This window comes from Ursus americanus, chromosome 36, assembly GCF_024610735.1.
Source record: "Ursus americanus isolate L20-20 chromosome 36, mUrsAme1.1.p, whole genome shotgun sequence".
In the NCBI taxonomy this organism is placed as follows: domain Eukaryota; kingdom Metazoa; phylum Chordata; class Mammalia; order Carnivora; family Ursidae; genus Ursus; species Ursus americanus.
The window spans coordinates 6,905,828-7,160,201 of NC_142162.1; the positions used below are offsets into that span (position 1 = coordinate 6,905,828).

A 254,374-nucleotide genomic window follows, 5' to 3' on the forward strand; every position below is an offset into this window, starting at 1 on the left:
GATTCCTGCCTCACATCGAGGTCTTTCATCCATTTGGAGTTTATCTTTGTGTATGGTGTGAGAGAGTGGTCAAGTTTCATTCTTTTGCATGTAGCTGTCCAATTTTCCCAGCACCATTTATTGAAGAGACTATCTTTTTTCCACTGGATGTTTTTTCCTGCTTTGTCAAAGATTACTTGCCCTTAAAGTCGAGGGTCCATTTCTGGGTTCTCTGTCCTGTTCCATTGGTCTATGTGTCTGTTTTTGTGCCAGTACCATGCTGTCTTTGTGATCACAGCTTTGTAGTACAGCTCGAAATCCGGCATTGTGATGCCCCCAGCTTTGTTTTTCCTTTTCATCAATTCCTTGGTGATTCGGGGCCTTTTCTGTTCCACACAAATTTAAGGGCTATTTGTTCCAGTTCTTTGAAAAATGTCATTGGTATTTTGATCGGGATAGCATTGAAAGTGTAGATTGCTCTGGGTAGTATAGACATTTTAACTATGTTTATTCTTCCGATCCATGAGCATGGAATATTTTTCCATCTTTTTGTATCTTCTTCAATGTCTTTCAAGAGTGATTTGTAGTTTCTAGAATATAGATCCTTTACGTCTCTGGTTAAGTTAATTCCGAGATAACATATGATTTTTGGTGCTATTGTAAGTGGGATGGATTCCCTAATTTCTCTTTCTTCAGTCTCATTGTTCGTGTAGAGAAATGCAACTGATTTCTGAGCATTGATTTTTGTATCCCACCACATTACTGAATTGTTCTATAAGTTCTAGTAGTTTGGGGTGGAGTCTTTTGGGTTTTCCATATAAAGTATCATGCCATCTGCGAAGAGAGACAGTTTGACTTCTTCTTTGCCGATTTGGATACCGTTTATCCCTTTTTGTTGTCTGATTGCTGTTGCAAGGACTTCTAGTACTATGTTGAATAATAATGGTGAGAGTGGGCATCCTTGTCGTGTTCCTGATCTTAAGGGAAAGGCTTTCAGTTTTTCCCTATTGAGAATGATATTCGCTGTAGGCTTTTCATAGATGGTTTTTATGAGATTGAGGAATGTACCTTCTATCCCTACACTCTGAAGATTTGAATCAGGAAAGGATGCTGTATTTTGTCAAATGCTTTTATTACATCTATCGAGAGGATCATATCGTTCTTGACACTTTCCTTGATGATATGATCTATCACACTGATCGATTTGCGAATTTTGAACCACCCTTGCATCCCAGGGATGAATCCCACTTGGTCTCGATGGATAATACTTTTAATATACTGTTGAGTCCTATTAGCTAGGATCTTGTTGAGAATTTTGGCGTCCATATTCATCAGGGAAATCGGTCTGTAATTCTCCTTTTTGATGGGGTCTTTGCCTGGTTTGGGGACCAAGGTAATACTGGCCTCATAGAATGAATTTGGTAGTCTTCCTTCTGTTTCTATTTTTTGTAACAGCTTCAGGAGAATAGGTATTACTTCTTCTTTGAATGTTTGGTAGAATTCCCCGGGGAATCTGTCAAGCCCTGGACTCTCGTTTTTTGATCACTGCTTCAATCTCTTCATAATTAATCGGTCTGTTTAATCAATTTTTTCCTGTTTCAGTCTTGGTAGTTTATAGGTTTCCAGGAAGGCCTCCATTTCTTCCAGGTTGTTTAATTTACTGGCATAAAGCTGTTGATAAAAGTTTTTAATGATCCTCCTATTTCATTGGTGTTGGTTGTGACCTCTCCCTTTTCATTCATAATTTTATTAATTTGGGTCCTTTCTCTATTCTTTTGGATAAGTCTGGCCAGTGGCTTATCAATCTTATTTATTCTTTCAAAGAACCAGCTTCTAGTTCTGTTGATCTGCTCTACTGTGCTCCTGGTTTCTAATTCATTGATTTCTGCTCTAATTTTGATCAACTGCCTTCTCGTGCTTGGGGTAGGCCTGTTCTTCTGTTCCAGCTCCAGCTTCTTGAGGTGAGAATATAAAAACTGCATTTTAGATTTTTCTATTCTTTTGAGTGAGGCTTGGATGGCTATGTTTTTTCCCCTTAGGACTGCCTTTGCAGTGTCCCATAGGTTTTGGACCGTTGTGTTTTCATTCTCATTGGTCTCCATAAATTTTTTTTTTTTAAAGATTTTATTTATTTATTTGACAGAGATAGAGACAGCCAGCGAGAGAAGGAACACAAGCAGGGGGAGTGGGAGAGGAAGAAGCAGGCTCATAGCGGAGGAGCCCGATGTGGGACTCGATCCCAGAACGCTGGGATCATGCCTTGAGCTGAAGGCAGACGCTTAACCGCTGTGCCACCCCAGGACCTTAGGATCATGACCCAAGCCGAAGGCAGCCGCTTAACCAACTGAGCCACCCAGGGACCATAAATTGTTTAAATTGATTTTTGATTTCCTGGTTTACCCAATCATTCTTGAGCAGGATGGTTCTTAGTTTCCAAGTGTTTGAGTTTCTTCCAAATTTTTCCTTGTGATTGAGTTCCAGTTTCAAAGTATTGTGGTCTGAGAATATGCAGTGAATAATCTCAGTCTTTTGGTGTCAGTTGAGACCTGTTTTGTGACACAGTATATGGTCTATTCTGGAGAAAGTCCCGTGTGCATTTGAAAAGAATGAGTATTCTGTTGTTCTAGGGTGTGGTGTTCTGTATATATCTATGAGGTCCATGTGGTCCAGTATGTCATTCAAAGCTCTTGTTTCTTTGTTGATTTTCTGCTTAGGTGATGTGTCTATTGCTGAGAGTGGAGTGTTGAGGTCCCCTACTATTAACGTATTATTATCTATATGTCTCTTTATTCTGGTTAAGAGTTGGCTTGTGTATTTAGCTGCTCCCCTGTTGGGGGCATAGATATTTATAATTGTCATATCCACTTGTTGGATACATCCTTTAAGAGTAATATAGTGCTCTTCTGTGTCTCTAACTATAGTCTATAGTTTAAAATCTAATCTGTCTGATATGAGAATTGCTACCCCAGCTTTCTTTTGAGGTCAATTGGCATAAAAGATGGTTTTCCATCCCTTCACTTTCAGTCTGAATGTATCTTTAGGTTCAAAATGAGTCTCTTGTAGACAGCAAATGGATGGGTCATGTCTTTTTATCCAATCTGCAACCCTGTGGAGTTTTATGGGAGCATTTAGGCCATTCACATTGAGAGTGATTATTGAGAGATATGATTTTAATGATGTCATGTTTCCTGTAAAGTCTTTGTTTCTATAGATTGTAACTTTCTGTTCTGTATCACTCTTGCGGCCTTTTTACCTTTATAGAACCCCCCTTAATATCTCCTGCAGGGCTGGTTTCGTGGTTACAAAATTGGTCAGTGACTGGCAATTCTGGAAGGTCCTTATCTCTCCATCAATTCTGAATGACAGCCTTGCTGGATAAAGGATCCTTGGCTGCATGTTTTTCTCTGAAAGAGCTTTAAAAATGCCCCCCAACCCTTTCTCTCATTCCAGGTCTGTGTAGACAGGTCTGACGTAACCCTGATACTTTTGCCTTGGTACCTGAGAGATTTCTTTGCCCTGGCCGCTTTCAATACTGTATTCTTGGATCTCATATTTGTGAATTGCACTATGACGTGACGTGGCATAGGTCTGTCATGGTTGAGCTTGGGAGGGGTCCTCTCTGCCTCTTGGACACGAATGTTTGTTTCCCTCACTAGATTAGGGAAGTTTTCAGCTACAATTTGTTCAAATATCTCTTCTAGACCTCTGTTTTTCTCCACCCCCTCGGGGATGCTGATGATTCTGACATTGGAATGTTTCATTGAGTCAGTAATCTCCCGTAACCTACATTCTTGAGATTGGATTTTTTTGAGCCAAGTTTCTGTTTTAGCTTTCTCTTCTACTAACCCATCCTCCAATTCGCTGATGTGTTCTTCTGCCTCATTTACCCTGGCCGTCAGAGCCTCTAGTTTTGACTGCATTTGGCTCATAGAATTTTTAATTTCTGCCAGATTCACTCTCATTTCCGCCCTTAGAGATTCTATATTCTCGTTAATATTTTCGTTAATATTTTTTTCAAGTCTACGCATCATCTTGACCATTGTTACTCTGAACTCCATTTCTGACAATTCGGTTACATCCATATCCATTAGTTCTGTGGCAGAGGCCACAGACTCATTATCTTTTCTTTGCTGGGGGGATTTCTCTTCCTCGTCATTCTGATGAGGAGAGGTTGCGGGGTTGTCCAGAGCCCAAATTATTGACCAGGACCCAGGCAGTGCACCCTTGTTTTATAGGGATCTTAGGGATGTGGGCTTCTTGATTTTTCAGCCTGCCTTCTGTGTTCTGGGGGAGGGGCCTGCCGCGCTGATACTCAGGCAACCCTGTTTGGGTAGAGTCTCCGTGTCCCCTGCGAGGGGGGATGGGGATAGGCACACTGTGAGCCGGTGTTTCCAGGCTTTTGTTCTCTGGCGGCTTTCCCTGACGGTTTGCTGTGCCTCTTCTGAGAGTCAGAGCAGCAGTGGCCAAATCTCAGCCTCTGTCACAGAACAGAGGGATTGCGGCCCGTTCTCCACTGATGTTCTGGCCGCTTTAACTCTGTTACTGTTGGTGCTGCTCAACCCTGCAGCGTCCTGGGATGTGCGCCCCACAGCCGGCGTCCCAGCCCTCACTTCCAGGGCCGGCGTGTCTCTGTACCACCGGTTTTCAGTTTGGACGCACGCGCTCCTGAGTTCCCGGTCTCAGTCCAGTTCCAGTGAGTACACCGGAGCTCTGGTTTTCAGTCTAGTCGCACGCACGTTCTCAGGCTCACAGTCTCAGTCCGCTCTCTTGCAGGTGCCCATCCCGAAGTCTGCCCGCTCCCTAACACAAGTGGCTACCGCTTCCCGGCGCCCGAACGCGGCGGCTCCCTCCCCCTTCCGTTTATCTTCCGATATCTGTGCTCGGTTTCACGGCTCCCCTCTTCGTACCTCAATACTCAGCGCTGGAGATGTTCGTTTGTATAGGTCCAGGTGTATCTCCCTGCGTCTCAGGCTGATTCTGTGGGTGTTCAGGATGGTCTGGTACCTGTCCAGCTCGACTCAGGGGACCAGCTGAAAAAGGGGACCCCTACTGCTCTGCCATCTTAACTCCTCCTCCAGAAGCTTTTTATCTTGATGAAGTCCCGCAAGTTCATTTTTGCTTTTGTTTCTCTTGCCTTTGGAGATGTGTCATGAAAAAGGTTGCTTTGGCCGATGTCGTAGAGGTTGCTGCCAATGCTCTCCTCTAGGATTTTGATGGATTCCTGTCTCACATCGAGGTCTTTCACCCATTTGGAGTTTATCTTTGTGTATGGTGTGAGAGAGTGGTCAAGTTTCATTCTTTTGTATGTAGCTGTCCAATTTTCCCAGCACCATTTATTGAAGAGACTATCTTTTTTCCACTGGATGTTTTTTCCTGCTTTGTCAAAAATTAGTTACCCAAAGAGCCGAGGGTCCATTTCTGGGTTCTCTGTTCTGTTCCATTGGTCTATGTGTCTGTTTTTGTGCCAGTACCATGCTGTCTTTGTGATCACAGCTTTGTAGTACAGCTCGAAATCCGGCATTGTGATGCCCCCAGCTCTGTTTTTCCTTTTCAACATGTGTGTACTCTACTTTGAAGCAACATAGGAGCCAAGACTCAGATTTGAGTTTTGGGTAGGTAGTAAGTCAAGGTTTTTGTTTTGTTTTTGTCTGCTTCAGCTGCTAAGCTTTTGTTGACACATAGCTTATGTTAAAGAATCTCCCATGGAGTTCAAAGATCTGCCGAGTAATATATACCCAGCTTATGTTTCTGTGAGGAACTTCAGGGGATCTGTGGAGAGGACTTACACATCTGTGGAGAATGTTTACAATATAATGTAGGGTTAAGTGGGTGTGAACTCTGGAGTCAAACTAATGTAGAATCCTTATACTTCTGAGTTATATTACTCAATTCTCTAAGTGTCAACTACTTTTCATTTGAAAAACAGGGATTTTATTTTTTTAATGTTTTTTTATTATGTTAGTCACCATACAGTACATCCCTGGTTTCCGATGTAAAGCTCGATGATTCATTAGTTGCGTATAACACCCAGTGCACCATGCAATACGTGCCCTCCTTACTACCCATCACCGGTCTATCCCATTCCCCCACTCCCCTCCCCTCTGAACTCTGAGAAACGAACTGAAAAATAGGGTTTTTAAAAATGCATTATCTCTAACAACCGACACAATGTCTCATAGGTTTTGGGAGTGAGATAATCTCTGTAAATTGCTTAGCCCAGGGCTAGGGTACAGTAAGTAATCCATAAAAAATCATCATTTCCCTGGAGAAACTGCCATCATAATTGCATCTCAATATCCTTTAAAACTTCCAGTGGAGCCTAAATATATAAGTACTCTGGGTACATAACATTGACTCATGCAAATTTAACTTTATATAAATTATACAATGGCACAGAAAAATTTTAGTTACAGAAACAGTTTATAATGGTTATAAAAACACAAAGTAGAACTTTGTTTCAGGCTGAAGGTATGGAGCTTGGAAGTCCTCTTTCCTGTCCTTATCTCGGGAAAAAAAGCACAGAATATAAAAATCAGCATATTTTCTTAGATCCATTAGAGGATGGGAAAGCCCAGGGAAAAGTGCCACTCCAGAACTGGAGAGACTGCTGATACAGGGAATGACAGCCTACTTCGAGCAGAAGCTGCCAGAGCCAGTCACTGGTAGGAACACTTAAGAGGTACTTAAGAAATTCCTGGAGGCTGGGTGTGGACCAGCTTGAGAGGTAAAAACTCCTGGAGCCCAGTCTTAAGGGACCCCACACGTTTGTGGGATTTACCGCCAGAAGCTCACCAACTTCTTAAGGTAAGTAGAGGAATAAGAAACCATGGAAGTGGAGTGAAATATTTAAAGTGTTGAGGGGTGAATTCTGTATCCCGTGAAGTTATCCTTCCAAAGTGAAGAAAGGACTTTCTCAGGTCAGTAAAAACAGACTCTTTTGCCAGTAGGCCTGCCTTACAAGAAATGTTAAAGGAAGTTCTGCAGAGAGATGGAAAATTATACGGAGCAGAAACATCTACACCAGGAACAGAAGAGCATTAGAGAAGAAATAAGCGAAGGTAAAATGGAACTTTTTCTTTTTCATATTCATAACTGATCTAACAGATAACTTTTCAAAGTAATAACAGTGGCAATGTATTGGGATTATAGACAAGGTCGTAAACGACAGCAGTGTTACCGTGATGGGAGGGGGCAACTGGGGATGCTGTGTTATAATGTACCGCACTCCTTACGGTGTGGTGTAAGGTTACCTGAACGTAGCTTAGTTTTTAAAAGTACACTGCAAACTCTAGGACACCACCTAAACTCCTTTTTAAAAAGCATAATTGATACAATAAGAGAACATAAAATGGTAATGTAAAATGCTCGATTAAAATCAGATGGCAAAAAGTATAAAAGTGCAAAAAAAGTTAGGAAGATAGTAGATATTAATACAACTATATCAATACTCACTGTAAAGGCAAACAGTGTAAATAAACCAATAAGACAGGATTAAACAAACACCAGCATCCACTTTATTTTTTTTTAATGATGTTTTATTATATTATGTTAGTCACCATACAGTACATCCCCGGTTTCTGATGTGAGGCTCGATGATTCACCACCATCCACTTTAAATATAAAATCACAGATCAATTAAAAGTAAAGAAAGAGACGGGGATGTACTGTATGGTGACTAACATAATATAATAAAAAATCATTAAAAAAAATAAAAGTAAAGAAAGAGAAAGATAAACCATGCTAACACAAATCAAAAGAAAGCTAAAGCAGCTTTATTAATTTCAGACAAAGCTGACTTTATAACAAGTAAAATGATAAGAATAAAGAGAAACATGACATGCTGAAGAGGTCCATGATCCTTGACATGAATGTGCCTGACAGCACAGCGTCTAAATATAGGAGCAAAAACTAACAGAAGTGGAAGGAGAAATTGTTAAATCCACTGCTATTGTTGGAGGCTTCACCCCTTTGTCAGTAATTGACAGAAAATCAGTAAGAATACAGTTGAATTTAACAGCGCCACAAATACTGAATCTAATGGACACTTAAAAATTAAATCACCTAACAAGAGAATACACAGTCTTCTCAAGTAAATATGGAATATTTACTAAGATGAATTTTGGGTTGTAAATCACACCTGAACAAATGTCAGTGTATAGAGATCAAGCAAAGTATGCTCTCGGACTAAAATGAGGTTGAATTACAAGTCAGTGACAAAGATAACTGGAAAATTCTAAAATATCTGAGATTAAACACACTTCTAAATACCGCAAGTCAAAGAAGTCTCAAAGTAAATATTTTGAACTCAATGAAAGTACAACTTATCAAAATTTGTGGGGCTTGGCAAAAGCACTGCTTTTAGAGGGAAATTTATAGCACTGAATGCATTTATTAAAAAGAAAAATCTAAGATCAATTGTCTAAGTTTCTACTTTAGGAAACTACAAAAATAAGAGCAAATCGAAAGTAGAAGAAAAATAAAAATTAGTATAGAAGTCAATGAAATTAAAAACAGGAAATCGGGGCACCTGGGTGGCTCAGTCGTAAGGCGTCTGCCTTCGGCTCAGGGCGTGATCCTGGTGTTATGGGATCGAGCCCCACATCAGGCTCCTCCGCTGGGAGCCTGCTTCTTCCTCTTCTCCCACTCCTCCTGCTTGTGTTCCCTCTCTCTCTCTGGCTGTCTCTCTGTCAAATAAATAAATAAATAAATAATCTTTAAAAAAATAAAAATAAAAAAAAAATAAAAACAGGAAATCGATAGAGAAATTCAACAAAACCAAAAGCTGGCTCTTTGAAAAGTTCAATTAAAATGATAAATCTGTAAGGGCAGCTGCCTGGTTCAGTCAGTGGAGTGTGCAACTCTTGATCTCGGGGTTATGAGATCGAGCCCAGGTTGGATGTAGAGATTACTTAAAAAATCTTAAAAAAGAAACACAAAAAACAAAAAACAAACCTGTAGCTAGGCTAACCAAGAAAATAAAAGCGAAAACACAAAGTACTAATATCAGAAATGAGAGAGGGGTCATCGTTACCGATCCCATGTACATTAAAAAGAAAATAAATATTAACCTATGCCCACAAAATTTAATAATTTAGATGAAATGGACCAATTCTTTGAAAGATACGATGTACCAGAACTCACAAAATGAGAAAGAAGTATATATTTAATAAGCTTATATCTATTAAAGAAATAGGATCAATGATTCATAACCTTCCAAAAGGAAAGCCCCAGGCCCAGATGGTTTCATTAGTGATTCCTACCAAATATTTGAAGAAATGAGACCTATTTAAAATCTTTGAGAAACTGAAGCAGAGCTACTTCCTAACTCATCTACGAAGCCAGTCTTAACCTAATACCCAAACCAGCTAAGGACATTACAAGACAGGAAAACTCAGACCGATTTCTCTATTTTGCATAGAGGCAAAAAATCTTCAATAAAATATTAGCAAACTGAATCCAGAAACGCATACAAAGATTTATAAACCATGACTGAGGTTTATTCTATTTTGTAAGACTGGTTCAATGTTTAAAAATTACTGTAATCTATCATATCAGTAGGCTAAAGAAGAAAAATCACGGATAAATCCATAGATGCAGAAAATGCTTCAAGATTTCCTCTCCCGGGGCACCTGGGTGGCTCAGTCGTTAAGCGTCTGCCTTCGGCTCAGGGCGTGATCCCGGCATTCTGGGATCGAGTCCCACATCAGGCTCCTCGGCTGGGAGCCTGCTTCTTCCTCTCCCACTCTCCCTGCTTGTGTTCCCTCTTATGCTGGCTGTCTCTATCACTGTCAAATAAATTAAAAAAAAAAAAAGATTTCCTCTACAGCAACAGTAATCAGGACAGTATGGTACTGGCAGAAGAACAGATCAGAGTCCAGAAATGGGTCTACACAAATACAGTCAACTGATCTTTGACAAAGGAGCAAAAACAATTCAGTGGAGAAAGATTAGTCTTTCCAAAAAACAGTGTGAGAACAATTGGACATTCACAAGCAGAAAAATGAATCTAGACACAGGTCTTTAAAAACAGTTAATTCAAAATGGATCATAGACCTACATATAAAATGTAAAACTCTAGAAGATGAGAAAGCAGATACTCCAGTTGACATTTTTCGGGGGGGTTTTTATGGGTTTTTACACCTAACAGCAAAAGCGCAATTCATGAAAGCAAAACCTGAGTTGGAATTTATTAAAGTTTAAAGTTTATGCTCTTCAAAAGACACCACTCAGGGAACGAAAAGCTAAGCCCCAGGCTGGAAGAATATATTGGCTAAACACATATCCGATAAAATAATTTGCATTCTAGTTACACGAAGAACTCTTAAAACTCAACAGAGAACCACCCAATTAAAAAATGGGCAAAAGAGCTAGAGAGACACCTCACCAAGGAAAATATACGGATACGAAGATGCTTAACATCCTGTATCATTAGGGAATTGCAAACTGAAACAATGAGGTGTCCTTGTACAAGATCGTCTATAATGGCTAAGGTCCCAAACACTGACAGCGCCAAGCGCTGATGAGGAGGTCAAACGGGACCTCTCAGAATTCACAAACTCTCAACAGAGCTCATTCACAGCTGGTAGGAATACGAATTGGTGCAGTTTGGAGAAGTCTGGCAGTTTTTCACAGAGCTAAACAGTCTTAGCATTGGATCCAGCAATCTCACACTTGGGTATTCACCCACCAGAGTGGAAAACTTAGGTCTACACACAACCCTGCCGACGAATGTTTACAGCACCTTATTTGTTAACTGCGAAAAACTGGAAGCGATCAAGATGTCCTTGAAAGGTGAACGGAGAAACCAGGATCTTCATAGATGGACTAATCAGCGATTTTAAAAAACGGGCTATCAAGCAACTGTAACGCCTACTGCTCGGTGAAAGAAGACAAGCTGAAATGGCTGCATCGTGTAGGATTCCAACTCCAGGACATTGCAGGAAAGGCGGCAGAGAGCCCGGGGGCTGCCAGGGACTGGGGGAAACAGGAGGAATGAAGCGGTGAACACAGGGGACTTGCAGGGCAATGAGAATATTCTGTATGATTCTGTAATGGGTACATGATATTACACGTTTGCTAAAACCCACTGAACCGTACAGCGCAAAGGGTGAACCGTAATAGAATCCGGAGACTTGAGTTAATGCCCCCGTACTGGTTCCTGAGCAGTAACGAATATCACACGAACGCCAAGTGTTGGCGAGGGAAACCGGGAGGGAGGGGAGTAACTGGAAACCCTAGTGTTGGCTCACTGTTTTGGAAACCTAAAACTTGTAAACATGTCTTTGAAACTTTTTAAAAACAAATTAGTATGACATGTGGCAGATTACTGTAAAGCACTAGCTCCAAGAAGATGGAGCTACTGCAAACGTCTGAGTTTGTTTCAAAATTCTGTTCTCTTGCAGATGGACCGGATCGGCTGGTACTGCTTCAGTGTGACAGATACAAAGACGGAGAAGCGGTAGCACGCACGGGTTCCTGTGTGCTGAGCTGCGGTGAGTGTAGGGCTAGATTCGTGATTCTTGTCACATCTGTGTTTCTATGTATTCAGACACCCTCCTTCCTCAGCTTGACTCCACAGAAGCACTGTTCCCGGCTCCGCTCCTTCACCAGGGTCCGCACCAAAATCAGCATTTAATTCAACAGGCGAGAAAAGGTAGTCAGGTTAGATCTTACCCAACTAACCCCCAACGCTGAGGCCCTTCCGTCCGGCTCGCCACTGTGTCCCATTTCCTAGAACGGCTTCTGCTACAGAAGTACTCAGTAAATATCAGTGAGTCAGTGAAGAGCCGAGTAGCTTAAACATTCTTTTAACAGTCAAGCATTTACTCAAATTTAAAATGATGAGTAGTTAAAAAATACTGTTAAAGAAGACGAGACCAAACTAAGGTAAAACTCTAACAAATAACATTTATTTTTCTTTTACATATGTATTTCACAGCCTGAACATCACATCGCCTTCAGAGAAAGGTGCTTTTATGCCATTATATTTTACTATTTACCACACAGGCATTAAACATTCTCATTAACATGATGAGACAATTTGCTGGTAAACATTAAACACACACACATTGGTTTCAATACCTCAAGAACATTTTTTGGTCATAACCAAGGAGGTACATCAAAATATGACAACATTGGCTAATAATTTATAAGCAAATAATATTTTAACTCTGCATAGTTTATACAATAGGCTGTGGTAATAAATAATATCACCAATCTCATCAACTATTAACTGGCCACGAAAAGCCTAACATTCATTTAAATTATGATACGAAATGCTCTATCAGTGTAGTTTCAACATAGCCTTAAATGTGGTGGGTGCTTGACCCTGAAAGAAAAAAGTACTGAACTGGTATGTCCGGTCAACTACAAATATGTCAGGTTCACGTGTTACATTCCTAACATGGAGGCAGGTAATTAAATAGAAAACCTAGCAGTCCAAAAAATGTGAGTGTGCAAATTGTAAGGAAAACATTGCATTTAAATTTGCACTCATTTGCAAGTTACAGTCCTAGCTCAGTAAAAACACTAACAGGAAAAAGAATCAGCAGGAAGGAATGGACATGACCTCTCCCAGCAGAGAACTAGTCACTGCACGCTTCGCCACGGCTCGGAAAGGGTGTCCGCTCCTCTAGAGCGGCTCGCGCCCGGGGACTCCCCTTCCCTGAACGCAGCAGCCTGCGCGCACGCTCCCACCAGTGGAAAGACGAGGAAGAAAAACCCGACTCTGCAACATTCTGCTCCTCAGTTTGGTACGAAGGTCCTTCCCGTTATTATAACTTACTACCGCGCGAACTTCTACCTGCAATGGTTTCTGAATCAGGTCTGCTAAATGCTGTAAAGCATAGCTACCCGCATACAACACTAGGGTTTGGTTCTGAAGTACGTCAGCCTGGTAGCAAGGTGCATGCGCAGTCACTCCACCAGCCTGTACGGGCAACGCTAGCTGGGGGCGGCCTCACGTTCGACACAGAGATTCTCTGCATTGTTTCCGGTGTGGGAACAGCTGCTTGGCAAGCAGAAACGCCTATCCGTTACTACAGTGTATTTTAACTGAAATGTTTATAAAAATAAAGCCCCAATCTTGAACTCTACAGAATGTCGAGAACTCTGTTGGGGATGTTAAAAGCACTGGGCAAAACCCTGGTTTTGAGCGTGCCGTCCGCCCCGCAGGAGAAGATGCGGTTGCCCGGGATGATGTCGATCTGCATGACGCCGGCCCCGAGGTTTCGGAATATGGACTGCTTAGCGTGTTCATTTTTGAATGAATGAATCAGGCCATGGCCTGTCAGTCTCCAAACCTGGGGGAAAAGAGAGTAAAAACACAAAGGGTAAGTCGTTAAAAAAGAGAAAGAAAGAGATCAAAGATCAAAGAGTGCGGTGGGGTTTCTGTTCCCCAGTCTTGACAGCATAGACGGCTAATAGCACATTCCAACGTCTTGCACCGACTCACCTTTATGTTACCTTCTGCTGAGCCTGTAGTAAAATATTCCTCACAGGGAGCCAGAGCCAGAGCCTTAATAGCGGAGTCGTGGGCCTGGAATGTGTGAATCAGCTGCCTTTGCCTGATGTCAAAAATGCAGACGTAGCCTTTCCTACCTCCGGAGATGAGGAGCTGCTGTTTGGGCGCGTACTGAAGGACCGTGGCACCGTGATCGTGGCACGTGAAACCTGAAGAAGGAGAACACCGGAAGTCTCTCCCAGACAGTTCTAGCCTGCCAGTTCAGGTAATGTTTAAATGCACATTTAAATAACACAAATTACTGACAAATTTTTCATTTCAATTTCTGTAATCATGATCCAAGTATTTAAAAAAGATCCCAAGCAATGACAGAAAAAACGTTCTTATTCACAATCTCAATATGAAAACACATGCAGGAAGTTTAAATGTTAAGCCCAAACCAAGTTACGCTGCCCCGTAAGAAGCCCGTAGAAGCGACAAGCGCAGAGGAGACCAAGCTTCTCCATGATCCGCTCAGCCACCACATTCATGCCCACCATGACAAGCATCTACCCCTTCTTAGTTCCCGCCCATACAGCCTCATCACAAGTTCCTGTCAGGTAAGTAACAAACTCAACTACAGTTGTGTGACAATGACCAGCTACAAGGTACGGAGTTAGCTTTCCCAGAATTCTCTGCATTTTAATATAATTAAAGCCTTAAGCCAGTATGTGGTAAATCTTTAAGAGCTGTTAATTATTCAGAAAAACAATGTGCAATCAAATAAAATTGAGAAATAACTATACTTTCAAAAGGTGTATCAGTAGGATAACAAAACTGAAATCTCTTTCCGTCAAAGAATCCACCCGGCTATGTTTAACCCAAATGTACTGGAGCATAGAGCCTTCTCTCAACAGTGTCATGTGAAAAAGGGATCTTTAGGACACCAGTTGGGAAAATGGTCTTAAAAGGAATAATATTTTAAGTGGCGTTGTTCATATTTCTTGTTCTTCTTATAAGGTTTTTTATAGTTAGGTGTAATTCTTTAAAATACCTCCTTCCTACTGAGCTCAAATACTTTGCAACTAATTCCTAAAAAGCTTTATTAATAGCCCTAATCTCCATTCCATATTTCCCAAATAGAATACAAAATAGACTATGCTATGCTAGCTGGATAGTTACCTCAGCAAGATAACCAGATATTCATTTATACCCCATGAACAAACACTCACCGGCTAGAATAAAACCAGGAAAGCATTCCTTCATAATGTATTAAAAATCACAGATCTTAACTCACTTACCATGAATGAGGCTGTTTCCAGGTGATATCAATGTGTCCCAGAGGCATACATTTCTGATGAAGAAAACACAATGGTTCATGATGTGCTTTTTGTTACTGGCTTCAAGTCCAATATTTTTATTCATTGCATCTTTTTTGCTCACTCATATTTATAAAGCAATGATTCTCAACTAGGACGAGGGCAGAAGCTAGGGATACACCTAAGAGTTTTTATCCTTTCCTAACCGCAGAGTTCTGTCTCACGTGTCTCTGCCATCTCATCTCCCAACCCCTCATCTTCCCCGTTACCACTCCAGGGAAACGGAGACACAGTTTCCTGAGGAGAAGGGATGTTTCTGAACCCAGGGGTAACCACTGCCAGGAAATGAGAGACATTATTCATGGCATGTGCTGCCAATGAAAGCAGTGTCAGGCCAAAGAAAATACTGAGTATCAGGGTTACAGCGTCCCAAGAACCCGACAGTATTAATGGGGGGGAAGAAAGGAAGCTTTAACATAATTACATATGCTTACTGAGAGCCTACATTAGGAATACTTGTTTTTCTCTTCTTGATAAAGAAAACTACTGAGATAAGAATTACATAACAAAATTTTTGTATTCATGACGTGGAAAAACTCTACTAAGTAAAAAAGTCCATACTTTGCAGCAAGAATACCTTTCTGCTTAAAATGTGCTTCTTATTATGCTTCTGTCAACCTACCTATTGTCATTGGACTGTCCGGATGTGGCAACCAGACTTGAAGAGGTGATAAATGCGAAGTCACTTGTGGCCTTACTGTGGCACTGCCAGCTCTACAAGAAACAAAATGCAGATGATGTTACCTAGGAGTCCAAGGCGATCCAGAATCACACACACACCCAATTCTGCTAGCAGTACAGGCATGAACTAAGAACAGTTGTTAAACATCCAGAATAAAGAATAAGTGATAAGAGGATTAGCTATTATTTGCATATTATTTATCCAATGATACTCTGGAAGAGTTAGTAAAAATAGGGAATTAAAGGGTTTTTTTTAAAGATTATCTAACAGGAATAGGATGAACCTACCCAAGCCATTTAATTACATTAAGAGCCCAGCCAAACTCCATGTTAATGATCTCAAATACATTTAATAAACTTTACATAATATAAATCATAATAAACACTAATAACCCAAGGAGGGAAACCCCTACATGCCCAGCTAGTAGTCTTAGACTAGTGTGAAGAGCTCAAGTCAAATGACCTTTGTAACCTAACCGCAAACATCCACCTTCCTTACCATCTCCTCCCTTCCACGTGAAGACCTTTAGCAATAATAAAGCCAAGGTCAAAGGGTCCTGCAAGTTATCCACAAGCTGAAGGCTGCCCCAAACCACTCCTAAGGATATTCCAGCACCACTGGAAACCATTTACTGAGCCAGGCATGACTTTTCTTGTTGGATCAGGTGAATGAATAGAAATTTGGAGGCAAAGACCCAGGAGGGTGTCCAGGTATTTTAAAATAGGCATTCTTCTGTTTGGAATTATGGTATTGATCTGAGTGAAGGCAAACGGACAGATTCAAGATCACTTCCATTTCTGTAAAGAATTTATGATAGGGCACTAATTTAAGAGAAATATCTTGTCTCATAATTAAAAACATATGTAGTCCAGAAAAGAAAACTAGAATCAACATATATGAAGCCTGAAGTTCAGCACAGGACAGCACTACCTTCCAGCCCTCCTACCCCACCTGAGCCCCCACCGAGTGAAGATATGTCTGCATCACCCAATGTTTTAGTATGATTTGGATCAATGACGTGATCTATTGCAATTGGTTTAGTAAGAATTCTAGAGCAAATTAGAATGCACAGAACCTGTTAGTGATTCATTTTAGGTACTATATTAAAAATCTATCAAGAAGTCAGTTTTCAAAAAAGTAGGACCACATACAGGGAAAGCCCCTGAACATTTTAAAACATAATGGTCATCCTTCAAGTTCTGAAAAGTGAAGTTTTTTGTTAGTCCTTTAGGTTTAAACCAGGGCAAGAACGGGTGCTGTGCTGCTGGGCAGAGGGGACCCCTCCTCAACAGATCCAATGAGTGAATCTCCAGTGAGATTTAGCGTGTGAAACAGACACTGCAGAAACAAAGCAGCCTCCATCTGTGCTCTGGGAATGCTGAATGGTACTCACCATGTACGGTTTAGGATTTGATGCCGTTTGGTTTACTTGCCAGATACTCAGAAAACCCTCTCCATCTGCAACACCACACTGTAAGAACAGCATGAATGTTAAACCAGCTTCTTAGTAAGCATATCAAAAGCAAAATCACTGATGGAGAGTCACTCAAACCTCACTTAACGTTCTGCCTACGCCTATTTCTATCACTGTAGTTCCTAAGAAAGTCGGGCACTATAAATATCCTGCAACCTTTTAAATGCTTTTCCATACCTGTTTCATTTTCCTCCAAACATCTCTAAGATAATTTAGTAACAAACTAGAAGGTTTCTCTCAGGTGCTTGATCGAGCTTACAGGCACCAGTACACTCAACAGAGCGCTCTTTACTTTCACAGTATTTAATATCTTTAGATGGATGATTGATCCATATAAAATTCTGAAGACCTGTCCTCTACTAGGCGCCCAGGGGGGGTATAGAAGCAGACACCAGTAAACTGCCTGCCCAGCTTACATCCAGGTCACTGAATTGGTTATTTTAGATGTAGTTTTACTAACCATCTACTCATAAATATCTTTTTCAGATGAATTTAGCAGTAAGCCCCAAGAGCCAACCTTGTTGCCTTGTGAATTAAAATATAATCTGGTAACTCTTGCGTTGCCGGCTTGGCGGAAACAGACAAGCTGCTGAGGTCGTGTCCATTCAAACATTCGTACGCTGCCATCCTGAGCACCTGTAAGATCTGAAACACAAAAGGGAAAGCAGAAAATAAGAAATGAAGAAGCTACAGAGTTCCAATATTTCCCATTCTATAAATGAATTTCAAAAAGACAGGCCATTTACAAAGCTCTGGGTCACAAATAAAACACTTACAGTACTGGTGGACTGGGTGGGAGGTCATTCTCTTAACATTGTGTAGATTCCTTTTCATAAGCTTTAAAGGAAGATAAAAGCCCAATTCATTTTGCACATCACAGAAGAGACAAGAATATGCCTCAGCCCAACTCTTAAGTTTTATAACCTTTATTCCTCTCACAGCTGCATTAGTACTAGCATACGCCCTGTTGTGGGTTTTCTGAGCCACTTCACATGTGACACTTGTCCGAACAGACCATGGAAGCAGTCACTGGCACAGCCCTGGCCCGTGGGGCCAGGCACTAAGCGGCTTCATCGAGTGAGTAAGAGACTGTCCTCCAAGTGCCCTCCCTGCGGACAAGGAGGAGTAGCTGCAGATTCTTCAGAGCAGAACGAGAGAACGGGACCCCTTCAACCGGTGACTAACAACCACCACCAACGTTACAGACACGTTGGTCGAACACCTGTAGTAGCCACAACTCCTCTTTGTCTCTGCTTTACCACCTGGTGCCTCTCGGTTTGCTCACCTATCAAACGATAATGGGAGATAATAAAAGCACCTACCACCTCGGGCTGTTGTGAGGGAAAGCGTGTACCCGACACAAAGGAAGTCACGCAATCTTAGCTACTATTATTACGGGTACTAACGGGTCACTGCCCCTGATCTTTAGGATCGTTCCTGAGTCAAAGTGATTTCAACTTATTTTGGGTGAGTCCATGTGCAGAAGCCATACGTAATAGTAAGTAACCCACCACGCTGGCTCCGGTGCTGGTCTGCCCACTGCCCAGCCAGGGCAGAGAGGAAGGTGGGTGCACCTGACTTGCTGAATACGGTGCCGCACTGGGCTGGTAAAGCGTCGTAGTGGAACCACGATAATCGATGTCGTCTGAACTGTGGAAAACATCCGTGTGTTAATGGGGACATTCCATTGTCCCAACTCAAACTCCAATTACAGAGCTGCTTACGTACCCACAGGACAGGCTGTACTTATAAAGAATAAGTATCCATAAGAAAAATGTAGGTGTAATTCCTAACCATAGGCAACTTTAGTACTGGTTAACTTTTCCCCTTTAGACAAAATTTATAAATTTAATGTCGTCTGGGGGCAATTTTACTGCTGGCACAAGTTGGAACAAATGTCTGCTTTGAAGGATTTAACACAAATATTCTTTTTATCATGTATAGAAAAGGTTATAAGGTCTCTTCAAATACAGATATCCCATGTATCAAATTCATACACATTTTAGAGAAATCTCAGTTTAAAGATTTCTTCAAGTATTAGTAATCATCACAAAAAAATGTTAAAGTAATGTTTATGATGGACTGTATCATATTACATGGTTACATCAACTCTGTAGTAATATGCTGACATCAACTCTGAAGTAATATTATATGCTAACAAAACAGAAAACCCAACAGAACAAGGAGAGAGGCTATGATGCACCATTTCCCAAGCAAATAAAATATCCAAGAGTCTGGAGAAAAGACGGAGGGCAAGCATGGAGGAGGAACCCCAAAGAGGAAGGTGTTGCACAACACTGCTGGTGCAGTTCCCATAGCATTACTGAAAGTAGAGTTGTCTACATTTTTATCTGTAAAAAAGGTATGCTTATCAGGTGTTAATCAAGAAGAAACACTGAAAATCACCCAGTAAATGTGACTTATCAGTTTAATTAATATATTAGTGTATTCTACTTTTTAATTATCCACATCAGCTGAATTTACTGAATACTATGTAATTCCTGACATTTCTCTGGGGTTAAATGTCAATGCTATCGTTATGGCATTAGGCTTTGGTATTGGAGATTATTCTGACTCCAATACTATGAATAGTTAGTTCCATGTCTAATGGAGGAAGTACAGTTAACTTGTTCATTGATGTAAGAAGAACCTTTTATTGGCAGCTAAGCCAATTATGTTTGTCTCCTACCCAAGTAAAGAGAGAAACATATATACTTTTCAAGATAATTCAAATCATGTGCATAACCATTTAGTGGGTTCTTTTTAAAGAAGACCTCATTTTAGATACTACACGAGACAGACTAACCTTTTGGATTCTCGGTCGTATTCTTCTCCAATCCATATGTATGACTGACAGGCCAACAGAGAAGTAACATCGAGTTCTTGTACATCGTGTGTTGAAGCCAAGACAATTTCGTTACAGTTCGCCTATAAAGCAGAGTCAGGAATTAAAGCAATTTCACTAAAAAAAAAAAAAAAAAAAAAAAGTGCAATCTTTATAATGACTATAGCTTTTACCTTATTAATGGAAAACGCCATGATCATATCTGATTCCTTATGAATGATTTTCGCCTTCCCCCCTGGGTAGCCCAGGTCAGCTTCAACCTACAAAATGTTCATCCGCAGGTTCAGTCGTGTAGCAACATGTGAGACACAAACATTCCACAAAATTTAAAAGAAGGATAAGAAAACATAACCGCAGCAGCAAGAAAAAAGGTACCAGTAATTTTAGTATGCTGAGACTTAGCTTTGGAATTAGCTTAAATTCTCTGATGCCCTGTAATCACCCTGGTTAACAGACTTCCACTGGGGTAAGAGGATACTGGTTAACCGTCATAGATGGCTGGCAGAGTTTTCATTCACATTTGTAACAGCAGTAGGCCCCTTGCATCTCTTGCAAAAGCGTGCAGACACTGCGGTAAGAATGTGTACGCATCAAGAGGCACAGAGTGGAGGAAAAAGACAGTCAGACAAAGGAGTCATATAAGAAAGTAAACATTGTAAAATAGGGTGAGGTGCTAAGACAGGAATAAGGAAAGTTGGAAAGAACAGTTAGAAGGGGACAAAGGAGACGGATGAAAGGAAGGTGCACTGGCTTAGGGTCAAAGGTAACGGGAAGGAAAGAATACACAGAATCAAGGTGGAAAGATAAAACAACCATGTCTAAAAACAGACTGGAAAGGGGGAGACGTGAAGACGCAACAGAAAGAAGGAAAGAGAAGCATCAACGCTGAGGAAGACCAGGTCGGAAACGGTGGAGGATTTCCTACCCTACACCACTGACGTGTATGGGAGCCGCGAGTGTTCTGATCAGCCCACGTGGTTAGTGTTAGCGGTGAAGGTTAGCTCCCTGAACTCGGAGAATGAGCCAAGGACAAGAGCACGGGACACTACCTTGCTGCGGGAATCCTCTGCTATGCAGTTTTGTTTGACCTGCTCCACATGTTCTTCCACAGACTAAATCACACCACACCGTCACAAACACAAAACACATGCATGAAACGAAATTATAAGGAGAATGAAACATTCCAAATTGAAATGGTCAATCCATAACTTAAAGGTGGTAAAAGCGAATGTGTCAACTTTTCCTTTTAAAAGCACAAAATCAAAAAGGAAAAACCGAGTGAAATATCATGTCCTCAGATGAACACAACACAAAGCAAAGCAAGTGAAATTCAAGGTAACGTAACTATTCCATGCGTAAAAGACCATTTCAGAATAAAAATTATTTGCATACCAGTAATGTAACTAAAAATCCTAACTTAAGCTGCAATCTCTCTAAAAACAAAAGCTGCCTGAATGAGAGGGTGCATTCTATACTACATAGATTCCTATCCTACAGGGGTCATTTCAAATACAAATTGAAACTATTTCTGAACACAGATTCAAAGTACTGATAATTATTTCACTCTTACTCATAAGAAATATATCCATGAAGGAGGAGTCAGGGATCAGAATTCCCATCAACTGTTTTATTATAATCAAATTTTTCTCCTTACAGGTAAAGAAATGTTTGATCAAATGGGGCACAGGAAAGAAATCACATCAACAGCTTGCTCCTGGTTGATGACAGGGTCATTAGGGATGGCTACAATTAGAAATGACGGTTCTGCTCTGCTGTGGAAACCTGTGAAGGTTTGATCCGAGCAACACACTCCTCCTGGTACCTCTTGGAGTGACTGCTTCACTTTAGCCAAAAGGGCCAAATTCTCTGCACATGCCTTCGGCGACTGCCCAGGGCTGCTGCCGTGGACAACGACAGAAAGGTACATGTGTGCAAGGCCCACTCTGCAAAAACCAAACTGCTGAAGAACCTTTTGGCCTTTAATCAAGTCGCTGAGTTTGCAACATTTATTGATTTCGCAAAAAAACTGTCTTATGGAATATTTTTCTTTAATATGTTCAATGAGTAAAAATATCTTATGAATATATCTAAAATTTCAGCATTTGTCAAGAGAATTTTCTAAGTAATTTTTTAAAATGAGGCAAAATTTTAGAATTTTTAGGATTAGTTTGTCAGTCAATTCACTGAATTTATCAAATTTACGAGTGCCAAAATCCTATTTAACGATTTCAAAAGATAAACAACACTTATTGAATGGGTAGTTTTGATAATTGTTCCATATTTCTGAGCTTAGTGACCAGTTTTTATTTTGTCTTAACAGCTTTAACATTTTTTCAAATTTTTTCCTTAATGAAAACAAATTTTCAGATCTGTCTACTCAGTACAATAGCCATTAACCATGTACGACCACTTAAAGAAAATTAAGTCACACTAGCCACTTTTCAAGTGCCCAGTAACCATATGTGACTGCTAACTACTGTGTAGAAAAGATAAAATTTTCCATTATCACAGAAAGTTCTACTGGATAGCGCTAGACAAGATAATAATTCCATTCCGTAATTTGAAATTCAAAAGGTACAAAAAAGGGTACAGGATAAAAATTCTTCCCATCCTAACTCCCACCATGTACTTCCCATCCATGGAGCCAACCAACTTACACAGCATTTTAAGAAATGTTCAATTTATCTCTATCCTACCTCCCTCTTCCTGGAGACCCTCTGCTGGTAGAAAATTTGAAGAGAACACACAGCATGGGCTGCTGATCCCAAGAACACGGAGACCAAGGGGCAGAAAGAGGGAGAGGCTTAAAGAGGAGAGAAACCTGAGAGAACAGATCCTGAAGGACAAGACTGGGGGTCCCAGCAACCTAGACCCCGGGCTTCCCACAGCCTCTGAGGCTCTGACGATACAACCAAACCACCACTACAAACTATGAATAATTAAAGTATATTTTCAATAAATCATTACATTTAAGAATTTGAAGAACTAAACACTCAAAAAAAATCGATCCTTCAGTGAACTGGCTTCCTGGGAATGAGAGAATCCTACCTGAGCAAGTATCTTATGTTAAGTCTATTTCTTAGATTTCTAGATCTTATTCTACAGAATTTGGACTCAGCATCACTACAGGGAATACTGTACACAGCGGACTGAATGAAAGAGGAGAAGAATCTGGCTCTGTGATTTCCCTAACCCGCCCTACACACCAATAATTTCAATACCATCTGGATCTTTTGTTATCAAAAAAAGCTTCTAAGACTCCAGAGAATCCCCACAGCTCATTTCCCCTACTTCTTCACTTAGGTACATAATTTTAAATCCATACAGAAAATCAGTGACTATTCACAAGGGCTGACCACAGTTACCATCTACACCTGGGTGACTAATGAAAGAAAGAGTCGGGTAGGTTCTGCTACTCCAGGTAGAGGAGAAAATGGAGACGCAGTTCTATGTTTTACCTTGGGAAACTGAGCCATGTAAACTGTCCCTCTCAGTTTTCACTTTTCTAAGTGAAATTTAATTCATTCCTCTTTTCTCATAGATCTTGTGTTTGCCAAATCTTTAATCTCATCTGATACTCTACTCTGAACACTCTCCAAACTGCTCCTTACCTCACTCAGTAGCCAAATGGACTCATGCTCATAGAACAGACCTGTGCACCCTTCATTTTATAAGGAAGAGATAACTTCCAGCTCTAAAGTACCAGTCTCCCAAATTCCTGATTCTTCTTGAACCCTGTATGGCATTACATTATTCACTTAAAAATACCTCTGCCTCACTTTATAAAAGCAAACTTCCTTCATCTCATATTGGTATTTCTGTAGTTTATTCTCTTTCACAAAATTATCCTCAATTTCTTGCTTCTAAAGGTTATCACGTTCATTTCTAAATGCTACATAAATAAGATGCTTTTAAAGGGCTATGTTAGATTTCCAATACATGATATTCAAAGAATCATAATATTGAGTACATTCATTTATATATTAAATTACCCAAATCATCCATCACATGTTTATTATTTGTAAAAGCCCAACAGCAAGTATTGCAAAAGAAGGACCAACTTTCACTTGGTTATACGTGATTCACCAAGGGACCTATGTTGGCTTCATTGTTATAAAATGAAAATTATAAGATTTTATCTTATAGAAGAAATTCACTGTAGTCTGGTAAACTAGTACCTATAAGGTATGAAAGATAGTAAGTTCCAATCAAAAAGTAAATCAAGCACTGACTTCGTTAGAAATGTTAAAACTAAACAAAAACTACAACAGAAAATTTTTTTTCAAAATACCTCACTCTGTTTTCTTTTCTTTGTGAAAATGTATCTAATAAATGTCTCTTGAAGGACTTCTTGTTTAACGAGGAAATGCCAAAGTCGTTTGACTGGAAGTGCAGAAGAATCCCGGGATCTATTAGAAAAAATTAACATATCTTCTTTTACTCTGTAGAAAATAGGCTTCATATTTGCAGAAACTTTAAAAAAAAACACCTCTCCATTATCTATTGCAAATAAACATTATTAAGCTCAACAAAATTTTAAAATTTCTCTTTTAATTTTTAGTTCTTTTAAAAATCATTCCTTCATCTAGAAATTAATTCTCTAATTACAGCTTCTCTGAATGAACAGGTTGAGCTGTGAGTCAAAAGAAGTTCTTATTATTCTCTTTTTAAATTATATTGTAGGGTTGGTTCTCTTGGTTACATATCACCACCAATGAATATAAGGTCACAGATTTCATTTTTAATAGCCCACCTAAAAAGCCTTCTCTTTCAAGCTTGGAATACTTTTAATTATGGGACAAATGCTTCACAAAAATTACTGCCAAAATGTCAGCAGCACCTTGTTTGCTTATGTAGATTCTTCTTCCAAAATATTTCTGTATAAGTTCTTAAAATAATGGCTAACATATAATAAATGTCTTTTTCTAATTATAAAAGTAATAAGTCTATTGAATTATAGGTAATAGTGGGGGAAATGTTTTCTATCTAGATTTCTAATGTTTTCCTTAAAACATTATTTTTTCCTTAAAACATTATTGTTTCCTTAAAACAATTTCCTAGAAATTGAACTGCAGGTTCAAAGTTATGAATGTTTTTATATAAACATAATATGGGTATATTTTGCCAAACTATCTCCCGGGAAACTTAAACCAGGCTACACTTTCATTGAGCATTGTGACAGCGTCCTTACTTGAATGGAGTATTTTCCGGTTCTAGCATTGCTTTATTTCGAAGAATAGCTGGTCCTGCTCCTGCTGAAAGGTCAGTTGGGTATGTGTTGATATAGTTAGGGGGTGGTCCTTCAAACTGATCCATTTTCTCTTGCAAGATCTGTTCCCAGTTCTCCAAGTTTTTAATCACAGCAATACCTAACGGTGATGTCACAGGCAACTCTAAAAAGTGACAGAAAATGTCATCTTGTTTTGATAAAAAAAAAAAAAAAAAGGTGATCATCATCCATATGCTTTAAAAATCTGAATTTTTAGAGCCCAAACCGCTGAAAACACAAATACACCTGAAAATGTTAATCTTCTACCACTTGGATTCTTAGTGCTTTTAACAAAACAGAAGGCCAGCTCTCTAAAACGAACTGAGAAAATGTGTAGCTTCTCTAGGCTGATTTCTTGCTTTTTCTTTCCAGCCTCTGGGTAATCAGGGGTTCCTGCTATGAATTAAAATCACAGACTGGGGCCTAAAAAAAACACAAGACCTCATAGAATCTTTAATTTTTAGTACCAAATGCTCTTTTCTATAGATTTTCATGAAGACAAACTCAATGCTAATTTATTATGTTTAACAACATTAATTACTTACCAGAGAATTCCAATCCAGCAATGGGAAAGAAATTCTTCACGTTGTGAAGTACTAGCTTAACCATTGTCAAATGCAGAAGAGCCCAGCTGTTCAAGGGAAACAAACAAACAAATTCTCCTTCACTGAAAATAACATCAGGAGAGAAGCACAGTGATGATTCCTGTCAATTGTTTAACCCAATCTCCAACCCAGGAAAAAAAGCTCTTTTTCTCTAACAACTTGAACCTTTGTAGTCTCTGAAAATACAAAATATGTAACAATATATCACACTTACAATATCTGAAAATTACCTAATGGAAAAAGATTTACCACACAGTCACATGGAATCTAACAGCATATCAGTGAATATATATTAAGTTTTAATAGCACAGCAATAAACTATGTATTTTTCCCTCACTAAAAATGTTTGTTTCCACTCTAGATGTAAGCTACTCTTTAAAACTAGATGGTAAAGAAATACTCTGCTGTCTCGAAATGTACCTCAAAGGTACAGAACTACTAACCTGAAGCTGTAAGTCAGTTCTTATATAAATTCATGATAATATTACTTAAAATTACTAACATCAGGATTTTTTTAATTAAAAAAAGAGAAAATCCTTATTTACCTGTAAGAATTTGGATCCTGATGCTCTTGTATTTGTGTATCTGAAAAAAAGGCGTCATCTTCTTCTTCATCGCTATGAATGCTTTCATCAGAATCATAGATAACACCACTATCAGACAGGGGGAGAAATGGCTGCAATAAAAGGCAAAATTATTTGTAGATATATAATTGGGCTGTTTTTGTCGTAACTTAATATTGAATATTTTAAGTGGTATCTAAGTAAAAATTTCCTTTCACAAGTGATACTAGACCTAGATGAGTCAAGAAAACTAGGAAAAACTTTCCGATTCCATAAAATAACTGAGAGCTGGATACAACAGAAATACCTCTGCAGCATTAATTACAACAATTATGGAAGCAACCCGGTGTCCACTGATGGATGGATAAAGACGATAAGGCACGCACACAGAGAAACATTACGCAGACATGAAAAAGAATGAGATCTTGCCGTTTGTGACAACATGGATGACCTGCAGGATATTACGCTAAGTGAACTAAATCAGAGAAAACAAACACCATATGATTCACTCATACGTAGAATCTGAAAAACAAACGAACTGGGTGCCGGGCGGCTCAGTCAGTAAAGCGGCTGACTTGGCCTCAGGTCAGGATCTCAGGGTCCTCAGATCCAGCCCCACTCAGCAGGGAGTCTGCTTCTCCCTCTGCCCCTCCCTCTGCTCATGTACAATCTCTCTCTCTCTCAAATAAATAAATAAATAAATAAATAAATAAATAAATAAATAAAAACCTTTTAAAAAATAAATAAGGAAAAATAAAAAACAAATGAAAAACAGACACTGAATCATACAGAGAACAAACTGGGGGTTGCCAGAGCGGGGGAGATGGGCAAATAGGTGAAGCAGGTAAAGAGGTACAAGCTTCCACCTATAAAATAAGTAATTCATGGGGAGGAACACTATAGTATAAGGGAATATAGCCAATAATACTGTAATAATGTTGTATGGTGACAGCTGATGACTACACTTATTGTGGTGAGCACAACATAGTGGATACAACTGCTGAATCGTGTTGCACACCTGAAATTAATAGAGCCTCCTATGCCAACTACACTTCAATAAAAAATAAAACACATGTCACAGAAACATTAAAAATCAAGCCTTTTTCTTAGGTATCAACATAGCTAGTTAGAAGTCCAAAGAAAAAGTATACACTAAGAAACATAAATACCAAAGGAAAAACTTTATGAAAACTGTCAGAGAGCTACAGTGAAGGAAAACACAAATTCTTCTAAAAGCTATATAAGAAGACTGAGACATGTAAAACTATAATTCTTTACAAATTAATTTATAGCTTTTAAGTTAATCGCAATAAAATTCTCCCTTGGGGGGGGGGCCTGGGTAGTTAAGCATCTGCCTTCAGCTCAGGTCATGATCCCAGGGTCCTGGGATGGAGCCCTGCATGGGACTCCCTGCTCAGTGGGGGGTCTGCTTCTCCCTCTGTCCCTCCCCCGACTTGTGCTCTCTCTCTCTCTGATGAATAAATACAATAAATAAAATCTTAAAAAAAAAATCCATCCATCTCCACTCGCTCTAATTTCATGGTGACTAAAGGAATTACTGATAATGAGATAAAGGGAACCTGGACGGCAGATACAAGTATTCCAGTCACTAGAAAACCATGACGCTGATTAAATGTTAATAAATCTGACTTCTGTTTTAGATCTAAATCCCATACGACTTTCATTCGTTTCATCCGTATCAAGTATCTGATCATTCCTGAATGACTATTCGGTTTCTGGACTTGAGAATAAATATCCAAACTGTAGTCCTTTGGGACGCGGGTGGCTCAATCGTTTAAGCATCTGCCTTTGGCTCAGGTCACGATCCCAGGGTCCGGGGATCAAGTCCCACATTGGGCTCTGCGCTCAGTGGGGAGTCTGCTTCTCCCTCTCCCTCTGTCCTTCCCCCGCCCCACTCACGCACTCTTGCTCACTCTGCTCTCTCAAAAAAAAAAAAAAAATTGAAAATAAATAAACAAATAAAAATAAACTGTAGTTATTTCAATGACAAGCTGCCTCTGGATTCTTATGTGATATATATACATAAGAATTAATATAATAAACACATACAAAACTTGTGCTCCTCACACCGCTTACCTTTGCAACAAAATAGTCCCACATACTAAGTTCAGGAGGAATAAATTTTTCTTTGTAAGACGGTCTCTCTGCAGGCACTGGCGGGGGGGTAGCATCTTTTACAGGTCTTCCGGGGACTAGCATTCGCATGTTGAATCTCCTACGGTGTTTGTCTATGTCTTCAGAAGGAACAGGAGGTGCTGAATAAAGACAGAAGAGGGAAAAAACCCAGCATTTATCTTCCATTATTAATTCAAAGAGTTAACGTTAACTTTTCTTTTCAACCTACTTTTGCCATGTTTTACTTTAGACTAAATTACTTCCATCTGTGTTCTAAGCTTTTGCACCCGTTTTCCAGCAATCATGGCACAGACGCAGATGAGGACAGAGACGCAGATGAGGACAGAGCATCAGAGAATATCCTGCCATGAAGTAGCCTATGCGCTACACAGAATTAGGATTAGAGTATTCTAGGCACAATGCATCAAATACATGGCATCTCCATTAATGCTTGAGTGAGTGTTTCTGGCTATGCTGTTCAAGGAAGATTCACTGAAGATGCCGGATGTAAAGCATGCCTTTAAATAAAGAAGGCAGACGCTCAGTGTGAAAAGAAGGGACAACAGAAACCAGTGACTAAGGGTTTGGATGAATGAGAACAGAGAGAACAAAATGGAGGAAGCATTGCTAAGAGGGTTATTTAAATGGAGCCAGGAGGACACTGAGGAAGTGGGGGTTTATGCATCTCCTGTCTCCAACTCTCGTAACTGCTTCTGGATTCCACTAAAAGCCAAGGCATCTGCTGCATTTAGAATGGACATAAACGGACTTTTCTTCACCTAGCACTAGTCGTAGCAACCACTCACATACAGATTAGGGTAACTGTAGCCACAGCAGTACCATCACATCTCCTTCAAAACAACTTATGTAAATTCCCGCTTTCCTCCCTAAAAACTGTAGCCTCCTTTGTCTCTCCAGAGCATGCTTTCAATTTCGGTCAACTCTGTGTCTCCCAGACTGCAACCCCGAAGTCCCCAAATAAACAGCACAGATTTTATTTTGCAGCTGCAATTTTGTCTTTCTTTCCCCCCTGGTTGACAAGGCTTACATGACTTACATGGCTTACAGCTAGAGTAGACCCCATGAAAATTTAAATCAGATTAGGTCATTCCTGCTAGTAATTTCCTGTCTTTCTTTAAAACAACTGAAGTTTTTACCATGATCCATGAAATCCTAAATGACCTCACCCTCAGCTTGTTGTCTTACCCTATCTTTGTCCAGACTTGCCCAGCTCAAGACAGCCACTCTGGCCTCTTCTGTAGTTCCTGGAAAAGGCCAAACTCATTCCTCTCTCATGACCCGGACACTCCCTTAACCATCTGCCTGAAAGGCTCTGGCCCCAAATACCTGCATGGTATGATCCCTGACTTTTCCAGAACTCTGTTCAAACAGTCTCACTGGAAATGTGTTTCATGACCACTCTAGACTGTTCCCACACGCTTTCCTCCATCACTCTCCACCTACTCTGCTTTATTTTTATCACAGTTCTTATCATAACCAAAATATTATTATTTACTTGTTAATTTTTTTTACTGTGTGTTTACCTCCACTAGATGTGCGCTCCATGAAGGTACGGGATTTCACCCCAAAGCCCAGAACACTGCTTGGCATATTGTAGGTGTTAAGTGAATGCAAACACGAATGTGCATTACGCATGGATGACTTGACGAATGAATAACCATGAAAAAATAACAGAAAATTCAGGAAGAGAAAGAAGTGATTTAAGGGGAAAACTTTCAAATTCGAGGTGGACTACAACAAGGTAGGAACTAGAGGAAGAGTCACCCACATATGGTGGGAGTGAAAGCAATGAAAGTGGCTAAGGTCTCCTTCCCTACTGCGACTCACAGATTTACCTTTAATTCAACCTTGGGCAGGGGCGCCTCGGTGGCTCAGTCGGTTAAGCATCCGACTCTTGATTTCGGCTCAGGTCATGATCTCGGTCATGAGATCCAGCCCTGCATCGGACTCCATGCTCAGCACAGAGTCTGCTCGAGATTCTCTGTCCCCCTGTCCCTTCCCCCGCTTGCACACACCTTGTCTCTTTCTCTCTCAAACAAATACCTTTAAAAAAAAAATAATTCAATCTTGGGCAGTAAGAACAGATCAGAACCAGTGCCATTTAAAATCTTTGTGCCACTGATTCCTCATCTGTAATAGGATAATTTCTAAGGGTAGATTAAGATGTTTCAGCACCAAGATGGAAACCTTTCCTATGGCATCGGCCTACACCTCACCATATCCTACCATCTTAAAAAGTGGAATGAAAAATACATTCTACATCAAAAACTAATGATGTGTGGTGACTAACATAATAAAATTAAAAAAAGAAAAAGAAAAATACATTCTAGTCCATGAGGGAAGAAAAAAAAATAAAATGGAATTTCAAAAACCATATGCATGACTGGAAAGGCTATCCTGCACATGACCATGACCTAATCTGAAGCCTATTGCTGGCATATTCTATAAAGATTATTTAAATCTTCCTTCTCTAATAACTATCCTTTTCCCTTTCCATCCCTTAACATTCTCCTCACTTATCTTTACCTGTCCTCTATTTCTTTCTTATCCTCCTCAAATTTGTCCCGGTTTATCAAAAAATGTTGAACTGAAACTATATTTTTTATTCAAACATTGAGTTTAGTTATTTACTATCCTAACCAGAGTGATTATATTTTAAACATCATTGATTTTCAGGGGCGCCTGGGTGGCACAGCGGTTAAGCGTCTGCCTTCGGCTCAGGGCGTGATCCTGGCATTCTGGGATCGAGCTCCACATCAGGCTCCTCCGCTATGAGCCTGCTTCTTTCTCTCCCACTCCCCCTGCTTGTGTTCCCTCTCTCGCTGGCTGTCTCTCTCTCTGTCGAATAAATAAATAAAATCTCTAAAAAAAAAAATCACTGATTTTCAAAATAAAAATTCTTAAAACATTAAAAAAATCTTTTAACACTGGAAATTATTTACATTTACAAATATTATTGGTATCAAATATTTCTTACCTGAAATATTTTCTGATTGCCTTTGAGGTTTCACAACAAGTTTCACACCTCCTCCAAAAACAGCAGCCCACATTCGATTATTTAGTGGGTGGGCTGCAAGTCGAAACAGTTCATTGGAGGAATTTGTAGCTAGAGCATGTATTAGTAAACTTAAGTAAACGGCAACAACAGCTTCACACAACAAAATGTTCAATTTTGGCTGATCTTCATCTTGAGCTGAACTCAAGAGATTAATGAGTGAGCTCACACCTGTAAGGGTACATAATAAGAAGTATATCAGCAGAAAGCTCCAGAAGAAAAAAAATCCAAATTGGTAACTTAACCAAAATTATGTATCTATATTATATAACATATATCATATCCATAATCTGAGCAACAAAATAAATGACAGAAATGAATTATAGCCTATGGAATAAAATAAGACCCATTAGTTTATAAACTAATAAGTATAAGTTTATATACTAAAAAATGAGTGAATAAATAAATAAGAAGGAGAGACAGGAAAGCTCTTCCTCATAGTACAATTTCAACTAAAAGTAGAAAGAATGATATAAAATCAGAAAAAATCACCATCCAGTAATCCCCACAGGAATATCTGATTCAGGCGAGTGTCATCACTGTATGCTAAAAGTGGGTAGAAGTATAATATTTTATACAGTCTCAAACTCTCTCTTCAAAAGAGACTTATTAATTGCAAAGAAAAAATAGTAGCTTAACAAATGAGAAATCCGGCAAAAACTACCCTAACAAGCAGTCAAAGTTAACAGCACCAGCAATGGAACCGATCATGTGCCTCTTGACACTCTGCACTAAGGGCACAGGATCTCTTTTGTGGTAACCCTGCCAGAAATACATAACCTGAGTCTAATACTAACAGAAGGTCAGGAAAACCCGAATTGAAGGACATTCTAAAAAATAACTGGCTAGTACTCTTCAAAATTGTCAGTCATGAAAGACAGAGAGGAAGAAGAGGAAGAAGAGGAAGAAGAGGAAGAGGAAAAAGAGGAAGAAGAGGAAGAGGAAGAAGAGGAAGAAGAGGAAGAGGAACAACAGCAGCAACAACAACAACAACAACAACAACAACTAGTCCATATCAGAGGAGACTCATGAGACATTACAACTAAATGTTACATGGAAGACACGAGTAGGACAATTGGTGAAATTTCTGTAAGGTCTATAGGTTAGAAGAACAATATTGTATCAATGTTAAGATGCTGAATTTGAAAACTGTGCTATGGTTGTGTAAGAAAATGTCTGTTTTTAGGAAAGACATATTGATATATTTAGATGTAAAAGGGCATCATGTGTGCGACTTCCTCTCACATACTTCAGAAAAAATACATATGTACACAGAGAGAGAGAGAGAGAGAGAGAGAGGGAGAGAGAGACAGATGAAATGGTAAAGCAGGTATGGCAAAATGCTAACGTTTGGAGAATCTGGGTGAAGGCTATACAAAAATTCTTTGTACCGTTTTTGCAACTTTTTGTAAGCCTCATTTATTTCAATAAAAAATTAAAGTGAAGACGATGTTTCCAGAAAGTTAGGTATAAGTGAATTTTAAATATATACTTTGAGTTTGTCACTTGTTTCTACTGCCACTCTTCACAACAAATAAAGTCAGAGTTATAAAGCAAGTAGAGTAAAAACTAAATGACACAGCAGACCAGGAAAAGGTATGAAGAGAGTGGAGGTGGTCTGAAATAACTGATGTGGAGAATGAGAAAGAGAGCTGACCAGAGAAAGAGAAGGACTGACTGACAGCATGACAGAAGTGCCACAGAACGGTCACTCTTATCCCAACATACAAATTTACACTGGAGAATAACTGTAGTCTCTCTGATACATCTGTGAAAATATCTGTGTGATACTGTTCTCTAATTTAGGATTTCTAAGGATAAGGAAGAGGATGTGCTCACCCTTATGAAAGATGTTAAACCTTGCTTTTTTATTCTGGTCAACACAGCTGGGTTTTGAAGCCTTAACTTTCTGAGTCTTCAGACAACATTACAGTACTTAAGAATTCCTAATCCATGGCAGAAAACATCATCAAAAACAAACAAATAAAAAAACCATTCACCAAATCCACAAAGAACAACAATCAGGAAACCAGTTAGTAAATTTTTTTAAATGGAATTGCCAAATAGAAGATTTAAAAAAAAAAAACAAAAGCAAATAAACAAAAACACTTAAATTCTCACCAGGCCATTGAGCAGGAGAAGAATTTGGGGTTGCATGCTCTTCAATACTTTCTGTCCTCAGTCTTCGACGATCACTTAAAAGAAGTCCTTGATAAGCCATTCCAGTAAATTGGTTTCCTTCTGTTTGACTGCTAATACAAATACGGCTCAGTTATTTAGCGTCCTGACAGAGCTAATAAGCGATTGCACTTTATATATATTTCTTTTCGATGATTATAATGACATTTAGTCATTTTTTTCCATGTTTCAAGTTTTTACTTAAATTCTAGTTAGTTAAGGGGCGCCTGGCTGGCTCAGTTGGTAGAACATCGACTCTTGATCTCAGGGTCATGAGTTCCAGCCACACATGTTGGGCATAGAGATTACTTTAAAAAAAAAAAAAGAAGAAGAAGAAGAAGAAAAAAATTCTAGCTGGTTAACATATATGGTGTAATATCGCTTTCAGGAATATGACATTTAGTCTTTTTCAAATCTTTTTTAGATGCCATTAACAATTGAAAATCTTTTCTAAATTCACCCATTTTTATTAAAAATAAGAATCTGAGAGTAAGAAGACTACTGTTGGTACTAGAATATGTTAGCAAGTTTCAGGACACTATTTTCTTGCATTTCTTAACTCTGCAAAGTTGAATTAAAACATGAACTAAAATGTGGAGAATCATAGCTTAGAAATATCTAATCCTAAAGCCAAATGTGCCTCAATATTTATTTCCCTCATCTTTGTGGAGCTGGGGAAAATACAAAAGCAGAAAGTAAAGCTAACTCCCTTCAGAGTCAATCATAGCCTAAGGATGAGAAAATACACATTTTAAAAACACTCATTTGGATTCTCATTTGGTGCCATTTTAACCAGTGAGTGATGTCAACAAGTGGTTTTTGATCATTAAGAGGACCATAGTCAATTACATAAACTCTTTTTTCCTTATTCACATTTCCAAGTCTCTGTAGTTACTTAGACGTGGCCTCACTAGACTAAAAGCAGAGTACCAGCCTTATTTTAAGGGAGTAATTCCTTTTGTAATATCAAGTCTTCCCACAAAAGGCTGCTGAATTTATAAGGAGAAAACATACACATATGTTTAATAGAAATTAATGTGATTCTATTTATTTTACAAACTTTTCATTAATGTGATTCATTTAAATCTGGGTCATCTTTCCAAGTGATTCAATTTCTTACTTACATTGCCTTCATTATTAAAACGCAAGGTTTTAATTTCCTATAGGAAAATTTAAACCATTACTTCTCATAGGTATCACTTCCAAAGATTTTTTTTTTAAGATTTTATTTATTTATTCAACAAAAATATAGATAGCCAGCGAGAGAGGGAACACAAGCAGGGGGAGTGGGAGAGGAAGAAGCAGGCTCATAGCGGAGGAGCCCGATGTGGGGCTCGATCCCAGAACGCCGGGATCACGCTCTGAGCTGAAGGCAGACGCCCAACCGCTGTGCCACCGAGGCACCCCCACTTCCAAAGATTTTTATAGTATATGTAAATGAGCAAGTAAAATTGATTTTAATAATTCTATGTAAGAAATGTAGTTTTTGAGTTTTTTTAAATGTATTTCCTCTTTCAACTGAAAACCAAACAAGTAGGAGATAATCCAATGCTAAAAGAAATGGTTCTTATGGAAAAAAAAAAATTAGAAAACTTCGTATTAGAAATTATTTTGAAGACTGGAAAATTACTTTAAAATCAAAAAAGACAGTGATGATAATAATTTTCATTTAGTATTTATCATTTTCTATATGCCTCTGTTGTTACTAGGTGACAGCTAAATTAAAGTTATTTTATTTCTCCTTCTCTCTCATCTATTAGAGTATACGTGGCAGTCACATTTGAGGATTTTTCCGTCCGTAGGAAATAGAACTTTCATATAACTCAGGAACAGTTTAGTGTTTTTACTGTATTAATAATTTAGCTTTTTTTTTTTTTTACCTGTAGCTGTGACTGTCACATAATGCCTGGTAAATTGATGCAGAAAGTGATGCCGCTAGTGAATGAAGTGTGTGCACCTAAAACCAAAACAGCCACAGTTACATTTTATACTAACATTTCTATATACAACAGTAGTATCTTAAATATTAGAAAATGCCCAGCAAACTATCAATATCATAAATAAGACTAGATCCTAAGACCACTAACTCTACTTTAAAACTCCTAAAATAACACTCACCCAACTTAAGATGCATGCCCACAACAAAGCTAACGGATTCAGACACATCTTTATCAAATATTTACTTACTGTGAGCCTGCCATTTACCAGGCTCTGAGCAAAGCACCAATGTTCATCTGTTAGTGGGACGGTTAGCTTAAAGGTTAATATTCCAAAAAAGCAGAACCAAAGTAAGTATACAGTTTTCTAAGCTTTTATTTAAACTGCCTTACAAAATTCCCCTTGGTGAAAATAAATACTTGATCTTATCAATAGGAATGAATTATAAATGTTTAGCTATATCAATCACTATGTGAAATGGCTGATTTTTCAGAAAGCAAGTAGTTTACTTAGTACTCATGAGTAGTGCATACTCTTAGAATTTTGAATTTAGAAAGTTTAAAAATTATCAATATAAAAACTAAATCCTAAAAAAAAATTCTGAATCAACATTTTCAGACTCATAAAATCTTAAATTTTATGGGACCTTAGAAATAGCCCCATATTCTTCGAAAGACTTATCTAAATTTCTAGGAACTGGAAATATTTACTTAGAATTTATATGCATTTAATGCCTTTTCTAAGTGTCTCTATTCACCTAACAAATAATTTAAGAAATCTCTGTTAAAACACTAATGCAGAGTAATTCATGCTATGGATTAGAAGTCTCTAATAGGTTGGTGTAACCAGTAAATCATGGGTCCTTTAGAAGAATGCACTACCAGAGGTCAAACGTGCCTTTTTTTTTAATAATATTTTTTATTATATTATGTTAGTCACCATACAGTACATCCCTAGTTTTTGATGTAAAGTTCCATGATTCATTACTTGCGTATAACACCCAGTGCACCACGCAATACGTGCCCTCCTTACTACCCATCACCAGCCTATCCCATTCCCCCACCCCCCTCCCCTCTGAAGCCCTCAGTTTGTTTCCCAGAGTCCATAGTCTTTTAAACGAAAGATATAACCAAAAATGTTGGGGACCCGAAATGACATCAGCCGCTGGAATTGGAAAAGCAGAGCACAGATACACACAGCCTAGCACAGAGGTAGTCTGATCAACTCCAAATCCTGCCAAGCTTCCTAGTATTTTCTTGGAATCTACCTGTTCTTAGGTTTTCAGCACAGGGTATGGGGTTTCATTTGGGGGTAAGTCAGTCTGTCAACACCCTGACTGCCCCTAATCCTGCAGAGCCTCCAACACACACAATCATCAGGGAAATAGCAGTGAGAATACTTTCTCTGGGGTATTTCTGATCAGTCCTGGTTCTCTCCATGATACTCCCTGAGCTTATATTCTCATAATATCCTGGCATATAGTCATAAACATTTCTAAATTAATGGTTCATTTTAAGGGGAATGGAGGATTTAAAAGCATATTAAGAGGCAAGAATATTGTCTAGGAAATTTCATCATCAAAAAAAGCGTTCGCCTGTCTCAAATTACTTTTCCATAAAGAGCCTTCCACGGATCAGGATTGGGGAAGTGGCACATGAAGAGCACTTTAAAATATTTCCTCCAGGTTCCAACTGGAAGACGAGTTTAACGTATTTACCTTCTCAATGTGTACAATATCAACCAATCATCCACTTTACATTACCTTCACATCTCCGACACTGGGATGCGGTGGTGTTTTCATCTGAACAATAGTGTAAAGTATATCATGGATGTGATTATTCAGGTATAATACAGGATTAGCTATGACTGTTTTTGTTGAAGCAATACTTGCTGAAAGCAGAGGTAGGGTGGTGGGCAACGGAAGTGGAGACTGGAGCTGCTTCACCGTAGTCTCCTGTGGGTTACCGTGGGTTATTTTTTTTTCAGAGTAGGTAAAACGGAGAAAAAAATCAATTAGTATTTACATGATAAAAATACTGGTGATGAACAACTGAATAAAAGCAGTATGTATTTATTCACTCGTTCTACAAAAATCTACTGAGCACCCAGTCTGCACCAGTTGCTCTGTGAGATGCAGGAATAAAAGCAGTATGTATTTATGCACTCGTTCTACGAAAATCTACTGAGCACCCAGTCTGCACCAGTTGCTCTGTGAGATGCAGGAATAAAAGCAGTATGTATTTATTCACTCGTTCTGCGAAAATCTACTGAGCACCCAGTCTGCACCAGTTGCTCTGTGAGATGCAGGAATAAAAGCAGTATGTATTTATTCACTCGTTCTACGAAAATCTACTGAGCACCGTCTGCACCAGTTGCTCTGTGAGATGCAGGAGATAGAAAGACGAGTAGGACCCAGCTGTGCTCTCAAGCAGCTAAGCCCACTCATCATCACTAAAGCTTTGATCTCCACAGAGCCATGCAGAGCATAAATTATCTGCCGTCTACAATCAGAGGAGCTGGACATATTTAGGTTAACTAATAAAAAAAGCTCTTAAAATTATTAAAATAACCAAGATTGAAAACAAGAGTGAAGTTCATACCTGCTGTGATTCTTGTAGCAAAAATTTGAGTTCCATCCTTACCGAGGCCAGACCACCCCCCTGGGCCCCGTGAAGGCTACAGTAACTAAGGAACACTCTCAGGAGATCTTGGTTTTTCTGTAACCACAACTTTCGTCTTTCTGCATGTTCTCGTTTTGCCTGCAATCTCCGTCTTTCTATTTGGTGGCGCTCATAGGATCCTATATCTGGTTTGTCCATCATTTCTTCCTGGTCCAGAAGCTCACTCTCTACCTTGGGATGTGTTTTACTGGCATATTCTTTCATAACTGATTCATGGTTACATATCTCATGCAAGGCAGCAATTTCCTTTTCAAGCCAGTTATAGAGCTGAAATCTGAGTTTTCCACCATCTACTTCATAACCTGTAGCCAGTGTTCTTAGTTCGGTCATAAGGATCTTTAAACAAGCTCTGAATTTCAGTTGCTCAGCAATCACATCAACTTCAGTATCGCCTTCCAGACAGTCCTCCTCCTGAGGAGTCAATAATACATTAGGGTCTGAGGCTTTCTGATCTTGTCTGTCTGTCTCCCTGGCATCTGTACTTTTCATTATTAAACCAACAGCGTCATCTTCTTCCTCTTCTTCTAAGGCACTATCATGCTCTTCACCCCAGTCAAGAGTAAGAGGCTCCTCATCAACTTTTACTATCGGCTGGCTCCAGTCAAACTGTGAGGAAGTTACATGAGACCAATCGATGCTGGAACTGCCATTGTCAAGGCTCACGGTCTTTGATTCTGAAGGTAGGTCATCTGTCTTTTTAGGAATTGAATCAGGCTGACCTTTTTTTGAAGGTAAGGCAGATATTTTGGTAACTTTTGGAATTTTGGAGAGTACCTCCAAGGCTAGAACAGGGCATCCAACTTTAAAATGAGCATTTGCGGTGGTAAAGAATAATTTCCTTTCTATAAGATTAATTTTATCAACAAAGTTTTTTTCAGTTTTGAGACCAAGGGTTGCCAAAGTTCCTTCAGGGGAGGCAAGGTTTCTTCGAATCAGCAAAGGATGAGTTCGAAGGTAGTTGTAGAAACTAAACACCACTGGGTTACAAGATTTGATGATAACTATAGAAGTAAAACACAGAATCACAAGGTATTATGTTAATTTGCACTTATATTACAAAAGAATAAAATAGGTCAGCAATTCCTCAAAATAAAGGATACTTAAATATTATTTATATATTTATTTTTAATATTGCTTATATTTTCTAAATGGAGAGAAAACTCCTAAAAAATGATTAACTGGTTCTCTAAAAAAGAAGAGAACACAAATAGAGAGGTCAGGAAAGAAGCTAGATCTCTCTGAAAACACCTTGGTTTTATATATTTTATTTCAAAGTCATGTCAACATTTTATATAATTTTAAAAGAAAAACTAAATTTGAAAAAAATCACAAAAAAGCAACGGCAAAATTAAATCAGTGATTCTGTATGTCAAGCTGGTAGCATAACCACGCAAAGAGGAACTATAAAGTGACTTTAAAATAAGTAATCTGGCTGCACATCCTTACCGGGATATACCATAAAAACAAAAATAACTGCCAAAAAAAAAAAAAAAGTTTAAACTGTTCTCAGTAATCATGTTGCTATGAAAAATTTTTGCATCATTATTCTGAAGCTATCATATACATATAACAAATATGTTAATGCTGTGAGAATTCAAGCTTTTCATTATAAGACACAAATATGAAATCTAAAAAGATATCTATAATCTATATTGAATTAAAAATTTCAGTGTGAATGCATGAATTCTAAGGTAAAAAAAATATATACTATATATATGTCATATATATATATATATGAGATCCTCACTCCATTCATTAAAACAGCCTAGACACAATGACCAAACCAACAGCAAATGAGGATCCCTATACCCAGGCTGTAGTCTCTATTATTCCCCCATTAAAAGGAACTAGGATTCCTTGGAAGGATGGCCATTTCCAGGCCTGGGGCATGCAATGTACAAGAGGAGCCTGAAATATCATGTCGTAACAGAAAGCAAAGAAGCTATCAAGGAATAATATCAAAAGGATCCAAGAACTTGCAGAAGCTCTTGCTGGTTAAAAATGAGATCATCCGAGCATCCATAATAATAAACTACAATGGATTCAAACACAAGTCTATCTAAATTTGTGAGTTCAAATAACTCAAACAAATATAAAAGCGAAGTAGTCGCCTTTGTAGTATGTTAGTGAACCAAACTATCATTTTGAAAACTGGTATAGAGAAAGAATCAAACATTCATGTTCCTTTCACTGCGTATACTACTGGATTTCCGAGTCATCAAATGGCTGAGGAAGACTGTACTTCTAGAGAAGTATTCCAACTCAGAAAGGAAGAATAAAACGACACAATCAGAATATCATCAGTTTACAAACATTAAGGAAATAAAGGATCTACGCAGTGATCACTGATGGCTGTTAATATAACAAAAAGCAAAGCAAGCAAACATTACGCATTCCCTGATGGAAGTACCCCACGCCACCATAAAAGATTTCTGCCAAAAATCTAATAAAACCATCTAGAATCTTAATTACCTTAATTTATAGGAAATATAGAGAACACGGGGTGAAAAACACATGAAGTGACACAAAAGGGACACAACCAACAAATTCTAAAAAGTGAGAAACCACAAAAGAAACAATTTGACTTCTTTAACAAATATATTGCAAGGGACAAGAAAAAGGAAGACGGAAAACTATGGATTAAAGTAGACAAGAGGCACCTCAACCAATCATAACATATATACCTCGCTTGAATCTGATTCAAACAAAATAATTGTATAAATTTTATGAGACAACCAGGAAAATTTGAACATTGCCCATTTCGTGATTACTAATCGAATTTTGTTACAGTGATATGTGTTGTGTTTAAGAGTCCTTACTTTCTGGAGATTCATTCTGAAATATTTACAAAAGAAATAAGATATGCTGGAATGTGCTTCAAAATAAATCGATGTTGAGAATGGGAAGAGGTAACAAAGATGGTGTATACATGACACAAAGGTGGTTTCAGTTGATAACTGCTGAAGTCGGTGACGGAGTCACAGACTTTCAATACGCTATTCACTCTTTTATATATATTTGCAGTTTCCACAATAACAAGTTTTTAAAAATTAACCTAGAAAACATTAAGAAATAAAAAGAACCTTCCTTCTATAAAAATGTTCACATTTTATTAAAATTACCTGGAGAAACTCGGATACTTATTTTTCTTCTCATGGTTCTATTTCCTTTCCTTTAAAATTTTTAATACTATTTATTAAAATATCTCTTCTTTATAAAGAAGAAAGTAAAAATGGGCCCCTAATCTCTTTATCCATGTAAGTTTTTTTGCATTAAAAATAAAACATAACAAAAATATTTTTTCAAGTTTTTATGTAAATTCTGGTTAACATATAGGGTAATATTGGTTTCAGGAGTAGAATTCAGTGATTCATCACTTACATATAACACCCAGTGCTCATTACAACAAGCGCCGTCCAAGTATCACTCATCACCCTATTACAACTACAGAAAGCACAAAATGCAAAGCAAAAGCTTGGATCTCCCCACACCTATGCCCCAAAGGTAACCAGTAACCAGTATTAAGTTTCTTTTTAAAAAAATATTTTTTTTTTAAGAGAGCGAGAAAGAGCACGGTGGGGGGGGGGCGGGGAGGAAGGGGGGTTTGCGGAGAGGGAGAGAATCTTAAGCAGTTTCCACACCCGGCACCGAGCCCAGCACGGGTTTAATCCCACCTCCCCGAGGTCGCAATCTGAGCCAAGATCAAGCGCTGGAGGCTTAACTGACTGAGCCACCCAGGTGCCCCAGTATTCAGTTTTTTTTATTTGTTCCAGAAAACAACAAAGGGAGAGGAAAAGGGAGACTAGACCCAGTATGTAAACGCACACACATATTTGCAACATGCATATGTAAATAAAATGCAACAAGAATCACACCGTTCTGCATCTTACTTGTCTCACTGAATAATAGAGCACATATTAACATACATCCACCTACCTCATTGTCTAATGGCACACTATTTCTGTAGTATGGATATGCTATCATTCATTTAACTATCCTACTGACAAGCACTTAGAATGTTCAATTTTTAAAAAAATTATTGCAAAGACTGCTAATAAATGTTCCCCAGACACTTTTTAAACAATCTAAGTTATTTGGGATAACTACCAGCAAAAAAGCTTATCACACAAGAATAAAGGTTCATGCACTAAACCAGTGTGTGCAACAGCCAAAATTTCTACTTAAATAAGAAAACACTGGCTGTATGATTATATGGAAAAAGCTATACAGTGTGTAAACATTACGTATGCTTCACTTTAATTGGTTTTTGTTTTGTGTTTTTTTTTCTGAATAAAACTTAAGTTCAGAAACAGCTTTCTTTTAAAAAAGAAAAATAGGGGCACTTGGCTGGCTCAGTCGGTGGAGCATGTGACTCTTTTTGTAAGTTTGAGCCCCACCTTGGGTGTAGAGATTACTTAAATATAAAAATCTTAAAAAGAGAGAGAGAGACCCACAAATGTCCTACCTTGATGTTCATCCTCCTCCTTTGGTGTTTGTTCCAGTAACGTGTCCAAAGCTCGGGTATAATCTTTCATTACCCAATAGGCAAGACTACGCAGGAAAGGATCAGGATGTAACCTTTTGCACTCGAATCCTGAGCCATCCTTTTGGCAACCCAGAATCTTCTGATTTAGGATGGATATGTAAGTGGATGAAGTCTCAAATTCAGATTCATATAAACGGGCAATAACCATGGCTAGCTGAATATCTTCCATTTTTTCAAGACATACCTGTAAATTCACATATTAAGAAATACTTATAATTACTTAGAGATATGAAATATTCCACTGATACCCTAAAAGCTACCATTTATAGTCTCATGTGGTAGGAGGGGTCTAGAGGCTGAGACAGTAAGGCAGTTAAATGACTGCTTGATAGGAGATTAAGAAATAGCAAGAAGAAGAAGAAACTAGAACTTAGCAGCTTCTGCCCTAGAAAGATCATTTATAAAATAAGCATAAGACAAATCTCGACATCATCTCAGACTTAAGTCAATTTAAATTAATAATATTCATTTTAAATTAAATATACTTATATTTGACTTTGTATATATCAGTTCCTCTTAATTTCCAAATACATTTCCACATAAACATAACTATTACTATTTTAAAAGAACCTTCTAATTATATAACAAATAACATATGAAACAAAGCCACATATTCTATTTTTACTCTCTGAAAGTTTATATCCTAATGTAATTACTCCTATAGAGAATTTGAGGTCATTCAGGCAATAAAAGCATCTCTCAATCAACATCTCTCTTCTTCTCCTGATTACTTTCTAGGTTAAACTTCCCATTTCAAAATCACAAATATTTGTTATTTTAAAAAATCATACACCAGAGATAATTTTGAAAATATGGCTAATTCTAAATGTAGAGAATTTCTTTTTGTTGGCTATTTCCTATTTCTTCTTTCATGTATTATTTCCAATTATTTCCGTTTTTCCTTCACCGGTTTGGATTGCTCATAATGACAATAAGTATCCTAGGAGGAAGATCTCATAAATAAACGGTAACATTCATAATTTCTCTCCTTTTTTTTTAAAGATTTATTTATTTATGAGAGAGAGCAAGCAAGCGGCGGGGGGGGGGGGGGGTGTCAGAGCTTGGAGAAGGAGAGAGAAAATCTCAAGCCAACTCTTCACTGAGCATGGAGCCCGATGCAGGGCTTGATCTCAGGACCAAGATCATGACTTGAATCTAAATCATGACTTAAATCTAATTTCTCTCTTAATTAGCTGCCAAGTGTATAGATGAAAAAATGCGAAGTTTTACCTCCTCATTCATTTTCCAATACCTAAGACAACTATATTACAAAACAGTACAAACAGCAATTTCAGTTCCTTGTCCATGAATTTCATTTAGAAGAAAAAGAACTTAAAGTAGCTGCCTGTCTACCCCAGAGAAGGAGGTTGTGACCTATACACAGTTCAAATAGTTCAGAATCGTAAGATGGCTAGGAAGAAAATATTCATAAGCCAGTTTTTGCCATTTTTTTGATACATATATACTTGAAATGCAATATACCCTATATAAAATTTTTGTTTAGACTTCACACCTGAATTGATTTATAATTTCGTTTATCACCACACCACTACTTAAGTTCAGTGACCTCTGTAGTTATTCTCTGTCCTTATAAACATAGGACAGAAAATTACAGTCTAACTGAAAATTAAAAGAAAAAAAAGGCAATTCAGTATGCAGAATTACATTGTTATGAACTTCACAAATCTGTAACCTAATTTCTTACACACAAGTCTTCTGATTTAAAATAATTTATAGGAGTGCCTGGGTGGCACAGCGGTTAAGCATCTGCCTTCGGCTCAGGGCGTGATCCCGGCGTTATGGGATCGAGCCCCACATCAGGCTCCTCCGCTAGGAGCCTGCTTCTTCCTCTCCTGCTCCCCCTGCTTGTGTTCCCTCTCTCGCTGGCTGTCTCTCTCTCTGTCGAATAAATAAATAAAATCTTTAAAAAATAATAATAAAATAAAATAAAATAATTTATAATGCAAGTAATAAAATAAATTTCAGTATTACAAACAAAAAACAAAAGAAAGGAAAATTACAGTCTACTCTACAACATTTTCAGGTTTTCAGTCTCCTTCAAGTATTTCACAGCATGTTTTCATATTTGTACCTCTACGGCATCTTTCAGTGAACCAGCTAACAAGAAAAAAGCAGCAGATTGTTCAAAGCGTTGTTTTCCAAGTAAAGAGAACGCATTTTTCAAAGCAGCTTTACGCCATCTATCTTCGTTAAAGTTGTGGCTGAAAAATGTTGTCATCTTTTCATCGTGCTGTGACCTGGGAAACAGAACACAAATATCAACAGCTAAGGGAAATCTAAAGTATTTTGAATCCTTTGCAGAATATGTGAAAATAACCTCAAACATCCATCTGAAATAGCTTCAGTAATAGGTATCTGTTATCAAGCTTCTCTTCACGTCTAACAAGGAAAGCTCAAAGTCCTTGTATGTACATAAATAGGACACATTGTTTCCTCTTCAAAGTGCTTCTGTCAACTTTTTTTTAACAACATCCCACCCTTTAGGTTAGGTTGAACCACTATTATACCCATTTTTCGCAGATAAAGGAACCAAGATACAAAAAAGTAAGCTCATCTAATCAAGCTCATATATCTAAGTACTTTCAAGAGCATTACAGCATCAGAAGACCTGCAGTACAGTCTTCATTCTATTAAATCCTGTTCGTTGTTGAGGCCATTTACCTAAATAGACCCCACACTACAGCTTTCTTCTTCATTGAAAGGTAGAATAATGCAGCATCCAAGGCATCATTGTTCCTCTGAAAAGAAGCTTTGGCAACCTAAATGGTAAATAAAATATTCTATTAAATTAACTATTTGATAAAAGAATTATAATGAATTACCAACAATTAATGCTTTCCTGCTCTTAAATGGCTGATAGTAACCATGGAGATGAGAAAAGTTGGCTCTATTTCACAATCTCCAGTAGCTTATAATATATGCTCTGAGAGACAACCATTTGTATGCCAGTAATTATAATAAAAATAATAATAGCAACTAGCAGTTTTACTGATTACTTCTGTGTACCAGGCACCAGACTAAGTGCCTTTTATTTATCTTATTAAATCCATGAGGATTAGCCCCATTTTACATAGGCAGCAACGGAGACACAGAGAGCTTAAGTGAACTGCCTAAGGTCACGCAGCAAAGGGTAGAAACGGTATTAGAACCCAGGTAGTAATAAAACTGTCTACCATACGAAACAAAACAGAAGGCAGAATATTCAATAGAGGTGACCTTTTTCTTGAAAATTAGGTGTTACATTTCTTAATGTTTTGTAAAAGCTAAAAGCTAACTTCCATAGTCGATGTGATTTCACAATTTAAAGCTCTCTCAACTCACACAGATACAGACATCTGTGAATAAATATCAATTATACACACACACATTAAACAACTACAGACAAAAATAAGCGTTCCAGTGTTTTTTAAACATATTTGTAAAAAACATTCTTTTCTGGTATCTTTCCAATCAAATTTTGACAATTCTAAAGGACTGACACCTTCTTTCTGGCATGTAATTAAAATACAGAAGGCTGAAGCTCCATTATCTTCAAGAGCTTACAAATTTCAGTTCTTAGAAATTCCATGAGAAAGAGTCTTAAGGAGCACATGACTGATAATCTCCTCGGGGCTTCAGCCAAAGTTGCTGAATTCATGCAGAAGGAATCAACTCAGTGTTAAGTTTAAAAATTAAGCCAATAACCTTATTGTAAATAATTATACTGTTTTGAACACAATTACCATACCGACAGTATCTTAATTTTTCAAAGACATTTAGATAACTTCTGCAAATCACTAAGTTGAGAGACAGAACAATAAAAATAACAGATGTTTTATTAGCTCACAGTGACTGATGGTCCAAGGCCTGGGAGAGGAGGAAACAGCATCACGAAAATGCTGTATTCTCAATACTTGTTTATTTCTCTTCCTTTTTAGTATTTCTTCTGCCTTCAATCATTTAACTTAGTACTTTGATGTTTAATAATTTTTAGAGAAATTTTTATTCATTTTTAGCTAAGGATTTATAATATATATCTCAAGGCAAAAAATTCACATCTCTTTGATACAATTTTAAGAGACAGATTTCGTGTGGAATTAAATCGTATGTACATATCAGAAATAATTACATGACACAACCGACTGTTGACAAGAACTTATAGAGATCTTTGTAGACAACATCTGAAACATTTCAGAGAAAATATGTCCTCTTTTTTCCATTGCTTTATTTTTTTTTATTTTTTATTTTTTTAAAGATTTTTTTTATTTTTTATTCATTCGACAGGATAGAGACAGCCAGCGAGAGAGGGAACACGAGCAGGGGGAGTGGGAGAGGAAGAAGCAGGCTCATAGCGGAAGAGCCTGATGTGGGGCTCGATCCGAGCGCCGGATCACGCCCTGAGCCGAAGGCAGACGCTTAACCGCTGTGCCACCCAGGCGCCCCTTTTCCATTGCTTTAGAATATAAAAGTCTAATGTAGATATTGTGTTATTTACTTGCTGTAACAATTAACTTTCCCTATACACCAGAAACTACATTACTTGGTTGGTGTGAGAATAAATTCCTTCTTACATTTGTGCCTATTTTGAGGACAGAAACACTGATACCTTATTGGCAACTTTATACGTAGCGGGAAAATGACACTTCTGGGCTCACATGTCAAACTTATCTGAGGCCACGAGGAGCACGAGAATCTCAGGATGCTAGCTGAGATGAAGACGGCACATCCCTAACCACCCTCAACCCACCAAATGAAAATGGGCCTGGGGCATGTGCATTTTAAGTAAGTTTGCCAGCTGATTCTTCTGACACTAAAATTTGATGACCACTACTGTAGAGGAATGAATTCCTCTTGGGAGAAATACACCTGCATGTCACAAATGTAGTATCACTAATTGTACTTGTGGGAATTTCAAAGAGCTCCTACAAGTGAACAATGAGAAGTCCACCTTTCTAACCCCAGGAGAGTACAAAGGGCACAGACTCAGTCTAACACTTACAAATGCCAGGAGCTTGGGCAGGTTACCATCGGGTGGAAATGGAGATGGTAACGCAGGGCCAATAAGATGATTATATGAAATAATTTATTAACAGCAACTAGCACCAACCTGGCACACAGTAGGTGCTCAATAACACCTTGTTCCTGCAACACTGAAAGAACTTTCAGCTTCCACCAACAAATTGTTGAACACATTTTTTTCTAAAGGGAAACTACCACAAAACGGATTCCAAAAGTCTGTCATAAAAAATTTTATAGCATGTTTAATTTGCTGCCACAGATATATTCAAGTGTACACAAATCAAAACCTTTTACTGAGTGGTATTTTAAGTGTGCTATTCATTAACATAGCCAGAGAATCCTTTATATAAAAAGGATTTTTATATCTATAATGTACATATCTGATAAGAACTGAAGTTTGCTTTCTAAATTTAGATTTGTGTGTCTTCTTTTGTAAATATTGTTATTGAAATAGAGTTGACATTCAACGTTACAACAGTCGCGGGTGTGTAACAGTGATTCGACAACACTACACATTATGCAACGCTCACCACACTAACAGTGCCACAATACAGTGCTATTACCACCTTACTGACTATATTCCCTGTACTGTACTTTTCATATCCATGACAAACTTCCAGTTATTTTTTTAAAAGAAGATTTCTGATTTTCCTCAAACTAGGACATACCTGAACTGCTAGCAGAAAACATGCAATTCCATAAATATTATAAACTCAGTATATATGGCAAAAGGCAATTGATATACTACACATACATTTTATAAAGGACAGGTTTTTGGAATCTCCAAATATTTTTATTTAAGAAATTCTCAAGATCTCTGGGGCGCCTGGGTGGCACAGCGGTTAAAGCGTCTGCCTTCGGCTCAGGGCGTGATCCTAGTGTTATGGGATCGAGCCCCACATCAGGCTCCTCCGCTATGAGCCTGCTTCTTCCTCTCCCACTCCCCCTGCTTGTGTTCCCTCTCTCGCTGGCTGTCTCTATCTCTGTCGAATAAATAAATAAAATCTTAAAAAAAAAAAAAAAAAAGAAATTCTCAAGATCTCAAGATGTGCAAACTAATTTCCCACTACAGATTTTCTGGAAGATAGTATCTTTTATCCTTTAAAGATTTTTTTTTAACTTAAGCTTCCAATGAAGTAAAGTTACCTTTTCGATGCATCTTCGAAGAGTGTTAATATTCCTGACCCACCAACCTATTCCCATAGCTCTTAACTCAGACCACTGAGGGTCCCCTCTCTGAATGGCCGGAATCATATTCATCAGTTCTTCTTCAGCCTCAGAATGAAAAGCCCAGGCAAAATGGCAGGTAGACACACCTAAATGAGAAATACAAAATAATAACCTTCAGAATTATATCAAAAAAGAACAAAACAATTTTTCACATAGTCATGTACTTATTCGTTCATTCTGGAGAGAATTTTCAAGCAGAAAATAAAAGGGTAAAAGGTCTTTCGTCATTCAAGGATTTTACACTGTAAGCTTCTAAATACAAAAGCAGTGGCAGAATACACAGAACCAAAAATCTCTTATCTTTTTTCCAAAGTATTCACTTTTTTTCTCTGCAAAAATAGAGACACTAAAACTTAATCACTGGAAAGATATTTGAACATCGAGTCATTTATACGTACACACACCAAACTTATCAACAGTGAAAGCTTCAGTCAAGTCAAACTATCTTGGCTTATGTCCTTGGGTGTTTTTTCACAGCAAGTCACTTGCTCTCAGACAATATCCTTTAGCACTGAGTACTGAAAACTGCCCCATACATCCTTCTGGCCAAGGAGCTGAATATCATTTCACAGTAAGGTCTAAACTTCAAGACAGTTCCAGGGAGTAGCAACAGCCAAGGAGACACATTCCTCTGCCTTCAGCATCCCAGTTAAAAGTAGTTTAAAGCTGCCTAATACTGATGGTATATGCAAACCCTTTTTACCCTGGTACAAGACTGACAGGGATCTGGGCTGTATTTAGAGGCAACACCATCAGACTTGGGAGTACGAGGGAGTTTATCAACAGTTTAACTACTAACACTTTGTTCCACTTAGAGCAGGTGAAGAGGAAACATGAGGGAAATGACACACACACAATGATGACAGATAGTGGGAAGGCCAGGAAGAGCCCAGAGGAGCCCAGAGAAAAGGGGCCAGACTGTGCAAAGTAGCTGTCTATACGGACCCATTTTGGACCTCACATCTAAAGTCAATGACAGTCACGTTACAGCACAGGCTTCTCAATGCTAGAAGACCATCAATGTCACTATGTATAATTTTTTCATTAACAACTACTATATAGCCTTCCAGTATAGTTTAAAGCTTTTCTAATCATTACTGCTTCAAAAGGGTTCCTTTAGAAAGTGTAAAAGGAAAAACAATTATGACCATTTTGAATAATAATCTTTTAAATTTCCCATTGCTAACATTTATATACTACTGTGCTTGAAATCACGGCACCAAAAAAAAAAAAAAAAAAAAAAAAAAAAAGAAAATCAATGCAACAAGCCTTGACTGCCACCCTAAATTTAGGGGGAAATGGTCAAAATTTACCAACACAAATTTGTAGTTTTTCAGAACCTAAAAGGCAGATTAATTTTTAAATCTTTGCCTGATTTAAGAAATAATCACTACATCAAATAACTGACGCTTTGTTTTAGAAGTTGCTATTACTGGGGCGCCTGGGTGGCACAGCGGTTAAGCGTCTGCCTTTGGCTCAGGGCGTGATCCCGGCGCTACGGGATCGAGCCCCACATCAGGCTCTTCCGCTATGAGCCTGCTTCTTTCTCTCCCACTCCCCCTGCTTGTGTTCCCTCTCTCGCTGGCTGTCTCTATCTCTGTCGAATAAATAAATAAAAATCTTTAAAAAAAAAAAAAGCAGACAGTATACCTTTGCTAATAGCAAATTTATAATATAAAGAATAATGTAAAATATATTACATTCTATACCCTTAAATGAAATGTGATTAAATTTTTGGTATGATTAAGCACAAACAAAAAAACACGGGTATGTCAAGGGAATTAGGTTCAGAAGGCAAGATTAAAAGAGCAGTGAATATATTTGGAAGCCTAACTATTTATGTTATTTTAATATAAGCATTATGTTGTAAGTCATATACTCACAAGTAAAGCTGATGTTTCGGGACTATCTGCCAGATAGTAATGCAGTAGATTTGCATACTTGTAGCGTACTGCCACACACTCTGATTTGAGATACAAGGATTTATATCAGCCCCCTAATTTACAGATTAAAAAATCATAGCTACAGAGTTTAAGCTGACCTGCCCCATATCTCAATACCAAAAAAAAAAAAAAAAAAAAGATATTAAGAAGAAAGAGAACAGAGGCACCAACGGTAGTTTTATTTATTTATTTTTTGTCTACCAATAGTGGGCTAGTCTTTGCAGTTCTTCTGTGTTCTTCTTAGCCTTCCTATCTGTATACCAGCTGCTTAACTTTTTTCCTGAAAACTGTTCCTAAGATATCACCTGTAATACCAGTCACTTCTTATGTCCAGCGTTTTAACTGTATCAAAGGGAAAATGGAATTTTCAATTACACAACTGTAATTAAGTGATTCATTACCATCTGACTATCATTTAAAACTAAAATGTGAAAGAACCTCTAGATATCATTTTTTTAAACCTAACCAAATGGCACAGATTGTTTAAAATGATAATATCAAGTGTCGACAATGGGTTAAGTTCTGGAATTATCAAACAGTGCTTCCGGGAATGTAAGTGAGTACAGTGTTTCTGTCTGGCACAATACTTATCAAGAGTTAAGAAGTTCACTCTTAAATACAGAGAACTGGTGGTTGCCAGAGGGGAGGTGGGTGGGTGGATGGGTGAAACAGGACAGGGATTAAGAGTACACTTATCTTGATGAACACTGAAAAATGTACGGAATTAATGGTTCATTATATTGTACACTTGAAACTAACACTGTGTATTACCTATACTTGAATTAAAAAATACTAAGATACGGTTACATTCAGAATTTAGAATACTGACCTGGCAATACTGAAAACTGTTGACTGAAACATTAAAAATAAAAATAACTACCTTAAAAAAAAAGAGTTAAGAATTTTTCAAGCCCTCTGATTCAGTAATTCCACTTTTGGAATAGTAACATGAGGAAATAATCAGATATATACATAAATATTTATATGCAGAGTTATAAGGTCATTCACTACAGTGGTCATTCAAATAGAAAAGAACACCAGCAAAATCTGTTTCAAAAATAAAGGACTGGATAGATGAAAGGTAGTTTAGAAACATGACAGAATATCAGACAGCTGTTTAGAACTGTATTTTCAAAGAACATTTATGACGGTAAAGAGTAAGTGCTATGGGTAAGAACAAATTATAAAGCCTGGTATTCTAGTTCCTACACTAAAGCATTACTTATGGGGCTGCGTCCAGGATGCTGGTTTCAAAAGGAACATAGTCTAATGAAGACTGCACTGGGCTGGGATTCTAGTTCCAACTCTATTAATAAATAGCCCTATATCTTGGTCAAGTCACATTACGGTTTCAGTTTTTTATTTTTTAAAAGATTTTATTTATTTATTTACAAGAGACGGACACAGAGAGAGAGGGAGGCAGAGGGAGAAGCAGGCTCCCAGGGAGCCTGATGTGGGGCTCAATCCCAGGACCGTGGGATCATGACCTGAGCCAAAGGCAGAGGCTTAACCAACTGAGCCACCCAGGTGCCCCTAGTTTCAGTTTTCTAATCTGTAAATTAGGAGGCTGACATAAATCCTTACATTTTATTTTATTTATTTTTTTTAAAGATTTTATTTATTTATTTGACAGAGATAGAGACAGCCAGTGAGAGAGGGAACACAAGCAGGGGGAGTGGGAGAGGAAGAAGCAGGCTCCTAGCGGAGGAGCCTGATGTGGGGCTCGATCCCAGAACGCTAGGATCACGCCCTGAGCTGAAGGCAGACGCTTAACCGCTGTGCCACCCAGGCGCCCCAAATCCTTACATTTTAAATCAGGGTGTGTGGCAGTACGCTACAAGTATACAAATCTACTGCATTACTATCTGGCAGATATTCCCAAAACATCAGCTTTACTTGTGAGTATATGACTTATAACATAATGCTTATATTAAAATAAACATAAATAAAAAAAAACATAAATAATAATACATAAGTTTTAAAGAAAAAATATCAGACATTGAAGAAATTCAGGGCCATTTTTTTTTTGGCCTTAGGTATACCAGGTTTACCTATAAGCCAGTATGACTTCAGTGAGTAAAGTCTGAGAAACTGAGAGAGAAGAGCCAAAGTCACAAAAAGGGTGGAAAGAGGCCCAGAAGAAGGGTGAGTGGGTACTATATGACAAGAAGACCTTCTGGCTAATGATAAGTATGCATATAAGGACTTAGCTAATTCTTCCACAAATATAAATACAAATATTCCGTTACAGTATGAAATAAAAGTTGTGCAAAGTTTCAAACGGGGAGTCAAATACCTTGATGAAGTAGCTGTACTCGGTATAAAGGAGGCAGCGATGTTAAAAGACATGTGTGCAAACGCATAGCTAGTAAGTATCTCAAACCACACTCGTCCAGTGTGTCTCTTCCTGTAAAGAAAACAGAAAGTATGTTTCAAGAAAAAGGTCACAAACCAATAAAAAATTAGGATATAAGCATTCAATTCAATCATAACAATTTATACGAAATATATGTTTGAGTGTATTCCTTTGTCAACATTTGAATATCTTTATAAAAAATATATCTTTACAAAATTATTTGTAAATACTAAAGCTCCCAAGTGAAAAATGAGCGGGGAAAATATAATTATTAGTACAGGTAATAACAGTACTTAACAGCTACCCATAATAAATGAAATCTTGAAATTCAATAAAAAATATATTAACCATAGTAAGCTAGGCACAATTTTAAGAAGCATTTCCTACATGAAGTCGGATGAGATTTAAAAGACAGGAATTACACATCTAAAATGGAATCACTTCTTTATTATCATTATTATTAATTAAAAAGGTAGTATTTTCTAGTTCTGGTTAGCTCAACTGATACATAGTACCATGAAAGATTAAAAATCCGATTCTCTAGGCTAGTGTTACAAAGCTAAGGTTGAACCTTAACCTAATTTCACAAACTTACTCCTGTTTAAATCTGCACAGAGGTATGAAGTGTGGTGAGTTAATTAAAATTATAGCCACTGTGGGAGAAAAGCAACGCAAAAGCATGAACAGCACCAGCCCGGTAACTGCCACTTAGGAAGTACTAAGAATGTCAAATCATATGTTCTAGGAGAAAATAAAATGTTTTAAATTCTCAAAGTTCAAGTTCCAGCTCTACTTCCCATCAGCTATCTTCGTCCATCCATTCATTCATTCATTGATTCAACAAATCAAGCATCTATTGCAGATGAGGCACAGTTCAGGTGCTGGGGATTTGGCGGCGAAGAGGACAAAACCTCTCCTCTCACGGTGCTGACATTTTAGGAGACAAAAACACAACAAACACACAAGCAATGTGTCTGGTGGCAAGAATGCTATGCAGAGAAATAAGAAGCAGGCTTGACAGAGAGTCCTGGAGCAAGAGGTTCTTGTTTTATATGGCATAGCCAGGGAAGAACTTTCCAGGAAGATGATGCTTCAGCAGAAACCTGAGGAGGTAAGGGAATGAGCCGGGCATAAATTTGGAAAATGAGCATTCCATACAGAGGAAACAAAATGTGCAAAGACCCTGAGACAGGAGTGTGTCTAGTGTCTTTCTGGGACACAAGGAGGCCAGTGTAGTAGAGTGAAAATGAACGCAGATCACACGGGGCCTTGCGCACCTCCGTAAGGATCTGGCTTCTATTCTAACGTGAGACAGCAACCCACTGGTGTATGCTGAGCAGAGAGAGAATAAATGTGATTAATCACTGGTTCCTACATGGAGAACAGACTGAGGTGACAAGAAGGAAGCAGTTTTGGAGACTTTGTCGATAACCAGGCAGGAGGTGACAGTGACTGGGACCAGAGTGGTAAAAGGAGAAGTGGCGAGAAATGACTGGATTCTGGATATAGGAGAACTGGTAGCATTTGTCCAAAGACCAGATATGGGGTGTGAGAGAATGCAGAGTCAGGAATGCCTTTAATTCCACTGGGAAGAATTCATTTACTTAGAATCCATTTACTGAGATGTGCGACCTACGTAAGCTCTGAGCTTCAGTTGCCCACCTGTGAACTGGAGACATAAACTCCTGCCGTAACTACCCCATGACAGGGCACTGTGACCAGGATGAGCCATTTTTATACTGCCCGGCCAATCACATAGTTCTGAATCAGAAAGTTTAAACTATTTTGCATGGATTGTGGCCTATTCTCTTAATATCCCAGAGTAAAAACTAGTTTTCAACAAAGGCTGAAGACTGCTGTGGGGAGAATCTTGCTCTATTGCACGCCACACCTCATAATCATTAGGATTTGTTTTAATTAACATGTTTAGAAAATAGGTCATAGGCAAAAACTTCTGAGGTCCCTAGTTATCTGAATCTACAAAGAGAAAACTTTGGGGATATAAGTATATAAATGTGTATGAAGAGATATATTCCAGGTAGCTTTGAGGAACAGTCTTTTTTCCTCAAATCTGGAAGTCTTGTGAAATAGTAAGAGTACAGGCTGGGAGGCAATGATGTATTCACATATAAACCCCAGTTCTGCCACTTACTACCTGTGTGACCTTATATGTCACTTAATCTCCCTAAGGATCAGTGTCTTCATCTATAAAATTTAGTATAATAGCTACCTACCAGGAGATTGTTGTGATAATTAAGTATGATAAAGTACATTAAGTGCCTGGCACATAGCAACTGTTCACTCCTCCACAATATTTACTGAATGAATGAATGATCAGTAATTTTCAGTTTCCTTGGCTAATGCCATCATTTACAATCAACACCATTACCTTCAACTATCTGCATGAAAGAGAATGGAATCTTGTTTTAGGAGACAGCCAAAAATGTTCTGGTTACAGAGCAAATTAATCAAAACACATATTATAGTAAAATGTATTAGAACTTCTTTCTCAAGAGACGTTTCAGGGAAAATTAGGTAATTGTAAAAAAATATTTATACCTAGAAATGAAAAGATGAACAAGTTGAGGTTATGAGGTCCCTATGAGCCTCGTGGTTTAATAGTAAAATTACCAAAGGGGGCATTATTACTAAAAGTAAAATAAAAATTAAAATAAGCCATAGGAATCAATATGTTTGTAGAAACAAGACCACATAGATCTAAAGTGACACAAAGCTTTCCATGTAAAAACTCATGTGAGAATGTACACAGATATCCCAAATCCATGAAGTCATATGTGCAAGTCACAGCCTGCCCCGCTGTCTTTACGTTCACAATTAATCATATTATGTAACAGGAACTGTCTACTAGAGAGGTCTTTCCATTGCAAGGTTTAAAGAAAGACTGCCATTTAATATGTGAATCATTATACACATTATACAAAGGGTTCTATTCGTGATAACTTCGTAATGTTAGTGGGGATATTTACCTGAGTAACTCTTATCTCTGTTTTCATCAAGCTCCGTACTAGTGGTAGCCACCGTATCAGCCAAAGCTACAAGGAACATCTGCTCCAAACGGGTAAGGCCCGGAAGACTTGAGTGCATAAGATGACTTGAAAGCACCCTGGCATGTTCTTGGCCAAAGTAAGCGGGTCCATATTGAGAAAGATTTATGACTTTTGATTTGTTTTCTCTCTGTTCCGGCTCTAAATCTATATCATCTGTTGTTATGTCCTGGATTTGGAACAGCTCTGAATACTGATCTTCTGGTTCACTTTTGGTATGATCTTCATAGCTCTGGGGTATTTTTGTACTTTCTTCTGAAATTCTGTAGGTCGTATCTTGATCTGCAGCAAGCAATGCGTATAATGGTAGTGGAGGAATAGAATCTATCTCAGTATAATCGCGAGTACCATCCTTTCCTATGGTGACGGTATCCTTCGCTGTACTGCCACTTACGCTAATGGTTCGGGAAAGATGTCGCTTAGTTCCTTCTCCAGCATCAGCGTCTCTAACTATTGCAACTTCACCTGCAATGCATTTTACTAAATGAGAGAGAATGGCTTTAGCCCTTCGAACTTTCCCTAAATCCATCAATTCTAACAGCTGAGTTGGATGATACTGCGGGAGAGTAGGCGAAAGTACATGTGCGGCCTCAAATAAGCCTCCATCCTGAACTACAGTTGGTGAACAAAAAACATCATCAGCAATAGCTGTGCCTTCAACAATACTTTTTCTTGACAACGTATTAGATTTAAAGGCAGAATGGTCTTGTATTGCTGCCTCTTCTGCATCAGGACTATCAGTTTCAATGTCTCCAAATTTGACAGCATGCTTCCACTGTGCATACACGTGCATTTCACAATCCATTCCTACCACCAGTATCCCATCTCTCACCCAGGAGAGAGAAACAGGCAGCGAAGGTGTACCGTCAACAGAAGACACCAAGTCTATAGATCTAAGAAGAACCCATCTTGACCGAACTCCTTGCTTGATACTACCACCTAGTGGTAAAGTAATGACAGCTACTCCATCCTTACTATTGGTTTGCTCAGTCACAATTCCTGAAAGCCGCCCGTACATGAAGATATTAGCACCGACCCCCACTGTGAGAATGTGGGAGCCATCTTCTTTTGATACCCAGTCCAAATGTACTAAATGTTTGATATTTGGAATAAGGTATCTATCCTTGCTCAAAAGCGCATCTGATTTGCTGTACACAAACAGATTACTGTCAACACTGACCCTTGAATCAAGTACGCTCCCAACCTTCACCAAATCATCAAGATGAATTGTTTGTTCTAAAACCCATTCTGACCCTCCTGTAGATTCACATTCAAAGATGCAAACATGCATGGAAAATTCTTTAGAAACAAAACCATTGTGGTGGACAGGTTGTTTGTAAGCCACGGCAAGGCGACCGGTGTATGAACAGCTAACAGCAACTGGTCTTCCCACAATGCTCACTGTACTGCTGTTATCTTCTCCTTCATCATTCATCAAGGGCCATCTCCTCCAATGGTAAGTTTCCTTCTCATCACTTGTGCACTGTAGGCTGGTTTCCATACTACACTTCCAGAAGCGTACTTTATTGTCAGAACAAGTTGTAACCACTAAATAAGGTGCAAGGCACACCGGATAAATTGAAGAAGAACTCAGATGGCCTTAAAAAAGAAAAAGCAGAGAGTCATGATAATAGAACCACAAAATAAAATGCTAATAATCAAGTTCTACAATATGACAAATCCAAAGCCACTATAAGCTTCTTCATTATAATTCTGCAAACCAAACCCCCTCTTAACTAGTGCTTTACACTAAGTGTCCACTGGCCAAGATATCTATACAAGTCCTGAATGGCCCACTGGTGAAATCAAAATATGCAATAATAATCACTTAATTAGTTTTTAGGTGATTAAGTTTAAATGAGGTGAATATTCTGTTAAAATAAAACTCAAACACAAACAAGTGAACCCGTTACCACTAAACCCGTTACCTGCTATAATTTATATACGCCTTCACCACACACCTCGCTGGACTTTCAGTCTCTGCTTGTTATCACTTTCAGCAGAGAAGCTTAAGCCATCACTACAATTTCCCATACAAATGCCCCTAACCCACCCTGAATAATCCAGACCCTAAATCTGCTCCTACCATCAAAGTGTTTTCAGACAGCTAAACAGACTGCTAGATCTCACCGTTTCTACTAAGGCTAATTTGAACTCTCTTAACACTGAACCAGAATCCTCATATTTATTCCTGACTGCCAAAGACCAACACCGCCCATCCACTGTCAACTACAACATGAGGAGTAAGTGTGATTAGGACTCGGGTCAGAAGACCTGGATTCAAGTTCTAGTCCATCAATAACTCTGAAACACTGGGAAAGCCGCTTCAACATCTGAGCCTTTTCCATCTAAATATTAGGGGTCATGTTACTACTTCCCTTGGAGTAATACTCTAAGTAACACATTTACAAGCATTTTACAAAGCCTCTGCAAAATATAACTTATTATATTATCAATTCTGATAAACTTGTGTATACGCCAAACTTTCCAAATACTTTGAAAAGACTAAAAACTGGCTCAGATCTGCACCTGCCACGACGGCCCAGAGTAAACTGTTAATGTGGTCTTTCCAACTCTGAATTCAAACCTATCTTAGGGATGAATAAAAGAACCCTCATACTCAAAATCATTCACCAGTAATTAGCAGTCTTAACCTCCAATTTCAGTTCCCAAAAATACTATTCTAGGAACTCTTTAATTACAGCTCTACAAGTGACAGATCATTTTAAATATACCTGCCCTCCAAACTATCTTATCCGCCTTGTTAAACTCGGTATCATTCGAGGCTAGCCAAACTATAATCCTGTATCCTACATATTTTCCCCTACATATTTCCTCCCAACTCTTGCTCAAACATATTTAATAAAGGTGATACATTTAATAAAGGTGATTAGCACAACGTGGACGAACAGCCTCAGTTAAAAAAAAAAGGTTTAATGATTTGCAAATGAACACATGTTTTCTTTATAATTGTACTATCATATTATTCCTATTTATAGGAAATCATAGTGCAGGCAAGAAACTTCACATTAAAACATACCATTTTCTGTCAGGATGATTACATTTATCACAGGAAACTTTCCAATAAAGACATGTTTCTAAAGAGACACATCATTACTATAAAATTACAATTGTCCACATAACACATATTTCAGGAGGGTTCGTCCATTTTACTCACTGAAGGCCACTCTGAGCTACAAATGCCCAGTCTTCAAGTTACTTTACCTGCGGAAGGCGTTGCTCTTATTACTTCAACTCCTTCTGGGAGATCAAGAGGTTGGCTATAGACCAGTCTAGAGCTCAGAATAAGTTTACTAGCAGTTTGAAGATTGGCAATTGATGCAGAGTGTGGCATGGGGCTCACACTAGGAGAAGTTTCTGGAGAAGAGTCTACATTCTTCTGTCCAGGGACTGAAAGTAGACTGTCTGATGAAATGCCTTCTGAAGCTTTAGCTTTGAAGATAAATTATGAACTACATTACTATCATCACTATATACATTAGCGAGAATAATACTTTGTTATCACTTAAGAAACATGGCTTTTTAAAACTACTTTGGAGACAAGGTCAATTTTCAGACTTTCGCTCAGTTCCCTTGACAAACTTTTTTTTCCTATTTTATTCTTAGCATCACCAACTCTATCACAGATAATTAATCACAACATGTAAAACCTAGAAAAAAAACCCTCAAGTTATTTTGTCCAATGTTTTCGGCCTTTAAAAAGTATCAAAACCTGGGTGGCTTAGTCGGTCAAGTGTCTGATTCTTGGTTTCGGCTCAAGTCATGATCTCATGAATCATGGGATCCAGCCAGTGGTCAGGCTCTGTGCTCAGTGGGGAGTCTGCTTGGGGATTCTCTCCCTCTGCCCCCCTCCCAACTCATACACTCACAGGCACACGCTCTCTCTTTCTCTAAAATAAATAAATAAATCTTAAAAAGTATCAAAAGCTTGAGGAGAAACTTGTCATCATGCAGATTCCTGAGCCTCACCACAGAAAAACTGATTCAGTTGTTTTGGGGTAGACCCAGAAAACTGCATTAATAAGCGGCCCAAGTGTTTCTGAAACAGAGTATCATGAATCAAACTTTGAGAAATAGCAAGGTATTGCCTCACATAGTAGATGAAAGAATTGTAAGTTTAGAGAGCTTAATGACTTTCCTACAGTCATATAACTAGCTAGTGGTAAAGAAGACACTAAAATACCAGCCTCTTGACTACCAAGCACTGAAACAAGATGATTTCAAAAACAAATACAAAAAAATAAAAGTGATAAACAAATGTAAGACAGTATCAGTCAACTGGCTTGCAGCCCACTGATACCTGAAACATGCAGAGTGTGACCTTCCTCAAGGAACTCATGGCTGCCTTAGTGCCTTAACATTTATGTTTTATTAAAGACTAATACTAACCTTAACAGCTGCTAGCCCCTCAAGGTCCTAAAAGCCTTGCTTCAAAATTCCTTAAAAACTTACTTCATCTCTATCACCCCTCCCTCCATAAACTTAAAGTATATCATCAGTCACTCCTCACAATCCTAGGGCAGCCCTTTCTGCCTATGGGTCCCTTTCTCCATGCTGTAATAAAATCATCTTTTTGTACCAAAAACAAAAAAAGGGGGGGTATTGACCTGATCTTCTTCCCAAAAGAGTTCCAGCTTTCACATTACAGTGGAATATAAATCTCTAAGGAGATTCAGTTATCTGTGCTTCTGCTACATTTGAGGGATACTTTGAATTACATTTATTTATTTGTGGGCCTGTCTCCCCCCATTAGACTGTGAATTTATCAAGGGAAAGGATGATGCTTGCTTTGTATATCTCAAGAAGCATCAGAATACTAAGAGATATTGGGTAATCCCCTTTTGCTTCTGGTGGATGTTAAATATATCCATCTATTTTAGAGTGGCAGATCACAAGATGAGAAATATGAAAACATTTTCCACAAAATGGAATGAGACTGCAAACCTGCATCAGTGCTCAGCAGAAACAAGTACTCTTCCTGGCCCTATCACTAACTAGGTATGTCTCCTCAAGCAAGGCACTTCACCATCTCTGGCTATTTTCTCATCTGCAAAACAAGGCTAAACTATATTACTTCTCTTCCTGAAAACCAAGCATTTTCTAATGTATATCTCATGCTAAGAAAGAAAATAAGAGCAGGGGGAAAAGGCAAAAACCTTAAGAGACAGAAAACCTGATTTTGAAACTTGGTCCTATGACAAACTAGATGTGGAATTGATCAAGTTACTTAATATTACTCCATTAGTAAACTGGGGATAATGTCTGTCTCACATGTATAGAGCACTTATCTCAGTGCCTGGCACCTTAAAGGTAGTCACCGTGTTCCTTCCCCATCCAAATTTAAGCCTATCATTTCATTCTCTGCCAGGATTTTCAACATACTGATAAATTCAAGTATTAGCTGTGAATGACAGCATACACTATGCTAAATCTGCTATGAATGTTAGAACCAAAAGATAGAGGCTTTCTGTCGTAGTTGAAGAGAGCCCATTATTAGTTTGCTTCTACTGTCATACTGTTTGTGACCTTTTACTGCTATCAGAAACAGAGAAAGCAAGCAACTCTACACTAGCCCTGGCTCAAGGGGAACAGCAGTGGGAAACTCCCTCACAAGCAGCGGGGACAGAAGGTATCATATTCTTCCGGTCCTACCACAAGGATCTGTTACTACCTCTATTAATCTCTTCAGAACCGTTCCTTGCTCTGTGTCCAACCCTAGAAAAAAACTATATTCTCTTTGACAAGCTGGTTTTAGATCGCTCTACTCTTGCATTTTTGTGAAACAACATGTAACACCAAGAACGAACTTCAAAGGCTTTGAAAGAACTTTTGGATTCCTGCTGCTTCGAGAAGATTAGGCTCAAACAGGCACAGGTAAATGTTCTATCAAATCATTTGGCTTTTCTAACCTGAGTTCATGGCCCAGTTAAAACTGCTGTTTACAGAGTTTTGTGATAATGTGAATTACAAAGGGAACAGAAAAAGTATTAGTTGACTGTATTAAATGTTTAATGTGTATAAAATCAGTTAAATTATATAACCACCAGAAAAAATAAAATCTTTTAAAAACTTAGATATTTTGAGTTAACCAGTTTAAAGCAGATTCAGTTTCATACGGCTATCTGTGCAGTTTATTTTAACAATTATCTCTCAGAAAGTTAAAGTTCATTCTAAAAAGAAGGACCCATGATCAACTTCTTTGCTTCATACTACAGATTTTCTAATTTGCTAAGAAATCAATATGAATGTGTACAGCAAAAGCATGGCTAATATAACTTATCACTGTTGGATTTCTTAATAGTCTACAAAATAGTCGATTTATGAGCTTCAGATGCTCAATCATATTTTTATAAATAGCAAATCTTCTCTTAGTGATTCTTTTTTTTTATTTATTTAAATTCAATTAGCCAACATATAATACATCATTAGTTTTTGGTGTAGTGTTCCATGATTCATTAGTTGCGTATAACACCCAGTGCTCATCACATCACGTGCCCTCCTTAATGCCCATCACCCAATTACCCCATCCCCCCAACTCACCGCCCCTCCAGCAGCCCTCAGTTTGTTTCCCAGAATCAAGAGTCTCTCATGGTTTGTCTCCCTGATTTCTTCCCAGTTTTCCCTCCTTTCCCTTATGATCCTCTGTGCTATTTCTTATGTTCCACATGAGTGAAACCATATAATTGTCTTTCTCTGACTGACTTATTTCACTTAGCATAATACCCTCTAGCTCCATCCATGTCAATGTAGTGATTCTAAAGCTAAGTACAGTATGTCAGATGAAAGTGTGTATTAATCCACAGAAAAGTACAATATTAATTCTATGGGCAAAACAGATTTATAGAGACATAGTGTCTAGAACAGAGTCATAATAAGCATTTAATAAATATTAATTGAAAAAATAAATTGATCAAACTTTTTAAAAAATAGGTCTAATGTGCCCACAGACTGGTTTGGTTTTAGATTAACCTGTTTCATCATTTATTTATGATCTTGTAATTAAAAGCTTGGCATATACATTCTTCAATCCAGCAACTCAATTTATAGTTCACTGGATCTACATTTTAAAGAATTAACCAACCTAAAACATATTCAGTAAAATGAATTTATTTCACATCATCTCTGCATAAGATTATAATTACTTACCTAAGCATGCTTGTACAGATTTAAGATGCAGGTGCCACATATGGAGAATAGAGTAATTATTGCTGTCCTTTTCAATTACTACTAGAAAGAACTTTTCTGAAAATGGTGGTGGACGATATCCTATTGTTCAAAAGAAAAGTATATTTAAGTTATGTTTGTATTGGGTTAAAAGAAAGACACTTTTAAAAAAACTTCTCTTCATGTGTATACAAGTCGGGAGGAAGAGGGAAAGATATTTAGGAGTTTTATGTAATTTTTGTGCCAAAAATTAGGTAGCTATCAAAGACTAACAGAACTATGTCAAAAGTACACAAAAGCCAACATGAAGGTACACCTGTTGGTGAAAGAGGGGATATTCTGAGTGTCAAAGAATAAAAATGAATACAATTTATTAAAACATATTGACTATATAAAAAAAACATGAAATCCTAAAAATACAGAAAGAGAAAGAGAGGGCACATAAGAGAAAAAGGAAAGGAGGGACAAGAAAAAACAGAAGGAAGAGAAACAGAGAAGGACAGAGAGACAGAGAGGAAGGGAGAGACAGAGAGGGAAAGAGAGTGTGAAAAGCACAGTCAGCTTCACTGGGTGCTCCTCACAGTAACTGGGACATGAGCTCCTCACGTGGAAAACTGAAGTGCCATTGATCCTCCTTCATATACGAAAACAGCATTTTTTTTTTTAATTTAAAAGTCATGGGGTAAGGGCAGTAGCAGTGGTACAGAAGAAACTTGTTAGAAATTTCATGTACTTTTTTTATTAAAAGACATCGTGGATATAATTTTCCCTGTTGACAATTGTATTTTTCACATACGAAAATGAAATCTACACAAAACAAAAACTTTGTAGTTTTTTCTTTTCCTTTTAATTCTAGTAGAGTTAATATACAGTGTTATATTAGTTTCAGATGTACAATATGGTGATTCAACAATTCTATACATTACTCAGTGCTCATCATGATAAGTGTACTCTTAACCCCCTTCACCTACTTCACCCATCCCCCCACCCACTTCGCCTCTGGTAACCATCTATTTTCTAGAGTTAAGAGTCTGTTTTTCAGTTTGTCTCTTTTTTTTCTTTGTTCAATTGTTTGTTTCTTAAATTCCACATACAAATGAAATCACATGGTGTTTGTCTTTCTCTCATTGGCTTATTTCACTTAGCATTATACTTTCTAGCTCCATCCATGTTGTTGCAGATGACTAGATCTCATTCTTTTTTATGGCTGAATAATATTCTATAGTATATATGTACCCCATCCTCTTTATCCATTCATCTGTCAACAGACACTTGGGTTCCTTCCATAGTTTGACTATTGTAAATAATGCTGCAATAAACATAGGGATGCATATATCTTTTCAAATTAGTGCTTTTGTTTTGAGTAAATACCGAGTAGTACGATTACTGCATCAGAAGGTTGTTCTTTTTTAAATTTTTGAGGAGCCTTCATACTGTTTTCCATAGTGGCTGCACCAGTTTACATTCCCATTAACAATGCATGGGGGTTTCTTTTTCTCCACATCCTTGCCAACACTAGTTATTTCTCATGTTTTTTGATTTTAGCCACTTTGACAGATGTAATCTGTGATATCTCATTATGGTTTCGATTTACATTTCCCTGATGAATGGTGGTAAGGAAAAACTTTCTTTAAAGATGAAAACCCATAATGAGAACTCGTTGGCAATGAGCACTGCTAGAGCTCTAATTGTGTCTGAATACCACACCCCCAAGAATAGTCTGTAGTGGTGACTCCATTCTTGCAAAGGATGCCTACAACATGAGCCTAGGATAACTTACGGTGCCTGAAAGAAAGTAAAATAGTAAGAATAATAAGGCTGTGTCAGAAGGACTCAGGACCAACTTGAAAGGGTCCTCTCTAGCCTAATATAGGACAATGTAAGCATTAAAATGAATAATGACTGAAAACTGACTGAAATATGCTAAGTACATAAAAATCCATGAGTGATGAGTACCTCTCTGTATCCATATTATTCTTCAATAAAGAGTTTTCAAAAAATGGATTCATAATGATACTCAAAAGAAAGCTAAACAACAACAATAATATATTCATCACCCTGTTCATAACTTGGGCACAAACTCCCTTCTCTGAAATTGGTCATTAAAGGGAAGGAACCAAATACTTACCCTGCCTTTCCTAAAAATAACTCTGTATTTCAAAGTAACCAAATAGCTCTGGTTGATAAGGGAAAGCTCTTCTTTACAAATACTTTCCAGCTAATAAATAAATGAGAACTGATAAAGTTAGGAAAATTATAATTTTGCAATCTTTAATGAAATAATAGATTCGGAAACAACATTAATTGAAGAAACCATGATATAGCAGATTGTAGCAAACATTACATTGGAACCACCTCCTGAATCTTCTGCATCTTAGCATCACTAAAAACGAGACAACCTTAAGTGACGTTCTTCCTTACGTCCTTCGATGAAGGACGCGGAATTACCTAGGAAGTTGAACCCTGATCTAATAAAATGTACATAGGTAATCTGCTGATAGGAGAAAGTTTGAATAACACCATAAGTAACTACTTAGGGAAATTCTTATAAAATAATTTCCTCTAAAACAAATAAGTGGCATGATGAGAGTATAAAGGGAGTGTCACTTTAGACTAAAAGACCCTTAAACAATGAAATACCATGTATCGACTTTGGATATGGATCCAAACAAATGAAAACCAAATAACTTTTAACATTTTTGAGACAACTGAATAAAGTAAATATGGACTAGTTATTATACAATTCTGAGGAGTTTTGTTATTTATCAATGTGATAATAGCACTCATTTAAGAAAGTCATTTTTAGAAATGCATGTGGAAGTATACAGGAGTGAAACCACATGATGGCTGGATTTGTTTTAAAATATTTCTGGACGGGGCACTCTTGATTTGGGCTCAGGTCATGGTCTTAGGGTCGTGGGATTGGCCCCGCATCAGATTCCTAGCTCAGCAGGGTGTCTGCTTCAGGATTTTTTCTCTCCCTCTGCCCCTCCCCCCTCTTGCTCATTCTATAAAATAAATAAATCTTTTTAAAAATTTTTTCAGGAAAAAAGGAAAAGAAAATAGGGCACATATTGCATGGTGCACTGGGTGTTATACTCAAGTAATGAATCATGGAACTTTACATCAAAAACTAGGGATGTACTGTATGGTGACTAATATAATATAATAAAAATTATTATTAAAAAAATAAAAATTAAAATAAAAAAGTAGGATAAAGCAAGTGAAACAAAATCTTAAAATCTTTAAACCATGCACTCTACTTTGGTCTGTAACTGGCATTTTTCTTAATTAAAAGAGAAACTAGAGGGGTGCCTGGTAGACCATGGAACTCTTGACCTCAGGGTCATGAGTTCAGGTCCCATGTTGGGCATGGAGCCTACTTAAAATAAAAAAAATTTTTAAAGTTTTAAAAAAATTAAAGAGAAGTTAATTTTTAATTAAAACTTAGGAAGTACAAGATAAGGCAGGGGCAGGGAAGAAAGAACATATGCCTATCAAGTCCTTTAAGAAAATAGCTATAAAATCAAGAAGAAAATTGAAGAAACTGCACAAAATCTAAAGGAAAATCTTCTGGCTTAATTTTGCAATGACGTAAAGAAATATCAAAAGAGGGAAATAAAAAATTATTTTTAAATCTAAGTCCTTCAATAAAAAATATTATAATAAAATACTGACTTTCTATAAGCATTGTTTCTAGTAGGTTGGTATGAATTTCTTGTTAGAGGTAGAATGATAAACAGTACCTAGGTTTGTGGCAAAGCATATAAAAATGTCCAACCCAGATAAAGGTGAAATATGGAAAAGCACATTTTAAATCTATAAAGCAGTCCTGTTATGCCCTACTGAGAGTAAAATAAAACCATGTGACAACTGAGTAACTTCTTAAGAAGGAAAGTATTAATATAAGAAACAAGATGCACAAAGTTAGAACTTTTAAAGGGAACATTCTAAACTAAATAGTAAAGTTTAAACTAAACATCATATGGGGTCTATTCTTGAAAGCTCTTATGGAGAACTAGTTTCACACACAAAAAAACAAATACTACGTGTCATAGGGGAACACTGTGAAATGGTACCTTTAATTCACAGTGTACCTGAGGTTCCTGATATACCATACAAAACAATGTCTTATATTAATATATTCATCAATGGTCTTCAGCAATGTATTGGGGACTTTTAAAAACTTACACTGAAATTAATTGGTTTCCTTGAGATACAGGGAACTTACTACCAATCAAAGTAATTTAATTGTAGAACTGAATAATTAAAATTACTTTTTAAAACAATTAAACTAAGATTCATAAATAACATTTTCCTGGCAAAAGTCTATGCCATTGGTTGAAACTGTCTTTCAAAATGTAATTTTCACCCACTACCTTCTCTATATACAAACAAGCAATTTTTATAGAGCTGGTGTTATTTGCTAAAAATTAGAAGAGTGATGAGTTTTGATATAAAGATCCATACTCAAAAATTTAGAGATTCTTTTCTAAGATTAAGGTGTCAAACTCAAGACAACTTTTTAAAAGTACCTTGCGATGGCTGAAAAAATATTTCTGTTTCCTTTTTCTCCATATCTTCCTTATGTGGTTTGTATCCTATAATGAAATCTTCTTGAAACACATGAAGCAACTGTGTATTTGAGCCACACTACAAATATGAAAAAAATGAAGTTTTATCTTTGAAATTCCCTGTCTTCCACCCACCACCTCCCCAAGAACACTAATGTAGAAGAAATAAATCTAACAATTTCTATTCTTTATCAACTGACAAATTAGAAAGGAAAAAGCAACAGAAAATAAAATCATTAGAATCACCTGGGCAGAGAAAATTGCTTTCAAAGATGCTATAGCTAATAGCGGAATTCAAGAGCTCTAATAAAAACAAATCAACAGATCTGCTTCTCAAAACACACACACACACACAGACCCATAAGTGATCCACACCACTTTGAGCTAAAAAATATTAGGTCTCACGACTGGCTGGAGAAGGCTATGCTGACTATGTAAATAAGACGACTAGTATCGGATTCCCTCAGTTTTTTTAACTCCACTTGGGAACCAAAAATAGGAAAACCAGGAACGTCCTCAAAGTATTCCCAGTCTGTCTGGTGGGAATTATGAGGGGCCCTATGACAGCCAGTTGGGTGCCACACCTCTGGATTAATGTATTCACACGTAAGTAACTAGCATTTCTAAATGGATGGATGAGCCATCACTGTCAGCTGCTACGGCTATGCGACGTGAGCATGTTTTTTAACAATGCAGAGGAGAAGAGTAAAAATAATACAAATGGCTACTTATAATCACAAAAGGGAGCTGAAATTCAAGGAAAAACTAAATCCAAACAAAATCTTATGATGGAAGTGTGTCAAGACAATTAGGTGGCTGCCCCACAGATTTCAAGGAAGGGAAGCATGGATGGGTGGGCTAAATCTTACAGAACAGAGATCAACCTCCTTACAAACTACACAGAAATGAAAGGACTATAATATTAGGATGACCCACAGAATGTTTATGGAAGTGATATGGTATTTTTAGGTCTCTCTACATAGAAACCAAAAATCTCTTCACATAGAGAAAATGGTCACCTCCCCAAATGAAAAGATAAATGAAGAGGGAAGGGTGAGGTCTTCATGGATATAGAAATCATACAGCACATTGGGAACAAACCTAGAATGAGTTTAAGCCATTTATCAGTGCTTGCAGTTTTCCAGCCTTTGCGTTAAAGATAGTCACAGCTACAGGGGGAAAAAAATCTTGAATGGGTATGAAGTTAGAAGCATAATGCTCAGTAAGAGTGACCTCTGTTGATACCCCATGGTGAAGAGAAGCTACAGTGAGAGATGAATTTAACACCCAGCCCATTAAAAATGAAGACCTTTATGGGAATGAAGACAATCCACTCTTCTCCCGTATCCCTATGGAGGAGAATAAGGAAACCACAGGTTAGGGATTTCCTTGGAGGCATTAGTAATTTGAGTCTGGCAGCCACATTTCTGTTGCCAAGAGCTGACATGGTAATTTCTCTACATTGGTGGAAATTACTACATTTTCCCCAACAGAATGTACCGGGCACCATGGAAAAAAAGAATAATACAGCTATATTTGTTTTTAAATATGGTTAGCTCTTTCTTTCTTCATTTCCTTGTTTGAAGACATTGGTAACTTCCTCACCGAAACAATCTTTTTTCCTATTTGGAATGAGTATATTAGTTCTATCCCTTAGTCCATCACTATGATCCTCAAGGAACAAACATCTTGAGGACTAGAAAGGGATTTACAAACTCTCTGTAGGGAGAAGGGTTCTCCCTCTTTCCTAGGTAGTTGCCAGGGAAGAACACTGACTATACAAAAGACCTATGATTAGAAAGTAAATGTAGGATCCTTTGATCCTACTTTCATCTGCATTTTACTGGATATTGTAAAAATATCTACTATTCAGCCTAACAAGGTAAACACTCTAAAGCTGAACTATCAACTGAATTGAAATGAGGAATAATATAAAAAGAGAAACCACAAACCAAGCCCCTATGCAGCTGTAACTGTATTTTCCTTCATGGTTTCCCTGACTGAATCGAATGACCTTTAAACAGGAAATAACGCTACGGATATAATTTAGCTGGAGAAAAATTCCTAAATCATTAGATTTTCACCGAGAAAATCAAAAGAAGCTGGCTGTATTTAGTATTCTCAAACAAGAGAATTATTCTGACCGTGAAACATATGCACATAAAACGCTCAGGGATAAAGTATATTAATACCCCCAATTCACAAGCATGTTTTTACTTGGTTGGTTATTGCATCGAGTTCGATAATGCAGCCAGGTCGAGCAGTAGACTGTTGGCTCACGATATTAAACACTTCTCCAATAAGTTTCTGTGAATAAAAAACAGAAAATGTGAATCATCAACAATTTATGAATCTATTGTCAGTATGATACAGCATCTCAGGCATTTGAAGCCCCTCTAAATATTCAATGATTGGCAATGGTGATTCATTCATTCAAAGAATCATTTCAAATTTCTGTACTCACTCTTATTCTCGTTTTTAAAATGAACTAACCAGGTAGAAGACTCTATAGTGTTTGGCTAAATAGTGTAGAATGTCAAGGCATCCGGTTCTTCTAACATGCCTTCATTCTGCAATCTTAAAGCTCCACGGCAGACCTGGCCCCACACCCACGTGCATAGTTTGCAGATCTGCAATGCCACGTACAAGTACGACCCTGCCAGTGAGAAGGTACCGACAATGGTTGAGAGGAAGTGGGACTCTGCATTTTGAGATGAGGATGTTTGAACTAACACGGAAGTCAAACTTTGGACCCCCAAACTCCCAAGCCTTTCTGCTGAAAAGAGCAGTCCCTTCTCCCTCCTTCCACTCAGGCTTCCCTTGTATAAAAACCTTTCAGTAACTTCACCTGAAGCAGTTACGTCACAAGGAGATGCCCATTCTCCTCAGCATCACCGCCATTACTTCTTACCACCTCCAGGCCACTAAGAGGGGTTAGATCCCAGCTTAGCCCAGGGATATAAATACAAGATGGCCTCTGGGAAAACAGCACGTACACTGGGGTTGTAGCACTTTTTCAATCTGTATCAGCAAGATTCCAGAGACATGGTTAGGAACAGATTCGAGGCTTATTAGACCAAGGAGGACAAAATATGTGGCTGGTTATGGCCGAATTTATTGTTATGAGTATATTCGCCCAAGATTCAGGATTTAAAGTGTTAGCTCGGACACCTGGAAGTAGGGTCTCCTGGGTCTGTTAACTGAAATCTGGATGCAACTGTACCCTACAGATGGTGAGGTTAAAACACTGGAATACCTCTAACACACCATGAACCCCTGCCACTCACGTGTGGTCAGTGAACCAGCAACAACAGCAGCATCATGAGGCTTTTTATAAATGCGACTCTCCGGCCCGAAAGCTAATACATCCGCATTTTAACACGACCTCTAAGTGACTCGTGTACATACTGAAGTTTAGTAAGTACTAATGTAGATCAATGGTTCTCAGCCTTGGCTGCACATTGAATCACCCACAGACCTTCAACAATCATTGCTGCTTAGGTCCCACTCGCAGAGACTGATTTATTGGTCTAGAATACAGTCTGATCGCAGGCACTTTACAGACTCCTCAGGTGCTTCTGACATGCAACCAAGGTTGCCATCCCCTTGTAGGGATACCCATTCCAGGTAAGGGTTTGCCTTCCCTGCCCACAACTCTCCTGCTAGCACTGTGACTAAGACCTTACCAAATGCCTTATTCAACACTAAAAGGATGCTTCTCAACTTTACCTCCCACAAAGGAACACTTTTTATAGCAGAAGATAGGGCAAGAATTAGGGTAAAGTGAATAAAGCACTCACCTTGGGTGCAAAATTTAAGGGGGTGCCCAAAACTCAATAATCATGACAAATAATATCTTAATGCAGTATTTTTTTAAAGATTTATTTACTGGGGCACCTGGGTGGCTCAGTCAGTCAAGCATCTGCCTTCGGCTCAGGTCATGATCCCAGGGTCCTGGTATCGAGCCCCACATTGGGGTTCCTGCTCAGCGGGGAGTCTGCTTCTCCCTCTCCCTCTCCCCACTGCACACGCACACACACATGCTCTCTCTCCCACTCTCAAATAAATAAAATCTTAAAAAAATTTATTTACTAGAGAGAGAAAGAGAGAGAGCGCATGTGCACAAGTCGGGGAGGGACAGAGGGAGAGAGAAAACCTCAAGCGGACTCCCAGCTGAGCACAGAGCCCTAGGCAGGGCCTGATCTCATGCATGACCCATGAGATCCTGACCTGAGGTGAAATCATGAGTCAGACGTTTAACCAACTGAACCACCCGGTCTCCCAATGCAGTATTTCTTAAAATTAGAATTAATGCAAAAAAATTCATAATGAACAAAATATCAAAATTTTAAATACAGGATTCAATACTGTCATGGGGTGCCTGGCTGGCTCAGTCAGAAGAGCCTATGACTCTTGACCTTGGGTGGTGAATTCAAGCCCCACGTTAGGTGTAGAGATTATTTAATTAAATAAACTTTAAAAAGAAAAATGTCTTGATGAGCCATATTAAAGCCTGAGACAAAAGCAAAACTTCAAAGATATGTTTTTATATATTTAATGATTAATATTTTTCCAGAACATTAAAGCGGTTGAAAATTATTGAAAAACCAGAGGGCACGTATTGCATGGTGCACTAGGTGTTATACACAACTAATGAATCATCGAACTTTGCATCGGAAACCAGGGATGTACTGTATGATGACTAACATAATATAATAAAAAAAATTAAAAAAAAAAGAAAATTATTGAAAAACTGAAAAGAAAGCATATTAAAACTTACAGTATTATTTTATATTTAAATTTATTTATACCAAAATAAGATTAATTATTATTTTACTTTCCTGGCTTTAATGAAAGCAAACTTGTCAATATTTTTAAAATCTACTTTTTGCTTGTTTTCAATATTAACAACTTCCCTGTTTGACAGTGTCTTGACCAAGTGATAATCTTATGTTTTTTTTTAAGATTTTATTTATTTATTTGACAGAGAGACAGCCAGTGAGAGAGGGACCACAAGCAGGGGGAGTAGGAGAGGAAGAAGCAGGCTCCCATCGGAGGAGCCTGATGCGGGGCTCGATCCCAGAACGCCGGGATCACGCCCTGAGCTGAAGGCAGACACTTAATGACTGAGCCGCCCAGGCGCCCCTTGACCAAGTGACAATCTTAATCTTTTAAATTAATTTATCTTTTTTTAGAGAGGGAGGAGGGGGAAGGGTGGAGGGAGAAGGAGAGAGAATCTTAAGCAGGTTCCACATCCAATGTGAATGCAGGGCTTGACCCTAAGATCATGACCTGAGCCAAAATCAAGAGTCGAACGCTTAACCAACTGAGCCATCCAGGTGTCCCTTAAATAATTTTTAATTAACTTCAGCTTACTGAAATTTCTTTTGCAGGATAACACTGCGACTGGTATTATTTTTTTTAAAGTTCTGAAGTCCACTTCGAAATTTGCGTATGACTACACGAAACAAAATCTATGAGTCAGTTTTAGAAGATCCAAACACAATGTTGCTTTTATATTACAGATTATGGACATCTCATGACAATTAAAAGTATTCAGATAAATTTTCACAAGACTTAAATTGTCAAAATATTTAAGAGCCAAGTCAGTGGCTGTATTTTGTAAACAAGATTATCCATGTAACATTTCTCCGGCTGAAAATCCAAAATCCAAAGCACTTCAGTTAATTTTTCATACCTCCATTTTGAATGTGAAATTATTATGGTTGGTAGTCAGAATAATGGCCCCCCCAAAAATGTCCTCATCCTAATTCCCAGGACCTGTGAGTATGTTACTTTACATGGCAAATGAGATTTTGTGGGTATAATTAAATTAAATGTCTGGAGATGGGAAATTATGTTGGATTAGGGAGAAGGGCCCACTGTAATCATAATGGTCCCTACAAGAGGGAGGAAGTACAGTCAGATTCAGAGAAAGAGAAGCAAAGGCCAGAAAAAGAGAGATTTGAAAATGCTCTGCTGCTAGCTTTAAAAAGGAGGAAGGAGACATGAGAAAAGAGATGCAGGGGCCTCTAGAAGCTAGAAAGGGCAAGAAAATGGATTCTCCCCTAGAGCCTCCAGAGGGAATATGGTCCTGCCAACATTTTGGTTTTGGAATATCTGACCTCCAAAACAATAAGATAATAAATGTATTGTTTTAAATGCATTGTTTGTCATATCAGCAGTAGGAAACTAATACAGGTGCCCACAATCTTCTCCACTTTTACTCGATCAACCATTAAAAAATTACAGGAACATATGTTTCTAGAGTACACATTCTTCCTTTTGCCCCAGGCTTCAATGTGGCTCATCATGGCACTGCTAGATCTGTCTTTATTTAAAATTTTGGCATTTTGTTCATCAAGGATTTTTCTGCATTAATTTTGACTGTCTACAATATGGCACTAATACCACCCAATCCAGTAATTCCACTACTGGGTATTTACTCAAAGAAAAAGAGAACAGTAATGTTTGGGCCACCCCACCAGGTTTAAAAAGAAAAAAAGGCAAACACCCGAGGTGCTGACAAAGGTGTGAGGGAATGCAGAATTTGGTGGTGGGAGAAGGAGACTACGATTATTGAATTCAGGCTCTGTGACTATCTGTAGAAGCAGGGCTCTGACAGCTTTCCTCTATGTTGTTTCTTTTTCCCTATTTTCCTATTGTGACAAGTACCGATAGTGCAACAACTTCAATTCAGGTTCCAAGTAGGACCACGACTAACCTGGCATCATTACACAATGACACGAGGCCACATGGGAATTTGTGTTTCCCCCATGCTGGAGATAAAAGTTTCTCCATCTAAATAAAGAACAGGAATCGATGCTAGGGGGCAAAAAGAGTGGACTTTGCTGGCTACCCTTGATCTCCATCTAAACCCTGATGGATTCTCCACTCCTGTCTGCCTTATTCTGTGCCCCAAGAGGTTGACTTCTGCACCCTAACACCTCACTCGCAAGCCGGCTTCAGCTTCAGCCGGCTGAATTCACTGAGTGGGAGGGACTGGTCAGAGACTGGAGAGGAGAGAAAGTCAGGCATGTGCCCCCTTGCTCCCCACAGTGCCGGCAGTGGCGATGTTCCTGTGTGGCCACCTCTCCCAACAGGCAGCTCCTTTTCCATGGCGTTAGCTCTCCCCAGCCTTTGGTACACTGTTACTGCTCTCTTGTCCCTTCAGGCACAGGGATATATTTTTCTATTGCCACTGCAAAAAACTACCACAAACTTAGTGGTTTAAAACAACACAAATGTATTATCTTATAGTTCTGTAGGTCAGAAGTGTGACATGGGTCTCTCTGAACTAACACCAACTTGTCAACAGGCTCCATTCCTTTCTGGAGACTCGAGGGGCGAGTCCAATTTCCTTGCCTTTCCCAGCTTGTCGAGGTTATCCATATTCTCTGGCTCATGGGCCCCTCTCCTCCCCCAAAGCCAGTAAATACTATCTCTCTGACCATTCCTCTTTTTTCACCTCCCTCTTGGACCACAGCCAGGGAAGGTTCTCTGCTTTCAAGGACTCATGTGATTACAATGGGCTTACTCAAATATTCCAGGATCATTTCCACATTTCAGGGTCCTTAATTCATTCACATCTGCAAAGTGTCTTCTGCCATGTGAGGTAACAAATTTGCAGGTTCTGGGGATTAGCACGTGAACGTTTGGGGGGACCATTGTTCTGATAATGGTAACGACGGCTTCACCATTATTAGACTCTGAGAGCATTATCACTTGTGGGTTAACCACGTGCCCACCTCTATAAGGAGTTCTTCCATTAAACTCCTCAACAGTTAAACCTTTATAAGTGTGTCACCGTTTCCCACCTCGGCCCTGACTGACACAGGGACTAAATCAAGGTGGTTCTGATTGTCTCTCCCTGAAAAAGTGCAACAGTTACCAATGTGTTCTTCCCCACAAAATGCAGAGGAAGATCCTTATGTAGCTTCACCTCCTTAGTATGATCTTCCTTTAAATACTACGATCCCACAAAGAACACAAACGAGCAATTCCAAAGAAAATACAAATAGCCAATAAAAAGAAAAACCATTCCATTTCTTCAATGAGAAAAAAGGCACAAGTCAAAATAATAGATATCAGCTCAAAATAGTGAAGATTTTGACAGAAGAAAGAACGAGAGGGTGGAGAAAACCTCTGTTCACGTACTTTACTGATGAAGTACAAGTTGGTAGAACACCTAGCTTCCCATTGCCCTCACAAGGTAATAAAACACTTCAGCGTGATATTCATCAACTTCTTCATTAACTCAACAAATATTTATAGAGTGTTTATCAGCTCTCAGGCACTGGGAATACAGCACTGCCCTCATTTTACATTCAAATGAAGACAGACAAATAGCACACAAATAAGTGAGTAAAACCAACTGCGAAACAGTACTAAGTGGTAAGGGGAAGAAAGTGGGTATGTGGACAGGAAGTATTGGGCAGGAGTGGTCAGGAAGCCCTCATTTGACGAAAGGCCTAAAGGAGGCAAAAATACAAGCCATGTGTTATGAGGGAAGAACATTCCAGGCAGGGAGGACAGTAAGTAGAAGACACTAAGATGAGAAACTGTTGGCCACGATCCAGGACCAGTAAAGAGACTCGTATGGCTGGAGCCAAAATGAGGGAGGGGAAAATAGAAAAACACAGTATCAAAGAAGTGAAGGAAGGCAGGATAGGGGGTGAGAGGTCGAGTCTGTACAGTATTACAGCTCACTGTAGACAAAAGAGTGACATGATCCAAACAGATCACAGTATAAAAGTACCATTCTGACTTCTCTGTTGAGAACAGGAAGTCCAAGACACAGATTTAACAGTGATCAAATTCAACATGCTCTCATGGAAAAAAAAAAACACATTCAACAAACGATGAATAGAAAGAAACCACCTCCATATAATAAGAGATATATGAAAAGCTCGAAGCTAATGTCGTACTCAATGGGAAAAGACTCATGAGTTTTTCCTCTAAGATAGATCAGGAACAAGGCAAGGATGCCCACTCTCACCACTACTATTCAACACAGACTGGAAGTTCTAGCCAGAACAATTAGACAAAAAATAAAAAGCATAAAAATTAGAAAAGACATAAAATTATCTGTTTGCAGATGGCATGATCTTATATGCAAAAAACCTTAAAAATTTCACACACACACACACACACCTGTTAGAACTAATAAATGAATTCAGCAAAGCTGTAGGATACAAAATCACCATTCAAAAATCAGTTGTTTCAATACACTAACAATGACCCGTCCAAAAGGAAACTAATAATCCCATTTAGTAGAGCATCAAAAAGAATAAAAGATTTATGAAGAAACTGAACGAAGAAAATGAAAGACTTACACACTGAAAACTAAAAACAATGCTAAAAAAAATCAAAGAAGATATAAATAAATGGAAAGACATCTCATGCTGTGATTAGAAGACTTCGTATTGTTAAAATGTCCATACTACCAAAGCAATCAACAGATTCAATGTAATTCCTATCAAAATCCCAGTGGCATATTTTGCGGAAATTGAAAAAACCATCCTAAAATTCATATGATAATATGGGGGAAAGCTTCAGGACACTGGTTTTGTCGATGATTTCTTGGATATGACACCAAAAGCACAGGCAACAAAATAAAACATTGACAACTGGACAACACCACACTTAAAAACATCTGCATGTCAAGGAAAACAACCAACCCAGTGAAAAGGCAACCTACAGAATGGAGGAAGTAACTGCAAATTAGATATGTGATAAGGGATTAACATCCAGAATACAGAAAGAACTTCTACATCTCAACAACAAAATAAAGCAAAAGGACCTGAACAGACATTTCTTCAAAGAAGATATACAAACGGCCAACATGCACATGATAAAGGTGTTCAATATCACTAATCACGAGGGAAACGCACATCAAAACCACCATGACGTACCACCTCATACCCAACAGCCACTACCAAAGAATAGAAAATACGTGTTGGACTAGATGCAGAGAAGTTGGAACCTTGTGCACTGCTGGTGGGAATGTAAAATGGTGTTACCATTATGGAAAACAGTATGGAGGGTCGCAAAAAAAATCAGATTTACCATATGATCTAGCAATTCCACCTCTGGGTATATACCCCAAAAATTAAAAGCAGAATTGCGAAGAGACATTCGGGCACCTGTGTTCATCACAGCATTATTCACAATAGTCAAAAGACAGAAGCAACCCAAATGTCCACTGACAGGTGAGTGGATAAAGAAACTGTGGTATACACATACAATGGAATATCATGCAGCCTTGAAAAAGATCTGGTCACTTGCTACAACATGGATAAACTTAGAGGACATTATACCAAGCACTAGAACAACTTTATCTTCAGTATTCTGGATGGAAATTTTTTTAAATTTTAATTAAATCACTGCCTTCAAGGCACCTAACTGGCTCAGCTGGTGGAGTGTGCTCTGAGGGGCTATGAGTTGGAGACTACTTAAAAATAGAATCTTTAAATCGCTGCCTTCATAAACAGCTTGGTCAAGAGAAATCCCTTCTTGATGACTCAGAGTCACATTTATGAATGTTAACAGTACTCATGCCTTTAAAAGTCTAAAGACCTCAAGTTCTGCCTTAATGATAAGTACCAAATGTACACTGGTATCTGAGAAGGAACATTAGGAATTTATTTGAAATGTCTGCAAAATAGTTATCTAAACTACATTTTGCTACCTAAAACCTCAGTCACTTCACGCTCAGTGTACCTCAAACTGAAGTCATCAACCTCACAAACATCTAACCAACGCTAGTGGATCCACTGTCACGAACTTGAAACCTTAGCATCATTTCCTTTGTATCCATATTCAGCAACTACTAAGCCCTACCCTACGCTTTCTCAATATCTGCCAAATCCCACTCGAGCTCAGGTTTATTTTACCACATGCTTTGATGACCTCAGTCGATTTCCAGCTATCTCCAACATTTCCAGTGCCTACCAACTGCACTTCATCCTGCAAACTCACTTTACTTCCCTAAAAAGTTTACTGTCCCCTAAATCCATCTCCTGATTCCAGAATAAAATTCAAATGCTTTCAGATGTTTCTTACGGGGGGAAAAAAAAGCTAGCCTCTACCCAGCACCTACTGAAAATCCCATTTGAGGAAGAGGACAGCATGTGACAACTTCTTGCCATATTTCAACTTACAATCAGTAGAGGAAGTAACTAGGAGAACTGCTGCTCTGACATAGAAAAAAACAAAAAAAGATCAGCAAAAATAATGGGAACTTGACAGGGAGCAATCATGTTATGTTAAGAGTTTAAGATCAATAATAACAGCGAGACCCTATAGTCTATCATTCAGAAAGGCAAAAATTTCAGAATTCCTTATAACATATGGCTCTGAAAGTCAAAATGGCTTAAGAGAGTCAGGACTTGGAGGTTCCTGACTACGTAACTGCAAACACAACTGATGAGAAAAAAAAAAGGTGGTTAGTGTAAGGGATTGGCTAGTGTCTCAGCAAAATCCACGTCTACCCAGAATGTCGGAATGCCCTCTTCTTTAGAGGAAGGATGTTTGCAGATCTAAACTGTTTAAGATGAGGTCATACTAGATTAGGGTGGGTGTCCTTCTAAGAAGACGGGAGGGCACGTAGAGACAACCAGAGAGAAGGCGGCCATGTGAAGAAAGAGCCAGACTCCGGTGCTGCAGCTCCAAGTCTGGGAACACTGAAGACTGGGGGCAGCAACCAGAAGTCAGGAAGAGGCAAAAAAGGATCTTCCCCTAGAAAGAGCACGATCCTGCCAGCACCTTCGTTTCAGACTAAATGTGTATGCAAAAAAAACAGTTGCAAAATATGCAAAACATGAAACCTCTAGAACTGAAAGGAGAAATGGACAAATTCACAATTATGGTTGGGAATTTCAACACCCTTCTCACAGGAATTGGTAGAACTAGACAGAAAATAAGCAAAGAGCTGGAGGAACTCAACGCCCCCATTAATGAAAACATATCTAAGTGACATTTTTAGAACATCCCACCCAACAGCAGCAGAGTGTGTTCAAGTGCCGTGGAAGACATACTAAGATACACCACACCCTGGGCCATTAAACAAACCTCAGTAAATTTACAAGGATTGGAATCATAGAGGGTGTTCTCCTACCACCGCAGAATTAAATCAGAAATCAGTAACAGAATGATAACAGGAAAATCTCTTCCCAGGATTTACTGGGAAGCTAAAGACCACACTCTTAAATAACCCATGCGTCAAACAAGAATCCTCAAGGAAAATTTTAAAATATAGTGAAGTGAATAAAATGAAAATACTACTTACCAAAATGCCAAAGCAGTGCTGCGAGAGGAATTTGTAGTACTAAATGCATATGTTAGAAAATATGAAAAGTTTCAAAACAAGACTCTAAGCTACCATGTCATGAAACCGAGAAAAAGAACCTCCCCTTCCCCCAAAAAAGGGTAAGAAGAAAACTTAATAAAAGAGCAGAAATTAATGAAAATGAAAACAAAAACATAGAATTCGATGAAACAAAGAGCTCATTCTTTGATAATATCAATAAAATTAACAACTTTGTAGCAAGACTGGAAACAGAGAGGAAAGGCACTAATTACCATGTTGATAGCATGTACCCGTCATATAATGTGAAAAAGGATACCTCACATCTGGGGTATTCTTCCTAAAAACCCGTAACTCCAGTCTAACCATGAGAAAAATAGCAAACCCAAATCAAGGGGAAATTCTACAAAATGTCTGACCAGTACTACTCAAAACTGTCAAAGTCATGAGAAAATACTGAGGAAGAAAGAAATGAAGAAAACGAAGAAACTGTCCTAGATCAGAGAAGGCTAAGGATTTATGATGACTAAATATAATGTGTTTTCTGGGTGAGATCTCAGAACACAAATGGACATTAGCAGAAAAATCGGCTAAATCTTAAAAAGTTTAGAGTTTAATTGGTCATATCATACTAACGACGGTTTCTTAGTTGTGATAAATATACTCTGGTAATAGAAGATGTTAACAATTGGGGAAACTGGCTGTGGGGTGGATGAGAACTCTCTACTGTTGCAACTTTTCTGTAAATCTAAAACTATTCAAAAACTAAAAATTTATTTTAAAAATTAAGTAACAATAAATTATTTCAGAGTCTAGAGACAAAGGAAAAGATGAGCTCATTAGTAGAGGATGATATTTTAATGTTAATAAAGATGTAGAGAATAAGAACTCCTAATTCCTACTTTGTCTCTGGTCTTCCATTTCAAGAATTTTAGCCTGTTGGTGCCTGCATGGCTCCGTCGGTTAAGCAATAGACTCCTGATTTCAGCTCAGGTCATGATCTCAGGGTGGTGAGATCAAGCCCTGAGTCAGGCTCCCGAGCTGGGCGTGGAGACTGCCTAAGATCCTCTCTTTCTCTCTCTGCTCCTCCCCCAACACGCACAATAGAAAAATTAAAAAATTGTTTTAATTAAAAAAAAAGAATTTAGGGGCGCCTGGGTGGCACAGCGGTTAAGCGTCTGCCTTCGGCTCAGGGCGTGATCCCGGCGTTATGGGATCGAGCCCCACATCAGGCTCCTCTGCTGGGAGCCTGCTTCTTCCTCTCCCACTCCCCCTGCTTGTGTTCCCTCTCTCGCTGGCTGTCTCTGTCTCTGTCGAATAAATAAATAAAATCTTAAAAAAAAAAAAAAAAGAATTTAGCTTGCAAAAAACAGAAAAAAACAAAAATTTTCCACAATGAATATGTATTACTTTTTAACATTAAAAAATTTAATGAAAATAGGTTTAAGAAAAAATGTACATTGGTAAGGGGACGAGTAGAAGACAGGATAAATTAAGAAATTCCAAGAATGTATCTAACTGCTCTACATAAATTTATATTTTCTGGAAAAGTAATGCCTGGGTTAGTGGGAAATTTTGCAAATAAGTTCAATAACTATAGAAGACGTTCTGTGAGAAATCATGGGAAATGTCATAGCCAAAATACTAGCATTAGGTAAACGTTCCAATTTTCGAAAAGGAAAACAATATAATTCAATAAGACAAACTAAAGAGCTTGATGGCTATTTAGTACAAGGTTTTAGTCAACAACAGACATCAGGGTAGGTACATTTAACCTACTATACATTCAAACAATCATCTCAGACAGATCTGACTTCCTTTTCGACTGCAGAATATTTGGCAGACAGGGTGTATTTTATTTCAGCAAAGCGCATGACAAGCTGCCTCATGGAAATCCTAGGGACAAGCTGAAGAAATATTTCAGACAATAAAAATGGAAAAAGATTTCAAATGTACACTGCTAGGGTCTTTTTTCAGTCCTATCCTGTTTAACATTTTTATAATTGACTCAGATAAAGATGTGGAAATAACATTCAACAACCAGACTGGTGATATAAGTCATAAAGCAATAACACGAATAACAGAATCTGGATTCAAAAAAGAAAGACTGAACCTAACAAGATGAAATGTAATAGTGAAAATAGGCCTGCATTTGGGCCACAACTCAAATGCACAACTACGGAATAGCTTGCTGGCAAAAAGAGACTCTGGGATATTTAAATGAGAGTCAGCTCAGGATGAATCAATTACAAAGAAAGAATCTGGCATGACTACCAAAAACACAATAAGATCTAATGAGAGGGGCCATAATATTGCCAGTATTCTAGTGGTCCTACAACGCCCAGAGTATAGAAACTGAAAACTGCTAAGAGGAGTAACCAGGGTCAAATATAAAACAGAATTAATTTATTGGTGGAGGGGGGCAGGTTTGGCCTGAGGAAAAAAGTTTCACAGGTTGTAATACAGTCATCTTCAGTTATCTGAAGTGATCTCACATGTGAGGAAAATTAGATTTACTCTAAATGGAACCAGGTCGAACAAGCAGAATTTAAGGAACACAAATTTAATTTCAGTGTAACAGTGAAGGTAAATAAACGCAGCATGAGCTGCATTCAGAGCTGAGGCTCCCGCCTCGGAGGCCAGATGACAGACTGGCAGGAATGTGGTAGAGGGAATAAAGCATCACATGGCTGGTTTGGACTAGGTGACCTATAAAGTATCTTCCAACTCCTTGATTTTAAGATGCTACTCCCTCTACACCAGACCTCTGGCTCCAGTCCACGTGGTTTTCCCACTGTACCTGGAACAAGCCTTACCTACACGTGTACTTTCCCGTATCCACACTTGCAGGCCATTCTCTCATTCTGGCAAAGAGAAAGGATTTGTCTTTCTAACTCTTGTCCACCCATCAAAAACAAACCTAAATACCGTCCTTCCTAAAGCCTTCTAGGCCTACCCTCCTCTGATCTCTCTCTCGTCTGGATTATGGAATACTTCTGGTACCATCTGTTTGACAATTACTTACACACCACCCTCAGACACTGTTTCTGGCTTAAACTGTTATTTAACCTTTTATTAATAATTTCTCTCCTCCACTAAATTAAAAGCTCCTTAAAGCCACACTCTGAAACTTATGCTCTGTATCCCCTACACTTTGAAGGACACATACTACACCCTCAAAATTATCTTTGGTGTTCAATATTGGACAGATTTTTGTTAGGACAAGTGTTTTATAAAAAGGCATGTTTTCATAGGTAAAGGTAAAATTCACTGTTCAAATCTGAATAGTAACTAATATACGCTGACTTCCAGTTCAGCTACAGAACTACCAGAGTAAGATACTGCCACCCACTGATAACATATTCTAACCACAGGATTTTTTAAAATGGTCAATGAAGCTTAGAAAAGCTCAAATTTTCCAACCTAAACAAAGAGCTTGGTAAACCTGCCTTAGAGCAAAGGAAGATCAACAGAACCAAACTAGAGGGTGAAATAGGTCAAGCAGAAATCAGGATATTTTAGGGGAAAAGTCATATTTATTTCTTTAAGTGTAGAATGTACTGATGTGTGATACTGACCCATGTACCTTGAAACACAAATTAAGAAACAGTAAATTTGTCGTATAGAGCCCAGAACATGTGCTCACTCCCTAAACACCAACTAAAAGTCCCAAAGTAAAAAGAGAATTCCTTATCAGACTGGGTATTTTAATAAAGATTAGGAAATGCTCACCGAAGATTCAGGATCTGATAATTCATCCAGTAATTTCCTGGCATCCACCACAGCTTGGTAGAGTCTCAGATTTTTGCCATCGGAAGCAACAAAGCAAGCACTTGCAGAATTGCAGTATGTGCCTGAGAGAGCAAAAGCTTCACGTTATATACGTAGTTTGTGCTTATCTGGGGCTGGAGTATGAGAGACCTAGTAACACTTTTCTTTTTAGGCACAACCATGGTCCGGAATCATAATTTAAAAGATAAAATTAATGAATATAGAATTATTAATAAAAGAATTCAATAGAAAATATGTTAAGAGAGGGGGAAAAATTAAAAACAAACTTCTGGAAATTCTAAACGTAAGTCTGATGTCTACATCCCCAATACTTACTAAAAATCCTCCTAATAATGACAAGAAGAAACCATTTTGTGTATTGAAAGACAGTTTAAAAGCTTTTATTAATTTCAGAATTAAAACAAACACTTACCAAGACAATAGCTGGGAATAAGAGTCGGAAGCCAAGCCACATTAGAGAATGCTGATGTATGTAAAGAGTTAATTCGAGCCAATTCTGATACTCCTCCAGTGTAGGACAAAGGTCCTATTGGGTCTACACGCCACAGAATAAGTTCACTGTATATTGCATTCGGGTCATGAAATGTACGTGTCGCTGCATTTCTAAGAGGCTGTTTCAAGGAGCCTTTTATATGTCTTACAGGATCCATCAACCTACTTACTTTATTGTCTGAGTCCCACTGACAGTCTAATTCAGGAGTCAATAGAGCATTGTGATGAGAGGATGTCAGTAACAATGGTAAAACTGAATGACATGCCAGGTCATTGAGGTGAAATCGATGACCACAGTATCTAAATTTGTGAGATACAGTCAGAACAGTGGTAAAGGCAGACTTATCTGCAAAAGTGACAGCCCACTGATTTAAAGAACCATCTATGTGTTTGGAGACCATCATTACTGTAGGAGCTAAAATGTTCATATTTGTTGTGTGTGATCTGGAGTATGGCTGTGATCCGTGAGAACTGCCTACAGCCATCATCTCTTGGTGTAACAGAGTATGGGGAGAATCTTTCGTAGCGTTTATGCAGGCATACATCATGATATTTTTACTAAGAGAGCTCGCATCACCAGACGGAAAAGCAACAGGAATCCGTGAAGAAAAAGAAACCTGAAAAACACAGTATGAATTCAATGTAAGTAGTTTTCCTCCTCTCAAAAGTCTTCCAAAATCACTTCCATTTTCAAAATGTGAAATCTCAGTTTCCCAGAAAAAACTATCATTTTCAACCTCTTTACAGTCTAATCCCTTTCCTCTATTTATGTAATATCGTATCTCTATTTGAGGCCAAAGAGAAGCCTGAAAAAAGAAAAATTTCAAGTGCCTTACTTGTACAGCTAAATGACCACAACCACAAATCTAAATAGAAGTGAAGTTCAGAAAGATAACAGATAAAGGTAGCTAGATTTAGTTAGTAAAACATGGGGAGGGGGGAGGGGGGACAGAATCCTGAGTCACATTTTTAGGGTAGTTTTCTTAAGTTTATTCAAAATATTGTGAATTCCCGGGGAAAAAAGCCAATGCACATATATTCGAATATTCAATACCACACTTCAAAGCCAAATTCATTTCACTTTGAATTAACCAGGTTTGTAAAATTTGTGGTCACTGATTCCCCTTCGAAAACATGAATAAGTATTCTCTTCTCAGTTGCTTTTCATAAACAAAATCTTTTGAGTATCTCTGAAAACATGGTAAATCTGAATAGCATCTTCTCTTTTTTTAATAAATGTAATAATTGCTTCATCAGTAAAATATACCTGGACTTGTCTAAATATTCCAGGATTATATTCATCCAAATACTTTACATGCCACACGAGAAAGGTACCATCTACAGGGTGGATAGTAAAAAGCATGTCGGGATTCTTATTCCATTCAGTTAGCAGCATTTCAATCTTCCGGTCAAGCAGGACTGTGGGCAGCGGCATCGGTACACTAGGTCGTGAAAAGGTTCTGGGACTTCCCTCTCTTTCTCCATCTTCATGTTCCGACGATCCTGTACCTGCCTCAGATTCTCTATCCAGGGATAATTCTGAATCAGAAAATAAATTGATCAGTACATACTAATTTATCAGTACATACTAATAATACCATAAAAATTCATTTACATACTGGACTATCAAGAGCATACTATCTTAAGAAACCATAAATTCCTCTTCCAATTTATGGCCAGGGGGAGGGAGGGAAGGAGAAAAAAGAAGAAAATCATTTTCTGATCTGAACTGAAAATTACTATTATTTCTTACTTTTAAAGAAATCAAAATGTCATTCACGTTAGCATTAGCATTATCAAAACTTGTTCTCCAAAAAAAGCTTCCAAAGTAATGGCTTCCAATGTAATACATTACTCAAAGCAATGTGTATAACGAAGCATATAGAGCTAGATGGTAGATGGTCCATAGTAGATGGTCAATAAATGACTGGGAAAGTAAAAAAGAAGAAGAAGAGCAGGAAGGAAGGATTATAAACTAAAAGTGGTATCACAAAAAAGCTGCTGCCTTGCCAAAAAGAAAAATCTGAACATGGAATACTAACCATGGTCTAGTTTCATATGTAAACCCCTCTCTCTCTCCTCCTGCGAACGTTCCTCATCTTCTCTATCTCCTTCGTCGCTTTCATGATCTATCTGCTTCTCAGAAAGTTTTCGTAATTGCTGCATAAATATTTCAGTAGATGATGTAAAATGAAACTCTTTGTTGTTTAACCAATGAACCACAAAGCCCCCATTTCCATCATCAATGTTAAATACAGTGCCAACCAAGACATTTGGAATATCTGTGGGGAAAAAAAGGTAAGATTTCTATATGAATTTTTCATGTCTTTATTTTTATTTTTTTAATTTTTCATGCCTTTAAAAGGATTACCAAGTGCTTGTAAACCTTTAACTTATAAGTTAGTCTTTATAAAGACTAACTCTATACTTACACAGAAAAGGTCAACATAACTCTAGCAGGATTTGTAGAAACTTTAACTGAATTTAATGGTAAAAGTAAATATTAAGAATTAATGGCACAGACTTAAATTACTAATGGAATTAAATTACTAATTTAAAAACCAAATACACCAAATGCATGAACCTTTATTAAATGCTGGTTTGGGGATGGAGGAACAAAAAAATAAAACAGAAAAGCAGCTATAAAAGACATCTAAGATAACTGGAGAAATTTAGTTTAAATATGAACTGGATATTAGAGATTATGGAATTACTTCTAATTTTCATAGGTATAATAATGATATTGTGATCACGTGAGAGAATCTCCTTATTCTTAGGAGATACTTTCTGAAGTACGTAAGCATGATGTGCCATGACATATGTAACTTATCGCAAAAGATTAAGAAAGAATTTCACTCACGCATGCCCACCCCACCCCCACACACAGGTATATACAGAGAGAATAAAGCAACTTTGGCAAAATGTTAACAGCTGTTGCTCAAGGTAGAAGACATGAGTGTTCACTGTGGTATTGTTCCAACCTTTCTAAATGTCTGAAACTAAAAAGCTGGGAATAATAATGCTGAAGAAGAACATAGGAAGACAAGCAAACTTTAAGTATATTAGCAGGTTTCCTCCATTTGGGGTAACTGAAATTCACAACATAGATTAGCTCATGTAAAATAGTAAAGCTAAAAAAAATTAATCTCCTAAATCCCAATTCATATTACAAATAATCCATTCAACAGAAAGCAAAAACAAAAACAAAACAAAAAAACCACTGTCCTCTGCAGAAAGATATGAAAACCTAAAGATAAAATGCACAGGATATTCTGGTGGTGTTCTGCTACTATGTATCAGTGTTAAATAAAGTTCCAAGTTGTTCTTTGTTTCTAATTCCCGGATGACAGTCCTAGTTTTCTGATAAAAATAAAACAAATCATATAAAATAGGATTTGTAAATTAGGAATACTATAAAACAACACATCCCCTACTCTTGCTAAAAATGTTTCACCTAAACCTTATCACGAACAAATATTCAGACTGCAAGATGCTCTAAAAGATAACAGAGAGAAGTTCTTTGATACTGAGAGACCTTTTTTTGACAACTGAGGACTATTACAGACTAGGAGTTTAAAAGAAATGACAATCAAATGCATAAAAGAAAGAATCTATATTTCAATATCAACTATATGTTAAACATATTTTCCGTGTTCCTTACATACAATAACAGTATTGTGGTAATGGAGGAAACCCTTTTTATAAGAAGACACACTTGAAATATTTAGATAATGTCATAAAATATTTAGGAAATGAAGGCTAATGTTGGTGACAACTTTCAAATGGCTCAGCCAAAAATAAGGGAAGAGGAAGCAAAGACAACATACATGGGCAGAAGGGGAGAATAAAAGCATGCAGGACAAGATACTAACAACTGGTGAATTTGGGTAAACATTATACGGGTATTCGTTGAATTATGCTTTCAGCTTTAATGTAGATTCAAAAAGTATCCTGAAAAACAGTTGAGGAGGAGGAGTCCTACAATACAAAATTATTTGCACCTAGCAATGAATTTGGTCAAACTATATGTATTATATTTACATACAGGACCTATAAATACATGATGTTAAATATTTTTATGAAATGATTTTTAAAATAGTATGTAGTAAGTTACAGTAAAAATAGATAAAATTGGTTAAAAGGTGAAGGTTATTTAATAAAGATGCTGAAAGACAAGGCTAATGGCTACAAGAACATATGCAGTACTTAGACTCAAATATGTGACAGAGTACTTATCCAGAGGGGACAAGCCTGTGAACCTATTCCATTTGATTAGCATAGTGTATACAGTTAAAAAGCCAACCTTTCTAATATGTGTTGAATTCACCGCATACTATCACTAATTATATTCTACTCAAAGTTCAACTAAAGCTCTAATTTACTTAGAACCTTGCTATATACTAGACAGAGGTCCTCAGAAATACTTATCTGCAGTTGTTCCCTGAGAATCACATAGTCTCAATTTAAGAAATGGTACTTTATATTATATTCCTATTTGAATTAACAAGTATTTTTAAAGGAACATGGAATAGTAACATAAAATGAAAAACAGGTTCTATAAGTAGTCCCACTTATCTATTTCTTTATCTTATTTCAGCATATTTATAGGAACTAAAACTTTACTACCCTTTACCTGTGGCAGGATTGATGCTTGCTGCAATGTGGAAATGACACAGTGCATTTGCATGGTGGGAAATGTGTCTCTGAACTTCATGCGTTGCCGTCTGGTCAGGCATTAATTCGGTGTGAGTTACAAGAACAGAAGACCTCCTCTGTCCTTTTCTTAAATTTTTCAAATGGTGTATTGTCTAAAATAGAAAAATAATTGCTAAATCCAACTCTGGAAAGTCTAAAAAATGCTGATCCAAATACTTTTGATTATTAAGGATTTTATAATTTTCCTCTCTGCAAAATCTGAATATTTTAAAGGGAAAGACCTTAACTTCAACTGAACAATTCTGACTATATTCTCCATAGTTTCTGCAAATTTTATAGTTTAAGGCAGGAGCAGTTGCTCAAAAATAACTCATTATTTATAGAAACTCCTATTAAGATTAGGAGTCCAAAGTCGAGGTTTTACAGGATAGCCCACTACTGAGATGAAATTTACTAGCCATAACAGTAAAAAAAATTCCTGAATTTTCCTACCAGGAAGAAGAGTATTTCTCCCCAAAATTCTCACTTACAACTAAACAGTTACAGCTCAATAATATATGATCTTTATTTATAAAGAAGAAAAACAGAGTACAAAAATACAGAGTAAGGGGAATCTATGTAGGTGAGAGGAGCCATGAAAGTACTGACTTATTTTGTTTAAATTGACGTATGTCTATAGGATAAAAATTCTCCACTAGCATATCGAATGATCTGAACTACTTTAAAAAGAAAAGATCTCCACACCATAACCCCAACTCACAGCACTTCCTTATTTTGTGACTTAACCCACCCCCAATACCATGCTTTACAATAATTTCCCATTCTATTCCTTTGTTCCTCTATTCCTTTTCATATGGAAAACAGTATCAGGTCTATGGCTTGTCCTCTACCTCTGGTCTCCCTGCTACAGAGTTGCTTATTTCTTTGATAACAGGGTTAAGATGGATATATTAAAGACCTCCTGCACCACAATGCCTATAAAATTATTTTCGTTCGATCTTGACATTTATCATTATTTTAAATTATCTTGGCAAGGCTGGTGTAATACTGGCTGATTGTTTTCTCCTAGGAACAAAATGTATAAGTATGTACAGAATTATATAGACCTTACAGTTAGGAGTTTCAGACAATAGGATGTTAAAAAGCAAGGCAGTTTATAAATCAGACAATTAGGCTTGTTCTATTAAAAACAATTTTAACATTATTAACTAATAAGATCACTAAAAGGTAGCAAACATTTGTCAAATCACTGATTATATGTTTACTTATAACTTTTGCTTTTTATCTTATGTAACAATTAGTAATTCAATTTAATACATGAAAAGCAATATATTAGGTACCACTGAGGATACAAAGATGTCTCAAAGCACTTTGTCTCCAAAAGCTCATATGTAATTTGAAGATAAAATGTCACATAAGTATATAAAAATGACTGTAAACATGTACAAAATTAAGTACTTTGTCTCACTAAATTTCAACAAATATTAAAACAAATTATAACTTTAACTGTTCTGACCTCTGCTTTTAATCTCATTTATACTTCAAATTTGGGGGGGAAAAATGTATAAACAGTGCCCAATCACAGATAGTATCAGACGAAGCCTACTTTATATAAAACTTTTAAGGAGCACATCTTCAGCCTACCAAACCCAGAAAATAATTCTGCTTGCTGAAACAGCAAAACATTCTGGCTATGCATCCATAAAATGTTAATGTAAAAGTATGATGTAAAAACATAATTAGTAATGTAGAGAGATGTTTATAACACATTAAGTATAAAAAGCAAGTTACAAAACATTACTGCATAATATGATCTCAATCTTGTAAAAAAAGAAAAAATACACATACACACATAACTGGAAGAGTTGGATTATAAATTCCATATTTTTTCTAATCTAATTTTAGAAAAAGCACATATTCTTTGTGTAGTAAGAAGTCACATGAAAAATGAAGAAAATTAGCAATCTAGGTTTGCTTTAATAAATTTCTGGTAATTTTCAAAAATGTGTTTATCTCATTTTATTCCCATAATGGACACAACAGTTTATATTATAAACAATCTAATTTCAGAGGAAGCACTTTTATTTCATATATATTACATTTAAAATTGGAAAAATCAGTTCGCCTTCCAAATAATTAAACTTTGGAAATTATAAAGCAAATATATAAAAGTTGACTTGTGTCTAATATTTTAGTATCTTTATTCTTAATTAAGAATCAAAATAGTCATTTTTAATTAGAACTCACAAGTATAATTTTTAATTACAACTAGTTTCAGGGTCCTTTATGTGTTTTACTAATCAAAGCTGCTTATTCCTATAAATTTTCATATTTGACACGCAAAATGAAAAAATTAAAATTATACTACTTACCTAGACTACATGTCTGAGATCATTACTATTGTATTTGGCTTCTGAGTGGCATAAAATGAGTAGTCTTACAAGCATAAAACAAATTAGTGAGAATTACTTGCTACTAATTTCATCATTACATGTACCAGGTGCACTATGTGCATCTTAACTTATAAATTCCCACCAAACTCACATATCTTCAAAATTTATTACCATTTTAAATAATATAGTACCTCAAGAGCATGTTGTATTCTGTCTTTGTGTCTTCCAGCCTGAGTGAGGTGACTGGCAACACTAGAAGTGGTCGTCTCACAGATCTGCTCCCCCAAAAGGCAATCTTCTGGTAATACGGTTTCTGCCCAGAGTCGGCAGACGCCATCATGGCATGAAGTTAATAACACATTACAGACAGAACCTCTAATGACAAAGAGAAATAAACAAAAGTTACTATGAATGTCAGTGCCACTGATTAAAGACTATTAACATTTTGTTCTTCACGTATAAAAACAGCATCAGTGCACAACTAACAGTATGACCGAGAGTACTGATTTTTCCAGTAACAGTAAGAGATTTGATTTATACCAGCTGTTTCACACTCTCCCCAAACCCCATTTACTACCTGTTCATACTTGCAAGGGCAGGCTCAGTAAAGGGCCCAATCAGTTACCATAAAATAGAACAACCTATCTGTCCCTGACACTTTGATTCATTAAAAAATCATGCCTTGAACAGCTCAGCTAAACGACAGTATATGCTTCCAATGCTTAGAAATTACAGTATATGGAGAAAGAGGTCGATCAAAGAGCTTGACATCATACACAGTATCACTAAGAACGTGAACACCATAAAAACTAGGAAACGGTCTTGACAAAGGAAACAGAAATTTATGCCCGATTATACACATGGTGCTTGGAAACTAGGCTCTGTGGGAATATTAGTATCTTCTAAACAAACTAAAGAGCAAAAAAAAAACCTAATCATTGCAAATTACAAAATCACCATAATAAAAATTCATACATGCAATTAAACTGCATGGCTTATGGCAGTACTTGTGTCTTCCTGTATCTTCCTTCTTATAATCTAAAAGATTATAAACAGGTAAACAAATGAGTATCTTCAAAATAAAACTGCAAGGAGAATATAATCTCAAACTATAAGTCAATTTCCGTTAAGTTAAAATAAGGAAAAATGTTACAGCATCAAGCAGCTGATGACTTAACACTCATCATAAAAGAAAAAAATCATTCTCCCTTAAAAAAAAAAAAAAAACGCTTACATGGAATCCGACTCAAAGTATTTTGCAAATGTTTTCAATAGATGCAAATAATTTCAGCAGAATAAACTTCTTATTCAGATTCTAAAAATGAATGAATTTCCCATTTACTGAGCACCTCTATAACGTGTGCTGTATTTCCTATCAGTTGTGAACAGTTCACACATGAAATAACCTCTCAAAAATAAATACAGATTTCTAAGCAAGTTTTTTTACAACTATATATATGATATAGGAATCATTGGTATGAGATGTTCTGTAGTTTGTTTAATCTTCTAAATACTTTTAAGAGATGCTGGACAATGAGGAAAAACTTGTAACAATGAATTCTTTGAGAAGGTTCTGTTGATGGCCCTAAGTTCAAAAAAACCTGATGACTTGATTCACCGTGTATGATAGGCTTTCCCACCACGTGTATCATTGATAGTTTATTACTATGTTTTCTTTTCTTTCAGTGTGTGCTTTCCTGTTACTTGCAAACACTTCCTTCCTGGAATCTTTTACTGCTGCTGCTACTACTAACAATATCAGCTAACACAGCCTAAGCCCGTACTATGTGCAAAGGCCTGCAGGAAGTATTTACATGCAGTAGCATACATAGTAAGTCTCACTACAGCTCTCGGACGTAGGTACTATTACCTAAGAAAAGAAAACTGAGGCACAGAGAGCTTAAGAAATTTAGGCAAAAGCTCACAAAGTGAGTAACAACAGCAGGATCTGAATTCAGGCAGTTAACACCCAGAGCGCCTATGCTCTTCACTTCCACCAAGTCAACGCACTAAAAAGACTTTTGCTTTCATTATTTTTACAAATATATAAGTAAACAAACCAACGTTATAGGACACATTTGTCTAACCTGGGCATATACTTGCTAGTTTTACGCCATGAGAAACCTGCCACAGCTCGGGGATGTGCCAAATAAACAAAGGAAAATTGGGTGGACGCCTGTCTCCTTTTCACTTCGTGATGATCCTGAGGTATAATTGAGGATTTCCAGCCAGTCATGGGATACCATACTTTCAAAAGACAATCATCCTGCAAAAATATACAGGTCAATATAAAATTAATCTGAACATACACAATTCAAAATGTGATTTAGAGAACCTTCAAAAATCAAGCTCTCTGAAAAACTAACACGTGGCTTTATATAGCACAAACTCAAGTGTAAAATGTTTATTACGCTAAAGAATACTACTCTTGAAAAAGAAATGCTTTCTCCTTATCAATCTCCTCTGCATAATGGTGGTTTTCAAATTCCCTCCTTTAAACATGTAGGGGTCACTGTAGAGAAGACTCTGAAACCAGATGCCTTTGGATAAAATAAGAAATATGCCATGTTATTAGTCACTGTTAACATTCTCTCCTTTTTTGAAGATATCTGTAAGGGTGAAATCAATCCTTTTTAAATATGAACTGCTTCTTAGACTCTATGTCAGGAATCGGCAAACTTTCCCTGTGAAAGGCCAGACAGTATGAACGTTATTAGGCTTTGTGGACCGAGTAGTCTCTGACACAGATTCTCCTTGGTTTTTTTTTTTCTTACAACCTTTTAAGAACGTAAAAACCATTGTTTTCTGATCCCCACTCTAAATGAAGTGAAGGCACTTAGGTAGTAGTCAGGAATCACCTCTATGTCCACTTAAATAAGATACTTACAAGTATAACAATAGGCACCGACTTTATCATTTTACTCAGTTCTAAGAATTTTGTTAAAGGCCAAAATAGGGGCACCTGGGTGGCTCAGTCAGTTAAGCATCTGCCTTTGGCTCAGGTCATGATCCCAGGGTCCTGGGATCAAGTCCCCTGCATTGGGCTACCTGCTCAGCAGGGAGCCTGCTTCTCCCTCTGCCTCTGCCCCTATCCCTGCTCATGTTCCCTCTCTCTCTGACAAATAAATAAAATCTTTAAAAAAAAAAATAAAGGCCAAAATAATTTTATCTTATTTAACAGAAAGCATCTACTTTGTAGTGCTTTATCCTCAAAAGTGAAGAGAGTCTTGAGGGAAATAATAAAATGATACCATTCATGCAAAAATCTCACTCTATGAAACAACGGAACTATGTATTCCTGGAAAGTGCATGTAGGATCAAATACTATCATGTAGACTAGATAAACATTTCTGTTTTTTACCATCTTGGTACTTATTTTCAATTTATACTGCATAATGTATGTTTCCACTAAGGTCTCATTTATTTGGATATTTGAATTATACAGCAAGTCTCTTTAAGTGCTTAGTCTGAGACAACCACTTAACAATGTACTAGTTACTTTCCTCCAAGTACCTTCTTCAACTTAGCATCATTTTCACCTAACCAAATTTAGTGCACAACCTACAGTAGTGGTTTCAGGCCACATACCATAAAAACGATAGAGGCATCTCAGAGCCCCCTCAGCATTCATAAAGAAAATGCAGAGTGCCTCCATGGAACAGGTGGCATTCTAGCACCTTTCTCCCATTCCACCAGTAGCCCCTCACTCAACTGGAGCAGTCCCATTTTCATCTGTTACTGCCTAAACTAAAACCACACAAAAGTGAATTAGAAATCGTTAACAGTAGGGGCGCCTGGGTGGCACAGCGGTTAAGCGTCTGCCTTCGGCTCAGGGCGTGATCCCGGAGTTATGGGATCGAGCCCCACATCAGGCTCTTCCGCTATGAGCCTGCTTCTTCCTCTCCCACTCCCCCTGCTTGTGTTCCCTCTCTCGCTGGCTGTCTCTATCTCTGTCAAATAAATAAATTAAAAAAAAAAAATCTTTAAAAAAAAAAAAAAAGAAAGAAATCGTTAACAGTAAGATAGCTAGAAAATTTCCAAATTAGAAAAAAAGAAGTAAAATTGTCTTTATTCACAAAATCCTAAGGAATCTATACAAAAAAAAGAAAAGACTTACACCTGATAACAAAATCATAAGACTAAAGATCAAAACTCAAACAGCAATTCTCTTTCTACATGTTAGCAATAACTGGAAATGTAATTTGCTTAAATACCTTTTACGTTAGGAAGGTAACAAATTAGGTATAAGACATGTACGCTAAAAACTACAAAACACTGCTAAGAGAAAGAAAAGCTAAATAAAAAGAGAACATACCACCTTCAGGGATCTGAAATACAAATGTTACTGATCCAATTCTTCCCAAACAGATCTATAGAGATTTAATGTAAAAACAGCCAAAATCACAGCAAGTTTTTTGGTAGAAATTGACTGCCTTATTCTAAAATTTGTATGACATCAAAGAAACAATACCACAAAAAAAAAAAAATATTTTAAAGATTTTATTTATTTATTTATTTGAGAGAGAGAGCATGAGTGAGCAAGAGGAGGAAAAGAGGGAGAGGGACAAGCAGACTCCGTGCTGGGCAGGGAGCCCAATGTGGGGCTCAATCCCACAACTCTGTGAACATAACCTGAACCAAAAATCAACTTGGACACTCAACCGACTGAGCCACCTAGGCACTCCCACCAAAAATATTTTTAAAGAAAAAACAAAGTTAGAGGACTTACCCCACCCAATTTCAAAACTTACTATAAAGTTATGGAAAGTAGGGAAGATGGTGTCCTGAGCGGACCTCCTCTGACAGACATGCCAAAGCAACAACTACATGTACAGCAACTCTAAAAACAACTTGAGAACTTCTGCAGCTAATCATAGAGCAGGTCACAATGAAAAGTGAAGAAAGACAGAGACTTGACTGGAAAGAAATGACTTTGAAGAAATAATAACTGAAAACCTCCCTGACCTGGTGAAGGAAAACAGATATCCAGACCCAGGAAGCAAAGAAAGTCCCAAACAAGATGAACCCAAGGAGGTCCACATCAAGACACATAACAGTTAAAATGGAAAAATTAAAGATAAAGAGAGAATCATAAAAGCAGCAAAGAAAAACAGCTGCATACAAGAGAAACCCCATAAGGTTATCAGCTGCTTATTTAGCATAAACTTTGCAGGCCAGAAGGAAGTGGCATGATATATTCAGAGTGGTGAAAGACCCAGATACAACCAAGAATACTCTATCAGGCAAGGTTATTCAGAATTAAAGGAGAGAGAAAAAGTTTCCCAGACAAACAAAAGTTAAAAAAGAGTTCATCACCACTAAACTGGCCTCACAATACTGAGGAAACTTCAAGTGGAAAGAAAAGGCTATAATTAGAAGACAGAAAATTATAGTGGTGCCTGGGTGGCTCAGCCAATTAAGCATCTGACTCCTGGTTTCAGCTCAGGTCATGATCTCAGGGTCGTGAGATTGAGCCCCATGTCAGGTTCCATGCTGGGCGTGGAGCCTGCCTGGGATTCTCTCTCTCCCTCTCCCTCTCCCTCTGCACCCCCTTCACATGATCTCTCTCTCTCAAAGAAAAAACAAAAACTAAAACTAAAACTAAAAACCATAACAAGACAAAAAAGAATATTATATAATAATAAAGGTTTCAGTCCAACAAGAGGATATAACAATTGTAAATATCAATGCACCCAATATAGGAGCACTAAATATATAAGGCAAATATTAACAGACATAAATGGAGGAATCGACAATAATACAATGACAGTAGAGGACTTAAATACCCCACTTGCATTAATGAATAGGTCATCCAGAAAGAAAATCAATAAGGAAACAGTGGCTTTGAACAACACATTGACCAGATGGACTTAACAGATATATACAGAACATTCCACCCAAAAACAGCAAAATACACATTCTTTTCAAGTACACAGGGAACATTCTCTAGGATAGATCACGTTAGGCCACAAAACAAGTTTTTAAATAAATCTGAGAAGACTGAAATCATATCAAGCATCTTTTCTGACCACAACAGTATGAACTAGAAATCAATTACCAAAAAAAAACCCCAAAAAACAAAAAAAACCTGGGGGAGGGGGAACACATGAAGACAAAACAACAGGCTACTAAACAACCAATGGGTCAATGAAAAATCAAAGAGGAAATAAAAAAAATACATGTAGACAAATGAAAATGAAATACAATGGTCCAAAATCTGCTGGATGCCCCAAAAGTAGTTCTAAGAGGGAAGTCTGAGAGATACAAGTGTACCTCAAGAAACAATCAAAATCTCTTAACCTTACAACTAAAGAAACTAGAAAAAGAACAAAGCCCAAAATGAGTAGAAGAAAAGAAATAATAAAGATCAGAGCATAAACAAATGAAACAGAGACTAAAAAAGAATGGAAAACATCAATTGGGGCTAAGAGCTGGTTCTTTGAAAAGATAAACTTATTAAGCCATTAGCCAGGCTAATCAAGAAAAAAAGACAAAGGACATAAAATCAGAAATGAAAGAGAAATTAATGCCAACAAATTACACAACCTAGAAAAAAATGGATAAATTCCTAGAAACATCAACCTTCTAAGACTGTATCATTAAGAAATGAAAAATCTGAACAGACCAATGACCAGTAATGAAGTTGAACTGGTAATCAAAAAACTCCCAATAAACAAAAGTCCAGTGCCAGATGGCTTCGTGGGTGAATTCTACCAAATACTTAATACTTCTCAAAGTATTCCAAAAAATAGGACAGGGAGAAATCCTTCCAAAATCATTCTATGAGGCCAGTATTACCCTGATACCAAAATCAGACAAAGACACACATACACTCACTCACTCACAAAGAAAATTACAAAAATAAAATAAAGTTATACAACTCTGGGGAAAAAAATTACAGAGCAGTAACCCTGATGAACATAGATGAAAAATCCTCAACAAAATCTTAGCAAACCAATTTAAAAACAAATTAAAAGGATCATTCACCATAATCAAGTAGGATTTATTGTAGGGATACAAGGATGGTTCAATTTATGCAAATTAATCAACGTGATACATTACATTAGCAAAATGAAGGATAAAATTCCTAAGATCATCTCAATAGATGCAAAGAAAGCATTTGACAAATATCCATTCCTGATAAAAATTCTAAACAAGGTGGTATAGAGGGAACATACATTATAAAAGCCATATATGACAAACCCACAGTTAACATCATACTCAATGGTAAAAAGCTAAAAGCTTTCCCCTAAGATCAGAAACAAAACAAAAATGCCCACTCTCACTATTATTAGTCAGCATAGTACTGGAAGTCCTAACTACAAAAAGAAAGAAAAGCCATTTTTTTTTAAGATTTTATTTATTTATTTGACAGATATAGAGACAGCCAGTGAGAGAGGGAACACAAGCAGGGGGAGTGGGAGAGGAAGAAGCAGGCTCATAGCGGAGGAGCCTGATGTGGGGCTCGATCCCGTAATGACGGGATCACGCCCTGAGCCGAAGGCAGACGCTTAACCGCTGTGCCACCCAGGCGCCCCAAGAAAAGGCATTTTGAAGTAAATGTCACTATTTGCAGATGATATATTACATATAAAAAACCCTAAAGACTCTACCAAAAAACTATTAGAATAAATGAATTCAGTAAAGCCGGAGAATACAAAACCAATATCCAGGAATCTGTTGCATTTCTATACACTAATAACAAAATAGCAGAAAGAGAAACTGAGAAAATAATCCCATTTACAACTGCATCAAAAAGAATAAAATACCTAGGAATAAATTAACCAAAAAGGTGAAAGACCTGCACACTGAAAACTATAAGACTGTGATGAAAGAAATCGAAGAAGGTACAAACAAATGGAAAGATACACCATGTTCATGGATTGGAAGAATACTGTTAAAATGTCTCCACTACCCAAACCAATCTAAATTCAATGCAATCCTTATCAAAATACCAATGGTGTTTTTCACTGAATTAGAACAAAAAATCCTAAAATTTATATGGAACCACAAAAGACTCTGAATAGCCAAAGCAATCTTGAGAAAGTCTATAAATCTGTCAAGGCTCGCTGAACTTAAAATATACATTTTATTTAAATAAAATATATATTAAAGTGTATATCAAGTGTATTAATAATATATTTATTAATATAGTGTATTAATATAAAATATATTAATATGGTTAATATATTAATATAGTTAATTACATATTAATATATTGTACATAATTATAGAAGATATAATTATCTATATAGAATTAACATATTAATTACATATAGCTAATATATACATAGTTATATACTTAATATAGTTAATATGGCATATTAATATAGTATATTGAGTATACTTATATAAAATATATTAGGTGTATATTAAGATATACACTTAAAATATACATTTTATTTTATCTCAATTATATTTTGATAAAGTTAATTGTAAAAAGGAAGCAACAGGACAAGATATATGTACCAGGATGTTCATTTTTAATAGCAATAGAAAAATAAGAACCACTTAATGTTCATTAATAGTTATCTGATTAAGTTAAAATATAGTACATTCATTTAGTGAAAAATTATGTCACCTTTAAAAAGAATACATATACATGTGTATTGACAAAGCAATCTAGATTAAATGAAAAAAAAAATTTAAAGAATATGACCTAATTTGAGTATGTGTGCGTATGTGTGTGGTTTACAAAGACATCAGAAAGTGTGGAAAAATATATTTTGAACAGAAAACAGTGACCTTTTTTATTGAAGGTAAGACTATTTGGCAGAGGATTTTCATTTTCTCTGCATGTTTTTTTATAATAAATACATATCATGCTTAAAAAGAAAAGATATTTCTATTTTAAAGAACGAAAAAGGTTAAGAAGCCAATCCTTAAATAACTAAAACAATGAATCTAGGAACAGAGAAGTGCTTTCAAGAGGAAGAAAGCTTCTGGAAACATTCTGTAGGCTTCTCCTTTCCTCCCTGCCAAAATCACCCTCCTCAAAAATTCTTATCCGAGCCCTAAAAAAAAACAGTTTTTTACTCAAAAGCATAAGCCTCTATTTAAAAAAAAATGTTTCTGAAGAAAATAGTATTTTATTTTTTAACTTTTTTAAGATTTTATTTATTTTAAAGAGAGAGAGAGAGAATGCAAACAGGGAGAGGAGGAGAGGGGGAGGGAGAAGAAGGGGGAAAGAATCTCAAAGAATCTCAAGCAGACTCCACACAGAGTGCAGAGCCCGATGCAGGGCTTGATCTCAGGACCGTGAGATGCTCTGAGCTGAAACCAAGAGTCACTTAACCAACTGAGCCACCCAGACACCCCAAGAAAATAGTATTTTAAATCATTTTCAAATTTTACAAAATAACCAACTGTTATAGAAAGTGTTCAGATATAAACTTTATAAACAATTCAAATAAATACAGCAAACAAACTGAAGAAAACAATTCTTGAGTTGAAGATGTAATCGGGTATACCTTGTGGGGGGAAAAGTCTCTTTAATAAGTAAGACTTTAAAGCTCAGATAAAAAGTTAAAATACTACTAAGCCCAAGAAATTTTAATTTACCACACTCATAAAAAGTAGAGCTTACCAGCAAAAGTGCTCAACGAACTGAAATATTAAAAATCCTGAAGGTAACTGAATTTGAGTCGCACAACACCTGAACTGAAGTCCTGTCATCTGTAGCAGAGGCGGTGGAAAATGCCTTCTAGTGGTAGATCACACAGTTGCCATCTGTTTCATCAAGTCAGACAGACTTGGCTTTATTAACAGAAACAGAACAGACTGTGGCGGGGGGTGGAGGGAATGCCAACATTACAAAGTTATTTTCTGTTCTTTTTTCAAGAAGATCCTAATTAGACGTAGTATCTTCTCAAAAATGTGAGGAAATAAGCTTTTTAAACCCGTGACACATTTTATTAACCTCCAAAGTATCCTTACCAATAAGGCATTCTTATCTTTCCATCTGAATTACAGAACACTTAGCTCTTAGAAGAATTGAAGAATTTAATGCAAGGAAAACATGACTAATACTTGGGGAAAAATAATAGTCAATTGCTAGAGCTACTGTAATAAAAATTCAAAGAAAAGATATTGAGCATTATGGAACACGCAAATAGAACCGCCTTCAAGGAGCTTAAAATCTACATGTCCCATTTAAGAAGATGTGCTTTTAGTCTTATTACTCAGTTGTGTTTGAAGTAAAAAGACATCTTTTGGATTCATCAGAGATGAGAGTTCAAATTCAGTAGATGTTCAAACAATGAATACTAATCACTTTACATGGGTTCGTAATAGTTTTTAATGTACCACATGACCCTGTCAAAAGACCATACATCCTAAAGCAGTCTCAAAGTTCAGCCAGTTGTGACACATAGCTGAGGCAAATATAACACATTGAGTAAGCAAAGAGAGATAATCAGACACATTAAGATTATATGAGGGATTATTCCAAAAAAATAAAAGATGAAGGATAATTCATTCTTATGAAGCCAGCATTACCCTGACATCAAATCCAGATAAAGACACTACAAAAGAAGAAAACTACAGGCCAATATCTCTGATGAACACAGATGTAAAAATCCTCAACAAAAATATTAGCAAACTGAATCCAAGAATACATCTTAAAAGTCATTCACCCCAATTAAGTGGGATTTATCCCAGGGATGCAAAGGTGGTTCAACATTCACAAATCAATCAATGTGATACATCACATTAACAAGAGAAAGGATAAAAACCGTATGATAATCTCAACAGATGCAAAAAAGCACTTGACAAAGTACAATATCCATTCACAATAAAAACCTTCAACAAAGTAGGTCTGGAGGGAACACACCTCAACAAAATGAAGGCTGTATATGAAAAACCCACAGCTAACATCATACTCAATGGTGAAAAACTGAGAGATCTTCCCCTAAGACAGGGAATAAGACAAGGATGTCCACTCACTTTTATTCAACATAATATTGTAAGTCCTAGCCACAGCAATCAGACAAGAAAAACAAATAAAAGGTATCCAAATTGGTAAGAAAGAAGTAAAATTCTCACTATTTGCAGATGACATGAGACTATCTACAGAAAACCCTAAAGAATCTACCAAAAAACTACTAGAACTGATCAATAGATTCAGCAAAATCACAGTATATAAAATTAATATACAGAAATCTGTTGCATTCCCATACACTAATAATGAGGTAGCAGAAAAAGAAAGTAGAAAATAACCCCATTTACAATTGCACCAAAAAGAATAAAATACATATGAATAAACTTAACCAAGGAGGTGAAGTACCTATACCCTGAAAATTATAAAATACTGATAGGGACACCTGGGTGGCTCAGTTTAGCGTCTGCCTTCGGCTCAGGTCGTGATTCCAGGGTCCTGGGATTGAATCCTGCATCGGGCTCCTTGCTCAGTGGGGAGCCTGCTTCTCCCCCTGCTTGTTCTCTCTCTCTGACAAATAAATAAATAAAATCTTTAAAAAAACAAGAACAAAAAACACTGATAAAAAAAATCTGAAGGTGACACAAACAAATGGGAAGATATTTTATGCTCATGGATTAGAAGAATTAATGTTAAAATGTTGATAGTACTCAAAGCAATCAACAGATTTAATGCAATCCCTATCAAAATACATTTTTCACAGAACCAGAACATATAATCCTAACACCTGCATGGAACCACAAAAGGACCCTGAATAAAAAAAGCTATCTTGAAAGAGAAGAAGAAAGCTGGAGGTACTGCAATCCCAGATTTCAAGACAAACTATTAAGGTGTAGTAATCAAAACAGTATGGTACTGGCACAAAAACAGACACATAGATCAATGGAACAAAATGGAGAGTCCAGAAATAAACCCATGCTTACACGGTCAATTAATCTATGGCAAAGGAGGAAAGAATATACAATGGAATAAAAACCATCTCTTCAACAAACAGTGCTAGAAAAACTGGACAGCTACATGCAAAAGAATAAAACTAGACCGCTTTCTTGCACCATACACAAAAATAAACTCAGAATGGATTAAAGACCTGAATGTGAGACCTGAAACCATAAAACTCCTGAAAGAAAACATAGGCAGCAATTTCTTTGACATCCACCATAGAAACACTTTCTATGTATCCTGAGGCAAAGGAAACAAAAGCAAAAATTAAACTATTAGAACTATAACAAAATAAAAAGCTTTTGCACAGTGAAGGAAACCATCAACAAACAAAAAAGGCAACCTACCGAATGATATATGCAAATGACAGATCTGATAAGGGGTTAATATCCAAAACATATAAAGAACTTATACAACTCAACACACAAAAAAACCCAAATAATCCAACTAAAAAATAGGCAGAGGACGTGCCAGATGCATTTTTCCAAAGATGACATACAGATGGCCAATAGACACATGAAAAAATGTTCATCACTAATGATCAGGAAATGCAAATCAAAACCACAAAGAGATATCACTTTACACCTGTCAGAATGGCTAAAATCAAAAACACAAGACATAACAATCGTTGGTAAAAGAATAGATGAAGGAAATCAACTACAAGAAGAGAAGAAGCTACAAAACAATCCTTTCTATAAATAATTTTAACGGCTCATTTGTCTCATTTAGAGAAGGGTAGGCATCTTGAAATTTGTATTAATGTACTATTCTTAATTCAATTAAATTACATGCATTTTAAAATATATCTTATAAGAATTATATTTCATTTGATCATGTCCAGATACAGATTGTTAAACAGCTAAATTTTACTCTGAGAAAATTCAATGGATTTCAAACTGTTTCAGACTTAAAATTAGTCTGTAACATACGAATGGGTTATGAGGTGCTATTAACTGCTTATATACTACAGAACGGTCACATGATTCATTCACATAAACACTTAGTGAATGCAGGCATGCACTGTATAACTGCAGGGGATATAGTTGGGACCAGGGAAGGAAGAGACAGAGACAACAAAATATATTTCCTAGTTGCACAGAGCTTATACGCTAGAAGAGAAGACAACAGCAAATAAAGATACAAATTATTGTTTTAATACAATCATGATAAACACTACAAATGAAAAAGCATGCTGTCAGAGCATTTCCTTGGGAGGTCTGACCTTGCCTGGAAGGTTTCCTTTAAAAAGTGGTATTTAAACTGAGACCTGAAAGACACATAGAAGATGGCCATTGAAAGAATAGAGAAAGATACTTCCCTAGAGAGCACACAAAGGCTTAAAGCAGTCAAGAGCCTGGCATGATATTCAAGGCTCTAAAAAGCCGTCAGTGTGATAGGTGTTAAGGTGGGAACAAGCTGGGGGTACACCATGCCATACCCTACAGCCTTGCCATGGTAAGAACTGTGGTCTTTATCCTAGGAGCAACAGGAGTCATGAAAACTTTATGAAAGTAATACATTTGGGGGACTCTGGCCACTGGGAAAACACAGGATTAGAGGGCAGTTTCAGACGCCTCTAAGGTTCCAGAGGCAAGAAAATGCTAACTTGGCTTAGAGGCAGTGGAGGAACAGAAAAATGGACTTCACCCCTAAAGACCTCAACTTCTTTCTATGATCTCAAAGATGGCTAGAATCCTATGATGCTAAAAGTGTATATAAGTTTATATGTTGATATATGCACATACAGGTAGGCCCATTCTTTCTATGCATATCTAAACTGTCTTCCCCATGTTATAGGTCATTTGACATAATTAACTGTTGCCTCCTTCCTGAATTTTTTTTTTCCTTCTGATTTCTCTAGTGTCACATTCTCCTGTTTTCCATCTATCTTACTGGCCACTCCTTCTCAGTGGATTCTCCCCATTTTTTCCTCCACTTCTTAATGTTTGAGGATTCTGGGATTTCATCCTAAACTTCATTCCCTTCTCCAGCATACATTTTCTCCCTAGTTAATTTCACCCAGCCCCATAACTTAAACACCATCTTTTTTTTTGCCTAATGAATTCAAACCTGGAATCCTTAACTCTGACCTCTCCAGGGAACTCCTATCTTACTCTGTGTGATATCTTAACCAAAATGCATACTTTGATCTAGCCACTACACTCCAGCATCTGCTGTATTTTAACAAGCCCTGCTAATTCCCATCCTAGAGCATTTATATTTGGTGTCCCATTGGCCAAAAATACCCTTTCTTCGGAACTTCATACAGTTGACCCCTTCCAATTATTCAGTTCTCAGTTTAAAGTTACTTCCCCAGAACAGCATTCTTTAAAGATCATCCACTCTAACAGACACCAAGTCACACTACTACATCATCCTGTCTTAATTTTCTGGATAGCATTTATGAATACATGATTCTTTTGTCTTTCCTCACTACAAGTTAAGTTGCATGCACACAGCAATCTTGTCTATCCTCTTCATCACGAGACTCTCAACATGTAGAACAGCTCAGGGCGTGTGGTGTTCAAAAAAATATATGCTAAACACGTGAAGGTCGTTAATTTCAAATAAAATTTTAAATTAGCCTTTCATCAAAACTGCACTATGAAACGGAGAAAGACAAATTTTATGTATATATATATGCATATATAAAATATACATAAATATGAGAGAGTCTATCATGATGTGAATACAACTATGAAAAGATTCTTGTATGCTTTGCAAATATGAATTACCGGAATTCTGAAGAGCATTTTCTTTGATAAATTTTCTATGATAAAAGGTACATTAGACAATATATATGTCAAAATACATGTTTTAAGGAAGACCTGACTGTATACAATAGTGCCATTAATTTTTTTTTGAAAGAGGATAATAGGAAAACATGCTTTGAATGCAGCATAGGATGCACAACAATGCCCAAGCTGATGTCAGGGCAACGACTGACTGGGAATATGATACAGCTGCCTTCCAGTATGAACTAGAGTAGCTCTCTGATCACACCGAATTGGTCCTATATTAAATCATCACGGCCTCACCTGTGATAGATTCACTGACTCAAAGGGATGACTAACCTTACTAATCATCCGGGAGAAATAGGAGTAACAAAAAGAACAAATCTGTGAGTACGGCAGGTTTTTTCATAGTCAAGTTTTAGGAGTAGTGGGATGCTAGTTTTTAAAGATCAAAGCTTTTTAAAAGTGACTGCCTAGTTTTAGAGATCAAAGGCAAGAATTCTATTATTTTTTCAATTATTTTGCCTGTGATTTGGTAAGTTTTCCTTTTATTTAACCACGCTTTCCAGACATTACAGAAAATTCCACTTGCAGCTCTACGTTCTACCTAGAAATAGTAAATATTAGCGTTTTTTTATTTGTAGGTGATTTAATTGGCTTATCAAGTTTTTCAGTGTTTGTTTTTAAAACCTACTTTAATTTTCTCCTTCTAATTTATTTACCATTATTTATTTTCCCCCATTAGCCTTTGGTTTCTTACAATCTACCCTGCCAAATCATTTAGATAGCCCTGTTATCTGTAGGGGGGGGGAGAAGAGGAGGAAGGAGAAGCAGAGGGGAGAAAGAAAAAGCAGGGAAAGGGAGAGAGAAAGCCCAAATGGCAAGGAACTGCTGGCAGCCTCTAGGGCCTGAAGGAGGCCTCCAACCAAGAGTCAGGAAAAGGCCAAGCCCTCAGTCACACAGCCTCAAAAAAATAAATTCTGCCAACACCCCGAGTGAGCTTGGAAAAGGATTCTTCCCTAGTCAAGTCTCCGGGTAAGAATTCAGTCCACCTGGTGCCTTTAGAGTCCCAGACCAGAGCACTTATCCAAGCCACGCCCAGACACGTAACCCACAGACACTACGATAGTAAATGTGTGGTTTTGAGCTGCTGTCTGTGGTCATTTGTTATGCAATAACAGAAAACTAGTACCGACTCCTAGTGATAAGTGGTAGGAGCAAAAGTAAGACAGGAAAGGGGAATAAAAAGTAGAGTGGGTGGTGGGATACAATTTTTAAAAAGGTGCTTAAGCAGCACCTCACTGAGAAGGTGACACTGAAGACATTAAAGGGAAAAGCCATGCAGGTCTCTGGGGGGATGAGTTTCTGGGGGGAGGGAAAAACAAGTGCAAAAGCTATTTTTAGAAAAAATCACAATGGGTATATGGCTAAAGTCAGGTTTCCAAGGAGGAGACTAACAGGAGATAAGGTCAAAGAAGTGATGGGAGATGTAGTAAGCATGGGGCAGGCCTGAAAAACTGCCATAAAACTTGTTTTTTTAATGAATGAAATGGGAAGCCTTTTGACAGTTTTGAACAGAGGAGTGACATTATCTGACGTACACTTTGAAAAGATCACTCTAGCCACTGGTTTGAAAATACACCGTACAGGAGCGCAGCACAAGTTGGGAGAACCAATTAAGAATTTAATACAATAATACAAGTAATAAGTGATGGAGGCTTCAAACAGATTATAACAATGCAGATGATACAGAAGTGAGCAGACTGTGGATGTATTTTGAAGGTAGTGCCATCAGGGAAGTAGGGGGCAGGGGGTAGAGATGAGGAGTTCCATTTTAGACATGCTTACTTGAAGGCGTATATTAGTTAGATGTGTGCATGTATATATGTATTCATGTATGTGTGTGTGTATGTATAAATACATATATATGTGTGTGTGTGTGTGTATAAACAATAACCCTGGAGTTCAGAGGAGAGGTAAAGGCAAAAGATACAAACCTGAATGCACTTGAAGCCATGAGATGAGATTGTCAGAGAAGTAAGTATGGTCAGAGGAGAGGTCTAAGAAATAAGCCCTGGGGAACTCCAACATTTAAAAGTAGGGGAGTAAAGATGATATCGGCAAACTAATGGGGGGCAGCCAGAAAGTTAAAAAGAAAATCAAGAGTGTCCAGTGTCCTGGAAGTAAACTAAAGAAAGTGCTCAAGGGGAGGAAGTAACCAACTCTGTTAAATCATGCCATTAGGGTAAGTAAGAACTAACCACAGGATTCAGTAACAGGAACTTGCTAATGACACTTTCAGAAGAGCAGTAGTGAGTATACAAAACAGAAAATGAAAAAACTGGGAGATAGCAACTATAAGCAACTCTTTGAAGATGTCATACAGAGGACAAGGAAACGTGACCTGAGAAGAGGTCGAAGGAGGGTTTTTGGTACTGTGGCTGTTTGTTTCAGAATGGGAAGGGGCAAGATTACAGCATGTTTGGCATGCTACGCCGCATTAGTGAGCTTGGGCCGCCATAACAAAACACCGCAGACTGCGTGTCTTAAACAAATGTGCTTTCTCACAGTTCTGAGGCCTGGAGGCTGAGATGAGGCTGCGAGCATGGTCAGATTGGTGAAAGCTCTGTTCCTGGCTTGCAGATGACTGACTACCTTCTTGCCGTGTCTTCGCATCGCAGAAAGAGAGCAAGCTCTCTGGTGTCTCTTCTTATAAAAGTACTCACTATTCCTATCGTGAGGGCCATGCTCACAACACCTCATCTAACCTTAAGTACCTTCCCAAGGCTCCATATCCAAACACCATCATATTGGGGGTTAGGGCTTCAACATATGAATGGGGGTTGGGAGGCCATGTTCAGTCTGTAACATATGCCAATGTGATGACCCAGTGGAGAAGGGAAAACTCGTGCAGAAGAGAGGAGACAACTGCAATAGTAATGTCTCTGAGGAAGCAAGAGCAAATGGGATCTAGCAAACAAGTGAAAGAAATGGCCTTGTACAAAGCACAGACAGTGGGGCACCCGGGTGGCTCAGTCCACTGGGCATCCAACTCTTGGTTTCAGTTTAGGTCATGATCTTAGGGTCATGAGATTGAGCCCCATGTCAGGTTCTGGCAAAGAGCCTGCTTAAGATTCTCTCTCTCTTTCTCTGCTCTCCACCCCACACCCTGCTCGTATGCTCTTAAAAAAAACAAAACAAAACAAAAAAAACACAGACAGTTCGGCCATGGCAACATCCAGGAAGGCAGTACATATAGGCCCCGATGTCGGGAAGTGAACAGATACAGACAGATGGTAGGAGCTTACCAAATTTCTCTTCCAACCGCATCTATTTTCTCAGGCAAGAACCCACAGTAAACAAATGCTGAAGCAGGCAACTGGACTGTCACAAGGGAATCTGCCAACACCCAATGGCACAGAGCTACAGTTTCAAACCGCTACACGGAGACAATGCATAGAGTCCATGCAAGGTGAGAAGTCCCATCAGAGGCACCAGCATAACCCCAAGAAGACCACGAAGGAATATCCCTAAGTGAAAGGGTGAAATTGAGGGAGGAAAAAAAAAACCTCTGGAAAGGGATATGGTAAGGAAGGCTGTACCTACGCCTAGAGTGAGTGGAGAAGGGAGGCTCCGCTGGGCGTTTACAACCACAAGGCAGGCCCCACGAGACCCAAACTCACACTACCTGCACGGCACAGCAACTCCAAGCTGAGAATTTACTTTGAGTTGGGTTTTTCCCCCCAGGTGCCTGGCAGAAGCTAAAAGAAGGCACTGTCAATCAAGGGCTCAAAGAATCACAAACGCACTTGTAATAAACGTTTTCTCAGTGAAATACAAAGTGAGCTGGTATGGTGCCTTGCTACCCAATACACCTGAGCTAAAGCCCCAGATCTCCTTTTGACTAGTTCTAACTTCTCCAGGAAGTTCTCAAGCTGCAGCTTCCTCCTCTATAGATCAAGGAGAGTAGTGCCTGTCCCATAGGCTTTGTGGAGGCACAGGATCTGGCACATATAACACTCAATCATTAGTAGCTGCTGTCATAATAGTCGTAGTAATTATCCTAATTACAAACTACTTGCAAGTTTTACTTAACAATGAAAATAAAAGTTGTCACCACCCATGAAGTACTCCTGCACCATCTACCCTCACCCCCAACATAACTGAACTCAACTCTAACCCATTCTCTGGAAAACTCATGGGTCAAAAAAGGAATCACAACAAAAATTGGAAAAATGTATGCTTAGAATAATTATGAAAATAATACATATAAAAACTTAGGGAATTAAAAAAACCTTGTGAGATAAAGTGAAGCTTAGAGGGATATCCTCTACCAGATATCAAAGCAATTTAAAAGCTATAGCAATTAAGACAGGTGGCTGGTACAAGAAAAGGCCAGTGAGAGAAAATAACCCAGAAACAGACAAATATAGACACTGGATTCTATGACAAAAGTGGTAATACAGAGCAATGAAGAAAGAAGAGACTTTTCAATAAACTGTGCTAGGCAAGTAGATATCCATAGAGGAAAAAAAATCAAACTTGACCTCTTTCTCAAACCATATCCAAAGATTATTCTACATGAAATTTAGACATAAATATGGAAGACAAAAAAAAAACGTCCAGATTTTAGGTCACAGGTTCTTTACCTGAGGTCTCCTAACTCAAGGGACCTATGGAAAGAATTCAAGATATAAAAGATATTTTTGATAAATCCTGTTTCCTCTCATGTCTTAGTAGGTTAGTGTGCCAGTTCTAACTGACAGCATCTACATATCTTTGCCTGAGATTTCCAAGAAGTTGTTTCTGAGTGCTGAGAATTAATGCCCCGCCCTAACTAGCCCCCAACCAACAACCGATGTGTAAGAGGAACATGAGTGAGGAACGCGATGCTGTGAAGAACACTGGCTCCCAGAGTTACCCAGAGATCCGTGCTTGTGAATCACTTGCATGATTATGTGCCCTTTAGGAAGCACCTTCCCTTCTCTCCCTCAAATCCAGTATATTTCTTGGTGATCATTCCCCCTGTTAATTACTTATACTGGAATTCTTGTCTCAGGATCTGCTTCTTGAGAAACCAAGACAACTAAGACCCACCAGTTACCAAGAACTTGAGTGGTGAAAAACAATTACTTCTCTATTTTCATAATTGCTAACTGAAGGAAATGCTAAATTTCAGTTACGAATATAAGCAACAAACCAAAATAGTATTAGTGGCACCTATGAATTTATCTCTAACAGAAACCACAGATATTTTAGTATTACATGACAGTTGCTATAAATATCTCAAAATGTTTTTGACACTCCTTGCTACTTTGAAATTGTTAGTTATTAGGTAACTACTGAACCGCACATGGCTGCAGTCTTCCTGTCTACGATGTCACCTGTTGAGCAACTGCCTCTGGGCCAACTCATTACTCAGCCACAAAACAGGTGAGTGGTTTACAACTAGAGATTAACTCAAAAAGGGTTAATTCTGGTGTTCTTGGAAAACCTCTTCTTGCCTTGTAGTGTAATATCAAAGTTTTAATTCCATATACAACAATTAAGTACAATTAAAACTTCAACTTGTGATTTTTAAATGTAATTTTTTGTTACTGAAGCATTGGCCAAGAAGTACATAACGGCAATTATCACAAATGTATTTTTTAATATCTTGAAGCTGTATTTCAAAAACTTTATGGTATAATTTTTGTAAGTTCCAAACCATGCAAAACTAAACATTATACTATTTGGGAATTTATACATGTGAAACTGAAAAAAATATGAAATAAAACAAAATTGAGGATTCTGGTTGTCTGGGTGGGAAGGGAAGGAGAGGGTACAAGCAGAAAGATAAGGAACCCATCAGTTTATGTTCTTTGTGCCAAATCAGGTAGTAGGTAAATGTGTATTATTATACTATATATATATATATACATATATATATATAAAACTATACTAGTAATATATATATACTATATATAGTATATATATATAAAACTATACTAGTAATATAGTAATATATTACTATATATTAGATATATATTTCAAATATATTCATTTATACTTATGTTATATGTTATAAATATTTTATAACTTAAAAATGAACATTCATAGAATAAGAAAAAATTCTTGAAAATTAAAAATGAGATAGGAAAAAAATTATTTTAAAGTTAAAGCTGGAAAATCACCCAGAATTTAAACAAAAAGATGAAGAACTGAAAAACTGGAAGAGAAGAGAAAAGATAAATTAGAGGATCGATAAAAAAATTATCCATATCTGAGTGAGGGAAAATTCAGAAAGAGAAAAAAGAGAACATGAAGGGAAGGAAATAGCACAAAAGAAGTAATACAAAATAATCTCCCGAACAAAAGATGAGTTTTCAGATTAAACAAGCCCACCAAACTGCCTGAACACAAAAGTCTTTTTCCCTTAGAGGTATACACTAAAGTATTTATACATGACTGACCCGTACCACGACATCACCTTGAAATTTCAGAACACCAGGGATAAGGGGAAGATTTTTTAAATCTCTACAAGCTGGAGATAGGGGAGTGCGGTCCTAATGGCACTGTACTTCTCAAATAGCAGCACTGGTAGCTAGAAGGCAAGAGAACCAGGACATAAAAAATTCTCGGAGAAAATTTTCAACCCAATCCTATGCCCAGCCAAATCAAGCATTAAAAAAGAATAACTGTTTAGGCTTTGCAATGCCTTAAAAATTTTTTTGCACATTCACCTTTCTCAGGAACCTACTTAGAGGGTATCTCCATCAGATCAAGGAAAGAAGATGAATGATGCTAAGAAACGGCAAAGAGAATCTCCTGAGGTTGGTAAGAGAAAATTCAAAAATGATAGCTCTGCTATTTTAGGCTTGGAGAGCAACCAAGCCAGAGTGGGGCAAAGAGAGCACACATTTTCAGGACACCTCCTATGTGGGATTACACCCAGAGGAGATCCAAAGACTGCCAGAGGTTTGCGGATGAATTAGGCACGTAGAAAATGAAGCAAAGAATAAAACAAAGTAACTGCTAACTCCAAAATAATTATTCTGTGAAGAGTATTTTACACAATCTTAATAATGTGAACATTTACCCAAATATTATGAGCTATCTACAGCAGGATGATAGGAGGAAGGAAAGTGAACACGTGTATGTGGTAGAAGTGGAGATGGGGCTGGGGACAGCAGCTGGAGGACTCAAGTCTCAGCTTCCATAGTAGGAAGGCAAGAGAGGATACATAAAACCGAAGGAAAAAAAGTCAAGAGATGGGAGGATAAGCAAGTTATTTAGGAACATGGAAGGAAATACCAAAATATGCAATCTGATGAATAATTCCCTCCAGGACACAGGAATTAAGAACGGGGTGAAAGGGTGCTTTTTTTCATTGTGAATCTACAGTAGTACTATTTAGCTTTTTAAATTACTTACATATACTATTCTTTAAACATAAAAATTTTAATTTTAAAAATTATAAGTTTTAAAGAAAGGTCAAGTAATAATAACAACAACAACAGCCATTTATTTTCTCAAGTGCCTACTACCTATGGGGAACATACCAGATCTTTCACAAATACTATCACTATTCCTCAGACCAGCTTTGCAGAGTAGGATTACCCCAATTTTACAGATGAGAAAACTGAAAATGAGAATGAAAAAGGAACATTTTCAACTGTTTTGTTTATGTTTTATTTGGTCCTTTACCTTTCCAGCAGTAGCAAAATATTCACCATCAGGGGACCATTCCATCAAATGTACAGATACTGAGGTTCTAAAAAAAACAAAGTTAAACAGTCAGCATTTTTAAAATCTGGAACACTGTATATATATATATATACAAAATTTATATATAAATGGTCAAAATAAGATTTTCATAACAAGAGTGTTTTCTAAAATTAAAAATTTCACCTCCCCCAAAATACAAATTAATTAATAAAACTAATCTGAAGTTCACTTTGGGGATCCAAAGAAGAATGCAATCAACATGCATAAACGATATCTTCACCTATATGTCCAACCAACATCTTCAATATAACACGTTAAAAACTGAGCTCACCATTTTTCCTGGCTAATTGGTCCCCTTCACATAATCCATACTGTCAATGGTACAGCCATTCTCCTACTTAAGAGTGGCTGGTAACTTTCATCACATCTTCCCCGTCCCCATCCATATCTCATCCATTAATGAGTGATTCCCCTGTGTCAACCTTATCTACCCAAGTTCTGAAGTTATAACTATGAAAATAATTTTGCTTTTTTTAAACGATCAACTGATAGACTGAAGGGTAATATTATAATGGGTTTTGGTTAGAAAAAGTCCACTTTCTAAGCTTCTAAATGTAATGGTACTATCAAAAAATAGAGATCATTCTGAAAGGGAATATATTTTAGGAAGCTTTTTTTTAAATTAATGAGCAGAACAACATAGATACTAACTTGCATTGCCAGATGCACTTCCAATCATTTAAAACTGGAGGGATTTTATTATCGATTTCTTCCTCCTCTTCCAGAATGTCATCTCCTGGAGGAGCCCACAACTGAATAGAATCAGTTGCTGTCAACAATCTGTTATCTGAAATTTAAAGAGAGTTCTCATGAATAAGCAAGGATTATCTGGAGAAAGAAATGCGTATGTGGGCTTGTATTTAGGTCTATAAACTATTCTGTGAAAAATAAGCAATACTGTCAATGAAAAATACTTGGGGCATATCCATTTCAAAGTTCTAAGAATCCACTATCCAAGAGAGAGTAGTTCTCAGGAGAGACTTGAGAACAAAAAAGAAAACCTTACTGGCAAAGAGCTAAAGAGCTATTGTGTATTAGGTAAATCTTTAAAAAAAAAAAAAAGAAAAGAAAAAGAAAAGAAATGCAAACGTACAATAACAAAACAAACCCCAAAAGCTCTGATATATAAACACAGAAAGTTCTCAGGATATAAAATTTAACTAAAGATCAAGGCATTTTGGTTTTCTACATGGAATATTAAAATTACCTTCATTAATCATGAATGTAAAAAGGGGCAACAGCTATTATCATTAGAGACTTCTAATCTTTCAAACTTAAAGACAATAATTTCCTAAAACACAAACAATAAAACAAGATAGGGGTTTAGGCCCTATTTCTGATTTTATTTCTTACTAAATACAGTAACAGTAAAGGACAACACATGTTAACTAAGGAAACAAATCACCACTGTTTCTTGGAATAAGACATTCAAACGCAGGGGTAGAAAAGCACAGAAGTAATAGTAAATTAAGCACTGTACAAAGCAGTGTATACCAACAAAAAAAATATACACTCATCCACTAGCAAAAAGAAAATATACTACGGATCACTTTCTTATTATGAGAGACTATTTCACATCGTAATCATACATTTTAAAACCAATATTTACTCTTCATAATTTCTGAATGTAATCACTAAATACCTTGAGGGTCCCATGCTAAATTGTATGTCACAGAGCTCAAAAAAAACTGCCCAGTTTTAAGCCACTGACACTTGAGTTGCTGAAACATAGAAAAAAGAAAAACATAGGTTGTTTATTTTTATTTTTTTTATTATATTATGTTAGTCACCATACAGTACATCCCCGGTTTCCGATGTAAAGTTCGATGATTCATCAGTTGCATATAACACCCAGTGCACCATGCAATACGTGCCCTCCTTACTACCCATCACCGGTCTATCCCATTCCCCCACCCCCCTCCCCTCTGAAGCCCTCAGTTTGTTTCTCAGAGTCCATAGTCTCCAATGCTTCACTCCCCCTTCTGATTACCCCCCTTTCTTTACCCTTTCTTCCCCTACCGATCTTCCTAGTTCTTATGTTCCAGAGATGAGAGAAATCTTATGATAATTTTTAAAGTAACATCCACAAATACTACCATTTTATCATTTTCTTTGACTTAAGACCTCATGATCTAAAACAAAGATGTAAATATTCCACTATTATTTTTAAAATATTGTTTCTAAAATAACCTCTGATAGTTTCACTTGTTTATTCTACCATACCAAGCCACTTGCCACAGCATATTCTCCCAGGCTTCTTTCCACGTCCATGAACACATTCTCATACTCAGGATATGCTGTTCCTCTCTCTTCACCTGCAAACTGCTTCCATCAAGACCCAGCTACATCATCCCTTCTGCAGAGGGGCCTCTTCTGACATCCTGGCAGCACTCAGAGCAGTCTTTACATCCTACCATCTAACAGTGGTCACACTGGAGTATTACTCGTTCATATGTCTGACTCTCCTATTCAACTCCGACACCTCGGGGCAGCAATTATGCCATCAGAAGCTTTGTGTCCTGAGTGCTATAATGGCTGGAACATATGCGGACACTCAATAGATGTTTGTGAAAACAAAATAAGTGCACATGAGAAAGAAGTGCAAATTATCATAATCCTATGGACTCAATGTCTAAAATAAACTAGATGCATCTCCCAAAGTCAGCAGATCTGAACTATACAATATATACAGTTCATAAACCTGTATTACATATGTTGTATTCATTTGAGTAATTTCCATCTTTTTTCTTACCATTTTCATACTAAAAGGTAGAAAGAAGATTCAAAGTATAAAAGTCAAAGGCCTTTGCCATGAAATAATGTGAAAAAAAGTTTAGATTTTATCTTCTTTGTATTTCTTTGTACTGTCATTTCTATGTAGCACACAAATATAAAATGTCCTTTTGTGATGACGTAAAGCCATGTCACCTTAGGCAAGTTATACATTAATTGCTTGGCAAGTAATAATAGTTTAATACACAGCAATTCCCTCTCTATGTTTTCTAAATACTTAGCAAAAATTCATTCAAAATAAAATAACTGCAAAATCTGAATTTCATTATCGAAAAATAATTTAATATTTTTAATATAATTTTTTGAACCCTACTATTGCTTATCAAACAAAAGTCAAAACAGTACTTTAAATATTGCCCAATAGATCTATTTTAGAGTAATAATCAAATCATTCCTAAAACTACAGACATCCCTAATATTCTTTCCTTTAGTATTTCTCACAGTGTAGTATGTGCGCCAACTCCGCAGCTGAAATTTTGAGGGTGAGGCCTGGAATCTGAATTTTAATATGTACCCTAGGTGACTCTTAAGCACTCTCAAATTTTATATCTATTTCTTAATGCTATCATATTTTAATCTGCACTTTTTTTGAAATATGAAAAGAAATAATCAAGTACATATATTTAATGAAATATATCAAATCTACTTTTTTAATGCATTTAAGAATACACTTTTTAAAAATTATTAAATATATACTCTTGGCATTCAGATTTCATACTGGCAGTCTTGACTACTTGTGGGTGATAATGGAGTCTTAATGCACATAGTAATTTTTAAAAGGGTTAACAATTCTAGCCATACAAGGTTTTCTGAATTTTAAGTAAAATAAAATATAGCACCCAGAATGAATCTGAATAGTTCTCGAGGTGATATGCTAGACCACTTAGCTGATAAGTGACTTTATCTAAGTTCCTAACTCCTTCATTAAAAAAATATTTAGGGGGCGCCTGGGTGGCTCAGATGGTTAAGCGTCTGCCTTCGGCTCACATCACGATCTCCACGTCCTCGGATCGAGCCCCCCCATCAGGCTCCCAGCTCAGGTGGAAGTCTGCTTCTCCCTCTGTCTCTCCCCCTGCTTGTGCTCTATTTCTCTCTCTTTCTCTCTCTGTCTCTCTCTCTCTCAAATGAATAAATAAAATCTTAAAAAAAAAATTTAGAAGCATCTATTATGTTCCAGATCCTGTTCTAAGTACTTCAGATGCATCAGTGAACAAAAGAAACAAAGCTCCATCCATACCCTCATTGGGCTTCCACTCTCAACAGTAAATAACAAATAAACAAGAAAAGCGCTATGGAAAAAAAGTTAAAAATAGGAGGATGGCGGTTAAAATAAAGGTGGTAGAAGCAACTGGCAATTTTTTAAATGGGTGGACCCCCAGTGAGAAGGTATTACTGAGCAAAGATTTACAGGATCTGCAGGAGCTGGCCCTAAAGCTATCTAGAGAAAGTTACAAACACGAAAAACATTCCAGACAAGAGAAAAAAAAATACTAAGACCCTACGACAGAAAATAACTGTTCAAAGAACAGTAAAAATGCCAGTGTGGCTGGAGTGACATCAGAGAGGACAAAAATAGTAGGAGTTGAGCTCTGAGGGGTGGTAAGGGGGTACTGGAGGGAAGAAAAGCTACCATCTATTTTAAGGCTTTTTTGGCTTTGAGTCTAGGAGAAATACTGAATTTTAAGCAGAGAAGTATGTCATGACCTGCTATCGAGAACAGGGAAGGGGGAGGGGGACATAAAACATATCAGAGATTACTCTAGTAATCTAGACAAGAAATAATAGTTCTTCAACTAAGGAAGATTACAAGGTAAATCTCAATTAGCAATATTGCAGAAAACTAGGCTTCTAAAATGTCTGCATTTATTCCCAGTGGATGTAAAAGATCTCACCACAAAGCACCAGACCAGCTTCACGTGGACATTCCAGACCACCTTCAGCACGAGCTCCCAAGGAGCTCTTCACTGCTATCAACTGGATTCTAAATTTAACTCTAAAAAATTTCTACTACCGTTTAATACTTACACAATTTCTCTTATGAGAATTTATGCCCAAGGGTTCAAAAATACAAACAGCATTACCATATGAAGCTGCAATCTAAAAAGAAATGAACAAAGCATTAACATTCAGGAAAAGAAAAGAAAGACAACATCCTTTTCACAATAACGTATAAACTAATTACATATAATACAATCCCGATACAGTATTTATGATTTATTCCATTCCATAAATATAACTGAAAAAGTACTGGACTTAAGAATCTCTTCTCTGGGGGCACCTGGGTGGCTCAGTCAGTTAAGTTTCTGTCTGCCTTTGGCTCAGGTTATGGTCCCAAGGTCCTGGGATTGAGTCCCACATCTGCTTCTCCCTCTGCCTCTGCCCCACCCCCCACTCATGCACACACACACTCTCTCTCTCCCTCTAATAAATAAATAAAATCTTTAAAAAAAAAAAAGAATTATTTTAATATAGGAATAACTTTATTAACAAAGATACATTTCAATGGTGCATCTGTCAGAAATTTCATAATCCAGTGAAAATAATATAAAAACCATGAGAAATAGAAAAAGACATCAAAAAAGTACTAAACAGGTATTCAAAATATTTCAAATAAAATGACATTAATTATACCATAAAACAAAAAATACCAAAGGGGAAACCCACCTAGAAGGAGGAACAGAGAAAATGGACTAAGGAGAAGAAATCAGACTCAAGTGGAAGAGGAAGAGCTGACGAAGACATCTACGTGGGTTGAAGCTACAGACTGGGGGGCCGGGAGGACTTTTTTCAAGGTCACATACCTGATAAAAAGGGACATAAATCTCTCTGTCCCTGGAAGCTACCACAACCCGCTTTACAATAACTCCTTGAGAGCCAATTCCCAGCTCATCCTCCTCTTGTCAAGAGGGAATCAACTACAAGGAACAGACCAAAACCCATCCCTGCTGACGCCTCTGGACCTAAAGGTTAACCTGTAAGACAAAACTATGTGTATGTTCTTTTAAGGCCAGCCAAAAAGGCCTACTGTCATTTCAGAGCTCTCTCACGCCAAAAGGTGATTTAACTGTTACTTAATATCTAACACTCTTTCCAAGAAAAAGCTTTTAATCCACAACAGTAGGGAGGAAGCTACTTACAATGCCCAGCTGAGGGAAACACCTGGGCAAAAAAAGTTACGAATGATCACATTCAACATGTCAACTGAAGAATGAATGATTATAATTACCTGACATAAAGTCATCAGTGCAAAGTTATCACCACAAGGACTGGGAATGAGGGAAATGAAAGAAGAATGCAGGAGAAGACAATAAACCAAAGGTGTCAGTTTTGTCTTCTTTATTTTCAACCAGGTAAGTAAGGAAAAGTAGAAACATGGTTATGAACACTAAGGACTTACATATGAAAAGAAACTTTTCTCCCAGATCATTTTATTGTGATTGTTACCAACACATAAATAATTTATTAAGACTCATCTCAGACCACTATCGTACAATTCGAGGCAGGTTTAAAGATACCTTACTTGGCTTTAGGGAGATGAACAATGAAAAATTAATGAAAGAAATCTGGCACTCTCAGTGCTTTTTAAAGAGTAAGCAATGCTTAGGGGGGAAAAACGGGAAAAAAATCAGAAAAGCAAGAAATAAGTATGAAAAAACACCAGGAAATTCAGTGTTTCAATAGTAGATCAATGATATCACTAAACTGTCATATCATGCCACATTTACACAAATACTAAAGCTTGACACAAACAGCAGTGCAGGACACTAAAAAATAATATAATAATAATTTATTATTTGGCATAAATATGCATCATTACTCTTTATCACCATAAAATTTTGGTTTAACATATCCTTGATAGAATTTGCTACTTCTTAGTAAAGAACAATTTCTAGAACACTAAGACTGTTTAAATTATTACAATTATTGCAAGAAAAGTTCATTTTTATATTGTACATTTAGCTCTTCTACGCAACACTGACCTTACTGAACTACTAGAGTATACAGCAAATATGCTATATTTACTCTACATATAACCAGAATTTGACATATATTACATTTGATGTATATTTGGGGGTGGAGGTACATATGATGAAATATGAACTATTTCAAAATAAACCTTCTATTTGAAAGTCTGAATGAAGGGACCTTAAGATTCTTCATCAACATATAAACATTTATTAAATTAACAGAAGCTTTACAAACAGCTGTTATATGACAAATATTATACTAGACACTAACAACTTGCTAAATTTCTTGATAAAAATTTGATATTATGATAATTTGGGTGAGATAAGGGATACTACACAGAGAAGATAGAGGTTTACTTCCCTACTATTGGCTTAATAGTTGCTAGAATTATCAACTGGCAGAATGTCAGTATGCACAGGATTGTAAGGCCTACAGATCTTTCAAGACCACCTACACAGGTAGAATAATTATCACATTATCAGCTTAATGGCTCCTTACAATTTGTAGACATCCTGTCACTTTATCCACTCCTATCAATAACCACCTAAACGAGGTATATATTGGTAAGAAATTGTAGGCAACCCATGAAGAAAAGAATAAGAACACATTAAAAGATGACATTTAACAAAGCAATTAAATCCCTTACTCTTCCATGTTGGTTAGAACACTCCACACAGCTGACTTGGATGTTTCCATGCTTAGCACCAGGAATGATCTGCACACATTCGAAGTCACTTGCCAGAATAACAATATCACAGCCTGATCCGTACGCCTAAAAGAGAAAAGTTTTACAGTATGTAAGATACGAAACTTGTAAATTATACCTTAGATCTCGTTGCCACCATACTTTGACACATTTTACAACAGTTAATGTAAAAATATTAAGATATCAATTTCCAAATAAGGCATTAAAAGTCACATGAAAAATAAATAAATAAATAAATAGTTACATTAAAAAAAATAGGATGATGACATCCCATGGTTATCTTTCAACAACTAGTACTAACAAAGAAAGGATTCTTCTAGTTCTTAAACACTGCAGCCTCTGTGCCTGCAGGCCATAAATCTTTCTGTTCAGAGGTTCCCTCCAAAGCTCATCTTAGTAAATCCTAAAGAATAAAACCTCCATCTGAGGGTAATAAGGCAGTGAAGCCTGCAATTGTGTTCCCAAAGTTCAAACCAGGCTTGAGAAAGATCAAGAAAGAAGTGGGATGCATTTTCCAACACAAATCCAGGGGGCTTAAAGAGCTAGTGAAATAGACATGAACCCCCAAGGCAGAATTACATGCACTAAAGCAAAGACTAAACTTAAACTCACCAACTGCCTAACAGTGAGTAACAGCCTGCCTGCCCCCCTCCCTTCAACCTTATGAGGTGTGAGGGAGACAAAAATAACCCGAGTGGCTTCACACACAAAAATATTAATTAAAATAAATTTAATTTAATTCTAAAATAAACTGATTTATATAAAATGTTAACAAGTATAACTATACAGTCTGCAAAATGAAACACAAAATTAAGTTCCTGGAAAATTCCCTTGTTCAGAGTAAAACCAAATGTTTCTTCCTATTGCCACACTTCTTGATGTATGTTATTCCTGTTTTGCAACATTGTGAATTTTATGAAGACATAAGGGGAGAGAGTGAGGACACTTTTCCTTTTTCTCTGGAACTCAACTTATGACTAAATATTCTAAACAACCTAACAATTTAATTCTCAAATGAAAAAGCCCCATTAAAAGCTACATATTATATATACATGTATGTATATACACTGAAAAAATAATTAAAAAATAATTTATTCTACTCTCTCTGCAACTTTAAGCAATATGGTCCTGTCCTAGAAAACAGAGACATCCAACAGCCCGGGCTGACATGTGAAGACCTAACCTCTGAAGAGGTCCGCATACGGCTGCTAATGAAAGAGGGAAATGAGGATAAAGAGCAGGCAGGAAGACAAACACTGGTTTGTCGACTGGTTACTAAAACTTCCAACGTTGCCAAAATCCCTCTGTAACTGCTATCAACCATCTTCAATCATGTGTTTATAAATATAAGAAAGTTCACCAAAAGAAAAACAAAGAATTTTAAGCAAGGGAAATATGGAAAAAAATCACTTATGGGAGGAAATAACTATTTATATTCTTACGGACAAGGCAGATTTGCTATTCCATGCATTCAAGAAAGCTAAACTGAAAGGGAATATTGAGTGTAGGCAAAAGAAATGCTTGTGTCACCCTGCTAATTTTTAAAATATTATTAATCCTCATCATAATAAAGGAAAAATTCTGTAACTATGTATGATGACAGATGTTAACTAGACTTATTGTGGTGATCATTTTGCAAGGTATACAAATATCGAATCATTATGTTATACATCTGAAACTAACATAATGTTATATGTCAATTATACCTCAATAGAAAAAAATATATTAAAATGACAAAAATAATCCTGCCTTTGAACAATATTTCAAAATTTCCAAAGTGCTTTATAGTATTATCCCAGCAAAGTGAACTGATGAAAAGAGCATAAACTTTAGTTTGAAATCATGTATGCAGGGTTTTCAGTTTGGGTTATGACATACTAAGTGGTAAGCTACTCAGGCTGTCTGAGAATTTACTTGTGCTAAAATGGAAGGAATAACATTAACCTCTTTGGACAATTATGAAAATTAAAGTAGAAAATCTATTTGCATAGTGCTTAGCACACGTCATTCATTTAAGAAAAACAAAATAAACAACAGAGCATGATGTCCCAAGCCTGTGCTAAGGACGGGGAATACACAACCACAAGATGTGGTTCCAGAGAGTCTAACAGGAAGATAACCAAGTGAATCACCAGTCACAACTAAATGACAAACTGCCATGACAGAGATACCCACAAAATACCAGCAGAAGACAGAAGGTAATCAATAAATGTTATATCACTCCCCCCTTCCATCTTTCCAACAAATCTGAAAGGAAGATATTATCATTAACATTGTATAAAGAATAAAGTTCACTAATATGCCCAAGATTACACAGTCAGTAAGCAGAAGATGTTCAAACTCCGGTCCTTAAAATTCTTAAGGCTATTTTCCCCTACATTAGACGTCAAAGACACCTAAAGTATTCCAGATAAGTATTAGTATACCTGCTTCTCTAAAGATGGGCCATTCCTAGCAAATGCTACTACAGAGATAGGCTTTTACTGCTCAGTCACCAAAATGGATGTTTTCTCTTTCCTAAATATTCATAATTGCTAGATCTTTTCCAAAGGACATGCACTATACTCCTTAGCTGTAGGGAATCTTGCCATTTTTCTGGTCCTGCAATAGTTCTCAAACCTGGCTGCATCAAAATCACCTAAGGAACCCATTAAACATACAAATTGCTTAGTCCCACCCCAGACTTACCAAATCACAATCTTCATGGATAAAAGAATTTGACAATAGCTACCAAAATTTTAAATACAATATACCCTTCAATCAAACAAGTCTTTATTTTACCCTATAAGCATACTTACAAAAGTTTGCCAAAATATATGTAGAAGGATAGTCACTGCCTTATAATTTATAGCAGCAAAAACTGAAGATAATCATACTGTCCATCAGTAGCGGAGGTTAAGTAAATTACTCAATATCCATAGGCTGGAACACTACACAGCTACTAAAAGCTGAGAGGCCACTAGTCTAAAATGGTCTCAAATTCCTCATCCAACTAGTAGTTCCCAACAAAATGGAACGAGTGTGTGTAGTACTGGATTCCTGGATCCACAACTAGGCAATGCCTACAATTTTATACATATCCATGGTCACGGCTAGAACAGAACCCCCTAAACTACTGCACACAAACAGCTTGCAAAAATACAGAGGAAGACTGTTATTACTCTTTATCTAAAGAGTCTAAAGCAGGGAAAAACAGGGGCCTCCTAATCAGTCAAGATTGAATCACATGCATTATATAACTGAAGGCTCACAAGATCTTAATAATTTATATAAACATGTGTTTAATATCTGTCAGGTTCCCACCACTCTGGAATGTCCACCAAAACAAACAACCGTGTCCTGTTTACCACTGCACTCCCAGCACCTAGCATAAGCAGCTATTCAATAAATACACGTACAACAAATAAATGACCCAAATCTTCCTCATTTCTGGCTCCAGAAGTCTCGATACCTGGAAACCTAGTCAAAGAGTTCAGACAAATGACATAACCTCATTGCTAATAATCTGGCCAAATTTACAACAGCAGCTACACAAGGAAAGATTTTGGCTGATTTTTCAGCCTAACAGTATCATGGATTTAGAAGACCTTCCAGAAGGGAATCTACCAAAAGCCCTCCTTCATAATTCACCATTTACTGAATACTTACTATAATGAGGCCATCTGCTAGGTCTTTATGAACACTGTATCTTCACAGGCCACCTTTTATAGACAGAGAAACTGAAGCCCAGAAAGGGTAAGTAGTTTGCCCAGGTTCATGGAGTGAGGTTTCATTTGCTTGTAATAAAGCCCCTGCTCTTTCCCACCACATCTACTCTGTCTTCTTCGAGCTAGAAGGCCCATGTTCATCCTTGCAATCCCAAGTATTTACCACAGCACCTCGCACAGAGTAAGTACTCAGTAAAAACCAACTGCTTAGAAGCACTTATACAGAAGCCGTAACTACTCAAGAGATTCCCAGTCTCTCAATTTTTGGTCAAAAGCAATTTTGTTTCCATTCTTCTTTTTCAGAATTCAGTCATAGAATTTATAGTGCAGAAAGAAAAGAGGGTACTCACTGAGACTACGCACAAATACTAAAATGAACCCAGAGAATACGGAGTGGGCTTCTTTGTACTAGGTAAATGAAGTATCATTGATTTAGCAGACTATGAACTACTCCACATGTGGGACATAAGCCACAGGATCATTACTGGAAAGCAGGAAAGGGGGCAGCAAGCCTTCTCTGCAGCACATGGAATCCCTTAACCAGGTTCTTCTTCCCTTGGGTTCTTGGCAGAACCACTCCGGTGCCACAGCACCGCATACCAGCGTCCTGCACTTACGACGGTACTGACCTATAAAATCTTTTATCTCAAAGTCAAGGATATGGTTTGGCCCCAACACATAGATAAGGCCTAAGAAAAAAGAAAGCATCTTAGAAAAACACACTTTCCATCCATTCATGTGGGAGGATTTCTTTTATGGAAGGAGTGAACTGTCCTTATGATAAAGAATAACCGGCTGACAATAAGTCCTAACAAGAGATAATTCTGTAGCACAGGCCCTAACGTCGAAGACATGCTTTAAATATATTAATCTTCACTCGTTTTAACCTTAGTTTTGGACAGTAAATCCATCCTTATAGCAAAGAGAAAAATGGTCTGTGCTTTGAGCATTGAAACGAAGAGTTTCCAACCTCGAGTCTAATGGATGGAAGTCACAGATGGTCTCAGATGGTCTCTGAACTCCTGAAAATTATATTTAAAGTCATGTGAATGTTCTTGTCCTCCTGAATCCACAGATCTCATTAGTTTGTCTAAAAGAATCTCCTACTTAGACAAAGTGCATGGTGTGTCATATTGTCTATCCCACAATAATTCTATGGAAGCTGAAAACTTGAGTATTTGTTATTACCAAGATTCTTTTTTGTTTTTTTAGTTGTGATATCCAAAATTTCATCAGAAGAGCCTTGCCAATTAGTTGAGCCTGAAAAAGTCACCCTCTTCTTTGACCCTATCAAAATTTCACTTGAGGAAAAAAATTAAATATCATCTTCTAAAGTCATAAAGTACTCTGAATTAAAATACTGTCATTATCGTAATAAAGATATTGCTACCTTCTCTAGAGGGTTTAATGTCATTGTGATTACATGTATCTGAATGACATAACACATTGTCCTAACTTCAGTTTTATATATAATTGCCTTAACTAAATTATTTTCAGAAAACCAAACTAATACTCATATCCCACAAACTGTTCGAATTATTCAGACTTCCTTTAAGTCTTAGATAAATTAGAGTGTAAAGAAATATTTTTAAAAAAAATCCTACACAAACATGAATTTTCCTAGGAGAATATAAAATACAAATAGATGAACTACAGTGGCATTTTCTATGGAATACTTGGATGCTTTAACATCCTGGTGGTCACAGGGTCAAAGTTTGAGGTCACTGACAAATGTTCACACATATCTAAATTTAAAAGAAGAAAAGCACTAGTGAATTAAGAGGTATCAAGCATGCTGAGAGGTTTATCTAATTTAACAAGGTGCTGTGGTCTTACCAAGAATACTCTACTGAGTGTTACTGTTAAATTCCCACCTCTCCCTGAGAGTGAATTTTGACTCATGTAAGTATGTTCACCCTTCTACAAATGAGGGCACATGTTATTAAGAGTTAAAAAAAAATAATTAAGAATTTTAAGAGGTACCATTTATTGAAAGCCTACTGGGTAACAGATATTATACCACGCATTCTACATTCCTAGTATCTTTTTCAAGACTGCAGTAATCCTACAAGTTAGCTATTAATCCTACTTTAATATGAGGAAATGGAAGTTCATTGGATTTAATCGAAGTTTTAAGTAGCAAGGTAAATACAAGGCTGGGAGGCAAATTCAGGTCTCTTTACACTGTTTTATGCACTTCACTAATGACCGTCTCCTTCCACTTTGTTTTCTATTGCTCAAATTTCTGTTCTTCTTATTGGTTGGTTAATTATATACATTCAGTTAAATTCTTCATTGCTGCTGTGATCTTTGCTCTGTAACAAACAAAAAGCTGAAGAAGACAGGGTTGTCTGACTTTGATGGTCACTTGTTTGTACCAAGTTATCTACAGAAAAAGTCTGAAGAGGCCAGTCTTGACCTATGAAAAAGCTTAACAATCAAGGAAATGAATCACAGATTAACAAAAATTTCCCAAAAAAACATCCTTTCCCTGTTCATTTTAGTTGTAATTAAACACCTAACTGCTTCTGCTCCTCAGAATTAAAAATTAACTTCTAGCGGTGCCTGGCTGGCTCAGTCAGTGGAACATATGACTCTTGATCTTGGGATCATGAGTTCAAGCCCCATGTTGCTCTTAAAGATTACTTTAAAAAGTACTTTATTTTAAAAAAATTAACTTCTAAAACAAATAGATTTCCTTTTTGAATGGGTCCCTTATTAAGCCAGAATTTTCATATATCAGTTATCTGTAAAGGCCACCCACAAGTTAAATAAACCATTTTAAATGTTTAATTTTAATATTTTCAGTAAGATTTTCTTCTCTTATAGAAAAAGCAACATATGCTAATTTAAAAACTAAATAGGAGGGGCGCCTGGGTGGCACAGCGGTTAAGCGTCTGCCTTCGGCTCAGGGCGTGATCCCAGCGTTATGGGATCGAGCCCCACATCAGGCTCCTCTGCTAGGAGCCTGCTTCTTCCTCTCCCACTCCCCCTGCTTGTGTTCCCACTCTCGCTGGCTGTCTCTATCTCTGTTGAATAAATAAATAAAATCTTTAAAAAAAAAAAAACTAAATAGGAAAATTAGTTCTCCTTACCCTTGACCACTCCTCCTCATTCCCAAGGAGAAATCACTTCACAGTTACCTATGGGCCCTTTCTGAAATATTTAGTGTATATGTAAGTGTATCTATGTGTAAACATTTTTTTTTTTACATAAAGGGATTATACTATACACAATTCTGCAACTTGTCCTCCACTTAATTAACAATTTATCTTGAAGAACTTTCCTTAGCAGCAAAGAATGATCTCATTCTTCTTAATAATTGCAGAATCTTCCATTTTGGGGCTTTGCCATAATTAATTTAGGTTGTCTCCAGTCTTCCAGTATCACAAGATGTGCTTCAGTGAACACCTATTTATGATATCACACATATGTGTGCGAGTATACCCAAAGGATAAATTCTAAGACATAATTTGCTGGGTGAGTGATTAAAATCAGTAACTCCTGCAAACTGCCTTTCGAAAAGATTATACTCCCCATATGTAGAAAAGTACCTGTTTCTCCCCTTCCTCGCTAACTCTGATAATTATCAAATGTTTTTATCTTTCAAATCCAACAAAACATGGCATCTCCCTGTTGTTTTAATTCGTATTTTTATTAGGAAGAAAGTTAAGCATCTTTCATAAATTTATCAACGACTTATGGTTCGTTCTCTGAAAACTATTCCTGTTATTGGTCTATTTTTTTTTATTTAAATTCAATTAGCCAACATATAGTACATCATTAGTTTCAGATGTAGAGTTCAGTTATTCATCAGTTGCATATAACACCCAGTGCTCATCACATCACATGCCCTCCTTAATGCCCATCACCCAGTTACCCCATGCCCCCGCCAACCTCCCCTCCAACAACCCTCGGTTTGTTGCCTATAGTTAAGAATCTCTCATGGTTTGTCTTCCTCTCTGATTTCTTCCCATTCAGTTTTCTTCCCTTCCCCTATGATCCTCTGTTCTGTTTCTTATATTCCACATATGAGTGAAACCATGCGATAATTGTCTTTCTCTGACTTATTTCGCTCGGCGTAATACCCTCCAGTTCCATTCACATCAATGTAAATGGTAAGATTTCATCCTTTTCTTGATGGCTGAGTAATAGCCCATTGTGTGTGTGTGTGTGTGTGTGTGTGTGTGTGTGTGTGTGTGTACCACATCTTATTTATTGATTAGTCTGTCAATGGGCATCTGGGCCCTTTCCACAGTTTGGCTATTGTGGACATTGCTGCTATAAACATTGCGGGGCTGGTGCCCCATCAGATCACTACATTTGTATCTATGGGGTAAATATCTAGTAGTGCAATTGATGGGTCATAGGGTAGCTCTATTTTTAACTTCTTGAGGGTACTGGTCCATTTTTTAACTGAGTCTTTAGTATTGTTGCTCTGAATGATTTATAAAAGCTCTTTATAGATTATGGAAACTCACCCTTTGTCATATATAGCCAATAAGTTAAAAAAAAATGAAATGCCTGAACTAAAAATACATTAAGCAAAGGACAAAACATTTTTTTCATTGAAATAGTATATTTATATAATACACAATTCCAATTTGAAAAGTTTTATAAAAAGATCACAATAGGCTGTGGACTATTTTAAAAGCCTAATTTATGGATTACCAGGAAACTATACATTTACATATAAAATATATACAAACTGAATGAGATTTTTCAAAATGAAATTTAAGTCTATAGTATAACAGTACTTATCAGCGATATATTCAATCAGCCTCATTTGCCTTTCTATAGGTTTCTATACCTAAAATCAAAGCCTTAACCATTATCAACTGCTGCCTACCATTACTATTTTTATTTTATTTTTTATTTTTATTTTTTTTTAAAGATTTTATTTATTTATTTGACAGAGATAGAGACAGCCAGCGAGAGAGGGAACACAAGCAGGGGGAGTGGGAGAGGAAGAAGCAGGCTCATAGCGGAAGAGCCTGACGTGGGGCTCGATCCCATAACGCCGCGATCACGCCCTGAGCTGAAGGCAGGTGCTTAACCGCTGTGCCACCCAGGTGCCCCTACCATTACTATTTTTAAAAGAGATAAGACCCCTGCCAGTCTGTACTACCGAAGTCCGTACTACAGTTAGAAAAGGGGGAGAGAGTAGTATTTCAACAAATAGCTCTTCTTTCCACATGACTAAGAAAAGACTTTACTAATATGATTCAATCACCCTAACAGCCTAAAGTCCACAAAGAATGCTGAATGAGGGGGAAAAAAAAAAAAGAATGCTGAATGAGCAGGATAAATAAATGAGAAGGAAACTAAATAGTATGCAAAAAGCTTAGAGCAAAAAAATTACCCTAGGTCAAGAGACAGGTAAAACAACGTCAGAAATAATATAATAATAACTACGTGTGCGGTAACCAAAGGGGATTGTTCCTTTTAGAAAGAACTCACGTCAGGAAATGCAAAATTAACAGACTACTTATAGTAGTAGAAAAAAGCCAAGCTGAAAGTGGTACACTGAGTGAAACATAAAACTTAATAATATATAAAAACAAAAATTTATGGCTGAAAAAAACAGAAGAAAATTTAGGAAATACGAGTGAAAAAAAAAGAAATATTACAAGTGTTTGTGATTAAATGGTAAGAGACAAAATAATTCTTGTTTTACTTTCTTCCTAACAACCTCAAAGGTGCGATAGATCTAAAAGTAAAACTTTAAATTTAAAAAAGAACAATCTTAAGTATTAGTCAGAAAGTAACCAATTTTGATAATTACCGACAAAATAGATGGAGCTATATAACAAACTTCTAAATACGAAGCTAAAGAGAAAGAGACACCTGCAGTACAAGCTAAGTCTACTTCTATGGCCCTGAACAAAGAACAAAAACATGGGTTTTCTAAAATTTACTGATGCTAGTAAATAATCTGAAAAGCAAATGAGACCTTGTAAAGAGAAATATGCAGTAATTACTTTGCTCTAATTAACTATTACAAAATCAGCTCTATCTCCAGCTTGCATACATTTTCACTAAAAAGTAGGTCTGGAAGTAGAAATCAAATATCATCTCTTCTAAATATGTCAGTGCTAAGAATAAACCATTCAAAGTATTACTTACCAAAAATATTGGTAAAAGTAAGTCCCATGGACTGGCCAACATGTATAAAAACCTAGAGCCACCTTTCAGCTTCAGATTGTTCTCTAAAGCTTGGGATATATAACAATTTGCTTCATAAAGAATAATGAAGAAAAGACTACTTTTTTAAATGGCTACTTTTAAAGAAATAGAATAATTTTTTGACATTAAATTATGAGAAATACAGAAAATAAGTGACTCAATATTTTGTTCCTTAGTTTGTTATACATTTTACATTTAAAGAATTTTACAGTTGGCAACTCTTTCTGCCCACAGGTTCTGTCCCCGTGCTTGAATAAAACCACCTTTCTGCACTGAAAAAAAAAAATTTAAAGTTAATAGTACATTAAGTAATATGTACCAATGTTAATATGTAATATTTGACAACTTCCACTTGTTTTGTAACTAGTGGAAATTTCCAGATATTCATTTAACCTAAATATTGATATTTTGAGGGAGATGGTCTTGACAGTGTTCCAAAAAATATTTCCCAAGTGATATGATTAAACTTTTAAATGATAATTAAACTCTCAATACTGTCAATATGATGGAAAGAATATATTCTCGAGAATCTAGAGTGCTAATACTGACTATAACAATCTCTATAGGTATTTCCCTCATCAGTCAAATGAAAGATTGTGACTAGATCGCTTCTGAGACCCCTTTCAATTTTTAAGCTGTAATTCTGTGCACAAATTTGCTTCAAAAAGTCCTGATGAAAAAATTAAATAATCTTTTAAAATTAATTTAATAGTGCACTATTCTGCATAGAGCCCCAGCTAAATGGTCTTCATGTTGTAACCCCTTCCCTTACTCACAGCTGACAGGATATGAGGATGGTTCAGAGTAATGAACAGTGGCTACCAGCCAGCTGAAAGAGAAGGCCTAGGCCAAGCAAAGTCTACTCTGAAGAATTTAAACCAAAAGACCCAGAGTTAGCATGGAAAGGTTAAGTCGAAAAGTCATAAATGTTCAGGGATAAATCAGCAATTTGAAACTGAAACCACCAGTTTAAAAATGATCTAAATGGATCAGATATCCAAAAAATGAAGAATTCATGAAAAAACTAGTACATAAAACCCCAAAGAGAAGGCAGGCTTGATTCTACCAGCTTTTTAGTCCCAATCACCCTGAAGCCCACTTGCCCCTTCTTGATGGTTCATTGACAAAAACCTGGCTTTTACTTCAGTTCACCTGTCCCTTGCCTTGACTAGAACCAAAACTGGTACAAAGATTGGGAATACGCAGAGCAGGGCTTCAAAGAAAATATGGAATTGGCTAGATTAGGGGATTAGAGTAAGGAATGCAGTGAGGATGCTAGTTTGGAAAGCTAGCAAAACAGCATGTATAAAAGAGATAGTTACCAAAGCAGTCACCTATGATCCCTTGGGATCTAGAATATGTCAGGCATACCTCCTTTTATCGTGCTTTGCTTTACTGTACTTTACAGAAACTCTTTTTTACAAACTGAAAGGTTTGTGGCAGCCCGGCATCAAGCAAATCTATCGGTGCCATTTTTCCAAGAGCATGTGCTCACTTATGGCTGTGTCACATTTGGCAATCCTCACAATATCTCAAACGTCTTCATCATGATTATATTAGGTATGGTGACCTGTGATCAGTGATCTTTACTATCATCGTAATTGTTTTGGAGTACTATAAACCACGCAAACTTAATACATGTTGTATGTGTTCTGACTGCTCCGCTGAGCAGCCATTCCCCCACTTGTCTCCCTCTCCTTGGGCCTCCCTGTCCCCTGAGTCACAATATTACTATTAGGCCAATGAATAACCCTATGATGACCTCCGAGTGTTCAAATGAAAGAAAGAGCTGCACGTCTCTCACTTTAAATCACAAGCTAGAAATGATTAAGCTTAGTGAGGAAGGTGCGTCTAGAGCTAAGACAGGCCAGAAGGTAGGCCTCTTGTGCCAAACGGCCAGCCAAGTTGTAAATGCAAGGGAAAAGTCCTTGAAGGAAATTGTAAGTGCTACTCCGTGAACACGTGAATGGTAAGGAAGTGAAACAGCCTTATCGCTGATGCAGAGAAAGTTTTAGTGGTCTGGATAGAAGATCAAAGAAGCCAAAACATTCCCTTGAGCCAGAGCCTAACCCAGGACAAAGCCCTAACTGTCTCTAATTCCATGAAGGCTGAGAGAGGTGAAAAGGCTGCAGAAGGTTAGTGTGGCGCTTGCAGAGGTTGGGTCGTGAAGTTTAAGGAAAGAAGCCATCTCCATGACATAAGGTGAAGTAGCACGTGCTGATGTGGAAGCTGCAGGAAGTTCTCCAGAAGATCTACTTTGAAAAAGAGCCTTATGTTGGATGAAGATGCCGTTTAGGACTTTCATAGCTAGAGACAAGTCAATGGCTTCAAATCTTCAAAGAACAGGCTGACTCTCTTGTTAGGGGCTCATGCAGCTGGTGACTTCAGTTGAAGCCAGCGCTCACTTACCATTCTGAAAATCCCACGGCCCTTAAAAAATGATGCTCAATCCCCTCTAGTGCTCTATCAGTGGACCGATACAGTGTAGATGACAGCCCATCTCTTCACAACATGGTTCACTGATTATTTTAAGCCCACTGTTGAGTCTTACTGCCCAGAAACAGAGATTACTTTCAAAATATGACGGCTCACTGTCGGTGCACCCGGTCCTCCAAGAGCGCTGATGGAGACGTACAACGAGATCAATGTTACTTTCGTGCTGGCTCACACAACATCCTTTCTGCAGCCCATGGATCAAGGAGGAATTTCGACCTTCAAGTCCTATTACTTAAGAAATACGTTTCATAAGGCTACAGCTGCCGTAGATAGTGATTCCTTTGATGGATCTGGGCCAAGTAAATTTAAAGCTTTCTAGAAAAGATGCTGTAGAATCAAAAGTTGGGTTTGTCTGATGTTTCCTCATGATTAGATTCAGGTTATGCGTTTTGAGCAGGAGTATCACAGAAATGTGGTGGTGTTCTTATTGCATTTCATCAAGAGGCACAACTGTCAATTTACCCCATTTCTGGTGATGTTAACTTTGACCGGTTGATAGAGGGTGGTGTCTGCCAGGTTTCTCCTCTATAAAATTATTTTTTTCCTTCATAAATGCTAAGTATCTTGTGGAAAGATATTTTGAGGCTATGTAAATATCTTGTTACTTATCAAAATTTACCCACTAGTTTTAGTATCGACAATTCTTGCCTGATTAGTTACTACTATGAGAGTTGCCAAATGGCAATTATCTAATTCTGTCATTTCATTGTTTTTGGTTGGCTTTCCTCTGTAAGGAAGAGTTTTCCTTTATTTCTGTACTTATTAGTAAGGGTCATGGATTCTTATCTCATTCAAAGGGTTATAATCAGTTATTTATATGCCCAAATTGTCTCAGATTTGGCTAATAGGACTCTTCAAGCTAGCTCCCACATTCTTTTCCTATGTTCTCATCTCCTTTGAACAATTCCTTACTTTCTGGCATAAGACATTCTAGGCTCATCTTGTGATTTCCCTGCCTAGGCCTAGAACCTGCTATTTCTCCAAGAAATGTTGTTTCCTTTTAGTGGAGAATGGTATTTAGCAACCAAGATCTAGACGCCAATTGTGTTTACTGCTACTGGGGTATCACTACTTTTAGGTCCTCTCAGCGAAGAGACTAGGAAAAAGATGTGTGCGTGCACACACGTGTGTGTATGTAGACACTCACACTCATTTTCAACTCTCCACTGAAAGGCTTAGAAGCAATTATACCCAGAACACGCATACATCCTTACCATATCTTATGTATCTCTGTACTTATACATCATTATTCTCTAGCTCTCTAAATATATATATACACACATATGCACATGATAAACACCTGGATTTATGCACATATATATGAGGTCACACTAATGCCCCTAACCTGATTATTTCCACCACATGATTCATTCTAGACTTCCTACTTTCCATATTTGTACCTCCCTCTTTAATAATGGGAAACCTGGCTCGCATCATACAAAACACATTTATTTATCTGCAATTGTAGTATATTTGGTGTTTTAAGAAATCTTTTGCAACCTAGAAGTCATGAATAAAATTTTTTTATGTATTTGGTTTTTGACACATAACATTACATTAGTTTCAGGTACACAACATAGTGATTCAACAACTGTGTTACACTATGCTTATCACAAGTGTAGCTAAGATCTGTCACCATACAAAGCAATCACAACACAAGTGACTGTATTCTCTATGACGTACCTTTTATTTATATTTTATATGACTTACTCATTCTGTAACTGGAAGCCTGTATCTCCCACTCCCTTTCACCCATTTTGCCCATCTCTGTCCACCCCTTTGACAACCATCAGTCTGTCCTCTGTATTTATACGTCTGATTCTGCTTTTTATTTGTTTATTCATTTGTTTTTTAGATTCCACATATAAGTCATATAGTATTTGGCTTTCTGTGACTTATTTCATTTAGCATAACACCTTGTAGGTCCATCCATGTTGTCACAGATGGCAAGATCTCATTCTTTTTTATGGCTGAGTAATACTCCATTTGTATATATTACATCTTCTTTATCCATTCACCTATTAATAGACACTTGGGTTGCTTCCATATCTTGGCGATTCTAAATAATGCTGCAGTAAACATACGAGTCCATTTATCTTTCCAAATTAGTGTTCTCGGTTTCTTTGGGTAAATACCTAGTAGCGGAATTACTAGATCATATGGTAATTCTGTTTTTAACTTTGTTTTTAAACATTTTTTATTTAAATTCAATTAATTAACATATAATGTATTATTGGTTTCAGAGGTACAGGCCTGTGATTCATCAGTCTTATATAATACCCAGTGCTCATTACATCACATGCCCTCCTTAATGTCCATCACCCAGTTACCCTATCCCTTCACACCTCCTCCTCTCCAGCAACCCTCAGTTTGTTTCTTATGATTGAGAGTCTCTTACGGTTTGTCTCTCTCTCTGGTTTTGTCTTGTTTTACTTTTTCCTCTCTTCCCCTGTGATCCTTTGTTTCTTAAATTCCACATATGAGTGAGAGTATATGATAATTGTCTTTCTCTGATTGACTTATTTTGCTTATCATAATACCCTCTAGTTTCCTCCACATCATTGCAAATGGCAAGATTTCATTTTTTTATGGCTGCATTTTTAATGTTCCATTGTATATATATATACCACATCTTCTTTATCCATTCATCTGTCAATGGATATATGGGCTCCTTCCATAGTTTGGCTATTGTGGACATTGCTGCTATAAACATAGGGGTGCAGGTATCTCTTCGGATCACTGCATTTGTATCTTTAGGGTAAATACCCAGTAGTGCAATTGCTGGGTCATAGGGTAGCTCTATTTTCAACTTTTTGAGGAACCTCCAAACTGTTTTCCACAATGACTGTACCAATATACATTCCTACCAATAATGCATGAGGGTTCCCTTTTCTCCACATCTTTGCCCACACTTGTTATTTCTTGTCTTGTTGATTTTAGCTATTCTGACAGGTATAAGATGATACCTCATTGTAGTCCATATGTGTTTCCCTGATAATTAGTGACGCTGATCATTTTTCATGTGTTTGTTGGCCATCTGTATCTCTTCTTTAGAAAAATGTCTACTCAAGGCCTCTGCCCATTTTTTTAATCAGATTTTCTTTGGTGTTGAGTGTATATATGAAAAACTCACAGCTAACATCATACTCAATAGCAAAAACAGAGCTTTTCCTCTAAGATCAGAAACAAGACAAGGGTGTCTACTCTTGCCACTTTTATCCAACCAGTATGGAAGCTCTGGCCACAACAATCAAACAAGAAAAAGAAATAAACGGTATTCATATTGGTGAGGAAGAAGTTAAACTGTCACTATTTGCAGATGACATGATGATACCTTACACAAAAAACCCTAAAGACTCCACCAAAAAACTACTAGAAATAGTAACTAAACTCAGTAAAGGTACAGAATACAAAATAAATACCCAGAAATCAGTTGTTTCTATACACGAATAACAAAGTAGTAGAAAGAGAAAATAAGAAAACAATCCCATTTACAATTGTACCAAAGACAATAAAATACCTAGGAATACCTGTACCCTGAAATCTATAAAACACTGTCGAAAGAATTGGAGATGACACAAATAAATAGAAAGATACTCCATTCTGAAGGATTGGAAGAATTAAGATTGTTAAAATGTCCATATTACCCAATCTACAGGTTCAATGCTCTCCCTATCAAAATACCAACATTTTTCACAGAACTAGAACAAATACTCTGAAAACGTGTGCAGAACACAAAAGACCCAGAATAGCCAAAACAATCCTGAAAAAGAAAGCTGGAGGTATCAGAATCCCAGATTTCAAGATATACTATAAAGCTGTAGTAATCAAAACAATACAGTACTGGCACAAAAACAGACACACAGATCAATGGAAAAGAATAGAGGGCCCAGAAATAAACCCATGCTTATATGGTCAATTAATCTATGACAAGGGAGGCAAGAATATACAATGGGGAAGACAGTCTCTTTAACAAATGATGTTGAGAAAATGGGACAGCTACATGCAAAAGAATGAAACTGGGAGCACCTGGGTGGCACAGTCAGTGAAGCCTCTAGCTCTTGGTTTCAACTCAGGTCATGATCTCAGGATCGTGGGATCAAGCCCCGCATCAGGCTCCATGCTCGACATGGAGTCTGCTTAAAAGACTCTCTCCCTCTTCCTCTGCCCCTGCCCACTGTCCCGAACTCTCTCTCTCAAATAAATAAATCTTTATATTAAAAAAAAAAAAGGAAGAGGAGGAGGAAGAAACTGGACCACTTTCTTTCACCACAAAGAAAAAAAAAATCAAAATAGATTAAATACAAGGGTGCTGGGGTGGCTCAGTCAGTTAAGTGTCTACCTTCAGCTCAGGTCATGATGCCAGGGTCCTGGATAGAGTCCCTACATCAGGGTCCTTGCTCAGTGGGGAGTCTGCTTCTCCCTCTCCCCCACCCCCACTCATGCTCTCTCTCTCACTCTCTTGCTCTCAAATAACAAATAAAATCTTTAAGAAAAAATAGGTTAAAGACCTAAATGTGAGACCTGAAACCATTAAATGCCTAGAAAAGAACATAAGCAGTAATTTCTTTGACACTGGCCTTAGAAATATTTTTTTACATGTGTCTCCTAAGGCAAGGGAAACAGAAACAAAAATAAACTATTGGGACCACATAAAAATAAAAAACTTTTGCACAGCAAAGGAAACCATCAACAAAACAAAAGACAACCTGCTAAATGGGAGAATACATTTGCAAACAATATATCTGACAAGGTGTTAAAATCCAAAATATATAAAGAACTTATACAACTCAACACCAATAAATTTTCTATATTGTCTTCTAAAATTTTTATTGTTCTATATTTCACATCAGCATCTATAATCTGCCTGGAGTTCTTTTTTGTATACGCAGTGCATAGAGACCAAGTTTTACTTCCTTCCTATATAGATAAGATGTCCCAGCACCACTGATCAAAAAAGATCAACTATTCTGTACTACTCTACCATGTCATCCTTGACATAAATCAAACATCAATAAATGTGTAAGTCTCTTTCTGGTGCCTTATTTTATTACTTTGGTGTATTTGCTCTTAGGCTGCCATCACACTATCTTAATGGTCAAGACTTTTAAGTCTTGAGCTGGTCAAAGTGGTCCTCTTATTTTATTGTTCTTTAAGATTGCCTTATCTATTCCTAGCCCCAATTATTTCCATAAAATTTAGCATCATTCTCTCAAATTTCACAGAATCCTCATAAGATGTTGACTGGTAATACATCAAAGCTATGAATAAACTTGGAAAGAATTGATGTATTTACAGTAGTGAATCTTCCAATCCATAAATACGAATTTATCTCCCTAAAGTTTTATTAATTTTGCCCACAGAAGTCTTCTACATGTATGATTAGACTTACTGCTAGGTCCTTGATATTTTGTAATGGTATGAAAAATGGTATTCATCATTCCAGTTCAAAGTAAGAACTGCAATAAATTATGTCTCTCCCACTGAATGCAGCCATAAAACATGAACAGAATGCATGAAACTGTCATTTGAGGACTCTGAAAAGTAAATGATAGCGGGTGAATTAGGAAAAAATATCAGAATTTGAAGTCCACTGTACCAGCGCAGTTTAAAGTTAGGACGAAACCAAGAAGCAAAAAAAAAAAAAAAAGAGAGAGGGAGAGAGCCCGAAAAGAAGCCATTTACTTTTGGCTGAAGAAGTGGGGAAAGAGACTTAGTTTTCAAAGAGAGGGATAGAGAATTCTCCATTTATCCTTTTTTTTCCTTTCTCCATTTTCTCACATCCCACCCCCAAGCAATCCCACAGCTCCCATATGAGAAGCTATGATTCCCAGAGACTGAGGTGAACCCCCACTGCTTTCTTCCTTTCCCTGTCCTACTGCTACTTGGCACTGAACACAGGTACATTCCCAGGAAGTATAGTGCAGAGTAACTAGAGTCTCAACTTTGCAGCCAAAGAACCACAAAGGGGAGCCCCAAAAACCAGAAAGTACCAGGGAAATCACAGAAAGGAAAGAGCTCAGAAAAATGAGCCTATAAACTTTGTTTATAAACTCCTGGGCTCATATGCAGGCAGCACATGCATGGCTCATACCTTAAACAGAAGAGCAAAAACCTGAAGAATGAACTACAGGAGAGGCCACTGACCAGGTCTTTTACTGGCCACAAGGTGGAACATACACAGGCTATATTTAACTAAGACTATAAAGGCTTTAAAAATGGAACAGGCATTGAAATGACAACCATAGAAGGCTGGTCAGAACTTTCGGCCTGAACCCAAACAGGTAGACTGCCTGCTAAAACAAAAATATCAACGTTCTCTGTAGGATTTACACACGTACCAGAGTTTCATAACACAAGGTTTTTAAAAGTCCAGGTTACAATCCAAATTATTCAGCAATACAAAGAACTAAGAAAATCTGAAGCACCTAGGTGGCTTAATCAGTTAAGCGTCCAACTCTTGATTTCGGCTCAGGTCATGATCTCAGGGTCATGAGATTGAGCCCTGCATCAGGCTCACACTGGGCATTCAGTCTGCTTAACATTCTCTCTCTCCCTCTCCCTCAGCAGTCCCCCCAAACACACACTCACACACTCTCTCTCAAGAAAAAAACAACAACAAAAAACTCAACTCACAATGGAAAAAACAATCAACAGACCCATATGCTGAAATTATCAGACAAAAACATTAAAGTGGCTAAAATAATGCTCAAAGAGATACAGGTGAACACTCTCAAATCTGTAATCTTTTTTTTTTTTAAGATTTTATTTATTTATTTGACAGAGATAGAGACAGCCAGTGAGAAAGGGAACACAAGCAGGGGGAGTGGGAGAGGAAGAAGCAGGCTCCCAGGGGAGGAGCCTGATGTGGGGCCCGATCCCAGAACGCTGGGATCACGCCCTGAGCTGAAGGCAGACGCTTAACGGCTGAGCCACCCAGGCGCCCCTCAAATCGGTAATCTAAGCTTCCATCCTAATCAAGTAGAAAAGGAAGGCAAAACAAATTCAAAGCATGTAGAAGGCAGGAAATAATAAAGAGCAGAAATCACTGAAATTGACAACAGAAAAATCATAGAAAATATGAATGAAATCAAAAGCTGGTTATTTGAAAAAGAACAATAAAACGTATAAATCTCTAGGAAGACAAAGAAAAAGAAGAAGCAAATTACCAGGAATAAAGGAGGGAATACCAGTACTAATCTTGCAGACAATAAAGAGATAATACTAAAATGCTATATGCAATTCTATACACATAAATACGACAAAGAAATGGATGAAAAAGACTAATTCCTCCACAACCAGAAACTACAAAAACACACCCAAGATGAAATATATTACCTGAGCAGTCCTTTAACTATTAAAGAAATCAAATGTGTAGTTTAAAACTTTCTAAAAAGAAAACTCCGCCCACAACTCCAAGCCATTCACTGGAAAATTCTACTAACATTTAAAGAATAAATGACATGAACTCCACATGACCTCTGACAGAAAATAGAAAAGGAATGCCTCCAAACTCATTTTTTGAAACCAGCATTACATTGATATCAAAACCAAACAAAAACAATGCCAAGAAAAAAAAAAACTATAGGGGTGCCTGGCTCAGTCTGTTGAGTGTCTGCCTTCAGCTCAGGTCATGATCTCGGGGTCCTAGGATCAATCACCGCATCAGGGTTCCTGCTCATCAGAGAGTCTGCGTCTCCCTCTCCCTCTGCCTCCCGCTCATGTGCTCTCTTTCTTTCTCTCTCTCTCAAATAAAATCTTAAAATAAAAAAAACACTATAGATCAACATCCCCAATAAACACAGATGCAAAAAAATCAATAAAATACTAGCCAATTGAATCTAACCATACATAAAAAGGATAATATACCAGTAATACAAAGCTAATTCAATTTTCAAAAGTCAATGTAATCTACCACATTAACAGTCTTAAGAAGAAAAACCACATGACCATATTAATCAGTGAAGAAAAAACGTGACAATATTCAAGACCTCTTCATGATTTAAAAAAAAAAAAAACTTTCAGCAAAAAAAGAATAGAAGGAAACTTGCTCAATCTTATGAAGGACATAGTCTATAAAAACAAAACCTAGTACTAGTCAATATAGTAAGTACAATAAAGCAAATTAGACATGACTTAAATAGGATTAGCAAATGGATTAGAAGAAACCATCCAGAATGCTGAAGAGAAGGATAAAAAGAAAATACAGAGGAAAGGATACTAGACACAAAAATAAAGTGATAAGGTCCAATATATTTAATCTCATAAGGTCAATGGGGTAGAGGCAATTTTTTAGGAGACATTAGCTGAAATTTTTCCAGATTTGCTAAAATACATTAATTCACAGATTCAAAAATCTCAAAAGCCCCAAACAGGATTGAAAAAAATATACACACAACTAGACACAACATACTAAAACTTCAGAAAGACAAAGAAAAAAATCTTAAAAGCAGCTTGAGAAAAAAGAAATACAACTTGTAAAGAACCAGTAGGCTGGTAGCTGACTTCTCAACCAAAACAGTAAGAGGCCAGAAGACAGTGGATGGCCATCTTGAAGGTGCAGAAAATACTGTCATCCTCTACCTAGGAAAAGTCTCTCTCAAGAATGAAACAAAATAAAGACATTTTCATACAAACAAAAGATGACATTACAACAACAACAGATCCACACCAAAGGAAATTCTAAAGAAGGTTCTCCAGGAAGAAAGAAAATGATCCCAAATGGAATGTGAAAGATGCAGGAATGAATGAAGAGTAATGTAATAATAAATATATAGGTAAATGTAAGTACTGACTATATCAAATAATACTACAGTCTTGCAGGATTTATAAGCATGAATAGACTTATCACAGAAGGATAGATTACAAGCAGGAAGAGAGTAAAAAACAATATAAAGGATTCTTGTATTGCTTGAAGGACTATAAAGCCTCAGCCGACTTTGGCAAGTTAAATAGTAACTTAAATAATTTCTAGGGTGAAAGCAGAGTATATACTTTAGGACTACTACAGGGAAAAAATGGAATGAAAAAATATTCATTTCGAAAGAGACAAGAAAGGAGAAAAAGGGAGCAAAGAGCAAAGGAAACAAATAGTAAGACGGTGAATTTAAACATGGATGTGTCAGTAATTACATTAAATATAAGTGAATTAAAAGTTCTAGTTAACACAGAAATCTTTAAAATCCAGCTATGAGATATTTAGGAGACACAATTCTGAAATATAACTACATAGAGAAATTCAAAGCAAAAGGATGAAAAAGGTAAGTTTTGAAAATGCTAACCCAAAGAAAGCTGGGAAAGCTAAAGTAGACTAAAAAAAAAATTACTACGGATTTATAAAGGGGGGATTATTTCATAATGATAAAGAGGTCAATTCACCAGGAAGATATTTTTTTTTAATTTGTAAGCACAAATGAAGCAAAAATTGACAAATATACAAGGAAACGTATATATTCATACTCATAGTTGCTTTTAACACGTCTCTCAGTAAGACAATGAATAAGCAGACAGTAAAGTTTCAGAAGATTTACACAACATTACTAACAAATGACCTAAAGGACATATGTAGAACACTGTACCTAACAATTGCAGAGCACACATTTAAGCATACATGGAACATTCATAAAGACTGACCAATTTACATTTCAACAACTTAAAAAGAGTACGTGTTGTATATTGTTTAGACAATACAGCTATGCTAGAAATTAGTAAGCAGAATTACAACTAGAAAAGTTCCATATATTTGGAAATTTAGAAACATATGCCAAGCTATTTATAAGTTAGTAATTAAAAAATAGCTTTGTGTTGGGGCGCCTGGGTGGTTCAGTCGGTTAAGCCTCTGCCTTCAGCCCAGGTCATGATCCTGGGATCCTGGGATCAAGCCCCACATTGGGCTCCCTGCTCAGAAGGGAACCTGCTCCTCCCTCTCCCTCTGCCCTCCCCCCCAACACACACACACACTGTCTCTCTCAAATAAATAAATAAAATCTTTAAAAAAATAGCTTTGTGGTATGCAGATTATTAAGAATATGAAACTTACATTCTTAAATGCATTTATTAGAAAGAAAGACTGAAATGAGCTAAGCATTTATCTCAACAAGTTAGGGAGAAAATAGCAAAATTAATCCAAATAACGTAGAGAGAAGGAAATAATTTAAAAATAAGAATTAATGAAATAGAAAATAAATATGTAATAAAACTAGTACATGTAGAGGTAGGTTATTTTAAAAGATTAATAAAGTACATAAACTTCTATTGAAGAAAAAGAGAAAGCACAAATAATAAATGGCAGAAAAGAGAAAAGAAGCAATACAGACCTTAAAAAGATAGTAAGAGGTTGCTGCAAACAATTTTATATGAAAAATTTGCAAATCTACACAAAAGAAGAAGAAATCCTTAGAAAAATAACTGCTGCTCCCCCTGCTTTGCGCTCTCTCTGACAAATAACTAAAATCTTTTTTAAGGAAAAAAGTACAGATAAACATTCTCAAATCAATAATATAAGCCTCCTCCATGAGGCCTACGTCCAATTTACCAAAATGCTAAGAGGGGTTATCTCTGGATTATATCATTACAAATGATTATATCTTTTCCTGCATTTTTCAGATAATCTACAAAGCCATATGAATGAGCGTGGGTTCCAGTGTTAACTCTATCCCAGGTCTAGCTGTGTCTTTGATTAGATCCTTTAATTCTCAGATCTAAAATTCCTGTACTATATCAAACTGTGAAATACTTCATTTTATTTACCAATTTAACATACAAGATTGACATTAATACCACCATTTCAAAAAGAAAAAAAGTTCTTTTTTTTCCTATATACCAACCACATACAACTGACACTATAAAATACTGCCAGAAAGAAGGGCTACAGTTCAATTCCTCTATAACCAAAGTCATCACTTTGGTAGATGACCCCCAGTTTAACTAGTTTACAGCTTAAAAGAACATACACCAAGTCCTCTTGTATTAACAGTGCACATTTAAACAGCTGGTTGACCTTAGAGGGTATGCACAATGCCTATGTACTCAAATATTTTTTGAGTAAAGGATAACTATGAAGCTGTGTTAATCTACCGGGGAACGGAAACTTTCCTTACTTTCCTTTTTATTTTCTGTAATTCAACTTTGTCTGAATGATGAGTTTTTTACAATGCAAGCATTACATTAATGATTTTTTTAAAACAAAAAATTTGAGTTCTTTATGGGTTTTGTTTGCTTTTTGTTTTTAATGGCCAAATTGAGCTTTTGATTTTTATCTAAATTTTATAAAATTTTTCCAGCATAAAATTATGATAGCCATATCTGAATGCTCCATTTGTCTATATACTAGAACATTATTCAAATTACTTTCTAAAGAGAATCTTGCTTCTATCCAATACTCCTTTGGTTGGGTTCAGTTTACCACCAAGTGGGGCGGCCACCTCTATCATGTCTTTGCAGGCTCCCCAGTTTTCAACTCCAAGCCTAGCTCAGCTGATTGTTAAAACATGTAACTCTTTTTTTAATGATTTTTTTATTATATTATGTTAGTCACCATACAGTACATCCCCGGTTTCCGATGTAAAGTTCGATGATTCATTAGTTGCATATAACACCCAGTGCACCATGCAATACGTGCCCTCCTTACTACCCATCACCGGTCTATCCCATTCCCCCAACCCCCTCCCCTCTGAGGCCCTCAGTTTAAAACATGTAACTCTTAAAATACAGAATCAACACACTCCAAGTATTAGGTTAATCTCCAATTTTTTTTATGTATTAAAAGCATAATTTTTTAAAAGCATAATTAAGGAAAAAGTGAGAACTGCCTGATGGGCACAATGTCAATTCCTTTTAATACATAATGTACATCCTTGATTAAACCAGACCAGGGATGCCTGGGTGGCTCAGTTGGTTAAGTAGCTGCCTTTGACTCAGGTCATGATCCCAGGATCCTGGGATCAAGTCCTGCATCGGGCTCCTTGCTCAGCAGGAAGCCCGCTTCTCTCTTAGCCTGCTGCTCCCCCTGTTTTGTGCTCTCTCTGACAAATAACTAAAATCTTTTTTAAAAAATTAAAAATTAATAAATAAATAAACCAGACCAGCAAAGCTTTATACCTGTATTGTAATTATCAGCTCTCCCTGCTTCCATCCTATAAAATTCATTTATCTAAACATGGCCAAATGCCATCCTATAAAATTCATTTATCTAAACATGGCCAAATGCCATCCTATATCAAAAGATATTACAAAAAACAGTATTATAGGGGCGCCTGGGTGACTCAGTCGGTTAAGCAACTGCCCTCAGCTCGGGTCATGATCTCGGGGTCCTGGGATGGAGACTGAGTCCCGCATTGGGCTCCTTGCTCAGCGGGGAGCCTGTTTCTCCTTCTCCCTCTGCTGCTCCCCCTGCTTGTGCTCGCTCATGCTCTGTGTCAAATAAATAAAATCTTAAAAAAAAAAAACCAGTATTATAAAAGTGGTCACTATGTTTACTACAAGCATGTTCTGTATTACACTAAGTACCCTTTCCATTCACTATTGTACTGGGTACTTCTTGTACCCAATAAATTTTTGTTCTAGGTGCTAAAGAAATAAAACTAAAGGGCATTTAAGGCACTCAGGTATTTTCTGAGTGAAAAAAAAGAAGCCATTTAAAAGTTTTGAGCATGGAATTAATAAGATTTGATTTATATTTTAACAGGATCATTCTGGCTGCTACTGAGAATAAACTGAAGGAGGATAAGACTAAAGGCAAATGAGGCAGGAAGACCTGTTAGGAACGTACTGCCATAATCCTAGAGATGCTGGGGTCTTGGATCAGGGTGGTAGCGGTACAGATGAGATAAGAAATGGTCAGATTCTGGATGCACCTTGAATGTATAGCCAACAGAACTTGCCAATATTAGATACAGGGTGTAAATGAAAGAGAAGAGTGAAAGATTCCAAGGGAACTGAAAAAGAGAGAGAGAGAGAAGTAGCCATTTACTGATTTAGGGAAGACTGGAGAAGAAAAATGTTATGAGGATAGGGATTCTGACATAGCTATTAGACATTCAAGAGGGAGATGACAAAGAAATAGCTGGATATAGAAGTCTGGAATCAGGCTGAGAAGGAGCAGGTAAGGGAAGTAGAGGAAAACCAAGAGAGCTATCGAAGAAAGTATTTCAATAAAGAGGAAAAAGCAATTTTACAGAAGAGAAAAAGAGAAACTGCTAGCACAATGCCCTTGAGTAGATAAGAGAAGATAGGAACTAGAGTATCAATCAGGATTTCTCAGAACTTCTACAGTAATGACATGGGGGGGGGGGGGGTGAGGTGGCTGTCCTTTGCATTGTATGACATTTATCAGGATCTGCAGCCTTCCCACATAGATGTCTGTCCTCCCCCAACAACCCTGTCACAACAATCAAAAATGTCTCCAGATACTGCCCAATGTCCCCTAGGGAGCAAAATCACTCCCAGTTTAAAACCACAAGTATAAGTGGAGGAAATAGCCTTTGCTGGAAATACTGACAATTCATGTACATTAAAGGCAGGATAGAAGATGCTCTGGGTAGAGTACAGCATAATTTGAATATCTCCCTCTGATTAGATCCTCCTAAGCGTACACATAGTCAAGGCCAGAGGAAACATGAGGAATTGCTAGCATATCACAAAACCAAAGTCATCACTCCAAGGAAAATGTTAGTATTTTGTTCTTGAACTACAGCTAACATATAAGCTATGTCTATCTTTGAACTGAATCTAAACCAAAACTTCTATGTATTTTTTGGATCCATCCATGCCCCCTTCCATAATGCCCACATAGTCCCAAGTTTCCTGGGTTTCTCTTCAAGTCACAGGATGAAAACGTCACGGCTTTGTGCAAATTAAATTAAATGTTACTAGGGGCGCCTGGCTGGCTCAGTCAGTAGAGCATGCAACTCTTGATCTCAGGGTCTTGAGTTCAAACCCCACGTTAGGTGTGGAGCCTAATTAAAATTAAAAATTAATCAATTAGGGGCGCCTGGGTGGCACAGCGGTTAAGCGTCTGCCTTCGGCTCAGGGCGTGATCCCGGCGATCTGGGATCGAGCCCCACATCAGGCTCTTCTGCTATGAGCCTGCTTCTTCCTCTCCCACTCCCCCTGCTTGTGTTCCCTCTCTCGCTGGCTGTCTCTATCTCTGTCAAATAAATAAATAAAATCTTTAAAAAAAAATTAATCAATTAATTAAATGTTACTATCCCTGAGAAGGCTCACTTTTTTAGAGGAGGCAGCCCTAATGGAACATCTTCAATGACAATCTAAGAGGGTATTATTTATGGTTCTCAAATCATTCCACCAAATTACCATGTAGCATTTAAAGGAGTCTCACTGTGTTCACTGACCCTTTTGTACCTACTGACTCCTCTATCATAGGGATAGGAGATAACCATCTTATTTTGCAGGTGCTTAGAAAGAGGGGGGGTTATTGAACAAGTCCTTAGCAATCATGGAATGAGAAGATTTGAGAATAAAAAGCCCGGGCAATTGGGTTCACATTTATACATCAAGTTCCAGGATAACATGAACTATGTCTAAGAGAAAGAAAATACAGTCATTCCACCTGTGTAAGTTGCACCTGCTTCCTCAATAATAGGTTCTATATCCTGTTACATAATGAATTACTGTTTCAGAGCAAAAAAATAATGCAAAAGGATTCTACAAATTTAAGAAGACTGAAAACCCTAAAATTTCTATTAAAATATTTGGCTTCCAAACTTGTTTTAAAAAATAACCCACAAGCTTGAAGAGCCTTATTAAATGTGAATTACAGATATTTTCTATCATTATCCCCTTTTAAATACTGCTTTGCTTTCTATCATAGAAGGAAATTAAATTGGTCAGGCATGACTTGTTTTTCCACTGTGCCACTGCGGTTGTAACCCAACACCCTGTGCTCTTTTTGATAATTAAATACTGAGACTCTGATTTGTTCTAAAAATTTCCCAAGACCCAAGGTAAGATACCGATTGTAATTCTGAAAGTCGTCTTTTAAAGACCCCAAATCCTAAGAAGATAAAGTAGAGGAGTAAGTATATCTAGAGCATGGAAAGCATCAAAACAATCACACTGGCCCCATCTTCCACTTCATACTGCACTGTGACAGTCCCAGGCAACCACCACCTACCATATGCTGAAGATAAAATCATGAACAAGAGCCACCTTCTCGACTATGGGCCCAAAGATGATGCACTACTTCATAAACACTCTGCATGGCTTATTCTCTGAGCCGGAACGGAGGTCAAACTCCCTAGCTGTAAAGTCAGATGAACAATCCTATACATGTCAGCGGAGGGGCAATATACAACAGACTCCAGACCTATCGCTTCACCACAATCACCTTATGTTTCTGGTCCATTTTCCCTTTTGCCTCTTGCAAATCTCTAGAGAAGTCCATATAATGCTCATTTAAGGTCTTAATACTTTAAAAGAACCTAATTTGAGAACCTCATTTTATAGATGAAAAACCTGAAACTAAGTTTAAGTGAGTTAGCCAGGGTCATAGAAGTAGTTGGTCTCTTCTCATCTCCAAGGAGGCATTATTTGGGACTTGTACCAGAGTTTCTGCGTACCTGCTAAGAGTACTATAGGCTTAGAAGGAGGAAGGCTAACTAACAATCTATACAGGGGCATAAATAAGAACTTACATAACCTCGTATTTACCTACAGGCTCACACTAAACACAAGCCCACAAACTCTGAAAGATATCAATTTAAATAAACAAGAAGCTACTCTCCAGAAACAAGCCAATTTCTTTTGGAAAACAACTCCATTCTAAATTCTTGACCATTGTTTTTCCCTTTACTATCAGCACAGGCTGTCAATAGCGGTATGAGTTGTTAATATGCATCGATAACTGACCAGCAAGAAGCATTTTTCTGTCCAACTTCTCGTCTTCCTGGCCAAATGTGATCTCTTATTCTTGAATTCCCACAAGAATTTAAGTGCCTCACAACACCACACAGCCAGCTGGCTGTGGTTAAGTACATGTCTTAACTCTCCATGTAGATTACCAGGTTCCTATACTTCTTTAATAAACTCCCTGAAATCAGTACTATGTGTTTTTGTTCTTCTGTTGTTGCCACTGCTGTTAATCTCCACAGAGCCTGACACACCTCTGTGCTCCACAAACATGTGCTAAATATATAAACAGGCTGATCATTTTCAAAGTTCGGTGTTGCCATAATTCTAGGACTGGAATGTTATTCTACTACAGAATTAAAATATATCTAAACCCCCCAGAAAAAGAGGTCCTATAACAGTAACTTCGAACTTCTGAATGAGTTTCTCATTCATTACTAACTGTCTGGTGGTGCTTTAAGGAAAAAACAAAACAATAAAAGTTAGGAAATGTCAGAACACGTTTTCCTAAGAAGTTACGGGTAATGTTTGCAAATTATATTTTTCAACATTCTGAGGGTGTTTTCTTATTTAATAAGGAAGTCTTGTGTTTTTTTAAATTGCTTTGTGAAGGAACACTCACCCAATAATTTATCCTTTATATCACATTATTCCTTGGCTTTTGCTTTTCTTGCCATTCAGAAAGGCCTAATACCTATCTTTACAACTGTCAGTCTTACGTGGAATCTTTTGTCTTCCCAACTATATGTGATCTTTCATCTGCCTTACATTATAATTATGTACATCATTTTTAATCTCTACCAGATGATAAGCTCCCTGAGTGGAAATGACTAATTTTTGTAAACTTTAATAAATGTGTTGAATTCATATCAGACTGGAATAACATCAACTGCCCTTATACTCCTGAAAATACAGTCTGTACCCCTTAAGGCCAAAATGTGAAAAAAATTATATTAACAATCATGTACTATCATTATTTAAATTGATATTTTGATGCTTACAGAAAATTTTTTTAAAAACTAAAGTCTATTTTTCAGAGAAGCAATAAAAAACATATATAAGGAAAATTTACACTATCTGTTACATTAAGCCTTAAAACATTCACTTATAGATAAGAAGGTAGCTAGGAATGTCTTAATGGCAAAACAAAGTACAACAAAGCTTATACATAGTAAAAGATCATCTCCTTGGACTATCTGGGACCTGATATATTACAGGATAACAGTATTCCCATAACTTAGCTCCCACACTGAAAAGAACAGAACGATCAAAAGCGATACATACTACTACATTTATAACATCACAATTGTTTTTAAAAACCACTAACTGCCCAAATATAAGTGAAAACCATCATAGCACGCGTTAGCATTACAGATACACACATCACTGGGACTGTCCACTACAAACTGCACCATCGTGACAACACAGCATGATTGGGACATGGTGACATAAGCAGTCATTCACAACCCAGATGATCACACCACCCACTACACACCACGCACAGTGCAATATATATAACACACTGTTTTCCAATTGCAATGTCATGAACACTTCAAAATCCTTTGAAAATAATTCCTTTTTTAAAAAAAACTTATGATTTATAGACTCTGAAATAAACGATCTGCCCTATTTTGAAAAGAGCCTCAGGTTATCATGAAAGACACCATTCGCTGAAAACCACTGTCTAGCTGCAAGACAGTCTTTCTTTCTACACTGGCCACGTTTCTATGCCTTCCAAACATACACACACCCTCCAAAGCAAGCACTCTGATAGGAAAGGAATATACTACAGAGAAAAGCCTACCAGATGAGAAGTCACAGGACCTCCATTCCAGTACTGGCTGGTCCCCTTTTTAGTCATCTGACCGAGAACTCAAGTTTTTCGTCTGACTGCTATATGAATCAAATGGCACACCCTATGTAAAGGAGCTCTACTTTTGTGGGGGGGTTTTATTTTTACTATACTAACGTAGGCATTCAAATAATTCTTAGTCGATTCTAGAGAACTTGAAAACAACTTGTTCTCAATTTTTTTTAAGCGAATCTGTTCTTAGAGTCCAAAAGGTCATTTCTAGTTCATGACAAAATTATAACTGCATCAGTGCACTCAAAACTAAAATATTAAAAGGAGATGGTGTGCAACATGGGTCTGTAAATGCCAAAGGACCAAAATAATCAGGATCACAGGCAGGCGTCCTAAACCAAGTAAATTTTGAGTCATATTTGGGAAAATAAAAAGCAAGGATTCTCGTGCTGCAACATAAAAATGTAGGATATGGGGCACCTGGGTGGCTCAGTCAAACATCTGCCTCTTGATTTCAGCACAGGTCATGATCTCCAGGTTGTGGGATGGAGCCTAAATACATCTGACTCCGCGCTCAGTGCGGAGTTTGCTTCTCTCCCTCTCTATCTGACCCCCCCCCAATTTGTTCTCTCTCTCTCTTAAATAATTTTTTTTAATGTAGGATAGAGTAAGATGATTAGTAGGTCTATAGCAGAGGGGCCAAGATGAGGAGAACATATAATCAAATATAAAGTCAAAGATGGCAGAATATCTGACAAGCTTAAATTTCATAGCATATCTACTAGGAACAACTTAATATTCTCGAGCCAAGAATGATATGGTGAAATGGTATTTGAGAAAAATTATCCCAGCAGCTGTGTGGAGGATGAACTGATCAGAAAAGAGTATAAGGAAAACCAGTTTAGAAGTGTTTATATTAAGTAATATAATTTAGGTTCTACAATAAGGTGGTAACTAAGAAGACGAAAAAGGATAAATCTGGGACACCTGGGTGGCTCAGTCAGTTAAGCATCTACCCTCAGCGCGGGTCATGATCCCAGGATCTTGGGATCGAGTTCCACATCAGGCTCCTTGTTCAACAGGGAGCCTGCTTCTCCCTCTGCCTCTGCCCCTCCCCCTGCTTGTGCTCTCCCTCTCTCTCTCTGACAAATAGATAAATAAAATCTTTAAAAAGAAAAAAAGAAAGGAAGAAAAGGAATAAATCTGATAGATACTGCTGAGAGTCAGTCACCCCTGGCGATAGGTTGAACTAGGGAGGTGATAAAAGATTTGAAAATGATTTCAAGGACCTGGTCATGGATGGCCTACAGCATAACCACACCTGTGCAATGCTAACAGTTCTCGCGCTGGCTTTTCCAGACTGCATCTGAACCTGTTTAGCTCTATTCATTTCATTCCCACAACGAGGCACTTCACTTCGGATGGAAACAAAAAACTACCACCATTATGATAGTATGGAAATAACCTCATAACCTAAGGTTCCAGACTCCTCGATGGAGAAAGCCTACACTTCTAAGCTAGGAAACCTCCTCCCCACCTACACAACTAGGGAAAGGGGAATTTTTTCTATGCCCCAAATTGTCTCTATACATATGAAGTTCAAGCTGAACTCTATATGGATTTTTAAGTCACGTGGACACAAAACACAGATGACACCATTGATAGGGTCATGTGTAACAATATAAGTCAGGCAAATTATATCCTTAAAGGTTCATTCTAAACTGAAACAAAGCCAAGTTGATTACATTTAAAAACTAAAATCGCCAAAAGACAATCTTATGGGGTTATTTTTAATGTATCATAATGATAGATAAATTCTGTTCCAGAATGCACTGTGCTACATAATGATTCTGCAGTTTTGCTGGAGCTTTTCTTATTTCTGCAGCTTTAAAAACATGCTGTTGGAAGGCAGACACCAAAGTGTTTTCCTTGTCTAAAAAGCATACCATTATGCTATTTCCAGTTTTATCAGGCATAAGTTATCAATAACACTGTGTATTTAATCAAGATCTTATTGCCTACAGTGCCTTCGAAGGAGGACCCTGTATAAATTTAATACAGAAAAGGAACTCATGTTGATCCATGGGAGTCTATCTCTGGGTAAAAAGAAGCTCTAGGGCTTAGTTTGAATTAGCTATACTAACAACATCCATTCTCCAAAAGGAATGATCCGTCCAAGCTCATTCAGAAAACGTCTTTTTCATGGAGATTTGAAAGCGGTTCTAACACGTTATCGTTTACACACACTTTACTCGCACACACAAAAAAAAAAAACAGTTATAAAATTTTCGCATTCCCTTAGTTTAAAAACAAATAAACCAGCCTACCTTGCAAACGGATTAAATATTACCTAGGAAGTTTACCAAACTGATCCCGTGATAAATAGCTTTCCAGGCCACTGTCACTCTAACCCTTCCATTTAGATTTTTCGGGGGCAAAGAATTAAATTTTCTATTTCCTTGTTGGAATTAAGACTCTGCATCAGGAGATAAAGAAGGTCGGGTCGTATCGGGTTTATAGCCACAGGCTCCAGCGCTCCTCGCTGCCCTAACGCGGCGGGCAGGAGGAGCCAGGTGCAGCATCGCCTCCATGCTCCGAGACAAGACCAAGTCTTCGCCTCCACGCCGAGAGCAGGTGCGAAACGGACGCTCAGGGTTTTGGCGATCTGCAACCATCTTCCTCCACCGCAGACCCGAGGCCGCCCTAGGAGAGGAACCTTCCAGTCCAGTCACCCCCGGGGGCCCGTTTGCTGAGGGCGGACAGTGCGGTGGATTCCTAATCCTTTTCCCTGAAGGGTAATTTCCTACACCAGCCGCAGGACTCACAGTCCCACGCCCGCCCCCCGAAATTGAGCTGCAAAAGGGGCGCAGGTGGGGCCCACCAGCACCTCACAGCCTCCCCGGGGAGGCGTGGGCCGGGACGGGGATCTCGGCTCCCGGTCTCTCCCCCTCGAGCTCCCGGACGCCGCTCACCGTGAAGGGGACATCCCCGACGCTGCCCACGGAGTAGCAGTTGTCTCCAGGGTTGACAGCCCCGGTGAGGACCTGATGCAGATGCATCTCCGGAGCCCGGGCTGGCAAGGGACTGCGCGAGAGGAGCGACGAGCCCCGCGCCCGACCGCGAGAGCGCTTCCCCCTCCGCCTCCCTCGGGACCCACCCCGCGGCGGCTCCGGCTTAACGCCTCGCCCCCCTCTTGCCTTCCCCCTTCCTCGTCCCTGCCATGGGAGCTCCTCGACCGCTGCCGCCGCCCGGATCGCCGCTCGGCTGCGGAAATGCCCGGATGCTCCCACAGCCTGCTGCACCGGCGCACAAATGCGGGAGGAGCGCAAGGGTGCGTGTGAGGCGCGCGGGGGGGTTGGGGGGGCCGGGGTAGCGCGTGAGCCGGGAGCGTGCTGGAAAGGACGCTCCGCCCGAGGGAGAAGGGCGGTGCGCGCGCCCACCCTCGAGGGAGCTACAGTAGAGTGGGAGGGTAAACCCCTCCTCCAGCTGCTAGGCTCTTAGCTCACTCCTGCTCCCCGCCCCGCGTTTGCGCGTGCGCGCGCAGTGGTTTCCAGGGCAATTGCGCGCGCCGCGTGGACCCTTGTCCCGGGATTGCGCGCGCAGACGTGCGGGAGTTCCCTCGGAGCCTCCCAGCTGCGGCCAGTGGGGCGGGGCGCAGCAGAGGCCGCTCTGGGGCACGCAGCAGTCCTTCTCTTGGGGACGCGCCTCGGTTCTGTCTAAATGAGTGTTTAATCCACTCCAGAGTACAGCGTGTGACGGTCAGGGCAGTTGACCTCAGGAGGACGACAGTCACCGGGAAATTCCACCTCGGAAAATCTTAGATCCCGTACGGCTTTTGTACCGTACAACACGTAAGGTATTTAATTTCACATAAACAAGGCATCTTGCAACTATTTGGAGAAGGCGTACTCCCCTGACAGAAGGTGTGCACCCACCTTTTGTCACGGATGTTTGAGATAGCGAAAGGGCCCCCTAGAGACAGGTGACTCCTTTTTCATGCGTGATGTCATGGATTCGCAGAATCGTCTGATTTTTCCAGACTATACGCTAAACTTTCGGTGGTGGATACAGAACTCAGATCCCTGTTCCAGGTAAATCCATCACCAATTTTTGAACCTATACTGCGTATAAGTCACTAGGGCAAGGGAGTAGAAGGGATTCCAAGACAGAACTACCTAAAAAACCAAGCAGAACGCCAAAAGTCTTGTGATTGAGACACAAAAGTCTACGCACCACTGAAAAGGAAGAATACTTTTGACGAAGGGGATGGATGGGGAAAGTGTAATGGAGACGATGACGTAAACTCAGGGTAAAATTTTGGCGGGTTGGGAAGGACAAGAAACTGCATTCAAATAGAGAAAATAGCATGAGCTGAGCCTTAGAGGTATATAATGACAGGATGTGTTAGGGAACAAAGATTAGATTAATGTTTGGAGCAGATGATATATAGGGTGGGGAAAGGAAAAGATACTTAGCAAGGTAAAGGTATCCAAGAGATAGCGTGTGGCCTGCCTGTACAAGGAGAGTCTTGAATGCTCCCTTAAGAAGCTTAGATCTCATTCTGCATGCAGTGGGGCCTCCATCAAATGTTTCTGAGCAGAAATTTCTACAATCAGAGCTGCTTCAGGATGATGACTTTGTAGCACTGTGAAGGATAATTAGAAGGGTGGGAAAGGTAGGAGGCAAAGGCCTGGCAGAGATTGGTAGTATGTTCGGTGGAAAAGCGAAGGAGGAGTCAAAGATAATTCCCAACGACCTAGGGCATTTTCCTTTTTGTTTAGTGCCATAACTTCCCCCCCAGTCACCCAGACTAGAAACTGCAGAACCGCTTTTGGCTTCTTCCTCTCAAGCCCAAATTTAAGGGTCCCTTATTAAGGTCCCTAATTCATGACCCTGAGCATTTCCCCCTGCTATTTACTTTCATTTCAGACCTCATCATTTCTCATTTAATTACCATAATGGCTTCCTAACTAGCTTGACAGCCTTCCACCTCTTTGCTCTCCAACACACTACAGCCAGAGAAACCTTTTTAAAGGAAAAAAAAATCCTCCACTTAAAATCCCCACTCCTTACAGGTTGAAGTCTAAACTTCTTACTTTGGCTGACAGACCCATTCATTCTGGCTTCTGTGGAATCTTCCTGTTTTATCTCAGGATGTTCCCTCATACCCACTATTCTCCAGCCGCGCTGAGCTGTTTGCCATTTCCAGAGCATACTATGTTGTTTTATGCTTCTTTGTCTTGGTTCATGTGCTCTCTGCTCCATCTGGAATGCCCTTCCTCCCTTTATTGATCTGATACACCACAATTTAGTTTAAAAGTCACCTATTCAATAAAGCCTTCCTAATCCACGCCCAAATACCTTGAGGCTTCCTCCTCTTGAAACACACATATCACTCATTGTTTTGTGTCTGTTTCTTCCACTAGAGTCTTAGATATTTTATGTCAGGATCAGTATCTTATTTTCTCTGTTTCCCAGCACCTGGATCATAGCACAATTGGCCCTTGAACAATGCAGGGGTTGGGGGAGTCAACCCCCAGTGCAGTAAAAAATCCACATACTACTTTTGACTCTCCCAAAACTTAACTACTAATAGCCTACTGTTGACAGGAAGACTTACAGGTAACAAAAACAGTCAACTAACATATATTTTGTATGTTATATGTGTTATAATAAAGTAAGCTAGAGAAAAGAAGATGCTATTAAGAAAATCATATGGAAGAGAAAATACATTTGCGGTACTGAAATGTATTTATAAAAAAAAAAAAAGAAAACCACAACTCCATGTATAAGGGGACCTGTACACTTCAAACCCTTGTTGTTTAAGGGTCAACTGTATTTGCTGAAATACACGATTTGAATGTGGATAAGAACACCCAATCTTACTAGGAAAATTTATGGGGGAAATAAGTACCTTTCATTTTACACATATTTGTGTTTATGAAAGTGTTTACATGACTTTACAGTGGTTTTGTGGAGGGACGTATTACGTGCTTGTGTTAATATTGTATAAAATGTACAGTATACTAAGTTCTAGGAAGTCACGGGTTTTATATATTTAATTAGATAGTATAAACATGAATAAAGGTACTAAGTCACATAGCTAAAAAAAATAGTGAAAATATAGCAGACAACAAAACACACACACACAAATATTCAGTAAATGAAGCCCCATGTTGTGCATGAAGTATCATGAAGGCAAATAGTGGTGCTACGTCTTGGTACTTGCCACTGAAAAACATGCCACAGTAGCAAATAAATTTGAGAGAACTCATACATATACAGCACGTATCAGTAAAAATTGGTGTAAAGCAAGCAGGGTTAAATACAACAAATTCAAATAAATTTCTTTTATAAGAAGGTTTAGGGGCGCCTGGCTGGCTCAGTCAGTTAAGCATCTGCCTTTAGCTCGGGTCATGATCCCAAGATTCTGGGATCTAGTCCCAAAATGGGCTCCTTGCTCAGCGGGGAGCCTGCTTCTCCCTCTGCCTGCCCCTCCCTCTGCTTGTGTTCCCTCTCTCACTGCCTCTCTCTCTCTGTCAAATAAATAAATAAAATCTTTAAAACATAAATTAATTTAAAAAAATAATAAAAGTAGAATCACAAGATCTCAGGGGTGCCTGGGTGGCTCAGTCGGTTAAGCATCTGCCTTTGGCTTAGGTCATGATCCCAGGATCCTGGGATCCCGTCGGGCTTCCTGCCTCAGCGGGGAGTCTGCTTCTCCCTCTGCCACTCCCCCCAGCTCATGCTCTCTCTCACTTGCTCTCTCTCTCTCTCAAGTAAATAGATAACATCTTTAGGGGAAAAAAAAAGGTTTAATACATGTAGACAAACATTTCAGTAAAATCTGGAACAAAACATACAGCAAAATAATAAATTTGAAGAAATTTCAACATCATGCTCATACTTAGAGTAAAGGCAAATATTTTACTAAACAGTAATACACATTGAATAACGGGAAAATTGAATATGCATTATAGAAGCTAGTATTTTAGTGAATAATAGTCGCATAACAAGAAATGATCACTGTTTCTAAGTGTCATAAAGATTTTTATCTTCACCCTCAAACTTAAATATTTTTTAAGTTTTAAAACCATTACTACTATTGGATTCTCGATGAATCTCTTAATCTTCAACCTTCACAGCGTTAGAAACGCTGAGTAAAAACGATCATCAAACAATACATTATACTCATATTGTCAATAGCATTATTAACTCACTATTATTTAAACCATTTCACAATTGCCTCCAGTTTTACAGCATTCCATGAAGTTTTGAGCCATTGCACAGTTGTAAAATTGTAAACCTCTTTCTTCTTCCTTTTGGTATCAACTCAAAATCTGGAGCTTGCATCTACTTGTCTTCTCTTCCCTCCTGAATCCTTTACATGACTTTTTTCTTTAAGATTTTATTTATCAATTTGAGAGAGAGAAAGAGAGAGAGAGCACAAGATGGGTGGAGGGACAGAGGGAGAGGGAGAAGCAAACTCCCCTCTGAGCAGGACCCCAAGATCATGACCTGAGCCAAAGGCAGACGCTTAACTAACTGAGCCACTGAGTCACCCCCGTTTTTGTTTTTTAAGATTTATTTAAGATTTATTTATTTAGGGCTCCTGGGTGGCTCAGTCAATTAAACATCTGACCGGCTCAGGTCATGATCCCAGGAGTCTTGGGATCCCTGCTAGGCAGGGAGTCTGCTTCTCTCTCTCCTTCTGCCCCTCCCCATGCTTGTGCTCTCTCTCTCTTTCTCACGTGCTCTCACTCTCTCTCAAATAAATCTTCTTTTAAAAAGATTTTATTTATTTGAGAGAGAGCGAGCAGGTGTGTATGAGCAGGGAAGAGGGAAGAGGGGGAAGGAGAGAGAGAATCTCAACCAGACTCCGTACTGATGCGGAGCTGGATCCCAAGACCCTGAGGTCATGACCTGAGCTGAAATCAAGAATCCATTGTTTAACCAACCGATCCACCCAGGTACCCCTACATGACTTCTTGATAGAACATCTCAGGTGTACAACTGGCTAGTTAAGTGTCCTGGAATTACAGCTGAGCCTTTTCTTGTCCAATCTGACCAACCAAAATTCCTTCCAGACTAATATGGCAAGTTTCCTTAGTAGCCCACCCACCACATTTTAACTGTCCACAATTCATTTCTTCATCATTCATCCAGCCTTCTGTGCAGACCTAAAAATAAAGTAGGGATTTTTTTCTTCTGATCTGGAAGTGACTTTCTTTTAAAACTTAGGGAAATGTCAGTTTTGTGTCACTAACAGAACATGCCAATACAACTGTAAGGTATAATTTCTCATGTCCACAGGTTTTAATTGTAACAAATGTTGTACCTTTGGGGTTGGGTTTAATGGAACATTGGATGTCAGAGGGACTTAGTTTCCAGCAGTAATCACATATTCCTGTGTACTACTTATCTATTACTGTGTAACAAATTACCCCCAGAAGTAGTGGCTAACTTCAACCAAAGACACACAGTTTCTGTGCATCAAGAATTCAGCAGTGGCTTAGTTGGGAGGTTCTAGTTCAGAGTCTCTCAAAATGTCAGCTAGGCACTAAAAAGAAGCTAGACACAAAAGACCACATATTGCATGATTCCATTTAGATTAAGTTTTCTGAAAAGGCTAATATATAGACACAGAAAATACATTAGTGGATGCCTGGGGCTGGTAGTGGAAAGGGAAGTAACTCTAATGGGCATGGCATATATTTTGGCATGATGGAAATATTCTAAGTTTAGATTGTGGTCATAATTGCACAAGTCTGTAAATTTACTAGAGATCATTGAATTGTACGCTTAAAAATACTGAATTTTATGGTAAATAAGCTGTAACCTCAAAAAAATCTGTCTTAATGAGGAGTGTCGGCCAGAACAACCGTCATCTACCTGGAGGCTTGACTGAGAACGAAAAGACATTTTTCCAAGACAGCTCAGTGTCATGGCTGGCAAGTTGATCCTAGTGGCTGGTTAGAGCCCTCAGTTCCCCACTATGCGGTCCTCCCCATAGGGCTGCTTGAGTCTACTCGAGACTTAGCAGGTGGTTCCCCGAGAGCAAGTGATCCAAGGGAGAGATCAAGGGGGAAACTGCAATATCTTTTATAGTCACACACCACTACTTCCACCACAGTTTGCGGGATACACAAGCTACCCCTGATTTAGGGAGAATATTTCCCAAGAGAGTGAGTCCCAGGAAATGAGAATTACTGGAGGCTTTCTTGGAAGGTAACTGCCAAACCACCGAACTCAAGGATTTTATCTTCAAGCCTCAAGGGGCATCATTTCTGTCATTCTTATTCCTACCTACACAGGTCACTGGAATTTCTACTTATAAATATAAAAGGCCATAATGCTAATCTTTGATGTATCTGTTATCAGTTCTTTAATGGTGAACTAGCTATATGTTTTAAATATTGAATTTCCCAAGTGAGTACATTTATTTGTTTCAGGGATCTAATACCCATGTTTTTATTTGTTTATTTATTCATTTGTTTTATTTTTTAGGTTCCACATATGAGTGAGATCATATGGTATAAGTCTGATTCTGCTTTCTATTTCTAATACCCATGTTTGTAGATGTTTCCTCTAGTTGTGGAGACCTTTTAGTTGTCTTACAGATGTCTAATGCTTTAAGAGGCTGTTTTCTTCATTTGTTAACAACGAACACCCTGACTGTATTACCAGTTCAGTTTGCAAAGTCTATTACACTAAACCTGAAATGGATGTAATAGCAATGCCTTCATTGCTTTTTTAAAAAATGTTTTGAAAAGAGTTATTTATTTATTTTAGAGAGAGCAAACATGGAGGGGAGGGGCACAGGGAGAGGGAGAGAGAGAATCTCAATCAGACTCCTCGCTGAGCACAGAGCCCAACATGGGACTCGATCTCACAACTCAAGAGATCATGCCCTGAGCTGAAACCAAGAGTCGGATGCTTAACCAACTGAGCCACCCAGGCCCCCCTGCCTTTGATTGCTTTTGAGTCATAAGCTATAGTGGTAGTGTATTTTAATCTAAAATGTCAAGGGAACAATCCTATTTCAGTTATCTATTGCCATGTAACGAACTACTCTGAGACTTAGTAGATTAAAACAACAATGATTTATCATTTCTTATGCTCTGTGCATTGGATAGAGAGTTCTGCTGGTTTCACTTGGGATCACCAATGGGGTTGCTTTCAGCTGGAGGGGTCGCTTGGAGTAGAAGGTACAAGATGGCATAATGGTTGGCAGTTGATGCTAGCTGTTAGCTGGGGTGTCTTGGTTTCCTTTTACATGGCCTCTCATCCTCCCTGGGCCAGACAGACTTCCATACCGGTCTTAGGCCCAGTCTTGAAAGTCATGCACAGAGTTACTTCCACCATGTTCCTTGGTCAAAACAAGTCACAGGGTCATCAAGATTCAAGAGATAGGGAAATAATTCCATCTTTCAATGGGAGGAACAGAAAAGTCATAATGCAAAAGGATATAGGAAGAATTATCCTAGCCATCTTTGCAAACAGTCTTTATCACAGACCCAAACTCTACCTCTGATCATCTCCATGGCCACTGACTTATTATTTTTGCTTTGTTTGAATTAAGAATGCACTTATAGGGGGCGCCTGGGTGGCACAGCGGTTAAGCGTCTGCCTTCGGCTCAGGGCGTGATCCTGGCGTTGTGGGATCGAGCCCCGCATCAGGCTCCTCTGCTATGAGCCTGCTTCTTCCTCTCCCACTCCTCCTGCTTGTGTTCCCTCTCTCGCTGGCTGTCTCTATCTCTGTCGAATAAATAAATAAAATCTTTAAAAAAAAAAAAAAGAATGCACTTATAGGATGACAATTTTTATATATTTACTATGATGTTTGCAATGTTGTGATTTATAAGAAATATATATTTCTCATATATATTTGGTCTTCATCTGCAGTTCTTGGCTCACAGCCCCCCACATCCTTGGAATTTTCTAAGTACTGAGAGGGATAAAATGTCTTTTGCTATGTTAAGGAGGTGACTTTTGGACCCCACCTGAGGATGGGGGCTGATTGCCAGGGAAACCAGACCTGTGATTAGAGGGTTGGAAATTTCAGTCCCACTCCTCCCCCTATCCTACCTCCAGCAAGTGGGGAGGGGCTTGAGATCAAATCAGCCTATGGCCAATGACTTACACAATCACGAGTATTAATGAAGCTTCCCTAAAAAACTCAAGAAGGCAGATCGCTGGTCTTTTTTTGGAGAGCTGCCATGCTTGGGGAACCAGAACACTTCCGTGTACCGTCAAGCTGGGCCCCAAGATCCACGAAGACAGATGGTCTCCTGTTTGTGACCTTGCCCTATGTATCTCTTCATCTAACTGTTGATTTGTATCTTTTGTCATATCCTTTAATAAACTGGTAAATGTAAATGTTTGCCTGAATTCTTTGAGTCCCTCTAACAAATTAATCTGACCTAAGGAGGAGGTCATTGGAACCTTTAATCAGTAGCCGGTTGGTTCAGAAGCACAGGTAACAGCCTGGGGCTTGCAACTGGCATTTGAAGTGGGGAGTGAAGGGCAGTCTTTCAGGACAATCCTTAACCTGTAGAATCTGATACTATCTCTGGGTAGATAGTGTCAGAATGGAGTTGACACCAGCGGGGTGTCTAAGAATTGCTTGGGGTTGGCAGGGTGGGGCATTGGAATTGAGTCCAGGAATCCTAAAAGGCTGTCCTTTTCTGCTACAGGCAGCATCAAGTTATTGTCTTCTTGGCGACTACAACTCAGAATCTTAGCTATTTAACTCACACCTTAAGCTTTTTAGCTTTTTGTCTCTAATATGGATACACTGAACAGAGGGCAATTTTTAAACACTTTTTCGAGGAGGCAGAAATGAATCTTTATGAATCTTAAAAGCCGGTGAATAAGGTAAGTTTGAATCTAGTTGTATTCTTTTGTTGCTAGAATCTGAGAACATTGATCATCATAGAGGAATTGTAGCCAAGGGCTCCTATCTTTGCAGGCACTATTTATGATTATACTGTGAAAAGTAAGACGTTCTACAAATGTAACTGATTTTCTTAACTATCAATGTTTAGTGGTTTCATAAACATTTAAGCGAGAGCCTAAGGGGGAACTAATTTTTTTAAAATATTTTGTCACTTTAAATAATGTTTATGCAGAGTAGATTAGATCTGACATGAACTGACCCCTGCTTATCTTTCCAACTTCATCTTTCAGTATTCCTGACCTTTAAATATATGTTCCAATCACACTGAAGTGCTAGTAATTCCTCTGGGATTTCAACTTCTGGAAACTTGCTACTTCCCCTACGTAGGATTTCCCTTACCACCATCAGCACCACAGCCACTATGCCCTTTGCCTGACTAATTTCTACTCTTTCTTAAAAGTTCAGTTCAGAAGGCCCCATCTCTGGATAGCTTTGGCCACTGTGAATTAGATGCCCTGTTATGCATTCTTACAGGTATTTCCTTCCCATATCTGTCTGGAGGGCAGGGACTGTGTCTTGATGACAGCTGTTGATTGCCTTCTCCCTTATCTGCTCTCTCCTTGTTAGAACCTCCAGTTTTTAGCTGGGAAACAGATGCCTAGAATAAAGACTACATTTCCCACCCAGCCTATGTGTTGCTATTTGTTCATGTTGCTAAGTTCTGACAAATGAGATGTTAGCTGAAGATGGAATGTATAGCAGTTTCTGGAAAAAAAATTTTTTTAAAGGCACTCTTTATGCCTCATCCTTCCTTAATCCTGTTTCTCTAAAATATAAATGTGATGGCTGGAGCAACGTCTTGGAACACAAGGATGAGGCTCATTCCTAGGGATGGCACAGTAGAAAGTTGGAAGCTTTCCACTAAGTCCCCGACAATCATGGAGCGCCCTTACTGGCTTCTACATCTAGATTTTTACATGAAAGAGAAATAAACTTCTGTCTTGTTTAAGCCACTATTTTTTTGTGTCTCTGTTAGAATTATTCCTGATCCTAATTCATTTTTAGCTTTTTTTTTTTTTTTTTTAATTCTAAAGCCTGGCAAAGTGCCTGGAACATGGTAGGAACTCAAGAAATGTTTATTAAGCCAAGTAGTTATTAACTGTATTGGGGGTACATTATGTAAATTGAGTTAGTAAAAATCACAAATATTTTAGAACTCATATCTTCCCAAGGCCTCAGAAAACAAAACACTGCATCCTCCGGGGAGTGGTAGACGATGGTTATGGGAATAGAGGGCTAGTGGCATTAAGATAGGGGTAAGAACTAAACAGAGTTGGAATTAGTTATCGAAGCTAGGTATGGCCTACCGAGTAGTAAACAGACCACTCTATGCCTCTGGAGAAATGAATTAGTTTTGCTGGCATGGTGCTTGAGAAACATTTTAAATAGGGAGTAATAAATTAATCTTGTCCTAGATTTACAGAATAAAATGAACTTAGCGTTCTTACTGCTGAGAGACCAGGCTGTATGCTACTGAGATCACCAAGTACAGTATAGTACTGTTAGGCATGGCTAAGATGCTCAGAGGACTGGACCCCCAACACCATACCCCTAATGAGAGGTGACAGGGGACAGGAATCAACACTTCCTCATGCTGTCCCTTCCTGTAAGATAAAATGCGTTTCTGGGGGCAGAAAGGAGAAAGCTCAGGAGGGTCTGCCTCCAGTGGTGATGGTAGTGATGGCACGTATGTACATGTGTGGGGGTGTGCTGACATGTATTAGGTGTTAACAAAAAAACCTGAAGTTCTAACTTGACTCTCCTTTTAATCTAGTTCTAAATGTTGCAAGCACATTTGTACAGGCATATTCCTGTGACCGCGTATGAAGCAAGATTATAAAAAATGTTCAGGATGTATTAAGGTTTTACTGTATTTTTTAAAAAAGAGATTGTCAAAAAGAAATCATTGTGTATCAATGGATAAATGGACAAATGAATCGTGGTATATATGTAAATAAAATATTATTCAGCCATAAGGAGGAATGAAGTACTGATACATACTATAAAATGATTGAACTTCAAAGTATGCTCAGTGAGAGAAGCAGACACAAAAGTTGCATGTTGTATGATTCCGTTTATACAAAATATCCAGAATATGTAAATTCATAGAGACAGAGAACAGATTAGTGGTTGCCAGGAGCTGGGAATGAAAGAAATGGGTAGTACATATTTAATGGGTACTAGGTCTCCTTATGTGGTGATGAAAATGTTTTTGGAAGTATATACCCTTGACTTGTTCACTTTTCCTTGTTCACATGTTATATGAATTTCACGTCAATTAAAAAAAAGAAACAGCCATATTTTGTGAATTAAAAAAAAAACTAGTACAAAGAAAAAAATCTGGAAGGTATTTTAACAGGTCCTGTGTCTAGTTGGTGGAATTATGAACAAGTTTAATTTTAATCTTTTTGCACATTTGTTTCCAGTTTTTCCACAATGAACATATATACATTGGTTTTACACTGAGAAAACGTACAATGATTTTATATTTTTAAACAAAGGGTGGCCTTTCAAGTCTACGAAAAGGTTAAATTAAGAAACTAGGAAAAACCTTGCTCATGATTAATATGTAATCTATGTCAGTTTTCCTATTGCAGAATTAGATTTTAAATGAGAATATAAGAGATTGATGGAATATATTTTACTATGTTTAAAATCCAATCATTTGCACACACTTATATACAGAATTCAAATATGAATGCAAATGCCCTGCCTAAATTTGTTTTAAAATTTCAGTGGGTTCTATACCGTGAATAACCCTACACAGAGTATGTGTTGGGATACCTTAAGGGGTCAGATGCCTACTGGGCCTTTGACCTCAGAGTTGATGATGACTTCCATAGCTCTGCAATAGCATGGGGGGCCTAACCCCGAAATCTCACCGTCTTTGAAAAGTGGTTGAGGAGCCAGTGGTAGTTCTAAGACTCATAACCCTTAAACAGTGGGGGCCAGAGACAGATCCACATATCTGTAGTTGCTTTTGACTGTTGATTTTTCTTTGCTCGCTTCTCTCCTCGCACCACAACCACACATCAATTCAAATTTTTCTTCAAACCTAGCTTAAAAATCACCACTTGGGTGAAAATCTTCCCACCCCAGTGATATCAAATAAATTGATCCCACCTTATGATTCCACAAATCTTTGTGCCTCCATGATAGGATTTATCACATTCTTTCCTTTTTGTTTTTTTAGATTTTCTTTTAAAGATTTATTTTTCATTTCAGAGAGAGTGAGAGCATGCATGGGGGTGCTGCAGATTTCTATCAAGCTATACTTTTTGAAAAGTTAAAAAGCAAATATAAAATGAAATTGTGCCAAAGATTTTATTTAACTCATTAGTGAGGAAACCAGTAAGATGTTAAAACTAGTTCAAGTGAGAATTTGACTTACAAATTTATATTCTCTGAGAAAGCTTATTTGCATTGCTATGACCATGAATTCTTTGTATGCTATCACTACTCTAAAATTTAACTTCTACTCTCACAGTTGTCAAATAGCCTCAGGGCGCCTGGCCGGCTCAGTCGGTTGAACAAGAGACTTGATCTCTAGCTTGTAAGTTTGAGCCCCACACTGGGTGCACAGATTACTTAAAAATAAAATATTAAAAAAAATATGGCCTCATCAATAGCAAATCAATCAAACAGAATCAGATAATCCCTAAATTTCCCTCAGGCGATGCCCAATACTTCACGAAGGCACATCCAATAATTTCTTTTGCCCATTTCCGAATGTTACATAATATTTCCTGATGTTGTATAGCTTGGATATCTATTTCTGCGAGAATATGCACTCAAAGCCACATCTTCAGAAAAAGTTTTAATGCTGAGCTCCTTCAGGGCCTCTTGGCTGGCTCAGTTGGTATACATCGGGTGACTCTTGATCTCGGGGTTATGAGTTTGATATTGGGTGTAGAGATTAAATAAAAATAAAATCTTAAAAACAAAAAAAAAACCCTGAGCTCCTTCATGCCAGGCTGCAAGCAAGATTCTAGAAGATACAAACATACAAAGGTAGAAAAATAGCTTTTCTGATCACAGGGACATATTTAGTATATATTAAAGGTATATAAACAAATCATTTATATACAATATATAAGAGCTGGGACTTAGGGAGATTAACCTGCGACACTCACATAATGGAATAGTGAGAGAACTGGGGGAGAGAGGACAATTAGGATTATTCTTTTTTTTTTTAAGATTTTTTATTTATTTATGTGACAGAGAGACAGCCAGCGAGAGAGGGAACACAGCAGGGGAGTGGGAGAGGAAGAAGCAGGCTCCCAGCGGAGGAGCCTGATGTGGGGCTCTATCCCAGAACGCCGGGATCACGCCCTGAGCTGAAGGCAGACGCTTAACGACTGCGCTACCCAGGCGCCCCAGGATTATTCTTAGGAAAGAAGTGATCCCACACACACCCCTATGGCCAAACCCACTCATGACTTACTGAGAATGCAGTTCAACCACATACACATACACATACACGCACACACACACACACACACACACACACACACAAATTTTGAATGCCATTCACTATTGGTATGTCAGGAACAAGAAGACTAAATTATGCTACAAAGAAGAAGAGAAAATAACATTGATAACTACTATTTGCTGAGTGCATTACCTTTCATGCTTGCAAGCACCTAATTATCGAAATGCTGTTATAGATCCTTTTTTGTAAGTTAGGAAACAGGAGCACATTGAGGTCATACAACGCTAAATCTTGCCCTCTAGGAGCTGAGAGTCTAATGAAATAGGAAAAACACAAAAACCACAGTCATATACGATACAATCACGGTATTGAGAACTACAGAGTAATGATTAATTCTACCACATATAAAAGGCATTCTGGGATGCCAAACCAAATCATGCCCCTTTCTTTCAAATTGCCTCCATCTGCCTTCCAATCTAAAAAGGGAATCCTAACCATGTTTGCCCCATCTGACCCCACAAAGTTTTGCATCAGCTGGTTGGATCAGGGCTATACAACTATTCAAACAAGAACCAACATATAGGCCAGCTGAACCAATCCTTCTTTGAGCTGGGAATATGACACTGGGACACAGAGACCCTCAGCTGAATCATGGTGGGTGTAGGACTTGAAAGGTCTTGTAAAGATTGGATTCAAGTGAGCACAAGAGAAGCCAAAACGATGCAGCAGAGGAGCCCTACATAAGCAGAAAAGGCTGGGCAGCAGAGAGAAGCGGGAAACAAAGTAGAGCACACACAGTAGCAGAGATCGGTACGATTGGGCTTCTGCACACGTGTACGCCTAATTCCAAGCTGGCTGAGTGACGTTCACACTGATGTGAGTTGAACGCATGAAGAGTACCAAGTCCAAAGCTAGCAGGCCACACAAGCTTTGGTTGGATAGACATATGAACTGTAACTTCACTCACCATGTTTTCTAACACACATTGGATGGTTTTAAATTTTATTTTATTTTATTTTTTTTTTTTTAAAGATTTTATTCATTTATTTGACAGAGATAGAGACAGCCAGCGAGAGAGGGAACACAAGCAGGGGGAGTGGGAGAGGAAGAAGCAGGCTCATAGCGGAGGAGCCTGATGTGGGGCTCGATCCCATAACGCCGGGATCACGCCCTGAGCTGAAGGCAGACGCTTAACGACTGCGCCACCCAGGCGCCCCTGGTTTTAAATTTTAAATAACACTGGCCACCTGCAGGGAGAACTCTAAATTAGGAAAGTCATAATATAATTCCCAAACACTCTTTCAGTTAAAGAATAAAATCACATTACTTTTATGAAACCAAAACATAATTCTTAGAGCTTCGGCCATTGGCCTGTGGACAATAATTTCTGTGGGGCACTTACTACCCATCCTCAAGTCACAAAACCAAACCTGGCTTCAGATTCTCCCCCTTCACACTCCCAGTAAAGTGCTTTCTGTGCATTAAGAGCCTCTCGTGGCTTTGTACTTTTTGTTTTAATCTTTGAGTGAGTTTCTGTAGTAGTTGATCACTGGCTGGCTTCAGAACACTTTCCTTGCTCTTGTTTTTTAATAGTTTCTCTAAGAGGACCACCTGGGTGGCTCAGATGGTTAATCATCTGCCTTTGGCTCAGGTCATGATCTCCAGGTCCTGGGATCGAGCCCCACGTTGGGCTCCCAGTTCAGTGAGGAATCTGCTTCTCCCTGTCCCTCTGCCTCTCGCCCTGCTTGTGCTCTCTCTCTCTCTCCCCCCCCTCAAATAAATAAATAAATAGATAAAAATCTTTTTAAAAAATAGTTTCGCTTAGAGTCTGGCTAAAATATTAGCAGGGGTTTATGAAATTAATTGTGCATATAGGAGCAAAGTAATGTTATTTTGAGATTATCTCATATGGAACTTGATGATATTAATGTGATGGGACCCTGCCTGAACTCTAAAAAGAGCCAGTGTGGTGAGCTGAACACCCTGGGATAATCATGCCATTCTTTTTTTTTTAATGTTTTTTTTTATTATATTATGTTAGTCACCATACAGTACTTCCCTGGTTCCCGATGTAAAATTCGATGATTCATTAGTTGCGTATAACACCCAGTGCACCATGCAATACGTGCCCTCCTTACTACCCATTACCGGTCTATCCCATTCCCCCACCCCCCTCCCCTCTGAGGCCCTCAGTTTGTTTCTCATAGTCCATAGTCTTTCATGCTTCATCCCCCTTCTGATTACCCCCCTTTCTTTATCCCTTTCTTCCCCTACAGACCTTCCTAGTTCTTATGTTCCATAGATGAGACAAATCATATGATAATTGTCTTTCTCTGCTTGACTTATTTCACTTAGCATTATCTCCTCCAGTGCCATCCATGTTGCAGCAAATGTTGAGAAATTGTTCTTTCTGATAGCTGAGTAATATTCCATTGTACATATGGACCACAACTTCTTAATCCAGTCATCTGTTGAAGGGCATCTCGGTTCCTTCCATGCTTTGGCTATTGTGGACAATGCTGCTATGAACATTGGGGTGCATATGGCCCTTCTCTTCACTACGTCTGTATCTTTGGGGTAAAAACCCAGTAGTGCAATATTCAGTCTCAATGTAAATGGCCTAAATGCTCCCATAATGCCACAGGATTGCAGATTGAATAAAAAGAAATGACCCATCCATTTGCTGTCTACAAGAGACTCATTTTGAACTTAAAGATACATTCAGACTGAAAGTAAAGGGATGGAATACCATCTTTCACACCAATGGACCTCAAAAGAAAGCTGGGGTAGCAATTTTCATATCAGACAGATTGGATTTTAAACTAAAGACTATTATTAGAGACACAGAAGGGCACTATATTATTCTTAAAGGATGTATCCAACAAGTGGATATGACAATTATAAATATCTATGCCCCCAACAGGGGAGCAGCAAGATACACAAGCCAACTCTTAACCAGAATAAAGAGACATATAGATAAAAATAGGTTAATAGTAGGGGACCTCAACACTCCACTATCAGAAATAGACCGAACACCCATGCAAAAAATTGACAAAGAAACAAGGGCTTTGAATGCCATACTCAACGAGTTGGACCTCATAGATATATATAGAACACTACACCCCAGAACCAAAGAATACTCATTCTATTCTAATGCCCATGGAACATTCTCAAGAATAGACCATGTTCTGGGACACAAAACAGGTCTCAACCGATACCAAAAGACTGAGATTATTCCCGGCATATTCTCAGACGACAACGCTTTGAAATTAGAACTCAACCACAAAGAAAAATTTGGAAGAAACTCAAACACTTGGAGACTAAGAACCATCCTGCTCAGGAATGATTTGATAAACCAGGAAATCAAAAATCAATTTAAACAATTTATGGAGACCAACGAGAATGAAAACACAATGTTCCAAAACCTATGGGATACTGCAAAGGCAGTCCTAAGGGGGAAATACGTAGTCATCCAAGCCTCACTCAAAAGAATAGAAAAATCTAAAATGCAGTTTTTATATTCTCACCTCAAGAAGCTGGAACAGCAACAGAGGGACAGGCCTAATCCACACACGAGGAAGCAGCTGACCAAGATTAGAGCAGAAATCAATGAATTAGAAACCAGAAGTACAGTAGAACAGATCAACAGAACTAAAAGCTGGTTCTTTGAAAGAATCAACAAAATTGACAGACCACTGGCAAGACTTATCCAAAAGAATAGAGAAAGGACCCAAATTAATAAAATTATGAATGAAAAAGGAGAGGTCACAACCAACACCAATGAAACTGGAAGGATATTAGAAACTTTTATCAACAGTTTTATGCCAATAGATTAAGCAAGCTGGAAGAGATGGAGGCCTTCCTAGAAACCTATAAACTACCAAGACTGAAACAGGAAGAAATTTATTTTTTAAATGGGCCAATTAATTATGAAGAGATTGAGTCAGTGATAAACAACCTTCCAAAAAACCAAACTCCAGGCCCGGAAGGTTTTCCTGGGGAATTCTACCAAACATTCAAAGAAGAAATAATACCTATTCTCCTAAAGCTATTTCAAAAAATAGAAACAGAAGGAAAGCTACCAAACCCATTCTATGAGGCCAATATTACCTTGATCCCCAAATCATGCCGTTCTTGTAATAAATTATCTACACCCGTGGTACATAACGCTTCAGCTCAACCAGTGTTGTTTTTGCCTTCAACTTCCTCCACCACACCCCACCCCCATCTCAAACATCTCAACCAAATTGGAATTATGTGAAAGAAGAGGGTCTAGGTAAGAGTTTATTCTGGATTCTATCATCTAGTTCACTGGGTTCACAAGATTTCTTTTCACTTTGTAGTGCACTGTTCTGGTTCTTCCCAAAAGAGAATCCGAGTCTGCGGAGAAGAAATTTACATACCTCATCCATTTATCAGGAACCACAAGATAATTCTGAAAGACTAAAGAAGCATCTGTTTACTCCTCTACTCTAAAATGCTACCAGTTCTAAGATTATCATTATTTTATAGACCAACAGAAAGAACAAAAACTGCCAATTAAACTGTGCAATATTGCCTTCTTATTACCAGGGATATTTATTTTAAATTTATTGAAAGTTCTCTTGATTTTTATCAAATTTAGCTCTTGGACTATACACACATGTACAGAAAGGAAGAAAAAGAAACAAACAAAGTAAATGGGTCAAAATTTCCTAAACTCGCTCTTACTTGGACTTCAGCTCTACTGAATCACTATGCAACTCAGAATTGTCAGTGTTAAGTCTTTCCCCACCATGTCATTCTCTGAATGATCAAAAGCATTAATGCTGCAGAATTCCTAAGGAATGTTTCGTTATTGTCTCTGGGATTTTCTCCAGGATTCTGACACCCGTTCTAAAGAACCGACATACCTGCATAGGCAATGACAACTCTGACATGATGGTTGCCCGAGCAACAGTGGCAAGAGGAAGCAAGAGGAACGTAGGGCTCTAGTTCCTTAATGTCTGTCCATTGACTGATGCTGTCCTAATTGTAGAAGCAGCTGGAAATCCTGTTAACATCCAACATGTGGGTCCTACTCCTAGAGATTCTGATTATTTAGCAAGCCGATGTGGGGTTCCCCTGATGTTTCTAATGAACAAAATCCCAAGCAGGAAGCAATGTGGCACAAAGACTAGTGAAACATGCTAGGTTCAAACCCTAGTTAGGTGATCTTCAGCACATTAACCATGCCATACCCCAGTGTTCTAATCTGTAAAATGGGGGTCATAGTAGCACCTATCTCTTCTTGTTGTAAGAATTAAATAAATTAACACATATAAAATACCTAGGACACTGCAGAGCACAGAATAGTGCTATGTAAGTGTTTCAGGTCAAATGTAATGATAATAACAAAGATTATTATTATTATGAAACTTCACCTAACAAATACATGTGTACCACTAAGGAAACACGATAAAGCCTGGTGAGAGTACTGGTGAAAATTACCAAAAGACCACTTATTGAACGTTTACTGTGAACTAGGTGCCCCAAAAATGGCATCTCTTGCATTGTGTGTTTGGAAAATTCAACAGAAATTTATCATGAAGCTATAATCTGGTTCCTGCCTCCTAATTAAATCAGCAGAAAAGGTGTCCAGGTCACTAAGCCCTCTCAGGCAAACACTATATATCTTTTATAATGGTAAAACTTCACTTAATAAAGCATGTGATCAGAAGTCACAATTCCAGTTTTTTTTTTTTAATTTTTTTATTACATTAGGTTAGTCACCATACAGTACATCCCCGGTTTCTGATGTAAAGTTCGATGATTTATTATCCAGTTTTCTTAAATAAGGGTCAATTCCCATTACTGGACCCAGTGCTGCTGAAGGCAAGGACCTCGTTTTTGGCTTTGGGTTCGGGCCGTTTTGTTTTTGCTCATTTCTATGTTGTTTTATTTTCATTTCATCTGTGGTGTTTCCTTTATTTCTCTTAAATGTACCTCACAAACATCAAGGAGAATCCTCTGATTCTAGTTTGCCTTATAAATTACATTGTAGGTAAAGACCTATTTTAGCCTTACATATTTACCTTATTTTTTAAAAACCTAAACATTTCTTTCCGTGGAAATCATACCACTGTATTGTTAGGCATAAAATCTCCTAGTTAATTTTTGGAATGAAATGTAGGTATTTTGTTTTTAATATTGTTTTCCAAAGACTTCTGGGGAAGATGACAGAGTAGAACGGTCCTAAACTGACCTCGTCCCACAGATACAACTAGATAACACCTACATCGATGTAAATAGCCCAGTAAGTGCCCCCAAAGACTCAGAACAGACTCTGCACAGTTAAATGTAGAGGAGAGGCCACATTGAAAACAGGAGGAAGGGTGAAGACACAATTGGGAACCAAGCTGACCCATGAGACTGTCGGCAGGAGGGAGAGCCACCACAAACATGGAGAAGGAAGAGGAGTAGACCTACACTAACATCCCAGGCATGGGGGACCCACACTGGGAAGATGAATCCCCATAACATTTGGCTTTTGAAAACCAGAGGGGCTTCACTTTGCAAGTTCTTACAATCAGTGGGGCTTAACACTTGGAACTTTAAAAATCAGTGGGCCGGGCTCTGGGAGAGCCAGAGGGCAATAGGAAATTGAGTCCCTACCCTTATAGAGATAGCACAACAAACAGCCCCTCTGAAATACAGCATAGAAGGAGCAGTTTGAAAAACACCTAGGGTATACAGGAAGGAGATCTGTTTACTAATCTCAGAGCATGTACTGAGGGACAGGGACCTTTGGAGAGGTCTGCAAGAACAAAAGAGCTAGCTGACACCATTTCCCTCCCCCACCCTCCAGCCTAGATACACAGACACCTGTGGAATCCAGCACAGTGTCAACACTCTCCAATTAGCTTGCAATGGTGTGCCCTTCCCCTGTGCTTTTCTGCATATAGACTTGCCTCCTCCAATCTGGCATCTGCAGCGCTCCAGATGGGTGCCAAGCCTCCTCTTGCAGCAGACCTGCTCAAACCTTGTTAACGTCATCCACCCAGTCCCCTCCCCCCTTCTGCAGACCTGCCCCCTCTAACCAGGCCTCAGTAGTAGTACATCCAAAGCGGCACCACAATCTTGGCATTGTACAACCAGCTCCAATAGTGGCCAGCACAACGGGGTCCAAAGTGACTCCTGCCTTGAGAAGAGGGGAAGATAGCTATACACACCAGTTTGACTGTGGCTCCAGCAGTGGGCTGGTGGCAGACATCTATCTGATTGCAGGCTCCACTCACCAACAAAAACCTCCCAGGGAACAACAGAGGGAGAGCACCCTGCAGTTCAGTGTGACCACAGCCCTGGCAAATGCCTGGCCTGACTCAACTCAAGCCCAAAGTGGCTCCACACTGGCCCCTTAACAACACAGGAACCAAACCCTACCCACAACAGGCAAAGAAAGCCATTGCAGATGACTGCACTGTAGGCAAATGTGCCACAGAAGGGCTCATGCAGCACACATAGGACACATTCCTGAAGCACCACATTCTGGAGCACAGGGGACATGGCACTGCAGGTCACCACCTGCAAGAGCAGGAGATATAGCTGACTTTCCTAACACACATAAACAGACATAGAGAGTTAGACAAAATAAGGAGACAGAGGACTATGTCCCAAATGAAACAAAAGGACAAAATCACAGCAAGAGAGCTAAATGAAATGTAGATAAGTAATATGCCTGATAGAGACTTTAAAGTAATGATCATAAAGCTACTCACTGGACTTGAGAAAAGAGTGGAAGATCTCAGTAAGACCCTCAACAAAGAGGTAGAAAATATAAAAAAGAACCAATCAGAGATGAAGAACTCAATAACTGAAATTAAAAATACACTAGAGGGAATAAACAGTAGACTAGAGGAATCAGAAAAATGGATCAGCAACCTGAAGGATGGAATAATGAAAAGCAATCAAGCTGAACAGGAGAGAGAAAAAAGACTAATAAAGAGTGAGACTAGATTAGGGAACTCAGCAACACCATCAAGTATAACAACATTCTCATTATAGGAATACCAGAAGAAGAAAGAGAAAAGGGGGCACAAAATGTATTTGAAGAAAAATATAGCTGAAAATTTATCCAATCTGGGGAAGAAAACAGAAATCCAGAACCAAGAGGCGCAGAGAACTCCCAAGGAAATCACCAAAGAAGGTCCACACTACACACATAGTAATTAAAATAGCAAAGAGTAGTAATAAACAGAGAATTTTAAAAGCAGCAAGAGAACAGAAAATAGTTACATACAAGCAACATCCCATAAGATTATCAGCTTATTTTTCAGCAGAAACTTTGCAGGACAGAAGAGAGTGGCATGATATGTTTAAAGTGCTGAAAGAAAAACACCCTGCAACCAAGAATACTCTATCCAGCAAGGCTAGTATTCAGAACAGAGGGAGAAATAAAGAGTTTTCCAGACAAACAAAAGTTTCCCACTAAATCAGAAAAATTAAAGGGGACTGTTTGAGTGGAAAGGAAAGACCATAAGCAGGAGTAAGAAAGGAGGAAGCACACAAGCAGTAAAATTAAGTATATCTATAAAGTTCAGTCAAGGAAGTCACAAAATAAAATGATGTAAAGTATGATACTATATGCCTAAAACTCAAGTGGGAGAGGAGTAAAAATCTAGTGCTTTTAGAATGGGTTCAAACTTATATGACCATCAACTTAATATAGACTATTATCTACACAAGATGTTATTTATAAACCTAATGGTAACCACAAATCAAAAAATTGATAATAGAGGGATGCCTGGGTGGCTCAGTCAGGTAAGCGTCTGCCTTCAGCTTAGGTCATGATCTCAGGGTCCTGGGATCAAGTTCTGCTTTGGGCTCCTTGCTCTGCGGGGAGCCTGCTTCTTCCTCTGCCTGGTGCTCCCCCTGCTTATGCTCACTGTTTCTCTCTGTCAAATAAATAAATAAAATCTTTTTAAAAATTGGTAATAGATAGACAAGAAATAAAGAAAAGGTATCCAAGTATATGAATAAAGAAAGCCAAACAAACAGGAAAGAAGAGAGCAAGAGAAGAAAGGAACAGAGAAGATGACCATAAAACAAGTAACAAAATGGCTGTAAGTACATACCGATCAATAATTATTTTGAATGTCAGTGGACTAAATGCTCCAATCAAAAGACATAGGGTGATGGAATGGATAAAAACGCAAGTCTTATCTATATGCTGCCTACAAGAGACTTATTTCAGCCCTAAAGACTGAAAGTGCAGATTGAAAGTGAAGCGATGGAAAAACATGTGTCATGAAAATGGAAGTGAAAAGAAAGCCGGGGTAGCAATACTTACATCAGACAAAATTGACTTTAAAACAAAGATTGTAACAAAAGACAAAGAAGGACACTACATAATCACAAAGGGAACAATAAGAAGATATGACAAATGTATATATTTATGCACCCAACAGGGGAGGACCCACATACATAAAGCACCTTTTAACAAACATAAAAGAAGTAATCAATAGTAATGCAATAATAGTAGGGGATATTAGCACCCCACTTACATTGATAGGCAGATCATCTAAACAGAAAATCAACAAGGAACAGTGGCTTTAAATGATATATTAGACCAGGTGGATCAATAGATATATTCAGAACATTCCATCCTAAAACAGCAGAACACACATTCTTTTCAAGTGCACATGGAACATTCTCCAGAATAGATCACATGGTAGCCATAAAACAAGTCTTAACAAATTCTAAAAAAACTGAGGTTATACCACACATCTTTTCTGATCAAAACACTATGAAACTAGGAGTCAACCACAAGAAAAAATCTGGAAAGAAAGAAAATATATGGAGATTAAATAACATGCTATTAAACAATGAATGTGTCAACCAAGAAATCAAAGAGGAATTTAAAAAATACAAGCAGACAAATGAAAATGAAAACACAAAGGTCCAAAATCGTTGGGATGCAGCAAAAGCTATTCTAAGAGAGAAGTTTATAGCAATACAGGCCTAACTTAAGGAGCAAGAAAAATCTCAAATAAACAACTTAACCTTACCCCTAAAGGACCTAGAAAAAGAACAAACAAAACCCCAAACCAGTAGAAGGAAGGAAATAATAAAAATTAGAGCAGAAATAAACAAAATAGAAACTAAAAACAAAAAACAGACCAATGAAACCAGGAGCTGGTTCTTTGAAAGGATCAAAAAAATTGATAAACATTTAGCCAGACTCATCAAAAAAAAAAAAAAAAAAGAGGACTCAGATAAACAAAATTAAAAATTAAACAATAGAAATAACAACTGACACCTCAGAAATACAAAGGATTACAAGAAAATATTATAAAAAAATTATATGTCAACAAATCAGAAAACCTAGGAAAAAAATGGATAAATTCCTACATACAACCTACCAAAACTGAATCAGGAAGAAACAGGAAATTTGAACAGACTGATTACCAGCAATGAAATTGAATCAGTAGTCAGAAAACTCACAACAAACAAAAGTCAAAGACCAGATGGCTTCACAGGTGAATTCTACTAAACATTTTAAGAACAGTTAATACCTATTCTCAAACTCTTCCAAAAAATAAAGGAAGGAAAACTTCCAAATCCATTCTATGAGGTAGCAGTATCCTGATCCCAAAACCAGATGAAGACGCCACACACACACACACACACACACACACACACACACACACACAAAGTGAGAGGAAGAGAGTGAAAGAACTACAGGCCAATATCTCTGATAAACACAGATGCAAAAATGTTCAACAAAATATCAGGAAACTGAATCCAAGAATAATTTTAAAAAATCATTCACCATGATCAAGTAGGTTTTATTCCTGGCATGCAAGAGTGGTTTAATATTTGCAAATCAATCAGTGTGATAAATCACATCAATAAAAGAAAGGACAAAAGCCATATGATCATTTCAATGGATGCAGAAAAACATTGGACAGAGTACAACATCTATTTATGATAAAAACTCTCAACAAAGTAGGTTTAGAAGGAAGATGCCTCAACATAATAAAGGCCGTTTCTGAAAAACCCAGAGCTAACATCTACTCAAGGATGAAAAACTAAAGAGCTTTTCCCCTGATACCATGAAGAAGACAACTCTCACCAGCACTCTCACCACTTTTATTTGACATAGCCCTGGAAATCCTAGTCACAGAAATTAGTCAAGAAAAAGGAATAAAAGGGGGCGCCTGGGTGGCACAGCGGTTAAGCGTCTGCCTTCGGCTCAGGGCGTGATCCCGGCATTCTGGGATCGAGCCCCACATCAGGCTCTTCCGCTAGGAGCCTGCTTCTTCCTCTCCCACTCCCCCTGCTTGTGTTCCCTCTCTCGCTGGCTGTCTCTATCTCTGTCGAATAAATAAATAAAATCTTCAAAAAAAAAAAAAAAGAAAAAGGAATAAAATGTATCCAAATTGGTAAGGAGGAAGTAAAACTTTCACTACTTGCAGATGACAAGACACTATATATAGAAAACCCTCAAGACTCCACCAAAGAACTACTAGAACTGATAAATGAATTCAGTAGGGTCACAGGATACAAAATCAATATACAGAAATCGGTTGCATTTCTATAAACAACAAAACAGCAGAAAGAGAAATTAAGAAAACAATCCCATTTACAATTGCATCAAAAAGAATAAAATACCTAGGAATAAACTTAACCAAAGAGGTGGAAGACCTGTACTCTGAAAACTATAAAACACTGATGAAAGAGATTGAAGGTGACACAAACAAATGGAAAGATATTCCATGCTCATGGATTAGGAGAACAAATATTGTTAAAATGTTGATACTACCCAAAGCCACCTACAGGTTCAATGGAATCCCTATCAAAATACCAACAACATTTTTCACAGAACAAATAATCCTAAAATGTGACTTGAACACCAAAGACCCCAAAGAGCCAAAGCAATCTTGAAAAAGGAGAAGAAAGCTGGAGGTATCAGAATCCCAGATTTCAAGAGTACATACTAGGACTCTCTACTTAGGTGGTGTGTGTGCTCACAAATCTCTCTATATATTAGGTGACACAGGGGCCTAGGAACTAAAGTTCTACCTTATATGATTGTGGGTGATCAAGATAATGTACCTTATGTGAATAGGGTGGCCCCCAACACTCTACCTGACATGTTTGTAGAGTCCCAGGAATGTCTACCTTAGGTGATTGAAGGTGCCAAGAAAACTCTATTTTGGGGGCCAGGAAACCATACCTTAGTGATTGTGTGGGGCTTAGGCAATTCTCCCTTAGGTGTTATGGGACCCCAAGAAACACTACCCTACGAATTGTAGATCTAGAAATACTATAGAAGTGATTGGGGGGGCCCCGTGAGGTCTGTGTTAGATGATATGGTGGCCCAGCTATGTCTAGTTTAGGCAACTGAGGGGCCCAGGAGGACACTGGACCTTAGATGATTGTATCCAAGCTAATTCTGCCAGATTAATTGAGGGTCCCAGGAGACTGTAGCTTTAGGTGATTTTGTGCAGAGCCAGGACACACTACTTTAGGAGAACATTGGGGGCCCATAAAACGCTACCTTAGGTAATTCTGGAGAGCCAGGACATACTCAGCTTCGTTGATTAATTGTTGGGGCCCAAGAAATTCACCTTAGGCAATTGTAGGGGGTCCAGACAGCTGCAACTCAGAATATTTCATGGGACGTGGGGGAAGAAAGGGGCAGAAAACTAGAACTTAGGTGATTGTGGGTGCCTAGAAAACTTGACCCCAGGTCTTTGAGGGAGACAGGAAGTAAACCTTAGTGATTTTTGTAAAACTCCCCTCCCCAAATTCTACCTTTAGATATATTGAAGGTCCTGGAATTTCTACCTTAGGTGTTGGGGACCCAAGAATGTGTACCTTAGGGAATTTGGGGAGCCCAGGGAACTCTCACTTAGGGGATAGTGGGGACCAGGGCCCGTATGTTTATTGCACATTATTTACAATAGCCAAAATACAGAAGCAACCCAGTGTTCATCAGTAGATGAATGGATGAAGAAGTTATGGTATACATACACAATGGAATACCACTCAGTCATTAAAAAAAAATGAGATCTTGCCATTTGCAACAGCATGGATGGATCTTGAGGGTATAATGCTAAATGAAATAAGTCATCAGAGAAAGACAAATATGATATGATTTCACTCACATGTGGAATTTAAGAACAAACAAATGAACAAAGAAAAAAACAGACAAACTATTAGACTCTAAAATATAGAGAACAAACTGATGGTTGCGGGGAGGGTGGGGGGATGAAATAGCTGACGGGAATTAAAGAGTACACTTATCATGATGAGCACTGAGTAATGTATAGAGTTGTTGAATCAGAGCGTCTGGGTGGCTCAGTTGGTTGGGCAACTGCCTTCGGCTCAGGTCATGATCCTGGAGTCCTGCATGGGGCTTCCAGCTCAGCGGGGAGCCTGCTTCCCCCTCTGACCCTCCCCCTTCTCATGCTATCTCTCTCTCTCATTCTCTCTCTCAAATAAATAAATAAAATCTTGAAAAAAAATTGTTGAATCACTCTATTGTACACCTGAAACTAATATAATACTGTATGTTAATTATATTACATTAAAAAGAACAAATAACATTTTTTTAAAGATTTCATTTATTTATTTTAGAAAGAGAGTGGGGGGGACAGGGAGGGACAGAGGGGGAGGGAGAGGGAGAAAGAATCTGAGGCAGACTCCACACTGGGCATGGAGCTCCATGCGGGGCTCAACCCCACAACCAAGAGATCATGACCTGAGCTGAAACCAGGAGTTGGAAGCTTAACCGACTGACTTACTCAGGCGCCCCGAACAAATAACATTTTTAAAAATAAAAAATAAATATTATTTCACAAGTGTAGGTTTAGGAGATTACACAACAGACCCAATCATGTTGTTCTTTAACGGCATTGTAGTGCTAATGAAATGCAGAGGTAGGGACACCTGGGTGGCTCAGTTGGTTAAGCATCTGCCCTCTGCTCAGGTCATGATCCTGGGGCCCTGGGATCGAGTCCTGCACTGGGCTCCTTGCTCAGCAGGAAGCCTTCTTCTTCCTCTGCCTCTCCCCCTGTTTGTGTGCTCTTTCTGACAAATAAATAAAATCTTTTAAAAAATTTAAAAAAGGAAATGCAGGGGTAGTTCAGTTACCTTTTGTAGGGAAGTGATGAAATTCAGAGCTAGAGGTTTATATATAGGTCAGTAGGAATAAAATGTCGCCACTTATAAGCATGTCAAGTTATAGTGACCTTGTTTTTTTTTATTGGTTGTTGGGTTTTTTGCGTATCTTTTTCATGATTTGAGGTTTTCATGCATTAAAAAAACAAGACAGAGAAAGGCAGGAAGGTCCAAGACAGAGAGATTAAAATGGTAGCAGGGTCTGAATGATGTGGCCATGAGCCAAGGAATGTGGGCAGCCTCTTGAAGGTGAAAAAGTCAAGGAACAAATTCTCCCCTAGAGCCTCCAGAAAGAACAGTCTTTGCTTTTAGCCCCACAAAAAGCATTTCAAAAATTCAGATCTTCAGAGCTTTAAAAGCAAATTAAGGTATGAATAATTAAAGACAGCGATGTACCCCCAAAGCCTAGAGATAAGATTTCCTCTGAAAATGAAAGTATAAAAGAGAACATGGATTAAGATCAACTACCTATAGAAATCACTTACACCAAGCACTGAGGTCTATGGGTCTATCTCCCTGTAGATAAGCTGGCTTCCCAATTATATATAGAAGGAAAGAATACACTCACGCAGCTATTTTTTGTGATTACATAAATAGGGGGTTTCCTATGAACTGGTGTGTACGTGAGTTGATCCTTCTGAACTCAGTCACCAAGTGGGCAGAAAGGTCAAGTTTTTGGCCTGTGAAGCATTCCACAGAGGTTCACAAGATACTGATTGCCCTAGGAAACCAATTCATGAGTGGCTAGCTAGTATTCCCACTAACGCTGATGGTGGTGGTGGCACCGTGTGCCAAACGTGTGTGAAGTGCTTTATAAAAATCTCATCATCACTGTGGCAATTCCCTTGTGTAGGTTAGGAAAATGGGGTTTAGAGAGGTTAAGTAACTTGCCTAAGGTGACGTTATCTGTGAGCTAGGAGTCAAACCAAGTGTCTAACTTGGAAGCAAAAGTACTGATTACTATTCTTTTTTGCTTCCTTCAAAGAAAGTTCTTTGGGTGGCTAATGATCTTCTCTAGGACATTTCTCTCTAATTCATAAAAAAGCAAATACATTTTATGACTCAAACTTGCTCCTTAGTGAGAGGTACTGGGAGGTTTTATGCAGGCAAATGTTATCTTAATTTTCTAGAAAGAGCAGTGGGTTACCAAAAACTACACACTAATAAACCTGGGAAAGTCCTTGATGGGTAATGAAACACATCTTGTGGCGATTTTTTAAAGGACTATATTTACCAGGAGCCAGCAAGTGCACCCTGAGAACAAATCATATCAGATTTACTTCACATCTATTTTCAATAGCATAATTAATGCCACAGACAACTTTTCTTTTCTTTCGGTGAGAAATCTGACAATATCCTTACTGGATTATCACACCTAAATAAGGTCCCAGCTGCCTGTACAAAATGGCAGAACCCTTGGTAAATTCACCATCATTGAAACTCTGACCTTCAGTTTGGCCATCTCAGAAACTCAATCTCCCCATGACTCCAAAATCCATAAGAAACTAATAATTAACACCAGATACTTGTTAACATGTTAACAGTATTATATTGAAATATATTTACATAAAGAAAAAAACACACACCTTCACTGTATAGCTTGGTGAATTTTAAAATATATATATATTTTTTATATATATATACTTATATAACCATCAATCAGATTAAGATAGAGATTATTTCCATAATTCCAGAAAACTTCCTCATTCCCCTTTCCAGTCAGTACTCCACCTTCCAGAGGCAACCCCTATTCTGATTTCTGCCGGCATAGGTTAGTTTTACCTGTTCTCGAACTTTACATAAACGGGATTCTACAGCATGGATTCTTTTGTATCTGGCTTCTTATTCACATTGTGCTTTGAAATTCATTCAATACTGTTGCCTATACGGCCAGTTCATCATTTTTTCTTTTACTGCTAAGCAGTGCTCCACTGTATTAATATAACAGCTTATATAATTTATTGATGACACTATCCTTTGTTGGAACATCAGTGGTCATATATTTTGTTGAAACACATACCACTTTATTAATTTTCAGTGAGAAATGTAATAGGCTGGTGGCCCAGACAGTGGGGTCAATCTGACCAACCTATTTTCTCCCTGCGGGTTCATTACATGGAAGCTGAATTTTCAGGAACTGTCTGTATGAGTCTGGAATCAGAACAAAGGGAGTTTGTTAGATGATTCGAATATCCACTCTCAACAGAGCTCTTCTATCGAGAGGCTTGACATAAGGCTGGTTGAGTAGGACCAATATTTTACCTCAGGGATTTTCCTTTGTTTCTGCACAGCTGATTTCATACCCTTAATATGGACACATCCTCTCTTAAGGCAATTAAATCTCAGTCATCGCCCTCTTGAAGAATACAGTTTGAGTATCAGAGCTGTTGATTTTATTTTTTTTTAAAGATTTTATTTATTTATTAGACAGAGATAGAGACAGCCAGCGAGAGAGGGAACACAAGCAGGGGGAGTGGGAGAGGAAGAAGCAGGCTCATAGTGGAAGAGCCTGATGTGGGGCTCGATCCCAGAACGCCGGGATCACGCCCTGAGCCGAAGGCAGACGTTTAACCGCTGTGCCACCCAGGCGCCCCCAGCTGTTGATTTTAATTTTAATTTTCTGAATTCCCCCTTTCCCGCAACTCCCTGTTCTTGTGTGGGGGACTTCCCTGTTACCTTGGCCAAAAGGATCACGATCCTACAGTATGTATCCCATAAGTGTGGGTTAGTAGTGTTTCAGCCACCTGGAGGAGTCAGGGGGAGTCAGTCCCCCTCTCTGCCTTACCCTGGAAAGTTTGGAGGAAGATATTGAATGTTGCTAAATACGCAGATGGCCAGGAAAACTGATGTGGGAAATAACAAAATCAAATGCAAAATAATTTAAACAGACTAAAGCACAGAGCCAAGCCAACAATATAAATATAGAGAATTAGACATAGGTTCAAAAAAAAATCAACCACAAGTATAGGTTTGGAGAAATCTGATTTGTCAAAATTTCCATTTGATAATCATGTTTTGTAAAAACTGCAGTATTAATAGGAGCATAATTTTCTTTTATTCTGCATTGATTCAGGCTGTATCAGGCAATACTCTTCAATTCTAGCGACCATAATTTAAGAGAAATTCTAATTCTGATAAAGAAATTCATAAAGAGATGACTAGCTAAGGGTTCTGCATCCAATTCTAATAGGTATGGGGGCTTTTTCCCACACCACCAAGCCATTCTCCAACACTGGCTGCGTGGCCTACAATTCCATTCAATTCTGACACTGTCTACCTGGTGGCAGTGGCAGATCCCACAGGGTAAGGGCTTGGTGTTACAAAACTGTGCCTCCCACCCCACTTCAGATGCTAACTGCAACTCTAGGTTGTCGCCTGTGCCTCAGACTGAATGGCTATCAATCCGAGGTTCCCACAAACCCCTCCTTGGGTTCTGTTCATCTCCTCGAACCGTTCACAGGACTCAGGAAAGCAGTTTGTTCACTAGATCACCAGTTTATTAGAAAAGGATTGTAACTTAGGGACAGCCAGATGGAAGAGATGCCCAGAGCAAGGTATGGGGGAAGGGTGTGGAGCTTCTAGGCCCCGAGTGCCACCACTGTCCCTAGTCTCCACATTTCACCAAACCAGAAGTCTCTGAACTCCTGGGTTTTATGGAGGTTTCACTGGCCATTAACGTGAGATCCAGACTCCATTCCAGAAGGGGGGGGGGGCTGAAAGTTCCAATCCTCTAATCACATGACTGTGTCCATTGGCAATCTGCCCCCATCCTTAGGCTATGTCCAAATGTTACCTCATTATCATCACAAAAGACACCTCTGTCACTCTTTTTTTTTTTTTAGCTTATCAAAATGCTTTACTTTTTAAAAGTTTTTATTTAAATTCCAGTTAGTTAACTTATAGTGTTATATTAGTTTCAGGTGTACAGTATAGTGATTCGACACTTCCATACAACCCCCCCCCCCCGTGCTCATCACAGCAAGTGCCCTCCTTCATCCCCATCACCTGTTTCATCCATACCCCTACTCCACCTCCCCTCTGGAGACCATCAGTTTGTTCTTCACGGTTAAGAGTCTGTTTCTGGGTTTGTTTCCCTCTTTTTTTCTCCCCTTGCTCCTTTGTTTTATTTCTGAAAATCCACATATGAGTGAAAGCGTATGGTATTTGTCTTTCTCCCGCTGACTTATTTCATTTAGCATAACACTCTCTAGCTCCATTCATGACATTACAAATGGCACAATTTCATTCTTTTTTGTGGCTAATATTCCATTATATATACACCACTTCTTTATCCATTCATCAGTCAATGGACACTTGGGCTATTTCCATAATTTGGCTATTGTAGATAGTTATAAACATCGGGGAACATGTATTCCTTTGAATTAGTATTTTTGTATTCTTTGGGTAAATACCTAGTAGTGCAATTACTGGATCATAGGGTAATTCTATTTTGAACGTTTTAGTAACTTCCACACTGTTTTCCACCGTGGCTGCACCAGTCTACATTCCCACCAACAGTGCAGGAGGGTTCCCCTTTCTCCACATCCTCCTTGTATAGTTTTAGCCATCGTGACAGGTGTGAGGTGGTATCTCATTGTAGTTTTGATTTGCATTTCCCTGCTGACGAGTGATGTGGAGCTTCTTTTCCTGTGCCTGTCAGCCATCTGTATGTCTTCCTTGGAGAAATGTTCGTTCAAGTCTTCTGCCCATATTTTAATTGGATTATTCGTTTCGGGGGTGTTGAGTTTCTAAGTTTTTATATATTTTGGATATATATATTTGGATTCCTGCTTTGTGGAAGATTAATTGACCATATATTTATGGGTTCACTTCTGCGTTTTCTATTCTGGTCCATGGATCTATGTGTTTATTTTTGTGCCAATACTATACTGTTTTGATCACCACAGCTTTGTAATATAACATGAAGTCCGGAATCATGATGCCTCCAGCTTTGCTTTTCTTTTTCAAGGTTGGTTTGTCTATTCGGGGTCTTTTGTGGCTCCACACAAATTTTGGGACTGTTTATTCTAGTTCTGTGGAAAATGTTATTGGTATCTTCATAGGGATTGCTTTAAATACGTAGATTGCTTTGGTATCTCTATCACTCTTATCACTCAAGAAATTCTAAAGAGATTTTAAAGCTTGTGCTGGACACAGGAATGAAAACCAAATATATATTTCTTATTACAAATCACAATAACCCACCAGCAATAAGTTTCATTCAACAAATATTCAAGTACTTACTTTGTGGCAGGCACTGTCATACTGGCGGGAGTATAGCAGTGAGGAAAAGGACTAAGGCTCCGCTTCATGGTGCTTACATTCCAGAAGGAAGAGAGAAAATAAGCAAATAAAAATACATGTTGGGTCCAGAGAAGTTTGTTGAAGAAAAATTAAGCAAGGCAAAGGAGACGAGAGAGAAAAGAAGGCAATTTGAGATACAGTGGCCAAAGGAGACTTCTCCAAAGAGTGACATTTGAACAGAACCCTGAATGACACAAAGCAGGGTCAGCAAACTGGGCTGTGGGCTAAATTTGACCGGCTGCCTGTTTTTGTAGAGCTCAAGAGCTAAGAATGATTTTTTGCTTTTATAAGTGGCTTAAAATTTTTTGAAGGAAGATTAATACTTCATGATATGTCAAAATTATATACAATTCAAATTTCAGTGTTCAAAAATATTTGTTGGAACCCATCCACACCCATTCATTTATGTACGGTCTCTGCTTTTGTCACAGTAGAGTCGAATGGTTGCAACAGAGACGACATGGCCCACAAAGCCTAAAATACTTATTATTTGGCCCTTTATGTGAAATGTCGACCCCGGACACGAGAGAGCAAGCCCTGTCAGTATCCAGGGGAGCAATGTTCTGGCAGGGACAATGGCAAGAGCAAAGGCCAGGACTGTGGTTGGCTTGTGTCCAAAGAGCTGCCCAGAAGGCGGTGTGGCTGGAGGCAGGGAGCATGAAGGGGGCTGGTAGGAAATGGTAGAAAATGAGATCAGAAAGGGAACTACAGGCCAGATCTTCAGGGGGTGTGGATTTAAGTGAGATGGGAAGTCATTTAAGGGGTTTAAAAAGAGAATGACATGATCAGACAGCTGGCTGGATTACAGACTGGGGGGCAGTGGTTCTTAGCCTAGAGCCCATGGGTAGGAAAACATGCCCATCTATATTGTCACCAAATTGTAGCTGCGATTTAACACTATTCAGTTATGAACACAGCCAACGAAACACAGCGCCTTCGTCATTGATAGAAATCACAAATATTTTCATCATATCACAGTTGTTTCAATTATCTTGAAATATCACTTATTAATATCACAGAGAGATCTTTACTGCACCTTCTACTATATCTTATTTAATGAATTAATGAAGGACTTTACATACGTATTATTACATCACAAATTTGGTTTCTTAGACATTTTAATAGTGGTGTTTCAATGTAATTTGTTTCCTGGTTAATGCACTGTGTTTTACTTCGTGTATTTAAAAATACCCTTCTGGATTCCATGTGCGTGCCAGACTGCCAAAGAGGTCTGGGGTCCCAGAAAGGCTAGGAATGGGGGAGTAAGAGAAGCATTAGAAGGACTAAGTTAGAGAAGAGAGTACTAGGTGGGTGTAGGATAGCTATTTTAATCTATCTGGCACATAGTAAGCACTGAATATATGTTATTATTGTCACTATTAACATATTAGTGGATACTACTCTGGTCTTTTAGCTGTGTGTGATATATCCTACTTTGTAATTTGCCTTTTTTCCTAGAAAATATATCACAAACATCATTCCTTGTCACTACATATTTTTAATATCACTTTAATGGTCAAAGAGTAGTTAATTGTGTCTGGTATTACCACGGTAGGCATCTTTGCAGTAGACATCTTTGCTGCAAGCATTTTGCTACATTTTTACTGCATAACTAATTAGCCATAGCCAATTTTGCCATAAAAGGTAAAATAACTGGTTGACAGTTTCATTTCATTTCTTCATTGATGAATCAACCACCTTTGGTGGAGCTAATGTGTTGAAGCTAGCTATCACTTAGGTTTCATTTCTCCATTAACAAAGTTCCCATTTTTATATTACATAAATCTCGGCTAGCCCTCATAATTAATGGTCTATCTAAAGGGTAGCCAGCCCTCATAATGGTCTATAAAGTGATGAGTATACATGGTGGTCTTAAGATAGTGGATGATAACAGCTATTTTTATTGATTTGATAGAAAATACTGGAAGTGTGAAATAAGAATGTAAAGCCAGGGGCGCCTGGGTGGCTCAGTCATTAAGCATCTGCCTTTGGCTCAGGGCGTGATCCCAGAGTCCTGGGATCGAGCCCCACATCAGGCTCCTCTGCTGGGAGCCTGCTTCTTCCTCTCCCGCTCCCCTTGCTTGTGTTCCCTCTCTCACTGGCTGTCTCTATCTCTGTCAAATAAATACATAAAATCTTAAAAAAAAAAAAAAAGAATGTAAAGCCAGAGCGCATACTATACAACACCAGAAAATAACAACATGTCAGTTACAAAGATTATAAGGCTCAGTTACAAATGGGCTACAGTATTGCAGTTTTTTCATGTTTCCCATAGAACTTTGAAACGACTATCAACGAACATGTAACAACATGCCAAGAACAAATAACAGTGTGGAAAGTGTCCACAATGCAATAATTTTATTATTTTTTTAATTTTTCATGATTTTATCTTTTATATTAAAATTGTATTATGGGGGGGGCGCCTGGGTGGCACAGCGGTTGAGCATCTGCCTTTGGCTCAGGGCGTGATCCCGGCGTTATGGGATTGAACCCCACATCAGGCTCTTCCGCTATGAGCCTGCTTCTTCCTCTCCCACTCCCCCTGCTTGTGTTCCCTCTCTCACTGGCTGTCTCTATCTCTGTCAAATAAATAAATAAAATCTAAAAAAAAAAAATTGTGTTATGGGGACACCTGGGTGATTCAGTCGGTTAAGCATCTATCTGCCCTTTGGCTCAGGTCATGATCCCAGGGTCCTGGGATCAAGTCCCATATTGGGCTCCTTGCTCAGCAGGGAGCCTGTTTCTCTCTTTGCCTGCCGCTCCCCCTGCTCGCGCTCTCTCTCTCCCTCTCTCTCTGACAAATAAATAAATAAATAAATAAATAAATAAATAAATAAATAAATAAATAAATCTCTTTTTTTAAAGATTTTATTTATTTATTCGACAGAGATAGAGACAGCCAGCGAGAGAGGGAACACAAGCAGGGGGAGTGGGAGAGGAAGAAGCAGGCTCATAGCGGAGGAGCCTGACGTGGGACTCAATCCCACAACGCCGGGATCACGCCTTTAGCCGAAGGCAGACGCCCAACCGCTGTGCCACCCAGGCGCCCCTAAATAAATAAATCTTAAAAAATAAAATAGCATTATGGCCAACTAGTTATGTGGCAAAAATGTTTGCAGCAAAGATGGCTACAACAAAGATGCTTGCAGCAAAAATACCTGGAACTGTTACTTGTAAAGATGTATCATTTATTCAATTGATCCTCAATCACTGGAAATTTACATATTTGGTTTTTTTGTTATAAAACAAACAAACATGATAAACACCAGCATTAAGTATTTGCAACATTGTTATATTTTTGCACAGCTATGTTTATTTCCTTAGGATAGATTCTAAAATTAGAATCAGGACACAGGACTCAGCCTACTTGATGTGCAAGTCAGTGTCTTGAAGATTTCCACTTCAGCTTCCCTCCTGTTTGGGATTTCATCTTTCCTCCTTGGCTCCCATATACATAAGCAGCTATCTGAGTTAACTCTCCTGATTCAACCCAACTGCCCAACGTTTCCGCAAATTCCCTCCCACACACCTTTTGTCTGCTCTATTCTGACTTTTCCATACGGAATGAAAACAGGAAACAAACTAAATTCCTACTATCCACTTGGTGGCGGTATTTCCTAAATATTGGGTAGAATATCAGGCGAAAATAAGTACTTTCTGTTATTTCAAGAGTACTTTCCATGTAAACCCAATCCTATGAAGTGATGTCCAATGTCACCTGAATGGAAAGAGGTAGGATTGCTACAGCAAATACTTACTAGGTCACTACAGCTCTATGGTAATTCTAGAAGTTTTCTGTGAGGGTTGCTTCAACAGATAGCTTGTTTTAAAATTTTTATGTTAATTTTTCTCATTAAAAAATACCAGATTGCAGAAACTTTTTGAAATAGAGAAAAGAAATTTATTTTTATTAATAGACCCTGTTAGCATGTTATTATATTTCTTTCTGGTCCTTTTTCCTCTAAGCATATTTTTATAATTGCAATCAAACTGTACATAAAATTGACTTCATTTTCCTCCTAACATTAATCACATTGAAAAATTAATATATTGAAATAAAATACATAAAAATGTTAATAACACGTGTTTCCAGGAGAGGTGGTTGTGGGTTCTATCAGTATTTGCTTTTTTAAACAATTTTGTGTTTTCTACTTTTAAAATCAGGGGGAAAAAATTAACCCTAAAAATCCTATTTGGTTCCGTTTGCATTCTATATAACCCAACATTTCTACCTCTAGATGTATCCCCAACAGGAAGGCATATAAATGTATTTTAAAAGGCAGGAACTAAATTGTTTATAGGCATATTATTTCAACTCTCAGTTGATGACCTTGCTTCCTACTCACTGAGAAAATGTAAGCAGTTACAAGAGAACTTCCACAAGCCATCTATCACCCCCCCCCGAACTGCACTCACTTGCCCCCCCCTTACTGCGGATGGAGTGACCATGCTATGACCAGCCTGTCTGCTGTGCCCTACTTAGATCTTAACCCTCTCACTTACTCAAGAACATAGTTGCCAGCAATCCTTTCCTCTCTGTCCTACATCAATTTTTTTTCCTGCTTTCTACTGGATTATTCCCATCAACATACAAATAAATATGTATTATTTGTCCCATCTTAAAAGGATCTCTCTTAATCCCAACTCCCTCTCCAGCTCCTACTCCTTCTCCTCTGTCCCTTTACAAGAAAACTCAGTGGAAAATATGCCTTTACTCATTGTTTCCAATTTCTCTCCTCCTGTTCCCTGTTGAACCTGTCCAGTCAGGTTTGATCCCAGCACCCAAACTGAGACTTCTCAAGGTCACCAAAGCCCTCCATGCTATTAAAACCTAAATTAGTTTCTCTGACCTCATCTTATTTGAACTATGAACATTTGTTTTAGTTGATCGCTCCCTCTCTTCCTCGGAATATTTTCTTCACTTTGTTCTCAGGACACCATTTACTTGGCTTTCTTCCTATCCTTTTGGCTGCCCTTTCTGTTCTGGTTCTCCCTTAGTTCTCTTCTAACTGTTTGAAGGCCCCAGTGCTGAGCTGAGTCTCTTCATTTTCAACCCACCCTCATTGAGATGCTGATTTCATTTAGTTTCATGGCTTTAAATGCCATCCTTATTTAACTGACTTCCAAATTTACATCTCCAGCTGAGGCCTCTCCCCTGCACTCCAGACTCATATATCCAGGAGTTGGCTAGACACCTCCATTTGGATAATTACTGGGCATTTCAAGCTTAACATGTCTAAAACTGAGCTCCTGAAAGCCACTTACCACCACTAACACACACACACACGCACACACACACCTGTTTCCCCTGTGGTTTTCCCCAGCTCCACTAATGACAATTCTATCCTTTCAGGTGCTTAAGTCATTTTGACATCTCTCTCACACCCCACATCTGGTTAATCATCATGTTTTTGGGGCTCTAGAATTTGATCATTTCCCATAATTTCCACTGCTCCCCCACTGGTGCGAGCCACCATCAGCTCCCTAGTAGATTACTCAAATAGTTTCACTTCTCTTCCTCTTTCTATTCTTTCCCCACCTCAGTCTGTTTTCAAGGTAGCAACTGAAGTGATTCTTTTATTTTAAAATAGTAAGTCAGATTCTATCACTCCTCTGCTCAAAACTTTCTGATAGCTCCCCATTTGGAACAAAACCCCAACTCCTTGCTGTGGCCTACAGGATCTTGTCTTTATTAACTCTCCCACTTCTTTCAATCCCTTCTACTCCGCTATCCCTTGCTCATTCTCCTGCAACCACACTGGCCTCTTTGCCATGCTGAAACAGACCAGGTACAATCCTACCCCAGGACCTTTTCATGTACTCTTTCCTCTGGAGGTGTCCTCCAAGTATCCACAGGACTAGCTCCCTCCTTTTCTTCTCAAGTCTTCACTCAAAAGTCACCTTCTCATTGAAACTCTTGAGTCCCAACCCCAACACATCATATCCCTCTTCCTGCTTTCTTTTTCCTCCTAAGTGCCAGTTGCTTTCTAACAATGTATATTTTGCGTATCTATTTTATTTATTTTCTCTCTCCAGTTGAATGTAAGCTCCATGAAGGCAGGGTCTTTGTTGGTTTTGTTCACTGACTGTTTTGGTCACTGAGACTTTGTTCCAAAGCCTAGAACACTAATGCACATGGTATATACTCAAAAAATACTTACTAAATTAACAAATGCATGAATTGAATAATGGGGGGATGGTGAGGAGGGAGATGGATTGGACAAAGAGAATAAAGATGATCAGTAGGCTGTGGGGTGTGAGGATGGAGTCACATATAACCTTCAGTGTATCAGCGGACACTTGGCTAACATCGCCGGAGAAACAGGAGGAATGAGGGTAGAAGGAGCTTGAGTGGTTTCATTTGGGTTCTGAGACGCTTGTGGGTCATTCAGGTGCAAGTAGGCATCTGGAAATGAGGTCAGAGAAGTGATCAGGAATGGAAATACAGAAGATAACCTTAAAGTCTAGAAATATAAATAAGATTGTATCTCATAATATAATAGCAATAACCAATATATTACATATTTACGCATGTTTCCATTGTATAATTTTTTTTAAGATTTTATTTATTTGACAGAGAGAGAGGCAGCCAGCGAGAGAAGGACCACAGGCAGGGGGAGTGGGAGAGGAAGAAGCAGGCTCCCAGCACAGGACCTTGATGTGGGACCCGATCCCAGGACTCTGGGATCATGCCCTGAGCCGAAGGCAGACACTTAACATCTGAGCCACCCAGGCGCCCCTCCATTGTATAATCTTAATAAATATTTAGTGAATGAAATGAGTTTCTTCTGGGAGATTGCTTAGGATGGCTAATCCTACGTAGGTACCTGTCCATTATAAGTTTTCTAAGAATTTACCAAATGTAAGCCTATCTTTGCTACTGTCTTCTTTAATGATGACATGAATGGTCATGATAAATATTTGAAGTATAAAGGACGGCCTCAGAGACAGTAAAGCAAACTCCAGGCAGCCTCACAAACACAACACATAGAATTCTACATATCAAACACCTTTAATTAAACATTACCCTGTGGAATTAATTTAAAGATACTGTCCATGAGTACTATAGAAGGTTAGATCTTAATTTTGTAATTGGAGTTATGGTACCATCTCAGGACTTCCTTGCATATGCGTACTGAGGGAAGGTGGCCTGGTATTTGACCAGGCCTAAGCCCCGAGGTCCTAAGCCCCAAGAATGGCCAAATCATCCCCTTTTCACTGCCTTGGACATACCCACCCCCAGCCCCCTCACTTCTTGAATTGTTCCTGCCTCGTTACCTTAGCAACACTTCTCCACACTAGAGCTGCTAACCCCCATGACTCAGCTCCATGAGGGCAGGGACCATGCTGAGTTCACCACCATTCACTCGGCACCAGCACACAGTAGGTGCTCAATAAATATTCAGATATCCTAGAGAGAGAGAAATTCTACCTGAAACATAATCCAAGTTACTACCCAGTGTGGCAGATACTGTTGGTTGCCTTCTGGCAGCCACTCCTCCCCCACCTGCTTTCTAGCAACCCCCCTTTTTTTAACCTCCAGTGCTCTGATGTGAATATTTTTGGTCTAAACTGGTAGTTCACATCTTTAATCGTCTATTGGAATTACTTGAAGGAGGCTTTTTAAAAATAGAGACTATGGACTCTGGGAAACAAACTGAGGGCTTCAGAGAGGAGGGGGTGGAGGAATGGGATAGGCCGGTGCTGGAGGAGGGCACGTATTGCATGGTGCACTGGGTGTTATACGCAAGTAATGAATCATGGAACTTTACATCAAAAACTAGGGATGTACTGTATGGTGACTAACATAATAAAAAATTATTATTATGAATAAAAAGGAAACAAACTGAGGGTTGCTGGAGGGGAGGGGGGAAGGGGATGGGATAACTGGGCGATGGACATTAAGGAGGGCATGTGATGTAATGAGCACTGGGTATTATATAAGACTTATGAATCAGTGACCTCTACCTCTGAAACTAATAATAGATTACATGTTAATTAATTGAATTTAAATTTAAAAAATTAAAAATAAATAAAAAATAAATTAAAATTAAAATAGAGATGCCTGGGGCCCACCCCCAAAGCTTATTTTCAGTTGGCTAAGATGGGGCCCAGGCATTTTCTAAACTTTTTAATAAATTGAGATGTAATTCACACAGCATCAGATTCATGCTTTTAAATTGTACAATTCAGTGTATTTAGGATGTGTACATCATTTTGCAACCATCCACACTAATTCCAGATCATTATCATTACACCTAAAGAAACCCTGTGTCCATTAACAATCACCCCCAATAGCACCCTTTTCCAAGTCCCTGGCAACCGCTAACCTACTTTCTGTCTCTATGGATTTGCCTATTCCAGACATTTCATATCAAAGGAATTATACACTATGTGGCGTTTTCATTCTGACTTTTTTACTTAGCATAATATTTTCAAGGCTCATCCATGTTTTTATGTCAGTACTTGATTCGTTTTCCTGACTAAAGAATCCATTCCTTGTAAGTCACTATGTACGGCCCATATCTAAGGAGCGGGGAGTCATGCCCCCTCTCCTTGAAGGTAGAGTATCTGCGTGAAATTTATTGAAGTCTTCTGCAAGAGAAATTTGTCTCATCTCTCCCATTTATTTATTTATTTATTTATTCAATTAATCATTTATATCAGTATGGGCTCACTGATATTTATTTTATATTTCTTTTTTTAAAGATTTTATTTATTTATTTATTTGACACAGAGAGATAGAGAGGGAGAGAGCAAGCACAAGTAGGGGGAGCCGCAGGCAGGGGAGAAGCAGGCTCCCTGCTGAGGAGGAGCCTGATGTGGGACTCGATCCCAGGACCCTGAGCCAAAGGTAGCTGCTTAACCGACTGAGCCACCCAGGTGCCCCTATACTTCTGATTATAACCTAATACTTTGGATTTTGTTGCTCAAATTGTTCCAGCTTTGGCCAATGGAGCTCTCAGTTGGCTCCTCTGTCTCTGGTGTGTCCCATCAAAGCAGATATTTTTTTCTTTGATTTGAGCATTTTCTTTCTTTCTAGCGCTATAAAATGCTCCAGGCTTATCTTGTATATTTCCTGCCCCAGTGTTAGAATCCCCTACTTCTCCTGGGGCGCCTGGGTGGCACAGCGGTTAAGCGTCTGCCTTCAGCTCAGGGCGTGATCCCAACGTTATGGGATCGAGCCCCGCATCAGGCTCCTCCGCTATGAGCCTGCTTCTTCCTCTCCCACTCCCCCTGCTTGTGTTCCCTCTCTCGCTGGCTGTCTCTATCTCTGTCGAATAAATAAATAAAATCTTTAAAAAAAAAAAAAAAAGAATCCCCTACTTCTCCGAGGAGCCCTGTTTTCTTTACTGAAGAATTAGAAAACCAGACCTGAGCAATGATACTACCAGAGTATCATTGCTTCCACATCCGATCTATGTCATCTTAAATGTCCTGGTCATTTCTTTTTTAGAAAAGTAAAACAAAATAAGTGAAGTTGATTTTAATAATACATCTTATTCAACATAACTTATCTAACACATTATTAAAAACTGATTAACGTTACAATTTTTCATACAGAGGCTTTGAGATCTAGTGTGTCTTCTCCATTTACAGCACATCTCAGTTTGGACGAACCATATTCAAAGGGCTCAGTAGTCACAGTGGCCACTGTATCGAACAGTGCAGGTCTCAGAGTTCCAGCTTTTCCCCTACGGTCTATTATACATTTTGATCTGTAGTCAAATACTCTACCACTGAGCTATACCCTCTCTAATTCATTTTGTTTTGCTTTCTTTATGATTTTATTTATTTATTTGTCAGAGAAAGCGCAAGCACAAGCAGGGGGAGCGGCAGGCAGAGGGAGAAGAAGGCTCACCGCTGAGCAGGGAGACTGATGCAGGGACTCGATCCCAGGACCCTGGGATCATGACCTGAGCCGAAGGCAGATGCTTAACCAACTGAGCCACTCAGGCACCCCGTCTCTAATTCATTTTGAATATTTTTTTGTGTGTATGGAGTGAGACAAGTGTTAAGATTTAATTTTTTTGATACTCATATCCAGTTGTTTCTGGACCATTTGTTTAAAAAGTTTCATTTTTCTATTGAATTACCTTGGTACTGTGGGACTTCTGCTGGATTCCCTATTCTATTCCATTGATATTCATCTATCTCTAAGGCAATATCACACTGTCTTGATTATATAACTTTATGGTAAGTCTCAAACTCAGGTAGTGTAAGAACTACAACTTTGTGCTTTTACAAGATGATTTTAGCTATTCGATTCCCTTGCATTTCCAAATAAATCGTCAACTAAGCCTATCAATTTCTTCAGAAGAGGCTGCTGGGATTCTTTTTAGGACTGCATTGAATCTACAGGTCAATTTGGGCAGGATGGATACTTTAACAGTACTGATTCTTCTAATTCACAAACACGCCCTTCCTCTCCACTTACTTAGATCTTTTAAAATTTCTTTCTGTAATGTACTGCAGTTTCAGCAGAGGGATCTTGCACATTTCATTAGGTATATCCCTAGATATTGGCTGTTTTTTTATTTTCTTATAAATTGTATTTAATTTTTTTTTTATTTAAGAACAAAGCTGAAGGCATCATGCTCCCTAATGTCAAACTATATTTCAATGCTACAGTATTCAAAATAGTATGATATTGGCAAAAAAACAGATTCACACATTGATGGAACAGAACAGAAACCTAGAAATAAACCTACACATATATGGTCAATTAATTTATGACAAAGGAGGCAAGACTATAGAATAGGGAAAAGACGTATTGCACGGTGCACTGGGTGTTATATGCAAGTAATGAATCATGGAACTTTTCATCAAAAACTAGGGATGTACTGTATGGTGACTAAGATAATATAATAAAAATATTATTATTTAAAAAAAGAATAGTGAAAGGACAGTCTCTACTGTAAATAGTGTTGGGAAAGCTGGACTGCCACATGTAAAAGAATGAAACTGGACCATTATTTTACACCACACACACAAATTAACTCAAAATAGATGAAAGCATTAAATGTAAGACTTGAAACCATAAAAATCCTAGAAGAAAACGTAGGCAGTAAGTTTCTTGATATCAGTCTTGATGATGATTTCTTTCATTTGACACCAAAAACAAAGGAAACTAAAGCAAAATAAACAAGTGGGACTACATCCAACTAAAAAGCTTCTGCACAGCAGTGGAAACCATCAACAAAATGAAAAGGCAACCCACTCAATGGGAGAAAATATTTGCAATTCATATATCTGATATGGAATTAATATCCAAAAAATATAAAGAACTCATAAAACTCAACAGCAAAAAACCACAAACCGATTTTAAAAATGGGCAGGAATCTGAATAAACATTTCACCAAAGAAGTACAAAAAAGAGTCAACAGGTACGTGAAAAGATGCTTGTCAGTGATCATCAGAGAAATAGCACAAAACCACAAGGAGATATCTCCTCACACCAGTCGGAATGGATAGTATAAAAAGACAAGAAATAACAAGTGTTGGTGAGGACATAGAGAAAAGGGAACCCTTGTGCGCTCTTGGTGGGAATGTAAATTAGTGCAGCCACTATGGAAAATGGTATGGGGTTTCCTCAAAATACTAAAAATAGCACTATTGTATGACCCAGCAATTCTACTTCTGTGTGTTTATCTGACAAAATGAAAACACAAACTCAGAAAATACTAACTCAGAAAGTACCATCTTGAACCAGAACCTTCTAGGATATTACTTTTTAAACTTTATATTAATTTTTGTTTTTAGTTTATTTTACAAACATACTGATCCATGTTGGATTGGAAATTATTTGAAAATATAATTTCTGAGTTAGTATTTTCTTATAAATAGCCAAGATATGGAAACAACTAAGTGTCCATTAATGGATGAGTGGATAAAGAAAATATACAATGGACTTTAGCCATAAAAAAGAATGAAATCTTGCTACTTGCAACATCCTCGAGGGCATCATGCTAAGTTAAATAAGCCAGGAGAAAGATAAATGCTGTATAATCTCACTTACGGAATCTTTAAAAAGAAATTACACATAGATTGCCCTGCCCAGTATACCACTTGTTTACTTAAGTAATAGATTTAGTTTTGCATTTAAAATGTTGAGTAATGGTCTCATCTTTTGACAATACGTAAGAAAATGTCTTCACATTTCAGAGATGCTTACTGAAGTGCTTAGATATAAAATACAACGATGACTATTGTTTACTTTGATATACTCTAGCAAAAAAAAAAAAGCCAACATGGCAAAATGTTAATAGTTAAAACTAGATGATGAGTGTATCAGGATTCATTATTACTATTCTCAAATTTCTGAATGTATGAAAATGTTCATAATAGAAACACTTTTTGAAAATGGGCATATCTCCTTTCTGGGAAAAAAGAACAAAATAAAGGAAAAAATAACCATGAGAGACTGTGGACTCTGGGAAACAAACTGAGGGCTTCAGAGGGGAGCGGGGTGGGGGAATGGGATAGGCCAGTGATGGGTATTAAGAGGGCACATATTGCATGGTGCACTGGGTATTATAAGCAAATAATGAATCATGGAACATTGCATCAAAAACTGGGGATGTACTGTATGGTGACTAATATAACAAAATAAAAATTATAAAAAAAATAGAAAGGAAAAATAGCATTGCCTAGTATAATTTCTTTTCTTTTTTAAAATACTATTTATTTTGTTATATTAGTCACCATACAGTACATCCCAGTACAATTTTTATGTTTAATAAATAATCTGAGAGAATAAAATCAAACCACATGGTACCTCAAATGCGGAGATTTCCCTGTCTTCTGTATCCAATCCTCCTCATGCCCTAAAGCCCTTAGGAACTCCCCCATTGTTTGCAGATACACCAAGAAAACCATGGCCCTACAGAGGAAACTCCTTCAGCTTCTTTCTCTTGTCTATCACATTTTTGTCTTTACCCTTATGCCTTCGCCTTCACCTCTTTTTTACTCATTTAACTTATTCCTGCCTTAGAGGAAAATAACATACCTCTTCCTTTCCACAGCTAACTCCTTTGTGCAAATGATTCCATCCCTTCTAGTCCCCACTCTTGGGTTTCCTTGGCCTCCTTCATCAATCTAAAATTGTGCTTAAGACGAAGGTTCCCTTTGGATACATACCCAGTAGTACGATTGCTGGGTCGTAGGGTAGCTCTATTTTAACTTCTTGAGGAAACTCTGTACTGTTTTACAGAGTGGCTGCACCAGTTTGCATTCCTACCAACAGTATAAGAGGGTTCCTCTTTCTCCACATCCACATCCAAAGGATACAAAAGTAGTGATCTGAAGGGGCACATACACCCCAATGTTAATAGCAGCACTGTCCACAATAGCCAAAATATGGAAAGAGCCCAAATGTCCATTGACTGATGAATAGATAAAGAAGATGTGGGGTGTGTGTGTGTGTGTGTGTGTGTATAAAATTCCATTATATATGTACATATATAATGGAATATTACTTAGCCATCAAAAAGAATGAAATCTTGCCATTTGCAATGACATGGATGGAGCTAGAGTGTATTATGCTAAGCAAAATAAGTCAGAGAAAAACAAATACTATATGATTTCACTCATATGTGGAATTTACTAAATAAAACATGAACAAAGGGGAAGGGAAGGAAAAATAAAGTAAGATAAAAACAGAGAGGGAGGTAAACCGTAAGAGACTCTTAACAATAAGGAACAAACTGAGGGTTGCTGGAGGGGAAGTGGGTGGGGCGACGGGGGGATTGGGTGATGGGCATTAAGGAGGGCACTTGTTAGGATGAGCACTGGGTGTTATATGCAAGTGATGAATCACTAAATTCTACCCCTGAAACTAATACTACAGTATATGTTAACTAACTAGAATTTACATAAAAGCTTGAAAGAAAAAAAAAAAAGTTTCCCAAACTTACTTGGTTTACAGTACCCTAGTGTTTCAGTGACTTTTTCACAATGCCTCTGGAAACAGTGAATAGTCCCATTTATTAAGTAAGTTAGGTCCAAATAACTTCATAATTTTTCATTCTAACAACTTAGTGGTTCTTTGAAAACACAACAAACTTACGTAAAAGAAAACTGTTTTTACTTATTTTTTAAGTATTTGCAATTAACCACTGATGAGATGTGTGCACCTTTTGGGCACTGCTCAATTTCCCAAACCTTGCAACTGGATTGCATGCTACCACGATTATTTCCTATTGCACAATGATTTTCATGTGGTACTTGTGTTTTTATCACAGCTGTGCTGAAAATCCGGATTCCCAAGGATATGACATCACCAAATTGAATGTAGCTCCATTTAAAGTTGAAGTTGTTAACCATCTGGAGCTACCAGTTAGAGTGGTATCTGACAGATGTATTGCTATATTTTCTTTAAAATTTAAAATATCCTGTGAGTTCTGTTGGGCACCTTAGTGCAAAGCTGGAGCTAACTAGTAGCTCAAGGTAGTTAACAGGTTTTATCTCTTTTTTTAAATTAAAAACACTGTAAGCCTTCCCATACTTTTAAGAATAAAATATAAACTCCTTGCCATGGCCTAGAAGACCTTGAATAATCTGATCCCTGCCAATATCTTCTATCTCATCTCTTGGCACTTTCCCTATCCGCTCCAGCCGCACAGGCTTCCTTTCTCTTTCTCAAGCTCACCAAGCTCCTTCCCACCTTAGGGGGGAGTCTTCCATTTACAGGTTTACACTTCTGGTGACTAGAAGAATTTTCCACATACAAACTCTGGCTCAGTTTGGTTCTATCTTTTTTTTTTTTTCTTTTTACTTTCAAACTTTCTATGTCTTTACTTAAAGTATGTACTTGGGAGCAGTGAATAGTTGGGTTGTTTTTTCACCCAGTCTGATCATCTTTGTCTTTCTATCAGAGTACATAGTCCATTTGCTTGTTCTTCCTGTTGTTCTCTCTGCAGCTGCATTGATCATTCCCCAGTGACTCCATCGCATCCTTGACTTTGTATTGACATACTTTGGTGCCGTAAGCTTAGGACATGTTCATATTGTGGTGGGACCTCTAGCTCTGCACTTTCATGCCAGGACATGAGTTGGCACAGATGGTGGTAGGTGTGTCCCTGGGATCCATTCCTATATCCAGCAGACTAGCAATAACTTTACCCAGACATGATTACGAAGCACTTAAATTATATTATGAACTAAACCCGATGTATCCCCAACTCAACTTCCCTTTATTTGACTTCCAGAAATGCCAGTAGCTATGCATCCAACATTTAACATGCAGGAAAGTTTGGTGGGAGATTGGAGTACAAAGACAAAAGTCTACCGCTTGTGGGTTTTTTTGTTTGTTTTTTGTTTTTTAAAGATTTACTTATTTATTTATTTATTTGACAGAGAGAGACAGCCAGCGAGAGAGGGAACACAAGCAGGGGGAGTGGGAGAGGAAGAAGCAGGCTCCTAGCACAGGAGCCTGATGTGGGGCTCGATCCCGAAACGCCAGGATCACTCCCTGAGCCGAAGGCAGATGCCTAACGACTGTGCCACCCAGGCACCCCTACCACTTGTGCTTTAAAAAATCTTCAGATATGGGGCGCCTGGGTGGCACAGCAGTTGGGCGTCTGCCTTCGGCTCAGGGCGTGATCCCGGCGTTCTGGGATCGAGCCCCACATCAGGCTCCTCCGCTATGAGCCTGCTTCTTCCTCTCCCACTCCCCCTGCTTGTGTTCCCCCTCTCACTGGCTGTCTCTATCTCTGTCAAATAAATAAATAAATAAAATCTTAAAAAAAAATCTTCAGATTTTACAAAAGCATCTGGCTATGTGAACAATAGCTAGGACTTTTCCTGGGCACTTGGAAGAGGCTTGTACAAGTAGATTTCATTAGCTTCACCATAAATCTGTCTTTGAATGTAGCAAACAACAGCTCGACCAGAAGTAGGATAAAATAACCGTTCGTCTATGACTTGCCTCCGATCCTGTTGAGAAAATCTGACTACGTACCTCTGTTTCCTAGATCATCTGAATGATAAGAAATTCCAGAAATGACATAGAGAACACTGAGTGGATAGGACAAGAGTGGCAACTGGAGGGGCGCCTGGGTGGCTCAGTTGTTGAGCGTCTGCCTTCGGCTCAGGGCCTGATCCCAGGGTCCTGGGATCAAGCCCCACATCGGGCTCCCTGCTCCGCTGGGAGCCTGCTTCTTCCCCCTCCCACTCCCCCTGCTTGTGTTCCCTTCCCTCTCTGGTTGTCTCTCTCTCTCTGTCAAATAAATAAATAAATAAATAATCTTAAAAAAAGAGAGAGAGAGACGCAACTGGACAGAGGAACGCTAGATCAACATGTCAGGAAATTGAAAACTAGTTCCTTTTTTCTTACTGTTATCTGTTGACTACTGCTGGAATTTCATGAATACAATGTTTCTAGATTTCTATATGGATAAAATGGCCATATTTTGTGATCACAATGTAGGGATCGTAATGTAATAAAGGACTTTTCCTGTTTTTTAAATTTATATTCATGAAAAGTTTTATCTAGGTATAGATATTAACTATTTAGTTATATATATTTTTTAATTCCCTTTATTTAAAAAAGGATAATGTTCTATCAAATGCAATACAAAATTCAGTAACATTTGGGTTGTCGTTTTGTAATATATGTGTCTACTGTAGAAGCTGATAGCACCTGCAGTTTAATATAGAACTCAGAATTGCTAAAGATTATTTATATTCCTTAATTTATTCAAACATCTCTTAGAAAACTCTTTGGATAATTCTTTTCAGTTATCATTACAGATTTTACAATTTCCTGGGTCTGAAAGTTTCTATAATGAAAATTTTCATATGGAGAAGATAGGAGCTAGTAAAATGGACCCCTATACACACACCCAGATTTGACAATAGTCAACATTTTGCCACATATGCTTCGTCTATATTTTTTCTGATTTTTTATTTTTTAACTAATTTATTTTTAAGATTATATTTTTTAAGTAATCTCTACACCCAATGTGGGGCTTGCACCCACAACCCCAAGATCAAGCATCATGCACTGCACTGACTGAGCCAGCCAGGCGCCCCCTGATTTTTTTAAAGTAGATTATAGACATTATGACATTTTGCTCAGTGAAGATCTCTAATAGTTAAAGGTATATAACTATACTCTCTAACAAAATTAACAATATTCCTTTTATCATAAAATACTGATTCCATATCTAAATTTTCCAATTGTATTAAAAATGTCCTTTCTGGTTGGTTTGCTGAAAATAACATCTACTCAAGGCCCACACATTGCATTTGTTATATTTCTTAAGTCTTGTGAAATCTGGAACTGTTTCTATCCACACTTTTCCTTCCATGACAGTGATTTCCTGAGAAGGCTAGAAGAAGAGTCGTCTGGTAGGATTTGCCAACTTCTGGTCTCATTGCTTCTTCATGGAAACAGAATTTATTCTCGGAATTAAAGTACCCTGGAATTTAGGTCTAAAGTCTTGATTAGATTCAAATAAACATTTTATTCTTTGTCAAAACTACTTCAGAAGTACTTCAAATTGCACGAGAACAGAATATCCGTATGTTTGGTTGTTCTACTCTTCGTGATGTTAAGATTTATCTCTGGATTTGGATAACATCAGCCTGATTCTTTCATTTTCTATTAGTTTTATTCAAGTATATTTCACATACCATTTACTTAAAGCATGCAATTTAGTAGTTTAAAGTATATTCACAGAGTTGTATAACCATCACCATAATCATTTTTAGAAAATTGTCATCATCCCAAAGAGAAACCTCATACCTATTACCAGTCACCCCCAATTCCCAACCACCATCCCCACCATCCCCAGGCGAACAGTAATCTACCTTCTGCCCCTATAGGTTTGTCTATTCTAAACATTGCATGTACATCCATAGAATCACAAAATATGTGGTGACGTCCTGATTCTGCAATTGTAAAATTGCAACCTGACTACCGAAGAAGGTTCAGAGGGAGATGCAATCTTGCTGGCCTTGAAGGTGGAAGAAGTGGGCATGAGCCGAGGAATGTGATGGCCTCTAAAAGCAGGAAAAGGCAAGGAAAGGATTCTCCCCTAGAGCTTCCAAAAAGAACGCAACCCAGCTGATATCTTGATTTTAGCCCAGTGAAACCCATGGCATAATTCTGACCTAAAGAGCTATAAGATAATAAAGTTTGTGAATTTAAGTCACTAAGTTTATGATAATATGTTACAATAGCAATAAGAAATTAATACACTGGTCATCATTCAGTATTGTCAATCTTTCTAATCTTTGCTAATTTGAAAGATCAAAAGTGATATTTTGTAGTCACTTTACTTGCATTCTTGATTATTGGTGGTTGTGAACATTGGTGATTTTTTTCCCAGTTTTTCCAACTTGTTATAACATTTGACCATTTTTTAAATATAAATGTTAGGTAGTTAATATATCATTCCTTTTCTTTATGTTTTCTGCTTTGTCTATAATGTTTAGAGTAGCATTTCTTTTCTCAAGATCATAAAAGTATTCACACAATTTATCATGGTTTCATATTTAAATCTTTGATCCATATGTAGTCTATTTCAACGAAGGTATGAGGAATACATCCATCATAAAACAAAATTGCTAGTCAATATCCCAACATCATTTAGGTGTTAATTATCTAATCTCCAATGATTTTTTTTTTTTGAGAGAGAGAGAGAGAGAGAGAGAGCAGGGGGAGAGACAGAGGGACAGGAACAGAATCTCAGGCAGGCTCCACACCCAGCATGGAGCCCAACACAGGGCTCAATCTCACAACCCTGAGACCATGAGCTGAGCCAAAATCAAGAGTCAGACACTTAACCAGCTGAGCCACCCAGGTGCCCCTCTAATCCCCACTGATTTTAAATACCACCTTTATCATATACTAAGTCACCACACTGCAGGAAAACCAATTAGGAAGGCATTGCAGTGGTTCTACTTCTGAACTATGATATTCTCTTCCTGCGCAGGGTCGCAATGTTTTAGATACTGTAGCTTTACAATATCTGGTAGGGAATTCCCCTTCTCTTACTTTAAGAATTTTTTTTGGTTATTCATGTACTTGTTCATTTATTCAAAAAATATTTATTGAATGCTTACTAGATACCAGACTCTGTTCCAGGTGTCGGAATTAAAAAAAAAAAAAAGACAAAGTTTTTACTCTTAGAGTGCTTGCATAATCTGGAGGAAGAGATAGACAATAAAACATATTTATTGAAGGTTGTGATAAATGGAAAGAAAAGAAAAGAAGAAAAGAAAAGAAAAGAAAAGAAAAGAAAAAGAAAGAAAGAGTGATAGAAGATAATTGAGTGAGGACACTGGTCAGAGGAGGCCTGTCTGAGGAGGGGGCATTGACTGGGATGAGAAGGAGCTAGCATGGGGTGCCTGGGTGGCTCAGTCGTTAAGCATCTGCCTTCGGCTCAGGGTGTGACCCCAGCGTTCTAGGATTGAGCCCCGCATCAGGCTTCCTACTCAGCAGGAAGCTTGCTTCTTCCTCTCCCACTCCCCCTGCTTGTGTTCCCTTTCTCGCTGGCTGTCTCTCTGTCAAATAAATAAATAAAATCTTTAAAAAATAAAAAGGAAAGAAAGAAAGAAAGAAAGAAAGAAAGAAAGAAAGAAAGAAAGAAAGAAAGAAAGAAAGAAAGAAAGAAAGGGCTAGCAGAAGGAGCTCTCCAGACAAAAGCAAGAGCTGGTGCAAAGCCCTGAGTGGGAAGAAAGCTTGTCATATTCTGGGAAAGATAGGAAGAGACGTGAGACCGGAGCCACACGAAAGAAGAAGAGACAAAGTGGATATCTTCTATTTTCTCCCTCCTGCCGTATCCACAGTCCACCCAACCCTGTGCCCAAGAAGGCTGACTTCAGAGGACTGTATGAACAGCTCCCTTGTCTTCTGGTTTCTGGCTGAGGTCAGCCACAAGGGGCCACTGGCAGGAGATGAGAGAAAGAGAGGAGAGTGGAGTCAGGAGATTTATTTCCCTGGCTCCCTCCCTATTAGGTTGTCTCCTGTTGGTTGCATCCTCTACTGAAGGCTATACCTTGCTCACACCAGGCTCAGGCTGGGTGGTAATGACACCCACCTATGACTAGGCACAGGGTGCTGCAACTTTCCAGGTTGCTTTGCTCCACCCTTACCTTTGATCAGACTTACATTTTTAAAAGATCTGATTGCTTTAAAGTATAAATTGGAGGGATGGAGATAAAGGATAAGAGAAAGGGAGCACAATCGTGACAGCAACAGAGTTAAAATTAGGACTGACTTGAAAAATCTTGAATGTATGGACACTGCCTGAGAAACACAGGACTCTGAGTTCCACTCATTTGTTCAGTTTTTTTCAATAACTGTTTATGTGCCAGGCACTATTATAGGCACTCAGGATAGAGAAATAAACACATTTCAGAGTATGTTTAAAAGAGATAGTGGCTAGGAATAATGAAAATGTAGAGCAATGTAATAGGGTTGAGAATACAGAAGTGGCAGAAGTAGGTGCAAATTTGTTTTTGGTTTTTTTTTTAGATTTCATTTTTGATTTTTGATTTTATTATTTACTTGAGAGAGAGAGTGGGAGAGAGAGAGAATGAGCGCAAGCCAGGGGCAGAGGCAGATGTAGAGGGAGAAGGAGAAACAGACTCCTGGAGGAACAAGGAGCCCCATGCGGGACTCGATCCCAGGACCCACGCGCGCAATTTCAAATAAGCCATCACTGAGAAGGTGACATTCGAACTAAGGTTTGGGGAGGGAATAAAAACTATTCCCGGTAGAGGAGGAGGTCACTGGGAAAGCACCAATAGGAAGGCATGTCTGGCTGAGTCAAGAGCAGCAGAGGCCAGTGTAACCGGAGCTCACGGGCCTGGCAACGAGTGGGAAAAAAAGTCAGAGAGGCCATAGGAGACAAGTCACGTGACACCTTTTGGGGAATTTGTTTGGAGGAGAGGCAATAGAGAGGAGGGAACTGGTTCCCTGTGCGGGTCAACCCACCCTCCACTTTGCGGAGAGCTGTGTACTTGAGCATTCTCTCACAGCCTCCGCCTGGCCACTGTTCCCAGACTGATGGGAGGGGAAGCCCAGTAATCACTCTTAGTTTCTCAGAATGCATTTGTCCTGTCTAATTGTTTCTGTGCAGTGGCTAGCAAGAAGTGCTGGCCTAATTCTCTAATATCTGTAAAATGTTGCCATCCTAGGAGAAGAGGACTGAAATTGCACCACTAACCCTGCAGGGACATTTGTAGCTAAATGGCTTGGGGTCCCCATGACAGCAGCACGCCTACAGGGATGGCTGGAGGATGGGCCTTGGAGCACCAGAGAAAAGCGATTGATTTTCTGTTCCATGGAAGAAGACGTTTAATCGCATTTTCGGAATACCTTTGGGAGAAATAAGAAAGGAAAACAGTTTCTCTTACTACTCTCTCTACTGGTGGACAGTAAATTTTAAAATAACCCTTTTCTTTTAAAGCTTTTTATGAAAAATGTCCAGCATTTACAAAATTTAAAAAGATAATATATTGAATCTCCATATAGTCAACCTCCAGATTCGATAATTATCTATAAATGGCCAATTTTATTTTTTCTATTTGTCTAGTTATATATTTTTTCCTGGGGTATTTTAAAGCGTATTCCATACATCAATGTGTGTTGAGTAGTTACTATATATCAGAAACTATTCTAGATGCTCTGAATATAGCAATGGAAAAAAACGTACGTAGATAAAAAAATCCCTGTCTGCAAAAATCTCTTACAGTTTAGGTGGGGAAGAGAGATAATAACTAAAATCAATAAGTGAAATGTACAGTAGAATAGAAAAATAAAAGGCAGGGGAGAGAGAGTGCAGGAGCAGGGGTTACAACTTTAAATAAGGGGTCAGGGTACACGTGGTGAATATTGGGATACACTGTTCAGATCCCATTTTTAGGACCAAAGGACTTATTCTCGCAGATGCTGGAAAGAGCCATCTCATCCAGGGTCATGATTACTTCTGGGGATGCCTATACCCAACGACTGATCTATGCAGGATTATAAAGGCCTCCACCTCTCTCCCCAACTCAGGACAGCTCTGAAGGATCACCTCCTTTAGAACTTTAGAACTCCTTGTAGAATTGACTAAAGCTTCCACTGAGACTGTAGCAGTTCAACTGCTCCCTCTGGCAAACCCTGTATCCTCCCCATTCTTTCCTTTCCATGGATATTGATTCAAAAGCATGCAGGTATCCCCTGTTTTTCAAAAGTTCACATTATGCCAGTTCACTTTTATAAAAGACCTACATTTGTACCTGTTTTTGCTAACTGAAAGAAATCCAAAGAGGATTTTTGCTTACACACACACACACACACACACACACACACACACACAAAGCTGAAAAGCGAAATTAGCATCCAGTGTTTGTTTTACGGATCCATTATAGAGGAAACACCACCTGAGCAGGGCACCAGCAAGCTCCTACCCCAGGAACTACACTCAGCATCTCCACATCAAGCTGTGTCTGTGAGCATCTGTGCTTCATCTTAATTTATCTCATGTATCCATTAGCAAGATGTGTCCTAAATTATGAGAAAAGCCTCAAAGAGGTTATTTTTTTAGGTCTGGGAATGCTCAAAATTTTTTCCATATAAATTTATGGTAACTACTTCTTTGCTTTATGCCATTTCAGCTTATGAAAGTTTTCATAGGAATGGTCTACTTTCAGAGAACAGGGGAAACCTCTACCCAAATAAACTTCCTACTGCTAAACTCCACTTCAGAGTCTGCTTCTTAGGGAATCCCACCTGAAAAGTAGGCCTAAGAACATGACTTCTTAGATATATATGCTATATATAGGGGATTGAGCCCTGGGAATATCTGGAGGAAGAGAATTCCAGGAATAGAGAAGAGCAGGTGCAAAGGCCCTGAGGCAGAAGTGGGCCTGCTGTGCAAGGACTCTAATGTGGCTAGATTAGAAAGAGTAAAGGGAGAATAACAAAAGATGAGATCAAAGATGTGGTGGGAAGCCAAATAGTGTAGAGACATATATAAAGGCCATTTAAGGACTTGGCTCTTTCTCAGAGTAAAGTAGAGAGCTTGAGAATTTCCTTAAAAAGCTCTCTCATTCCTTTCTCTCTCAAGCTGCCTCAAAAGACTCAACTCTCTAGGCAAGATTTCCAGTTGTCCTCATCTCCTTCCAAATGCATGAGTCATATAAATGGATTAAACCACAAGCAGCAAGGAAGCCCCCAACCACACCTAGAAGGGGGTCCTAACCCATTGTTACCAGACATATGAGAAGCCAGCTGTAAGTGACTCTCTAGTTCTACTGGGTCCAGGTTCCACCAATCTCTAAGCCACCATTTTTCTTAGAAAAAGTCTTTGGAAGCCCCTGTAGGGCAACCCAACATGAATTATGGCAAGGAACAAATAGAACTGGCTGTCTCTTTAATTCATTGGAGAGTGGACTACCTGTGTCTGGACATTGATTCCTCAGTCCCTTGGATAGCTCACAGTCAAACAGATGCTGATACAACTTGGTAGAAGCTGCTTCTACTGTCCATGGTTTGGCTGACCTACAGAGAGATCTCTTGGAATATTCTCATCCGGGCCCTCGATAAGGACCTAACGGATATACTTCATCATAGAGCCTGATATTTAGAAGATTTAGACCCTCTTAGAATCCTCTTAGAATAGATGAGAACTTAAAATGGGAACTCTTCTGCACTGTGGATCCCTCTCATCTTGTTCATAAAGAAGAATAATGGAGAGCTAAGGTCTGCCATGAGTTCTATGATGACAGTTAAGACTAGTGCCCACTTCCACATATCCCTGTTCAGTCCATTTTAGTTCCTTTAATTCACCTGGCACAACCAGGCAAACAAGAAAAATAACTGCATAAAAAACTATGGTGTCTATAGGCCATGTCAGAATTTCTTCCAGACTGGCCCCCTTCTTAGTACTCTGATTCATCAGTTCTCTGAGATTCCTTCCCCCTTTCAGCTCTGAGCTCTGTTTCCTGTTTCTGGATCCCTCAGATTGGTGACTTGACTTATACTATTTATCACAACTCTAATCATGCCCTCCTTTAGGACATGATTCGTGGTACTTGTCCATCATCTCCACTCATGGTAACTGTGGGTCAAAAACAACTCATCTTTAAACCCACCACACCTAATGAGAGAGGGATTCTAATTTCTGTCACACTGAATAGTCAGAAGAGACCCAGATGGTGATGATTTTATGGAGCCCAATTACCTAGGACAGAGACACTGACTCCTTTAGCACCATTGCTACTAATGCACACCCTGCACGGCCTCCTGGACATGCATAAGGGGGTGAGTGGTACCCATCTCAACCTTGTCTTCTACCTGACATCAGAGGCCTGGCAGGATGATTCTGATGTACCTGCTATTCTGCACAAACTTGGGAAGAGTGTCTTCCTGCAGTTAGAGGGCAAGCTTCTGATGTATGCCCTCTCCTCTAGGAAAACCTAGATGACCCTACTCAGCATTTCTAAGGATTTAAAATCCTTAGACCACTCATGGCCAGCCTGGCTACCACACTAGTTAAGAAAGTCAAGAATGGCCTTGACTCATGCAAGCTGAACATACTTTGCATAGCTAATACCTTGCGAAAATCCACAAGGGAGACCATGTCATTAGTATTTTGGCAAATCCTCCAAGGCTAGACCCTACAGAAAGGAACCCCAGTTTGTACCCTTTATCTGTCTTGCCTTCAACCCTCATACCTCCACTATTGAACAGGAAGAACTGGAATATTCCCAATTCCCAGTGCCCAAAAGCCTAGTTGCAGGGCCTGGTAGGGTTGAGGGTGTGCACTAACCTGAGGAGTCCTTGGGCAGACTTAGCCCTCTCAAGCATGCCCCTGACCACCTAGCAGTTTTGCGCCTGGAAAGAGAGGAGATGGGCAGGGCTGATGGGGAGAAATGGTGCAATTTGGTTACTTGAAATACACCTGTGGCTTGGAAAAAGGTGCCAAGTCTCATGTAAGAGAGCTGCTATAGATAGATTCATAAGATGATAAAATTCTATTCAAAGAACATTTATTGACCTCTTTACCATACTCTTTCCAGGCACTGAGTTAAAAAGATGAATCCTGACCAGCCTCTTCTCCCAAGTGGGGGACACAATTAAAAGACATATAAGTAATGACAACGCACTGTGGAAATCTGTGGAAATTGTTTAGAATGGCATTCAAGTGACAGCAGAGTGTCAGAGAAGACCAAAAAACAAAACAAAACAAACAAAAAAAATCCCACCAGATTTTAATTTTTCTCTCAGCTGATCTTATCATAATATAGTCTTACATCCTAGAAGAAAATAATTCATTACAACTATCCGAAACATCATGAAGTGTACAGTATATAGTAGTAATCTATCACTTATATAGATTGCATTGGGTTTTTTTCTAATTATAAAACCAATACATACTTACGTTGAAATTCAAGGAATTCAGAATTACCTAATCAACAAAGAAAAAACTCTTACCTGAAAACCACTGTAAATATTATGGGAAATAAAATTTTCAGATAACTCTATTTGTGCACACACATATGGCACACTTATGCACAATTTTTGTAATAGGAATCATACTGCTAACAGGCAACCTACTTTTCACTCAATACTGTTTAACCCATATTAAATACTATATTCCATGATGTAGTGAGTAGTGTTTGTCTTATGCTCTCACCCTGATTCCTTCTGGGAAACCGCTCTACCCTTGTAGTTCTGAAGGGAGCCCTCCATTATAGCATCTCATACCTTTTGCCCATGGTCCCTTGAGCAGGTGACTGACCCAATCTGGTTCAACCATGGTACAACCAAAGTAAGTGAACAAGAAGAATAGTTTACCATTCAGCTACCTTCTCCTTCCCACTCTCAGATTCAGTTCTGGCACTTTCTACTCTGTAGGTGACCTGTCATGTGGGCCCACTTTTTCTTTTTTTCATTTCCATGACTTCATTTTCTTTGACTATTTTAGTCTTTTTATTTGCTCATTTCCATTACCCTTGGTTATTTCAACTTTCCTCCCATAGTGATTTTTCAGATTCACATCTACTTCTCCATTCATTCCTATAACTCTGTAGCTGTGAGGGCCTTTGCAAGCTCTGCATCACTATTCTTAGGCCTTTCATGAACTCTTCTGCAAGACTACTCTTCTGTGTAAAAAAAAAAAAAGTGCTGAGCGGAGATTCATACTGATTGAGGGGCTAACAGCTCTTTAAGGAACTGGCAGCTCCTGGCACTGTTAAGACTATATAATCTTCCAACATGGAACAGCCATCATAGTCTCAGTGTTTGAAGACTGAAGGTGAACTGATAATCCTTGTCATTTTATTCATTTATTTAAGCAGATGGATTTCCAGATGCTGTAAGGATGGCTGAGAAATGAAAGATAAGTAAGACAAGATCCTTCCCTTTAAGGATCTCCTGGTTTAGTGGGATAAATAGCTAGTGGTATAAATTATATAAGGAGATAATTATAGTATGAAAAACAATTTTATAGAGATATATATAAAATATTTTCTAAGAAAAATACATGCACCAAAAGGTCATATACCAAAGTTGGTGGTTATCTCTATCAGATCTTTTCCCCCTTTCTGCTTATCTGTATTTTCAGAATTTTCCTTTGATGTATATTTATTACTTTTGAAATAAGGAAAAAGAAGCATGTTCAAAAAGCGGCATAATGGGCTACATGCTACATTGAAAGTGTGCACAATATTCTAAGGAAGAAATTAACTTATCTGGGGAACTCAAAGAAAACCTTGCATCATGTATCTTTCCAATCTTGTATTCATATGTGTCCCTCACATGCCAACCAAATGCAATACATGGCCTTGTTTAGATCCCAGTCCAAGCAAACCAACTGTCAAAATATTTATAAGTCAAGTTGGAAAGTTTGAAATCTGACTGTAATTTGATGATACTAAGGTAGTATTATTATTATGACGTATGCTGAAGGTATTACAGTAATGTCAGGAAAAAAGAATCCTTATCTCTTAGGTAAACATACTGACATAATTATGGATGAAATGATATGAAGTCTGGGGTTTTTACAGGTAAATAATCCATTGGGGGTGCAAAGTGGTTGGGAATATAAAATAAAAAGAGTAGTCATGAGTTAATGACCATTAAAGTTAGGTAATGAACACATGGGTGTTAATTTCAGTATTTTCTCTACTTTTGTTTTTGTTTGAAATTTCCTATCATAAAATATGCAATAATTAATATAATGATTTTTTAATAATGAATAAAAACATCCTTCAAAGATCTCTATCTTCAAGACTTAGCTCAAAAGGCATCTTCTCCACCAGAGAATGAGAGCATGACAAGCAATCCATGTTTGTGTTCACCTACACACAAGAAGTACTGACAAATTATCTGTACATTGAATGTTGTCTATTTTATGATCATCTGATCTGTGTCAATGACACTTGTAATTTCAACATGTATTTTTGACACTATTCAATGTTTATAGTGTATGTATATACAATAATCAAATATTTTAATCTTTTTATTATTAAGAAAAGAGATATCTTCTCTTTGAAACCTTGCCTGACCACTCATTCCATTATTTGCACCCCACCTGAACTCTGCACATTAAAGAGAAGACCCATAACACACGTTTGTGCTTATTTGTTCACTTATATTTAAATGAAATCAATGTGTAGGACATGAAAACCACTCAGTAAATAGTTGTGTTTATTGTTGTTGTTGTTGTTGTTGTTATAATCACAGTCCTTTCTCTCTGTTAGGCTATAAGACTAGCAGTGGCCATCTTATTTTTGTATAGCCAGCAATTGTCTCAGTACCTGCTACATTTCAAGTGCTTGATAAACATTTCCTAATGAATAAATGAAACTTAGAATCACTCCATTCAGAATTACACTGCGTCCAGCAGAAATATCCATAAAACTGAGGAATGTAAACTAATTCATGCCTTACAGTTTACTCAGTCTTCCACAGCTCATTTGATCAGAAACATAACATGTTGCTAGATTCAGTGTCCATTTAACACTGTGACCTTGAGTCCAAATGGCAGAGAAAGGTCAAACACCTTTTAAAAAATTTTTTGGGAAGCAATACAATGTGCTCAGTAGCCATCGCTTACCTTTACTCCACCCTGAGCTTCTCTCTCAACTGCAAACATACATCCAGGGGAGAAGTGAGTCAGAAACAAGACAAATAAAAGAGTGAGGCTAAATGGGTGAAGGGAGTGGGAGGTACAGTCTTCTAGTTATGAAATGAATAAGTCACCAGGATGAAAGGCACAGCATAGGGAATATAATCAATGATATTGTGATAGTGTTGTATGGTGACAGATGGTAACTACACTAGTGGTGAGCATAGCATAATGTATAGAGTTGTTAAATTACTATGTTGTACACCTGAAACTAATGTTACACATGTCAATTATATTTTAATTTAAAAATGGGGGGAAATGACTTAAAAAATAGTGTGAGACTGAGGAATCATGTAAGCAATAGATTGTCAGGATTGGTGAATGGCTATTTCACATAATATTCGGTAATGTTTCTTTAGTGCTGAAAACATTTCATGACTTATTTTTTAGGCTGTGTCAAAATATTCTTGGCATCAGAATGACTTGATCAAAACATGTACCATTTGATCCCCACAATGACATTATGAGGTAAACAGAGTGCGTCATCTCTGTTTAAAGAAGAGGATTGTAAGGAAATTGACCCTTCACTCAGCTGGGATCTTAAATTGTGACAATTTTTTTAATGGAGTATACTAGTATACTGGGATAATAATACTATGTTATCACTGCCAAGAAACAACTATTTGTTTTGAAATAGCTGTTAGATTGAAAGTACTCTTCAGATTCTTAAGGGAAGTATTTGAGTGACTTCCAAACTCAAAAACCTTCAGAACAAGGGAGATTTGTTTATTTGCTTGTTTGTTTGTTTGTTTGTTTTTAGGTACTTGAATGACTAACTTGCTCCTTGGAAAGCAAGGGTGCAGAAATCAAAGGCCTGATTGTGCTGAATCCTTCTGTTTGGTCATTATTCAGATTGGTTCCCAGAATGCCACAGTTCAAAGGAAAGGTTCCAAGCTCTGTTTAAAAATCAGAAACTAAAGAGCTTACTCAGCATCCTGCTCACATTACTGTTGCTTGTATTCATCATTTAAAAGTCTTCTGATAACCCTTTTTATGCAATAATATTAGGCTTCGGGGAATTTTCTCAGAACATAGGAAACACCTCCTGACCTAGTTATGATGTAAATGTTTTTTGTGACTATTCCCTCTCTTCAAAGACCTCTGGAACAGCCAGGCTCTTAGGCACAATTGAATCCTGGGGAAGAATTTTACTGAAATGCAGGTTTGTTTGTTTGTTTGTTTGTTTGTTTGTTTGTTTGTTTTGTGGTGCTGGTGGTGATGAAGAGGGAGCTTTTCCCTTAGTGGGGAAGGGGGAATTTTACAATGAAACTGGCCCTTGATGCTTACTTAGCCCGGACTGATGAGGCCATCCATGTTTGGGGGAACAGGTAACAGTTTTTTTTAGCTCTACTTCAGCATCTAGGAGAGTCAGAATGTGTAGCAGCAATCTACTTGAAAGAACGTTCCTTGAATTTCCCAATTCAAAAGACTGCATAGAGCTAAGACAGAAATAAGAGCACCGAGGGACGAGGGATGTTTTGTATGTCAACCCAAATCACAAAGGCAGGGCTTTTCTAAGGATGTAAGAATTAATATATACCTTTTGGGTTCAGGAGATGGAGTGGAAAGAAGGGATTCTGGAGCAGATATCCCAAAACTATCCCAAGACAGAAACCTTCCTACAAGGTTATCTAGATTTCCTTGACAGGTGCAAGGGCAGGGAAGGCATTTGGTCCTTGAGATAGCGTTTGGTTTGGAAGTTAGGACAATGACGTCCAAGTTTATAGCAATCCAGGTGACCCTGAGCGCAGAAGCACCCGTAGGACTGCGGCACAGAAAATACGCTAGCCTGCCAGTTGCCCCTCCCCCTAGCATTCTTGGGAGATTGGAGTAGCATTGGAGTCGCTGACGCCATCCCTTCCCGCCTCTGGCTCTCAGGGAGCATGCGCCTCCTTCCTCACTTCCTCTCCAGAAGGGAGAGAGTAAGGCTACGCCCTAGCCGACCCGCGGCCGGCTTCGCGTCACAGGAACTTCAGCACCCACGGGGCGGACAGCGCTCTCCTCCACCTGAGGACCTGACTCCCGAGCGCCTGGAGCCTTTCTAATCCCTTTACTGGGTAGCCGCGCGGAGCTCCACCGGCCGCTGGGTCCCTGCCACTCTCCCTCCCCTCGCCCGCCCTCCTAGCTCTTCCTGTTTTTACTCCTCCTTTTCATTCATAACAAAAGCCACAGCTCTGGGAACCCGGTGCCAGGCTGTTTCAGAAGCCAAGCGTGGAAGAATGGGGTTCCTTTGGACCGGCACTTGGATTCTGGTGTTGGTGCTCCAAAGCAGCCCAATTCAAGCTTTCCCCAAGCCGGGAGGCGGTCAAGGTACGTGGGCACTTTTCTTCCCACCTCCCTTTTATTTCGCCACGAAGAGGTAAAGCTTGGCAGAATCCCGTGAATTGTAAATCACCTTGCCTCTTTTCTGATCAGATCGTATCCGTGCGTATTGATAGAGAAATCAGTTCGAATTTAGAAACAGGAAGACAGGTTTTTCCCCCCACACTTTTTGAATGATAGAGTGATAACATGGGTTGTTTTGAAATATTTTGAAACTGGGCGAGGGGGGTGGTTTTTCCGCCTTAAAAAGTGGCATTTTTTTCTAGTTGTCTTACAACCTTTCTCAGATATTTTATTCATACTATGTGCAGCATATGATAAAAGAGCTTTTAATGTGCCAGTAATGCCAATCTAAATTACGCTCTATCTAGCTGGAAACAGCTGGTAAGAGAAGTGTTAGAACTAAATGTTAGATTTCTGGGCAGAAAAATGAAAGTGTAATTCTATTAACTCAGAAAGTACACTAGGATAATAAGCAAGGCAACGTTGATAATCGTCGTTAGTGTATAATCTTGATTATCTTTGTTAATACATATTTTTGTTTCACAGTCATCCAAAAACATTTCTCCTAATATTTGTTTTTCTTTTTTGGAGACTTTATGTAGTAAGAGACATATTGTGTCTTTCCACTGCACAATTAAATTTATATTTGTGTTTGGTTATTCTAGACAAACCCCTACATAATAGAGAATTAAGTGCAGAAAGACCTTTGAATGAACAGGTAGGTCAAAAGTAAAATTATAAATGCTATTTCATTTTACTTTAGTTATTATATTTAATGTAATTATGCCATGACATTTTAGACATTTTGAATTCACAAACTTCAGGAGCTTAATAGTAAATTGACAGAAATTAGGATGGAAAATATAGTTTGGGAAATTGTATGTCTTAACAGTTACATACATAGAATTCTGTATAATACATAGAACTGACCATATAATAACCCAGTAAGCCCAATATCACATCCACTCTATTTTAAGACTGCTTAATTTATCAGATTTATCTTTCACCAATATTACAGAAGGGAATTAATATTTGTAGACCATCTGCCCTTTATTTTATCTCATTTAATCCTTATGGCAATGCTTTTAAATAGAAATTATTATCTACATTTTACAAATAAGAAAACTAAATCCTACAGAGATTAAATCATTTAGCTGTCATATTTGGTAAGTAGTGGAGCAATGATTTAAAACCGGGTCTATCTCCGATTTACTTCCCAGATTGCTGAAGCAGAAGCAGACAAGATTAAAAAAACATACCCTCCAGGTAAAAATAAATTATGTTGATATAATTTAAATAATGTAGGTTATGGAACTCTTAACTAAAATGGATGTGTTGGGCTTGGGGGCTTTTTTTCCAGAAAACAAGCCAGGTGAAAGCAATTATTCCTTTGTTGATAACTTGAACCTGCTAAAGGCAATAACAGAAAAGGAAAAAATTGAGAAAGAAAGACAATCTATTAGAAGCTCCCCATATGATAATAAATTGAATATGGAAGATGTTGATTCAACCAAAAATCGAAGACTGATTGATGATTATGATTCTACTAAGAGTGGACTGAATCATAAATTTCAAGGTAAATGAGGAAAAAGAACTTTTGCTTCCTATTTTCTCTAACATGGAGTCTTCCCATTGTGGGTTAAGAGAAAGTCTTATGTTTTAAAAACAGCCTTTGTATATTCGTAGTCCTGTATTAGTCAGGACCAATATTAAGACAAAGCCCAAATTTTTGTGTGAGGCATCAGATTCACAGAAGCCCAAATTTTATTTTCTCATTTTAAGATTCCTTTACTGATGCATTGAAAACAATTTAAATCTGCTATCTGTGTTTTATGTGATTGAATTCATTTTAACATTCTGATTTATTTTAACTATTAGTACAAAGGAAATACCATAATTCTCAAATAATTAAATCAATAAAATACTCCTCACAAAAGCTGAAATATCCATTACTTCCTTTTTCTTTTCCTAGTCGTATCTTTCTCCCTAGGTCATTCTAACCTTTCCATGGCTTTAATTATCATCTATAGCCTGATGTCTCGTAACACTAGCCCACACTTCTCCTTCTCTGAAATATATATATTACCTATATATAAAATAGTTTTTTCTCTATCCTTGATCACCACCATCCTTGTCCAAACTCTAATCATGTCTCACTTGAACTACAGCAAAATCTTCTAATGGTCTTCCAACATCCACTCTGCCCTTGTCCAACTCAGAGCACCTGGAGTGATCTTGTCAACACACAAGTATGAACTTGTCACTCTTGCATAAAACCCATTAGTAGATTCTTATTCCTCTTGGGAAAAAAACCAAAATCCTTAATGTGACTTCCATAGTCCTAGAAGGACAGATTCCTGTGTTCATCTAGCACACATGATCTGGTAGAAACCTGTTCTTTCCCTTCATGACACTTAATATAATTTGTAATTTTACATTCCTAAGTGTGACTACTTATGTCTTTCTCCTTAACTAAACTGAAAACTTCACTAGAACAGAAACATTGTATACCCAGTGTCTGAATGCTTATGAATTCACTGCATGAGTAGATGGATAAAGGAATGAATGAGCAAATAAAATAATACACCAGGGAATAAATGAACTATTGTATCTGAGCATTGAGGAGGAGAATGTATTTTCTGTGCTAAGGACCACTGCTTAAGAGTGACTACAGATTTTCTTTAATGTTTTTATTCTGCTCCAAGGCCACAAGAGAATAATGCTGGTTATCTCTGCCAGAAAACAACTACTGATTAAATATAACTTTTATTGGATATCACAACCTGGGGAAAATTCAGAAGTGTTTTGTATATGACTGGGGTAGGGGAGGTTGTTTATATTTTGAAACATTTCATATTGTGTGCTACTCACAGAAATGTGTTTCTCTTGAATTCTACTCTTTAACCTACAATATTTAGACTAGAAATAAATGGGCAGTGGATATAGCTGCATACAAAACAGTTTCAACTACTTTGATTAACTGACCATCCGATTTAACAAAATTTTTAAAAATAGTCTAATGTTTGTTTGACTACATTTTTTTGGTCAAACTGGTTGTATGTGCAGGCAGAGGCATAGATCTGTTTGTGATCTGACCACTAACCTGAATAACTTATTTTTAAATTGTTCAACATTTTATTACCATCCCAAACGGGTTCAGAACTACCAAGTTCTAGCCCTGATGGCTCTAGGTTTACCCTAGGAGTCATTTCAAGTCCACTTGAGACTACAGAGAAGGCTTTTGGAGAGAATGGTCGATGAGTGAATTACTGGTCTCCTCTCATACCTTGGAAATCCTGGAACTAGGTGGGTTTGGGACCACCAAGTTAACTGGAACCTCAGAGGCATGCAGACTTACATCCCAGAAGGGAGAGTGAGGGAGTGAACTTCTGCAGGGTACTTGTACACCTTTAGGAAGCCTCCAGATGGGCTTGTGGGACTCATCAGGTCTCCTTTTCTATGTTTTCTACAGTATATGTGATTCAGAATTTTTCCAAGTTTCTTTTATGAAGTAGTGCTTTGGGGCCCCTGTGTGTATTCACCAAACAAATATTCATTGAGCAATTACTATGTTTCAGACTATGAACTAGACAATGAGCTCTGTGTCATTAAGTATCATGCCTGAACTATTTATCAGTCTGTTTCCAGTTCTGGCCCATATTAAGACTTTAATAAAAATGTGTTGGACAAATAAATGTCAGGTACCACAAATAGATGCAAAGGATTCAAAAAATCTGGGAAGATGATGACTTAGAAGATGGTCCTTTTACATCCCCTTAGAATGTTGTAGCTGCTTAAAAAGTGTTATGGATGTTGACCTCATATTTGCTTTCCCTCTGAGGGTATATACAGGAGGGGGAAATACGCCCTCGTGAGCAGTAGAGAAGTCACTCTGAGTAATTCTCTCCATTTTAGAGAAGTCAGGGAAAATCAGTGGAAGGTAAGGAGCATTGCCCAAGTGGTCAACTATTAACCCCATCTAGCAAAGGTCTGCTAGGGGAGTCCTAAGCTCCTGGCTCAAGAGAATGCAGCAGTGCAGCAAAGCAAAGAGGCTGTTTCTTCCGAGTGTTGCTTATGTTCTCCCTGTTATGAAGTAAATGAACTGAAAAACAGTCATCTCAGTTATTTTCCAGCTCTGGCAGGCAACCAGTACTCTTCCTTTATTTCAGGTCCTGAGGGATTAAGTGGGAAGGGAAATAAATTTTTCCACCTCTGCATAGACCTTGTGTAGTTTCTGCTCCACATATTCCCTAGAGTCTGTCTTGCAACCCACAAATGGAAGAATCAGACCTGAATAACAGTGAGTCTCTGCTCCTGAGAAACATGGATTAAGAACCCAATCTTCAGTCAGTCAGGAGGGGAACTGGTTTTATGGGTTTTTTCTTAGGGTGTTTTCTGTTTATTAGTTGCTCTGATACAGAGGGATCAAAGGGCTCCTAGCTAATGGATTGGTTGACAGCTCAGCAATAATATACGGTCAGGAAGCTTCTAGTCCTCCATGTATAATCACCCTGTTCAGTTTCCTAAGCTTCTTTTCAAACAAAAAGAAAATGTTCTGCCTAAGGCAACGTATATCTTCAGCTGTACAGACTCTGGAAGAAAGGTTGTGAGAGAACTTTCTTGTTTGAATCCTCAAAGTCATGGAAGAAAAAGACAGAATAAAAATAGAAATACTAGGCTCTTCTTTCTTTGAGTAAATATGATCAGAATTATTTAGGCAGATTTTGACCAGAGACTCAATTTTCATTTTCTCTAGAAGGTAATTGCAGTTGGTACAAATCCACTATATATAATAATTTTTAGCTTTCATATAATACTGCACATTAGCTTTCATATAGTACTTTGCGATTTAAAAGGTGCATTTACATCTTATTCCCTCTGAACTTCATAATAATCCCATGAAACAGATAACCCTTTACAGTGGTATAGTGGTGTGTATATATAGATATAGATATAGATATAGATATAGATATAGATATATAGATATAGATAGATAGATAGATAGATAGATAGATAGATAGATATAGATATATATAGGATATATAGATAACAAGTGGTGTCATGGGCTAAAATTCTGATGTTTCCAATCTGTCTAGAGATGACAGGAAGACGTAAGTGCCTTGTAAATTTGCACATATTAATATATTGATTGATGTGGTCTAGGTTAGAAAAGACCAACTGACACCTGAGAGTTGTCTTGGACCTGGGGCAGTGCTTCCTTGCCACCAACCCTACTGTGCCTTTCCCTCAGGATGGGCTCTTGCTTTACTCTGAAGTAGTGCTGCCACATGTGTTGCCAGGAAAGCCAAGGGTACATATTTGCATCTCTGCAGAGATTTACATAGATTTACATATTGCTTTATACAAATCTGTTGTCTCATTTTAAAAAGTTTAAATTTCAGACACATAAAATAAGTTCCCTATTCTCTAGAGTAAGGGGCTTATCACATTAAGCTGTCTTCCATAAAGGAGTTCTGACACACGTTCAGTTAGAAGTAAATATTTATTCCAAATAAGTCATCAAATCTTCAGTACACCCTCTCTGATTCTGGGTGGGAGGCAGGTTTCCCCACCCTCAGCCCAGGAATTTGCCAGCAGAAGGAATACGTGTGCAGGTATTACCAGTCTACTCCTTATATGGAAATGGAATACCAAATTATATAATATATAGAAGGGTGTTTCGGACAATATGGCACATTACATAAATATGGCCCACTGTAAAGTTTTAAAAAACAACCTTGTTTGTATTATTAGTGAGAATAAAAAATGGAGAGGCCTTTTGTGTTGTCTTCAGATCTTCCTTTCTCTTACCATCACATAAGTAGCTTTCAGAATTTCCATTACCCTCTTAGCATCTCACCTTTAAGTAAAATTTTATTTCAAACCGAGGGCTTATGTGGACCAAGCAACACCATAAATGCATTCCAAACATATCTGAGTGTACCAGAGCAAGGTACAGATTGTAAATATAATATGATCCATGAAATAGGCCTATGACAGCTATGATATGGAACTGCGATTGCTCTGTCTAGATGATCCAGATGGCCTTCATCAACTAGATGGAACTCCTCTAACTGCTGAAGACATCGTCCAGAAAATTGCTACCAGGATTTATGAGGAAAATGACAGAGGAGTATTTGATAAGATTGTTTCTAAACTGCTGAATCTTGGCCTCGTAAGTCCTGCATGACAATTAACCCATTTCTTAGTACAGTTCGGAATTGGCTAAGAAGCCAAGCCACATGATCCAAGTTGTAGCCAAATGTTTATAACACCTCTACTTTATATTAGTCTCTGTAGGTTTTGAGGACAAATGAGACAATATTCTTCTAGAAGCTTATAGTCTACAGGAGGAACTACACAAACATACACATGCCCACAATGCGAGTGACATCTAAACCATGAAAGCAGTTCAGCATGTCAGAGGATGGGTCATCTACAGTTGGGCAGTAAAGAAGAGCTTCAGGGAAGGAGGTGTTTGAGGTCAGCTTAAAAGGATGGTTAGAATTTAACGCGCAGCAGTAAAAGATACGTGAATCGTGAGAAGAGAGTAATAGGTGCAAAGACATGCAATGTTTGGGAAACTGAATGCAATTTAATCGGATCATCCCTCAGCCTGGCTCCCAGGCGTTGTACAGCCCTGTCAGGCTCTAGTAGGGTGCTAAATTTGCCTGTTTCAGAGGTTACCTGGCCATGACTTGCAGCTGAGTATTGAGAAATAACCCTTGAGGGACATCTGGGTGCCTCAGTAGGCTGAACGTCTGCTTTCAGCTCAGGTCATGATCTCAGGGTCCTGTGATTGAGCCCCATTGAGTTCCTGGCTCAGCGGGGAGCCTGCTTCTCCCTCTCCCCCCTGCTTGTGCTCTCTCTCACTATCTCTCTCTCTCTCTCTCTCAAATGAATAAATAAATAAAATCTTTTAAAAAGAGAGAGAAGTAACCCTCAAGATGTTTCTCAAAATAAGGATTCCATGGATTCCCAAAGATAGGCCTGATTACTTGTGTGGCCAACAAGCACTTTTCTCCAGGAGTGCTGGGGCAGGCACTAGAATGGCCAGCAACTAACAGAGGCATAAACAAGGGTTGTCTAGAAAGAGGGACCAAAAGATTCTCTCATCTTCTAAAAAATGTATTCAACTACAGAGTTTAGTCTAGATTTTTTAATCACAAGTATGAGAATACCAGTTATATGTGTTTTCACTCTTTATAACAGATCACAGAAAGCCAAGCACACACACTAGAAGATGAGGTAGCAGAGGTTTTACAAAAATTGATCTCAAAGGAAGCCAACACTTATGAGGAGGAACTCAATAAACCGACAAGTGTGACTGAGAGTCAGGCTGGAAAAATACCAGAGAAAGTGGTATGTATATGTGAACTCATATGCACGTCATGGATGTGTGAATATGCATGTGCGTCTGTGTCTACTTGTATTTGTATGTAATTAATATCCGACTTGGTGCTCAAGAAGATTTGGGATATGTGACACGTTTAACCCACTTAAAATATATCCTCACAAAATACCAGTAAGTTAAAAGATATAAATCAACTCTATGTTGAAAATGAAGATACAGGTTATATTATATTACACAGTAAAGGTTGAATCTTATACTCCACAGTAAATTAACCCATAATGTTAGGTGGAAATGTTATAACCATTCCACATAACAACTGCTTGTATAATGTCAGTGGACTGGAACCAAATATTTCACAGCTCTTTCAGTATACAACTTCTGTTCACAGAATGTCATCATCTGCCTCCAGAACCCAAAAAAAGAAACTCGGGTTGATTTGATCCTCTGCCACACCAGCCTGTGTTCCCCAGAGCTAGTCTCCTGATACTGCCTCTCTGTTATATCCTGAGCTCTTCCACCTGCTCTTTCCTCTTCTCATTGGTTCAGAGGCCTGGAACCATCCTTTACTTGGACTAGTCATTCATCCTTCCTTCCCCTTCCTGGACTCTGTGCCTCTTCATCTTTTCTTTGGCATCCACCAAGCTACTAAAATCTTTCTCCCCTCTTTGAATTCCTTGCAAAACTCTAGATGGAGCTGACACAGAGGGATATAAGAAAATATCAAACTCTTCACCTCTCCACCAGAGCACCCAGACCCCATGGTTCCTCATCCCCTCCAACATTGTATCCCAAATACAAAGAAAAAGAGTGTATAGGCCTATGGTCCTGTTTTGGAGAAGACTAGAAAACAGAAACTGGGTCTGGATTTTTCTTTTACTAGACAGCATAACAGCTCCCTTTGGTCTCCCTACTTCCGATCTCCACCAGCTTTCACTTTTTTAAACAGCTTTTAAAGATCCACTCAAAACATTCTTGATTTATCAAAGAACTCATGACATTCATTCAAGCCCCCCTCTGAACTGAAAGTGACACAGCTACTATATTTTCCTGATCTTTCACTCACATCTTGTACTCCTTATTCACCCATCTCTAAAACATCCATATACTTGACCTGTTCACTCATGTCATCTAAATGCATTAATGCATTCGAAATATTCATTCAATACATATTTATTAAGGTACCAATTATGAACCAAGCACTGGGGATGTAATGCTCATTCAAAAAGATAGAATCCCTGCTCCCATGAAGCTTAAGGTCTAATGGAAGAAGTAGATGGTCTTCAAACAGTCCCCTATTTTAACTACAACTGCCTTAAGTGCTCTGAGGAAAGAAACATGGTTCTATGAGACCTCGTTAAAAAGGAACCTCTTCTGGACTTAGGCTCAGGGAAGGCTTCCCCAAGGAAGTGACTTGAGCCATAACCGAAGGCTGAATAGGAGTTAACTTGTGAATATGAGACCCAGGATGTAGAGAAGAATGTGTGGAGTATCCAAATAGCTGCAACAAGGGCAGGGTGGCTGGCACACAGGGCAATGAGAGGTCATCCTGGGAACGTGAACCCAGGGCAGACCAGGCAAGGCCTTGGATTCTGATCTTTATTGTAGGATCAATGGGAAAACAATGGAGGATTTTAAGCAAAGAAATTACATGATCATAAAAAGATAACTCTGGCTACAACACGGAAAATGCAGTGTTGGGAATAGATTAGAAGTAGTTGATGCACTGGTTAGAAGGTAAGAGATGAAAGTATCTGGACTAGAGCCAGGTAATGGAGAAAGAGAGAAGTGTACAAATTTGGGATAGATTTTGAAAGTAGGGCCAACAAGGATGGATCAGATGAAGGAAATGAAGAGGAAGAGACAAAAAGTCTCTTAAATTTCTGTCTAGTCCACTGAATGTATAATGGATCATTAACTAAGATGCAGAACACTGGAAATGGATCAGATCTGGGAGAAAGTGTCCTGTGTACCTTTCCAGAGAGCCCTGAAAATTTCACTGAGAAGTGCCCAAGGTGTGACTGTTCTGTTGGTGTTAGATATTCTGACAGGCTTTCCTGTATCCTGTCATCAATTCTATGACTTCAAAGCTCCCCTCCTCGGTAAAAGGCATTTCTATGAGGAGACACTCATGAGAACTGACAGAGGGGAACTTGGCCAAGTAGGAGCCTAGAAATTCCCTGTCTCTTCTCCAGGAGCAGGAGCCAGGGTCCTCAGGTGAAGCATATGTCTCTTAGCCCCAATGACCTTTCCATGTGGCTAGATGCCCACATGCCTGGGAAAGGGTTTGAATCTGCAGGAGCTTGCGAAGGAGGAGGTATTCTTGCACTTCACATTCAAGGGTACCACAGAGGAAAGAATCAAGCTGGATCATAATTAGTTCTAACAAAATGTTTATTTTTTATTGATTTTCCCCCCAATGGAAGACTCCAATGGCAGCAATTCAAGATGGTTTTACTAATGGACAAAATGATGAAACAGTATCTAATACCTTAACCTTGACAAATGGCTTGGAAAGGAGAACTAAAATCTACAATGAAGACAACTTGGAGGAGCTCCAATATTTCCCAAACTTCTACGCACTACTGAAAAGTATTGATTCAGGTAAACACTGTGTTTTCTGAACATGTGGAATAGAAACAGTAATTCCAGGAAATGTATGGGTGGGGTTTTTTTCTTCCTGTTTTCAGTTTCTAAAAGCAGCCTTCAATGACATATATTGTGGCCTTGGGGAAAAGAGTTCACGTCAATTTTTTCAAAAGAAGTATACTAGTCATGAAAATATTTAGGAAAGGATAATCAGGAAAGGTGGAGTTTCTGAATAATTTAATCTTCGTGTTAACAGAGCTTTCATTTATTTGTTCAACAAACAGTTACTGGACAAGTGTGGTGTTTGGGGACATAGAGGTGAGCCCTGTGCGGATGAGGAGAGAAATCAGTGTCCCTGCCTGACTTGCTCAGCCTCATATCTTATTGCAAATCTTTTTTTTTTTCTTTTTAAGGCTGTATTCATTTCCCTTCTTAGTGGGAATGGTGCATATAACATAATTTATCCTTTTAAAAATAATTCAGATTTTTGCTTTTTAGTCATTTTCAGCTTTGGTCTTGAAATGAGTTCAAATGAACTAAACATTGGACCACAGAAGGTCAGGAGCCCTAAACACACTTGGAGAATGATTTGTTTTTTTAAAAACAAAGTCCTTAATGTGCCGTTTTTCTTATCTGTACACCAAAATAGGTTAGCTGAAGATTTCAATTCACATTTTGATTGATCTTCAAAGAAGATAATAGTGGGCACATTTGCTGTTGTTGTTCTTGTCCAGACAGATGCTCTGCACTGCTTTATGGCTTTTCCTCTCACTGTTCAGAGATTCAGCCTGGGATTGAACATTTGTAATAAATATTTCCCCAAGAAGTGACTTAGAGTGAGCTGTCATTTCTGGGGAACTTCCATTGTCCTTCAGTACCAGACATTGGCCAAATGGCACCAGCCCCTCTGCTGGTGTCTGCAGGGCTGGTACATCTTGAGGGTCCATTCTCAGGCATCTTGCCCCATTGGATGGCAAATGCCCAGCTCAGAACTGTTGTCATCTTGGTGAGTCACTTCTTGTTAGGGAAGAACATCAGCATGACACCAAATACCTACACAGATGTGACCTTGAACAAATAATGTGATGGCTGAAGTTATTTACTGGTGCTTTTCCAGGATCTCTTCCCCATTTCCTCTCTCACCTTTCTTCTCTCCAAACTTTGGGACTTTGATGATGTTTGAAAGATTCCACTGTATGGGAATGTTTTTTATTTTATTTGTTTTTATCTTTCAGTTTCCTTGACCCCATTATTTCCTTTATTTTTATAGAATTTTAATTTAAATCCTTACACTAAGGTCTTTGATAATACCCATCTGTCTCACCCAAGGTCTGAACCAACTGAGAAATAATAAGATGGGTGAAACACCAAAATATTTCTGATACTGATATAGTCTGGGTTGTAAGTGTTGTAGAATGCAGCTTAGTGTGAGATCCAACAATGGGCTTGCTCACTCCTTGTCCTCAGTCTAGTTCTTGGAACAGCCAATACCAAGGATCATTGGATTCTACAGAGCAGGCACTTGTCTCAGGTCCCTGCCTTCCACTGTTCCAAGGGAGCAAAAAGAAGAAAGATTCCAAATCCCTCTCAGTCAAGAAATATAGACTAATGGCCACTGCCTACCAACTTCATCTGCAGGGAGGGGGAAAGGCCAGGAGTACTTAGAAGAAATCCTTCATGGCAGCTAAAAGAATAGGGAAAATGGGCTCTCCTTTAGCACCTTTCTTAAAAAATGGAAATAGACCTTTTTTTTAATTTTAGAATTTATATATATATATATATATATAGAATGACTATGGAATCATAAGCCATCCTTTTCTATCAAGATGTAGAACAGTATATCAAATCAAGAAACTGTTAATAGTCGTTACCTATAGGGAGTAGGAGTTGGGGGAGTAGGAAGAAAATGTTATTTTCACTATTATTTACTTCTGTACTGTTGGAATATTTTTACCATACGCATATATTCTTTCAAATAAAGTTTAGAAAGCAATATATACTACTATTAACAGAACAACCTTGCATTATAAAAAAAGATACATGTGTGTTTTTATTTTCAAATATTAAGTTTGATTAATGAAAACAGGTCATTCTTGCCCTGAAAAACATACAGTATCTTTACATGAGTAAAGAAAAATTGTTGGGTCACAAATCTTTCTTTTTGAGTTCTTATTACCTCAGGTTGCAAACTATCATCTACTCTATTAATAAAGTATTTTAGATTAAAGTAAATCTTTTTGGAGAAGTTATAATTGCCCATTTCTGGAAAAGTTCAGTATACCTATACATTATCCTGTATTCCAAATCAAGTCTTAGGCTTTCTGTCAATTAAATATATATGGTTTCAGGGGCGCCTGGATGGCTCAGTCGTTAAGCATCTGCCTTTGGCTCAGAACATGATCCTAGGGTCCTGGGATTGAGCCCCGCATTGGGCTCCCTGCTCAGCGGGAAGCCTGCTTCTCCCTCTCCCACTCCCCCTACTTGTGTTCCCTCTCTTGCTGTGTCTCTGTCAAATAAATAAATAAAATCTTCAAAATATATATATATATATATGGTTTCAGCTATAAAGGTAGGGAGAAATATTTCAATAAAACGTCATTCTTCATACCCCCTTCTGTTTACCCCCCCTCTTCATTCTTCCCTTCCATGAGAGACTGTGGACTCTGGGAAACAAACTGAGGGCTTCAGAGGGGGAGGGAGGTGGGGGATTGGGATAGGCCGGTGATGGGTGTTAAGGAGGGCACATATTGCATGGTGCACTGGGTGTTATACGCAAATAATGAATCATGGAGCATTGCATCAAAAACTGGGGATGTACTGTATGGTGACTAACATAACATAATAAAAAATTATTAAAAAAATGTCATTCTTCATAAATTGGCACTGAAAGAGGAAGCTATCCTCCACTAGTTTTTTTAAAAAATTATTCTGTTCTTTTATATAGAAAAAGAGGCAAAAGAGAAAGAAACACTGATTACTATCATGAAAACATTGATTGACTTTGTGAAGATGATGGTAAAGTATGGCACAATATCTCCAGAAGAAGGCGTTTCCTACCTCGGTGAGAGTCCTCTCTGTTTTGTTTTTACTGTAATAGTTTTCATTGTCAAAGTGAAATAGGGATTTGGCAATAATAACCTCACAAATTTGATCATTTATGCCAAAAGAGCCCAAAGCACCTGGGTAATGGGAATTGACCAGCTTGATAATGCATACAAATAAAATTAACGAGAAGTTTTCAACTCTTTACAGATACAGCTTAAGTACAAACATTTCACATTTATTACATGTTTTCTTACTAACATTTTCTAAATATCTCCATGGAGACAATTTTATTAAAATTTGACCCTCTTTTTTTTTTTTTCCAATTGTGTTCGGATGGTCAGGATTAAAAGAGTTGATTTTAACCAGTGAGATCTGTGTGTGTGGGAAGGAAAGAGCCCTGGAGTGGGCAGCAGAAATGATGCCCCCTGGTCCAGCTCGGCCACAGACCAGCTCCGTCCCATGGGGGAAGGCACTCACCTTACTTGGCCTTCATTTCTGCATCTATAAAATAAAGGACTTTGTGATCAATGATGGCGCTGGTAAACGACTGCCCATGGACCAAATCCGCCCCGTTGACTATTTTTGTGTAACACATAAGCTAAGAATTGCTTTTATATTTTTAAATGGTTGAAAAAAATCAAAAGAAAAATCGTATCATGTGACACAAGAGAAGTATATAAAATTCACATTGCAGTGTCCATACGTGAGGTTTTATTGGCACAGAGCCACGTTTACTTGTTTCCATGCTGTCTGTGGCTGCAACAGAGTCGGGAAGTTGCAACACAGACCACAGATGGTCCACAAAGTATTTACTATCTGGCGCTTTACTGAAAAAGTTCGCTGGCCTTTGATTCCTTGAACTTTGTAGATAAGCTTGAACATTCTCTATTCATACAGGTTGTTTAAAAAAAAAAAACACCTTTGGTTTTCCTGCTTAATCAACAAATACCATTTATCCCTGATGTCCTTTGAGTAAGATGACCTCATGGCCCCTTACTCTGATCTCTCACAGAGGAGGAAGAATTAGAAGAGAAAATCTCATAAGATAGAATAATCCAGAATTACTCTCCATGAGCTCCGTTTTTTTCCACATGAAAAATAATTTTGCTGTTAGTTTTTCTGATTACGAAAGAGCATATTTATTTTTTAAAATCAGTCAATGCAAAATGATGTTAAAAAAAAAAAGTAAAAAGGGGCACCTGGGTGGCTCAGTCGGTTAAGCATCTGCCTTTGGCTCAGGTCATGATCCCAGGGTCCTGGGATGGAGCGCAGGGAGCCTGCTTCTCCCTCTACCTGCCGCTCTACCTGCTTGTGCTCTCTCTCTGTCAAATAAATGAATAAAATCTTAAAAAAAAAAAAAAAAGAGGAAGAAGAAGAAATAAAAAAATCACTCGTAATACTGACATCCAGGTAACATTCTGTTATATACTTCCAGATTTTTGTCTGTGTGTTTGCACACATATATATCTTGGTTGTTTCTTTCTTTGTTTTCTCTTGTTTAACAAAAATGGGCTCACATTATACATAATGCTTTGTGGCCTACTTTACTCAACAGTTGCTCAAAGGCATTGTTTCAGATCAATCACTGTTTCATACCAATACCCTGTGAATCAAATGCCACACTTAAGTCATTTATCCAATGGAACTAGACTAGAAATGCCACAAGGCTTAGGTGCAAAGTAAGTATTTCCACTACTGTTCATAGCTGTGCTATCCAGTGTAGTAGTGGAAAGGGAATTCATTGCCTCATGTAACTCAGGAGTCCAGGACCGGGGGTAGTCTAACATTGGGTTTGTAGAGTCCACCAATAGTATGAGGAATCTATCCCTCCCCATCTCCTGACACTGACTTTCCATGTGTTGATTCATTCCAGATAAGCTGCTCCGTTATGGGGAAAAAGATGGTGGACAATCTCCATCCTCACAGTACAGCAGTCCTGGCAGGAAAAGATCCTCTTTCCCCAGTGGCCCTGGCATTGAATCTCACGGTCCTGGCTTGCATCACGGGCTCCTCTTTGAACCATTCACTCAGCCTGGGCAGTGGAGACCCTGAGGAGCCAGGCTTGGGTTATTAGGCCCCACCTGAGCCAAATGTTCTGAGAATGGAAATCGCCTGGGTTCAGTGTAGTTTCCAGAAAGTGTTGAGGAAGCCCAAACCACATGTGTCCATTAAAGGCTTCAACCCCAGACATGTGGCCCCAGAGATGTGGAAGAGACTTCTGTAATTGACTGACTAGGAGGCTGAGTTAAGGATCCCAAATAGCACGGAATAGATTCCTAGAAATAAGATCCATGTCAAAGCATCTTAATCACAGTGTTAATATTGTGGAATTGCTTTGTGAGATTTCTGGGGAGGTTTAAACAGTTTTGGTAAAAGTTTGATATCATCTTTCAGGAAATAAAATTATATTTCATATTTCTTCCCCTCCTCACTCCAGAAAACTTGGATGAAACTATTGCTCTTCAAACCAAGAACAAGCTAGAAAAAAACGTTACTGACAATAAAAGCAAGCTTTTCCCAGGTATGAATTATTTCACTATTTTTCTACCTTTTAGCACAATCACCCTTTGCTTGGTAAATAATGAGTTCAATAAACGATCAGCAATTATAGATTTCAAAAGTTTTAAAATCTGAAATCCAACCATAGGCTATTTTGTGGCTAGTCTCAGCATAGACATCTGATCCCAAGGAGCACTGAAAAGAAATACAAATCTTCCCTGAAGATTCTTAGGAGGTGGCTGGTGGGAAAGGGAGGAGACTCTATCACAAAATGAGTTATCCTTCCTGAAGTTCTCCTTTAGGCATTTTTTTTCTCTCCCGAGATCACCCTTTCTCCAGAGCACTATCCCTGGTCACCTGTCCACTCTCTGCTGCCCCTCCACCAGTTCTCCCCTAGCAAGTCCTCCTCTCTCCTCTGAGACAGTCTGGGCCCCTAAGTAGTGTGATATTTTTCCCCCTCCTCTTGGTTTCTTCTCTCTGAATCTCCAGCCATCACACCATGGAACCAAGTGATGCAAAGGAGCCTTCTTTGAGGGGGGAGGGAGGAACCAAAAGAAAAAAGATCACAGGTTCATATGCCTAATTCTGTGCCCCTGTCACGGAAGTTATGTACATATATTTGATGGAATATTATGCAGCCCTTTAAAATGATATTTCCGAGTAGTTTTTAATAACCTGGGAACATCTTTCTTTAATGATGTTAATGACAAAAGCAAGCAACAAAATCGTACTGCAGCTATGAAAAAAAATTACACATCAAAAAATACATACAGGGGTGCCTGGGTGGCACAGCAGTTAAGCATCTGCCTTTGGCTCAGGGTGTGATCCCGGCGTTCTGGGATCGAGCCCCACATCAGGCTCCTCTGCTGGGAGCCTGCTTCTTCCTCTCCCACTCCCCCTGCTTGTGTTCCCTCTCTCGCTGGCTGTCTCTCTCTCTCTGTCAGATAAATAAATAAAATCTTTAAAAAAAAATACATACAGACCACAGCACTAATTGTGGATGTTTTCATAATGAGGTTAACAACTGACTTCTTCTTTCCTCTTTTTTTATAGTAATAACCCTTTTATTGAAAAAACAAAACTTATTGTTAGGCTGCTTGACGTTTCCTATTTTATTTACAACAGGGATGCATCACAACTGTCTTCACGTGGTTAGCTACTTTAAGGTACATGACATTTCTAATTCAATAGAAGATTGCTAGAAGGAAATATAGTTTTTTTCCACTCTTGTCCCCTCACGTTTTTTTAAAAGTACAATTGATACGGAAATCAGTTATTTTTAAGTGACAAGTGAACAAAGATGATCCCATCCTGACAGCAAGGGTCCAGTTCTCTTCTTTGCATTAGGGAGGCCAGGGATAAGGGAGAATGAAGAAAGAGGCAAAAGGAAAGTCCTGCCAAAGCCCCAAATTCTTAGGTGCTCCTCCGAGTTATACAGAGTTATTCAACAGTACATCATGGAGAGATTGAACAACTACAGAGTTATTTTACTTTGGAATGACGATTCAAACTTACTTTGGGACCTGACATGTCCTACTTGATTGCCTACATTGATTATAGTAAGGAAAATAGTCTATGCTCTAGTGACACAGTAGCAGAGGGGAAAGAACACTAAACCGAAACCTGAAAAGTTGGGACTTTGACCCAGCTCTTTTGCTAACTTAGTGCACATCTCTCCTCATTCTGGGCCTCTGTTTCCTTTTCTGTGAAATGGGGGGAGGAAGCTGGACTAGATAATCACTAAGATCCCTTTCAGTTCGAAAAATGATCTGACCTTAGGGGCGCCTGGGTGGCTCAGTCGTTAAGCATCTGGCTTCGGCTCAGGGCGTGATCCCGGCGTTATGGGATCGAGCCCCACATCAGGCTCCTCCAATGAGAGCCTGCTTCTTCCTCTCCCACTCCCCCCTGCTTGTGTTCCCTCTCTCACTGGCTGTCTCTCTCTCTGTCTGTTAAATTAATAAATAAAATCTTTAAAAAAAAAAGAAAAAAAAGAAAAATGATCTGACCTTAAACTGTACCTTTTCAATAAAGTTTATTTCTACATTAATTAATTAATAGATAGGAAATAGGGTGATAACAATAGTGCCTAATCTGATTACAGCACCTTCAGAGAAGAGTCATGAAGAAACAGATAGTACCAAGGAAGAAGCTGCTAAGATGGAAAAGGAATATGGAACCTCGAAAGATTCCACAAAAGATGATAACCCAAGAGGAAAGACAGAGGAGCCAAAAGGTATGGAAATAACAGCTCTAGGTTGGCAGTGAAATTGGGGAAGCAAAAATTTTCACGACACACACGCTGATCAAAAATGCAAGCCCCAGGGCGCCTGGGTGGCACAGCGGTTAAGTGTCTGCCTTCGGCTCAGGGCGTGATCCCAGCGTTATGGGATTGAACCCCACATCAGGCTCCTCCGCTATGAGCCTGCTTCTTCCTCTCCCACTCCCCCTGCTTGTGTTCCCTCTCTCTCTGGCTGTCTCTATCTCTGTCAAATAAATAAATAAAATCTTTAAAAAAAAAAAAAGAATTATCCCAGGAGAAAATATTAAAAAGAAAAAAATGCAAGCCCCACCAAATCTGACAGATTGGCACCATGTATCTAGAAAAGATTCAGCACATGGTATCTTTACTGGAATAGCAATCTTTTTTAATGGTCTTGAGTCTCCTGGAATGGCAAATTGGTCTCGTCTTCTGATGGTCTTTACTGTCCAATGGACTTTTGTACTTGGAGAGGAATACTTATGACCGCTTGTGCATTGTTTAATGTCTAATTTATAATTTATTAAACAATATTTCTTTAAACATAATTAACATTCCTCTAAATAATTATATACTACTTATTCAACAAAGTCATCAGAATTTATGGATTTAAAAGGGCAAATTTCCTTAATCATTTACAGTGATTGAAATGAGACAAGCACTCTTAAGGACCTGATTAAAAATCATAAATCCAATATATTGAATTTCCTTAAGTAACCTGAATACCTTAAAAAACACAAAAGCACACATTAAACTAACCCAATAATTACAAAACTTATATTTTTATCCTTATTCTTACACAGTCCTGTGGTCTGATTTCTACTGTGCCTTAGTAAGTCTATGTGATATAAAATTTACTTTTTCCTAAGATTTAAGAGATTTCACTACAGCCTTAAAGAAAAAGACCCTATGGGGGGCAGGGGGTGCTGGTGATGGGGAGAAAGAAAAAAGAAATAGGCCCTATGAGGATGCAAGTTCTAAGTTGCTAACCCTTTGATTTCAGGTCAGGATGTGAGATCTGGTTGCCCAGTCTGGTGGTTCAAAACCCTTTTATTATGATGTGTGCTAGTTATATCATGGAAAATGTAACTACCCCTCAGATATTCTTTCTCTGAAACTCAGTGTCTTTACCTGAAATTGTGAACAGATGGCTTAAACTAACTACCTTATTTTTCTGTCATTATGATATATTGACCTCTATGGTATAATTAGAACATTGGTAATGTTCTAATCAGTGTCTCATTAGTAGGGTCTTATCAGTGTCTCATTAGTAGGGTCATCTAGAGGTTTCATTCCATAGAAACTGGGAGAGTGGGTCAGTGCTCTCTCTTGGGGGCAGGGGAGGTGTGACATTCAGCTCCTATATCGTCTGAAGAGACACCACTAGGCTCTCTTTTCACTACTTATTACGTATAATCATTAGTGGCAATGAACTGATGGGCTTTACTTTCCCTTTCTGGATGATATGAGAATACAAAAGTGGATCATGTTCATGGTATAGCTCTTAATTTTGAAGGGACTGCTTGACCTACTTACAGGTTTCTAGTCTCTCCTGCTCATACAGATGGAAACGAGTTCACATTCATACTTGATAATAGATCCTGCTTAACAATGTCTGTATATTAAGTCGGAAAGAAGCAAACTAGTTATATATTTAATATCTTCTAACTTATTAACAGTGAAAACAATTACCAACTATTTCCCATTTATATCACAACTACCTTTGTTAAGACTTTTTTTTTTTTTAAGATTTTATTTATTTATTCGACAGAGATAGACAGCCAGCGAGAGAGGGAACACAAGCAGGGGGAGTGGGAGAGGAAGAAGCAGGCTCCTAGCGGAGGAGCCTGATGTGGGGCTCGATCCCATAACGCCGGGATCACGCCCTGAGCCGAAGGCAGACGCTTAACCGCTGTGCCACCCAGGCGCCCCCTTTGTTAAGACTTAATACCAGCCTTTTCCATTTATGCAAGATGTTCACCTTGATGACGACGATGTCGATGATGATGATGATGATGATGATGATGATTTTATGGTTAAATTGTATAGCTTGGGCTGCAGGAGTTCTCCCCCCTGCCCCGACACCTGTTCCTCCTTTATCCTTTTAGTACTGTGCCCAGTAGTTTTTAAAGGATCTTTGCTCCCTGGCAAAAACAGGATATTCTTGACTTACTGAATTTTCTCATCCCAAGACTTAAAATCAATTCCTCTTCAAAGAGTTCTAGTTCCTTTTTGTAGAGAATATAGAGACCTGAATCTGGGTTATACGGGTTCAAATGAGTAGTAATATGGGCCAAAAGTACTGCTTGTAGTTCAATTATTTGAGACAGGAAAAATAATCTTTTTCTTAATATATCAAGTTCATGTTGATTTTTCCTATCTTATGAGGCTTTATATTATTGTATTTTTTTCTCTAGCACAGATTTCATAGACCGTCACAATTTCCTTCTACATCAGCACAGCTGACATATCAACACTAATCATTTGATGCAGTAGCCTGTGTTGAGTAAGGTTATGAGGCTCAGGAGGAAAGAACTTGGGAATGATTAATTAATGTTTGTCATGGGCATAAGAAGGGGAAATTAGTAATATACATGTCATGTTTGCTGACTTTGTAGACCAGTCAGTCACACTGCCTTGATACTTTCCTAGGTCTACTTTGGATGAGTAGCAAACTCCTTTGAATGCCTTTTTTAATATAGTAAAATACATAAAACATAAAAAAATGATCACGTTAACCATTTTTAAGTGTATAGTTCAGTGGCATTAAGTCCATTCATATTATGTGTTACCATTGCTACCATCCATTTCCAGAACTCTTTTCATCCTGCAAAACTGAAACCCTATACTCATTAAATAAAACTCTCCATTCCCCTCCCTCTTCAGCCCCTGGCAACCATCATTCTACATTCTGTCTCTGTGAATCTGCCTATTCTAGGTACCTCATTTAAGTGGACTCATACAATATGGGAGTGGCTTACTTCACTTAACACCCTCAACGTTCATCTATGTTGTAGCATGTGTCAGAATTTCCTTCCTTTTTAGAGCTGCATAATATTCCATTGCATTTATCTACCAAATGTTGTTTATCTCCTCATTCATCTATGGATGCCCAGGTTGCTTCCACCTTTTGGCTATTATAAATAATGCTGCAATCAATATGGGTGTACAAATATCTCCTCAAGACCCTGCACTCAATTTTGGGGGGAATATTCCCAGAAGTGGAATTGCTAGATCATATGTTACTTCTACTTTTAATTTTTTCCAGAGCCACCATACTGTTTTCCATAGTAGCTGCACGTTTTTACGTTCCTCCCCAGAGTGTGCAAGGGTTCCAATTTCTCCACATCCTCATAGACACTAATGGATGTGAGGTGGAAGAGGAGTGATAAACTTCGAAAAGATAGCCAACCAGGAAAAGAGTGGTCCTGTGGCCTAAGATAGAAAGCCAGGAGTTGGGCAGCACAGAGCACTGCTGTTCACCCCCACAGAAAACCAGCATGCCTAGGTCATCTCCTCTGGGAGCTACCCATGTGTAATGATTGTATTTCCCAAAGACCGTAAGCCATCCTCTAAGACCTTTGACTTGCAGGGGCAGCATCTCGGTGCCTTAAGACAACACCTTCTATCACCACCATGCAAATATCCATGGAAATGGATGCTGATACGGGTCTTTTCTTATTTTAGGAAAACATTGTGTAAAAAAGGAATATGAAGGAGTTGATTCTTGGTGGCCTACTCTTCCTATTTAGGATGTGAGTGTTTAGAGACTAATGATGAGGTTAGATTTCTTTTCTCATTAGGAATTCCATCAGATACTATATAGGGAGAGAGGAGAGTAAAACTCCATCTATTTTGTGTTATTGTTTGTAATGGCTCTCCTGAAACATTAGGAAAAGGGTAGGGATTGGGGGCTAAAATTAGCTCCTTCTCCATTATTTGGAGATTTAATTTATTCAGGCTACCCCTGACTCCTATTCCTCTGAGATAAGGAAAACTAATTTTAGTACAATTTAGAAAACACCAACCTCAGCTTAAGCCAAGGGCCAACATTTCTTGAAATGTATGTAATCCCCAAAAGAGCATATTATGTCATATACCTTTGTATTGACAATTGCTTTGCTTGCACTTTGTTCGGAGGCGGTTTTGTTTCTCTATCATAAAGCCCACTGAGACAACATGTATCGTCTCCAGACAGAAAAATAAAAGCATCCATGTGGGTGAAAAAGCAGGGTTTACTGGGTTTCCTGAGACGTTTATTCAGCTATCAATACATATTTATTCTGAGGGTGTGCCTGGCCCCATGCTCAGGAAGCAGACCAATAGAAGTCATATAAGAACTAATGCTTACCTCTGAGGACTCAAGCCAGCTTCAAAATGATTTGAGAAAGGTTCTTAACCCACATGCAGGCAAGTGTCACACAAACTACATACGTGTACACATATCTCCCTGATTGACGAGTCAGGAATACGTAGAACAGAGAGAAAGTTGGAAGACATTACAGGGCAGAGCAAAGAATGAGGTAATGGTCCAGCTAAAACCACTTTAAAAAATAATTATAAGCAGAACACATTGTCAGGAATATCTGTAAAGAGTGTGTCTCGGTCTGGCGATGTGGCGTGATGGCCCCATCAAACCAGAGCAAATATTTACTAACCATGCCAAGCATATGCTGGATCCTGTGAGGAATAGGAATAATAATAACAATACCCTAAATTTATATCACCCTTCAACTTACAGAGCATGTTTCCATGGCTCTCTTTTTAGGTTTAATGTAAAAAAAAAAAATCCAATTTAATTACCGATGATGAAAAATGGCACATCTACCCTTGAATAGAGTCGAGTTAGACTATTTAAACTCTTATATTCTACAGGGACTCACATTAAGAATAATCTTTTAAAATACTGATTTCTAATTGGTGCAATCATTTGAATGATTCAGTAATTATTCCTAAATTTAGGGATATGCCGATGAAATCAAATTTATTCTGATTTCAACCGTATTTATAAAGTTACCTAATTTTTCAAGTAAATTGCTCTTTGGAGACTAAAGAAAAGTACTTCAAAACTTTATTCCATGATCTCAGTGTAGTTCTATTTGCCAGTTCTATGTTTACTCATTCACTTCTGCTCTATGAGTCACTGAAAATCCTTTTTTTTAATTGTCCAAGGGATAAGATAATCATTATCAAACCCATAAACTCATTCCAAAGCTATCGTTTGTCAAGTTTATGACCAGATAATGGAAATAGGTGAAAAAAGTGATCTCTAAGATACCTTTCACCAAAATAGTCTATCATTCCCCTATCTTCCTTACAGAAACCAGAAAAGAGAAGGCAGCCTGTTTAATTAATAAATTGGCTACCTCATGCGGATGCTGTTATTTTTAAAGCAACATAAGAGGAGAAAATCTGTGCCTTTATTCAAGCCCCAAGGCATTCTGCTAAGAATGCCCAAAAATAGTAAGTCCAGTCTTCTCCCCGTGAATCAGCAAGTATGCCAGGAGCTAAGCGCAGGCACAGGAGACCTCCCATCAACATGGGTTTTTCCAGGATAGCAAAGGAGAATATCTTTCCATCTGCAGAAACCATAAATCTTCTTTTTAGAATTCATCCCTAAATTATAAATAAATAAATCAAGGCTCAGAAGATGAAGTGACACACCCAAGATCTCCTAGCCAAAGAGGGACAGAACCAAGCGTTGAACCCTTGTCCCTTGACTCCTAATCAGGACTCATCTGAGTATTTCTTTTGGGCAGGCAAAATGTCAGCCTTGTACAAAAATTCTTGAACTGAGTGGCTCTGAGGCCCATGTTGGCATCCGTGATACCATTATCACTGACTTTGTTTTATGCCGTTCAAAACTGTAGTCATGTCATCTTCACAGAATTTTAAGGGTACAAAACTTAATTTTTATAAACACTCTTAAGATCTAGTATCTTTACAATGTCCAGTAGTCAATAGGTTAATTCTATTGATTTCTACAGGTTTGTTGTTGTTGTTGTTGCTGCTGCTGCTGTTTTTATGGGGCTGGGGGGACAGATCAGGTTAGCATATATCACAGTCAGGACAAATTCATGTATAAAAAGGGGTATTTCTTTTGCAGTGCTGAAAACCAGGACAGCCAGAAAAGCAGGGCTGCGTCTTGATTCTGGCCCTCTTCCCATCTGCTTCAGCATATGTTTTAAAGATTGTGCCATATTACCTCAGCCATGAGCTATTTTTTTCCAAAGGAAACTGAAATAAATTTGAAAAAAATAGTCCAGCTTTCCAAAGTGGACTCTCACGGGCTTTTTACTGCGTACTGTGTAAATGAAAGATTTGCTTTCCAGCTCCCCAGAAGAGAAAATGTAAATAGGAACCAGCTGCTTCTCTCCAAGAGCAGAGGGACACCTGATTTTATTCACCTTGTCACCAGCGCTCCAGTAAATGTGTGGAGGGCTCAATGCTGGTGGCAGTGGTTCCCAAACTTCCCCCACATGGGAATCACCTCAGGACCTTTTTTTTTTTTTTTTTTTTTTTTTTAATGAATGCTTGGCCCCTACCCCCAGATAGTCTCATTTAATTGGTATGAGGAGTAACTTTGGCATCAGGATTTTTTAAAATCTACCCTAAATGATTCTACTGTGCAGCCATGTTTGAGAACCGCTGCCTTGTTGGCTAGTTTGGTAACAATAGGCACTAAATTGTTCTCGTCTAAAAGCTGAATTTTACCCAGGTACTCTCAGTAGAGGCTCCGGATTCATTCTAGCTCAAGACCAGGCTCTGACCCTTACTCAGCTGTGTCCCCTTGGGCGTGTCACTTAACCTCTCTGAGCATTAGTTCCCTCATGAGTAAAATGGGGATGATAATGCTAATTTCATAGAGCTCTGTGAAGATTAAATGACATATGGATATACTATGTCCAGCATATTTGTAGATATTTTAAATTGTTTCTGCTATAACTATCATTTCAATTCAGAATTCATTAAACTTCAACTCTTTCAAATAAACAATTCATTTTTTGTTAAAAAAATCTATACCATTTATACTTTAAAAAAATTAAATTCTTCTGATTACAATTTGGCATCTATGAAGCCTTTATCCATTCACTTATTTGACAAATATTTATTGATAAACTACTATGTATCAGGCTTTATCAGCAAACAAAAAATACTTCTAAAGGAGGAAGACAAACAATAAACTTACCTAAATTATATGATTTGGTAGAAAGTGCTAAGTGTTATGGACAAAAATAAAGCAGAAGCGGGGGGGGGGGATGCAGGTGATAGGGGGGCCTATTTTAAGTTAGAAAAACTGTGGGGCACCTGGATGGCACAGTCAGCTGAGCATCTGACTCTTGGTTTGGGCTCAGGTTATGATCTCAGGGTTGTGGGATCGAGCCCCACACTGAGCTCCGCACTCATCGCAGAGTCTGCTTGAGGATTCTCTCTCTCTCCTCACCCTCTGCCACATTTGATCCCTCTCTCTCTCAAATAAATAAATCTTTAAAAATAATTAAATAAATTAGAGAAACCGCCCTAATCATATGTTGCTATGATCCACAAGATAGTAGTTTAATTTTTTAATGGATTGCAGTATAGATTCTTTTAAGCTGCAGTAAACTCATTCTCTGTTATGGGTTGGTAGTATTAATATAGTGAATAAAATTACTTTCAAGCATTTCATACTTTTTAAAATTTAACGTTTTTAGGAAATTGGTTCCTGAGTGAAAAGCACTAACAAGATGATACCAAGTCCTCTATTTCAAATTGCCTTGGGTCGGGTTCCTTCTGAAGCAGACCCTGAGAGAAGGATTTGAGGTCAAGTTTGGTTTTTTTTTTAAGTTTTTTTTTTCTTTATTTATCCATTTGAGAGAGAGAGAGAGAGCAAGAGCATGAGCACGGGGAGCTGCAAGCAGAGGGAGAAGGAGAAGCAGACTCCCCGCTGAGCTGGGAGGCCCAATGCAGGGCTCGATCCCAGGACACGGAGATCATGACCTGAGCCAAAGGTAGATGTTCAACCATCTGAGCCACCCAGGTGCCCCCGAGGTCAAGTTTAATTGGAAGATGACTCCAGGAAATACCACTGGGGGGATAGGTACGTGAGACAGGGAGAAGAAAGAAGCCCATATAAGGTGGGTTCACAAGATGACTTCAGTTCAGTCCCACTGAGGATCTCTGGGAGGCTGTGTGGAATGTTCTTAAAGCAAAAGGAAACTGGGTATTTACCTACTGATTCTGTCCATCATCAGGTGAGGGCCCTTCTATTAGCATATCTGGAGTAAGGGAGACATGAGGGTGGAGAAGCCAGTTTATGCTATGCTGTGGCAAAGAGCCCATATTTATTCTTAAGTCTCCTAATTCAGACTTTTTAAAAAATAAGGATATGCTTTTTTTTAAGATTTTATTTATTTATTTTATTTTTAGAGAGAGACAGAGAGCACACGAGGAGAGAGTGGGAGGGGGAAAGAATCTCAAGCAGACTCCCTGCCAAGCACAGAGCCCAACACGAGGCTCAATCTCACCACCCTGACATCATGACCTGAGCTGAAACCAGGATGCTTAACCGACTGCGCCACCCAGGCGCCCCTCCTAATTCAGAATTTTTAACCCAGTATTTACACAGAGACTAAGCTCAGGCTTTCTTTTTCTTGAATAAGCTTTCCACATTATGATATATCATAAATAAGATTGTGCGATGACTGCATAACATGATTTAAAGAACAAGACCATTTTCAAACATTCTTAAAAGTTTCAGAAGCCCTAGTTACTTAATGTGCCGACAACAAATTCTCTATTTGTTAAGGCCCTATGAGACCCACTAATTTGATTTAAACTCTTTAGAAACAATGAAACTGTATTCTTTAGAAATCGTCTACACTAAGATTTCTTTCTTTGTTCAAAGTGACTTTTCTGAGTTAATTTGAGAGAATGCTGTGTTTATGTCACCAAATCCAGCCGACCTTCTCAACGAACAGGCAACGGACAATGAGCATCACTATGTTCATTGTACTGCAATGTTCCAACGTCAGCCAGGAGGACTCGGTCTTTCATACGCTCCAGCATTCTTAAAAACAAAGCACTGACACAAAGACTTTTTCTGCACAGGTGATTGCAGTGAATTAGGGCTGAAAACTGTGGCTCTCTTCTCTTGTCCACTCACCCCTTCTCCACAAGAGCTTCTCTGTGCTTCTTTGGGGTCCAGATAACATGGAGCCCCAGGGGTGAGGCAAAAGTTTGGGCTTACAAGATCAGGAAGGAAGATACTCGGGAGGTCACTTAGGTAAATGCAGCAGTGGAAACTGGAACATCAGCAGGCCCTAAGGCAACGTTATCATTCATGGACTGTAGTCAAATGCACTGCGGTTGAAGCCTGGCTCCATAGGATCTTCAGCATATTACGTTGTCTCTCTGTGCCTCGGTTTCTTCATCTGTAAAATGGGGATGAAATGGGACCGCCTGGAGAGGTTGTTGTGAATAGTAAAAGAGATACTGCATTTTGGAGCACAAAGCGCAGCCCTTGGCACATCCTAAGCACACAGCACAGGTAACTCAACCAATAAGTGTGGGCAGTACACTAGAGGTAACAGGGCTCAACGGGGCTCAGAATGGGTGGTCACCATTGAGCTTTGGTAGCCATTACTTCTTGCAGAGTCCCTAGACTTTGAAGGCTTCTTTTCTCAGGCCATCCAGAATTCTCCAGACCACCTGGTCCCTGGGTGCAGACGCTCTGAGCATTAGGGACTCATCTGCTTTCAAGTATGGTTAATTTCTTTGACACAGAGGGGCGCCTGGGTGGCACAGCGATTAAGCGTCTGCCTTCGGCTCAGGGCGTGATCCCAGCGTTGTGGGATCGAGCCCCACATCAGGCTCCTCCGCTATGAGCCTGCTTCTTCCTCTCCCACTCCCCCTGCTTGTGTTCCCTCTCTCGCTGGCTGTCTCTATCTCTGTCAAATGAGTAAATAAATAAAATCTTTAAAAAAAAAATTTTCTTTGACACAGAACAAGGCTACATCGGTGTCCATGTCTGAAGACAGATCTTTTCTTTCAGAGAGTACAGGTAGCAGAAACTTGGTAAGACCAGAGTCTAAATTCTACTTCTGTTATTTCCTGTGTGGTCTCAGCCAAGCCTCTTAGCCTCTCTGAGCATTAGTTTCCTCAGCTCTAAGTGGGTGCTGATACCCACTTGCAGACCACAATGTATATAAAGGGCATCAGGGAGCACATGCTTCAGTGATGCCTCGTTTCCTCTCACCACACCTGAGGCCCACGGGAGAATGTTTACATCTGGGGGAGCTTTACTGGAATGAGTTCTAAGGTTCACATCCAAAACCTTGAAATGAGGCCTGGGTCACCTCTTCATCTGAGTCTTTACACACTCCCTACCAGATTGGGCAGAAGATTTGTATTGCGACCTACAAAAAGTCATACATTTGGATGTTATTTATTTGGTGATGGAGTCTTTTCAGTATCTATCACTCCGATTTAGTTTTTTGTTTTTTTAAAGATTTTATTTATTTATTCGACAGAGATAGAGACAGCCAGCGAGAGAGGGAACACAAGCAGGGGGAGTGGGAGAGGAAGAAGCAGGCTCATAGCAGAGGAGCCTGATGTGGGGCTCGATCCCATAACACCGGGATCACGCCCTGAGCTGAAGGCAGACGCTTAACCGCTGTGCCACCCAGGCGCCCCTCCGATTTAGTTCTTGACCTGAGAATACTCCTCAGTTTGGAAGAAGCATTCCTAACCAGAAATGATGCGGTCTGAGAAATGAAGGGACCTACCTATCCAGTGAACTGAATCCAAACTCTTCTCTGCTAAGACAACAGACTGCAGTTGTGTGTGTGTGTGTGTGTGTGTGTGTGTGTGTGTGTGTGTGTGTGTAATGGCTCCTTGACACTAGCCTGGTCCTGTCTCCTGGAATCTTGTCACTACCCATTCTCCTGAACAACACCCCCCACCACCACGCACACAAGTACACACACTACTTCATCAGGGACACCACCTCACAAGGGCTCGACGAGTCCAGCGTTTATGGTTCTAGACAAGACTGTGGTCTTTAAAAAGAAATGCAGGGATATTTTATGAGTGTTTGACATGGGTTCTTTTCCCTTTTCCAGGGAAAACAGAAGCCTATTTGGAAGCCATCAGAAAAAATATTGAATGGTTGAAGAAACACAACAAAAAAGGAAATAAAGAAGGTAAGGATTTAGTATGGTTGTAAATTGCCAATTTCACCCGTTTGTTAAAGTTTCCTACAATCAAACTGGTCTAAAAAGACTCCAGGATAAAGGAATGCTGATGCAGGAATGAACAGAATCTCCATTTCTCTTCTTTTTCAAAGCAGCCTCTCAAGCAAAGGCCTTTTCGTTGACATTGCATTATGAAAAAATGTCAAACAGAAGTAGAAAGACTAGTACGATGAGTCCCCGTGTATCCATCAGCCACCTCCAATGATTATCAACATTTTGCCCTTTCTTTGGAGTATTTCTTTAATTTTTAAAAATTTTTGATTTTTTTTAGAGAGGGGAAGGGGCAGAAAGAGAGGGACAGAGAGAATCTTAAGCAGGCTCCACACCCAGCATAGAGCCCAATGCGGGGCTTGATCTCATGACCCTGAGATCGTGACCTGAGCTGAAATCAAGAGTCAAACGCTTAACTGACTGAGCCACCCGGTGCTTCTCCTTGGAGTATTTTAAACAAAGGCATTTTTTACTACATATTAGATGCACCCTGCAGTCACAAAAGCTGTCACTCACTTACTTAAAACAAAAAAACAGAACAAGACTGTTTTGTTCTGAGTACCAGACATGTGAAAATGGAAGAGGCAGCCTCCCCCTGTTCTCCCTGGTCCCCCAAGGAGCTCCCAGCATCACTCAAGCTACACTTGGCCCCGCTCAGTGCTATCACAGACAGGTGGAGTGGTGCAAAGGTGGGGAGCCCATCTCTTTAGAGGGAGGGAGAGCACTGGGAGAAAGGTCTGCAGAAAAGCTTTTGCTGGAAAGCTAAGTGACAAGAGATGGAACTAGAAAGAACACTGGGTACCAAGACATAAAGGGACAAAAGCAAGTCATGCGTTCTGGGAACTGGAGCTACTCGGTTTCCCAGGAACACTGGGTGTCTGTGGGGAGGACCTGTGGCCAGATCAGGAAGGAGCTTGTGCACCCTGCAAAGGAGATAAGATTTAGTTGGAAACGCCTAAATTAGGGCTTTATTAGGTTAAGAAATGAGAAATCTATCTGGCAGCAGTGTGGTTACAGATTGAAGAAATAGGACCCCAGAGGATTGCACAGAGATTGGAGGCAAGAATCTGGAGCAAAAATGTTGGGGTTTAAACCAAGGCAAGGCAGAGGAAACAAAGAAGGGAGAAACTTAAGAGCAATGTGGAGACAGAGGAGTCCACTATGACTCCCAGGAATCTGGCCAAGCAGTTGTCAGGTGATGCTTTTAAAATGAGATGAGCGGTGTTTTCAAACTTGAACGTGCATTCAGATCACCTGTGGAGCTCCTCAGGGTCTCCATGCCCCGGTCGCATTTCAGAGCCACTAAATCAGACACTCCAGAGGAAGGATGCCGCCATCAGTATTTTTAACCCCTCTCCCGTGATTTCACTGTGTAGCCAAGTCTGAGAATCACTGAGAGCGCGATGGGAGAAAGAGGTATTTTTAGCCCCTCTTTAGCCTGTGATCTTGTTAAACCGAGTAAGATGGAAACAGTTATCAGCTTTTCGCATATTTTTGATTTGATTTGATTCAAAATGATGTGACTTTCCAGGCTGTCAGTTCCAGTCAAACCCACATGCACCATATTTCATCAAATCTGTCATTGATTAGAAAATGCACCACTGTTTCATATACCACTAAGGAAGAAAAATTATAACGTGCCATCACTGTGAAGACTTTCAAATTGTAAAAAAATGTTGATCTTAGCATCAGCGTCATACAGTAGGTATCAAAATGTATTCTGAAACCCGTGTTAATTTTATGGTCCAACAATCGGGAGTACTTATGTTCTTTCTTTCACTGATTAACATGAATCCGACTCCTGGTTATAACCCGCAACACCCTGCCATTTAATCTGCACTTCCAGAAATGGCCAACCTAGCGAAGCAGGGAACAATAGTGCTTGCAGCTCGAAGGCGCTGTGAGCAAATTTCAGAATGACAGTGTTGAGTTCGATGCTCCCCTCTGCCTCTAGGCAGTGAGGGTGACAGGCAGAATGCCCTGCCGAGTGCAGAAGCGGAGAGCTTTTCCTCCATTGCCTTTGTATGTGCCGTGCTTGACCTAGCTCATCCCTTAAAGCCTGTGGGCGTCTAGTTCCTGGGGCTTTGCAGTGGCTGCAGCTGTGCGAGCAGAAAGTCCATTTGCTCTATGAGTTCTGACCTTCCTTAACCTCTGCGGATGCCCTTTGCTGGGCAGGGGACTGGGTGACCTGCGTCTGCTTCCCAAATCCAGAAAAGGGAGGTCCGTGTGATGTGATACTGAGGAGGAAAAAACTTTATGCACCCTTCAAAATAAAGTCTGTGCTTTTAAAAAAGTGAATCACAGCCCTTTTCTCTTTTGAGCCTAACAACCTTAAAACCTTCTTAAGGTTGGCAAGGTGGCTCCTGGCGTGTGTGATCTCACAGGCAGCCAGTGGCCTTTCTACTGCACCATGCTGTTCTCCCAGGGCACACAGTGACAGCTATGTCTTAGCAATAGTTCCTCCATTTCAAAAGAAAGCAGAAGATTTTCCTGTGTGTCCATTCCAATCACCCAGACCTCTCCACATCTGCCCTTGGGCTGCCTTTCGTCCCACTAAAGGTGTTGACCCTGTAGCCACCTCGGGAGAGCCAGAGCTCATCTGAACCAGTATCATCAGGAGGCGCCCCTTTGTGCCCTACGAGCCAGTCAGGAACGGGCTGGTGAGGCGCGCACAAAATGTACGTTCAGCTCGATTCTGTTTTGTCCTGACAGTAAGGGAAAGTGAACAACAACAGCAACAGGCCCAGGCACTTACGGAGCAGTGGTTCTACACCTGTTAGTCGCTTCACGTTCCCTCCTTCGAGGCCGGAGATGGCCAGAGCAGGGACTAAATCAGACAGGGCTTCAGAACCCGACTCCGCCGTGACCCAAGCAAGTGACTTACCCCCTCTGTCCTGTGTCTTGTCTCTGAGATGGCGTTACTAATGCTTACCTCATGGAAGTTCGCCAGGAGCAAGTCAGATGACAGTCATAAAGTGCCCAGGGCTGACAGTTGTCTCTTTAATCTTCATGGCCAAGCCCGGAGGAGAACAAATGCCTTTCTTCTCGGAGAGGAAACAGGCTTTCTCGAAGCCTCGAAGAAGCCTCCGGCTCACTTGATATGATAAACACCTGGCACTTACAGAGATGTCCTTCATAGTTTTCCTTTCAGGGGTGCTCTGAGCTTTTGTTCCCCACTCCCTCCCTTTTTTTTTCTCCTTTACAAACTGACCAAAGACAGGGCTGTGTTCCAGGGGCTGCTATAGCCGAGGTGAACGACACTGTCCTCAAGGAACTCAGCCTCAGGCAACTCAAAATCGGGGGGGGGTCTCCCCAAGTATGCTGGGGTGTAGAAGACCCACATGTCCGGCCCTGACAGACGTCAGTGCTAAATGTTGGTACCACCATAGGATGCACTGTAGGTAGCCATTAAAAGCGGTGTTTCTGAGGAATATTGCTGCTCACTGGGCAAAGTGAAAGGAGCGCGTTAACAAGGTTGTGTATATACTGTGATCTCAGTTCTGGCTTGAGACAGATACGTTTGAAAAGCAAAAGAAGTAGAACACAAAACCAGCTGTGGTTATTTATGATTAATAGAATTCAGGTGATTTAAATGTTTTTTTCATGTTTCTGTGTTTTCCGCTTTTTAAAACAATAACCATCAAGGGAGGATGTGGGTTTTCTTTAAGCCTTCAGAAAAATGCCACAGGCAGCCTCCTTACTTGAGGATCTCTTTGTTTTTGATGGGCGGTTTGATGGTTTACACAGGTTTTTTGTTTAAGTAGGACAGAAGAGCCATAAAGAGGTTTCTCAGAAAAAAAAAAAAGCTCCATGCATATAATTTTTTTTTTGGCTCCATGCATATAATTCAGATGATATGAAAAATCATGGTAATTGTTAATTTGGAAAAAAAAGGAAGTGGTGGGGGTCACATCAACAGTGACTTAACCTGTATAACAATTGCAGAAAACCAAAACACCTGGTTCTGTTTGTAACTCTTATTACCCATGTGATCCTGAGCAAGGTAGTAAAGCTTTAGGATCTTGTTACCCTGGTGTGATTGATTCCTGGACCAGCAGCACCAACATCTCCCTGGGAGCTTATTTAACATGCGGAATTCAGAGTTCCACGTCAGACCTACTGAATACAAACCTGCAAGAGCCCCGGGTGCTTGGTATAAATATTAAGTTTGCAAAGCCCTGGTCTATGAGCCTGTTCCCTCTATGGTCAAATGAGGGTGGTACTACCCCCCACCCCGCCCCACCTGAACACCTTACAGGTGTGATGATGGACAGCAAATGAGATATCATACACATAAACATGATTTTTAACTCTAAAGACTGAGCCAATGCCAAGACCTACTATGTTTTCCAGTGTGAGAGACAGGGATGGAATGGTAGTTGGGTTGTTGCATTACAAGCTTCTTAGTTAATGGTCATCACTGTAATGGGATGTCTCTTTCCTGTTCGTTGCTCATGATACCCTAACGATTTTTTCCAGATTATGACCTTTCAAAGATGAGGGACTTCATCAACCAACAAGCTGATGCTTATGTGGAGAAAGGCATCCTTGATAAAGAAGAAGCTGATGCCATCAAGCGTATCTACAGCAGCCTGTAGAAATGGCAGAAGATCTGGGGTCTTTAGACTGTTTCAGTCACCATAGCTTAAAACCCTTCTAATTCTGTCATTAAAGTTATTTGACCCAAGGATTATTAGAAAGTGATGAAATTGCAGTAGTTAACCTTTTAGAAGTGGTTACACATAGCTTTCTTGCCATAAAAACTGTCTGAGAAGTAAAGTATGTAAGCTGTGATTTTGTATATAGAATCCTTATTTCCTTATAGATTTACATTTTATAATCAGAGATATGTTGCTTTGGAAAGCCTGTCATGGACAGAACTTAACACTGAAGCTTCTTCCTGCCGTGTCACACCCACAGGCACCCCCCTGAAGAATTAGGGGGTTCTGTTTTCAAGGCATGCTGGGTACCGAAGCACCTCATAGAATATGTCTGTTACAAGATGTCGTTTCCACTACCAGTTCCCTTTGGGGAGTTAAAATAAATTAACATTTCCTCAAAGCCTCTCTAGCTTAAAGGATAACTCTCTTCTTTTTTGGCTGTTCCTGCTGCCTCTTTATCGGGTCCAATGGTGCAAAAAGGAACCCAAAAGATAAGCATAGGGTTTGCTGGATTCATCAACAATTTCTCCCCACTCTTGAGATTTCCAGATATCGAGTTTGTTTATTAATAGGGATAACTATGTGCTCTCCAAGGGGAAGAATGAGGTCATAAACACTACAGAAGCAAAGTAAAAATGTCTGCCAGACCTGAGTTATCTAAACTGGATTTATTCGAGGCCAAGGTTTCACAACAGAGAGCAAGAGGGCCAGGCAGTAGGACAGAAATAGAGAAAACGGTCATTCCCTTCTTTCTGGACCAAAGCTGGTAAATGAGCTTTCCTGGAAGAAAAGGTTAATGAACTTGGGGTCTTCCTCAGCTGCCATCGCAAACACAGCCCTGGAAACAACAAACAATGGCCCAAGGTCCTCCTGAAATGTTAATGGGCAATGCTCCCAAACCAAGGAATGCTTTGAAAATGCATTATTCAGCATAAAGTGATAACATATTTTTCTATTTCAGTTGGAAATCTTAAAAATAATACAATGTTTTGTGTATTAGCTGTCATGACTTCAAACGGCCTTCTGATACTTGTCTCGAATGCTCCTACTTGGTATCTACTTTTTGGTGAGGGCTGGGAAACTTATAGGGAAAATGTTAAGAGGTTATTTTTCACAGGGAGGAAACCACTGCTGCTCCTCCCCATCCTCTCTAGGGTTGTAAAAATAAACAAAAACCAAAGCCTGACACCCACAAAAACTAAACTCGGTATGTTCTCAAGAGGCCAGCACTCCCTAGTGAGCAGTATGAGGGAACTAAAAACACCTGTGCCCAAATTATCCTTGCCAAACACAATGAGTCAGACTGTATTAATGTCATCTTTGATAACATGATCGACTATTTCACCCATGTCCTATAGTCCAAATAGGCTGCTTGCACAACAGGAAAAAAAAAAAGTCTGGCTGCACTTAAAACATTTTATCCATTCACTTGTCTATAATTTATCTAGATATCTATGCAGTCTATTTTTAAATAAGACATTTATTTAGGGACTTTATTGTAGTTTTCTGACGCACATTCATTAGCTCCCAGCAGTAACCAAGACAAAAGAAAAGGGAGATCATCGGCCCTGTTTTAGAAATGACTAAACTGTTCACAAGAGGAAGGGCATAGGGTGTGCTCAAACTCAGATGGCCAGGAAGTGGTTAAAACAGCCTCGAACCTGGTTTCTTGTGGCTCAGTCCACTCCTCCAAGGCTGTACTAAAGTACTCTGGTCCAAGACAGTTCAACTGTGGCCACAACAAATCCAGAGTTTTGAATAACTTGACGGAGAGAAAGGTCTTGGCCAGAAAGTACTAAGAGTAAACCTTAGGCAACAAAGAAATACTCAGAAGAATATTCTTAAGATTGTGGTCTTAATTGTACGTATCTGCTTGTATTAACATCTTTTGGATAGCATTTTTGGATTTATGTCTTTTGGATTACTCTCAAATTTCACATCATGTTACGTTAAACAGCATGATAACTTCACATCTTTTAAAGTTCTTGTGCCTCCAGAGAGGCTACACAACAGTTTCCCTTCCTTTGTTTGTTTTGTTTTCTCCTCTTCCAACTAACTTCCCATAGTCAGGGAATGGCAAAACATGACCAAGACATCACCCTGTATCAAAGACGGTAACAGCATGAGAAAATAACCAACACATCAGGGAGTATGTATGTCATGGACAAACAAGACATTCGAGACAAGGGCAGATGACTACTGTTTCCCATGCAAGCACCTGTCGGTCACCCTCCAGGGCTGGAGATGTGCCCTTCTGGTTCTACAAGCTCTGCCACATTGACGCCTAAGGGCACCTGTTTCCTGCTTAATGGAAGACCTAGAGGAGGGAGATGGGGAAGAGAAAATGATGGGAGTCCTGTTTGCTCCATAGAAAGCAGATTCCTTTGGGGATGCAGGGGAGGGGAAAAGATGGGGAATTTTTGTAGAAGCTTAAAGATTTCTTTAACCTGGTACTTGAATAAAAACTGAGACCAAAAACAGTCTACCTATAAATAATATTTGGCTTAAGATTTATGGCTGTAATTGTACATATGAAAAAAGACAAATTATGTGAATAAAAACTTGACCCTCGGTTAAAATGAGCACAATGCCTTGGGGCGCCTGGGTGGCACAGCGGTTAAGCGTCTGCCTTCAGCTCAGGGCGTGATCCCGGCGATCTGGGTTCGAGCCCCACATCAGGCTCTTCTGCTATGAGCCTGCTTCTTCCTCTCCCACTCCCCCTGCTTGTGTTCCCTCTCTC

The 254,374-nt window shown here is 38.5% G+C and overlaps 3 protein-coding genes and 1 long non-coding RNA gene across 7 annotated transcripts; 3 read left to right on the top strand and 1 right to left on the bottom strand.

Moving 5' to 3' along the window:
• Positions 1–6,927: 6,927 nt before the first annotated feature.
• LOC148107030 (uncharacterized) lies at positions 6,928–21,782 on the top strand. The gene is made up of 3 exons (XR_015723166.1): positions 6,928–7,037; positions 11,382–11,471; positions 21,457–21,782. It is a non-coding gene; the product is annotated as an uncharacterized LOC148107030 (long non-coding RNA).
• Positions 11,867–154,813, bottom strand: DMXL2 (Dmx like 2). 4 transcript variants are annotated; one of them, XM_045812130.2, is made up of 44 exons: positions 154,682–154,813; positions 121,590–121,715; positions 119,000–119,071; positions 115,824–115,902; positions 114,833–114,968; positions 114,101–114,167; positions 93,892–94,070; positions 91,996–92,179; positions 89,389–89,563; positions 86,798–87,037; positions 86,023–86,294; positions 84,676–85,372; positions 84,204–84,325; positions 70,382–70,471; positions 68,126–68,243; positions 63,573–63,692; positions 59,631–59,858; positions 56,328–58,004; positions 53,281–53,391; positions 48,958–49,127; positions 45,475–45,572; positions 44,885–45,050; positions 42,712–42,976; positions 38,166–39,247; positions 37,328–37,519; positions 35,508–35,584; positions 33,571–33,698; positions 31,372–31,620; positions 28,335–28,513; positions 26,220–26,350; positions 25,615–25,700; positions 24,992–25,193; positions 24,092–24,209; positions 20,850–20,912; positions 19,974–20,060; positions 19,762–19,883; positions 18,467–18,605; positions 17,732–17,792; positions 17,473–17,600; positions 16,875–16,952; positions 15,422–15,513; positions 14,722–14,774; positions 13,433–13,650; positions 11,867–13,280 (listed from the first exon to the last, which is right to left on the bottom strand). In XM_045812130.2, exons 1-44 carry the CDS (start codon positions 154,766–154,768, stop codon positions 13,071–13,073), a joined length of 9,174 nt encoding a protein of 3,057 aa, XP_045668086.2. In that variant the 5' UTR covers positions 154,769–154,813; the 3' UTR covers positions 11,867–13,070. The 4 variants fall into 4 exon arrangements, with proteins under 4 accessions (XP_045668086.2, XP_045668085.2, XP_087715271.1 ...); XM_045812129.2 differs by having other exon boundaries at positions 33,571–33,701; XM_087859145.1 differs by lacking the exon at positions 20,850–20,912.
• On the top strand, positions 154,757–157,483 carry LOC148107031 (uncharacterized). Its single transcript, XM_087859146.1, has 2 exons — positions 154,757–155,040; positions 155,452–157,483. The coding sequence occupies exons 1-2, from the start codon at positions 154,757–154,759 to the stop codon at positions 155,528–155,530; spliced, it is 363 nt and encodes a 120-aa protein (XP_087715272.1). The 3' UTR covers positions 155,531–157,483.
• A 60,121-nt stretch (positions 157,484–217,604) lies between these two features.
• Positions 217,605–252,039, top strand: SCG3 (secretogranin III). The gene is made up of 12 exons (XM_045812171.2): positions 217,605–217,992; positions 218,673–218,725; positions 219,228–219,273; positions 219,368–219,583; positions 224,040–224,182; positions 225,220–225,369; positions 227,785–227,962; positions 230,892–231,008; positions 233,430–233,513; positions 235,593–235,724; positions 246,851–246,931; positions 251,453–252,039. The coding sequence occupies exons 1-12, from the start codon at positions 217,902–217,904 to the stop codon at positions 251,569–251,571; spliced, it is 1,410 nt and encodes a 469-aa protein (XP_045668127.2). The 5' UTR covers positions 217,605–217,901; the 3' UTR covers positions 251,572–252,039.
• Positions 252,040–254,374: the final 2,335 nt, after the last annotated feature.

Excerpts from the sequence above, each read along its gene's own strand:
- LOC148107031 (XM_087859146.1), top strand. The coding sequence starts at position 154,757 with ATGCAGATGCATCTCCGGAGCCCGGGCTGGCAAGGGACTGCGCGAGAG. Across the intron at positions 155,041-155,451 it reads AATGCGGGAGGAGCGCAAGG|AGTACAGCGTGTGACGGTCA; the intron begins GTGCGTGTGAGG and ends AATCCACTCCAG.
- DMXL2 (XM_045812129.2), bottom strand. The coding sequence starts at position 154,768 with ATGCATCTGCATCAGGTCCTCACCGGGGCTGTCAACCCTGGAGACAAC. Across the intron at positions 94,071-114,100 it reads ATTTTGCTACTGCTGGAAAG|GATGATTGTCTTTTGAAAGT; the intron begins GTAAAGGACCAA and ends ATATTTTTGCAG. Across the intron at positions 20,061-20,849 it reads CAGAGGATTCCCGCAGCAAG|GTTGAAGCTGACCTGGGCTA; the intron begins GTAGTGTCCCGT and ends AACATTTTGTAG.
- SCG3 (XM_045812171.2), top strand. The coding sequence starts at position 217,902 with ATGGGGTTCCTTTGGACCGGCACTTGGATTCTGGTGTTGGTGCTCCAA. Across the intron at positions 231,009-233,429 it reads AGAAGGCGTTTCCTACCTCG|AAAACTTGGATGAAACTATT; the intron begins GTGAGAGTCCTC and ends TCCTCACTCCAG. Across the intron at positions 246,932-251,452 it reads CAAAAAAGGAAATAAAGAAG|ATTATGACCTTTCAAAGATG; the intron begins GTAAGGATTTAG and ends GATTTTTTCCAG.